This window comes from Acipenser ruthenus, chromosome 20, assembly GCF_902713425.1.
Source record: "Acipenser ruthenus chromosome 20, fAciRut3.2 maternal haplotype, whole genome shotgun sequence".
NCBI classification, from domain to species: Eukaryota; Metazoa; Chordata; class Actinopteri; order Acipenseriformes; family Acipenseridae; genus Acipenser; species Acipenser ruthenus.
Window position 1 is genome coordinate 13146124 of NC_081208.1, and position 237178 is coordinate 13383301.

The following is a 237178-nucleotide window of genomic DNA, read 5'->3' on the forward strand; positions in this document are numbered from 1 at the left end:
AAATTAGACATACCACACTGTATTCCAGGTAATAATAATAATAATAATAATAATAATAATAATAATAATAATAATAATAAAAGCAATGCAAACCACCAACGTTAATACAAAAATACTTTTTTTGTTTCATGGCAGTTCCGGAGTACAGTCTTTGTTTTTGTGATTTCTAAAAGTTTAATAAGTTGTGTGTGGGGTGTCTTGCATTGTAAGAGATGTTTGAGCTGACAGGCCCTCTCACCCAAACTTCACAAGATGACATATCGTATAGCGTAAGAGATGCCCCACTCACCACGGATGAGCAGCAGCAGAAACTCATACAGTTTCTTCCTTTTCTCTCTCTCCTCAGTCTGTGGCAGGCCCTCGAAACCTCTGGAGTCTATCCAGCGAATCTTTGGGGGAAAGCCGGCCCAGCTGGGGAATGTGCCATGGCAGGTGTTCTTCCAGTCCCCACGGGGGGGCGGAGCGCTGATCTCTGATCGCTGGGTGCTCACCGTGGCACACATGGCACAGGTCGACCAACCCTATATCTACATGGGCTTCCTGGACGCAAGGCATCTGGGGCAGGCAGTCAGATTAGAGGTGGAGAAGATGATCATACACCCCAAGTACAAGAAGCACGATGGAGGCTCCGCACAGTACAACTACGACAATGACATCGCGCTCGTCAAACTCAAGGGCAAGGTGAAGATGGGGCCCAATGTGACCCCCATCTGCCTCCCTCAGAGCGAGGAAGAAGGACAACCAGAGCTGGGGAAGATCGGGTTCATATCGGGATGGGGACGAGTCAAACCGAGACAGACTGGCAAGACACCAGTGTCCCCAGTACTGCTGTACGCGATGATCCCTGTAGCAAAGACACAGAGCTGTACAGACGTGAAGCCCACAGGACCCGAGATTCAGAAGGAGAAGTTTGTGATCACAGATAACATGTTCTGTGCTGGGATGCCAGGCGTAGACAGCTGTCAAGGAGACAGTGGAGGGGGCTATGCGTTCCAGGGAGAGGACAGCGTGTTCCAGTTGAAGGGGCTTGTGTCCTGGGGAATAGAATGTGGTTCCTATGGGTTCTACACAAAGGTCGTGAACTACCTGGACTGGATACGCGACACCATGGCAGCAAACGAAGACTGAACGGAACAGTTGAGTTTGACACTGCAGTGTAATCCCTTCTTGGTGTTCATTAATTTAGTACATTCTTGCCGAGTTTAGCCTCATTAACGCTGCAGACACATTAATCCTGTGTGACACTCAAATATAATCCTTTCTAGGTGTCTGTTGGTTCATTTACTACATTCTTACTGTGTTTACTTTCATTAAAACTACATAAAGACAGAGTCCCATGATTCAGTCCAGTTTGCTTGCACTTTTTCAGCTGCAGGGACACACGCTTCCTCCCTTGCTTGCCACTACATGTATGATGATAATAAAGAAAACCTGTCTGCAACCTTTAAGAGCATATGAAAAAATTGTAATTGTGTATCTAAATAAACTAACGCAAATGTCAATGCTGCGTTTTGTTGTGGTTTTTATTTTTCAAGAAGTTATTACATTCCCTTAAAAAACAGAATTCAATAAATGTAAACCAACTCCAGAGAGGTGAAAGACTGGAATGAGAGGCCAGTGAATCACCAAGCATGTTGTCTGTCTGAGAGAGGTGAAAGACAGGAATGACAGGCTAGTTAGAATTGTCTTTTATCAAATACTTTTGATACAGTAGCCCTGGTTAGAACTCATACAGTTTCTTCTAAATGAACCTCACCTTGGGTAACTGCTGACATGTGCCGAAAGAAAAGGGAAGGTCGTAAACTAGAATTCAGGTGGAGGACTACGACATTGCATATTCATTCTGATATCTGCAATCAGCGCAGGCTGGAGTACAATAATGCTGTCATTTCTCTAAACGTATGAATGCAAACAAAGGGACCTCTTCCTCTACTGATAAATAAGTTAACCCGTCCTCGAATGCACCCCTCATATCGAAGCTACAACAGCTAATTGAGGCATTTCTGAAAGTAAATTACTAATATTAGGGATTACATTTTTCAGGGTAGTTCTGATCTTAATGTGTCGATTAGACCAGTGACTTCTTTCATGGATTCATTTCCCCTCATTACAATACAAGGTCTGAATAAGTCAGTGATGCAGAGGAACTCTAACATTGTTTTTAGATCCAATTCCAACAAAAATCCTCAAAGGCATTTTTAGTGATCTCTGTGACTTTGTTTTAGAAATTATTAACAGATCATTGTCAACTGGAAAAGTACCAACTGCTTTTAAAACTGCCGTGGTGAAGCCATTACTCAAAAAATTGAATTTAGATCCTACAGTTTTGAGCAATTTTACACCGATCTCCAGTGTACCTTTTATAACTAAGATCTTGGAGAAGGTAGTAGCCAATCAACTTAATATGTTTCTTGATAACAATAACGTTCTTGAAAAGTTCCAATCAGGTTTATGACCTGCTCACAGTACAGAGACTGCACTGGTAAGGGTTGTAAATGACTTATTGGTAAATGCAGACTCTGGGTCCATTTCCATTCTGGTTTTATTAGACTAAGTGCAGCATTTGATACTGTTGATCATACCACTTCAATGGATCTCATTTAAAGAAGGGTAGGGTTGTCTGGAAGTGTACTAAACTGGTTTAAATCATACTAATGACGGAATTTTGTTTCCTTGTGAATCGGCATCAGGAGTATCTACAGTAATCTGTAGCATTCCTCATGGTTCCTTGTGATTCAGCATCAGGAGTATCTACAGTAATCTGTAGGGTTCCTCATGGTTCCTTGTGATTCAGCATCAGGAGTATCTACAGTAATCTGTAGAGTTCCTCATGGTTCCTTGTGATTCAGAATCAGGAGTATCTACAGTAATCTGTAGAGTTCCTCATGGTTCCTTGTGATTCAGCATCAGGAGTATCTACAGTAATCTGTAGAGTTCCTCATGGTTCCTTGTGATTCAGCATCAGGAGTATCTACAGTAATCTGTAGCATTCCTCATGGTTCCTTGTGATTCAGCATCAGGAGTATCTACAGTAATCTGTAGTGTTCCTTGTGATTCAGCATCAGGAGTATCTACAGTAATCTGTAGGGTTCCTCATGGTTCCTTGTGATTCAGCATCAGGAGTATCTACAGTAATCTGTAGCGTTCCTCATGGTTCCTTGTGATTCAGCATCAGGAGTATCTACAGTAATCTGTAGAGTTCCTCATGGTTCCTTGTGATTCAGCATCAGGAGTATCTACAGTAATCTGTAGTGTTCCTCATTGTTCCTTGTGATTCAGCATCAGGAGTATCTACAGTAATCTGTAGGGTTCCTCATGGTTCGTTGTGATTCAGCATCAGGAGTATCTACAGTAATCTGTAGGGTTCCTCATGGTTCCTTGTGATTCAGCATCAGGAGTATCTACAGTAATCTGTAGTGTTCCTTGTGATTCAGCATCAGGAGTATCTACAGTAATCTGTAGAGTTCCTCATGGTTCCTTGTGATTCAGCATCAGGAGTATCTACAGTAATCTGTAGCGTTCCTTGTGATTCAGCATCAGGAGTATCTACAGTAATCTGTAGGGTTCCTCATGGTTCCTTGTGATTCAGCATCAGGAGTATCTACAGTAATCTGTAGCGTTCCTTGTGATTCAGCATCAGGAGTATCTACAGTAATCTGTAGAGTTCCTCATGGTTCCTTGTGATTCAGCATCAGGAGTATCTACAGTAATCTGTAGAGTTCCTCATGGTTCCTTGTGATTCAGCATCAGGAGTATCTACAGTAATCTGTAGTGTTCCTTGTGATTCAGCATCAGGAGTATCTACAGTAATCTGTAGCGTTCCTCATTGTTCCTTGTGATTCAGCATCAGGAGTATCTACAGTAATCTGTAGCGTTCCTTGTGATTCAGCATCAGGAGTATCTACAGTAATCTGTAGTGTTCCTCATTGTTCCTTGTGATTCAGCATCAGGAGTATGTACAGTAATCTGTAGGGTTCCTCATGGTTCCTTGTGATTCAGCATCAGGAGTATCTACAGTAATCTGTAGCGTTCCTTGTGATTCAGCATCAGGAGTATCTACAGTAATCTGTAGCATTCCTCATGGTTCCTTGTGATTCAGCATCAGGAGTATCTACAGTAACCTGTAGAGTTCCTCATGGTTCCTTGTGATTCAGCATCAGGAGTATCTACAGTAACCTGTAGAGTTCCTCATGGTTCCTTGTGATTCAGCATCAGTAGTATCTACAGTAATCTGTAGGGTTCCTCATTGTTCCTTGTGATTCAGCATCAGGAGTATCTACAGTAATCTGTAGCGTTCCTCATGGTTCCTTGTGATTCAGCATCAGGAGTATCTACAGTAATCTGTAGTGTTCCTTGTGATTCAGCATCAGGAGTATCTACAGTAATCTGTAGCGTTCCTTGTGATTCAGCATCAGGAGTATCTACAGTAATCTGTAGAGTTCCTCATGGTTCCTTGTGATTCAGCATCAGGAGTATCTACAGTAATCTGTAGCATTCCTTGTGATTCAGCATCAGGAGTATCTACAGTAATCTGTAGTGTTCCTCATGGTTCCTTGTGATTCAGCATCAGGAGTATCTACAGTAATCTGTAGAGTTCCTCATGGTTCCTTGTGATTCAGCATCAGGAGTATCTACAGTAATCTGTAGCGTTCCTCATGGTTCCTTGTGATTCAGCATCAGGAGTATCTACAGTAATCTGTAGAGTTCCTCATTGTTCCTTGTGATTCAGCATCAGGAGTATCTACAGTAATCTGTAGCATTCCTCATGGTTCCTTGTGATTCAGCATCAGGAGTATCTACAGTAATCTGTAGAGTTCCTCATTGTTCCTTGTGATTCAGCATCAGGAGTATCTACAGTAATCTGTAGGGTTCCTCATGGTTCCTTGTGATTCAGCATCAGGAGTATCTACAGTAATCTGGAGCGTTCCTCATGGTTCCTTGTGATTCAGCATCAGGAGTATCTACAGTAATCTGTAGAGTTCCTCATGGTTCCTTGTGATTCAGCATCAGGAGTATCTACAGTAATCTGTAGAGTTCCTCATGGTTCCTTGTGATTCAGCATCAGGAGTATCTACAGTAATCTGTAGTGTTCCTCATGGTTCCTTGTGATTCAGCATCAGGAGTATCTACAGTAATCTGTAGGGTTCCTCATGGTTCCTTGTGATTCAGCATCAGGAGTATCTACAGTAATCTGTAGCGTTCCTCATGGTTCCTTGTGATTCAGCATCAGGAGTATCTACAGTAATCTGTAGGGTTCCTCATGGTTCCTTGTGATTCAGCATCAGGAGTATCTACAGTAATCTGTAGCGTTCCTCATGGTTCCTTGTGATTCAGCATCAGGAGTATCTACAGTAATCTGTAGCATTCCTCATGGTTCCTTGTGATTCAGCATCAGGAGTATCTACAGTAATCTGTAGGGTTCCTTGTGATTCAGCATCAGGAGTATCTACAGTAATCTGTAGGGTTCCTCATGGTTCCTTGTGATTCAGCATCAGGAGTATCTACAGTAATCTGTAGCGTTCCTTGTGATTCAGCATCAGGAGTATCTACAGTAATCTGTAGAGTTCCTCATGGTTCCTTGTGATTCAGCATCAGGAGTATCTACAGTAATCTGTAGAGTTCCTCATGGTTCCTTGTGATTCAGCATCAGGAGTATCTACAGTAATCTGTAGTGTTCCTTGTGATTCAGCATCAGGAGTATCTACAGTAATCTGTAGCGTTCCTCATTGTTCCTTGTGATTCAGCATCAGGAGTATCTACAGTAATCTGTAGCGTTCCTTGTGATTCAGCATCAGGAGTATCTACAGTAATCTGTAGTGTTCCTCATTGTTCCTTGTGATTCAGCATCAGGAGTATCTACAGTAATCTGTAGGGTTCCTCATGGTTCCTTGTGATTCAGCATCAGGAGTATCTACAGTAATCTGTAGCGTTCCTTGTGATTCAGCATCAGGAGTATCTACAGTAATCTGTAGCATTCCTCATGGTTCCTTGTGATTCAGCATCGGGAGTATCTACAGTAATCTGTAGGGTTCCTCATTGTTCCTTGTGATTCAGCATCAGGAGTATCTACAGTAATCTGTAGCATTCCTTGTGATTCAGCATCAGGAGTATCTACAGTAATCTGTAGTGTTCCTCATGGTTCCTTGTGATTCAGCATCAGGAGTATCTACAGTAATCTGTAGAGTTCCTCATGGTTCCTTGTGATTCAGCATCAGGAGTATCTACAGTAATCTGTAGCGTTCCTCATGGTTCCTTGTGATTCAGCATCAGGAGTATCTACAGTAATCTGTAGAGTTCCTCATTGTTCCTTGTGATTCAGCATCAGGAGTATCTACAGTAATCTGTAGCATTCCTCATGGTTCCTTGTGATTCAGCATCAGGAGTATCTACAGTAATCTGTAGAGTTCCTCATTGTTCCTTGTGATTCAGCATCAGGAGTATCTACAGTAATCTGTAGGGTTCCTCATGGTTCCTTGTGATTCAGCATCAGGAGTATCTACAGTAATCTGTAGCGTTCCTCATGGTTCCTTGTGATTCAGCATCAGGAGTATCTACAGTAATCTGTAGTGTTCCTCATTGTTCCTTGTGATTCAGCATCAGGAGTATCTACAGTAATCTGTAGGGTTCCTCATGGTTCCTTGTGATTCAGCATCAGGAGTATCTACAGTAATCTGTAGCGTTCCTCATGGTTCCTTGTGATTCAGCATCAGGAGTATCTACAGTAATCTGTAGCATTCCTCATGGTTCCTTGTGATTCAGCATCAGGAGTATCTACAGTAATCTGTAGTGTTCCTCATTGTTCCTTGTGATTCAGCATCAGGAGTATCTACAGTAATCTGTAGGGTTCCTCATGGTTCGTTGTGATTCAGCATCAGGAGTATCTACAGTAATCTGTAGGGTTCCTCATGGTTCCTTGTGATTCAGCATCAGGAGTATCTACAGTAATCTGTAGCGTTCCTCATGGTTCCTTGTGATTCAGCATCAGGAGTATCTACAGTAATCTGTAGGGTTCCTCATGGTTCCTTGTGATTCAGCATCAGGAGTATCTACAGTAATCTGTAGCGTTCCTCATGGTTCCTTGTGATTCAGCATCAGGAGTATCTACAGTAATCTGTAGCATTCCTCATGGTTCCTTGTGATTCAGCATCAGGAGTATCTACAGTAATCTGTAGGGTTCCTCATGGTTCCTTGTGATTCAGCATCAGGAGTATCTACAGTAATCTGTAGCGTTCCTTGTGATTCAGCATCAGGAGTATCTACAGTAATCTGTAGAGTTCCTCATGGTTCCTTGTGATTCAGCATCAGGAGTATCTACAGTAATCTGTAGAGTTCCTCATGGTTCCTTGTGATTCAGCATCAGGAGTATCTACAGTAATCTGTAGTGTTCCTTGTGATTCAGCATCAGGAGTATCTACAGTAATCTGTAGCGTTCCTCATTGTTCCTTGTGATTCAGCATCAGGAGTATCTACAGTAATCTGTAGCGTTCCTTGTGATTCAGCATCAGGAGTATCTACAGTAATCTGTAGTGTTCCTCATTGTTCCTTGTGATTCAGCATCAGGAGTATGTACAGTAATCTGTAGGGTTCCTCATGGTTCCTTGTGATTCAGCATCAGGAGTATCTACAGTAATCTGTAGCGTTCCTTGTGATTCAGCATCAGGAGTATCTACAGTAATCTGTAGCATTCCTCATGGTTCCTTGTGATTCAGCATCAGGAGTATCTACAGTAATCTGTAGGGTTCCTCATTGTTCCTTGTGATTCAGCATCAGGAGTATCTACAGTAATCTGTAGGGTTCCTCATGGTTCCTTGTGATTCAGCATCAGGAGTATCTACAGTAATCTGTAGAGTTCCTCATTGTTCCTTGTGATTCAGCATCAGGAGTATCTACAGTAATCTGTAGAGTTCCTCATGGTTCCTTGTGATTCAGCATCAGGAGTATCTACAGTAATCTGTAGCGTTCCTCATGATTCAGCATCAGAAGTATCTACAGTAATCTGAGATTAGATAAAGGGGCATTCAGAACAGAAAATAGGAGGCACTTTTTTACACAGAGAATTGTAAAGGTCTGGAACCAACTGCCCAGTAATGTTGTTGAACCTGACACCCTGGGATCCTTCAAGAAGCTGCTTGATGAGATTCTGGGATCAATAAGCTACTAACAACCAAATGAGCAAGATGGCCTGAATGGCCTCCTCTCGTTTGTAAACGTTCTTATGTTCTTATATTCTTAATTCTTCCTCCCGACCAGGAAGGGCGCCAGGTAAGGTTGGTGGTACACTTTCACAGAGATGGCCTGATTCGATGGTAGGACGGAACTGGAAGTTGGCCATCTTGGAGAAAAGGCGGAGCTGCAAGACTGCTAAACCAATCCATTGTGATCAGCTGCAGGGCAGGCAGTGATTGGATAGACCAGGGAGCCTGATCACAGGGAGGAGTTTGACAGTACAAAGGGGACACACCTACGTGACTACAGTCCCTTACTCTAAAACTAATGCGCCGGAGCACGATTGTTGTTTGTTTTGTTTTGCACAGAGCCACTGAGCACCACTACCTCTGCACAGCACAGCACATACACCCAGAGCACCACTACCTCTGCACAGCACAGCACAGACACCCAGAGCACCACTACCTCTGCACAGCACAGCACATAAACCCAGAGCACCACTACCTCTGCACAGCACAGCACATACACCCAGAGCACCACTACCTCTGCACAGCACAGCACATACACCAAGAGCACCACTACCTCTGCACAGCACAGCACATACACCCAGAGCACCACCACCTCTGCACAGCACAGCACATACACCCAGAGCACCACCACCTCTGCACAGCACAGCACATACACCCAGAGCACCACCACCTCTGCACAGCACAGCACAGCACAGCACATACACCCAGAGCACCACTACCTCTGCACAGCACAGCACAGCACATACACCCAGAGCACCACTACCTCTGCACAGCACAGCACAGCACATACACCCAGAGCACCACTACCTCTGCACAGCACATACACCCAGAGCACCACTACCTCTGCACAGCACAGCACAGCACATACACCCAGAGCACCACTACCTCTGCACAACACAGCACAGCACAGCACAGCACATACACCCAGAGCAGCACTACCTCTGCACAGCACAGCACATACACCTGGAGCACCACTACCTCTGCACAGCACAGCACATACACCCAGAGCACCACCACCTCTGCACAGCACAGCACAGCACATACACCCAGAGCACCACTACCTCTGCACAGCACAGCACAGCACATACACCCAGAGCACCACTACCTCTGCACAGCACAGCACAGCACATACACCCAGAGCACCACTACCTCTGCACAGCACAGCACAGCACATACACCCAGAGCACCACTACCTCTGCACAGCACAGCACAGCACAGCACATACACCCAGAGCACCACTACCTCTGCACAGCACAGCACATACACCAAGAGCACCACTACCTCTGCACAGCACAGCACATACACCCAGAGCACCACCACCTCTGCACAGCACAGCACATACACCCAGAGCACCACTACCTCTGCACAGCACAGCACAGCACAGCACATACACCCAGAGCACCACTACCTCTGCACAGCACAGCACCGCACATACACCCAGAGCACCACTACCTCTGCACAGCACATACACCCAGAGCACCACTACCTCTGCACAGCACAGCACAGCACATACACCCAGAGCACCACTACCTCTGCACAGCACAGCACAGCACAGCACATACACCCAGAGCACCACTACCTCTGCACAGCACATACACCCAGAGCACCACTACCTCTGCACAGCACAGCACAGCACATACACCCAGAGCACCACTACCTCTGCACAGCACAGCACAGCACAGCACAGCACATACACCCAGAGCAGCACTACCTCTGCACAGCACAGCACATACACCTGGAGCACCACTACCTCTGCACAGCACAGCACATACACCCAGAGCACCACCACCTCTGCACAGCACAGCACAGCACATACACCCAGAGCACCACTACCTCTGCACAGCACAGCACAGCACAGCACAGCACATACACCCAGAGCACCACTGCCTCTGCACAGCACAGCACATACACCTGGAGCACCACTACCTCTGCACAGCACAGCACATACACCCAGAGCACCACCACCTCTGCACAGCACAGCACAGCACATAAGAACATAAGAAAGTTTACAAACGAGAGGAGGCCATTCGCCCCATTTGGTTGTTAGTAGTTTATTGATCCCAGAATCTCATCAAGCAGCTTCTTGAAGGATCCCAGGGTGTCAACTTCAACAACATTACTGGGGAGTTGGTTCCACACCCTCACAATTCTCTTTGTAAAAAAGTGCCTACTATTTTCTGTTCTGAATGCCCTTTTATCTAATTTCCATTTGTGAAAAGTCCCCTGGGTCAACATTGTCTATACCTTTTAGGATTTTGAATGCTTGAATCAGATCACCGTGTAGTCTTCTTTGTTCAAGACTGAATAGATTCAATTCTTTTAGCCTGTCTGCATTTGACATGCCTTTTAAACTCTGGATAATTCTGGTCACTCTTCTTTGTACTCTTTCTAGAGCAGCAATATCCTTTTTGTAACGAGGTGACCAGAATTGAACACAATATTCTAGGTGAGGTCTTACTAATGCATTGTAAAGCTTTAACATTACTTCCCTTGATTTAAATTCAGCACTTCTCCCAATATGTCCAAGCATCTTGTTGGCCTTTTTTTATAGCTTCCCCACATTGTCTCGATGAAGACATTTCTGAGTCAACATAAACTCCTAGGTATTTTTCATAGATTCCTTCTTCAATTTCAATATGATATTTATATGGTATTTATAATGCACATTTTTATTGCCCGCATGCAATACTTTACACTTTTCTCTATTAAATGTCATTTGCCATGTGTCTGCCCAGTTCTGAATGCTGTCTAGATCATTTTGAATGACCTTTGCTGCTGCAACAGTGTTTGCCACTCCTCCTATCTTTGTGTCGTCTACAAATTTAACAAGTTTGCTTACTATACCAGAATCTAAATCATTAATGTAGATTAGGAATAGCAGAGGACCTAAAACTGATCCCTGTGGTACTCCACTGGTTACCTCGCTCCATTTTGAGGTTTCTCCTCTAATCAGTACTTTCTGTTTTCTACATGTTAACCACTCCCTAATCCATGTGCATGCATTTCCTTGAATCCCTACTGCGTTCAGTTTGAGGTTACTGAATTAGTTAGCTCATTGTCTGTCTCTGACATCTATAACCCTCCTTTTTTAATTTTTTGTGATTAATGTTTAACTGCGATCGCGACTACTTTTTATAAGAAACCATGTGATTTACTGGGTATCCTCGCTGAACTCCAGTTGAATGCACCCACATCGATAAATAAACAGAAGCCAGATGATGTTATTTATTTGCTTTGTCAGATTGACTGGGAGAAAGGCTAATTTTGATAAAAGCTCAACCTGGCACCCTGGGATCCTTCAAGAAGCTGCTTGATGAGATTCTGGGATCAATAAGCTACTAACAACCAAACGAGCAAGATGGGTCGAATGGCCTCCTCTCGTTTGTAAACTTTCTTATGTTCTTATGTTGTTAAGTGAATTCTGATCAGTTTAATGACTCTACACTACAAGTCCTTCTTGGTGTCTGTAGTTCAGTAAATTCTTCCAGAGTTTAGTTTCATTAAAGCTGCAGTCAGACAAACAGACAGTCACCCCTCATTCATTTGACACTTCAATAACTGAGGTGGACAAAATGAGAGGAGAGGGGAGGGAGAATTACGAATGAGGTAATATATACAAGTAATATATTCTTTCTGCTCTTCCCCCTCTCTCTCTTCCTCTCCTCCTCTCCCTCTCTCTATCTTTTCTCTCTGTTTATTCTGGGTCGGAGCCGTACGGACTTCAGTCTTCAAACAAACCTGAACTTTCTGTCTTTCGTTTACGAAATCAAACTGCACACAAGCCCAAACACACAAACACAAAGAGAACCTGTAGTAAGGAAATCAACCTGCTCGCAAGCACGCACGCAAACACCGAAGAGAACCTGTAGTAAGGAAATCAACCTGCTCGCAAGCACGCACACAAACACGAAGAGGACAAGCTACAGCATTGTTTACAAAGAAATAAAAAAAACAAATACAGTTTTAAAAATAAAATCAGAACCCAGACCATGGATCGAGCTGTGAGACTGGTGGGGTGAGTGGAATCTCTCTGTCCTTTCTTGTGCTGTTTTCTTGTTGTGATCATGAATATATCCTGCATTGTAGTTCCCATCCCCTCTCTCTAAGAATAGTAAAGGATCTATTCCCAAGCCTGTAGTAATAATGCTGTTGTTTTTTTCCTGTGTGTTTCATTCAGGGTCCTGCTGTTTCTCTGGGTGTGTCAGACTGTCGCTTTGGTTCTGGGGACCCCCGCTACCATCCCACTGTTCGGGGACATACGATCCCCAAATTATCCCAAGGCGTACCCTGCATCTAATCGTACTGAGTGGGAGCTTGCTGTTCCCAAGGGGTTCCTCCTCAAACTCAGATTCAAGTACTTTGACGTGGAGCCCTCTGTGGACTGTCACTACGACCACGTGGAGGTGAGAGACACACACTCTTCCAAAAGACTACTGGAGTAAAACTAACTCTTCATATTATTTATGTATTTATTTCTTAGCAGACGCCCTTATCCAGGGAGACTTACAGTGGTAAAGAAAACTACATTTCCTGCCTGTTTAAGATAATGTTGTGTTTGTATCATTCTCCTTTGCTGTCTCAGCTCCGATTCTGCTTATTCACCAGGTTTGAGAACTAATGTCCATTTTCAACCACTAGGGGAGCTGCACCTGAAAGAGAGATTCTCTTTGCGATTTGCAGTTTACTTTTCCATTTACTGAGGCACAGTTGCAGAGGGGGCAGAAAGAAGAGTCTTGAATAATAGGAACACACACGGTAGAATATTGAACAGATAAGAAATGAAATGATCACAGTTGAATACATGGAAAATGTAGATTTAACCGACAGATCGACAGACAGAGCCCAGGTCCTCATACCCCCACTACCTTCACATTTCATCACAATGTGTTTATTGTTTATTTCTGTTTTCTAGGTCATATATCATAGGAGGCTTCTGGGCAAATTCTGTGGGCAGAAAGGCTCTCTGATTGGTCGATACCCTGATAGTGAACCAATCATGTCACCCGGGAACAGCCTGAAAGTGATCTTCCAATCAGATTTCTCCAATCAGGAGAGACACCTGGGGTTCCTCGCACATTATCAAGCCATTGGTGAGACTGTGTGTGTGTGTGTGTGTGTGTCTGTGTGTGTGTGTCTTTGTCTGTCTGTGTCTGTGTGTGTGTGTGTGTGTGTGTGTGACTGTGTGTGTCTGTGTGTGTGTTTGTCTGTGTGTGTGTGTGTGTCTGTGTGTGTGTGTGTCTGTGTGTCTGTATGTGTGTCTGTGTGTCTGTGTGTGTGTGTGTGTCTTTGTCTGTGTGTGTGTGTGTGTGTGTGACTGTGTGTCTGTGTGTGTGTTTGTCTGTGTGTCTGTGTGTGTCTGTGTGTGTGTGTCTGTGTGTGTGTTTGTCTGTGTGTGTGTGTGTCTGTGTGTGTGTTTGTCTGTGTGTGTGTGTGTCTGTGTGTGTGTTTGTCTGTGTTTGTGTGTGTGTCTGTGTGTGTGTTTGTCTGTGTGTGTGTGTGTCTGTGTGTGTGTGTGTGTGTCTGTGTGTGTGTTTGTCTGTGTGTGTGTGTGTCTGTGTGTGTGTTTGTCTGTGTGTGTGTGTGTCTGTGTGTGTGTTTGTCTGTGTGTGTGTGTGTCTGTGTGTGTGTGTGTGTGTCTGTGTGTGTGTGTCTGTGTGTGTGTGTGTCTGTGTGTGTTTGTCTGTGTGTGTGTGTCTGTGTGTGTGTTTGTCTGTGTGTGTGTGTGTGTGTGTGTGTGTGTGTTGTCTTCTCTCTGTTTTACTACATTTTAAACATGAGAAAATACAAACTATGTGTGTTCTCTCAGATATCGATGAGTGCTCTCTACCGACCAATAAGGACGAAAGCCCGCAATGTCAACACCTGTGTCACAATGTAGTGGGCGGGTACTTCTGCTCCTGTCACCGTGGTTACCAGCTACAATCTGACAACAGCAGCTGTGAAGGTACACCCCTGCTCTCCCCTCTCCTCTAAACCTCTCCCCTGTTCCCTCCCTCCTTGGCTCCTCCCCTCTTTATTTGTCCATGAGATGAAATGAAAGGTAAGAAAAAGGTACAAATACAGTGATCAAGAAAAAGATGCAGAGAAAATCCCAGCTATAGTTTTTATTGGCATATTTGTGTTATCATTACTATCACTTGTATAATACAGCCAGAATTTAAGAAATACAAGACACAAATACACAATAATATCAATTTCAAACAGCCCCTCCCTCTCTCCACCCCTCTCTCAGTGCAGTGTGATGGGGAGGTGTTTCGGGAGGAGCAGGGGGTCATTTCCTCTCCCCTGTACCCCAATGCCTACCCTCCCACCCTATCCTGCCGTTATCAGCTGCGCCTGGAGCGGGGATTCTTGGTCACGCTGCACTTCACGGGACTCTTTCAGGTCGATCACTACAAGGAGAAAGAGTGTCCCTACGACACCCTGCAGGTGAGACACCAGGGGGCAACACTGGGCTGCACTAATCTAAAACACTTTACTGAACTTCACTAATCTCAGAGAGACACTTTACTGAACTTCACTAATCTCAGAGAGACACATTACTGAACTTCACTAATCTCAGAGAGACACATTACTGAACTTCACTAATCTCAGAGAGACACATTACTGAATTTCACTAATCTCAGAGAGACACATTACTGAACTTCACTAATCTCAGAGACACTTTACTGAACTTCACTAATCTCAGAGAGACACTTTACTGTACTTCACTAATCTCAGAGAGACACTTTACTGAACTTCACTAATCTCAGAGAGACACTTTACTGAACTTCACTAATTCCAGAGACACATTACTGAACTTCACTAATCTCAGAGACACTTTACTGAACTTCACTAATCTCAGAGAGACACTTTACTGAACTTCACTAATCTCAGAGAGACACTTTACTGAACTTCACTAATCTCAGAGACACTTTACTGAACTTCACTAATCTCAGAGAGACACTTTACTGAACTTCACTAATCTCAGAGAGACACATTACTGAACTTCACTAATCTCAGAGACACTTTACTGAACTTCACTAATCTCAGAGAGACACTTTACTGAACTTCACTAATCTCAGAGAGACACTTTACTGAACTTCACTAATCTCAGAGAGACACATTACTGAACTTCACTAATCTCAGAGAGACGCTTTACTGAACTTCACTAATCTCAGAGAGACACATTACTGACTTCACTAATCTCAGAGACACTTTACTGAACTTCACTAATCTCAGAGAGACACTTTACTGAACTTCACTAATCTCAGAGAGACACTTTACTGAACTTCACTAATCTCAGAGACACTTTACTGAACTTCACTAATCTCAGAGAGACACTTTACTGAACTTTACTAATCTCAGAGAGACACTTTACTGAACTTCACTAATCTCAGAGACACATTACTGAACTTCACTAATCTCAGAGACACTTTACTGAACTTCACTAATCTCAGAGAGACACTTTACTGAACTTCACTAATCTCAGAGAGACACATTACTGAACTTCACTAATCTCAGAGAGACACTTTACTGAACTTCACTAATTCCAAGGACACATTACTGAACTTCACTAATCTCAGAGACACTTTACTGAACTTCACTAATCTCAGAGAGACACTTTACTGAACTTCACTAATCTCAGAGAGACACTTTACTGAACTTCACTAATCTGAGAGAGACACTTTACTGAACTTCACTAATCTCAGTCACATTACTGAACTTCACTAATCTCAGAGAGACACTTTACTGAACTTCACTAATCTCAGTCACATTACTGAACTTCACTAATCTCAGAGACACATTACTGAACTTCACTAATCTCAGAGAGACACTTTACTGAACTTCTCTAATCTCAGAGACACATTACTGAACTTCACTAATCTCAGAGACACATTACTGAACTTCACTAATCTCAAAACACTTTACTGAACTTCACTAATTTCTAGAAGAGACACTTTACTGAACTTCACTATTCACAGAGAGACACTAATGAATTTCACTAATCTCAGAAATACACTTTACTAATTGTCACGTTATTAATGCAAAGTAGGTTATTAAAACAGAGCTTAATTACATTTATTTAACAAACTCTTTTGATGCTATATACAATATCTGTGATTATAATTCAAACTAACTGCAAACACAATTCCATCAAAAATTCCCAGATTGTTATTCCTGGAAAAGATCCTCAGACGTACTGTGGAAACAAAAGTCCTGGGACTATTGAAACCGAGAGCCACTCAGTGGATATCATTTTCCGTACGGATGAATCCGGATACAGCAAAGGATGGAGGATCGAATACAGCTCAAGCGTGAGTCAGAAACTCATTCATTTAGTCATTCAAAGCGAAATCTCTTTGCCATGCACTTCCATTGGGACTCCCAATCTGAATAGTTTCCCATTATATTTCAACATGGAGTAGTTTAGAGAAACAAATGTCACAAAGCCAACTATCCAACATGTCTATATAAGCTTCTGTGTGCTGGACAGACCATACTCACGTGGCTATGCTATATAACACTATAAAGCTCTGTACAGAACTATAGCAGCTACCCAGCAAGTTCTAATGTAGTGCACTGGCATTGCCTGCTGTGTGCTGGGCAGATCCTCCCTGTGCTGTACACAAGGCACTTCTGACATGACCACACTGTACATCCTGGTGGAACTATAGCAGCTACTGAACAGTAAAGTATACAATTATGTTACAGATTCTGACTTTCAGAAATAATCATTTCTCTAATTGCAGGTGTGAAGTGTCCAATGCCGGTTCAATTTCCGAATGGGAAAATTACTCCAGTTTTTGAGGAATATCATTATCGAGACTACATCAAAGTGCGATGTAACGTGGGGTACAAGATGATGTCTGTGAGTATCTCAAACATTGTATCGTAAGGACATTTGTGTAACGTAATGTAAGACTGTAAATCTGTTATCCTCCTCTCTCCCCTCTCCACTCTCTCGTTTGGTTCACAGCATGGTCATGAGATCAAAGATTTCCTCTCGGTGTGTCAGAATGATGGGACATGGCACCTTCCTCTGCCTCAATGCCACAGTAAGTCAGCGAGACGCTCATTTCAGTTATTCCAAGTTTCTTGAGCAGTGTGTGTGACCCGCAACATGTTTGTGTGTCTCTCTCAGTCGTGGACTGTGGTGTGCCGCTGTCTTTGCTGAATGGGAGGATCGAGTACTCAGTCGGCAGAGAGTCTGAAAATGTCTACCAGTCTGTTATCAAATACCACTGCAATGAGCCATACTACAAGATAGTACCAGCCTCGACTGGGGAGGGTGAGTCTGTCTGTGTGCCTGAGAGATGATCACAAAGAGAGGAGAGAGAAGAGGGGAGAGGGAGAGGGGAGAGGAAACAACATGGGTCATCACTGTATTCAGACACAAACAGAGGTTATTTTATGATTTGTACTCTATGAAATCTTAATGATTCTGTAGATTAAAAACCTCCAAGCTGCTTTTTCCTCCACTTTTAATAAAGCCTTTGAGTATTGCATCAAAGGGGTCCAGGGAAGCTCAGGTTATGTCTAACATGGTTTGGAACATGTGAATATATTTTTATCTGCATATTTTATCGTCATGTTTGTATCTTTATATATTGAAACCATCAAAACCTGGTTAACGAAATGAAAATTCTGAACTATGAAGAGGTAGATGCCTAGTATTTCCATTGTAGTTCATGCTCTGTTGTTTTCTTCCTTATGCAAGACTCCAGTGTTGTCTGAAACCATTTCAACAGGAGGATAGGAGGTCTGTTTGTCTGTCTTGTTGTATATGTCTGTAAGTCATTTTTTTATTTCATTCATGTTTCATTAGGAAATGAGTTTGTCTGTTCGGCTCGCAGGAAGTGGGAGGATGCAAATCAGAACAAAGTCATTCCAACATGCTTGCCAGGTAATTATTATTAATATCATTACTGTAACTATTATATTTATTTGTGTTGTTATTATTACTATCATTATTGTTATTGGTGTTATAATATTGTGTGTATGTGTGTGTGTGTGTGTGTGCGTGTGTGTGTGTTCCAGTGTGTGGGAAGCCCCATAACCCCATAACCAAGCTCCAGCGCATTCTGGGAGGCAGCACAGCACCGCGAGGCAGCTTCCCTTGGCAGGTAGGACACGATACACCCAGCCAGCACAGCTGTTCACTCTGGCCAAAACCAAACCTGCTACTGTACTAGGTGCTGTTATGTTCAAGCTTAGGTTCTGGGTTATCTAGGTTTTAACCATGTTCTATGTGTTCCTGTGTTTTAGGTTTATGCTTTGGTAGATTTCTAGGTTCTAGGTGCTCAAGGTGTTCATCATTATGTTCTAGGTCTCCGTTATTGTGTTCTAGGGGTTCATTGTTGTGTTCTAGGGGTTCATTATTGTGTTCTAGGTATTTATTGTTGTGTTATAGTGTTCATTGTTGTGTTCTAGGTGTTCTTTGTTGTGTTCTTGGTGTCCGTTATTGTGTTCTAGGTGTTTATTATTGTGTTCTGTGGGTTCATTATTGTGTTCTAGCTGTTCATTATTATGTTCTAGATGTTCATTATTGTGTTCTAGGTATTCATTGGTGTGTTCTTGGTGTTCGATGTTGTGTTCTAGGTGTTTATTATTGTGTTATATGTGTTTATTATTGTGTTCGAGGTGTTCATTATTGTGTTCTGGGTGTTTATTATTGTGTTCTATGGGTTCATTATTGTGTTCTAGCTGCCCATTATTGTGTTCTAGGTGTTTGTTATTGTGTTCTAGGTGTTCGTTGTTGTGTTCTATGGTTTCATTATTGTGTTTTAGGTGTTCATTATTGTGTTCTAGGGGTTCATTACTGTGTTCTAGGTATTTATTATAGTGTTATAGTGTTTATTATTATGTTCTATGGGTTCATTATTGTGTTCCAGGTGTTCATTATTGTGTTCTGGGTGTTTATTATTGTGTTCTATGGGTTCATTATTGTGTTCTAGCTGCGCATTATTGTGTTCTAGGTGTTCGTTATTGTGTTCTAGGTGTTCGTTGTTGTGTTCTATGGTTTCATTATTGTGTTTTAGGTGTTCATTATTGTGTTCTAGGGGTTCATTATTGTGTTCTAGGTATTTATTATAGTGTTATAGTGTTCATTATTGTGTTCTATGGGTTCATTATTGTGTTCTAGCTGTTCATTATTGTGTTCTAGGGGTTCATTACTGTGTTCTAGGTATTTATTATAGTGTTATAGTGTTTATTATTATGTTCTATGGGTTCATTATTGTGTTCTAGCTGTTCATTATTGTGTTCTAGGGGTTCTTGTGTTCTGGGTGTTTACATGCTCTACATGTTCTCATGTTCTAGGTGCTGCTGGTCAGTGCTGGGAGAGCTGGGGCTTTCCTGATCACTGACCAGTGGATAATGACGGCTGCGCACAACATCTACCCAAAACATAAAAATCAGGGAGACAGCCTGCAAGACCTTGCCCAGTCCATCGAGATCCACCTGGGGGACACCAATGTGGAGAGCCTGACCTACATGCCTCGCCTGGAGATCGAGGGCATCTTCGTGCATCCCGGCTTCCAAACAGGGGCTCTGCAGTTCAACAATGACATTGCGCTGATCAAGCTGCGGCACCGCGTCACAGTGAACGAGACTGTCATGCCTCTCTGCCTCCCTGCCGCTGGCTCCCTGTACCAGCCCGACGTGATGGGCTACGTCTCTGGCTGGGGCATCACAGAGGGTTATAAACTCTCCAACCACCTCAAGTACGTGGCGCTGCCTGTGGTGGACCTGCGCCAGTGCAATAACTCCATCCAGTCGCAAAAGAATAGCCACAAGATGGCGGGCATTCCACAGCTCACTGACAACATGTTCTGCGCAGGGAGAGTGGAGGGGGGCGAGGACACCTGCTCGGGGGACAGTGGGGGTGCCTTCACCCTGCTCAGGGAGGTTGAGGGGGGTGCAGAGGAGTTCTATGCAGCAGGGATTGTTTCCTGGGGATTAGATTGTGGGAAGAAGGGGAACTATGGGGTTTATACCAGAGTGGAGCGATACCTGAGCTGGATACAGCAGACTATCCAGGGGAACTGAGACCTTCCTCTCTCTCCCCTCTCTCTCCACCTCCCCTCTTCCCTCTCTCTTCTCCCTCCTCTCTCTCTTCCCTCCCTCTCCTCTCTCTCTTCCCTTCTCCTCCCTTCCCTCTCCTCACTAGAGGCCAATGCTAGCAGGACCACACAATTTAACACACAAAAACCCTGCTAGAGCAACAGTATATATATACTCTCAATTCTAAAAGGACATTTTGTAAAATGATTTCAATAAAAACAATTAAAATATAGAAATAATGTAATCTGTTGCTATTGTTTTATAATTGTACTCTGTCTCTCTCTCTCTCTCTCTGTTGTTGTTTTGCTCCCCTGAGCTGAATCAGAGCTTCTACAGCATGGCACTGCTATCATACCCCCAGCTGCTGCAGGTAGTAACAGGACGATGGCTGTCTGTCTGTCTAGTTCACATGAGTGACAGAAAGCCTCAAGGAGTGAGGCAGCGTGTGTGCCTACTTGTTTTGTTGAGCTCTGGAAGGGTAGTGTAATTACTAACCACGATGATTCCGATGCTAATGTAAAACTGACTGTGGGAAGAATTGTATTATCTAACAGTTTCCAAATAAAGTTCATTTTAAACCCTCAAGTGTTGCATGGTTTCATTACCTCTCTTACAGTAATGCTGCGGATGTTTTGATTTTCTGTTTGTAACCACAAGCTTTAACCCACTTACTTTGAAACCTCACGGAAAGTGAGCAGCAGATGAAAAGGAAATGCGCAGACTTACAGAGCTCACTTACAGACTTACAGAGCTCACTTACAGACTTACAGAGCTCACTTACAGACTTAAAGAGCTCACTTACAGACTTACAGAGCTCACTTACAGACTTACAGAGCTCACTTACAGGCTTACAGAGCTCACTTACAGACTTACAGAGCTCACTTACAGACTTACAGAGCTCACTTACAGCCTATTTCTTTTACAGAGACCCTTGAAGAGAAAGAGAGGAGGAGATAGAAAGTTTTATTCACAGTTTTGTATTGTAACAAACGGGGAAAGAGGTTGAGATTCCTTTCTATTAGTTTATATCACTGACAGATAGTAGCCTTGTACCTTAAGAGAGATAGACAGAGAGACACATAAGATGTCTTGTACAGACAGCGACTATTTTGTTAAGAAGGCAAATACATGTTGCAAGAAGTGTAAGAAGGGTAAGTCTCTGTGTTTCTTTCTGTGTGTCTCTGTGTGTGTCTGAGTGTGTCTGAGTGTGTGTGTGTGTGTGTGTGAGTGTGTGTGCGTGTGTGCGTGTGTGCGTGTGTGTGAGTGTGTGTGCGTGTGTGCGTGTGTGTGAGTGTATGTGTGTGAGTGTGTGTGTGTGTGAGTGTGTGTGTGTGTGTGTATGTGTGTGAGTGTGTGTGTGTGTGTATGTGTGTGAGTGCGTGTGTGTGAGTGTATGTGTGTGTGTGTGTGTGTGCGTGTGTGTGAGTGTATGTGTGTGTGTGTGTGTCTGAGTGTGTGTGTGTGTGTGTGTGAGTGTGTGAGTGTGTGTGTGTGTATGTGTGTGTGTGTGTGTGTGTGAGTGTGTGTGTGTGTATGTGTGTGTGTGGGTGTGTGTATGTGTGTGTGTGTGTGTGTGTGCCTGCACTGAGACAGTCGTCTCAGTGTATAGGAATACCTATGAGAACACTCTGGCTTCGTGAACAGAATTTTCTCTTTGTAAATGCTCAGTTTAAAGGAACAGGAACTTAAAAGAACACCTTTTTAGCACCGCTAGCGATTTGTTTTTAACCAGTTCAAAACTGATACAGTACTGTTTGTAACCTGATAACTCATCATCATCAGACTCTGATTCAAATGTTTTATTCAGTCTTTTCAAAACTGACTTGTCATTCCAACAGTAATCTAGAGCTGCTGCTGCATTTTATGTGTGCAGAGCAATGCTGTGTTAATATTGTGTTCAAATTCATTCTCGTCCTCATAATTACTGTTAGAGCTGCTGCTGCATTTTATGTGTGTTAATTCAGTTTGTCAGTTAGTTTATTATTATAGTTTATTTACACACACTTGCCTATTGCTTTTCTCTTACTTATTCAGTCCATTTCATATGTTGATGCACATTTGTATTTATTGATTCGTATTGTGATTGGCCTTGGCATATTGTGACCGTGGTCATCTCTGTCTTCTTGAACACTTGGGCTAAGAGAACACTTTGCTTGCTTCCTGAGGGCTGCTCGCTGAGCCACAGTGCTGTAATTCTAACTAGAGTTTTGAAATTAACTGGAATCCCATGAACAGGGGAACGCTGGAAGTTTGATTGCACCAGAGACAGAGAGACTGGCTGTGAGCCCTGCAACAGTGGAGAGTTCATGGACCAGGAGAACACCAGCAAAACCTGCCGGGCCTGCAACACCTGCCATCCCAGTGAGTGTGTGTCTGCTGGGGCTCACAGTCTGGTTAGGTGAAGGGGTACATGTCTACTGGAACATATGAAACATTAGAACATATACAATCAGTCGTTCATTGCAGATGTGGAGAGGGGGAAGAACAGAGAGAGAGAGAAAGGGGCAATACGGCTTTAAGAGGCTGGTGCGTTCATCAGTGTTAATGGGGTGAAACTAGAAGAAACAGTCAAGCAAACTAAAGTTAATGCTTTTTTCTGTTTTTATTTACAGGCAGTAATTTGAGGATAGTCTCTGTTTGCACCAGGTTCCGTAATGCCCAGTGCGAATGTGAAACTGGTTTTTACTGCTCCCATAAAACCAATAATGGGTGTGATTACTGTAATCCTGTTCAACAATGCCAACAGGGAGAGGGGGTGGTTCAACTGGGTGAGTAGCAGTCTGTGTATCGGCCTGTCTGTCTGTACGACTGTGATCTGGAACAACTATTCCATATAAAAAGTGCATTTTAGAACTCTGTAATACAGAATGCCATATACACAGGAAAGTGAACTACAGAATGACATGTACACAGGAAAGTGGAATACAGAATGACATGTACACAGGAAAGTGAACTACAGAATGACATGTACAAAGGAAAGTGAAATACAGAATTGCATGTACACAGGAAAGTGAAATACAGAATGACATGTACACAGGAAAGTGAAATACAGAATGACATGTACACAGGAAAGTGAAATGTTCTGAACAAATTCTTAGCGGTGACGGCTGTTTTTGTTTTCTAATCATAGTAAAACTACCAGGGTATGACAGCTTGTTAGAGAACCGCATCGTGTTTATCAGAATACTCTCTCCTCACCCCTTTCTCTCTGTCTCTCTCTCTCTCTCAGCCACACCCTGGTCCGATACTGAATGCGTCTCCTGCAAACCAGGCACTTTCTCAAACGTGACTGACTCAGAAACACCCTGCCGTAGCCATACTAAGTGGGTACCTGACAGTGTGTGTGTGTGTGCGTGTGTGTTACATGATTCTCAGGTCTCTGGTGTTGAAGTTTCAGTGAGATGGCTGTAATAAACTGGACAGAGATTTCTAATGCTCTCTCTCTCCCTATCTTTCCCAGCTGCACAGAGATTGGACAGATGTTGCAAATAGCTGGGAGCAGCATTACAGATTCAGTTTGTATCGGGAAACCCAGCCCCCCTCCCAGCCCCCCTCCCAGCCCCAAAGGTAGAGAAGAGTCTTTCCACAGCAGCACCCTGCTTTTCAAAGAAAGAATCCCAAACTGTGGCAGAACATAATTAACTACATAGCAGACTCAGGAGGGGATTATATTATATCCAGGCTCAAACTACGCTGTATTGTTTTTCCAGATCTCTGTTGGGTTTTGCCTGCCTCTCTCTGGGCTGGTTTTGCCATTTCTGCCGCGGCGTTTACAGTCCTTTTCATATTGTGTTACCGGAGAAAGGAGACCAGAGGTAGGACATCGCATTCATTTACTGATTTCTATGTATTTCAGATACAAGGACAGGCAGGTGTAAAGACAGCCTGACAGGAATCTCCTCATAGCCCTAAACTCTCATACGTTTAATAACTAAACAATGTCACTGCCAAGTTTTGAGTTTCTCAGTTTTTCAAGTTTCATGGCACTTGAAAAACTGCCTCTTAAAATATCAGCGGGACATACAGACAGACTGACAGATAGATGGACAGCCTCCAACCACACACCAGTAATGCTAAACAATGTGCCTACTAACAGATATTTAGAGTGAAGATTATTCCAAACTATAAGACAGAGTAATACAAGAAACTCATTAAATCAATATTACTAGAGATGCCAATAAAATTATTATTCTTATTTCTTTTAGTTATTCAAAGAAGACAATCAACTGCATGTATGGACAAGGTAAGAGAAATCTATCTATCTATGTGTTTATCTGTATGTCTATATCTTTGTCTCAGTGGGTCTGTGTATGTATCTGGTTATCTTTGTGTGTGTGTGTGTTTCTTTTTGTGTCAGTGATGTGTCTCAGTGTGTGTATCTGTGTGTGTGTGTGTGTCTGTGTGTGTGTGTGTGTGTGTGTGTGTCTGTGTGTGTGTGTGTGTGTGTCTGTGTGTTTGTGTGTGTTTGTGTGTGTGTGCGTGTGTGTGTGTGTCTGTGTGTGTTTGTGTCTGTGTGTGTGTGTGTGTCTGTGTGTGTGTCTCTATGTGTGTGCGTGTGTGCGTGTGTGTGTGTGTGTCTGTGTGTGTGTCTGTGTGTGTGTCTCTGTGTGTGTGTGTGTGTCTCTATGTGTGTGCGTGTGTGTGCGTGTGTGTGTGCGTGTGTGCGTGTGTGTATGTGTCTGTGTGTGTGTGTGTCTGTGTGTGTGTGTGTGTGTGTGCGTGTGTGTGTGTGTGTGTGTGTGTCTCTATGTGTGTGTGTGTGTGTGTCTGTGTCTCTGTGTGTGTGTGTGTGTCTCTAAGTGTGTGCGTGTGTGCGTGTGTGTGTGTGCGTGCGTGTGTGTCTGGAGGACGTTTTAAGGGTCCCAGTGAAAATGTTGGGGGTCCCAGTAAAGTCTAAATGTTATGGTACACAAATCTTTTTTTTATTCATTCGTTAAGTGTTCACATTTTTTTAACAATAACAATAAGAAACAGACAATAAAAGCCACAAACACAAAGTGTGTATGTCTTAACGAACAAAGAAGGAACAGACATAGAATTACAACCCACAAAAGCAGAATCCCAGAGAGATCAAAGGACAGCTGCACGATTTCTTTCAAATGTCTTCAACCAAAGACACCAGCTGTTGGACATAAAAAACGAAATATTATACAATTTTTCAGGTAAGCATTAACTATAGAGAAAATTATCAATTTTGAACGTGACTACACAATTTTTTTCTACTTTAATAAATATCACGTTTTTGTGAAATATCTTGAAATATTTATTTTTAGACCGTAAGAAATAAGCCATTTTACAGTGAAAAAAATACAGGCCTACCTATCAGGTTTTAAACAGTTGCTTATGCTTGGGAAGCAGTCACCAAGAAAGCCTCAAATGGATTTCAGTGTGAGTCCTTCAGTCTGCTCCCATCCAAGCGTACACAGGAGGGCACGTGAAAGAGCACAACTCAGTACAGTGTGAGTCCTTCAGTCTGCTCCCATCCAAGCGTACACAGGAGGGCACGTGAAAGAGCACAAATCAGTACAGTGTGAGTCCTTCAGTCTGCTCCCATCCAAGCGTACACAGGAGGGCACGTGAAAGAGCACAACTCAGTACAGTGTGAGTCCTTCAGTCTGCTCCCATCCAAGCGTACACAGGAGGGCACGTGAAAGAGCACAACTCAGTACAGTGTGAGTCCTTCAGTCTGCTCCCATCCAAGCGTACACAGGAGGGCACGTGAAAGAGCACAACTCAGTACAGTGTGAGTCCTTCAGTCTGCTCCCATCCAAGCGTACACAGGAGGGCACGTGAAAGAGCACAACTCAGTACAGTGTGAGTCCTTCAGTCTGCTCCCATCCAAGCGTACACAGGAGGGCACGTGAAAGAGCACAACTCAGTACAGTGTGAGTCCTTCAGTCTGCTCCCATCCAAGCGTACACAGGAGGGCACGTGAAAGAGCACAACTCAGTACAGTGTGAGTCCTTCAGTCTGCTCCCATCCAAGCGTACACAGGAGGGCACGTGAAAGAGCACAACTCAGTACAGTGTGAGTCCTTCAGTCTGCTCCCATCCAAGCGTACACAGGAGGGCACGTGAAAGAGCACAACTCAGTACAGTGTGAGTCCTTCAGTCTGCTCCCATCCAAGATGTTCCCAAGTCTCGACAAACCATGCGTGCGTAAAGGACCCATGTCCCTGAGAGACTTGCAGTGTGTGTGTGTCTCTTGGTGTGTCTCTGTGTGTGTATGTGTTTGTGTGTGCGTGTGTGTGTGTCTCTGTGTCTGTATGTGTTTGTGTGTGTGCGTGTGTCTCTTGGTGTGTCTCTGTATGTGTATGTGTTTGTGTGTATGTGTTTGTTTGCGTGTGTCTCTGTGTCTGTATGTGTTTGTGTGTGTGTGTGTCTCTCTTGGTGTGTCTCTGTGTCAGTATGTGTTTGAGTGTGTGTGTATCTTTCCTTGTGTGTGTTTGTATGTGTTTGTGTGTCTCTGTGTCTGTGTCTGTATGTGTTTGTGAGTGTGTGCATCTTTCTCTGTGTGTTTCAGTGTCTGTGTCTGTATGTATCTGTGTGTCTCAGTGTCTGTATGTGTTTCTGTATCTCAATGCGGTATGTGTTTCTGTGTGTCTGTGTGTTTCTGTGTCTCAGTGTGTTTCTACGTCTCAATGTCTGTGTGTGTCTCTTGTTGTGTCTCTGTGTCTGTATTTGTTTGTGTGTGTGTGTGTATGTGTGTCTCTGGATGTTTGTGTGTGTGTGTTTGCGTGTGTCTCTGTGTCTGTATGTGTTTGTGTGTGTGTGTATGTGTGTCTCTGTATCTGTATGTGTGTGTGTGTGTTTGCATGTGTCTCTGTGTCTGTATGTGTTTGTGTGTGTGTGTGTCTCTGTATCTGTATGTGTGTGTGTTTGCGTGTGTCTCTGTGTCTGTATGTGTTTGTATGTGTGTGTCTATGTGTGTGTGTGTGTGTGTTTGCGTGTGTCTCTGTGTCTGTATGTGTTTGTGTGTGTGTATGTGTGTCTCTGTATCTGTATGTGTGTGTGTGTGTTTGCATGTGTCTCTGTGTCTGTATGTGTGTGTGTGTGTGTGTTTGCGTGTGTCTCTGTGTCTGTATGTGTTTGTGTGTGTGTGTCTCTGTATCTGTATGTGTGTGTGTTTGCGTGTGTCTCTGTGTGTGTATGTGTGTCTCTGTATCTGTATGTGTGTGTGTGTGTGTGTGTCTCTTGGTGTGTCTCTATGTGTGTGTGCATCTTTCTCTGTGTGAGGGGGAAGGTGAGGGGTGAAGGTGTGAATTTGAAGTTATTTTAAGTACCCTGGTATTGTTCAGATATTTCCATGCTGACATAAACCTTCAGAGTGACAATTCATTATAACGTCACAAGCACTGAAAGTGTGACAGCCTACCTGCTATCGGAAAATCAGCAAACGCTTCAGAACTGCAAATGTTATTAAACAAAATCTTCAATGTAATCCACCCCAGGGGTTTTTGCAGCTTTGTTCTATATTTATATTAGGTTTGTGTTCTTTGTTTTTTTATTTTCTGAATGTGTTGTGTGAAACATGTGTAATATTTTCATGTATTACAATATATTCTAGTAATTGGTGTTCTCTCGCTCCCTCTGTCACAGGTCGTGTTTTTGACTGGGGGAGGTAATGAGTATGTGTGTGAGGAGGTGTGTTCACACTTGCTACCATTCGGACTGAATGTGCGAGAGACAGACCCTGAAGGAGCCTCGTGCAAAACACTCATTCGAGACGGTGCAGAGAATCGTAAGCAAAGTCTGTTTTATTTTTTTACAACAAAGCAGAGTGCGCAAACTAAACTCAGGAGTAATGCAGTAAACATTCTCTCTCTCTCTCTCTCTCTCTCTCTCTCTCTCTCTCTCTCTCTCTCTCTCTCGCAAAACCACTGATTCCAGTTTCTGATAACTGGTTTCCAGTTTCGAGGAGCCTGGACTGCCTCACACCAGTTAAGGAGAATACATTTAACTGGAATTGCTTGTCCTTAAAGGATTTACAAAAGACAGGTAAATGTCATATCCCCGCCCCCCCCTAAAATCAATTAGTAGAATCCATTCTCTCAGCTCTTATTAGCAATGCTCTCTTTGAAGGACTGCCAACGGGACTGTAACGTCACTTGTTTTTTTGTCATCAGTTAGACACGCTTTTAAAAGTGCTTGTTTTATTGTAGAAGCTGGTGTCTCACCAGAATTGGTCCTCCTACCAGAGACAACAATTCCTCTGCAGCAGGGGTTCCCAGACCAGACTAAAGAATTACCCATGAGCCTCCATAGCGACAAGGGCAGTTTGGGAAATTACCTTAATCTCACATCAAACAGTAAGTGACCAATCCGGAGGAGATGCATGGCATTCCCTGATAAATGAAATAGAAATTCTAAAATGATGTCACACTTAAAGTACATATGTGCTCTATACATTTGATAGCCAGGTCACATGTCTGCTTCTAGTTTCACGTCAATAACACTGATGAAGGCACTAGAGCCCAAACACTGGTCTGCTTGACTCGGTCTCTTCTAGTTTCAGTAACCCTAATGAAGGCACTAGAGCCCAAACGCTGGTCTGCTTGACTCAGTCTCTTCTAGTTTCAATAACACTGATGAAGGAACTAGAGCCCAAACGCTGGTCTGCTTGACTCGGTCTCTTCTAGTTTCAATAACACTGATGAAGGCACTAGAGCCCAAACGCTGGTCTGCTTGACTCGGTCTCTTCTAGTTTCAATAACACTGATGAAGGCACTAGAGCCCAAATGCTGGTCTGCTTTACTTTCTTAGTAGCATCCTATTTTATCTGTGACATGTTTAGGATTGAGGAATATGAATTTTCCTATTTGTCTTATATTTGTTCTCATTAATCTACAGATAATCTAAATCTCCGGCAGCAGTTTACAATCTGTGACCCCTCAGTGACCTCTGACATCGAGGTCGATGGCCTGACCCTGCCCACAGTCACCGCCTCTGAGTGCTTCGGTGCAGGACAATCAGAGATCCAAATCGTTGTGAGTCCGCCTCTGAGTGACAAGCACCGGTCTCAGATAGGAAATGACACCACAGAAGCCGGGTCGAGCCCTGGGCTAATCACAGAAGGGGCCGCACAGTTTGGGAAAGCCAGTTCCTGTCCTGGGAGACTGGGGTGTAATTCTGAGCCCCAGGAAAATGAGTGGACCGGTTAGGAATTCCAACTGAAAACAGGGGCTACCATCCTTGAGTGCAGGGGCGTCCTGAAATTCACTGCAGCACCGCGCAGATATCACTGTCTGACGAAGACAGTAGGCCAAATGCTTGTCTGCTTGACTTTCTTATAGTTCCACAGAGTTTATTGTTCAGTGTTGTTTTTGCAACATATTTAAAAAAAATTAAGATACTGTAAATGCGTCAAAACAAACCTTTTAAATCGTCCAATGACAGACTTGAATAGAGACAGTGGCACTATACAGGAATGCAGACAGACAGTGGCTTTACAAAGGTTTTGTATTATACTTAAGGGCAATAGTATCTCAAGTATAGGACAGCTACAATGGGATGAGACTGTTTTAATAACATTAATCTGTGAAAGAATGTAGTGAACTAACAGACACAAAGAAGGAATTATATTGTAGTGGCAAACTGAACAGGATTGTGGGACACTGTGTTTGTCTGCAGTTTAATGAAACTAAACTCTGAAAGAACGTAGTAAACTATGAAGTTTTACAGTCTGCAGCTTTTAATATTAAAATTAACAAAAGGGTGTCATGAAGTGGACTTAAGTGATATTGCCTTATTCAACAGTGCATGCTGAAGAGTTATCTTACACTGTCTCGCAATGATATTCAATGTAATACTCAGCTGCATCAAAAGCAAAGCAGGCACTGTCTTCACAGCTTGTTTCCATTCCCTTGGGTAGTTTTAGCTGCCGACAGGCAGGCAGGCAGGCAGGCAGGCAGGCACGTACGCTTCCTCCCTCCTTGAGGCTTTCTGTCAGTCTCATGTGAACTAAACAGACAGACAGACAGACAGACTACCAGACAGACAGACACACAGGTAGACAGGCAGGCAGACAGACAGGCAGACAGACAGACAGTCAGACAGAAAGACAGACTAACAGACAGACAGACAGACAGGCAGACAGACAGACAGACAGACTAACAGACACACAGACAGACAGACAGACACACAGACACACAGACAGACAGACAGACAAACAGACAGACACACAGACAGACAGACAGACAGACAGACACACAGACACACAGACAGACAGACAGACAGACAGACAGACAGACAGACAGACAGACAGACAGAGAGACAGTCGTGGTTCTGCTAATACCTGCAGCAGCCGGGGGTATGATAGCAGTGCCATGCTGTGGAAACTCTGATTCAGCTCAGGGAAGCAAAAGGGACAAGAAAAGAAAAGGAAAGGGATCTTCAAACTATATTTCAGCTCACAAGTCTCAATCAATTGAGTCCGCTGCATACACCAAATAGGGAGTATGATCATTAAGTAGTAAATGTTAGTAACATTTTGTTTTTTAAATTGTCAAACATCCTGGTATATTTTCTATATGTTGAGGTAGGACCGTAGAAGTAGGTAGGTAGATCAAACATCTTTCAAATTAAAACTTCAGCACCTGGAATTTGTGATAAAAATGGCCTTGTCTCCAAAGCAACACTGATAGTGTGGGGCCCTGGGATATCTGAATATCACTGCTTGCTGAGATTAATATACTGTGCTATATTCTCATTCTCTTTTCTGTTTTTATACCATGTTATTTTTTGTTAGTTTTTATACCATGTAAGTTTTTGATAAAATTCATAAAAAAGAGATAATGGTATTGCGTGTGTTATTGTCAGTTATTATCTATGTGCTCTTGAAGTGGGTGATAGATATGTATAATAAGTGTGCTCATCAAGGAAGCCCATTACACATATTCATTCATTCTCTTTGTTTAAATACCAGTTCTCCCTACATTGGCCTATGGGTTGGTTCCCATGATCAGTGTAACTCGTTCAGATAACTGGATCTTCTGATTGGTACACTGCAATTCAAACTAGTTTACTTCAGTTCTTTAGAGGTTTCTAAACTAAACCACAAGTACACTGCAACTGACTCCTTAAACTAAAGACAGCTCACAAGTTCAAACGCTGCTGCGCTCAGTTTGTGTTGACATTTAAACTGCGTCTCCATGGAAACAAATCTTTTGTGTGGGTAAAGGTCAGCATCTGCTTTGTAACTCCAAATACGTGCCAACAAAGACTTCTTAAAATCCATCCCTTATTAACTTTATTAACATTATCAATAACTCTCCTTTAAAGGAGCGCTGACCATCTTCAAAATCCACTCTCTTACCTCTTATTAACTTTATTAACATTATCACTAACTCTCCTTTAAATGAGTGCTGACCATCTTCAAAATCCACTCTCTTACCTCTTATTAACTTTATTAACATTATCACTAACTCTCTTTTAAAGGAGCGTTGACCATCTTTAAAATCCACTCTCTTACCTCTTATTAACTTTATTAAGATTAGCACTGCCTCCATTTAAAGGAGTGCTGACCATCTTCAAAATCCGCTCTCTTACCTCTTATTAACTTTATTAAGATTAGCACTGCCTCCATTTAAAGGAGTGCTGACCATCTTCAAAATCCGCTGTCTTACCTCTTATTAACTTTATTAAGATTAGAACTGCCTCCATTTAAAGGTGTGCTAACCAATGCTTCTTTAAAACCCATTCTCTCACCTCTGATTAGCTTTCTTAACATTATCACTGGCCCCTCCCTTTAAAGGAGCGCTGACCATCTTTAAAATCCATTCTCTTACCTCTGATTTGCTGTAGCAACATTCCCACTGCCCCCCTTTTAAAGCAGCTCTAAACCAATGGTTTTATTTTCTTTCCTCTATTGAGGGTGGAATTTCACAGTTGTAATTCGATTATACAAACAATTTGGCTATCTGACCCAGGGACACCGCCAAATATATTATGTAATAATCCTGTGATGTTCGTGCCTCCAGTGTGAATGAAAGTGTGTAATATAATTGTGTACATGGATTTTTCTAGTTGCATTACATATATGAGCCGCTGGTTATAGTTCAATGGAGCATCTCGCTGTGTAATACAATAACACGATAGAATCAATATCCTGGGAGACAGTCAGCATGGTTTTAGGAAAGGGAGATCGTGTCTAACTAACCTGCTTGACTCTTTTGAGGATGCAACATTGACAATGGATAACTGCAAAGCATACAACATGGTTTATTTAGATTTCCAGAAAGCTTTTGACAAAGTCCCACATAAAAGATTAATTCTTAAACTGAACGCAGTAGGGATTCAAGGAAATGCATGCACATGGATTAGGGAGTGGTTAACAGGTAGAAAACAGAAAGTACTGATTAGAAGAGAAACCTCAAAATGGAGCGAGGTAACCAGTGGTGTACCACAGGGATCAGTATTAGGTCCTCTGCTATTCCTAATCTACATTAATGATTTAGATTCTGGTATAGTAAGCAAACTTGTTAAATTTGCAGATGACACAAAAATAGTAGGAGTGGCAAACACTGTTGCAGCAGCAAAGGTCATTCAAAATGATCTAGACAGCATTCAGAACTGGGTAGACACATGGCAAATTAAATTTAATAGAGAAAAGTGTAAAGTATTGCATGCAGGCAATAAAAATGTGTATTATAAATATCATATGGGAGATACTGAAATTGAAGAAGGGAACTATGAAAAAGACCTGGGAGTTTATTTTGACTCAGAAATGTCTTCATCTAGACAATGTGGGGAAGCTATAAAAAAGGCCAACAAGATGCTCGGATATATTGTGAGAAGTGTTGAATTTAAATCAAGGGAAATAATGTTAAAACTTTACAATGCATTAGTAAGACCTCACCTAGAATACTATGTTCAGAAAAAGATATTGCTGCTCTAGAAAGAGTGCAATGAGCAACCAGAATTATCCCAGGTGTAAAAGGCATGTCGTAAAAGGTATAGACAATGTCGAGCCAGGGGACTTTTTTGACCTGAAAAAAGAAACAAGGACCAGGGGTCACAAATGGAGATTCACGGGGCGTGAGCTGGGGTGAAGGAAAAGCAGAAGCAGCAGTTAGTAGGATAGAAAGATGGTCGCTGACTGAGGGCGGCAATGCCGACGCATCCCAGGGGCAGAGGACCCAGCATACCGAAGACAGGATAGAAAGGTGGTCGCTGACGGAGGGCGGCGATGCCGACACATCCCAGGGGCTGAGGCCCAGCATACCGAAAAAAGAGCCGCCCCTCGAGAGGAAGTTGGTCCCGGATGACCGGGATACGAAAGGAGATGAGCGAGAGGGGTACCCAGCATCTGAGACTTCTGTAAGAGGCGCTCGTTAAACCCCTGATTGATCGAGACGTCACGCTGCCTGGGACCTGAAATAAGGACAAAGCATAGAGGTTAGTATGGGACTCGAGCACGAGGGCCATGTCCCAAAAGAAAGACAGAATTGAACAGAGCCTCGAGTGAGGCAAGATAAGCGCAGGAGCTGCGACAGGACAGGGTATGGCCGGGGGTCCGCTCTGACTCACATGGTGAGAACCCCCCTGAAGGTAAGGGAGGCGGATGCCTAACCCTGAGGTCGGGGAAGTGAGACTCACTTGCCCCCCAGAGACGACCGATGCAAAGTCATGTATGAAGGTGGAGGAGGGGAGGAGGAGGAAAACGAAACACTCGACAGAAAGGGTGCAGGTGATCAGGTCTTAAATAGAAAAAGATACTAATTAACACTAATTGACAGAATTAGAAAATTAGAAGATTAGAATATTAGAACCCCCGCTCCACGCCCCCTGAACCACGCAAGCTAACATTTAGATAAAGGGGCAGTCAGAACAGAAAATAGGAGGCACTTTTTTACACAGAGAATTGTGAAGGTCTGGAACCAACTCCCCAGTAATGTTGTTGAAGCTGACACCCTGGGATCCTTCAAGAAGCTGCTTGATGAGATTCTGGGATCAATAAGCTACTAACAACCAAACGAGCAAGATGGGCTGAATGGCCTCCTCTCGTTTGTAAACTTTCTTATATTCTTATGTTCTTAACACAGAATACTTCATATTTTATTCCTCAGTAAAATTTCAAATATAAATGATCATAATTATCATAATCACCGAACTTGTAAGCCCGTCTAACTCCAATTCCATGCTGTCCCGTACACTAACACCATGAACCACCTTCTCTCACAGGAGGTGGGGCTACGTCTAGACATTACACGTAGCTTCCTGTTAAAGGTACACCGACCACAATATACTCACGGATCATCATGGTTCACTATAGAATAAGCTGTATATAATAAGACCTAAATGCCCAGAAATATCTGTGCAATAGAAAACTTCAAATTGAAAGCACAACAACAATGATAACGAGATTTAGACAGGATTGAAGCTTGGCCGGACACATGGCAAATGAAATGTAATGTGAATAAATGCAAAGTCTCGCACATAGGGGCAAAAACATTAGAGGCAAGTACAGCATGAATAGTAACGAAACAGAGGAGGCTGTGCATGAAAAGGACGGGGGGGGGGGGGGGGGGGGGGTAGTAGTGGATGAATCTCTTAAGCCAACTAGACAGTGCGGAGAAGCTATGAAATAGACAAATAGAATGTTAGGTTATATAGTCAAGACAGCTGAATTCAAATCTAGAGAAGTTATATTCATTATACAATGCACTGGTACGACCACACTTAGAATACTGTGTCCAGTTCTGGTCCCCATATCATAAGAAAGACATTAAGGCAATGGAGAGAGTAGAAGAGAGCAGCACAAGTAATTCCAGGACTGAAGGGCATGTCATATGAAGATAGACTGAAAGAGATTAATCTGTATAGCCTTGAAAGCCAGAGGCGACTTAATAGAGGTATTTAAAACTGTCAAGGGGTTTAGCAAAGTAACTACTGAGAATTATTTTTCATAAGTCACAGAGAACAGAACCAGGGGCCAGGTTGAAGCTGAAAAAGGGGAGAAGGCGCTTTTTCACGGAAAGGGTGGTGAACCACTGGAACAGAGCTGTTGAAGCAGAGACTATCAGATCCTTCAAGAATAGACTGGATGCTGTCATGAACAATACTGTATAACCCTCTCTGTGACCACAGTAAGACCTTTAGCTAGCCTCCTGGAGGAAAGGCCGGTCCGTTCAGCCACAGATTCCCAGAGGATTCATTTCCCCTACTATCTAAATGGTTGGGGGTCATTTTCTGAAACTGGAGTATCCCTGAATAGATAATCATCCCTCTTCAAACACACAGACACATGTATTGTGTTAGAAATTATAAGTTTGTGTTTATTTGTTAAGAAGTTACATACACCTGGAATTGTTTATATAGTTGTGTTAAAAATAAAATACTCTTTTATCAGGTCATACAGTATAGAATATTAAAAGAAATACACTTAGGGCAACTTTATATCATCTGAACCGTGCTGATATTTCATATGGTATTATCACTCCACTTCTCACATGCGAATTCTCATGTGAGATTCATCCATTAATCAACCGCTATTCAGAAACTCAGATTACAATTCCATGATTAAAAGAAAATGTGAAGATTCAAACTACTTAATATTTGAGAAAGTGACTTTTTAGAGATTAAGTATTGCTGAGTATAAAGTGATGATGATTATTATTATTATTATTATTATTATTAGATCGCAGGTATTTGCCCTGCACACAGACAGGCTGGGTGGGGGCACTATTGTATTGTGTTTCCTGCTTTGCCCCTCTCCTCACACCCTTGTTAAAGTTGTTCTTGCTGATGGAAGTCTTCCCTGGCTCTTATTGCAAACGTTTCTCTCTCCTGTATCTGTGTTGATTCATCTGCACTATTCAAACACTCATTTTGTTTTCTTGAAAACTTGTTTGCAGATGACATCTTCTACCGTCATCTCCTGAAGAGAAAAATGAAGAAACAGATCATTAAAGAACTAATGAATGTCCCTCATAGCACTGTAAACATGATTACTTCCTCCTTTAAAGCAGTGTTAAACAAGGCTTCCAAATCCTGTTGTCTTACAGCCAGATACAGACAGACAGACACACACAGACAGACACACAGAGTCCCATAGACACACAGTCAGACAGACAGACACACAGACAGACAGATACACAGAGACAGATAGACACACAGTCAGACAGACAGACAGACAGACAGAAAGACAGACAGACAGAGACTGATAGACACACAGTCAGACAGACAGACAGACACACAGACAGATACACAGAGACAGACAGACACACAGTCAGACAGACAGAGACTGATAGACACACAGTCAGACAGACAGACAGACACACAGACAGATACACAGAGACAGACAGACACACAGTCAGACAGACAGACAGACAGAGACTGATAGACACACAGTCAGACAGACAGACACACAGACAGATACACAGTCAGACAGACAGACAGACAGAGACTGATAGACACACAGTCAGACAGACAGACACACAGACAGATAAACAGAGACAGACATACACACAGTCAGACAAACAGATAGATACACAGAGACCGATAGACACACAGTCAGACAGACAGACACACACAGACAGACAACACACACACACACAAAGAGCCTCACCAGGTGTAGAGTTTCTCCCTCTAACCAGTGTTTCCAGCCTCGATTAGCCTTCTCTCCCTTCTGAACACAAACCAGTTTGTCTCCTTCCCAGTTCACTGTTGTCTGAAAAAGCAACACAGGCACAGCCATACATTAAAAAGTAAACTGCAGCCTGTTTCATTAAACTCAGGAGGAAACTGCAGCTCTGTGTCAGCCATCTTGACTCCAGTCTCCCTGCAGTGTGTGCAGAAGTCTGGCTCCATGCTGGTGCCTCAATGGCAGCAGTTTGTCTAATAATGAAGTCTGCTCGTGCTATTCTGGGGTAGGCTGTTCAGAGAGAGGTGAGAGTCGGGTCTCGGGAATGTGTCTGTTTAGATCAATAATCTGTGCTCTCCAGTTCAGAAAACTCTTCACCCCGGCCCTCATCTCCTCGCTCTGTAAACATCCGGAGAGGGAAGACTTCCTTCCAGGAGTACTCCGAGAGGCATTCCAATCACAAACACCAAGGAAACTCACAAAGAAGTACACTAAAGTCTTTGGCCTGGTTTTAACATTGGGGTCTATGGAAGGAAACAGCCTGGCTTTAACATTGGAGTCTATGAGGGGAAACAGCCTGGCTTTAACATTGGCGTCTATGAGGAGAAACAGCCTGGCTTTAACATTGGGGTCTATGAGGGGAAACAGCCTGGCTTTAACATTGGGGTCTATGAGGGGAAACAGCCTGGCTTTAACATTGGCGTCTATGAGGAGAAACAGCCTGGCTTTAACATTGGGGTCTATGAGGGGAAACAGCCTGGCTTTAACATTGGGGTCTATGGTGGGGAAACAGCCTGGCTTTAACACTGGGGTCTATGAGGGGAACAGCCTGGCTTTAACATTGGGGTCTATGAGGGGAAACAGCTTGGCTTTAACATTGGGGTCTATGAGGGGAAACAGCCTGGCTTTAACATTGGGGTCTATGGTGGGGAAACAGCCTGGCTTTAACACTGGGGTCTATGAGGGGAACAGCCTGGCTTTAACACTGAGGTCTATGAGGGGAACAGCCTGGCTATGGGCTGCCTCTCACCATGCAGGTGCGCCCATCGACCGCGCCCAGGTCCTCGCGGAACTCCGCCCCCAGCCTGAACTCCATTACGTAGTTGCGGAAGGTGGTGAGGGTCCGAATGGTCATTTGATCCCCATTCTGTATGATCTCCTTGTCTGGGCTGAGCAGGCACACGATCTTCCTCAGGGCGATGTTGATGTCTGAGGAGAAGGGGTGAGGGGAGGGGGAGAGGAGAGGAGAGGAGAGGGGGAGGAGGAGAGTGGAGAAAATGGTAAAACTCTTAGGGATGCTACAAACCAATTATAAGATCCAAAAACGTCATAAAAGTGTATAAGTTTAATTCAGGATGAAGGACTGCCCCCCCCCCCCATTACATCATCAGGAGATTATAAATAAACCTGATGCGTCCTCCCCCATGAAGCACAATCGATTCACATCCCCCCTCCCACCTCCCCATTCACCCCTCCCACCTCCCCAATCACACCTCACACCTCCCACCTCCCCAATCACCCCTCCCTCCCCAATCACCCCTCCCACCTCCCCAATCACCCCTCCCACCTCCCCAATCACACCTCACACCTCCCACCTCCCCAATCACCCCTCCCCCTCCCCAATCACCCCTCCCTCCCCAATCACCCCTCCTCCCTCCCCAATCACCTCTCCCTCCCCAATCACCCCCCCACCTCCCCAATCACCTCTCCCACCTCCCCAATCACCCCCCCCTCCTCAATCACCACTCCACCCTCCCCAATCACCCTTCCCACCTCCCACACATCCCCCCTCCCCAATCACCCCTCCACCTCCCCAGTCACCCCTCCCCCTCTGGACTTCTGAAATCAAAGACATTGAGAAGGACTTGAAGGACAGAAACAGCCACTCCTGGCCTCACAGACCCAGACAGCTCTGACATTGAACTGCAGAACCTTACCCAGTAATCAGGGTCTGTGAAACTACACAATGCAACAACCACATTAGAAACACCAGGAAGCTCGTTGCAGATGCTGAGAAAGACTTGTAGTTGAAATGCACAGGTTTCTTTAAGTAGCACTGACACAATCAGTGTAGAATCTGAACAGTGAACCCAGTATACACTGGATCAGCAAGAGCAGGGGAATAGATACAACAGATAGATAGGTAGGTAGACACATAGATAGGTAGACATATATTATTTTTATTATTTTTATTATTATTATTATTATTATTATTATTATTTATTTCTTAGCAGACACCCTTACCCAGGGTGACTTACAGTCGTAAACAAAAAATTAATTTCAAGATTGATAGATAGATAGATAGATAGATAGATAGATAGATAGATAGATAGATAGATAGATAGATACTTTACTTTTAAAGTAACATTTATTTACAACAGAGTATAAACTTTTACATTACAATAAATTCTTCAAAAAGTTCATCAGACTCTTCATCCACCTCACAGAGCACTCCATTAAAACACCATACAATTTCAAATTTTAATAAGTCGTGCATCATTTTATAAAAATTAAATTCAACACCTATACGTTCCCTTACTAGCTTTCGAAACACTTTAACCAAGTCTTGACTGTTTTTATCAATTTCACTGCTCCTACTTTTTAAAATGGCCAATTTAGCTTGACCTAACATAAAATTAGCCAACTGAAACACAAACTTTTTACTCTTTGCATATGTGACCCCAAAAATAAAAACCGTCTTCGTGAACTCCAAACCCAGCTTTAAAAAGAGGTTGTTTAAAAAAACAAACAATGGATCCAATCTTTGACATTCCATGTAGCAGTGAAAAACAGTCTCTCTTTTGCTGCAGAAAGGGCACTTGTCATTCACCTCCGGATTTATTATTGATACAAAAGCATTAACAGCCAGAATGGTATGCAAGAGTCTCCATTGTAAGTCACCAGATCTTTTACAAAGGGGAGGTTGGTATAAAGCTCTCTAGGCTGGCTTATCCTCCTCTCCAGCTCCCAGCCGCTCTCTCCAATGTGTGTCCGGTAGAACTTTAAGCACATCTTGGAACTTTACTTTCACACACATTTGATATGCTTTTTTCCCCTCCAATAGGGAAAAGTGGCATCTACACAAGTCCTTCACTTTTAAAATCTTGACACTCTCTTCTTCAAAATTACTAATTGCAGGGGAGATTAGCAAGGAAGGAAACGGAGCCTGCTGAGGAATTCGATGCTCACTAAAAACACTCTCCAGTGCCTCTCGCCACTCTGGGAGCAGAGCTTCATTCAGCTGTGACAGGTAAACGCCTGCCACACGCACAGACCGCATGGCCAGAGCATTAGCTAAACATTCTGAAAAAGTTTTTCCAAAAAAACTCCAAAAGCAGGGATTGGATCTGTTTCAACAACATTTTTGGAGGCTCCACACAAATTAACTTATGCCAGAGACTGGAGGCGACTAAATTATTTACCACTAAAACTCTTCCTCTAAAAGACATTTGAGGAAGCAGCCACCTCCACCTCTGTAAACGTCCTTTTATATTTTCCAAAACCCCTTCCCAATTTTGCCGTTCCATTTTCTCATTGCCCATAAAAATTCCCAAATATCTGAAACCTTCTCGGGTCCACTGCAGTCCGTCAGGCAATACCAGTGACTTGCATCCTTTTTATTATTATTATTATTTATTTCTTAGCAGACGTCCTTATCCAGGGCGACTTACAATTGTTAGCAGATATCACATTATTTTTACATACAATACCCATTTTTACAGTTGGGTTTTTACTGGAGCAATGTAGGTAAAGTACCTTGCTCAAGGGTACAGCAGCAGTGTCCCCACCGGGGATTGAACCCACAACCCTCCGGTCATGAGTCCAGAGCCCTAACCACTATGCCACACTGCTGCCCTCTATGCCACACTGCTGCCCTATTTTCTTTCCCAACATGCACAGCACTGATCTTACTCCAATTTACTCGTGCAGATGAAACCTTTTCAGATTTTCTGGGTCTCAACTAACACTTTTATGTCTTCTTGACTACTTATAAACAACATTATATCGTCAGCATAAGCTGACAGCTTAATTGACTGATTGCAGTTTGGAATATCTAAGCCCGTCAAAACACTTCTTAACCTACTCAAGAACGGTTCAATTGATAGAGCGTATAACATACCAGATAGTGGGCATCCTTGTCTAATTCCTCTCTGAATTTTAAAAGGTGCAGTAAGTCCTCCATTTATTTTAATCAAACTGAAAACTTTACAATAGAGCGATCTTATTTTACTAATGAAATTAGAGTTAAGACCAAAAGCAGCGAGGACCTTCCATAAATACTGGTGGTCGACTCTGTCAAAAGCCTTTTCCTGATCTAACAAAAAAAGACCAGTACTAAAGCCAAACAATTTTGAGGCTGCCAATATGTCTCTGACTAAAAATATATTATCAAAGATGGATCTATTTGGGATGCAATAAGTTTGATCAGGGTGCACCACAGTCTCGATCACTGTACTCAGTCTGTTGACTAGAGCTCTAGAAAGAATTTTATATTCGGAGCACAACAGTGACACAGGTCTCCAATTTTTTATGTTGCAAAGATCACCTTTCTTTGGAAGGAGCGTGATAACTGCTCTCCTGCAGCTTAGCGGCAGCTCTCCTTGCTCAAAACTCTCTTCAAAAACTTCGGCAAGATCATATTTCAACAGTTGCCAAAAACTTTTAAAAAACTCCACGGGCAAGCCATCAATGCCAGGAGCTTTGCCCTGATTCAGCCCTTGTAGAGCAACAGTAAGTTCTTCTATAGACAGGGCACTCCCCAGCCCTTCATTAGCCTCCTCAGGCAAACACGTCATGCCCTGCAGGAAACCCTGCACCTCCTCAGGCTCAGCCCCAGCCTCCGCTGCAAATAAGCCTGAGTAGAACTGGACAGCGTGCCTCCTGATCTCCTCCGGGTCTCTCAGCTCCACTCCGTCCAGCCTCCTTAGACAATGAATTGCCTTCCTTTGGCTACTTTTTTTCTCCAAACTGAAAAAAAACTGAGTAGGTGCGTCCATCTTCATCAGCCCCTGCACTCTAGATCCCACCAGTGCTCCTTTTACTTTTACATCCAAAAGATTTGCAATTAATTTCTTTTTGTACTTTAATTTTTCAATTATATTATCATTTTGCTTGGAGTCTAGAGCTCTCTGGAGCTCCAGCTCCTGCAGAGACTCATTTACCCTCTTTGTAACGTTTTCATTGTACTGTTGACAGAATGTTTTTATTTGAACTTTACCTACGTCCCACCATTGTCTAAGATTCGAAAAGGAACCTTTATCATCCCTCCATGTTTTCCAAAAGAAATTAAAACATTTGATAAAATGCAAATCATTTAACAGATTAGTATTGAATTTCCAATAGGAACGACTGCGTTTAACATTAGGCAATAAAACAGAAAGGAATACATTTATTAGATTAAAATGCTCTTTGAAAACATAAATCTGATCTAATCTCGCCATTGAGATGTGACTCTTACTGTACTTAACCCAAGTATATTGTCTTTTATTAGGATGCACACTTTTCCACACATCAATTAAATCAATCTTTTTTAATATAACTGATAATTCTCTTGCAGACTTGGCTCAGGATGATTTCTGTCCATTTTACAATGAGCAGTACAATTAAAATCCCCTGCTAAAAACAAAACCTCATCAGACGTGCATTCTACTAAAACCTCGTCCAGAATTTTGAAAAATTCCAACCTCTCTTTTCCATCATTGGGGGCATAAATATTAATAAATACAAAGGATTGTCCTTCTACTACAGCTTCTATTTTAAGCATCTGACCTTTTACCAGTTCAGTAAAGTCCACAGACTCAGGTTTAAAATTTTCCTTAAACAAAACTGCCACCCCAGCACTCACATTAGATCCATGCCACCCCAGCACTCACATTAGATCCATGCCACCCCAGCACTCACATTAGATCCATGCCACCCCAGCACTCACATTAGATCCATGCCACCCCAGCACTCACATTAGATCCATGCCACCCCAGCACTCACATTAGATCCATGCCACCCCAGCACTCACATTAGATCCATGCCACCCCAGCACTCACAAGATCCATGCCACCCCAGCACTCACATTAGATCCATGCCACCCCAGCACTCACATTAGATCCATGCCTAAAAAACATTTGCCCTTTCCATTCCTTTTCCCACTCTGACTGGGTTTTGAAATCACAATGAGTTTCTTGTAAGAAAATGACATCCAGTTTTTTCTGGTTCAAATATTCAAAAACAGAAGCCCTCTTAAAACTGTCTCTACAACCATTTATATTAATAGTCCCTAACAGAAAAGTCATCATTGGGATAGAAAAAAAGCTCAGAGTACAAAAAACAAACAATATTTGAAAAAAAACCACAGAGTTTAACATTTTTATTTTTGATTAAGTTTACTACGAACTCTAATCAAACAATTCTTTAAACACCAGCGCTCTTGATCTGTAAAATTTGACCCAGAGGACTTCTTTACCAGATAAACCGCTGAGTTCACAAACAAACTTAAATCAGGAAAAAAATCCTCCACATCAACTTTTCTCCTTCCCTTTGTCAACAGTAAAAACTCTCTTATATCTTGCTCACCATACCCGCTCTTTAACAAAATGGATTCAGAGCATTGAGAGGAGTCGGTTAACACAGCCTCCTCCTCCTCCTCTCTCTCTGACTCTGAATTACTTTCATGTATTGTGCTGGCAACCAAAACACTCCAGGGCTTTTGCCCCTCTTTTTTAGGAGGTTGTTCTTTTCCCCTTGTTTCTACTTCCTCTATATTTTTCCTTTTTAATATTTTTTTTTTCCTTTTTCCTGGAGTCTTAAATCCATCATTATCATTCATATTCTCACTCATTTCCATTGCCAAACTGCTCACTTCAGAAACTTTCTCTGATGCACTCTCCCCTAGACGCTCGGTTTTATTTCCACCCGCACCCTGATTGTCCTCTCTTACTTCTCCAGTCTCTGCTTCTCTCATACTATCCGTATCATTAACAGTACCACTTTCAATCTGTTGTTTTTCGTTACCATCACTACTGGTATTTTTAATTTCCTGCTCTCCAGTTTTACCCTCTGTTCCGCTCACCTCCACACCAACACTCGTCCCAACCACCTCTCCATCATTTTCAGCGCTCACATTCCCTCTCTCCATACCCCCACTCTCTGTTTCAACATCAACATTACTCGGCTCTGTGGATTTCAAGTTCACCGCTACTTTCTCGCTCACCTCTCCCCCTTCTCTCTCCTCTCTGTCTTTTGTTTTTGGGCAATTTTTAACTAAATGTCCATCCGCCCCACAATTGAAACATTTCATCGTTTCTGAAGTAGCAAAAATCACGTAATCACAGAAATCCACTTTAAACTTTAAAACAATGTTAAGTTCCTCACTCCCTTTATTCAGAACCATAAACAACTGTCTCCTGAAGGAGACCACATGTTGTAACAGTGGAGATTTACAGCCCAACGGGATTCTTTTTGGGGCTGAGACAATTTGCCCATGTCGAGACAATTCATTTATAATTAAAGCATTTTTAAGGAAAGGTGGAACGTTTGATATGATTATTTTCCTCGCTGGTGTCACTAATGGCGTAACTGCAACCACAGAATCATTCAAAATAATTCCATTTTCTACTACTTTATTTACTAGATCAGTTTGACTTAAAAACGCCACGACTGATCCATTCATTCTAGACGCAGACTTTATATTGTCATAACCGACTACTTTCCCAATCGCTAACATGCACTTCTCTATAGGAACAAAACCTTCCGTAGCTATTTTAACTCCGTGCTTACGAGTTAAACTCTCAAGGGGGAAACCCCCCCCCCCCCCCTGAGCCAGCCATGCTGACCGCAAAAGTTAAACAAAGTTCTTTAATTTATTTAACACAAACAAAACAAAATAACTATTCACATTAACAAACACATGTAAAAAAAGAAAGAAAAACGAAACACCTACTTTCAATCCACTCCACCTCACTCACTCCACTCTCCCAGCATGCATCACACTAGACAGAACAGATAGATAGATAGATAGATAATTCATTTTTAAAATAACTCTGTTTTATCAAAGATTATTGTGTAACAATATCAAAAGACAAATCATGAACAAATTCCAATAAATATCAGAAATGTGAAAAGATAAATAATTAATAAACATTTCACACTGCACTTCAGCACACTAACCCTCTCACACACCTATCATCCCCCCAAAAGAGCATGTAACATTAAAATGACCCTCCCAGTCCCCATGAGAACAGCGTTGCTTCTGGCCCAGTTTACTCTAGCTCAGGACACTCCTTCAGACAGCCTCAAACCAGCTTCTACTGTTTGAAGATCGGTCTTGTTTAGTATTAACACAGCAAGGGCATCAGCATGGTCACTGCTTTAACAGAGTCCATGGCCCCATTCGGGATGGACAGTCCAGTCAGCATTGTTCTTAGTTAACCATTAGGGGTTCAATTAAGAGGAAGTACAACATTCTCAATGAAGAGCAGCCCCAGTGAATTCCCCTCTGCACCTGGAAAGGAGAGCACAGACCACCATTGATTTAAAGAACATTAAAAATGTTACTATATAGCAGCTGAATTTTTCCTGAAAAACCGGAATCAAAGCCAAATGCCCTTAACACCTCAAATAAATCTCTAAGGACTACCCAGTCAAAAGCTTTCTCTTGATCAAGGGAGAGCAGACCAGCTTGAAAGCCAAAGAGCTTTCAAATCCTGAATTAAACATACATTATCAAAGATTGCTCTGCAGGGTACACAGTAAGTCTGATCACAAAGTACAATGCTGCTCATGACTTTGCTCAGTCTGTTTGCCAATGCCTTTGACAGGATCTTATAGTCGGAGCAGAAAAGACATACAGACGTGCTCAAATTTGTTGGTACCCTTACAGCTCATTGAAATAATGCTTCATTCCTCCTGAAAAGTGATTAAATTAAAAGCTATTTTATCATGTATACTTGCATGCCTTTGGTATGTCATAGAATAAGCAAAGAAGCTGTGAAAAGAGATGAATTATTGCTTATGGCCTGGACACATTTGTTGGTACCCCTTAGAAAAGATAATAAATAATTGGATATAGTGATATTTCAAACTAATTAGTTTCTTTAATTAGTATCACACATGTCTCCAATCTTGTAATCAGTCATTCAGCCTATTTAAATGGAGAAAAGTAGTCACTGTGCTGTTTGGTATCATTGTGTGTAAAGGCAAAGGCTACAAGACCATCTCCAAGCAGCTTGATGTTCTTGTGACAACAGTTGCAAATATTATTAAGAAGTTTAAGGTCCATGGAACTGTAGCCAACCTCCCTGGGCGCGGCCGCAAGAGAAAAATTGACTCCAGATTGAACAGAAGGATAGTGCGAATGGTAAAAAAAGAACCAAGGATAACTGCCAAAGAGATACAAGCTGAACTCCAAGGTGAAGGTACGTCAGTTTCTGATCGCACCATCCGTCGCTTTTTGAGCGAAAGTGGGCTCCATGGAAGAAGACCCAGGAGGACTCCACTTTTGAAAGAAAAACATAAAAAAGCCAGACTGGAATTTGCTAAAATGCATATTGACAAGCCACAATCCTTCTGGGAGAATGTCCTTTGGACAGATGAGTCAAAACTGGAGCTTTTTGGCAAGTCACATCAGCTCTATGTTCACAGATGAAAAAATGAAGCTTTCAAAGAAAAGAACACCATACCTACAGTGAAACATGGAGGAGGCTCGGTTATGTTTTGGGGCTGCTTTGCTGCGCCTGGCACAGGGTGCCTTGAATCTGTGCAGGGCACAATGAAATCTCAAGACTATCAAGGCATTCTGGAGCGAAACGTACTGCCCAGTGTCAGAAAGCTCTGTCTCAGTCGCAGGTCATGGGTCCTCCAACAGGATAATGACCCAAAACACACAGCTAAAAGCACCCAAGAATGGATAAGAACAAAACATTGGACTATTCTGAAGTGGCCTTCTATGAGTCCTGATCTGAATCCTATCAAACATCTATGGAAAGAGCTGAAACTTTGCAGTCTGGAGAAGGCACCCATCAAACCTGAGACAGCTGGAGCAGTTTGCTCAGGAAGAGTGGGCCAAACTACCTGTAAACAGGTGCAGAAGTCTCATTGAGAGCTACAGAAAACATTTGATTGCAGTGATTGCCTCTAAAGGTTGTGCAACAAAATATTAGGTTAGCGGTCCCATCATTTTTGTCCATGCCATTTTCATTTGTTTTATTATTTACAATATTATGTTGAATAAAAAATCAAAAGCAAAGTCTGCTTTCTATTAAATATGGAATAAACAATGGTGGATGCCAATTACTTTTGTCAGTTTCAAGTTATTTCAGAGAAAATTGTGCATTCTTCATTTTTTGTGGAGGGGTACCAACAAATTTGAGCACGTCTGTAGGTCTCCAGTTCTATGTGAGAGAGTGTACTGGTACTTGTACCTGTGCATCCAGCAGATCAGACCACCAGGGTCCATGTGAGAGAGTGTACTGGTGCCTCTACCTGTGTATCCAGCAGATCAGACCACCTACTCTTTCAGGTCTCATACAGCCTGTCGCTATATCTGGACTCCAGAGCCCTATGGAGTTCAGTTATATCCTCCTCCATCTCTCTCATGGCCTCACTCATGCTCTTGATGACATTCTTAGTGTGCTGCTGGCAGACTAGTCAAGTCTGAACTTTACCCACATCCCACCATTGTCTTATTGATGAAAATGGTCTTTTCTGCCTCCAGCGTTACCAAAAGAGATGAAAACATTTTAAAAAGTGAGTATCATTGTGACAGAAATACAATGATTCTTGGTTGTAAATCTCTCTCTCGACCTGTGAGGGCGCTAAGCAGCAAGAACAGAGTTCTTTGGACGGGCTGGTCTGACAGTTCTTTCCCAGGGTCGGGAAGTCGGACAGTCTGGATGAGGGTGAGACTCCGTTGCAAGAACGCATTGACCCGGAAGGTAAACGATATGGCAGCCGCAGATTGGAGAGGCGGTTGCACTTGTTTACCAAGGGGTCATGTGTGACGGCATAAAAGGGGACGGAGAATTGCAATCATCTCGGTCTGTTTCATTCACCCACTGCATCACTCCTGCACCTGTACCCAATCAACCACTTTGCCAAAAGGATGAATAGACATGAGGTGGGAATAAACATGTTCAGATTAACAAGGCTGTGGTCAGAGAAACCTCTGGCGTGAATTGTGCATTTAGTGAAAAGGTTTAAGTGATGTTTAAAAACATAAAACGTATCAAGTCAAGCTAGACAGATATTCCCAGCGCTCCCTTTAACCCAAGTGTACTGCCTAGCATCAGGGTTCATTGCTCCCCGCACAGCTTCCAAATCCTGTGCTGTAGGACAGTAACCAGCTCCCTGACTGACTCGGGGTGGGGTTCTGAGCTGTTCTTATCTAGCTGGTCGTCAACCGCACAGTTATAATACCTGCTAATAAAACTACTACTAATAGAACTGCTCTCTCTCTCTCTCTCTCTCTCTCTCTCTCTCTCTCAGAAATGCACTCTCTCTCTCTCTCTCTCTCTCTCTCTCTCTCTCTCTCAGAACTGCAATCTCTCAAATTCAAATGTTCTTTATTGGCATGACTATATTACAAGTAAAGTATTGACAAAGAAATTTATAATACAACAAATAAACATTACTAAACTTTACACATCTATGAGCAGAAGAGAACAGCCCTTTTCCCCAGGAACAGCACCCCACCCGTCCCTCCCCATTGACTGTAACACAGCTCATGTGTTGCTACAGGGTGTCACACACTGTCTTTTAGGCTGTGGCAGGCGGATACATATTTTGCTGCTAGATTTGCAGTCTGCTCCTCCTCTCCCAGTACGGTGGGAACTTTAATGCTGTCCGAGAAGAGTTTAAATTCTGGTTTTTGGCTCTCAAATTTGGGAATATATTTCCCCCCGTATTTCTACGTATTTTGAGCATGATAACAGGAAGTGCATCTGTGTTTCAACCTCCCCTAGTTCACAATGATGGCACAGCCATTCCTATCTGGTAACCCAGGATTTATATATCTGCCCTTTTCAATGGCCAGGCTGTGCAGTCACTGAGTCTGTACTTTGTTAGAATTTGTCTTTCTTTTGTATTTTTAATTTTTAGATATTCCGCTAATTTAATGTTTCTGTTTAGGGCCTGATAGCATTCCAGTTTATTTGTTAATTCTATTCCAATTTTCAGTGAATTTGTTCTTCAAGTTAAAGTCATTTTTTTAAATTATTGTTATTGGATTTTTTTTTGTGAGTGGCTTGTATCTCAGGCTCACTGGTTTGAGTGTGGCTCAGTTCTGTGAGCCTCAAAACCAGTTGGCCCAGGGGGTCCTTGTCTGGGAGAGCTGGTTGCTCAGTAGGGCCTCATATTTATAGGAGTCCTGGTCTGCATGTTTTAAGTGGAACCAGGACTTGGTTGCTCTCTTCTGAATAGGGATTAGAAGGGGGAACAGTCCCAGCTCAGCCCCACAGGTGTTATTGAGGGCGTTTCTGTGAACCTGCAGGATATTTTTGCAAAATTCCAATTGTAGATTTCTGTTGGGCTTTTGTCCCAGTTTTTGTATTGGGGGTTACGAGGGGTCCCCACACTTCAGTGCCGTACAGCAGGATTGGTTGTATGATGGAGTTGAACATTTGGAGCGAAATTTGTATTGGTATTTTGGTATAGAAAGCCTGTCGTGCTTTTTCTCTGAATGCATTTCTAGCCAGGCTGAAACTCCCTGAAGCACTGATGATCAGACCCATGTAATTGTAGTTGGTTCTGTGATTTCATACGGTGTTGCCCAGTGAAGCGGTACCTGTTTGCCTGAGATCTGGATTTCTTCTGGTCCAGATTGACCGTCCGTGCCCATTTCTGACAGTACCGCTCTAGCAGCGCCGGGCTCTGCTGCAGCCCCTGCTCTGTCCCAGGTCTGACAGTACCGCTCTAGCAGTGCCGGGCCCTGTCTCACTCCACGCCCGTGAGAAGAATTATGTCCTTTTGTTTTCAATTTTCATACCGCATTTATTTTCTGAATACATTGAATTGAAGCAGGGCCTCCTGCATTGCAGGGTTGCTTTGTTTCAGCATCTCATTGCTGATGTTATCTGTGCCAAAGGCTTTCCTAGGTTCGAGGGCCTGAAGTTTCTCCTTTAGTTCCTGCATTGTTACTGGTGAGTCGAACGGGTTCTGCTTGTATTTTATTGTTTGTGCTTTTAATTTTTTAGGATTGAAATTTGTTCAGAATTTAGATTTTTGTTTAAAGGTTTTCAAAATAGTTTTTCCATATATTGCCATTTTGGATTGCCAAATCTTTTACATTTTTTTAGTGTTAGTTTTTTCCATAATTCCCACAAGGCGTTTTTATCAATTGGTTCCTCAGTTTGTGTCCGTTTTTTGGACATGCTGTCTTGTTTTTTCTTGCTCAGGAGGTGTTTGTACTGCTTTAGTGCAGTGCAGTAGTTGAGGCGTGACTCCTGGTGTGTTTTTGGTTTGACAGCCGTCTCAGGTGTTTCCTAGCTGAGCTCCATTCACTGTCAAACCATTTCTCTTTGGGAGGGTTTTTTGATTTTTTTTTTCTTTGATATTTTGCATAGATTAGATTTTTTTGCCAATTTCTCAAAAATACTATTTACATTTTCAGCAGCTAAATGTGCTTTTTTTGGTTATTTTGGTAACGTATTGTTGGAAGCTGTTTAGCGTACTTCCAACCTCGTCACTGGTTTGTGCTCTTTGCTAGTCTGCAGTGCTTGACTGGGTCCATTTGCACCCGGGTCGCAGGGGGACCAGTTTTTCGGGAGGGTTCAGGTCTGTGGTGGGCTGCTCTGACCTTTTTAAGGATAAGGTTAGGTGACTGTGGTCAGAGAAGGCAGTCTGTTTACTATAAATGCATTCATATTTTTTGTGTCTGTGTCAGTTATGGCATAATCTAATGCACTGCTATCTAGAGCTGAGCTGAAGGTGAATCTCCCCAGACAGAGTCCCCCCCTGGTCCTGTTGTTGACTATGTACAGACCCAGGCCTTGACAGAGATGCAGGAACTCTCTTATTCCCCACACTATCGTGGCTGTTCCTCTGTGTGGTAGGATGTGTGTGGTACAGAGGGGTGTCTCCATATAGGTGAGTGATTCCCTCTGTGCTGATGAAGTCGATCTCTCTGCCCGTCCTGGCATTGAGATCTCCACACAGCAGCACAGAGCCCAGGGTTTGGAAATGGGTAATTTGAGTTTGGAGGTCATGGAAGCCATCCTCTTTGTAGTAGGGGGAGTCTGAAGGTGGCATGCAAACAGCACACAGGTATATTTCTTGATTAGATTTTAAGACCTCTCCTTTGATTTGGAGACAAATGTGTGTCTCACCTCTTTTAACAGGGGAGATGGAGTTCTTGAGTTCCCCTCTGTAGCGCACTATCATCCCCTTCGAGTCTCTGCCACGTTTAATGTTGGAGTTTTTCAGGGAGGGTACAATCAGCTCCCTGTAGCCACTGGGACAGTGTGTGGACACGTCTGTGTAACACCTGGTTTCATAGAGAATAGTGATATCCATTGTATTTATATAATTTACAAATTCAGGGTCTGTGCTCGTAGTTCCAAAGGTTGAGGAGCACAGACCCTGAATGTTCCAGCTGCTCATTTTAAAGGAACCTTTTTTTCTAGGGTTCAAGTAACAAAGAAAAAAGTTGTGATAATTATTTTAGATACCTTTTACATATTCATATTTATGTACATCTAGAATTGAGACACCTATAATCATTATCATATTTACATAGGGAAATAAGTTTGAGCTTTCATGTATGTATGTATGTATGTATTATTATTGCTTATTATTATTATTATTATTATTATTTCCCCTCTGTTGAGTGTGAGTTAACTCATTAGCTTGGTGCAGATAAGGTTTTAAAGGTGTATTATCTCATTCAGCTCCGTGCTGGCAGGGTTTCCTGGCCGGGACACAGCTGCAGTGTAGCTGTGCTGCGGGGGCTGTGGGTGTTGTGTGGGCTCTACCTGGGCTGCACTGGGTGGTGGGGGGTTGTGGCCTGGGGGGCTGGGGGCTCCTGTGGGCTAAGAGGCGGCTGGGTGTACTCCTGGCCTCAGTGTGGGGTGGGGTGGTGAGCTCTCGGCCCAGGGCGGTGTTCTTGAGGGACTTTGTAAAAAGCTTCATGCCCTCCTTGTTGAGGTGCACCTGGTCACACATGTGGTAGGGACGGATGTGGCGGTGGTGTGCCAGGTGCATGCTGGGCAGCAGAGCCCAGCCCCGGGACACCTACATGTTTATGCCCTGAATGATGTGATAAGGCATGTCAGCTCGGGGTAGCAGGGTGGACACAATGACTTTGGAGCTGGGGAATTCTCTGGCTGCCATTTCTGCCACCTACTGCAGGGAATTGGCCACATCCCCTCTGAGTGCAGGTTGTTGGTGCTGGTGTGTATGAGGATGCATTTAGGGCTCTTCTGTCTGTGCTTAGATAGGATTTGTAGGGCGCGCTGTGTCGTTGGGCACTTGATCTTATCGACTCTCCAACCAGGAAAAAGCTGCCTCTCGTCCAGGAATCTCCCGTTTAAATCTATCAGGATGAGCACCTCCGCACGGACCTGCTGCTCTGTCTGTGTGCCTGTCTCTGTGTCTGGGGCTGTGTGTGTGCCTGTCTCTGTGTCTGGGACTGTGTGTGTGTCTGGGGCTGTGTGTGTGTGTTTGGGGCTGTGTGTGTGTCTGGGGCTGTGTGTGTGTCTGGGGCTGTGTGTGTGTGTGTGTGTGTGTGTGTGTGTTCCCTTGCTTGCCTGTGTGTCTGGAGCTGTCTGTGTGTCTGGAGTGTGTCAGTGTGTGTGTCAGTGCAGGCCAGGCGGGTGCTCTGCTGGTCTTGGGCTGCTGGTGTGTGTAGCAGACTGCCTCTCAGTCCCTCCCGCTCTCTCTGCAGGCTTCTCAGCTCTCTGTGCTGTGCTGTCCTGGTCAGTTCCTGTCTCAGTCTCCGCAGCTCTGTCTTCATGGCCTGGTTGTCCTCCTCCAGGCCCCTCAGCGCTCCTCTTAGCTCCTGCACCTCGGCCCTGTGCTCGGTTTTCAGCCTGTGCACCTCGTCTCTGAGCTGCTGTGACGGGCCGGCCTGGCTCAGGGTTGCCAGGGTGTGCTCCCTGAACTCAGTGAACTGCAGCTCCAGCATTGACAGGCAGGCACTCTTCAGGGTTCTGATGTTGCTGGTCTGTTTGGGGGAGTCAGTGACAGGGCTGTGCTGGGGGTGGGGGGCAGGCTGCTGGGCTGTGTTTGGGGGGAGAGGTTGCAGGGTTGCATGCTCTGGCTCTGTCTTCTCGTTCTCTACCCGCTCTCTCAGTGCTGGGAAGCTGTGCTTAAACTAGCCCAGGCGGCTCTCACTGCCGTGCACAAAACGTTGACAGTGAGCATGTGCTGTCTGCATCACTGTCCTCGAACACTGTCAGTTGCCTGCCACCGCCGATGCCTCTCTTCCTGATGTTGAAGGTGCTGCACAGGATAGTGTGCCAGGTGCTAGGGTGCTGTTGATGTTGGTCCTGCTGCTACCCAGTGTGCATTAGTCTACTATGACAGTCATGCACTAGTTCTCTATGACAGTCATAAGAACATAAGAACATAAGAAAGTTTACAAATGAGAGGCCATTCTTGCTCGTTTGGTTATTAGTAGATTATTGATCCCAGAATCTTATCAAGCAGCTTCTTGAAGGATCCCAGGGTGTCAGCCTCAACAACATTACTGGGGAGTTGGTTCCATACCCTCACAATTCTCTTTGCCTCCTATTTTCTGTTCCGAATGCCCCTTTATCTAATCTCCATTTGTGACCCCTGGTCCTTGTTTCTTTTTTCAGGTCGAAAAAGTCCCCTGGGTCGACATTGTCAATACCTTTTAGAATGCTTGAATCAGATCGCTGCGTAGTCTTCTTTGTTCAAGACTGAATAGATTCAATTCTTTTAGCCTTTCTGCATACGACATGCCTTTTAAACCTGGGATAATTCTGGTTGGTTTTCTTTGCACTCTTTCTAGAGCAGCAATATCCTTTTTGTAACGAGGTGACCAGAACTGAACACAATATTCTAGATGAGGTCTTACTAATGCATTGTAAAGTTTTAACATTACTTCCCTTTGTTTAAATTCAACACTTTTCACAATATATCTGAGCATCTTTTTGGCCTTATAGTTTCCCCACATTGTCTAGATGAAGACATTTCTGAGTCAACATAAACTCCTAGGTCTTTTTCATAGATTCCTTCTTCAATTTCATTATCTCCCATATGATATTTATAATGCACATTTTTATTGCCTGCGTGCAGTACCTTACGCTTTTCTTTATTAAATGTCATGTGCCATGTGTCTGCCCAGTTCTGAATGCTGTCTAGATCATTTTGAATGACCTTACCTGCGCAACAGTGTTTGCCACTCCTCCTATTTTTGTGTCATCTGCAAAATTTACCAGTTTGCTTACCATACCAGAATCTAAATCATTAATGTAGATTAGGAATAGCAGAGGACCTAATACTGATCCCTGTGGTACACCACTGGTTACCTCACTCCATTTTGAGGTTTCTCCTCTAATCAGTACTTTCTGTTTTCTACATGTTATCCACTTCCTAATCCATGTGCTTGCATTTCCTTGAATCCCTACTGCGTTCAGTTTGAGTCTCTGGGGATTTCCTCAGCACTCTGTTCTTGTGTTGTTTCTTGGCCTGTGCAGAGCACAGCTGTTCTGGGGGATGGATTTCACTGCTGCTGCTGCTCAATCTATCCACAATTGTTACATTTGGGAAATTGTAACAATTTCGCTGGCAGTTGGGAGGCCCTCTTCAACAGTCACTTCACTCTGCATTTTTTGAATTTCTCACAGCACTTAGTGCTGGTTTTGAATTTTTTAAATTTATTGAGTTATTTTTTATTTTAGTTTCTCACAGCAGTTAGTAGAAGTTTTTTTGTTCTTTTTCTCTCTCACAGCAGTTATGATTACTATTTTTTATTTGTATTTATTCAGATTTTTTGCGTTGTATAACGAGTAATATAACGAGTAATATAACGAGTAATATAACGAGAAATATAACGAGAAATATAATGAGAAATATAATGAGAAATATAACAAGAAATATAATGAGAAATATAACAAGTAATATAACAAGAAATATAACGGATAATATAACGAGAAATATAACAAGATTTATAATGAGAAATATAACAAGTAATATAACGGATAATATAACGAGAAATATAATGAGAAATATAATGAGAAATATAACAAGAAATATAATGAGAAATATAATGAGTCATATAACGAGTAATATAGCTCAGCCACACATTTCTATACAGGGACCAACACACCCACTATCATTTCAATGCCATGTTTACGTGTCTGATTTCCAACACTGGAGCCTCATCTCCTAGGGATCCCTGCGGGTTTGGAACCTGATCTCCTAGGGTTCCCTGCGGGTTTGGAGCCTGATCTCCTAGGGATCCCTGCGGGTTTGGAGCCTGATCTCCTAGGGATCCCTGCAGGTTTGGAGCCTGATCTCCTAGGGATCCCAGCGGGTTTGGAGCCTGATCTCCTAGGGCAGTGGTGTCAAACTCAGTTCCTGGAGGGCTGCAGTGTCTTCTGGCTTTCGTTCCACCTGAGCTCTCAATTACTTAATTGGTCTAATTATTTGAGTAACTGGACACATTTAACACTTCTCTTCAGGCCTCAAAATGTTTCATAGGTAGTGTACCTTGAATCAAGTGCATTTTTAAAACCATCAACTGTAAAAGACCTTGAAAAATATTAAATATGTCAAATTCAACAAATAATTAGATCAATTATGTTAATTGAGAGCTTAAGTTGGAATGAAAACCAGAAGACCCTGCGGCCCTCGAGGACTGGAGTTTGACACCTCTGTCCTAGGGATCCCTGTGGGTTTGGAGCCTGATCTCCTAGGGATCCCTGCGGGTTTGGAGCCTGATCTCCTAGGGATCCCTGCGGGTTTGGAGCCTGATCTCCTAGGTATCCCTGCAGGTTTGGAGCCTGATCTCCTAGGGATCCCTGCAGGTTTGGCCATAGCGGTAAAAAAAACTCTCAGACAGTCCCCCTAAATTTCAATCTCCATAGTTGTATATATTATACAGCAGCAGCACAACAATGATTCAGACAGTCCCCCTAAAGTAAAAAGAACAACAGTTGCTACCAATAATTAATAACAAAACAAAAAAAACCCAGGGGAAAAGCCCTCACTCACTCAGAGCTCAGCACACACCCTCCATGCATTCACTCTCGACAGACAGGTATAGATACTTACAACACACACACAGACACACACACAGAGACACACACACACACACAGAGACACACACACACAGAGACAAAGGCTGCTTCTTACCGAGTGCTTTGAGATAGGCATCCATGTTCTCCTGCGAGACCAGCTTATAATATCCACTCAGATTCACACTCATCTTTCCTGACTTTCTGACACTCCCTCTCTTCCTCTTTTTACACTTCTGTTTCAATTCTGTATCTTGTAGAACAGTACTCCTCTTTCTCTCTCAATTCAAACTGCAGTCTTTATTGGAGGCACCAGCTTGTTCAAGTTCTGCCCCAGCAATCACGCTCCTGTCTCTCTTTCTCACACTCTGCCTCTTCTTTGTCCCTGTGTCTCTCTCTCTCTCCAGTTTTTTTTTATAACTCTCAAGTTTCAAAACTTTGTTTTATTGCAGAGAGGGAGGGGCTGGGTTAGTGCCTCCTCCTCTCTCCCTGAGATAAGTAGAGAGAGAAGATCAAAAACAGACACACAGAGTTAGACAGACAGGCAGAAACAAAGTTAAAACACACAGACAGGCCATCTGTCCATTCTCGACACGGACCACATGCAGTTGGTGATGGAGTGGTTCAGTGACCTGGGTCTTAATCTGGTCTTTCACAAACCAGGAATGAAGCTGCATCAATAAACCCTCTGTGTGCTTTTAGAAAGGGGGGGTCCTGCTCACTCTCTCCCTTCCCCCCTCTCACACTCCATTCTCACCTCTCTTTTCCCTTCTCTCTACCTTCCCCTGTGGAGATTGAAACTCAGGGGAGCTGTTTGACTCATTGCTGGTGTCCCTGCTGTATAATATAGAAAACTACGGGAACTGTTTTGGAAATTAACAAATAAATAAAAACAAATATATTTAAAAAAAACATTTATTTTTTATAAATTCCACATTTTATTTAAAATAAAACTTTTGTGTCTGTGTTTGTGTGTATGTGTGTGTCTGTGTGTGTGTGTGTGTGTGTGTGTGTGTGTGTGTGTGTGTGTGTGTGTGTGTGTGTGTGTGTGTGTGTGTGTGTGTGTGTGTGTGTGTGTGTGTGTGTGTGTGTGTGTGTGTGTCTGTGTCTGTGTCTGTGCGTGTGTGTGTGTGTGTGGAAGAGAAGGATGTGGGTGTTGGGTTGTCTGGCTGCTAGGTTTCAGTATCCAGTTCAGTATTCTCTGCCTCCACGATCTCCTTAAATACAAAAGTTTATTTTTTTAGTTTCAGTTTTATTAACTTGAGAAGACACAGTTATATAACAGCAATAAGCAGCTGACCCTCTCTCTCCTCTCTCCTCTAACTCCCCCCTCCGCCTCCCCCTCTCCCTTTCCTCTCACCTGCTCTTCCTCCCCCTCGCCTCTCTCCTCTCACCTTCTCTCTCTACTCTGCCACCTCCCTCCTGCTCTCTCTTCTCTGCCTCCCCTTTCCCCTCTCCTCTCTGCTCCCCCCTCCTCTCACCTGCTCTCCCTCACCCCTCTCTTCTCACCTGCTCTCTGCTCCCCCTCTCCCCTCTCCTCTCACCTTCTCTCTCTGCTCTGCCTCCTCCCTCTCCTCCCGGCTCACAGGATCCTTGTCCAGCCTCTCTAGGTGTGGCAGGATCCCCAGCACTGACAGCCGGTAGTCTTCAGACTCAGAGAGCGGGTTCTCAGACAGAACCAGGGCCCGGAGAGACCCGAAGAGAGGAACCAGAGCACGGACCTCAGCCAGGGAGAAGACCAGGTTACCCCTGAGAGAGAGAGAGGGGAAGATTAAGTTATGTGGGGATCTAAATGCACAGACAGGTAGAGAAAAGGATTTCCTTAATACTGAGGGAATCAGATACATCATTGGGGAGAACAAAATATACTCCAACCCTGTCCTTGAACAAAGAAATAGCTTTGACAAAGTTAGCAATAATAATAGAACAAAATGACTAAATCTTTGTAAAGGACTTGGTTTCTCAATATTAAATGGTAGAAATAAAGGTGACTCACTAGGTCAGTATACTTTCCACTCTCCTCTTGGCAGTAGATTACGCAATAACTCAGAGCTGCTTACCACCATACACTGCGACAGTTCAAATCAACCGCTAGGCAGAAAAAATGAAAGTCTAAACAAAACACTGGCAGAAATAGAGGAAGCTCTGCGTAGTAACTTTTTCTGGAGCAAGTGGAACAAACTCCACAACACAAAACCACTCACTGATCTACCGATCCACTGTGGCTCCACTTGGAAAAATCATTTTAAATAACTGTTCGGAGCAATTCCCAAAGCAGAGCTCTCAGAAGAACAAACCAGATTCGTAGATAAACTACCCACACTAGAATCAAAGACTACCAGTCACCTGTGGACACTCCTATAACACTGCAAGAGATCAAAGAACAGCTACATAAACTACAGCCAGGGGAATCCTAAATGAGATGCTGAAATACAGCACTCCGAATACAGCAGGCATTGATACAAATATTCAGTTTAGTTTTCCAATATGGACACTTTCCAAAAATATGGTCTGAAGGTCTCATCACAGCAATATACAAGAGTGGTGATCAATGGCAAAAGAATAGCTGCTTTCAGACAGGGCTGCTGCCTGAGCCCAGTCCTCTTTAACCTGTACATCAATGACCTGGCCACCAGGCTGGACCAGCCCTCACTCCCAGGCCTACAGCTCGGAGTCATGAACATTAACTGTCTGCTTCATGCTGATGACTTACTTCTTCTATCAACATTATCTACGCACTGCAGAGCAGTGCAGAGACAGTGAAGGTGAGCCTGATTATCTACAGCATCAATTCTTCTAGGTACACTTGCACAAAGTCAGGGATTTTGTAGGCATATAGTCAGGTGTATGATTAAACAATTATACCAAACAGGTGCTAATGATCATCAATTCAATATGTAGGTTGAAACACAATCATTAACTGAAACAGAAACAGCTGTGTAGGAGGAATAAAACTGGGTGAGGAACAGCCAAACTCAGCTAACAAGGTGAGGTTGCTGAAGACAGTTTACTGTCAAAAGTCATACACCATGGCAAGACTGAGCACAGCAACAAGACACAAGGTAGTTATACTGCTTCAGCAAGGTCTCTCCCAGACAGAAATTTCAAGGCAGACAGGGGTTTCCAGATGTGCTGTCCAAGCTCTTTTGAAGAAGCACAAAGAAACGGGCAACGTTGAGGACCGTAGATGCAGTGATCGGCCAAGGAAACTTACTGCAGCAGATGAAAGACACATCATGCTTACTTCCCTTCGCAATCAGAAGATGTCCAGCAGTGCCATCAACTCAGAATTGGCAGAAAACAGTGGGACCCTGGTACACCCATCTACTGTCCGGAGAAGTCGGGTCAGAAGTGGCCTTCATGGGAGACTTGCGGCCAAAAAGCCATACCTCCGACGTGGAAACAAGGCCAAGCGACTCAACTATGCACGAAAACACAGGAACTGGGGTGCAGAAAAATGGCAGCAGGTGCTCTGGACTGATGAGTCAAAATTTGAAATATTTGGCTGTAGCAGAAGGCAGTTTGTTCGCCGAAGGGCTGGAGAGCGGTACATGAATGAGTGTCTGCAAGTAACAGTGAAGCATGGTGGAGGTTCCTTGCAAGTTTGGGGCTGCATTTCTGCAAATGGAGTTGGGGATTTGGTCAGAATTAATGGTCTCCTCAATGCTGAGAAGTACAGGCAGATACTTATCCATCATGCAATACCATCAGGGAGGCATCTGATTGGCCCCAAATTTATTCTGCAGCATGACAACGACCCCAAACATACAGCGAAAGTCATTAAGAACTATTTTCAGCGTAAAGAAGAACAAGGAGTCCTGGAAGTGATGGTATGGCCCCCATAGAGCCCTGATCTCAACATCATCGAGTCTGTCTGGGATTACATGAAGAGAGAGAAGCAACTGAGGCTGCCTAAATCCACAGAAGAACTGTGGTTAGTTCTCCAAGATGTTTGGGCCAACCTACCTGCCGAGTTCCTTCAAAAACTGTGTGCAAATGTACCTAGAAGAATTGATGCTGTTTTGAAGGCAAAGGGTGGTCACACCAAATATTGATTTGATGTAGATTTTTCTTCTGTTCACTCACTTTGTATTTTGTTAATTGATAAATATAAACTATTAACATGTCTATTTTTAAAAGCATTCTTACTTTACAGCATTTTTTCACACCTGCCTAAAACTTTTGCACAGTACTGTATATTTTTTAGTTTTTATATTAATGCCCCACATCTCAGAATTCACCAGCCACTACTGCACTACAGAGAAGGCAAAGACAACAGAATTAAAATAAATAAATACATAAATAAAGCTTTTCCACTAGCAGATTTACTGCACTAGTGGCTATCAACCACTGAAACAGGATGATACAACTCAAGTGAAGAAGGCATTGATTTAAATCCACTTGAGGCAATTGCCGATGACGCTGTTTAAGTGTGGTACCGGGTCTGCACGGTACCAAAGGAGGGAACTGTTATGGAAATTTCATGGCAATTGCTTAGCTCGCTTATTAGCAATTAATACGCCTATATAGATAGTAACGTTAAGTTTAAGTAGAGACCTGTCCCGAGTCAATAGGACGAGTAGAACATGAGCTATAAGAAATAATATCTTTATGTTTATTAAGTATTTTACAATTAGCCTGAGCTAGCTGTTCCTTGGAACTCACGGGAGGAGCAATTCCCCCATCGGCTGATATGACAGCCGCCAATCAGAACTCCGCCATCACTCACCCCATCTCTACAGACCAAAGAGAAATTAAAGTAAACAACTTTTAGAGAAACCACAAGAACAGCCTCTGCACTTATTTTTGTATTGCCATATATGTTACAAAACAGCTGCACCCTGTATTCACCAAACATAGTTAATACTTCCTCTTTTTACAATTCTCTGTTACCTAAAATGGTATACGCTTCTGTGGCAATGCGCCCCGCCCCTGTGTGCATTTGTGTGTTATGTGTTGTATGTTGCGTGCGTGTGTTAATGTTGGTGTATAGTCATTGGTACACGGGATATAAACGGGTCTGTGTTTCACGTGTATTTAAAAAGTGTAGATTTGTATTTAGGCACGAGGAGAGCACAAATCACTTCACGTGCTGGTTAAATGTAATATGTGAGCACGGGGTTGCACAGAATTAATTCACGTGCTGGGATTCAAGTGAATAATTAATTAGTAATTGAATCCCAGCACAATAGTGTATATATAGACGCACATTTCTTGCAGTCAGGGTTGGGTGTTCGAGAGTGGAGAACGGGAGAGAGAGAAGGAGAAAGAAAAGCAAAATAAAACGTAAAGTGTTTGTTCTCACCGTGTTTGTTTGTCTCCGTGCACCGTTTGTTAAGTGTTAGTTCGTTTTGGTTGTCTGTTTATTTTGGCTACAAGTGCCGTGTCCTGTTTTGTGTTCTGTTCAAACCTTTTATTTTCTGTGCTGTTTTATTAAATGCTGAGCGAAACCATTCGCTCAGCTTCACCAAACCCCAAATCTCTGTCTGTTTATTTCCTGCATCTGGTCTGACGCCACCCACTCCGGCCGTCTTTGTGACACGTGGTGTCCTGCGTGGGATTTACAGCGCCGCCAGGACTCAGGCCAGAGCAGGAACCGCATATTTGGATTTTAAAAAATAAATAAAAAAAGAGGAAATATGGCAGAAGACGCCATCAAACTGCGGGACTGGATCCGGGAAAATGCTGGGCTGGAGGCCCAGTCGATACCAGTAGCCGTCCGGTTCCTGCGGTTGATGGACAGTGAGCGATGGGAGGCGTATGCAAGGGAACATACCGTAAGCACCTGGGAGGAAGGTGTGGGGTTGGTCCTCCGCTACCTGGAGGCAATTATAAGTGGAACAGCAGCCCAGGTAGCAGGTCCACCAGCAGAGGAAGAATGCCTGCTGTCCCCGTCTCCACCAGCAGAGGAAGAATGCCTGCTGGTTTTGCGTCCACAGCCCGAGTGGGAGGAGCCTGAGCGTCCACAGCCCGAGCGGGAGGAGCCTGAGCGTCCACAGCCCGAGCGGGAGGAGCCTGAGCGTCCACAGCCCAAGCGGGAGGAGCCTGAGCGTCCACAGCCCGAGCGGGAGGAGGCTGAGCGTCCACAGCCCGAGCGGGAGGAGCCCGAGCGTCCACAGCCCGAGCGGGAGGAGCCCGAGCGTCCACAGCCCGAGCGGGAGGAGCCCGAGCGTCCACAGCCCGAGCAGGAGGAGCCCGAGCGTCCACAGCCCGAGCGGGAGGAGCCCGAACGTCCTACACCTGAGTGGGAGGAGCCCGAACGTCCTACGCCTGAGTGGGAGGAGCCCGAACGTCCTATGCCTGAGTGGGAGGAGCCCGAACGTCCTACGCCTGAGTGGGAGGAGCCCGAATGTCCTACGCCTGAGTGGGGGGAGCCGGTGCGTCCACAGCCCAAAAGGGAGGAGTCGGTGCGTCCACAGCCCAAAAGGGAGGAGTCGATGCGTCCACAGCCCAACAGAGAGGAGTCGGTACATCCACAGCCCAACAGGGAGGAGTCGGGGCGTCCACAGCCCAAAAGGGAGGAGTCGGTGCGTCCACAGCCCAAAGAGAGGGAAGTCGGGGCTTCCACAGCCCTAGGACCCAAGCTGCCAGCAGACGGAGAATACCTGCTGGTTCCACCTCCACCAGCAGAAGAACAATGCCTGCTGTCCCCATCGCTGCCGTCCCAAGAGCCAGAAGGGGAGAAATTACAGGCTCAACCCCCTGAATTTTTCTGGGAGGGAGAAGGGCAGGATGCTGGTGTCCCCCAGCAGCCTCTATTTATGCTGCTGAAGGGAGCATGGCGCACACCAGCCCAGCCGCCACAGCAGAGGGAGCCAGCACCGCCACAGCCTCCCTCTGAGTGGCCAGCATCAGCCCCATGGCCTCTGCCTCCACCGCAAGGAGCAGAGCAGCAGGAGCTGCCTCTGCCTCCGCCACCTCCACCGCTTCCTCCACTAGGAGCAGAGCAGCAGGAGCTGCCTCTGCCTCCACCATCTTCACCGTCAGGAGCAGAGCAGCAGGAGCTGCCTCTGCCTCCGCCACCACCACCGCCAGGAGCAGAGGAGCAGGAGCTGCCTCTGCCACTTCCAGGAGCAGAGGAGCAGGAGCTGCCTCTGCCTCCGCCACTGCCAGAAGCAGAACAGCAGGAGCTGTCTCTGCTTCCCGTACTTCCACCACAGGGAGTACGGTGGCCGGAGCCCCAGAAAGGGGAGCTGTCGGCCACGAAGAAAGTGGAGGAGGTCTGGAGACCTGCTCCCACTGCAGCAGTTTCGCTGCCGGAGATCGGGGGAGAGGTCAGGAGACCAGCATCCCCCGCAGCAATTTCGCTGCAGGCGTGGACCAGCAGGCTGTCAGCCGTGCCACTACCGGCAGGGGTGCTGACAGCATGGCCAGCCATGGGCCCACTGAAGCCTCCCTTCCCAGCCCGAGACTTTGTTCTGGACTGCTGGATTTTTAAGGGGGGAGGTGGCCATTGAGGCCATGTGTGCTGCGCACAAGGGGGGGTATATGTGGCAATGCGCCCCGCCCCTGTGTGCATTTGTGTGTTATGTGTTGTATGTTGCGTGCGTGTGTTAATGTTGGTGTATAGTCATTGGTACACGGGATATAAACGGGTCTGTGTTTCACGTGTATTTAAAAAGTGTAGATTTGTATTTAGGCACGAGGAGAGCACAAATCACTTCACATGCTGGTTAAATGTAATATGTGAGCACGGGGTTGCACAGAATTAATTCACGTGCTGGGATTCAAGTGAATAATTAATTAGTAATTGAATCCCAGCACAATAGTGTATATATAGACGCACATTTCTTGCAGTCAGGGTTGGGTGTTCGAGAGTGGAGAACGGGAGAGAGAGAAGGAGAAAGAAAAGCAAAATAAAACGTAAAGTGTTTGTTCTCACCGTGTTTGTTTGTCTCCGTGCACCGTTTGTTAAGTGTTAGTTTGTTTTGTTTGTCTGTTTATTTTGGCTACAAGTGCCGTGTCCTGTTTTGTGTTCTGTTCAAACCTTTTATTTTCTGTGCTGTTTTATTAAATGCTGAGCGAAACCATTCGCTCAGCTTCACCAAACCCCAAATCTCTGTCTGTTTATTTCCTGCATCTGGTCTGACGCCACCCACTCCGGCCGTTAAGTGCCTTATAAGGGCAGGACGATTAGTTTCCTGCCTTAAGCTTGTTTAAGCTGACTATATATTGAGGAGCCAGAAACGGCTCGGTGTGCGATTCTGCGATTGCTAATAGTCTGTGTCACTCTGTTGAACGCTCCAGTTTGCAAACTTAAATAAACCCTTGATGTTTTTTACTCTGTCTCCTCGCTGAGTCTCTGTTTGGGGTCTCCAAAGGAAGGTAAACTTCTACCATGCTTAGGTTCAAAGAAGGATAAAAACTTCCACTACACAATTCAAAAATTCAAAAAATGCAATGGCAGTTTGAATCAGTTGGCAGCTGAAGAAGGCACCCCAACTAAGACTGAAAATAATACAGATGTTGCAAATATTGCTACATTGAGCAGCAGCTCCAGAGCCAAGCAGAGCATTGCAATACAATACTGTAAAGCCATACATATTTGCAACCAAAATATGCAGCGAGTCACACCCATAAAACCTATTTTGCTCCAGAAATGTTGGCGGCCTGTTGCAATATATACAAAGTATGTATTGTTAGTGGAATTTGATCTTCACGCCAAAAATGTATAAAAGGTTCACAAATATTTATGGCTTTACAGTGTCCTGAGAGACTGCTCAGAAAAATATACAATATAAAAACAGAGGGCTGAGGGAGTCCCCAGAGATCCTAATCACAGACAATACTGTACTGGGGAACAGCAGGACAAAGAGCAACATGCTGTTCAATACACAGCACCCCACCGCCTTGGACACCAGCAAAGCACAGTCCTGCAGCCTGCCCCGACCAGCACAGCACAGCCCTGCCCCCTGCTCCCACCAGCACAGCCCCCACCAGCAAAGCACAGTCCTGCACCCTTCCCCCACCAGCACAGCACAGCCCTGCAGCCCGCCCCCACCAGCACAGCACAGCATTGCAGACTGCACCCACCAGCACAGCCCCCACCAGCACAGCAGAGCCCTGCAGACTGCCCCCACCAGCACAGCACAGCCCTGCCCCCTGCCCCCACCAGCACAGCACAGCTAAGCAGCCCCCCCGACCAGCACAGCACAGCCCTGCAGCCCGCCCCCACCAGCACAGCACAGCCCTGCAGACTGCCCCCACCAGCACAGCACAGTCCTGCCCCCACCAGCACAGCACAGCACAGCCCTGCCCCCTGCCCCCACCAGCACAGCACAGCCCTGCAGCCCGCCCCCATCAGCACAGCCCCCATCAGCACAGCACAGCCCTGCAGCCCGCCCCATCAACACAGCACCCACCAGCACAGCACAGCCCTGCAGACTGCCCCCACCAGCACAGCCCCCACCAGCACAGCACAGCCCTGCAGCCCGCCCCCACCAGCACAGCACAGCCCTGCAGCCCACCCCCACCCCCACCAGCACAGCACAGCCCTGCAGCCTGCCCCCAAACTCAGCAGCAACTTGAAAACACTGAAGGAGTGCCTGTCAGTGCTGGAGCTGGAGGTCACCGAGCTCAGGGAGCACACCCTGGCCAGACTGTCCAAGACCAGCGTGTCGGAGCAGCTCAGGGACGAGGTGTACCAGCTCAAGACAGAGCACAGGGCAAAGATGAAGAGGGGCTCTGCAGGAGCTGGAACAAGAAAACCAGGCTCTGAGAAGCGAGCTGAAGACAGTGAAGAGCGAGAGCTACAGGGACTGCGACACAAACTACAGAGCAGAGCGAACTGAGCGTGCAGGGAGAGCTGGAGGGACTGCGACACAAACTACAGCGCAGAGCGAACTGAGGAGCGTGCAGGGAGAGCTGGAGGGATTGCAACACAAACTAAAGAGCAGAGCCAACTGAGCGTGCAGGGAGAGCTGGAGGGATTGCAACACAAACTAAAGAGCAGAGCCAACTGAGGAGCGTGCAGGGAGAGCTGGAGGGATTGCAACACAAACTAAAGAGCAGAGCGAACTGAGGAGCATGCAGGGAGAGCTGGAGGGATTGCAACACAAACTACAGAGCAGAGCGAACTGAGGAGCGTGCAGGGAGAGCTGGAGGGATTGCAACACAAACTAAAGAGCAGAGCGAACTGAGCGTGCAGGGAGAGCTGGAGGGATTGCAACACAAACTAAAGAGCAGAGCCAACTGAGGAGCGTGCAGGGAGAGCTGGAGGGACTGCAACACAAACTACAGAGCAGAGCAAACTGAGGAGCGTGCAGGGAGAGCTGGAGGGATTGCAACACAAACTACAGAGCAGAGCGAACTGAGGAGCGTGCAGGGAGAGCTGGAGGGACTGCGACACAAACTAAAGAGCAGAGCAAAGCAGAGCAAACTGAGGAGCGTGCAGCGAGAGCTGGAGCGGCTGCGACACCAACTACAGAGCAGCCCAGGGACAGCACAGCACTCGCATACACATTGACACCCCTAGCAATGACACACACTGACACACACTGATACCCCTAGCAATGACACACACTCAAACACTGACACCCCTAGCAATGACACACACACACACTGACACCCCTAGCAATGACACACACTCACACACACTGATACCCCTAGCAATGACACACATTCACACACACTGACACCCCTAGCAATGACACACACTGACACACTGACACCCCTAGCAATGACACACACACACTGACACCCCTAGCAATGACACACACACTCTGACACCACTAGCAATGACACACACTCACACACAGATACCCCTAGCAATGACACACACACACACTGACACCCCTAGCAATGACCCACACACACTCACACTGACACGCCTAGCAATAACACACACTGACACACACTGATACCCCTAGCAATGACACACACACACTGATACCCCTAGCAATGACACACACACACTGATACCCCTAGCAATGACACACATTCACCTCCCCTCATCACTGACACACACACACACACTGACACTCACACACCTCCCCAGATCACTGACACACCTCCCCTCATCACTGACACACACTGACACTCACACACCTCCCCTCATCACTGACACACACACACACAATGACACACACACACCTCCCCTCATCACTGACACACACACACACACACCTCCCCTCATCACTGACACACACCTCCCCTCATCACTGACACACACACACACACACTGACACACACACCTCCCCTCATCACTGACACACACACACCTCCCCTCATCACTGACACACACACACACACACCTCCCCTCATCACTGACACACACACACACACACACAGACACTCACACACCTCCCCTCATCACTGACACACACACACACACACACACTGACACACACACCTCCCCTCATCACTGACACACACACACCTCCCCTCATCACTGACACACACACACACACACACACACACACACACTGACACTCACACACCTCCCCTTATCACTGACACACACACACATCCCCTCATCACTGACACACACACACACTGACACTGACCTCCCCTCCCCAGCGCACCATTCAGCTCATCAACGTGGAGGTGTCCCAGAGCTGCGCCCCGATGCCCAACCACTGCACCATCCAGCACCACCACCTGTACGACCAGGTGCACCTCAACCAGGAGGGCGTCCTAAGAACAGGAGCATACCCAACCACCTGCGAGTATGCAGGAACACCCAGCCACTGAGACCACAAGGAGACCCATCCCAGCGAGCCCCATCCCAGCCCCCAAAGACCTAACCCAGAGCAGCAAGGAGTGGTACCAGCGACCCGCACAGCCACACAGCTATGCTGCAGCAGCCTCCAGAGCAAGAAAGCCAGCCACCTCGGAAGTGAACGAGAGAAGAAAACTCTTCAATCTGATCTGCGCAAAAAAAATTAGGTAATCTGTCCCTACATTAAAAAAAAAACATAAACATAAACCATAAACTGATCTCATTAAATGTGAACTGTAACTTTACACTTTAAACACAGTACGAATTAAAAACACAGAACAAACTAGAGTGCTATCGGGCCCTAAAAAGAGACTTTACCATGGATAAATACCTGGTCAGGGTCAAAGACACTGGGGATATGTATTGATGAGTTGTTTGTATTGATGAGTTGTGTTGATGTTTGTTGTTTAAATGCTTTAAAACTGCTTTAAAAAAGCCTCTTTTGAATTTGAATTTATAATAGACAGACAGAGAGAGAGAAAGAGAAAGTGAGAGAGAGAGAGAGAGAGACAGAGAGAGAGAGAGAGAGAGAGAGAGAGAGAGAGAGAGAGAGAGAGAGAGGGAGAGAGAGAGAGAGAGATACTGCAGATATGAGAGAATATCAAGTTGTCCCTCCTGACTCCCAGCACACCTACCGTAGGTTGAGGTACTGCAGAGCTCTCATTCCCGCACTGAACCCCTGCAGGGACTCCAACTGGTTGTCTCTCAGGTGCAGCGTGGTCAGCTTCTCCAGATGAGCCAAACCCTCCAGCCGCTTAATGAGGTTCTGAGCCTGAGAGAGAGGAGCAGGGTTAATACTGAGAGAGAGAGAGAGAGAGAGAGAGAGAGAGAGAGAGAGAGAGAGAGAGAGAGAGAGAGAGAGAGAGAGAGAGAGAGAGAGAGAGAGAGAGAGAGAGAGAATTTTTTTTTTTTATTTATTTGTTTATTTATTTATTTATTTTTCTCCAAAATGTTTTGTTTAATTCTAAGACAAAAAATAGAAAAAGAATTGCAAATATAAATATGATTAAATCTTTGTCCATCACAATGTGGAATATCCAAGGCCTGAGCTCCTCAGTGTTTGGGCTGAAGAGCACAGCCCCAGAGTTTACAGAGAGAGTGAAAGGCCTGGATATCATCATCCTGCAGGAAACATTGTGCAGGGCAGACGTGTCCACTCACTGTCCCTCAGGCTATAGGGAGATCATAGTGCCCTCACTGAAAAAGACCACAGTCAGACGAGGCAGAGACTCTGGGGGAATAATCATTTGGTACAAAGCAGAGCTCACCAACTCAATAGAGCCAATTAAACGGGGAGAGTCACATTTGTGGCTTAAAATCAGCAGAAATATTGTCTCTGCACAAAATGAAATCTTCCTGTGTGCAATATATATCCCCCCCTCAGAATCCCCATACTATAGTGAGGAAACCTTTACCAGTCTCCACACAGAGATCTGCCATTTCCAGGCCCAGGGAAATGTTCTGATCTGTGGAGATCTGAACGCCAGGACAGGCAAGCAGCCCAACCTCACCAGCACACAGGGAGACCAAGATATATTCAGGCAAAAACCCCTATATTCCAGTCCTGTTGTCTCCCAGAGAAACAGCTATGATAGAGAAATAAATCAAAGTGGGAGACAATTACTGCAACTCTGTCAAGGCCTGGGCCTGTACATTATTAACGGTAGGATCCGAGGGGACTCTTTAGGAAGACACACCTACAGCTCAGCTCTTGGCAACAGTGTAGTAGATTACACCATTACTGACCTAGACCCTTCCTCTATTAGTGCGTTCACTGTCAGGCAAATATCTCCTCTGTCAGACCACAGTCAAATAACTGTGTTCCTTAAAAGAACAGAGCAGACCAGCAAAACACAGACACAGCCCTGCAAGCTGTATAACCTCCATCATTCCTACAGATGGGCTCCAAACAGTGCAGAAGAATACCAGAAAGCAATCAGCCATCCAAAAATCCAATCACTATTAAACACCTTTCTGGTTACACCACATACTCACAGTAAACAGGGAGTAAATCTAGCTGTAGAAAACCTGAATGAAATATTTAGACAGGCAGCTTTAAAATCCAAACTAAAAATAATTCGGAACACTCAAAAGAAAAAACTGAAAGAAGAAAATTGGTTTGATGAAGATTGTAAAAATATAAGGAAAAGACTTAGGCAATTATCAAATCAAAAACATAGACAACCAGACAACCAAGATTTACGCCTCAGCTACTGTGAAACTCTAAATTACTATAAACGCACACTAAAGCAGAAAAAAAATAACCACATCAACAAGCAACTGACAGAAATCGAGGAGTCCATTAGCTGAAACCGATTCTGGGAACATTGGAAAAAACTAAATAAATCAAAACCAGAAGAATTGGCCATACAAAATGGAAATATATGGAAAAACCATTTTGAAAAACTCTATCAAAACATAACACACAATGAACAACCATTAGATCAAAACAATATTTATGAAAAACTGAAAAAACTAGAATTGTCAATTAAAGACAACCAGAATCCACTGGACTCTCCAATCACTGCGCAGGAACTTAAAGAGAAACTGCAGACCCTCCAGAATAGGAAAGCCAGCGGGGTAGACAGCGTCTCCAATGAGATGCTGAAGCACAGCAGCTCTAAGCTAAAGGAGGCCCTGCGCGAACTGTTTAAACTGATACTAAGTGTGGGCTACTTCCCTGACATCTGGGACCAAGGGATTATATCCCTTGTCTTTAAGAGTGGAGACAAATTCGACCCCAATAACTACCGAGGCATCTGTGTGAGTAGTAACCTGGGGAAGGTATTCTGCAGTTCATTAACACTCGGATACTGGCCTTCCTTACCGAACACAGTGTCTTGAGTAAGAGTCAGATTGGCTTCCTTCCAAAACACTGCACTACTGATCATATTTACACCCTACACACCCTAATAGACAAACATGTAAACCAAAATAAAAATAAATTATTTGCTTGCTTTATAGATTTCAAAAAGGCTTTTGATTCAATCTGGCACGAAGGATTATTTTATAAACTCCTCCAAAGTGGTGTAGGAGGTAAAACCTATGACACAATTAAATCAATGTATATGGAAAATAAATGTGGTGTAAAGATTGGCAATAAAAGAACACAATTCTTCTCACAGGGGCGTGGAGTGAGACAGGGGTGCAGTTTGAGTCCAACACTGTTCAACATCTACATCAATGAATTGGCCACAGTGTTGGAGCAATCTGCAGCCCCTGGTCTCACTCTGCTTGATACTGAAATTAAATTCCTGCTCTACGCAGATGACCTGGTCCTGCTGTCGCCCACAAAGCAGGGGCTGCAGCAGAGCCTGTCACTGCTAGAGCAGTACTGTAGACCTGGGCCCTGGCAGTAAACATGAACAAAACTAAAATCATGATATTTCAGAAAAAACCCAGATATCAGGAAAGTAGATACGTCTTCACACTACACCACACCACAATAGAACACTGCATGCACTACACCTACCTGGGCCTAAACATCAGTGCATCAGGTAGCTTTAACCCGGCAGTGAATGCACTAAGAGAGAAGGCCCGCAGGGCTTTCTATTCCATAAAGAAAAAGCTTTATATAAAACTCCCCATTAGAATTTGGCTCAAAATTTTTTAAAGTGTTATCAAACCCATTGCCCTCTATGGCAGTGAAGTGTGGGGTCCGCTCACAGAGCAGGATTACACTAAATGGGATAAACACCCAATAGAAGCCCTGCACACAGAGTTCTGCAAAAACATCCTGCAAATACAGAGAAAAACACCAAACAACGCGTGCAGGGCAGAACTAGGTCAATATCCATTATTGATCTCAATACAAAAAAGAGCAATTAAATTTTGGCTTCATCTAAAACAAAGCAACCCAAACTCCTACCACAGTAAAGCCCTGCAGTACCAAGAACTGAGCCAAAAGAAGAGTCCCCTCAGCCAGCTGGTCCTGAAGCTCAATGCACTAACACACACTAACACCAACCAGCCTCAGGACAGCACTGCTCCAACACAGACAATTCGAGTTAACCAAATTATAACACAACACAAACAAAACTACCTCACCTATTTGGACACACACACAAAAATACAAAGCAAATTAGAGTGCTATCGGGCCCTAAAAAGACACTACACCCTGGCTGAATACCTGAGCAGGGTGAAAGACAACAAGCAGAGGCAGATCCTAACCAAATACAGGCTCAGTGAGCACAGCCTAGCCATAGAAACAGGCCGACACAGGCAGACCTGGCTGCCCAAAGAGGACCGGCTGTGTCATCACTGTCAACTCCAACAAGTAGAGACAGAGATGCACTTTCTACTGCAGTGTACAAAATACACAGAAATAAGGGAAACTTTCTTCCCACAAATAAAAAATCTCTGCACAACATTCCCAGACCTGCCAGACTCTCAAAAACTCCCAATCCTCCTCGGAGAGGAGTCCAGCTGTGTCCAACTGGCAGCTCAGTACACAGCCGCCTGTCACAGTTATTGTTAACTTATTAATAACGTGGTTATTATCTATATTTGTTTACCTTTATTATTATCATTATTATTTTCATCAGTGTTATTGTCTATTTAATGTTCAGATGATGTACTGTGCACAGCTTTTATCCCAGTTCACCTTGGCTGAGGACAATGTCTCAAAGTCTACAAGGGTGCTGTGCAGTGTCTTGATGTCCTGCTCCCCCTTGACCATCACCACGAGGTCGTCAGCGTACGCACACACACACTAAAACACAAAGCAAACTGGAATGCTATTGGGTCCTAAAAAGACACTACACCCTGGCTGAATACCTGACCAGGGTGAAAAACAGTAAACAGAGACAGACCTTAACAAAGTACAGGCTCAAAAATACAACACCTCTGCACAGACTTCTCAGACTCCTCGGTGAGCACACAAGCTGAATAGAAGTGGCAGCCCAGTACACAAGCGCCTGCCACAGCCTGAGGGACAGGGAGTGACACTGAGGCTCCTCACACAGGGAGAGAAAAGAAAAATAAATAAATAAATACATGTTACAGAGTACATATATATATATGTATATATATATATATATATATATATATATATATATATATATATATATATATATATATATATATTTACAGTGCCTTGCAAAAGTATTCAGACCCCTGACCAATCCTCTCATATTACTGAATTACAAATGGTACATTGAAATTTCGTTCTGTTTGATATATTTTATTTTAAGTATTCAAACCCTGTGCTGTGGAAGCTCCCAGTTTACACCGATGAAAGAAATTGCCCTAACGAGGACACAAGTACCTTACCATTGGCCTCCACCTGTGAACCATTAAAGTTGCTGTCACATTTTCTGGATAAAAACCCAACTGTTGAAGGATCATTGGTCAGGCTGTGAATCTGAAGGAAAATGAAGACCAAAGAGCATTCTACAGAAGTTAGAGATAAAGTAATACAAATGCATAGATTAGGGAAAGGGTACAAAATAATATCCAAGTGTTTGGATATCCCAGGGAGCACAGTTGGATCAATAATCAGGAAGTGGAAGCTGCATCACACCACCCAGGCACTGCCAAGAAAAGGCCATCCCTCAAAACTCAGCGCTCAAACAAGAAGGAGACTTGTGAAGGAAGCCACAGAGAGGCCAACAATCACTTTGAAGGAGCTACAGAGTTCAGTGGCTGGGAGTGGAGTAATGGTGCACCAGTCAACCATATCAAGAGCTCTGCATAACACTGGCCTGTTTGGGAGGGTGGCAAGAAAGAAGCCGTTACTCAAAAAGTACCATCTGAAAGCACGTCTGGAGTTTGCCAGAAAGCATGAGAGTGACCCAGCTGCGATGTGGGAAAAGGTTTTGTGGTCAGATGAGACCAAGATAGAGCTTTTTGGCCAAAACTTAAAGTGCTATGTGTGGCGCAAACCAAACACTGCCCATGCCTCAAGACACACCATCCCTACAGTGAAGTGTGGTGGTGTCAGCATCATGCTGTGGGGATGCTTCTCATCAGCAGGGACTGGGCATCTTGTTAAAATTGAAGGAAGAATGGATGGAGCAAAATACAGGGAAATACTGCAAGAGAACCTGCTTCAGTCCGCTAAAAAACTGAAGCTTGGGAGGAAATTCACCTTTCACACAGTGGCCCAGTCAAAGTCCTGATCTCAATCCCATTGAGAATCTGTGGCACTATTTGAAAATTGCGATCCACAAGCGTCGTCCAACCAACCTGAACAACCTGGAGCAAATCTGCCAAGAAGAATGGGCCAAAATCACTCCGACACTGTGTGCAAAGCTGGTACATACTTACCCCAAAAGACTTAAAGCTGTTATTGCAGTGAAAGGTTGCTCTGCCAAATATTAATGTGTGGGGGTTGAATGCTTATGCAAGCAAGATATTTCAGTTTTTTATTTTTCTTAAAAATATTTCCCAACATAAAACCAATGTCACCTTACAATAATTGATTTTGAGTTTCAGTGTTTTAAAATTAAAAAATTAAAAAAAAAAAAAAAAAAAAAAATATATATATATATATATATATATATATATATATATATATATATATATATATATATATATATATATATAATTATTCTCATTATTGTTGTTGTGATGTGTTTGAAGTACTGTGTTTTTGTTTTATTTACATATGTTTTAAATGTTCATTGTACCCATCGGTCCTTTGGCAATACTTGTAAAAAATCAGTCATGCCAATAAAGCAACTGAAATTGAAAATTGAAATTGAGAGAGAGAAAGAGAGAGAGAGAGAGAGAGAGAGAGAGAGAGAGAGAGAGAGAGAGAGAGAGAGAGAGAGAGAGAGAAGCATACTGAGAGAGAGATTTATAGATTTAAAAAAGGCATTTTTACTCAATTTGGCATCCAGGTCTATTCCTCCGAATTCTTGAAAGCGGTGTAGGGGGTAAAGTCTATGACATCATTAAGTCAATGTACATAGAGAACAAGTGCGCTATGAAAATTGGCAACCAAAGTAAAGAGTTTTTCACCCAAGGTCGTGGAGTGAGACAAGGCTGCAGTCTGAGCCCAACACTGTTCAGCATCTATATTAATGAGTTGGCCACGATGTTGGATCAGTCTGCAGCCCCTGGACTCACTCTAGATGACAGAAATTAAATTCCTGCTCTATGCAGATGACCTGGTCCTGCTGTCCCCCACACTGGAGCACAGCTGAGTCTGACAATCAGTGCATCAGGGAGTTTTAACCTGGCTCTAAATGCATTAAAAGACAAGGCAGGCAGGGCTTTTTATGCAATAAAAAATCTTTACAAAATTAAACCTCCAATAAAATTGTGGTTAAAAAAATTTGACAGCGCCATTCAGGCAATTCTTCTGTATGACAGTGAAGTTTGGGGGCCCCTTATGAACCCTGATTATAACAGGGGGGTTATCTGTTTGTATTGGGTCTCTATTGATGTTTGTTGTTTAACTGCTTTGGCAAAACTTAATTTTATTTTGTCATGCCAATAAAACCTTTTTTGAATTTGAATTTAAATTTGAGAGAGAGAGGGAACAGGGTTAATACTGAGAGAGAGGAGAGCAGTTACAACACCTCTTGGAAGATACCAAGTCATACAGACAAGCATAGTGCCTTCATCAGTGTTACTGAAACTGGAAGAGACTGTGTCAAGCAGACAAGCGTTTGGGCTCTACTGCCTTCATCAGTGTTATTTTATCTTATTATATTAAAGTAAAGTAGCTACCATTTCTCCTTCTCCCTAACCCTCCTCCTAATATTTTGCCCCTCCCTGTCCCCCTATCCCCGGGTCATACCAAGTAGAGGCACCGCAGGTTGGGCAGGTGCAGTCCCTCGGTGGATTCCAGCTGGTTTCCTCGGAGCTCCAAACACACCAGGTTGGAGAGGCAGCCGTAATCCAGCCTAGAGACTTGCTGGATGAGATTCCCTGTGAGGGGAGAGGAGGAATGAAACATTCTAGAACGAGGGGGCTTCATTCACAATGTGCGCTCACTGAGGAGGGGAGAGGAGGAATGAAACATTCTACCACAGGGGGGGCTTCTCACAAGCCGCTCAAGCCACTAGAGTCAAATGCTTTCAAAAAGAGGATTACAATGCTGTGATCACACTGGAAGAATTACTGGGAGAGTTACAATGCTATGATCACACAGGGAGAGTTACAATGCTATGATCACACAATGTGATCAGACTGGGAGAGTTACAATGCTGTGATCACACTGGGAGAGTTACAATGCTATGATCACACTGGGAGAGTTACAATGCTGTGATCACACTGGGAGAGTTACAATGCTGTGATCACACTGGGAGAGTTACAATGCTGTGATCACACTGGGAGAGTTACAATGCTATGATCACACTGGGAGAGTTACAATTCTGTGGTCACACTGGGAGAGTTACAATGCTGTGATCACACTGGGAGAGTTACAATGCTGTGAACACACTGGGAGAGTTACAATGCTGTGATCACACTGGGAGAGTTACAATGCTGTGATCACACTGGGAGAGTTACAATGCTATGATCACACTGGGAGGGTTACGATGCTGTGATCACACTGGGAGAGTTACAATTCTGTGATCACACTGGGAGAGTTACAATGCTGTGATCACACTGGGAGAGTTACAATGCTGTGAACACACTGGGAGAGTTACAATGCTGTGATCACATTGGGAGAGTTACAATGCTGTGATCACACTGGGAGAGTTACAATGCTATGATCGCACTGGGAGGGTTACTGGGAGAGAGTTACAATGCTATGATCACACTGGCAGGGTTACAATGCTGTGGTGACACTGGGAGGGTAACTGGGAGGGCTGAGATGGTTACTGGGAGAGTTACTGGTTTGATTGCCTGGGTCCCTGTTCTCACCGGTCAGGTTCAGGTACTCCAGCACAGCTCCGCCTAGCCCCTCCAGCCCCCGGATCTTATTTGATGCAAGGCTGAGCCACTGCAGGTAGGGCAGCTCCCCCAGCAGCTGACCTTTGAACCCGGTGAGCTGATTCCCGTCGGCCTTGATCCAGAGAAGGTGTGTGAGGGAAGTGAGGGGTGAGAGGTCGCGGAGCTGGTTCTGTGACACGTCCAGGAACCTGACGTGAATGAAGGGCGCGAGCGCGGACAGCTCTGTCACACCCCTGCAAAAGAAAGCCGTCAGGAGACTACAACTCCCATGAGCCCCCACCACCACTGCGCAGGGCCGGCACACAGCACCATGGGAAATGTAGTGTTCTTTTTCAAGGTTACAATTATTAATTAAATCATTAGTAGAAGTAGAAATAGTGGTCTAACGATTATTATTATTATTATTATTCCAGTCAATTCTCATTAAAATGAACTCAGATTAGACAGATTTCCTGATACTACAAATTTTCTACAGAGTCCCGGCCAAATTTAGCAGTGGCTTATTGTAAATGACTTATTTTAATATGAATTCACTGAACACGAATTTACTGTTGGTGCAGATTATTTTAGAGCCCCCCCGCAGGGAAGAAGAAATTGAAAAAAACGTCATCCTGGTTCGAACAGCTGAGTGCAATGGTAGATGTATGAACTGGCATCCAGATCAGCGGCTCTGCTCTGTATTTTAGTGCTCTTCTGGGACGACTGATCCTGTCTTGCATTTCGAGTGGCTATAGTGATTGAGTGCAGTGTTCAAGAAATACTGACAATATGCATTTGGCTTAGATTCCTGATAATAGACTTTTTTTTTTTTTTTTTTTGGTCCCTTGAAATTCGTATTCACGAGAATTGACTGTATTATTGTTAAAGAAATCATTTGTATATTATTATTATTATTATTATTATTATTATTATTATTATTATTATTATTATTATTATTATTATTACTAGTAGCAGTAGCAGTGGTAGTACTATTCTATTAGTACTGTAGTGTCATTATTATTAGTAGTAGTAGTAGCAGCAGCAGTAGCAGTAGCAGTAGCAGTAGCAGTAGCAGTGCCAGTGGTAGTGTTACTCTATCCGTACTGCAGCAGTGTTATTTTTATCAGCAGTAGTAGTGCCTCAATCCTGATCCTAATGCTGGTTATTCTTCACCTCTCCTTCACGTCCAGCCGTGTGTAGGCGTGCCCCAGCCCGTTCCCGACCTTGCACAGCAGAGACAGGCCCTCCGCCACCATCTCCACTGAGAGAGGACACTCCACAACCTGGGCGAGAACACAGCTAGGTGAGCCACTGCGGCCCCAACACAGAGAGAGAGACAGGGACATAGAGAAACACACAGACAGGGGCAGAGAGAGAGACACACACAGGGACACGCAGAGATACAGAAACAGGAAGAGGCAGGGGCAGAGAGACACAGACACTCAGAAAGAGACACACACACAGACAGACTGGCACAGACACACACACACATATTGACACACTGATAGAAACAGTGACACACACACACACACACTCACAGAGAGACAGTGTCAGTGATGTCACCTCTTCCACACTCACACACAGAGAGACAGTGTCAGTGATGTCACCTCTTCCACACTCACACACAGAGAGACAGTGTCAGTGATGTCACCTCTTCCACACTCACACACAGAGAGACAGTGTCAGTGATGTCACCTCTTCCACACTCACACACAGAGAGACAGTGTCAGTGATGTCACTTCTTCCACACTCACACACTCACACACAGAGAGACAGTGTCAGTGATGTCACCTCTTCCACACTCACACACAGAGAGACAGTGTCAGTGATGTCACCTCTTCCACACTCACACACTTACACACAGAGAGACAGTGTCAGTGATGTCACCTCTTCCACACTCACACACAGAGAGACAGTGTCAGTGATGTCACCTCTTCCACACTCACACACAGAGAGACAGTGTCAGTGATGTCACCTCTTCCACACTCACACACAGAGAGACAGTGTCAGTGATGTCACCTCTTCCACACTCACACACAGAGAGACAGTGTCAGTGATGTCACCTCTTCCACACTCACACACAGAGAGACAGTGTCAGTGATGTCACCTCTTCCACACTCACACACTTACACACAGAGAGACAGTGTCAGTGATGTCACCTCTTCCACACTCACACACAGAGAGACAGTGTCAGTGATGTCACCTCTTCCACACTCACACACTTACACACAGAGAGACAGTGTCAGTGATGTCACCTCTTCCACACTCACACACAGAGAGACAGCGTCAGTGATGTCACCTCTTCCACACTCACACACAGAGAGACAGTGTCAGTGATGTCACCTCTTCCACACTCACACACAGAGAGACAGTGTCAGTGATGTCACCTCTTCCACACTCACACACAGAGAGACAGTGTCAGTGATGTCACCTCTTCCACACTCACACACAGAGAGACAGTGTCAGTGATGTCACCTCTTCCACACTCACACACAGAGAGACTGTGTCAGTGACTTCACCTCTTCCTCTTCAGGCTTGACCTCCTCCTCCTCCTCCTCCTCTCCCTCCTGCCCTTCCTTCTTCACCCCCTCCTGCTCTGAATCCCTGAGGGCTGGCACTTCCTCTTCCTGTTCCTCTTCCTGTTCCTCTGTCAGCCCCTCCTCTCCGTCTTCCTGGTCCGACATCACTTCCTGTGTCAGTGCAGAGCCGCTCCTGATGCAAACCTGCGGGAGGGAGACCATTGTGAATTACATGGGAGAAACCAGCCAATCACCGGCAGGGACTGGCAGCATTCCAGTCTACAGTGATGTCATACCCTGCATAGAACTTAGTTAAAAAACAACACATTGTATGTTTAAAGGCAGTTCCTGAATCCAATCTTTATTTGTGTGATTTATAATAAGTTAATAAGTCGTGTGTAGGGTGTCTGCTAGTGAAATCACATCATTTCTCAGTTAGGAGACAGACCCCGGCATAACAGAATCTGCTGGAAAACTAAAAGCAATATTTGCACTAGAGGTATTTCTTTCTTGGTGTCTTGAAGAAAGCTGCTCAAGGGTGTGACTGCATGACTGATGAAGAGGAGGCATCAGGAGATATGGGTGTATCGAGTGTGACTTCTGTGGTACAAGTCCCCAGTGGAGGAGGAGTTCCAGTCTTTCACATAGAAACAAACTCCCTAATAAAGAAAGCCTTTAACAGAAAGAGCAGATATCTAATCGTTTAGTGGTTTTTAATCCCAAGCTGTTAACTGTTAGAGAGCAGTGATGCAGGCAGTTCCAGAGCTGACCATGCAAACCAGCAACGCCAAACTGATGCTGCACAGAGAGATGTGTGATTACAGACGTCAGCTAGTGTAAGAGATACGGGTAGAGAGGTCACTTTCGCAAAGATAATTATGAAGAAAAAGAAAATGTTCTATATTTAGAAAACAATGCTTTTGTCTGTTATTGGGAAATATAATTTATTTTGTTGTGAATTCTTTCCACTTTGGGACGGACCCCCCAGTACTTTGCATGTGTAACCAGGCTGCAGAGTTATTATTATTATTATTATTATTTGTTTATTTAGCAGACGCCTTTATCCAAGGCGACTTACAGAGACTAGGGTGTGTGAACTATGCATCAGCTGCAGAGTCACTTACAATTACGTCTCACCTGAAAGACGGAGCACAAGGAGGTTAAGTGACTTGCTCAGGGTCACACAATGAGTCAGTGGCTGAGGTGGGATTTGAACCGGGGACCTCCTGGTTACAAGGCTGTTTCTTTAACCACTGGACCAGGCCCTACCTGTTTACAAAACCATAAGTATGGGCTACATGGTGCAGGTATTTACTACAAAATAAACCTGTCTTCTTAACAAAGATTAAATTAAAAATATAAATAGAGAGAGAGAGACACTGTGATATGAGCGCCTGGTGTGTGACAGCGAAAACAACTAACTGAATAATAATAATAATAATAACAATAATAATAATAATAAATACATGGCTAAACCCAGGTAACTAATTAACCGTTTATATCAACCGTGAAAGTGAGTATTTCGACAAACTTGGCGAAGTTGTAATTCTGTTTATTTGCAGTACTCGGGTCCCGTATTGTATTTTTTTTAAATAGAGATAGCGAGGGTGAACGATAAGCCGAATAAATAAAACATGAATCTCACACTATTACCTAAAATCATTTTACATTTGAACTAAAATTGTGGTCATGCTGCTTACCTTTCCACGAAGCAGCTCAATGGAGAGAGACGGTTTACTGCTGTCGTCATGGGAACAATAAGCCGCTCGCGTCGGGGGCGTGGGTTGTGCTGGTCAGCGGTGGAGTGGGCGGGTCTATAGCGTTATAAAGGGCATGGAAAGAAAGACACACATGTGAACTGTGCAGCAAAGATCAGCAAGAAAGGAAATCAAATGGAAACTAAGACAAAAGGACAGGAATATGTTAAAAACATGGAAGAGATGTTACAGATATACGCAGATGGACCAAAAGACCCTGGAAAACAGGATATGCGTATATATACCAAAATGTGAACTATGTGAAAGAAGCAGATTATCAAATGAATTATTAGTATGTACTGCAGAGCCGGTTGCCATAGACAACACAGAGGAATAGAAAGAAAAGGATATTGTGATTTTTACAGAGTCTCTAAACTCGATTCAGGCATTAGAATCGGAAACAGGAGCTAGGATAGATATTATATACGAAATTATTCAGACATTACATTCTAGCCATAAAAATGGCAAAAATATTCTGATAGGCTGGATTCCAAGTCACTCGGTTACCTTAGTAAATGAAATTGTGGATTCTGAAGCAAAAAAGGCAAAACTAAATAAACAAATATACATAATAATACCTGTGAGTCCTGCAGAGGTGAATGCTGTGACTAAAGATAAGATAATGGGTGCATGGCAAGAACAATGGGAAACAGTGGAAAGGGAAGATTTTACGATAGAAATCACTCAAAAATAGGGAAATACAAACATATGGGGAAAGGGAAAAACAGAGAGGAAGAAACTAATATTAGTAGACTAAGGTTAGGACACAACAGAAAATTATATTTTGAAGGTAGAAGGAGAAAAAAACAGAATTGTTTATGTAGTAATTGTGGGGAAGAAGAAACAGTGGAACATATATTCAGGAAATGCAATACATATATTCAACAAAGAAACATTAAACAGAAAGTGAAGGGAATAGAAATTGAAGTAGCAACAGAAAATTATATTTTGAAGGTAGAAGAGAAGAAATGGAGAAAGAGAATGTATATTAAAATGTATAAAAATCCATTTTCATGAACTCAAAATCACTCCCAAATGAGACGCTGTTCAAGTGTTTGACCCCCTTCCACAGTAAATATTCATCATTGAGTTTAATGTTAATCATGGTTTCACACCTGACCAGTCACTTTCACGTCACAAAATATAATGTAAATCAGAAGTATGAAGTGGGAAGCTCTGGTTGAGTTGCATGGAATGATCCTCAGTATGTGTGGCTCCTGATCATTTACAGTTTTACAGTATGAGATTCTCAATATAAGTGAGGGATTATCACTCCAGGGATGTTGCTGAAATTACAGACTGTGTCTCAGAAGTGGTGCCTCAGTACACTGACTGATTTCCAGAGTCACTCCACTAGTACAAGTTGAGATAGGCAGCATATTGTAAATATGTAATATAATTATAATACACATACAATACATATGCAGGTCTCCTCACTCACCTTCTCCCTCGACTCCCTCTGTCCCCTCACCTCCCGACCTGCTCGCCCCTCCCCTCCCCATCCCTAGCTCTCCTCTGTGCTCCGCTCGGCAAGAATCACACTGCGATCTGCTGAAAAGAAATGGAAGAGAACCAAACTTCCTGCTGCCCTAGACCTTTACCGCACTCTCCTCTCCTCCTTCTCCTCTACTCTCTCCTCTGCTAAATGTGCTTATTTCCAATCTGTAATCCAAGCCTCCACTAGCAACCCACGTAAACTATTCTCTACCTTCTCCTCCCTCCTAAACCCTCCCCCCTCCTCCTCCCTCCTCTATCTCCCCTGACGACTTTGCCTCCTTCTTCTCTTCTAAAATCTCAGATATCCGCAAACTCTTTAACACCTCTCCCTCCCCCGCACCCTCTCCTGCTCCAACCTCTACACCTACTACATCCCCTACTAACTCGCCCTCCCTCTCCACCTTCTTGCCCCTCTCAGACTCTGACCTCTCCTCCCTGCTCCAGGGTCACAAACCCACCACGTGTGCCTTGGACCCCCTCCCCACTCACCTCTTTCAAGCTGCTGCTCCTGCTCTACTCCCCTTCATCTCCTCCCTCCTCAACACCTCTCTACTTTTTGGCATCTTTCCCTCTGCCTTCAAAAAAGCCTCTATCACTCCCCTCCTCAAAAAACCTACCCTCGACCCCACCTCCCTCCAGAGCTACCGTCCTGTCTCCCTCCTACCCTTCCTCTCCAAAACCCTCGAGCGGACTGTACACCGCCAGCTCTCTGCTTTCCTGTCCAACCACTCTCTGCTTGACCCTCTCCAATCTGGCTTCCGCTCTGCTCACTCCACTGAAACCGCCCTCCTGTCTGTCACCAACTCACTTAAGTGTGCCCGAGCTGCCTCTCTCTCCTCTGTCCTAATTCTCCTCGACCTCTCTGCTGCCTTTGACACTGTTGATCACTCTATTCTACTATCATCTCTTGCTGATCTGGGGATCTCTGGCACTGCTCTGGCCTGGTTCTCCTCCTACTTCTCCAACCGCACTTACCAGGTAACCTGGCGTGGAGCATCCTCCACACCTCACCCTCTCTTAACTGGAGTCCCCCAAGGGTCAGTCTTGGGTCCTCTCCTGTTCTCTCTCTACACCCGCTCCCTGGGCCCCCTCATCGCATCCTATGGTTTCTCATACCATTTCTATGCTGATGATGCTCAGATTTTCCTCTCCTTCTCCACCTCTGACTCCACCATCTCCTCCCGTATCTCTACCTGTCTGTCTGCTATTTCCTCCTGGATGCACTCGCATCACCTCAAACTCAACCTCCCTCCTCCCCCTCCTCTGATCTCTCTATCTCTGTTCCTCTGGAATCTACCACACTCTCTCCCTCTTCCTCCGCTAAGAACCTTGGAGTCACCCTGAACCCCTGCCTCTCTTATTCCCAGCACATCTCCACTCTGGCACGCACTTGCCGATTCTTCCTGAGCAACATCCGAAGAATCCGACCCTTCCTCACCAACTATGCTACCCAGCTCCTGGTCCAGGCCCTGGTACTCTCCCGCCTAGACTACTGCAACTCCCTCCTGGCTGGCCTCCCTGCGTCCACCACCCGTCCGCTCCAGCTCATCCAGAACTCTGCTGCCCGCCTGGTGTTCTCTCTGCCTCGCTCATATCCTGATGTAACTTTCACTATTATCTGCTGTATTATTGAATTGTGGGTTGTCACACTTGAACAAATTATTGTATTTCTTGCTCTTATTGTATGACTTGTATTGTAACACTTGAATGTATTTGTATTTGCTTGCGATTGTAAGTCGCCCTGGATAAGGGTGTCTGCTAAGAAATAAATAATAATAATAATAATAATAATAACCAAATAGAACCAAGCCAATAATTTAAAATTGTGTTATATTCAATTCCATTACAGATGCTGATAAGAGAACTACAACCATACTACTCTGAACCAAAAGGTTGAAAATGGCCATTCCATGATACAGTGCTTGCCTCCCTATGAACATTGGCCCAGCCAGGAGTCCTACAGAGGAGTAGCAGACAGCTTCAACACCAACACCAAGAGGTCACTAATATGCACACATCTTCATGAGGTGGGTTCTCTGATATCTAACCACCTCTCATGGAAGATCTCCTGGCCCACAGATCTTGCTGTCCATGAAATTGAACAGGGTTTCCTGAACACACTGTGTGCAGTAGATGGATGCCACATAGCCATTGAAAAGCCACAAGGAGTTGAAAACCTGGATTCATATTTCAATAGAAATATGAACCTCACTGCTTTTTGCAACAGCACTGCCTGTTTCATTGATATAAATGCTGGTCACCCTGGAAGCTGACATGATGCTTGTGTTTGTCACATGACAGAGGTGGCAGAGCACTGCTGGAAAACCCTCAGTCCCTTCTACCTGGGGATCGGCACATCAATGGCGATCCTGCATACCCGCTGTCACAGTACCTCATGACCCCATTCCGGGACAATGGGCATTTAACTGTACAACAGCAGAGGTGCAACCAGAAACTCTGTTCAGCCAGGATGGGGATTGAAAGAGCTTCAGGCTCTGCAGATTTCAGTATCTCTTTGAAACCTTCTTTTGTCCCACATCCTTTTTTTTTCTCTTTTCCTGTTTGTCTTTTTGATCCCAAGAACATCACCTCTGTTTTATCCTGGCTTAACATGAAGACATTTTCAGACATCCATTGCTGAATGTCATGAAGAACATTTCCAGTTGAGGTATCACCTGGCTTCAAGTTGAGTTGAGCATCTTCAGCATAGTAATGAAAGTTTACCTCATGTCTACGGACAACAGCACCCAGAGGCAGCATATATACGGCATTAAATAGCAACTTCATGCAGTGCCGTATTTCATTTAAATATTCTATTGACATGCAGCATTCGTACCCCGTTTTGTGAAGGGTTTGTTATCGGTAACATTTTTTTAAATAGGGTTTGAGTGCATATTTGTGCAGCCAGCTAAATTTCAGTATGTTAGGCTACTTTTTAAAAAAAAATGTTTTTGGTAATCATGCTGTTTGCTGTGTTCATGAAGTTTATTCAAAATGCTGTCAGGTGATCTGTTGCTGGTGATTGCTTAAATAAAGTCTGCATCCATTTGTTATATTTGTACAACTTGTGAATGAAACCAGAGAGTAGCTTAATTTACTAAATTAAGTGATTCTATAAATCTACTGTTAAACTGTGAACATTTTTACTGTGATTCTGCCTCTCAGAAAATGTCTACCTTAAGTCCTAAGTATACGCTGGGTCCTGACTGCAGTGTTTGCGCTAAACGAGCAGGACTGTACAGTACAGTGTTTCAAATGGTTTTGGATATTTGGCATTTCCGTGTTTTTGTTTTATGACGGCTAATTGAGATTTTTATTAATTCTATACATTCCCTGTTATTTACACTAGAGCATCAAAGTGCATAGCTATTTGTTTTACGTTAGAAATGAACATAAATGATTTCTTTGGAGGTTCTTCTTGCTTGTGGTTGTATGGGTGAATGTTTGCGATTTTTGTAAGCCTAATGTAATGTAAATAATCGTTTAGGTCTATTTGAAATGCTTCGCCATTATTGATAGGTGCGCTGGCGCAGTCTCTCAGTGTAAGTGTACATGTAGGTTTTAAATACTCGTTCACCTTCTATCCCTGACACGGTTTTTATTATTTATTTACTTACTCTGTACAGTACAATATGATGCTTGTGAAAAGCTTGAAATGTTTGCTACGATCAGCATTCTGGGAGCTGTAGTTCAAACTGATGCGCATTCCAAAGTGATTGTATTGTTACAGGTCCAGTCAGAACTACACAAAAACGGTAACCAAATCGTACAACTGCGCATGCGTAGCATTCGGTTTTTTTTTTTTTGTTTTTTTTTTAATTACTTTTTTTATATTAAAATACACATTTTTAAAGCTCCCCACCCACAAAAGTCACTAAAGTCTACTTTAGATGCAGTAACTTGCCAAATGGGAGTAGTCGCTGTCCAGTAGTTTTTTTGTTTTTGTTTTTTACCTACATGTGAATAATAAAAACCGCTCTCCCGGCACCAAACTTACACGAAAAACTACCTGTTTCTAAAAGTGCTGCAGCTCAAAAACTACTGGACAGAACAACACAAAACTGTCAAAAAAATCCAAAACGGCAGGCAGATTGATTCAAGTTAACCCTACTTTTCGAGCTGCACAAAACAGGGGCTTATAATGGAACTGTGCTGTATTTAAATAACGCCAGCATTTAATCAAACGGAGTACAACAGGGAAACAGCATATCGCCGTCTGTCGGTTGAGATGAGAACTGCGCCTCTTAAATGAATGACATGTTTTTTTCTATGTTGTCGGTGAAATGTTGCATTGTTGTCCCGCGTGGTTTTCCTGTATTCAGAACTAGAGCTGTATCTCCATCGTGTTCACTTCTGTATGAAAGGAACATTCTAGTTAAGCTCATATCATTTGCTATCCCGGTTTCCAATGGGGATTTCAACAGAGAACCGCGCAGCGTCGCCTGCTGCTTACAAGTGGAATTGCAGAGGCAAATCGTATCGAAGAACTCGCTGTTCTTTCAGCAGAATTTGTGACTTGTGATTATTAACAAGAACGCAATGTCATGGATGCAGTATTAAAACCCGATCAAGGTTTGATATCTATTTTTCACACAAATTAATGGGCTTCCTCCAAAGAGAAAGCCTGCTGGACAAATACTAAAAGAGCTAAAAATCCATTTAGCAAAAAAGCCGAGGTCCCGTCCACCCTTCTAAACTTGAGCCATATTGAAGTTCTGGTGACCAAATAATAAATCAATACCGCGCGCACACCCGCATTCTACACACGAGAACAAACCGGGTTAATGCGCGCGCTCGTGTTCTGCGAAGAGTAACTGATTAATAAAATAAGAGACCCGTTTACCATGAAGTCTGATATGCAAATTTATTACCCATTTCAGCCAATCGCGTCGCTTTGTTGTTCGTCACTAAAAATGCTCACAATTAACCATTTTTATGCGATTTAAATTTTGATTCAAGGTCGATTTTAAAAGGAATTAATGCAATTTTCAAAATAACTTTATGACATGAAACTGTGGATAAATAAATCAATTAAACTGTCAGTCAAAATAAAAGCGAAACTGCTGATAAGACACGAATACAGTTGTCACAAAAGTAGCCTTTTTCGTGCCTTCTTGCTATAAATATGCATACGGTATATATATATATATATATATATATATATATATATATAAAGAAACACACGGACTAATACACTGTGGTATCGAAAAGTTAATATTAAATTAGACTGGGTCTGTAAATAAATAACTGAAACAGAGCAGCGAGTTCTTCGATACGATTTGCCTCTGCAATTCCACTTGTAAGCAGCAGGCGACGCTGCGCGGTTCTCTGTTGAAATCCCCATTGGAAACCGGGATAGCAAATGATATGAGCTTAACTAGAATGTTCCTTTCATACAGAAGTGAACACGATGGAGATACAGCTCTAGTTCTGAATACAGGAAAACCACGCGGGACAACAATGCAACATTTCACAGACAACATAGAAAAAAACATGTCATTCATTAAGAGGCGCAGTTCTCATCTCAACCGACAGACGGCGATATGCTGTTTCCCTGTTGTACTCCGTTTGATTAAATGCTGGCGTTATTTAAATTATTATTATTATTTATTTCTTAGCAGACGCCCTTATCCAGGTCGACTTACAATTGTTACAACATATCACATTATACATTATTTCACATATCACATTATTTTTATATACAATTACCCGTTTATACAGTTGGGTTATTACTGGAGCAATCTTAGGTAAAGTACCTTACTCAGGGGTACAACAGCAGTGTCCCCCACTGGGGATTGAACCCACAACCCTCCGGTCAAGAGTCCAGAGCCCTAACCACTACTCCACACTGCTACAGCACAGTTCCATTATAAGCCCCTGTTTTGTGCAGCTCGAAAAGTAGGGTTAACACGAATCAATCTGCCTGCCGTTTGGATTTTTTTGACAGTTTTGTGTTGTTCTGTCCAGTAGTTTTTGAGCTGCAGCACTTTTAGAAACAGGCAGTTTTTCGTGTAAGTTTGGTGCCGGGAGAGCGGTTTTTATTATTCACATGTAGGTAAAAAAAAAAAACAAAAAAAAAAAACTACTGGACAGCGACTACTCCCATTTGGCAAGTTACTGCATCTAAAGTAGACTTTAGTGCCTTTTGTGGGTGGGGAGCTTTAAAAATGTGTATTTTAATATAAAAAAAGTAATTAAAAAAAAAACAAAAAAAAAACCGAATGCTACGCATGCGCAGTTGTACGATTTGGTTACCGTTTTTGTGTAGTTCTGACTGGACCTGTAACAATACAATCACTTTGGAATGCGCATCAGTTTGAACTACAGCTCCCAGAATGCACACCGAACGGCTGATCGTAGCAAACATTTCCAGCTTTTCACAAGCATCATATTGTACTGTACAGAGTAAGTAAATAAATAATAAAAACCGTGTCAGGGATAGATGGTGAACGAGTATTTAAAACCTACATGTACACTTACACTGAGAGACTGCGCCAGCGCACCTATCAATAATGGCGAAGCATTTCAAATAGACCTAAACGATTATTTACATTACATTAGGCTTACAAAAATCGCAAACATTCACCCATACAACCACAAGCAAGAAGAACCTCCAAAGAAATCATTTATGTTCATTTCTAACGTAAAACAAATAGCTATGCACTTTGATGCTTTAGTGTAAATAACAGGGAATGTATAGAATTAATAAAAATCTCAATTAGCCGTCATAAAACAAAAACACGGAAATGCCAAATATCCAAAACCATTTGAAACACTGTACTGTACAGTCCTGCTCGTTTAGCGCAAATACTGCAGTCAGGACCCAGCGTATACTTAGGACTTAAGGTAGACATTTTCTGAGAGGCAGAATCACAGTCAAAATGTTCACAGTTTAACAGTAGATTTATAGAATCACTTAATTTAGTAAATTAAGCTACTCTCTGGTTTCATTCACAAGTTGTAAAAATATAACAAATGGATGCAGACTTTATTTAAGCAATCACCAGCAACAGATCACCTGACAGCATTTTGAATAAACTTCATGAACACAACAAACAGCATGATTACCAAAAACATTTTTTTTAAAAAAGTAGCCTAACATACTGAAATTTAGCTGGCTGCACAAATATGCACTCAAACCCTATTTAAAAAAATGTTACCGATAACAAACCCTTCACAAAACGGGGTACGAACGCTGCATGTCAATAGAATATTTAAATGAAATACGGCACTGCATGAAGTTGCTATTTAATGCCGTATATATGCTGCCTCTGGGTGCTGTTGTCCGTAGACATGAGGTAAACTTTCATTACTATGCTGAAGATGCTCAACTCAACTTGAAGCCAGGTGATACCTCAACTGGAAATGTTCTTCATGACATTCAGCAATGGATGTCTGAAAATGTCTTCATGTTAAGCCAGGATAAAACAGAGGTGATGTTCTTGGGGTCAAAAAGACAAACAGGAAAAGAGAAAAAAAAGGATGTGGGACAAAAGAAGGTTTCAAAGAGATACTGAAATCTGCAGAGCCTGAAGCTCTTTCAATCCCCATCCTGGCTGAACAGAGTTTCTGGTTGCACCTCTGCTGTTGTACAGTTAAATGCCCATTGTCCCGGAATGGGGTCATGAGGTACTGTGACAGCGGGTATGCAGGATCGCCAGTGATGTGCCGATCCCCAGGTAGAAGGGACTGAGGGTTTTCCAGCAGTGCTCTGCCACCTCTGTCATGTGACAAACACAAGCATCATGTCAGCTTCCAGGGTGACCAGCATTTATATCAATGAAACGGGCAGTGCTGTTGCAAAAAGCAGTGAGGTTCATATTTCTATTGAAATATGAATCCAGGTTTTCAACTCCTTGTGGCTTTTCAATGGCTATGTGGCATCCATCTACTGCACACAGTGTGTTCAGGAAACCCTGTTCAATTTCATGGACAGCAAGATCTGTGGGCCAGGAGATCTTCCATGAGAGGTGGTTAGATATCAGAGAACACACCTCATGAAGATGTGTGCATATTAGTGACCTGTTGGTTTTGGTGTTGAAGCTGTCTGCTACTCCTCTGTAGGACTCCTGGCTGGGCCAGATGAGATCCTCCCAATAGTACTCAAAGAAATGAAAGAAGTTATTTACAAACCGCTAACCAAGATCATGCAACAGTCTCTTGACACAGGGGTTGTACCGACAGACTGGAAAATAGCAAACGTAATACCGATCCACAAAAAGGGAGACAAAACCGAACCAGGTAACTACAGACCAGTAAGCCTGACTTCTATTATATGTAAACTTATGGAAACTATAATAAGATCCAAAATGGAAAATTACCTATATGGTAACAATATCCTGGGAGACAGTCAGCATGGTTTTAGGAAAGGGAGATCGTGTCTAACTAACCTACTTGACCTTTTTGAGGATGCAACATTGAAAATGGATAACTGCAAAGCATATGACATGGTTTATTTAGATTTCCAGAAAGCTTTTGACAAAGTCCCGCATAAAAGATTAATTCTCAAACTGAACGCAGTAGGGATTCAAGGAAATGCATGCACATGGATTAGGGAGTGGTTAACATGTAGAAAACAGAAAGTACTAATTAGAGGAGAAACCTCAAAATGGAGCGAGGTAACCAGTGGTGTACCACAGGGATCAGTATTAGGTCCTCTGCTATTCCTAATCTACATTAATGATTTAGATTCTGGTATAGTAAGCAAACTTGTTAAATTTGCAGACGACACAAAAATAGGAGGAGTGGCAAACACTGTTGCAGGAGCAAAGGTCATTCAAAATGATCTAGACAGCATTCAGAATTGGGCAGACACATGGCAAATGAAATTTAATAGAGAAAAGTGTAAAGTATTGCATGCGGGCAATAAAAATGTGCATTATAAATATCATATGGGTGATACTGAAATTGAAGAAGGGAACTATGAAAAAGACCTAGGAGTTTATGTTGACTCAGAAATGTCTTCATCTAGACAATGTGGGGAAGCTATAAAAAAGGCTAACAAGATGCTCGGATATATTGTGAGAAGTGTTGAATTTAAATCAAGGTAAGTAATGTTAAAACTCTACAATGCATTAGTAAGACCTCACCTAGAATATTGTGTTCAGTTCTGGTCACCTCGTTATAAAAAGGATATTGCTGCTCTAGAAGGAGTGCAAAGAAGAGCAACCAGAATTATCCCGGGTTTAAAAGGCATGTCGTATGCAGACAGGCTAAAAGAATTGAATCTTTTCAGTCTTGAACAAAGAAGACTACGCAGCGATCTGATTCAAACATTCAAAATTCTAAAAGGTATAGACAATGTCAACCCAGGGGACTTCTTTGACCTGAAAAAAGAAACAAGGACCAGGGGTCACAAATGGAGATAAGATAAAGGGGCATTCAGAAAAGAAAATAGGAGGTACTTTTTTACACAGAAAATTGTGAGGGTCTGGAACCAACTCCCCAGTAATGGTGTTGAAGCTGACACTCTGGGATCCTTCAAGAAGCTGCTTGATGAGATTCTGGGATCAATAAGCTACTAACAACCAAACGAGCAAGATGGGCTGAATGGCCTCCTCTCGTTTGTAAACTTTCTTACGTTCTTATGTTCTTATGTCCATAGGGAGGCAAGCACTGTATTGTGGAATGGCCATTTTCAACCTTTTGGTTCAGAGTAGTATGATTGTAGTTCTCTTATCAGCATCTGTAATGGAATTGAATATAACACAATTTTAAATTATTGGCTTGTTTCTATTTGGTTAAATATATAATCATAGTTACCTGCATATGTATTGTATATGTATTATAATTATATTACATATTTACAATATGCTGCCTACCTCAACTTGTGCAGGAGTAAGTGGAGTGACTCTGGAAATCAGTCAGTGTACTGAGGCACCACTTCTGAGACACAGTCTGTAATCTCAGCAACATCCCTGGAGTGATAATCCCTCACTTATATTGAGAATCTCATACTGTAAAACTGTAAATGATCAGGAGCCACACATACTGAGGATCATTCCATGCAACTCAACCAGAGCTTCCCACTTCTTACTTCTGATTTACATTATATTTTATGACGTGAAAGTGACTGGTCAGGTGTGAAACCATGATTAACATTAAACTCAATGATGAATATTTACTGTGGAAGGGGGTCAAACACTTGAACAGCGTCTCATTTTGGAGTGATTTTGAGTTCATGAAAATGGATTTTAGAATGTCAGTAGCTCTGTGAATTCTTCTGAAGTCGGGTCTTGTGTTGAATGATGTTGTGTTGCTGGGGGTAGGTGTATCACTTTCAAATAGCTCATGTATATTCACCATGAGCTTCAGTACTTTGTGTGACTTCATACCTGATCTGTATCTTCCACTACATAAATATACGCTAAATCTTGAGATGGGAATTTTCCTGCATGTTAGTGGATTTGGCATTGAACCATTCTTGAAGATGCCAGAACCACCTTTGTGGTTTAATTAGACTTCTAAAAGAAAAACTTCTAAATAGTCCCATAGATATTCCATTGTAAATAACATAGCAAAGCCAAGATCCAAGTTGCCTTAGCCTTGCTTATTGTTACCCACAACAGCGATATATGCAGAAAGAGTTAGTGGGTAGAAATAATGCAATGCTAAGTTCTGTTTTATTATTTGTGTTATTGTTTTTCTTTCTTGTTTGATGTGGTGGAAACGGGCTTCAGAGATGACATTATGACTCACACTTGATATTAGAATCCCAGCTCTGCCTGTTAGAATTCCACTAATTACTTCATGTGACAGCACAACACATACGTTCGGATTGATTCTTTATAGCAATGACTATTTCTAATATACCTTTTCGAACGATGCTGTAAATTATGAAGCAAGTGGAGCACAGAGAACTTTGATTGCATCCACTGTTTCTGGAATTAGAATTTCTCTCAACTCCGTCTCCATATTTGATTCATCTGCTCTGCAGTTCCTCAACTGAAGCTGTCCGCTCTCCGTCTGCACAGACTGTGACGTCGGCCGCAGACTTACAGTACTGTGCAAAAGTTTTAGGCAGGTGTGAAAAAATGCTGTAAAGTAAGAATGCTTTCAAAAATAGACATGTTAATAGTTTATATTTATCAATTAACAAAATGCAAAGTGAGTGAACAGAAGAAACATCTACATCAAATCAATATTTGGTGTGACCACCCTTTGCCTTCAAAACAGCATCAATTCTTCTAGGTACACTTGCACACAGTTTTTGAAGGAACTCGGCAGGTAGGTTGGCCCAAACATCTTGGAGAACTAACCACAGTTCTTCTGTGGATTTAGGCAGCCTCAGTTGCTTCTCTCTCTTCATGTAATCCCAGACAGACTCGATGATGTTGAGATCAGGGCTCTGTGGGGGCCATACCATCACATCCAGGACTCCTTGTTCTTCTTTACACTGAAGATAGTTCTTAATGACTTTCGCTGTATGTTTGGGGTCGTTGTCATGCTGCAGAATAAATTTGGGGCCAATCAGATGCCTCCCTGATGGTATTGCATGATGGATAAGTATCTACCTGTACTTCTCAGCATTGAGGAGACCATTAATTCTGACCAAATCCCCAACTCAATTTGCAGAAATGCAGCCCCAAACTTGCAAGGAACCTCCACCATGCTTCACTGTTGCCTGCAGACACTCATTCGTGTCCCGCTCTCCAGCCCTTCGGTGAACAAACTGCCTTCTGCTACAACCAAATATTTCAAATTTTGACTCATCAGTCCAGAGCACCTGCTGCCATTTTTCTGCACCCCAGTTCCTGTGTTTTCGTGCATAGTTGAGTCGCTTGGCCTTGTTTCCACGTCAGAGGTATGGCTTTTTGGCCGCAAGTCTTCCATGAAGGCCACTTCTGACCAGACTTCTCCGGACAGTAGATGGGTGTACCAGGGTCCCACTGTTTTCTGCCAATTCTGAGCTGATGGCACTGCTGGACATCTTCCGATTGCGAAGGGAAGTAAGCATGATGTGTCTTTCATCTGCTGCAGTAAGTTTCCTTGGCCGACCACTGCATCTACGGTCCTCAACGTTGCCCGTTTCTTTGTGCTTCTTCAAAAGAGCTTGGACAGCACATCTGGAAACCCCTGTCTGCCTTGAAATTTCTGCCTGGGAGAGACCTTGCTGATGCAGTATAACTACCTTGTGTCTTGTTGCTGTGCTCAGTCTTGCCATGGTGTATGACTTTTGACAGTAAACTGTCTTCAGCAACCTCACCTTGTTAGCTGAGTTTGGCTGTTCCTCACCCAGTTTTATTCCTCCTACACAGCTGTTTCTGTTTCAGTTAATGATTGTGTTTCAACCTAATATTGAATTGATGATCATTAGCACCTGTTTGGTATAATTGTTTAATCATACACCTGACTATATGCCTACAAAATCCCTGACTTTGTGCAAGTGTATATAGAAGAATTGATGCTGTTTTGAAGGCAAAGGGTGGTCACACCAAATATGGATTTGATTTAGATTTTTCTTCTGTTCACTCACTTTGCATTTAGTTAATTGATAAATATAATCTATTAACATGTCTATTTTTGAAAGCATTCTTACTTTACAGCATTTTTTCACACCTGCCTAAAACTTTTGCACAGTACTGTAAGTCTGCAATCTAGCCGGCAAAAAAGTCTTGTGAACGCAGCCACAGACACAGATGTAAACTGTGCCACAACAATTAGCAAGAAAGGAAATCAAATGGAAACTAAGACAAAAGGACAGGAATATGTTAAAAATATGGAAGAGATGTTACAGATATACACAGATGGATCAAAAGACCCTGGAAAACAGGATATGCTTATATACAGTGCTGAGAAAAAGTTTGTGAAGCCCTTAAGATTTTCACATATTTCACATATTTCAAACCTAAAATGTTATTAGATCTTAATCTAAGTCCTAATAATAGATAAAGATAACCTGATTAAACAAATGACACAAAACATGATACTTTTTCATTTATTTATCCACAAATGATTCAACATTCAATATCCATGTGTGAAAAAGTATGTGAACCTTTAGATTCAGTAACTGGTGGCACCCCCTTGAGCAGCAATGACTTCAACTAAGCGTTTCCTGTAACCGTTGGTCAGTCTCTCACATCGGTTTTGAGGAATTTTGGCCCATTCCTCCTTACAGAACTGCTTCAACTCGGTGACATTTGAGGGCTTCCTTGCATGGACAGCTCGCTTCAGGTTCTGCCACAATATTTCGATGGGGTTTAGGTCCGGACTTTGACTAGGCCATTCTAAAACGCAGAATTTCTTCTTCTGCAGCCATTCTTTTGTAAATGTGCTTGTATGTTTAGGATCATTGTCTTGCTGCATGACCCACTTTCGGTTCAGCTTCAGCTCACGGACGGATGGCCTGACATTCTCCTCTAGAATCTTCTGATACAATGCAGAATTCATGGTTGTGTCACTGATGACAAGCCATCCAGGTCCTGAGGCAGCAAAGCAGCCCCCAACCATGCTTGAAGGTCGGGATGAGGTTCTTGTGTTCAAACACAGTGTTTGGTTTTCGCCAAACATAATGTTTCTCATTGAGGCCAAAAAGTTCTACTTTTGACTCGTCTGTCCAGAGAACATTGTTCCAGAAGTGGAGCTGAGGAGAGAAACCCATACTACCCCAACCAAAAAGACCTCAACGACTTGATTAGAGATCTTGGTCTCACCAAGTCCAATGCCGAGCTTTTGACGTCTAGACTCAAGCAGTGGAACTTGTTGGATGAAAGTGTGCAAGTCGCAGATCAGAGGAAGTGTCACCAACCTTTTTCCAGCTTCTTCACCCGTCAAGATGGGCTCTGCTTCTGCCACAATGTGACCAGTCTGTTCGAGACAATTGGAATCGCCTGTAACCAGAATGAGTGGCGCCTCTTCACTGACAGTTCATCCAGGAGCCTCAAAGCCGTGCTGCTCCATAATGGTAACAAGTACCCGTCTCTTCCCCTGGCTCACTCGGTGCACCTCAAAGAGGATTACAACAGCATCAAGACCTTGCTGGACGCCTCGAAGTATGATGAGTACGGCTGGGAGGTCATAGGAGACTTCAAAATGGTGGCATTCCTGATGGGTCTCCAAGGCGGTTTTACCAAGTTTCCCTGCTATCTTTGCCTTTGGGACAGCAGGGACACCAAGGCGCACTACCACAGGCGGGACTGGCCACAGCGGATCGAGTTCTTTTTTCTGACTTTATGTGAACGAAAAGACACAAATTCGCCCGTTTTCTCATTGGAAATAGGTAAATTTCAAAATATCACTGTCCTGGTCACAAAAGCAAAGTTTGTGGGGAATAATAGCCATTTTCTATACTTTTGAGGCATAAGCAATTAGGAAATAACACTTACTACCCAGGAACAAAAATTGTGTTACATAGTGTTATTATTTGTATTTTTGTTTGCGGCGCGGGTAAAAGCGCCACATCTTTTATTATTATATTTAAAAACCCTGTGAGGATGCATGACTGATCAGCTACTGATTATTTAACTAGCTGACAGTCATGCATCCTTACCAAACGCGTGCAGACTCTGGCCGAGGGGTAATAAGATAATTAACAACTAGTTAATCCCTCGGCCAGAATATATAAACCTGCAGCTCTCTGCACTCGGGGTGGAGTGTACAGAGGAGAGTATGGGGAGCGGAGAGAGCGAGCGAAAAATCACGAGAGTTAAAGACAACTTCTAAATAGTATTTGTTTATTCGTTTGGCCCTTGTGCCTTTTTGTTTTGTGTTTTGTTGTTTTGTTTAAATCTTTTGTTTTGTTTATTAATAAATACGCTGAGTGCCGTTGCACTCAGCTTCAACCGCCCATCCATTGTTTTGGTTTCTTTCCTGGTCCGTGACGTCACCACTGCGAGCCAGACTGTCACAGGTTCTTTGTGACTTCCTTGATGATTTTCCAGTTTGTTCTTGGAGAGATTTGGTAGGACGACCGCTCCTGGGTAGAGTGACTGTGGTCTTGAACTTTCTTCATTTGTAGACTATCTGTCTGACAGCGGATTGGTGGAGCACCAAATCCTTAGAAATGGTTTTGTAACCCTTTCTAGACTGATAACCCTTTCTAACTGTTTTTCTGAGGTCCTCAGAGATTTCTTTTGATCATGACATGATGTGTTTCCACACACCTGTATGGTGAAGACCAAACTCACAAAGTTTCTGATCTTTATATAGGGTGGGGCCTCCTAAACTCACCCCTGAAGATCTACCTAATTATTTAAACACCTGATTCTAATTATCCCCTTAATTGAGCTGATAAAACCAGGGGTTCACTTACTTTTTCACATACCCTGAATCTTAATTACTCATTGTTTGTCTAATTCATACAACAAGAACAAGAAACAGTGGAACATATATTCAGGAAATGCAATACATATATTCAACAAAGAAACATTAAACAGAAAGTGAAGGGAATAGAAATTGAAGTAGCAACAGAAAATTATATTTTGAAGGTAGAAGAGAAGAAATGGAGAAAGAGAATGTATATTAAAATGTATAAAAAGCAGGGAAAAGAGAGAAGGAATAAGGAAAGAACTATATGTACATATATATATAAAGGTAGGGCGCTCACCTCTCCATTTAGATGGCATGTGCCAACAACCCCTAAGAAGAAGAAGAAGAAAGACAGAGATGCCTCTACAATCCCCAGACTCTAACACCCTCAATAACTTGTGCTAAAGAATGTCTGTACCAAGTTCCGGGACAGACGAGCATTTCTCCAGGTCTATGCTGACTGTGCATATGGACTCTAAGACCCCGTTTCCACTGCCATACCCGACCCGTGAAAAACCCGTTTCCACTGTGCATTTTGGGGTGCCGATACTGAACCGAGCTGTAAACTACGACCCGGCAAGATAGCCGAGCGTGGGCCCGGTCCGAAGCAGGCTGTGCGCGGGGCACCAGAGTCAAGCCGTGCCGTATAATCAAGCCGTGTTCAGAATGTCTACATGGAGTGTCTGAACGATTTATTATTATTTTATTATTATTATTATTATTTGTTTATTTGTTTATTTAGCAGACACCTTTATCCAAGGCGACTTACAGAGACTAGGGTGTGTGAACTATGAATCAGCTGCAGAGTCACTTACAATTACATCTCACCCGAAAGACGGAGCACAAGGAGGTTAAATGACTTGCTCAAGGTCACACAATGAGTCAGTGGCTGAGGTGGGATTTGAACCGGGGACCTTCTAGTTACAAGACTGGACCACACACTATTCTATTGGGTGCTGTATGGAGGGTATTTTCTGTGGTTTTGTGTGCTTAGTTTTGAACGCTAAGTTTATGAATGGATATTGAATATATGAATGGAGAAAGCCTGCGGACAAATACTAAAAGAGCTAAAAATCCATTTAGCAAATAAGCCGAGGTCCCGTCCACCCTTCTAAACTTGAACCATATTGAAGTTCTGGTGACCAAATAATAAATGAATAACTAGCGCAATACCGCGCGCACACCCGCATTCTACACATGAGAACAAACCGGGTTAATGCGCGCGCTCGTGTTCTGCGAAGAGTAACTGATTAATAAAATAAGAGACCCGTTTACCGTGAAGTCTGATGTGCAAATTTATTACCCATTTCAACCAATCGCGTCGCTTTGTTGTTCTTCACTAAAAATGCTCACAGCCATTTTTACCCGTTTTAAGTTTTGATTCACGGACGATTTTAAAAGAAATAAATGCAGTTTTCAAAATAACTGCAAGATGACATGAAACTGTGGATAAATAAATCAATTACACTGTCAAAATAAAAGCGAAACTGCTGATAAGAGAGAGGATCCTCGAGGAGGTTAAGAAGCATTTAAACTAGAAAGGAAGGGCGGAGAAATAAAAAAAAAAACATAAGGGAGACTACATCAAAACAAGGGCAACAAGTCTTGCAAGCTTGTCTTTTATGACCCCTTGGAAAAGACAGAGTCCCTCCTTCTAACTTTATTCTGCTCTTCTCCATTCCTTCCTCAGCTGCCTCCTTTCTCTAACTAAGCGTTCAATCTCCTGTTGCCGTCTAGACTTTCCAGAAATAATTTGTACTTTTTCCTGCCTTTCTTCAACTCCAAACATCTCGCTTCCATTGGCATAGATGATGTCCCCAAATTTATCAAGCTTCTTTTCAACTGTTCCACTTAACCTTTCCAACGCAAAGCAGAGATCTGTGTTTACTGTGTCCCACGCAGTTTTCTCACAAGCTCTTGGTCATTTAACTCTAGGCTTATGCCCGTTGAGGTTCTTTTCTCTCTTATGCTGGTTTGTCTGACCGAGTTCACAAGGATCATTAGGTTCTTCACTAACTGTATCCATGCAAGTCCTCCTCACGTCTATGACAGGGGTGCTGATGTCCTGCGAAATGTGGTTTGCTTCCTGTCGCTGGATTTCATTCGACTGACTTGACTGACTTCATAAGAAGTACTGATCAATGCGAGGCCCTTGTCCCTTCTCCCTCAAGCATTTCATTCTCCCTTGATGAATCTTCAAACCCCTGACCGTTGTCGCCTTGCTCCAGCCGCAGACACAAACCTGGAGTTCCACGTCTTTGTTAACTGCAGATCTTGAAGTAGTCTTTTGTGAAGTACTCTCCATACTCATATCCGTTTCCGTTCCTAAGTCGTTAACCGTGTTGTCCAACGTTGAGTCATCTTCCGCCCCCGCTCTCGCAGACTCTATGGATATTTTTCTCTTTAATTTCTTATAAGCCTTGGGTGGGTATGTCCAGCATCCTGTAAACACAGAGCTGGATACTGCCGACAAGGGTAGCTAACCCTTGCCAGCCCCAATGGGGTCTCTATCCTCCTGTCAGCTGTCTCTTCAGGCTGTCACGAGGTCTTTCCCTTGTTGCCAGCTGCACTATTCACAGCAGTCACCGGACGTATCCAGCTCTTCATGATTTCCATTACATGAGAGTAGATGTTAAAACTTCATGCTGATTTGAACTCGGCTCTCGCCAAAATAAGCACCAAAATAAACATATATTCAGGAAATGCAATGCATATATTCAGCAAAGAAACATATTAAACAGAAGTTTATGAATTGATATTATTTTGTATCCTGAGTTTTTCTATGTATTGTTGAGATGTGCGTGCTATTTGAAATGTATTTGAGCGTGATTTGTATTTCGTTTGATTTGTTTAGCGAGACGGTGAGCTCCCATCAGCCCAGCTCTTTTCTTTCACTTGAGTTCTATCGATTCTGCACTACATGGAAGCGTCGTTTCCGTCAGCAGGATTTGTGGACTGTGACTATTAACAACTACCCTCCCTTTCATGGATACTGATGAAATAAAGCGAGAATTATTTTACACTGCCAACTTATCCTTTGTTTATAAGCACTATGTCCATGCAAAAACAATGCATGTCATGGTTTCAGTGTTTATTTGTTCAGTAAAAACCCGATCAAGGTTTGATATCTATTTTTCACACAAATTAATGGGCTTCCTCCAAAGAGAAAGCCTGCTGGACAAATACTAAAAGAGCTAAAAATCCATTTAGCAAATAAGCCGAGGTCCCGTCCACCCTTCTAAACTTGAACCATATTGAAGTTCTGGTGACCAAATAATAAATGAATACCTAGCGCAATACCGCGCGCACACCCGCATTCTACACATGAGAACAAACCGGGTTAATGCGCGTGCTCGTGTTCTGCGAAGAGTAACTGATTAATAAAATAAGAGACCCGTTTACCGTGAAGTCTGATGTGCAAATTTATTACCCATTTCAACCAATCGCGTCGCTTTGTTGTTCTTCACTAAAAATGCTCACAGCCATTTTTACCCATTTTAAGTTTTGATTCACGGACGATTGTAAAAGAAATAAATGCAGTTTTCAAAATAACTGCAAGATGACATGAAACTGTGGATAAATAAATCAATTACACTGACTGTCAAAATAAAAGCAAAACTGCTGATAAGAGAAAGGATCCTCGAGGAGGTTAAGAAGCATTTAAACTAGAAAGGAAGGGCGGAGAAATAAAAAAAAAAAACATAAGGGAGACTACATCAAAACAAGGGCAACAAGTCTTGCAAGCTTGTCTTTTATGACCCCTTGGAAAAGACAGAGTCCCTCCTTCTAACTTTGTTCTGCTCTTCTCCATTCCTTCCTCAGCTGCCTCCTTTCTCTAACTAAGCGTTCAATCTCCTGTTGCCGTCTAGACTTTCCAGAAATAATTTGTACTTTTTCCTTCCTTTCTTCAACTCCAAACATCTCGCTTCCATAGGCATAGATGATGTCCCCAAATTTATCCAGCTTCTTTTCAACTGTTCCACTTAACCTTTCCAATGCAAAGCAGAGATCTGTGTTTACTGTGTCCCACGCAGTTTTCTCACAAGCTCTTGGTCATTTAACTCTAGGCTTGTGCCCGTTGAGGTTCTTTTCTCTCTTATGCTGGTTTGTCTGACCGAGTTCACAAGGATCATTAGGTTCTTCACTAACTGTATCCATGCAAGTCCTCCTCACGTCTATGACAGGGGTGCTGATGTCCTGCGAAATGTGGTTTGCTACCTGTCGCTGGATTTCATTCGACTGACTTGACTGACTTCATAAGAAGTACTGATCAATGCGAGGCCCTTGTCCCTTCTCCCTCAAGGATTTCATTCTCCCTTGATGAATCTTCAAACCCCTGACCGTTGTCGCCTTGCTCCAGCCGCAGACACAAACCTGGAGTTCCACGTCTTTGTTAACTGCAGATCTTGAAGTAGTCTTTTGTGAAGTACTCTCCATACTCATATCCGTTTCCGTTCCTAAGTCGTTAACCGTGTTGTCCAACGTTGAGTCATCTTCCGCCCCCGCTCTCGCAGACTCTAGGGATATTTTTCTCTTTAATTTCTTAGAAGCCTTGGGTGGGTATGTCCAGCATCCTGTAAACACAGAGCTGGATACTGCCGACAAGGGTAGCTAACCCTTGCCAGCCCCAATGGGGTCTCTATCCTCCTGTCAGCTGTCTCTTCAGGCTGTCACAAGGTCTTTCCCTTGTTGCCAGCTGCACTATTCACAGCAGTCATCAGACGTATCCAGCTCTTCATGATTTCCATTACATGAGAATAGATGTTAAAACTTCATGCTGATTTGAACTCGGCTCTCGCCAAAATAAGCACCAAAATAAACATATATTCAGGAAATGCAATGCATATATTCAGCAAAGAAACATATTAAACAGAAGTTTATGAATTGATATTATTTTGTATCCTGAGTTTTTCTATGTATTATTGAGATGTGCGTGCTATTTGAAATGTATTTGAGCGTGATTTGTATTTCGTTTGATTTGTTTAGCGAGACGGTGAGCTCCCATCAGCCCAGCTCTTTTCTTTCACTTGAGTTCTATCGATTCTGCACTACATGGAAGCGTCGTTTCCGTCAGCAGGATTTGTGGACTGTGACTATTAACAACTACGCTCCCTTTCATGGATACTGATGAAATAAAGCGAGAATTATTTTACATTGCCAACTTATCCTTTGTTTATAAGCACTATGTCCGTGCAAAACAATGCATGTCCTGGTTTCAGTGTTTATTTGTTCAGTAAAAACCCGATCAAGGTTTGATATCTATATTTCACAAAAATTAATGGGCTTCCTCCAAAGAGAAAGCCTGCTGGACAAATAAAAAAAAGAGCTCAAAATCCATTTAGCAGATAAGCCGAGTCCCGTCCACCCTTCTAAACTTGAACCATATTGAAGTTCTGGTGACCAAATAATAACAAAATAACTAGCGCAATACCGCGCGCACACCCGCATTCTACACATGAGAACAAACCGGGTTATTGCGCGCGCTCGTGTTCTGCGAAGAGTAACTGATTAATAAAATAAGAGACCCGTTTACCATGAAGTCTGATGTGCAAATTTATTACCCATTTCAGCCAATCGCGTCGCTTTGTTGTTCTTCACTAAAAATGCTCACAGCCATTTTTACCCGTTTTAAGTTTTGATTCACGGACGATTTTAAAAGAAATAAATGCAGTTTTCAAAATAACTGCAAGATGACATGAAGCTGTGGATAAATAAATCAATTACACTGACTGTCAAAATAAAAGCAAAACTGCTGATAAGAGAGAGGATCCTCGAGGAGGTTAAGAAGCATTTAAACTAGAAAGGAAGGGCGGAGAAATAAAAAAAAAAACATAAGGGAGACTACATCAAAACAAGGGCAACAAGTCTTGCAAGCTTGTCTTTTATGACCCCTTGGAAAAGACAGAGTCCCTCCTTCTAACTTTGTTCTGCTCTTCTCCATTCCGTCCTCAGCTGCCTCCTTTCTCTAACTAAGCGTTCAATCTCCTGTTGCCGTCTAGACTTTCCAGAAATAATTTGTACTTTTTCCTTCCTTTCTTCAACTCCAAACATCTCGCTTCCATAGGCATAGATGATGTCCCCAAATTTATCCAGCTTCTTTTCAACTGTTCCACTTAACCTTTCCAACGCAAAGCAGAGATTATTATTATTATTTATTTCTTAGCTGACGCCCTTATCCAGGGCGACTTACAATTGTTACAAGATATCACATTATTTTTACATACAATTACCCATTTATACAGTTGGGTTTTTACTGGAGCAATCTAGGTAAAGTACCTTGCTCAAGGGTACAGCAGCAGTGTCCCCACCGGGATTTGAACCCACGACCCTCCGGTCAAGAGTCCAGAGCCCTAACCACTACTCCACACTGCTGCCCTAGAGATCTGTGTTTACTGTGTCCCACGCAGTTTTCTCACAAGCTCTTGGTCATTTAACTCTAGGCTTGTGCCCGTTGAGGTTCTTTTCTCTCTTATGCTGGTTTGTCTGACCGAGTTCACAAGGATCATTAGGTTCTTCACTAACTGTATCCATGCAAGTCCTCCTCACGTCTATGACAGGGGTGCTGATGTCCTGTGAAATGTGGTTTGCTTCCTGTCGCTGGATTTCATTCGACTGACTTGACTGACTTCATAAGAAGTACTGATCAATGCGAGGCCCTTGTCCCTTCTCCCTCAAGCATTTCATTCTCCCTTGATGAATCTTCAAACCCCTGACCGTTGTCGCCTTGCTCCAGCCGCAGACACAAACCTGGAGTTCCACGTCTTTGTTAACTGCAGATCTTGAAGTAGTCTTTTGTGAAGTACTCTCCATACTCATATCCGTTTCCGTTCCTAAGTCGTTAACCGTGTTGTCCAACGTTGAGTCATCTTCCGCCCCCGCTCTCGCAGACTCTAGGGATATTTTTCTCTTTAATTTCTTAGAAGCCTTGGGTGGGTATGTCCAGCATCCTGTAAACACAGAGCTGGATACTGCCGACAAGGGTAGCTAACCCTTGCCAGCCCCAATGGGGTCTCTTCAGGCTGTCACGAGGTCTTTCCCTTGTTGCCAGCTGCACTATTCACAGCAGTCACCGGACGTATCCAGCTCTTCATGATTTCCATTACATGAGAGTAGATGTTAAAACTTCATGCTGATTTGAACTCGGCTCTCGCCAAAATAAGCACCAAAATAAACATATATTCAGGAAATGCAATACATATATTCAACAAAGAAACATATTAAACAGAAGTTTATGAATTGATATTATTTTGTATCCTGAGTTTTTCGATGTATTATTGAGATGTGCGTGCTATTTGAAATGTATTTGAGCGTGATTTGTATTTCGTTTGATTTGTTTAGCGAGACGGTGAGCTCCCATCAGCCCAGCTCTTTTCTTTCACTTGAGTTCTATCGATTCTGCACTACATGGAAGCGTCGTTTCCGTCAGCAGGATTTGTGGACTGTGACTATTAACAACTACGCTCCCTTTCATGGATACTGATGAAATAAAGCGAGATTTATTTTACACTGCCAACTTATCCTTTGTTTATAAGCACTATGTCCATGCAAAAACAATGCATGTCATGGTTTCAGTGTTTATTTGTTCAGTAAAAACCCGATCAAGGTTTGATATCTATTTTTCACACAAATTAATGGGCTTCCTCCAAAGAGAAAGCCTGCTGGACAAATACTAAAAGAGCTAAAAATCCATTTAGCAAATAAGCCGAGTCCCGTCCACCCTTCTAAACTTGAACCATATTGAAGTTCTGGTGACCAAATTATAAATGAATAACTAGCGCAATACCGCGCGCACACCCGCATTCTACACATGAGAACAAACCGGGTTATTGCGCACGCTCGTGTTCTGCGAAGAGTAACTTATTAATAAAATAAGAGACCCGTTTACCATGAAGTCTGATGTGCAAATTTATTACCCATTTCAGCCAATCGCGTCGCTTTGTTGTTCTTCACTAAAAATGCTCACAGCCATTTTTACCCGTTTTAAGTTTTGATTCACGGACGATTTTAAAAGAAATAAATGCAGTTTTCAAAATAACTGCAAGATGACATGAAACTGTGGATAAATAAATCAATTACACTGTCAAAATAAAAGCGAAACTGCTGATAAGAGAGAGGATCCTCGAGGAGGTTAAGAAGCATTTAAACTAGAAAGGAAGGGCGGAGAAATTAAAAAAAAACATAAGGGAGACTACATCAAAACAAGGGCAACAAGTCTTTCCCTTGTTGCCAGCTGCACTATTCACAGCAGTCACCGGACGTATCCAGCTCTTCATGATTTCCATTACATGAGAGTAGATGTTAAAACTTCATGCTGATTTGAACTCGGCTCTCGCCAAAATAAGCACAAAAATAAACCTATATTCAGGAAATGCAATACATATATTCAGCAAAGAAACATATTAAACAGAAGTTTATGAATTGATATTATTTTGTATCCTGAGTTTTTCTATGTATTATTGAGATGTGCGTGCTATTTGAAATGTATTTGAGCGTGATTTGTATTTCGTTTGATTTGTTTAGCGAGACGGTGAGCTCCCATCAGCCCAGCTCTTTTCTTTCACTTGAGTTCTATCGATTCTGCACTACATGGAAGCGTCGTTTCCGTCAGCAGGATTTGTGGACTGTGACTATTAACAACTACGCTCCCTTTCATGGATACTGATGAAATAAAGCGAGATTTATTTTACACTGCCAACTTATCCTTTGTTTATAAGCACTATGTCCATGCAAAAACAATGCATGTCATGGTTTCAGTGTTTATTTGTTCAGTAAAAACCCGATCAAGGTTTGATATCTATTTTTCACACAAATTAATGGGCTTCCTCCAAAGAGAAAGCCTGCTGGACAAATACTAAAAGAGCTAAAAATCCATTTAGCAAATAAGCCGAGGTCCCGTCCACCCTTCTAAACTTGAACCATATTGAAGTTCTGGTGACCAAATTATAAATGAATAACTAGCGCAATGCCGCGCGCACACCCGCATTCTACACATGAGAACAAACCGGGTTATTGCGCACGCTCGTGTTCTGCGAAGAGTAACTTATTAATAAAATAAGAGACCCGTTTACCATGAAGTCTGATATGCAAATTTATTACCCATTTCAGCCAATCGCGTCACTTTGTTGTTCTTCACTAAAAATGCTCACAGCCATTTTTACCCGTTTTAAGTTTTGATTCACGGACGATTTTAAAAGAAATAAATGCAGTTTTCAAAATAACTGCAAGATGACATGAAACTGTGGATAAATAAATCAATTACACTGACTGTCAAAATAAAAGCGAAACTGCTGATAAGAGAAAGGATCCTCGAGGAGGTTAAGAAGCATTTAAACTAGAAAGGAAGGGCGGAGAAATAAAAAAAAAACATAAGGGAGACTACATCAAAACAAGGGCAACAAGTCTTGCAAGCTTGTCTTTCATGACCCCTTGGAAAAGACAGAGTCCCTCCTTCTAACTTTGTTCTGCTCTTCTCCATTCCTTCCTCAGCTGCCTCCTTTCTCTAACTAAGCGTTCAATCTCCTGTTGCCGTCTAGACTTTCCAGAAATAATTTGTACTTTTTCCTTCCTTTCTTCAACTCCAAACATCTCGCTTCCATAGGCATAGATGATGTCCCCAAATTTATCCAGCTTCTTTTCAGCTGTTCCACTTAACCTTTCCAATGCAAAGCAGAGATCTGTGTTTACTGTGTCCCAAGCAGTTTTCTCACAAGCTCTTGGTCATTTAACTCTATGCTTGTGCCCGTTGAGGTTCTTTTCTCTCTTATGCTGGTTTGTCTGACCGAGTTCACAAGGATCATTAGGTTCTTCACTAACTGTATCCATGCAAGTCCTCCTCACGTCTATGACAGGGGTGCTGATGTCCTGCGAAATGTGGTTTGCTTCCTGTCGCTGGATTTCATTCGACTGACTTGACTGACTTCATAAGAAGTACTGATCAATGCGAGGCCCTTGTCCCTTCTCCCTCAAGCATTTCATTCTCCCTTGATGAATCTTCAAACCCCTGACCGTTGTCGCCTTGCTCCAGCCGCAGACACAAACCTGGAGTTCCACGTCTTTGTTAACTGCAGATCTTGAAGTAGTCTTTTGTGAAGTACTCTCCATACTCATATCCGTTTCCGTTCCTAAGTCGTTAACCGTGTTGTCCAACGTTGAGTCATCTTCCGCCCCCGCTCTCGCAGACTCTAGGGATATTTTTCTCTTTAATTTCTTAGAAGCCTTGGGTGGGTATGTCCAGCATCCTGTAAACACAGAGCTGGATACTGCCGACAAGGGTAGCTAACCCTTGCCAGCCCCAATGGGGTCTCTTTCCTCCTGTCAGCTGTCTCTTCAGGCTGTCACAAGGTCTTTCCCTTGTTGCCAGCTGCACTATTCACAGCAGTCACCGGACGTATCCAGCTCTTCATGATTTCCATTACATGAGAGTAGATGTTAAAACTTCATGCTGATTTGAACTCGGCTCTCGACAAAATAAGCACCAAAATAAACATATATTCAGGAAATGCAATACATATATTCAGCAAAGAAACATATTAAACAGAAGTTTATGAATTGATATTATTTTGTATCCTGAGTTTTTCCATGTATTATTGAGATGTGCGTGCTATTTGAAATGTATTTGAGCGTGATTTGTATTTCGTTTGATTTGTTTGGCGAGACGGTGAGCTCCCATCAGCCCAGCTCTTTTCTTTCACTTGAGTTCTATCGATTCTGCACTACATGGAAGCGTTGTTTCCGTCAGCAGGATTTGTGGACTGTGACTATTAGAAACTACCCTCCCTTTCATGGATACTGATGAAATAAAGCGAGAACTATTTTACACTGCCAACTTATCCTTTGTTTATAAGCACTATACTCTTTTATTGAGATTTTACATTTTTTTTACATTTACACCCATTCGTTTTTTCATTCATTTTACATTTCTTTTAAAGATGACATTCATGCATACAGACATACATTTTGTTTTAAAAGCATTTAAAATACATTTAAAAACACCAAGACAATTGTGCTTTGTACATGGTTAAAACAGACACAGATTAAAATCAACATGAAAAAAAACCTGTGCTGTTTTAAAAGTGACTGGAAAAAAAGAACCATCTATAAAAAACCAGTGCTTGTGAGGGCCGGGGAGTGCTCTCTAAAAAGGTTCAAAAGTGAACATAAAACTATATTACTAAAACAGGGACAGGGGAAAAGGGACAGTGTGTAAAACAGTGGTTTAAAATTCTAAAATTTTAAAACACTTAAAATGTAACTTTTAATAGTTGACGTTAAAAATCTTTTAGATACATAAACAAAACAAAACAAAATCAAATAAAACATTCAAAATAAATCAAATAAAAATCCATAAAACTGAAACAAAATGACTACATAAAACCGGGCACCGTTCAAAAACGGTCATGCCAGCTAAAAAGGGCGGAATGCTGGCATGACAAAATAAATAAAGGCTTAACGGTGCCCCGTAGTCCCGCTCCTAGGAGCTAGCGGTTCCAGTTTTTTCCTTTATTCCATCTTCACGTCCTGAAGTCCGGCGATCCTCCACTCCGCGCAGGCCTTGTCCTTCCCGAGGGTCCGGATGTCCAGAATTACAAAGTCCTTGATAAGAGTTTGTGCCCTTCTGGTCGTGGTGATAGTGTCTAGCTCCTGCTTGTGATAGACACAGACGTTACGGCCTTCCCACAGGATCTGCTTGACAACATTGATGACACGCCAAACGCACTTAGCTGTGCTGGTAGTGATTCCTCCCGCAGGCCCATAGAGCACAGTCTCAGCGGTCATCTTGGCCGTGTCAGCAAACCTGTTTAGGAAGACAGAGACAGAGAGCCAGACACTGCCAGCCACATCACACTCCCAGAAGATATGGGCTGGTGTTTCTCTCTTGCGGCACTTTGCATAGGGGCATGTTTCTACTTGGGCTAGTCCCCTCCTGAACATGAACGCTCGAGTGGGGAGTGCACTGTGGACGGTGTTCCATGCTATATCCTTCTGGACATTACTGAGGCAGCTGTGAGACACATTCTTCCAGATTTTTTGGCTTTGGGTGAGGGAGAAAGTAGCTACTTTTTCAATTTCCTGGGAACCGGCAAGATATTTAGTTACAGCCTTGTATTCCCAGGAGGCCAATTTTGCTTTATCTAAGCCCAATTTATATATAGTGTCCCTTAAGGTTCTATAATACAATGGGGGGTCCCAGGAGTACGGCACGGTGTTATCAATAGTGCAGAGGCCCAAGGCCCTGAGACAGGTGGCAAAATAGAAACGATTCATGTAACATACCTTCCTGTCCAGGGCCTGGATGTTCTTGATAGTTTGCGTGAGCCCCTGCACTCGGGTGAGCTGCACAACGTCCGGGACCCCCTTACCTCCCTTCTTGTCGGCTTTACTCAGGGTGGCTCGCTTTACCCTCTCCATCTTGCTGCCCCAGATAAAGCGGTGGATAATGCGGTCCACCACTTTTTTGGTGGTCCTGTCTGGGGGAAAGATTTTTCCTACATAAGAGAGGATGGGGAACAGTATAGACTTGGTTATTAATACTCTACCCGTCATTGTTAAGGATCTTGTGCTCCATCCGCCAATCTTTTTACGGACCTGGTTAATGGCCGCCGTCCAGCTCTGGGCCCCCGAGCTATTGTTCTCGAAAATGAGGCCCAGAATCTTGATTTTGTCCTTTTTGACAGGGTACATGTCCGACAGTTCCCTATCTACCTGCCAATTTTTAGACACGTAGACTTCGCTCTTGGACTTATTAATCACTGCCCCGGTCGCCGTGCAGTACTTCTCAAGGATATTACTAATCCGAGGTACCGACGATGTGTTGGTGCAAATGAGTGACACATCGTCCATATATGCTGTTGTTTTGACCTGGACCCCGTTGGATCCAGGCAGCTGGAAACCAGTTATATTGGTATCCCTACGAATTGCCTGCAGGAGGGGTTCGATGCACACGACATATAGCAGTGGGGATAGTGGGCAACCCTGTCTGACCCCTGACTGGATAGATATTTTACCAGTCAGGTGCCTGTTCACCAAGACTCGGGTACTAATGTTTGTATATATGGTTTTAACCCACTCCCTAAGTCCAGGAGCGAATTTCATCTGGTCCATCACTTTGTACATATATTCATGGCTTACCCTATCGAACGCCTTCTCCTGGTCAAGGTTGAACAGGCAGAGGGGATGGTTCCGTTCTCTAGAATAAGCCAGAATGTCCCTTGTTAACATTAAAATATCCGTGATGGACCTCCCTGGGACGCCACAAGCCTGGTCGGGGCCAATGACCAAAGGGAGGTGTACTTGTAGCCGGAGCATCAGAGCTTTGGCTAGTATCTTGTAATCCACGCAAAGGAGGCTGATTGGGCGCCAATTCCGTAGATCTTTAACTTCCCCTTTCTTATGAAGGAGAGTAATTACACTCTCCCGCATTGAAGGGCCCAACCGCTTCTCCCTGTAGACCGCTCTGTAGACCTCCGCTAAATGGACTTTTAGCGTGTCCCAAAAAAGATGGTAATACTCACCCGGGATGCCATCTGGACCTGGCGTCTTACCGGTGTTCATGGTCTTAACCGCCTGGGTGAGCTCCTCCAGCGTGAGTTCTGGGTCCTTCTCCTCCTCCTCGTCGTCCCGCACTGAGTCAGGCTCCAACTGGCTCAGGAACCACTCTATCAGGGTGTCATCTGTAGCTTTGATGTTATACAGGTCCCTATAGAAGTTCTCTACCACTTTTTTCACTCCCTCACTATCCTCTACTATCCTCCCCCTGCTGTCGAGCATGGAGGACATCAAGTGCCGCTTCTCCCTCGTTTTCTGGAAGAAGAAGCGAGTACACTTTTCGTCTTCCTCCATTTTTTGCACTTTTGCATTGTGCATGACCTTTCGTTGTTCCTCCCTACAAAGCACTGAAAGATCTAGCTTGGTCTGGGCTATCTCGTCGCTTACAGGGAACCCCCGAAGCTGAAGCAGGCTCAGACGCTGGAGGGCAGCATTCAGGTGTTTATATTTGGCCCTCCTTTCTTTTGCTTTCCTCTTGCCTGCTGCTATGAAATAACCCTTAGTTCTCATTTTGACCATCTCCCACCACTCTATAGGGGAGTTGAATAGGTCACGCAAAGTGGTCCACTCAACAAGCCTGCTCTTATAGGCTGCAGCTATGGAGGGGTCATCGAGTAAGGAGGTGTTTAATTTCCAAACCCCTGACCCCATCTGGGAGGTCTGAGGGACCTGCAATGTTACCTGCAGGAGCCTATGGTCAGAGAAGAAGACGGCCTGGGTGTCTACTGCCGTCTTCGTAAGGGAGCTGGTATGCAGGACGAGATCTATACGGGAGAAGGAGGTCCCAGATGAGCTCACCCAGGTAAAGGGAGGCACCAGGTCCTTACCTGCATCACACAGGGAGAAATCAAATATTACGGAGGACAAAACTCTACTAGAGCGGTCGTTGCGTGGCCTGCTCCGGTCTACGTCCCTCAGAGCACAATTGAAGTCACCTGACACGATGACGGGTACGTTCCCCAGCAGGAGTGGACGCAGCTGTGGAAAAAATTGAACTCTTTCGTTTTGGTTAGTGGGTGCGTAGACATTGACCAGTCTGAGGGGAGTGTTGTTGTATGTCACATCCACGCTCAGAATTCTACCAGGTTCAACCTCCCTGCTGCTGCGGGAGGAAAAATGGGTTTTTAAACAGGATACCTACTCCGTCGGCTCTGGCTATGTTGGAGCCCGACCAGAAGGAGTCCCCCAGGGTCCAACTCTCCTTCAGGTCCCTATAATCAGGGCTCGACGAAATACCACACTCCTGCAGAAAGATGAGATCTGCTTTCAAGTTAGCTAGATAGTTTAGTACATCAAATCTTTTTTGTGTCTCCCTGATGCTCCTGACATTAACAGACACACATATCAGGGCCATCAGGGTAGCTAACAAGAAAAGGAGTCGCTGCGTCCACCCCATAGCGACTATGATTGGGAGGTCGGGACACTCTTCCTACTCTTAGCTCTACGCTTGCTTCGAGGGGGCTTGGGCTTATTTGCAACTCCCATCACCCCTGAGAAGGTACTCACTGCTGCCTCGTCCAAGAAGGCACCGTCTTTATATGCACAGTACGTGGAGTTGTTTGGGCTATTCAACTCCCCACAAGGTAAGTCTGGTGGAACTTGCTCAGGGACCCTCGGAAGGTGTGGGTCAGCTTTGTCCTGGGGGGGGGGGTTATGACAGACAGCATTCTTTGGCTGTTACCGTCTGTTGAATTGGAGCTGTTAGCAGACTTCTGGCTTACCGCGTCCAGGGGTATTCCCATGTCCTCCAGTGCTGTATCTAGGAGGACCTCTAGGGGGCCCCTGGTTTTGCCCATACAAGGGAGGGGGTCAAGGATGCTTTGAAGGGAGGCCCTTCGCTTGAAGAAGGTCATTGCTACCGAGGTACTGCTGGTCAGGGAAGGTGTTGACCCCGACCTCTCCCTCGGTGCATTAGTGAACACCTCTTCTGCGAGGTGTGCTAGGGTTTGTGCCAACGACTGGGAAGGCTGGCTGGGGATGCCCTGGCTGGCTGCTACCTGCCCACTAGGCGGCAGTGTAGCCGTCCCACTCGCCTCCGTCTCTGCCTGCGAGGGCAAGACTGGGGACTTTGTGTGGACATTAGCTGGTTTTGGATCTATGGGGGCCACCTGCAACTTGCTGTCTTTGATCCTGATCTTCTTTCTTTTCCCCCCCTCGTCTCTACCCTTTCTTTTCCCCACCCTCTGCTGGTTCTTCACTCCCTTCCCCTCCTTCTCACTCTCACTTTCACTGTCGCTTTCGCTTTCCTCCCCCACGGACTCAATCCTTATGGCGTCATAACGAGAGCCGAGGGGGAGTGCTGGCGCTGAGAGGGCCCTACTCAGGGGGGGGGGCGCTGCTGGGTCCGGGCTCCCTCCCTGCCTCGTGTTCTGCATCAGAGGAGCTACTGGAGGAGCTAGTGGAGTAGCTGTTGTACTCTCTCTCTGGGCTGGGGGAAGGGGTCCTCGTAAAACGGGACATGTCTCGGGGGCGGGGGGGTGAGGGGGGTGCTGGTGATGATGGTGGTGCTGGAGTCTGGGTCTTGGATACTGTTGGTGGTGATGTGGACTGATCTTTGTTACTTGCTCCCTCTTCCTGCTCAGGCCTAGGCTTGTTCGTGTTTGCCTTGCTGGCTCTGGCCATGTTGGCATAGGAAGAGGGGCAGTCCTTAAACAGGTGCCCCTTCTTTCCACACAAATTGCACTGCCTCTCTTCTCTGCAGTGGCTGGTCTCGTGGGGGGCGCCGCAGTTCCTGCACTTGACTACAGTACACGCGGCCGCCAGGTGTCCTAATTCCCCACATTTCCTGCAGAGTTTTGGCATCCCATTATAGAATACCAGCCCTCTGTTGGGCCCTAACACTATGGAGTTTGGAATGTGGCGGACGCCTCCAATGCCCGATGGATCAACATTAAGGCGTACCAGCCACTTTCTGGCTCCTGTCCAAACCCCATCTTCATCTGTAATTTTCCTCCCTTCTGATGACACCCTCCCATAGCGGTTAAGCCATGTTGTAATATCATAGTCGCTAACAGCCTCATTGAAAAATTGGACAGTAACAACTTTCATTTCTCTGTCTGTCAGTGCATCCACACAAAATTCTTTGTATGGAGCGAGATATTTATTCTCCCCCCAAAAGGACCACATTTCTTGTAACTTTTGGGGGTTCCTAAAACTGACCTCAAACACTTCCTTAAGCCCTGGCAATTTCACCAAACAATTCAAGTCAGAAGGGGAAAAACCCATACCCCTCTGAAGAATGGTCCGGCTGAACTCCAGTCTCGTCAGTCCTGGTTCCGTTTCATCTTGCTTGTTTCTTGTGAAGCGCACCGCATTGTGCCTCCTGGTCTCCTGGGTTGGCCGGAACGCCATCCTTCAGCTGGCTCCTCCGATTGGGGTGGGAGAAGCCTCTGGACGTCCGGGTTGTCTCTCTCTATGGAAAAGAGACAACGTAAGCAGCAAATCTGGGCAGTTGAAGGAACTATTACTTTAGTCCCTGAGGAGATGGTCGCCTCCGTCGTTTCCGTCAGCAGGATTTGTGGACTGTGACTATTAACAACTACGCTCCCTTTCATGGATACTGATGAAATAAAGCGAGAACTATTTTACACTGCCAACTTATCCTTTGTTTATAAGCACTATGTCCGTGCAAAACAATGCATGTCATGGTTTCAGTGTTTATTTGTTCAGTAAAATCCGGATCAAGGTTTGATATCTATTTTTCACACAAATTAATGGGCTTCCTCCAAAGAGAAAGCCTGCTGGACAAATACTAAAAGAGCTAAAAATCCATTTAGCAAAGAAGCCGAGTCCCGTCCACCCTTCTAAACTTGAACCGTATTGAAGTTCTGGTGACCAAATAATAAATGAATAACTAGCGCAATACCGCGCGCACACCCGCATTCTACACATGAGAACAAACCGGATTAATGCGCACGCTCATGTTCTGCGAAGAGTAACTGATTAATAAAATAAGAGACCCGTTTACCATGAAGTCTGATATGCAAATTTATTACCCATTTCAGCCAATCGCGTCGCTTTGTTGTTCTTCACTAAAAATGCTCACAGCCATTTTTACCCGTTTTAAGTTTTGATTCACGGACGATTTTAAAAGAAATAAATGTAGTTTTTAAAATAACTGCAAGATGACATGAAACTGTGGATAAATAAATCAATTACACTGACTGTCAAAATAAAAGCGAAACTGCTGATAAGAGAAAGGATCCTCGAGGAGGTTAAGAAGCATTTAAACTAGAAAGGAAGGGCGGAGAAGTAAAAAAAAAACATAAGGGAGACTACATCAAAACAAGGGCAACAAGTCTTGCAAGCTTGTCTTTTATGACCCCTTGGAAAAGACAGAGTCCCTCCTTCTAACTTTGTTCTGCTCTTCTCCATTCCTTCCTCAGCTGCCTCCTTTCTCTAACTAAGCGTTCAATCTCCTGTTGCCGTCTCGACTTTCCAGAAATAATTTGTACTTTTTCCTTCCTTTCTTCAACTCCAAACATCTCGCTTCCTTAGGCATAGATGATGTCCCCAAATTTATCCAGCTTCTTTTCAACTGTTCCACTTAACCTTTCCAACGCAAAGCAGAGATTATTATTATTATTATTATTTATTTCTTAGCTGACGCCCTTATCCAGGGCGACTTACAATTGTTACAAGCTATCACATTATTTTTACATACAATTACCCATTTATACAGTTGGGTTTTTACTGGAGCAATCTAGGTAAAGTACCTTGCTCAAGGGTACAGCAGCAGTGTCCCCACCGGGATTTGAACCCATGACCCTCCGGTCAAGAGTCCAGAGCCCTAACCACTACTCCACACTGCTGCCCTAGAGATCTGTGTTTACTGTGTCCCACGCAGTTTTCTCACAAGCTCTTGGTCATTTAACACTAGGCTTGTGCCCGTTGAGGTTCTTTTCTCTCTTATGCTGGTTTGTCTGACCGAGTTCACAAGGATCATTAGGTTCTTCACTAACTGTATCCATGCAAGTCCTCCTCACGTCTATGACAGGGGTGCTGATGTCCTGCGAAATGTGGTTTGCTTCCTGTCGCTGGATTTCATTCGACTGACTTGACTGACTTCATAAGAAGTACTGATCAATGCGAGGCCCTTGTCCCTTCTCCCTCAAGCATTTCATTCTCCCTTGATGAATCTTCAAACCCCTGACCGTTGTCGCCTTGCTCCAGCCGCAGACACAAACCTGGAGTTCCACGTCTTTGTTAACTGCAGATCTTGAAGTAGTCTTTTGTGAAGTACTCTCCATACTCATATCCGTTTCCGTTCCTAAGTCGTTAACCGTGTTGTCCAACGTTGAGTCATCTTCCGCCCCCGCTCTCGCAGACTCTATGGATATTTTTCTCTTTAATTTCTTAGAAGCCTTGGGTGGGTATGTCCAGCATCCTGTAAACACAGAGCTGGATACTGCCGACAAGGGTAGCTAACCCTTGCCAGCCCCAATGGGGTCTCTTTCCTCCTGTCAGCTGTCTCTTCAGGCTGTCACGAGGTCTTTCCCTTGTTGCCAGCTGCACTATTCACAGCAGTCACCGGACGTATCCAGCTCTTCATGATTTCCATTACATGAGAGTAGATGTTAAAACTTCATGCTGATTTGAACTCGGCTCTCGCCAAAATAAGCACCAAAATAAACATATATTCAGGAAATGCAATGCATATATTCAGCAAAGAAACATATTAAACAGAAGTTTATGAATTGATATTATTTTGTATCCTGAGTTTTTCTATGTATTATTGAGATGTGCGTGCTATTTGAAATGTATTTGAGCGTGATTTGTATTTCGTTTGATTTGTTTAGCGAGACGGTGAGCTCCCATCAGCCCAGCTCTTTTCTTTCACTTGAGTTCTATCGATTCTTCACTACATGGAAGCGTTGTTTCCGTCAGCAGGATTTGTGGACTGTGACTATTAACAACTACCCTACCGGGCAGCAGTGTGGAGTAGTGGTTAGGGCTCCGGACTCTTGACCGGAGGGTTGTGGGTTCAATCCCCAGTGGGGGGACACTGCTGTTGTACCCTTGAGCAAGGTACTTTACCTAGATTGCTCCAGTAAAAACCCAACTGTGTAAATGGGTAATTGTATGTAAAAATAATGTGATATCTGTATAATGTGAAATAATGTATAATGTGATATCTTGTAACAATTGTAAGTCGCCCTGGATAAGGGCGTCTGCTAAGAAATAAATATATATATATACCCTCCCTTTCATGGATACTGATGAAATAAAGCGAGATTTATTTTACACTGCCAACTTATCCTTTGTTTATAAGCACTATGTCCATGCAAAAACAATGCATGTCATGGTTTCAGTGTTTATTTGTTCAGTAAAAACCCGATCAAGGTTTGATATCTATTTTTCACACAAATTAATGGGCTTCCTCCAAAGAGAAAGCCTGCTGGACAAATACTAAAAGAGCTCAAAATCCATTTAGCAAATAAGCCGAGGTCCCGTCCACCCTTCTAAACTTGAACCATATTGAAGTTCTGGTGACCAAATAATAAATTAATAACTAACGCAATGCCGCGCGCACACCCGCATTCTACACATGAGAACAAACCGGGTTAATGCGCGCGCTCATGTTCTGCGAAGAGTAACTGATTAATAAAATAAGAGACCCGTTTACCATGAAGTCTGATATGCAAACTTATTACCCATTTCAGCCAATCGCGTCACTTTGTTGTTCTTCACTAAAAATGCTCACAGCCATTTTTACCCGTTTTAAGTTTTGATTCACGGACGATTTTAAAAGAAATAAATGTAGTTTTTAAAATAACTGCAAGATGACATGAAACTGTGGATAAATAAATCAATTACACTGACTGTCAAAATAAAAGCGAAACTGCTGATAAGAGAAAGGATCCTCGAGGAGGTTAAGAAGCATTTAAACTAGAAAGGAAGGGCGGAGAAGTAAAAAAAAAACATAAGGGAGACTACATCAAAACAAGGGCAACAAGTCTTGCAAGCTTGTCTTTTATGACCCCTTGGAAAAGACAGAGTCCCTCCTTCTAACTTTGTTCTGCTCTTCTCCATTCCTTCCTCAGCTGCCTCATTTCTCTAACTAAGCGTTCAATCTCCTGTTGCCGTCTCGACTTTCCAGAAATAATTTGTACTTTTTCCTTCCTTTCTTCAACTGCAAACATCTCGCTTCCTTAGGCATAGATGATGTCCCCAAATTTATCCAGCTTCTTTTCAACTGTTCCACTTAACCTTTCCAACGCAAAGCAGAGATTATTATTATTATTATTATTTATTTCTTAGCTGACGCCCTTATCCAGGGCGACTTACAATTGTTACAAGCTATCACATTATTTTTACATACAATTACCCATTTATACAGTTGGGTTTTTACTGGAGCAATCTAGGTAAAGTACCTTGCTCAAGGGTACAGCAGCAGTGTCCCCACCGGGATTTGAACCCACGACCCTCCGGTCAAGAGTCCAGAGCCCTAACCACTACTCCACACTGCTGCCCTAGAGATCTGTGTTTACTGTGTCCCACGCAGTTTTCTCACAAGCTCTTGGTCATTTAACTCTAGGCTTGTGCCCGTTGAGGTTCTTTTCTCTCTTATGCTGGTTTGTCTGACCGAGTTAACAAGGATCATTAGGTTCTTCACTAACTGTATCCATGCAAGTCCTCCTCACGTCTATGACAGGGGTGCTGATGTCCTGCGAAATGTGGTTTGCTTCCTGTCGCTGGATTTCATTCGACTGACTTGACTGACTTCATAAGAAGTACTGATCAATGCGAGGCCCTTGTCCCTTCTCCCTCAAGCATTTCATTCTCCCTTGATGAATCTTCAAACCCCTGACCGTTGTCGCCTTGCTCCAGCCGCAGACACAAACCTGGAGTTCCACGTCTTTGTTAACTGCAGATCTTGAAGTAGTCTTTTGTGAAGTACTCTCCATACTCATATCCGTTTCCGTTCCTAAGTCGTTAACCGTGTTGTCCAACGTTGAGTCATCTTCCGCCCCCGCTCTCGCAGACTCTAGGGATATTTTTCTCTTTAATTTCTTAGAAGCCTTGGGTGGGTATGTCCAGCATCCTGTAAACACAGAGCTGGATACTGCCGACAAGGGTAGCTAACCCTTGCCAGCCCCAATGGGGTCTCTTTCCTCCTGTCAGCTGTCTCTTCAGGCTGTCACAAGGTCTTTCCCTTGTTGCCAGCTGCACTATTCACAGCAGTCACCGGACGTATCCAGCTCTTCATGATTTCCATTACATGAGAGTAGATGTTAAAACTTCATGCTGATTTGAACTCGGCTCTCGCCAAAATAAGCACCAAAATAAACATATATTCAGGAAATGCAATACATATATTCAGCAAAGAAACATTGTAACGATCACTCTGCACAACTGAGAAGCAGTTGCACTGTCCTCCCTAAGGATAAACTACTGGCCCTATTCCTATAGCTAAATAAGTCAGCAAGAGTGACAGACAGCAAAAGCAGGGACGTCAGAGGTGTCAATTTCAAGAACAATCGGTTTATTATTGTGAACAATAATGTCAACAAATGAAAAAATGAACAAATGAATGAAATGAATAATGATAAGAAAGGAATTCAAATAATTGCAGGTAACAGGTAAGAAATAAGATGGCACAGATAAATATGTAGGGACAAACAGAAGGCTAAACAGATTCACAAAGTAGAAATGAATGGTGTCCGGAGGGTCTCCAATAAACCCACACTCACAAACACAACACACACAGATAAAGACCAAGGATAAATAAATAGATACAGACGAAAAACTCTATGGCAATGGTGGGAAAATGACAGGTAGGCCCAACAAGTCCAGTAAAGCAGGGTAATTGAAATCCATACAAAGTAACAAAATAACAAAAAATACAGGAAACAAAGTATCAAATTAAAGTAGAAAAAATCCAAACAAAAAAGAAATGATCTCACCCACAAATAAGGCAGTCCAGCAAAGTGTCCCGAAATGATGGTGATTGTAGAAGGTTGAAAACATTGAGTACGTTGAAATGGTTGAGACTGTCCGGTAGTGTTGAGTTGAATGGTGAACAGTTGTTTGGAAAAAATCAGGAGGATCAGGAAAAAATGGAGGCTGTCACACATAAAACAACAAACACTAAACAGACCTAGAAAAACAGCTAAACTTAAACAAGTAACAGTGAAAACAAAAAGAGCAGTTTAGACAAAGCGCAGTGACAAAAGAAAATAAACGGATGCACTGGAATTATCTAAAGATGTTAATGGATTCACTGAAATTTAAGTAGAGAAAATGCTGTAGTTAAATAGATTCCTCTGAGAAAGGGAGTCTCCCTCAGGTCTGATTAGCCAGCTTTAATACAACTGCTGGCTACTAAGGAGCTCTGAGATTGGAGGGGTGGAAATCTGAATAAGCCAATGAGGAGAGAGGATGAACAGAGGGTGGTTGCAAGGAACTATGGGAAATGAAGTTTTGACCTGGCCAGGCTACTGACCCTAATTAAAGGGACAGGTGGGTGAGACTTACACCCACATTATGTAGCATGGGAATTGCTACATATTCCCCCCCCCCACACTGGAGGTGCAAGGGACGAACGCCATAGTAGCGTTTTAAATTAACAATATTGACGGTATCCTCTTTGACATAATCTGGCTCCCCCCACTTGACTTTGTAGTTGTTGGGTCCAAGTCTCTTGGTTACAAGAGCTGGCCCAAACCATTTAGGGGCAAGTTTTGCGGAAAACTTTCCGGAGGCATCAGATAAGGGGTGAGATCTTATCCAGACTAACTCACCTTCTTCATACTGACAGTGTGCTCTCCGGGCATTGTAATTCCGAGCTTGCCGTTTCTGAGCTTTGGCAACGTGATCCCTCACCTCTTCGGCAATCTGCTGCTGGCGATCTAGCAGTTGGTAGGGATCGGTGGATGGAGCAGGAGCAACAGCGATTAATCGGTCCAATGGGCCTCTGATGGTCCTTCCGAGCGCTAGTACTGCAGGAGAGAAGCCAGTGGTTTCATGTTTGGCGGTGTTGAGGGCGAAACGAAACTCGGGTAGCCACTGATCCCACAGCTGATGGTTTTTCCCGACGAAAGATGCAACCATGGTCTTTAAGGTGCGGTTCACGCGTTCTGTCAGGTTGGTCTGTGGGTGGTAGCTGGTGGTGAGTTTTTGTACTACTCCCCAGGTCTTGCACACCTCTGCGAGTAGCTGGCTCGTGAACTGAGGTCCACGGTCTGAAAGAATGTGTTGCGGTGTTCCCCATCGAGTGAATATTTCCTGCGTCAAAATGTTCACAATCTTGGTGGTCTTACTGTCCCGCAATGGAAACAGCTCAACCCACTTTGTGAAGTAATCAACAATGACCAGGATGTAAGTATTACCTTTTTTACTTCTGGGGAAAGGTCCCATTAGGTCCAGACCCAGCATCTCTCCGGGCTCCTTCACAGTAGTGGACTGGAGTTGACCTGCAGGTTTGGTGTTGGACGGTTTGTACTTCTGGCAGGTTTGACACTCCTTTATGTGGTGCCATGTATCTTTACGGATGGAGGGCCACCATGCAACCTCCAACATGCGCAACAAGGTCTTCATCCTGCCCAGGTGACCTCCCAAAGGGTTGTCATGGTAGTGGTGGAGGAAGGAATCCGTCAGCTGTTCCGGAATTACCAGCTGGTATCGGAATCCTTGTTTAGGAATGGGCACCCGGCGATACACAAGTCCCTGCTGTTGGATGAAGGAGATGCGGTTATCATTGGCAGTATTGGAAGCAATGTCATTGATGATGTCAGAGATAGCTGGGTCTTTGGACTGAGCGGCCGCAATCTGGTCCATGGTGGTGGGAAGATCCATGCTACTCGCATTGCTAGCACACACTGATGCAGAAGGAGTTGAAGGTGGTACAAGTGGAGCTCTAGAGAGTGCATCAGGTACAAGATTCAGACTACCTTTCCTGTAAATAACGGTAAAAGTGAATTGTTGTAGGCGAAGAGTCCAGCGGGTCAGTCTGGAAGAGGTTTTTGGGTTATTGAATGCCCAGGAGAGTGCAGCGTGGTCAGTGACAACCTCAAACTCCATCCCCTCCAGATAATGCCGCCATTTTTCTACTGCCCACACGACAGCGAGACACTCCTTTTCAGATGTGGAGTAGTTTTTTTCGGCAGAGTTCAGTAATTTGGAGGCGTAGGCTATTACCTTCTCATCATCTCCTTCCAGCTGAGTCAGAACCGCTCCAAGTCCTACATCGCTGGCATCAGTAAAGACTCGGAACGTCTTGTTGATGTCCGGGTGAGCGAGGACTGGAGGACTGATCAAAGCTTCTTGGAGGAGTTTGAAACTCTTCTGGCACTCTCCTGTCCATTCCCAGGGGACATCTTTCTTTTTCAAGTTGTTAAGTGGGGCAGCAATATCCGCAAACCTGGGGATGTACTTGTGGTACCACCCTGCCAAACCTAGGAACCGTTGAACCTCCTTCAAGTTGGTAGGAATGGGATATTCCTGGATGGCCTGGAGCTTGTGGGGATCAGCAGCTACACCCTCACCTGAAACCACATGACCAAGGAAATGGAGAGTGTGTTTGAAGAAGTGGCATTTTTTGAGATTGAGAGTAAGACGGGCCATATGAAGTTTGTGGAAGACAGCTTCGAGGTCTTGAAGATGCTGTGCGGAGTTTGGTGAATAGACAATGATGTCATCTATGTAGACGAAACAGATCTTCCCTCGGAGGTCTCCTAACACTCTCTCCATCAGCCGTTGAAAAGTGGCTGCAGCATTTTTTAACCCAAATGGCATTACATTAAATTGATAAAATCCAAAGGGTGTGGTAAACGCAGTCTTCGCTCTACTTGCCGAGTCCATCGCCACTTGCCAGTAACCTGAGCGTAGATCAAGGGAACTGAATACCGCAGCACCACTCAGGGACTCCAGGATGTCATGAATGAGGGGCATGGGATATGCATCAAAGACAGTCTTTGCATTCAGCTTTCTGTAGTCCACACAGAACCTGTAACCACCATCTTTCTTCTCTGTGAGCACCACTGGAGAGGACCATGGGGAGTTAGATGGTTCTATAACTCCGTCCAGAAGCATGTCTTGGACGTGTTCCTTGATTAAAGCCTTCTTCAGTGGAGACACTCTATACAGTTGACCCCGAACAGGGACTTCGTCCTCAGTGGAGATGGAGTGACGGGTGACTGTTGTCATTCCCAACTTATCAGTGCAGACTGAAGACCACTTTTGCTGGAGGTTCTGGAGTTGTTGCTCGACAGGAGATGGTTCAGCTGAGGTGATGGTCATGGTCACCTTCGCCGGTTGGCATGGCTTTGGATCAGAGGTGGTAGGTGGCTGGCAAGATGTATGGAAGTAGAGGCTGACACTCGATAAGGACCTGTCCCAGGAAGCTTCCCCCTCATACCGTGGCAAAAAAGGATGGTAGGAGAAATCCTTCTGATGTTTGACACCATACTGCCTATTGACAATGTCAATCTGGGTATGAGTTTTCTCCAGGAAATCCAAGCCTAGAACCAGGGGAAACGTCAGGTGATGATCCGGTAGGATATATGTGCCTAGAAACCAGATCTCTCCGTGGAGAAGGTAAGTGAGGCGAACTTGACCTTTGGCCTGGTGTGACTGTCCATCCGCCAGCATGAAATACTGGTCCTGTGCAGACTCCAGCTCTTCCCCTGGATGAGCAATCATCCTCCAGAGACTCTCTCTCATTAGAGTGAAGGTGCTCCCAGTGTCCAGGACTGCAGGCCCTTGGAGCCCTCGAACGCCTACATCCACGATCAGCAGAGTCAGGCTTGCAGCAGGAACTATATTTTTCTTCTTCTGGCTTCTCACCATGCTGACCTCTGCCGGCTTCTTCGTAGCTCCTTTATGGCTCTTCTTGTCCTGAAAGGCTTTGCTGGAGTTTGACTTGACCCAGTATTCCCGCTGGGCAGCGTTGTCTCTCTCCACCTGGGTCCCGATGCGCACCAGTTCTGCCACTGTCTTCACCGTTCCCCTCAGACAGCTTGCCATTTTGGGATTACAGCTGTTGAGAATCCGTCGAACCACTTCAGACTCCTCCAAGTCTGGCTTCCAGCGCAGACATAGGGCACGATAGTCATAGGCGAAGTCAAGGATTCGCTCGTCAGGCAGCTGGACTCTGGAGCGGAGTCGGTCTTCCACTTCGGTCTGGAAGTCAGACGGCAGAAAGGCTTGACGGAAGACAGTCTTGAACTGTTCCCAGGAGTGGATTCCCTTGCGCTCTGCAAACCACCAGCTCTTTGCTGATCCTTTCAGCACACTGGACATGGTTGCCATGATCTCATTTGGTGTCATGGGTCCTAGCGCTAGGAATTCATCACATTTGTCCAGGAAGTCAATGGCATCGCTGCTGGCCTCCCCGCCAAACTCTGGGAAGTTGATTTTAATGGGCAGCTTTGCTTGGGAAAGACTTCCTTCAGTTCTGGAGCCATGGTAATCAGCAGACCCACCATCAAAGGAGAATTGTTGTGGTGCAGACCGCTTTCTAGAGGAGAGAGACGGCAAAGAAAGTGGTAGACGAGGGGTGCTGGTCTTTTTGAAGAGTTTCTTCAGCTCTTCTCCCCACAGCACATCGCGGCGTTTCAGGCACTTCACCACTTCCAGATCCATTTCGTCAAGGGCCTCTTGCCTTCGATTCTCCATATCTGCGAAGCGTCCTTCGATGTAACCTCGCAGGACCTGTTCACGATTAATGCTGCTCTCCTGTAACTCAGACAGCTGTGTTTCCAGTTGCTCAACACGGTCAGTGAGATGGGAACAGTGCTCAGTCAATTGCCCTATCGCAACACTGTCAGTAAGGTTCCCTTCATCATCATCGCCTCCAGAAAGATCTGCCCCTTCCTGGGTAATGTACAGGTCACTAATGCGGGTGGTTCTCTCTGTGATAGGCTCTCTGATAGTCACATGGGGTCTATCTCCAATCTCAGAGAAGTTTAGCGAAGTCAAGGTCTGATCTTCCATTTCTGACATTAAGTTCCCAACAATTTAAACTGATGAATTTAGATTTGAATTTAATGACACAAAGGGTCCCCGTACGGGCCACCAATTCTGTAACGATCACTCTGCACAACTGAGAAGCAGTTGCACTGTCCTCCCTAAGGATAAACTACTGGCCCTATTCCTATAGCTAAATAAGTCAGCAAGAGTGACAGACAGCAAAAGCAGGGACGTCAGAGGTGTCAATTTCAAGAACAATCGGTTTATTATTGTGAACAATAATGTCAACAAATGAAAAAATGAACAAATGAATGAAATGAATAATGATAAGAAAGGAATTCAAATAATTGCAGGTAACAGGTAAGAAATAAGATGGCACAGATAAATATGTAGGGACAAACAGAAGGCTAAACAGATTCACAAAGTAGAAATGAATGGTGTCCGGAGGGTCTCCAATAAACCCACACTCACAAACACAACACACACAGATAAAGACCAAGGATAAATAAATAGATACAGACGAAAAACTCTATGGCAATGGTGGGAAAATGACAGGTAGGCCCAACAAGTCCAGTAAAGCAGGGTAATTGAAATCCATACAAAGTAACAAAATAACAAAAAATACAGGAAACAAAGTATCAAATTAAAGTAGAAAAAATCCAAACAAAAAAGAAATGATCTCACCCACAAATAAAGCAGTCCAGCAAAGTGTCCCGAAATGATGGTGATTGTAGAAGGTTGAAAACATTGAGTACGTTGAAATGGTTGAGACTGTCCGGTAGTGTTGAGTTGAATGGTGAACAGTTGTTTGGAAAAAATCAGGAGGATCAGGAAAAAATGGAGGCTGTCACACATAAAACAACAAACACTAAACAGACCTAGAAAAACAGCTAAACTTAAACAAGTAACAGTGAAAACAAAAAGAGCAGTTTAGACAAAGCGCAGTGACAAAAGAAAATAAACGGATGCACTGGAATTATCTAAAGATGTTAATGGATTCACTGAAATTTAAGTAGAGAAAATGCTGTAGTTAAATGGATTCCTCTGAGAAAGGGAGTCTCCCTCAGGCCTGATTAGCCAGCTTTAATACAACTGCTGGCTACTAAGGAGCTCTGAGATTGGAGGGGTGGAAATCTGAATAAGCCAATGGGGAGAGAGGATGAACAGAGGGTGGTTGCAAGGAACTATGGGAAATGAAGTTTTGACCTGGCCAGGCTACTGACCCTAATTAAAGGGACAGGTGGGTGAGACTTACACCCACATTATGTAGCATGGGAATTGCTACAACATATTAAACAGAAGTTTATGAATTGATATTATTTTGTATCCTGAGTTTTTCTATGTATTATTGAGATGTGCGTGCTATTTGAAATGTATTTGAGCGTGATTTGTATTTCGTTTGATTTGTTTAGCGAGACGGTGAGCTCCCATCAGCCCAGCTCTTTTCTTTCACTTGAGTTCTATCGATTCTGCACTACATGGAAGCGTCGTTTCCGTCAGAAGGATTTGTGGACTGTGACTATTAACAACTACGCTCCCTTTCATGGATACTGATGAAATAAAGCGAGAACTATTTTACACTGCCAACTTATCCTTTGTTTATAAGCACTATGTCCGTGCAAAACAATGCATGTCATGGTTTCAGAGTTTATTTGTTCAGTAAAAACCCGATCAAGGTTTGATATCTATTTTTCACACAAATTAATGGGCTTCCTCCAGAGAGAAAGCTTGCTGGACAAATACTAAAAGAGTTCAAAATCCATTTAGCAAATAAGCCGAGTCCCGTCCACCCTTCTAAACTTGAACCGTATTGAAGTTCTGGTGACCAAATAATAAATAAATAACTAGCGCAATACCGCGCGCACACCCGCATTCTACACATGAGAACAAACCGGGTTATTGCGCACGCTCGTGTTCTGCGAAGAGTAACTGATTAATAAAATAAGAGACCCGTTTACCATGAAGTCTGATATGCAAATTTATTACCCATTTCAGCCAATCGCGTCGCTTTGTTGTTCTTCACTAAAAATGCTCACAGCCATTTTTACCCGTTTTAAGTTTTGATTCACGGACGATTTTAAAAGAAATAAATGTAGTTTTTAAAATAACTGCAAGATGACATGAAACTGTGGATAAATAAATCAATTACACTGACTGTCAAAATAAAAGCGAAACTGCTGATAAGAGAAAGGATCCTCGAGGAGGTTAAGAAGCATTTAAACTAGAAAGGAAGGGCGGAGAAGTAAAAAAAAAACATAAGGGAGACTACATCAAAACAAGGGCAACAAGTCTTGCAAGCTTGTCTTTTATGACCCCTTGGAAAAGACAGAGTCCCTCCTTCTAACTTTGTTCTGCTCTTCTCCATTCCTTCCTCAGCTGCCTCCTTTCTCTAACTAAGCGTTCAATCTCCTGTTGCCGTCTCGACTTTCCAGAAATAATTTGTACTTTTTCCTTCCTTTCTTCAACTGCAAACATCTCGCTTCCTTAGGCATAGATGATGTCCCCAAATTTATCCAGCTTCTTTTCAACTGTTCCACTTAACCTTTCCAACGCAAAGCAGAGATTATTATTATTATTATTATTTATTTCTTAGCTGACGCCCTTATCCAGGGCGACTTACAATTGTTACAAGCTATCACATTATTTTTACATACAATTACCCATTTATACAGTTGGGTTTTTACTGGAGCAATCTAGGTAAAGTACCTTGCTCAAGGGTACAGCAGCAGTGTCCCCACCGGGATTTGAACCCACGACCCACCGGTCAAGAGTCCAGAGCCCTAACCACTACTCCACACTGCTGCCCTAGAGATCTGTGTTTACTGTGTCCCACGCAGTTTTCTCACAAGCTCTTGGTCATTTAACACTAGGCTTGTGCCCGTTGAGGTTCTTTTCTCTCTTATGCTGGTTTGTCTGACCGAGTTCACAAGGATCATTAGGTTCTTCACTAACTGTATCCATGCAAGTCCTCCTCACGTCTATGACAGGGGTGCTGATGTCCTGCGAAATGTGGTTTGCTTCCTGTCGCTGGATTTCATTCGACTGACTTGACTGACTTCATAAGAAGTACTGATCAATGCGAGGCCCTTGTCCCTTCTCCCTCAAGCATTTCATTCTCCCTTGATGAATCTTCAAACCCCTGACCGTTGTCGCCTTGCTCCAGCCGCAGACACAAACCTGGAGTTCCACGTCTTTGTTAACTGCAGATCTTGAAGTAGTCTTTTGTGAAGTACTCTCCATACTCATATCCGTTTCCGTTCCTAAGTCGTTAACCGTGTTGTCCAACGTTGAGTCATCTTCCGCCCCCGCTCTCGCAGACTCTATGGATATTTTTCTCTTTAATTTCTTAGAAGCCTTGGGTGGGTATGTCCAGCATCCTGTAAACACAGAGCTGGATACTGCCGACAAGGGTAGCTAACCCTTGCCAGCCCCAATGGGGTCTCTTCAGGCTGTCACGAGGTCTTTCCCTTGTTGCCAGCTGCACTATTCACAGCAGTCACCGGACGTATCCAGCTCTTCATGATTTCCATTACATGAGAGTAGATGTTAAAACTTCATGCTGATTTGAACTCGGCTCTCGCCAAAATAAGCACCAAAATAAACATATATTCAGGAAAGGCAATACATATATTCAGCAAAGAAACATATTAAACAGAAGTTTATGAATTGATATTATTTTGTATCCTGAGTTTTTCTATGTATTATTGAGATGTGCATGCTATTTGAAATGTATTTGAGCGTGATTTGTATTTCGTTTGATTTGTTTAGCGAGACGGTGAGCTCCCATCAGCCCAGCTCTTTTCTTTCACTTGAGTTCTATCGATTCTGCACTACATGGAAGCGTCGTTTCCGTCAGCAGGATTTGTGGACTGTGACTATTAACAACTACGCTCCCTTTCATGGATACTGATGAAATAAAGCGAGAACTATTTTACACTGCCAACTTATCCTTTGTCCACTGCCAACTTATCCTATGTCCGTGCAAAACAATGCATGTCATGGTTTCAGTGTTTATTTGTTCAGTAAAAACCCGATCAAGGTTTGATATCTATTTTTCACACAAATTAATGGGCTTCCTCCAAAGAGAAAGCCTGCTGGACAAATACTAAAAGAGCAAAAAATCCATTTAGCAAATAAGCCGAGGTCCTGTCCACCCTTCTAAACTTGAACCATATTGATGTTCTGGTGACCAAATAATAAATAAATAACTAGCACAATACCTCGCGCACACCAGCATTCTACACACGAGAACAAACCGGGTTAATGCACGCGCTCGTGTTCTGCGAAGAGTAACTGATTAATAAAATAAGAGACCCGTTTACCATGAAGTCTGATGTGCAAATTTATTACCCATTTCAGCCAATCGCGTCGCTTTGTTGTTCTTCACTAAAAATGCTCACAGCCATTTTTCCCCGTTTTAAGTTTTTATTCACGAACGATTTTAAAAGAAATAAATGCAGTTTTCAAAATAACTGCAAGATGACATGAAACTGTGGATAAATAAATCAATTACACTGTCAAAATAAAAGCGAAACTGCTGATAAGAGAAAGGATCCTCGAGGAGGTTAAGAAGCATTTAAACTAGAAAGGAAGGGCGGAGAAATAAAAAAAAAACATAAGGGAGACTACATCAAAACAAGGGCAACAAGTCTTGCAAGCTTGTCTTTTACGACCCCTTGGAAAAGACAGAGTCCCTCCTTCTAACTTTGTTCTGCTCTTCTCCATTCCTTCCTCAGCTGCCTCCTTTCTCTAACTAAGCGTTCAATCTCCTGTTGCCGTCAAGACTTTCCAGAAATAATTTGTACTTTTTCCTTCCTTTCTTCAACTCCTAACATCTCGCTTCCATAGGCATAGATGATGTCCCCAAATTTATCCAGCTTCTTTTCAACTGTTCCACTTAACCTTTCCAACGCAAAGCAGAGATCTGTGTTTACTGTGTCCCACACAGTTTTCTCACAAGCTCTTGGTCATTTAACTCTAGGCTTGTGCCCGTTGAGGTTCTTTTCTCTCTTATGCTGGTTTGTCTGACCGAGTTCACAAGGATCATTAGGTTCTTCACTAACTGTATCCATGCAAGTCCTCCTCACGTCTATGACAGGGGTGCTGATGTCCTGCGAAATGTGGTTTGCTTCCTGTCGCTGGATTTCATTCGACTAACTTGACTGACTTCATAAGAAGTACTGATCAATGCGAGGCCCTTGTCCCTTCTCCCTCAAGCATTTCATTCTCCCTTGATGAATCTTCAAACCCCTGACCGTTGTCGCCTTGCTCCAGCCGCAGACACAAACCTGGAGTTCCACGTCTTTGTTAACTGCAGATCTTGAACTAGTCTTTTGTGAAGTACTCTCCATACTCATATCCGTTTCCGTTCCTAAGTCGTTAACCGTGTTGTCCAACGTTGAGTCATCTTCCGCCCCCGCTCTCGCAGACTCGAGGGATATTTTTCTCTTTAATTTCTTAGAAGCCATGGGTGTGTATGTCCAGCATCCTGTAAACACAGAGCTGGATACTGCCGACAAGGGTAGCTAACCCTTGCCAGCCCCAATGGGGTCTCTTTCCTCCTGTCAGCTGTCTCTTCAGGCTGTCACGAGGTCTTTCCCTTGTTGCCAGCTGCACTATTCACAGCAGTCACCGGACGTATCCAGCTCTTCATGATTTCCATTACATGAGACTAGATGTTAAAACTTCATGCTGATTTGAACTCGGCTCTCGCCAAAATAAGCACCAAAATAAACATATATTCAGGAAATGCAATGCATATATTCAGCAAAGAAACATATTAAACAGAAGTTTATGAATTGATATTATTTTGTATCCTGAGTTTTTCTATGTATTATTGAGATGTGCGTGCTATTTGAAATGTATTTGAGCGTGATTTGTATTTCGTTTGATTTGTTTAGCGAGACGGTGAGCTCCCATCAGCCCAGCTCTTTTCTTTCACTTGAGTTCTATCGATTCTGCACTACATGGAAGCGTCGTTTCCGTCAGCAGGATTTGTGGACTGTGACTATTAACAACTACGCTCCCTTTCATGGATACTGATGAAATAAAGCGAGAATTATTTTACACTGCCAACTTATCCTTTGTTTATTATTATTTATTTCTTAGCAGACGCTCTTATCCAGGGCGACTTACAATCGTAAGCAAAAACATTTCAAGCGTTACAATACAAGTAATACAATAAGAGCAAGAAATACAATAACTTTTGGTCAAGTAAAGTACAAGTTTGACAAACCACAATTCAATAATACAGCAGGTAATAGTGATAGTTACATCAGGATATGATTAAATAGTGATAGTTACATCAGGATGTGATTAAATACAAAGTACTACAGGTTAAAAACTTGGCAGATTACAGTATTCTGAAGTACAGGATTAAATGCAGTAAAAATAGGGGCTGATAAGAGCAAAATGAAGCACATTTACATGAAGGGTGATAGTGTCCCAGGATACAAACAGAGGAGTTCTACAGGTGCTCTTTGAAGAGGTGAGTCTTAAGGAGGCGCCGGAATGTGGTCAGGGACTGGGCAGTCCTGACATCTGTAGGAAGGTCATTCCACCACTGCGGAGCAAGGGTGGAGAAGGAGCTTGCTTTGGAGGCAGGGGAGCGTAGCGATGGTAGAGCTAGTCTTCTAGTGCAGGCGGAGCGGAGAGGTCGAGTGGGGGTGTAGGGAGAGATGAGGGTCTGGAGGCATCTGTAGGCTAGTACAAGAGTCTTGAACTGGATGTGAGCGGTGATCGGGAGCCAGTGGAGCGAGCGGAGTAGTGGAGTACTGTGGGCGAAGCGAGGCAGAGAGAACACCAGGCGGGCAGCAGAGTTCTGGATGAGCTGGAGCGGACAGGTGGCGGACGCAGGGAGGCCAGCCAGGAGAGAGTTTATAAGCACTATGTCCGTGCAAAACAATGCATGTCATGGTTTCAGTGTTTATTTGTTCAGTAAATACCCGATCAAGGTTTGATATCTATTTTTCACACAAATTAATGGGCTTCCTCCAAAGAGAAATACTCTTTTATTGAGATTTTACATTTTTTTACATTTACACCCATTCGTTTTTTCATTCATTTTACATTTCTTTTAAAGATGACATTCATGCATACAGACATACATTTTGTTTTAAAAGCATTTAAAATACATTTAAAAACACCAAGACAATTGTGCTTTGTACATGGTTAAAACAGACACAGATTAAAATCAACATGAAAAAAACCTGTGCTGTTTTAAAAGTGACTGGAAAAAAAGAACCATCTATAAAAAAACAGTGCTTGTGAGGGCCGGGGAGTGCTCTCTAAAAAGGTTCAAAAGTGAACATAAAACTATATTACTAAAACAGGGACAGGGGAAAAGGGACAGTGTGTAAAACAGTGGGTTAAAATTCTAAAATTTTAAAACACTTAAAATGTAACTTTTAATAGTTGACGTTAAAAATCTTTTAGATATATAAACAAAACAAAACAAAATCAAATAAAACATTCAAAATAAATCAAATAAAAATCCATAAAACTGAAACAAAAAGACTACATAAAACCAGGGCACCGTTCAAAAACGGTCATGCCAGCTAAAAAGGGCGGAATGCTGGCATGACAAAATAAATAAAGGCTTAACGGTGCCCCGTAGTCCCGCTCCTAGGAGCTAGCGGTTCCAGTTTTTCCCCTTATTCCATCTTCAGGTCCTGAAGTCCGGCGATCCTCCACTCCGCGCAGGCCTTGTCCTTCCCGAGGGTCCGGATGTCCAGAATTACAAAGTCCTTGATAAGAGTTTGTGCCCTTCTGGTCGTGGTGATAGTGTCTAGCTCCTGCTTGTGATAGACACAGACGTTACGGCCTTCCCACAGGATCTGCTTGACAACATTGATGACACGCCAAACGCACTTAGCTGTGCTGGTAGTGATTCCTCCCGCAGGCCCATAGAGCACAGTCTCAGCGGTCATCTTGGCCGTGTCAGCAAACCTGTTTAGGAAGACAGAGACAGAGAGCCAGACACTGCCAGCCACATCACACTCCCAGAAGATATGGGCTGGTGTTTCTCTCTTGTGGCACTTTGCATAGGGGCATGTTTCTACTTGGGCTAGTCCCCTCCTGAACATGAACGCTCGAGTGGGGAGTGCACTGTGGACGGTGTTCCATGCTATATCCTTCTGGACATTACTGAGGCAGCTGTGAGACACATTCTCCCAGATTTTTTGGCTTTGGGTGAGGGAGAAAGTAGCTACTTTTTCAATTTCCTGGGAACCGGCAAGATATTTAGTTACAGCCTTGTATTCCCAGGAGGCCAATTTTGCTTTATCTAAGCCCAATTTATATATAGTGTCCCTTAAGGTTCTATAATACAATGGGGGGTCCCAGGAGTACGGCACGGTGTTATCAATAGTGCAGAGGCCCAAGGCCCTGAGACAGGTGGCAAAATAGAAACGATTCATGTAACATACCTTCCTGTCCAGGGCCTGGATGTTCTTGATAGTTTGCGTGAGCCCCTGCACTCGGGTGAGCTGCACAACGTCCGGGACCCCCTTACCTCCCTTCTTGTCGGCTTTACTCAGGGTGGCTCGCTTTACCCTCTCCATCTTGCTGCCCCAGATAAAGCGGTGGATAATGCGGTCCACCACTTTTTTGGTGGTCCTGTCTGGGGGAAAGATTTTTCCTACATAAGAGAGGATGGGGAACAGTATAGACTTGGTTATTAATACTCTACCCGTCATTGTTACGGATCTTGTGCTCCATCCGCCAATCTTTTTACGGACCTGGTTAATGGCCGCCGTCCAGCTCTGGGCCCCCGAGCTATTGTTCTCGAAAATGAGGCCCAGAATCTTGATTTTGTCCTTTTTGACAGGGTACATGTCCGACAGTTCCCTATCTACCTGCCAATTTTTAGACACGTAGACTTCGCTCTTGGACTTATTAATCACTGCCCCGGTCGCCGTGCAGTACTTCTCAAGGATATTACTAATCCGAGGTACCGACGATGTGTTGGTGCAAATGAGTGACACATCGTCCATATATGCTGTTGTTTTGACCTGGACCCCGTTGGATCCAGGCAGCTGGAAACCAGTTATATTGGTATCCCTACGAATTGCCTGCAGGAGGGGTTCAATGCACATGACATATAGCAGTGGGGATAGTGGGCAACCCTGTCTGACCCCTGACTGGATAGATATTTTACCAGTCAGGTGCCTGTTCACCAAGACTCGGGTACTAATGTTTGTATATATGGTTTTAACCCACTCCCTAAGTCCAGGAGCGAATTTCATCTGGTCCATCACTTTGTACATATATTCATGGCTTACCCTATCGAACGCCTTCTCCTGGTCAAGGTTGAACAGGCAGAGGGGATGGTTCCGTTCTCTAGAATAAGCCAGAATGTCCCTTGTTAACATTAAAATATCCGTGATGGACCTCCCTGGGACGCCACAAGCCTGGTCGGGGCCAATGACCAAAGGGAGGTGTACTTGTAGCCGGAGCATCAGAGCTTTGGCTAGTATCTTGTAATCCACGCAAAGGAGGCTGATTGGGCGCCAATTCCGTAGATCTTTAACTTCCCCTTTCTTATGAAGGAGAGTAATTACACTCTCCCGCATAGAAGGGCCCAACCGCTTCTCCCTGTAGACCGCTCTGTAGACCTCCGCTAAATGGACTTTTAGCGTGTCCCAAAAAAGATGGTAATACTCACCCGGGATGCCATCTGGACCTGGCGTCTTACCGGTGTTCATGGTCTTAACCGCCTGGGTGAGCTCCTCCAGCGTGAGTTCTGGGTCCTTCTCCTCCTCCTCGTCGTCCCGCACTGAGTCAGGCTCCAACTGGCTCAGGAACCACTCTATCAGGGTGTCATCTGTAGCTTTGATGTTATACAGGTCCCTATAGAAGTTCTCTACCACTTTTTTCACTCCCTCACTATCCTCTACTATCCTCCCCCTGCTGTCGAGCATGGAGGACATCAAGTGCCGCTTCTCCCTCGTTTTCTGGAAGAAGAAGCGAGTACACTTTTCGTCTTCCTCCATTTTTTGCACTTTTGCATTGTGCATGACCTTTCGTTGTTCCTCCCTACAAAGCACTGAAAGATCTAGCTTGGTCTGGGCTATCTCGTCGCTTACAGGGAACCCCCGAAGCTGAAGCAGGCTCAGACGCTGGAGGGCAGCATTCAGGTGTTTATATTTGGCCCTCCTTTCTTTTGCTTTCCTCTTGCCTGCTGCTATGAAATAACCCTTAGTTCTCATTTTGACCATCTCCCACCACTCTATAGGGGAGTTGAATAGGTCACGCAAAGTGGTCCACTCAACAAGCCTGCTCTTATAGGCTGCAGCTATGGAGGGGTCATCGAGTAAGGAGGTGTTTAATTTCCAAACCCCTGACCCCATCTGGGAGGTCTGAGGGACCTGCAATGTTACCTGCAGGAGCCTATGGTCAGAGAAGAAGACGGCCTGGGTGTCTACTGCCGTCTTCGTAAGGGAGCTGGTATGCAGGACGAGATCTATACGGGAGAAGGAGGTCCCAGATGAGCTCACCCAGGTAAAGGGAGGCACCAGGTCCTTACCTGCATCACACAGGGAGAAATCAAATATTACGGAGGACAAAACTCTACTAGAGCGGTCGTTGCGTGGCCTGCTCCGGTCTACGTCCCTCAGAGCACAATTGAAGTCACCTGACACGATGACGGGTACGTTCCCCAGCAGGAGTGGACGCAGCTGTGGAAAAAATTGAACTCTTTCGTTTTGGTTAGTGGGTGCGTAGACATTGACCAGTCTGAGGGGAGTGTTGTTGTATGTCACATCCACGCTCAGAATTCTACCAGGTTCTACCTCCCTGCTGCTGCGGGAGGTAATAAATGGGTTTTTAAACAGGATACCTACTCCGTCGGCTCTGGCTATGTTGGAGCCCGACCAGAAGGAGTCCCCCAGGGTCCAACTCTCCTTCAGGTCCCTATAAACAGGGCTCGACGAAATACCACACTCCTGCAGAAAGATGAGATCTGCTTTCAAGTTAGCTAGATAGTTTAGTACATCAAATCTTTTTTGTGTCTCCCTGATGCTCCTGACATTAACAGACACACATATCAGGGCCATCAGGGTAGCTAACAAGAAAAGGAGTCGCTGCGTCCACCCCATAGCGACTATGATTGGGAGGTCGGGACACTCTTCCTACTCTTAGCTCTACGCTTGCTTCGAGGGGGCTTGGGCTTATTTGCAACTCCCATCACCCCTGAGAAGGTACTCACTGCTGCCTCGTCCAAGAAGGCACCGTCTTTATATGCACAGTACGTGGAGTTGTTTGGGCTATTCAACTCCCCACAAGGTAAGTCTGGTGGAACTTGCTCAGGGCCCCTCGGAACGTGTGGGTCAGCTTTGTCCTGGGGGGGGGGGTTATGACAGACAGCATTCTTTGGCTGTTACCGTCTGTTGAATTGGAGCTGTTAGCAGACTTCTGGCTTACCGCGTCCAGGGGTATTCCCATGTCCTCCAGTGCTGTATCTAGGAGGACCTCTAGGGGGCCCCTGGTTTTGCCCATACAAGGGAGGGGGTCCCTTCGCTTGAAGAGGGTCATTGCTACCGAGGTACTGCTGGTCAGGGAAGGTGTTGACCCCGACCTCTCCCTCGGTGCATTAGTGAACACCTCTTCTGCGAGGTGTGCTAGGGTTTGTGCCAACGACTGGGAAGGCTGGCTGGGGATGCCCTGGCTGGCTGCTACCTGCCCACTAGGCGGCAGTGTAGCCGTCCCACTCGCCTCCGTCTCTGCCTGCGAGGGCAAGACTGGGGACTTTGTGTGGACATTAGCTGGTTTTGGATCTATGGGGGCCACCTGCAACTTGCTGTCTTTGATCCTGATCTTCTTTCTTTTCCCCCCCTCGTCTCTACCCTTTCTTTTCCCCACCCTCTGCTGGTTCTTCACTCCCTTCCCCTCCTTCTCACTCTCACTTTCACTGTCGCTTTCACTTTCCTCCCCCACGGACTCAATCCTTATGGCGTCATAACGAGAGCCGAGGGGGAGTGCTGGCGCTGAGAGGGCCCTACTCAGGGGGGGGGCCGCTGCTGGGTCCGGGCTCCCTCCCTGCCTCGTGTTCTGCATCAGAGGAGCTACTGGAGGAGCTAGTGGAGTAGCTGTTGTACTCTCTCTCTGGGCTGGGGGAAGGGGTCCTCGTAAAACGGGACATGTCTCGGGGGCGGGGGGGTGAGGGGGGTGCTGGTGATGATGGTGGTGCTGGAGTCTGGGTCTTGGATACTGTTGGTGGTGATGTGGACTGATCTTTGTTACTTGCTCCCTCTTCCTGCTCAGGCCTAGGCTTGTTCGTGTTTGCCTTGCTGGCTCTGGCCATGTTGGCATAGGAAGAGGGGCAGTCCTTAAACAGGTGCCCCTTCTTTCCACACAAATTGCACTGCCTCTCTTCTCTGCAGTGGCTGGTCTCGTGGGGGGCGCCGCAGTTCCTGCACTTGACTACAGTACACGCGGCCGCCAGGTGTCCTAATTCCCCACATTTCCTGCAGAGTTTTGGCATCCCATTATAGAATACCAGCCCTCTGTTGGGCCCTAACACTATGGAGTTTGGAATGTGGCGGACGCCTCCAATGCCCGATGGATCAACATTAAGGCGTACCAGCCACTTTCTGGCTCCTGTCCAAACCCCATCTTCATCTGTAATTTTCCTCCCTTCTGATGACACCCTCCCATAGCGGTTAAGCCATGTTGTAATATCATAGTCGCTAATAGCCTCATTGAAAAATTGGACAGTAACAACTTTCATTTCTCTGTCTGTCAGTGCATCCACACAAAATTCTTTGTATGGAGCGAGATATTTATTCTCCCCCCAAAAGGACCACATTTCTTGTAACTTTTGGGGGTTCCTAAAACTGACCTCAAACACTTCCTTAAGCCCTGGCAATTTCACCAAACAATTCAAGTCAGAAGGGGAAAAACCCATACCCCTCTGAAGAATGGTCCGGCTGAACTCCAGTCTCGTCAGTCCTGGTTCCGTTTCATCTTGCTTGTTTCTTGTGAAGCGCACCGCATTGTGCCTCCTGGTCTCCTGGGTTGGCCGGAACGCCATCCTTCAGCTGGCTCCTCCGATTGGGGTGGGAGAAGCCTCTGGACGTCCGGGTTGTCTCTCTCTATGGAAAAGAGACAACGTAAGCAGCAAATCTGGGCAGTTGAAGGAACTATTACTTTAGCCCTGAGGAGATGGTCGCCTCCGTCGTTTCCGTCAGCAGGATTTGTGGACTGTGACTATTAACAACTACGCTCCCTTTCATGGATACTGATGAAATAAAGCGAGAACTATTTTACACTGCCAACTTATCCTTTGTTTATAAGCACTATGTCCGTGCAAAACAATGCATGTCATGGTTTCAGTGTTTATTTGTTCAGTAAAAACCCGATCAAGGTTTGATATCTATTTTTCACACAAATTAATGGGCTTCCTCCAAAGAGAAAGCCTGCTGGACAAATACTAAAAGAGCTAAAAATCCATTTAGCAAAGAAGCCGAGTCCCGTCCACCCTTCTAAACTTGAACCGTATTGAAGTTCTGGTGACCAAATAATAAATGAATAACTAGCGCAATACCGCGCGCACACCCGCATTCTACACATGAGAACAAACCGGATTAATGCGCACGCTCATGTTCTGCGAAGAGTAACTGATTAATAAAATAAGAGACCCGTTTACCATGAAGTCTGATATGCAAATTTATTACCCATTTCAGCCAATCGCGTCTCTTTGTTGTTCTTCACTACAAATGCTCACAGCCATTTTTACCCGTTTTAAGTTTTGATTCACGGACGATTTTAAAAGAAATAAATGTAGTTTTTAAAATAACTGCAAGATGACATGAAACTGTGGATAAATAAATCAATTACACTGACTGTCAAAATAAAAGCGAAACTGCTGATAAGAGAAAGGATCCTCGAGGAGGTTAAGAAGCATTTAAACTAGAAAGGAAGGGCGGAGAAGTAAAAAAAAAACATAAGGGAGACTACATCAAAACAAGGGCAACAAGTCTTGCACGCTTGTCTTTTATGACCCCTTGGAAAAGACAGAGTCCCTCCTTCTAACTTTGTTCTGCTCTTCTCCATTCCTTCCTCAGCTGCCTCCTTTCTCTAACTAAGCGTTCAATCTCCTGTTGCCGTCTCGACTTTCCAGAAATAATTTGTACTTTTTCCTTCCTTTCTTCAACTCCAAACATCTCGCTTCCTTAGGCATAGATGATGTCCCCAAATTTATCCAGCTTCTTTTCAACTGTTCCACTTAACCTTTCCAACGCAAAGCAGAGATTATTATTATTATTATTATTTATTTCTTAGCTGACGCCCTTATCCAGGGCGACTTACAATTGTTACAAGCTATCACATTATTTTTACATACAATTACCCATTTATACAGTTGGGTTTTTACTGGAGCAATCTAGGTAAAGTACCTTGCTCAAGGGTACAGCAGCAGTGTCCCCACCGGGATTTGAACCCATGACCCTCCGGTCAAGAGTCCAGAGCCCTAACCACTACTCCACACTGCTGCCCTAGAGATCTGTGTTTACTGTGTCCCACGCAGTTTTCTCACAAGCTCTTGGTCATTTAACACTAGGCTTGTGCCCGTTGAGGTTCTTTTCTCTCTTATGCTGGTTTGTCTGACCGAGTTCACAAGGATCATTAGGTTCTTCACTAACTGTATCCATGCAAGTCCTCCTCACGTCTATGACAGGGGTGCTGATGTCCTGCGAAATGTGGTTTGCTTCCTGTCGCTGGATTTCATTCGACTGACTTGACTGACTTCATAAGAAGTACTGATCAATGCGAGGCCCTTGTCCCTTCTCCCTCAAGCATTTCATTCTCCCTTGATGAATCTTCAAACCCCTGACCGTTGTCGCCTTGCTCCAGCCGCAGACACAAACCTGGAGTTCCACGTCTTTGTTAACTGCAGATCTTGAAGTAGTCTTTTGTGAAGTACTCTCCATACTCATATCCGTTTCCGTTCCTAAGTCGTTAACCGTGTTGTCCAACGTTGAGTCATCTTCCGCCCCCGCTCTCGCAGACTCTATGGATATTTTTCTCTTTAATTTCTTAGAAGCCTTGGGTGGGTATGTCCAGCATCCTGTAAACACAGAGCTGGATACTGCCGACAAGGGTAGCTAACCCTTGCCAGCCCCAATGGGGTCTCTTCAGGCTGTCACGAGGTCTTTCCCTTGTTGCCAGCTGCACTATTCACAGCAGTCACCGGACGTATCCAGCTCTTCATGATTTCCATTACATGAGGGTAGATGTTAAAACTTCATGCTGATTTGAACTCGGCTCTCGCCAAAATAAGCACCAAAATAAACATATATTCAGGAAAGGCAATACATATATTCAGCAAAGAAACATATTAAACAGAAGTTTATGAATTGATATTATTTTGTATCCTGAGTTTTTCTATGTATTATTGAGATGTGCGTGCTATTTGAAATGTATTTGAGCGTGATTTGTATTTCGTTTGATTTGTTTAGCGAGACGGTGAGCTCCCATCAGCCCAGCTCTTTTCTTTCACTTGAGTTCTATCGATTCTGCACTACATGGAAGCGTCGTTTCCGTCAGCAGGATTTGTGGACTGTGACTATTAACAACTACGCTCCCTTTCATGGATACTGATGAAATAAAGCGAGAACTATTTTACACTGCCAACTTATCCTTTGTCCCTTGCCAACTTATCCTATGTCCGTGCAAAACAATGCATGTCATGGTTTCAGTGTTTATTTGTTCAGTAAAAACCCGATCAAGGTTTGATATCTATTTTTCACACAAATTAATGGGCTTCCTCCAAAGAGAAAGCCTGCTGGACAAATACTAAAAGAGCGAAAAATCCATTTAGCAAATAAGCCGAGGTCCTGTCCACCCTTCTAAACTTGAACCATATTGATGTTCTGGTGACCAAATAATAAATAAATAACTAGCACAATACCGCGCGCACACCAGCATTCTACACACGAGAACAAACCGGGTTAATGCACGCGCTCGTGTTCTGCGAAGAGTAACTGATTAATAAAATAAGAGACCCGTTTACCATGAAGTCTGATGTGCAAATTTATTACCCATTTCAGCCAATCGCGTCGCTTTGTTGTTCTTCACTAAAAATGCTCACAGCCATTTTTCCCCGTTTTAAGTTTTTATTCACGAACGATTTTAAAAGAAATAAATGCAGTTTTCAAAATAACTGCAAGATGACATGAAACTGTGGATAAATAAATCAATTACACTGTCAAAATAAAAGCGAAACTGCTGATAAGAGAAAGGATCCTCGAGGAGGTTAAGAAGCATTTAAACTAGAAAGGAAGGGCGGAGAAATAAAAAAAAAACATAAGGGAGACTACATCAAAACAAGGGCAACAAGTCTTGCAAGCTTGTCTTTTACGACCCCTTGGAAAAGACAGAGTCCCTCCTTCTAACTTTGTTCTGCTCTTCTCCATTCCTTCCTCAGCTGCCTCCTTTCTCTAACTAAGCGTTCAATCTCCTGTTGCCGTCAAGACTTTCCAGAAATAATTTGTACTTTTTCCTTCCTTTCTTCAACTCCTAACATCTCGCTTCCATAGGCATAGATGATGTCCCCAAATTTATCCAGCTTCTTTTCAACTGTTCCACTTAACCTTTCCAACGCAAAGCAGAGATCTGTGTTTACTGTGTCCCACACAGTTTTCTCACAAGCTCTTGGTCATTTAACTCTAGGCTTGTGCCCGTTGAGGTTCTTTTCTCTCTTATGCTGGTTTGTCTGACCGAGTTCACAAGGATCATTAGGTTCTTCACTAACTGTATCCATGCAAGTCCTCCTCACGTCTATGACAGGGGTGCTGATGTCCTGCGAAATGTGGTTTGCTTCCTGTCGCTGGATTTCATTCGACTAACTTGACTGACTTCATAAGAAGTACTGATCAATGCGAGGCCCTTGTCCCTTCTCCCTCAAGCATTTCATTCTCCCTTGATGAATCTTCAAACCCCTGACCGTTGTCGCCTTGCTCCAGCCGCAGACACAAACCTGGAGTTCCACGTCTTTGTTAACTGCAGATCTTGAAGTAGTCTTTTGTGAAGTACTCTCCATACTCATATCCGTTTCCGTTCCTAAGTCGTTAACCGTGTTGTCCAACGTTGAGTCATCTTCCGCCCCCGCTCTCGCAGACTCGAGGGATATTTTTCTCTTTAATTTCTTAGAAGCCATGGGTGTGTATGTCCAGCATCCTGTAAACACAGAGCTGGATACTGCCGACAAGGGTAGCTAACCCTTGCCAGCCCCAATGGGGTCTCTTTCCTCCTGTCAGCTGTCTCTTCAGGCTGTCACGAGGTCTTTCCCTTGTTGCCAGCTGCACTATTCACAGCAGTCACCGGACGTATCCAGCTCTTCATGATTTCCATTACATGAGACTAGATGTTAAAACTTCATGCTGATTTGAACTCGGCTCTCGCCAAAATAAGCACCAAAATAAACATATATTCAGGAAATGCAATGCATATATTCAGCAAAGAAACATATTAAACAGAAGTTTATGAATTGATATTATTTTGTATCCTGAGTTTTTCTATGTATTATTGAGATGTGCGTGCTATTTGAAATGTATTTGAGCGTGATTTGTATTTCGTTTGATTTGTTTAGCGAGACGGTGAGCTCCCATCAGCCCAGCTCTTTTCTTTCACTTGAGTTCTATCGATTCTGCACTACATGGAAGCGTCGTTTCCGTCAGCAGGATTTGTGGACTGTGACTATTAACAACTACGCTCCCTTTCATGGATACTGATGAAATAAAGCGAGAATTATTTTACACTGCCAACTTATCCTTTGTTTATTATTATTTATTTCTTAGCAGACGCCCTTATCCAGGGCGACTTACAATCGTAAGCAAAAACATTTCAAGCGTTACAATACAAGTAATACAATAAGAGCAAGAAATACAATAACTTTTGGTCAAGTAAAGTACAAGTTTGACAAACCACAATTCAATAATACAGCAGGTAATAGTGATAGTTACATCAGGATATGATTAAATAGTGATAGTTACATCAGGATGTGATTAAATACAAAGTACTACAGGTTAAAAACTTGGCAGATTACAGTATTCTGAAGTACAGGATTAAATGCAGTAAAAATAGGGGCTGATAAGAGCAAAATGAAGCACATTTACATGAAGGGTGATAGTGTCCCAGGATACAAACAGAGGAGTTCTACAGGTGCTCTTTGAAGAGGTGAGTCTTAAGGAGGCGCCGGAATGTGGTCAGGGACTGGGCAGTCCTGACATCTGTAGGAAGGTCATTCCACCACTGCGGAGCAAGGGTGGAGAAGGAGCTTGCTTTGGAGGCAGGGGAGCGTAGCGATGGTAGAGCTAGTCTTCTAGTGCAGGCGGAGCGGAGAGGTCGAGTGGGGGTGTAGGGAGAGATGAGGGTCTGGAGGCATCTGTAGGCTAGTACAAGAGTCTTGAACTGGATGTGAGCGGTGATCGGGAGCCAGTGGAGCGAGCGGAGTAGTGGAGTACCGTGGGCGAAGCGAGGCAGAGAGAACACCAGGCGGGCAGCAGAGTTCTGGATGAGCTGGAGCGGACAGGTGGCGGACGCAGGGAGGCCAGCCAGGAGAGAGTTTATAAGCACTATGTCCGTGCAAAACAATGCATGTCATGGTTTCAGTGTTTATTTGTTCAGTAAATACCCGATCAAGGTTTGATATCTATTTTTCACACAAATTAATGGGCTTCCTCCAAAGAGAAATACTCTTTTATTGAGATTTTACATTTTTTTACATTTACACCCATTCGTTTTTTCATTCATTTTACATTTCTTTTAAAGATGACATTCATGCATACAGACATACATTTTGTTTTAAAAGCATTTAAAATACATTTAAAAACACCAAGACAATTGTGCTTTGTACATGGTTAAAACAGACACAGATTAAAATCAACATGAAAAAAACCTGTGCTGTTTTAAAAGTGACTGGAAAAAAAGAACCATCTATAAAAAAACAGTGCTTGTGAGGGCCGGGGAGTGCTCTCTAAAAAGGTTCAAAAGTGAACATAAAACTATATTACTAAAACAGGGACAGGGGAAAAGGGACAGTGTGTAAAACAGTGGGTTAAAATTCTAAAATTTTAAAACACTTAAAATGTAACTTTTAATAGTTGACGTTAAAAATCTTTTAGATATATAAACAAAACAAAACAAAATCAAATAAAACATTCAAAATAAATCAAATAAAAATCCATAAAACTGAAACAAAAAGACTACATAAAACCAGGGCACCGTTCAAAAACGGTCATGCCAGCTAAAAAGGGCGGAATGCTGGCATGACAAAATAAATAAAGGCTTAACGGTGCCCCGTAGTCCCGCTCCTAGGAGCTAGCGGTTCCAGTTTTTCCCCTTATTCCATCTTCAGGTCCTGAAGTCCGGCGATCCTCCACTCCGCGCAGGCCTTGTCCTTCCCGAGGGTCCGGATGTCCAGAATTACAAAGTCCTTGATAAGAGTTTGTGCCCTTCTGGTCGTGGTGATAGTGTCTAGCTCCTGCTTGTGATAGACACAGACGTTACGGCCTTCCCACAGGATCTGCTTGACAACATTGATGACACGCCAAACGCACTTAGCTGTGCTGGTAGTGATTCCTCCCGCAGGCCCATAGAGCACAGTCTCAGCGGTCATCTTGGCCGTGTCAGCAAACCTGTTTAGGAAGACAGAGACAGAGAGCCAGACACTGCCAGCCACATCACACTCCCAGAAGATATGGGCTGGTGTTTCTCTCTTGTGGCACTTTGCATAGGGGCATGTTTCTACTTGGGCTAGTCCCCTCCTGAACATGAACGCTCGAGTGGGGAGTGCACTGTGGACGGTGTTCCATGCTATATCCTTCTGGACATTACTGAGGCAGCTGTGAGACACATTCTCCCAGATTTTTTGGCTTTGGGTGAGGGAGAAAGTAGCTACTTTTTCAATTTCCTGGGAACCGGCAAGATATTTAGTTACAGCCTTGTATTCCCAGGAGGCCAATTTTGCTTTATCTAAGCCCAATTTATATATAGTGTCCCTTAAGGTTCTATAATACAATGGGGGGTCCCAGGAGTACGGCACGGTGTTATCAATAGTGCAGAGGCCCAAGGCCCTGAGACAGGTGGCAAAATAGAAACGATTCATGTAACATACCTTCCTGTCCAGGGCCTGGATGTTCTTGATAGTTTGCGTGAGCCCCTGCACTCGGGTGAGCTGCACAACGTCCGGGACCCCCTTACCTCCCTTCTTGTCGGCTTTACTCAGGGTGGCTCGCTTTACCCTCTCCATCTTGCTGCCCCAGATAAAGCGGTGGATAATGCGGTCCACCACTTTTTTGGTGGTCCTGTCTGGGGGAAAGATTTTTCCTACATAAGAGAGGATGGGGAACAGTATAGACTTGGTTATTAATACTCTACCCGTCATTGTTAAGGATCTTGTGCTCCATCCGCCAATCTTTTTACGGACCTGGTTAATGGCCGCCGTCCAGCTCTGGGCCCCCGAGCTATTGTTCTCGAAAATGAGGCCCAGAATCTTGATTTTGTCCTTTTTGACAGGGTACATGTCCGACAGTTCCCTATCTACCTGCCAATTTTTAGACACGTAGACTTCGCTCTTGGACTTATTAATCACTGCCCCGGTCGCCGTGCAGTACTTCTCAAGGATATTACTAATCCGAGGTACCGACGATGTGTTGGTGCAAATGAGTGACACATCGTCCATATATGCTGTTGTTTTGACCTGGACCCCGTTGGATCCAGGCAGCTGGAAACCAGTTATATTGGTATCCCTACGAATTGCCTGCAGGAGGGGTTCAATGCACATGACATATAGCAGTGGGGATAGTGGGCAACCCTGTCTGACCCCTGACTGGATAGATATTTTACCAGTCAGGTGCCTGTTCACCAAGACTCGGGTACTAATGTTTGTATATATGGTTTTAACCCACTCCCTAAGTCCAGGAGCGAATTTCATCTGGTCCATCACTTTGTACATATATTCATGGCTTACCCTATCGAACGCCTTCTCCTGGTCAAGGTTGAACAGGCAGAGGGGATGGTTCCGTTCTCTAGAATAAGCCAGAATGTCCCTTGTTAACATTAAAATATCCGTGATGGACCTCCCTGGGACGCCACAAGCCTGGTCGGGGCCAATGACCAAAGGGAGGTGTACTTGTAGCCGGAGCATCAGAGCTTTGGCTAGTATCTTGTAATCCACGCAAAGGAGGCTGATTGGGCGCCAATTCCGTAGATCTTTAACTTCCCCTTTCTTATGAAGGAGAGTAATTACACTCTCCCGCATTGAAGGGCCCAACCGCTTCTCCCTGTAGACCGCTCTGTAGACCTCCGCTAAATGGACTTTTAGCGTGTCCCAAAAAAGATGGTAATACTCACCCGGGATGCCATCTGGACCTGGCGTCTTACCGGTGTTCATGGTCTTAACCGCCTGGGTGAGCTCCTCCAGCGTGAGTTCTGGGTCCTTCTCCTCCTCCTCGTCGTCCCGCACTGAGTCAGGCTCCAACTGGCTCAGGAACCACTCTATCAGGGTGTCATCTGTAGCTTTGATGTTATACAGGTCCCTATAGAAGTTCTCTACCACTTTTTTCACTCCCTCACTATCCTCTACTATCCTCCCCCTGCTGTCGAGCATGGAGGACATCAAGTGCCGCTTCTCCCTCGTTTTCTGGAAGAAGAAGCGAGTACACTTTTCGTCTTCCTCCATTTTTTGCACTTTTGCATTGTGCATGACCTTTCGTTGTTCCTCCCTACAAAGCACTGAAAGATCTAGCTTGGTCTGGGCTATCTCGTCGCTTACAGGGAACCCCCGAAGCTGAAGCAGGCTCAGACGCTGGAGGGCAGCATTCAGGTGTTTATATTTGGCCCTCCTTTCTTTTGCTTTCCTCTTGCCTGCTGCTATGAAATAACCCTTAGTTCTCATTTTGACCATCTCCCACCACTCTATAGGGGAGTTGAATAGGTCACGCAAAGTGGTCCACTCAACAAGCCTGCTCTTATAGGCTGCAGCTATGGAGGGGTCATCGAGTAAGGAGGTGTTTAATTTCCAAACCCCTGACCCCATCTGGGAGGTCTGAGGGACCTGCAATGTTACCTGCAGGAGCCTATGGTCAGAGAAGAAGACGGCCTGGGTGTCTACTGCCGTCTTCGTAAGGGAGCTGGTATGCAGGACGAGATCTATACGGGAGAAGGAGGTCCCAGATGAGCTCACCCAGGTAAAGGGAGGCACCAGGTCCTTACCTGCATCACACAGGGAGAAATCAAATATTACGGAGGACAAAACTCTACTAGAGCGGTCGTTGCGTGGCCTGCTCCGGTCTACGTCCCTCAGAGCACAATTGAAGTCACCTGACACGATGACGGGTACGTTCCCCAGCAGGAGTGGACGCAGCTGTGGAAAAAATTGAACTCTTTCGTTTTGGTTAGTGGGTGCGTAGACATTGACCAGTCTGAGGGGAGTGTTGTTGTATGTCACATCCACGCTCAGAATTCTACCAGGTTCTACCTCCCTGCTGCTGCGGGAGGTAATAAATGGGTTTTTAAACAGGATACCTACTCCGTCGGCTCTGGCTATGTTGGAGCCCGACCAGAAGGAGTCCCCCAGGGTCCAACTCTCCTTCAGGTCCCTATAATCAGGGCTCGACGAAATACCACACTCCTGCAGAAAGATGAGATCTGCTTTCAAGTTAGCTAGATAGTTTAGTACATCAAATCTTTTTTGTGTCTCCCTGATGCTCCTGACATTAACAGACACACATATCAGGGCCATCAGGGTAGCTAACAAGAAAAGGAGTCGCTGCGTCCACCCCATAGCGACTATGATTGGGAGGTCGGGACACTCTTCCTACTCTTAGCTCTACGCTTGCTTCGAGGGGGCTTGGGCTTATTTGCAACTCCCATCACCCCTGAGAAGGTACTCACTGCTGCCTCGTCCAAGAAGGCACCGTCTTTATATGCACAGTACGTGGAGTTGTTTGGGCTATTCAACTCCCCACAAGGTAAGTCTGGTGGAACTTGCTCAGGGCCCCTCGGAACGTGTGGGTCAGCTTTGTCCTGGGGGGGGGGGTTATGACAGACAGCATTCTTTGGCTGTTACCGTCTGTTGAATTGGAGCTGTTAGCAGACTTCTGGCTTACCGCGTCCAGGGGTATTCCCATGTCCTCCAGTGCTGTATCTAGGAGGACCTCTAGGGGGCCCCTGGTTTTGCCCATACAAGGGAGGGGGTCCCTTCGCTTGAAGAGGGTCATTGCTACCGAGGTACTGCTGGTCAGGGAAGGTGTTGACCCCGACCTCTCCCTCGGTGCATTAGTGAACACCTCTTCTGCGAGGTGTGCTAGGGTTTGTGCCAACGACTGGGAAGGCTGGCTGGGGATGCCCTGGCTGGCTGCTACCTGCCCACTAGGCGGCAGTGTAGCCGTCCCACTCGCCTCCGTCTCTGCCTGCGAGGGCAAGACTGGGGACTTTGTGTGGACATTAGCTGGTTTTGGATCTATGGGGGCCACCTGCAACTTGCTGTCTTTGATCCTGATCTTCTTTCTTTTCCCCCCCTCGTCTCTACCCTTTCTTTTCCCCACCCTCTGCTGGTTCTTCACTCCCTTCCCCTCCTTCTCACTCTCACTTTCACTGTCGCTTTCGCTTTCCTCCCCCACGGACTCAATCCTTATGGCGTCATAACGAGAGCCGAGGGGGAGTGCTGGCGCTGAGAGGGCCCTACTCAGGGGGGGGGCCGCTGCTGGGTCCGGGCTCCCTCCCTGCCTCGTGTTCTGCATCAGAGGAGCTACTGGAGGAGCTAGTGGAGTAGCTGTTGTACTCTCTCTCTGGGCTGGGGGAAGGGGTCCTCGTAAAACGGGACATGTCTCGGGGGCGGGGGGGTGAGGGGGGTGCTGGTGATGATGGTGGTGCTGGAGTCTGGGTCTTGGATACTGTTGGTGGTGATGTGGACTGATCTTTGTTACTTGCTCCCTCTTCCTGCTCAGGCCTAGGCTTGTTCGTGTTTGCCTTGCTGGCTCTGGCCATGTTGGCATAGGAAGAGGGGCAGTCCTTAAACAGGTGCCCCTTCTTTCCACACAAATTGCACTGCCTCTCTTCTCTGCAGTGGCTGGTCTCGTGGGGGGCGCCGCAGTTCCTGCACTTGACTACAGTACACGCGGCCGCCAGGTGTCCTAATTCCCCACATTTCCTGCAGAGTTTTGGCATCCCATTATAGAATACCAGCCCTCTGTTGGGCCCTAACACTATGGAGTTTGGAATGTGGCGGACGCCTCCAATGCCCGATGGATCAACATTAAGGCGTACCAGCCACTTTCTGGCTCCTGTCCAAACCCCATCTTCATCTGTAATTTTCCTCCCTTCTGATGACACCCTCCCATAGCGGTTAAGCCATGTTGTAATATCATAGTCGCTAATAGCCTCATTGAAAAATTGGACAGTAACAACTTTCATTTCTCTGTCTGTCAGTGCATCCACACAAAATTCTTTGTATGGAGCGAGATATTTATTCTCCCCCCAAAAGGACCACATTTCTTGTAACTTTTGGGGGTTCCTAAAACTGACCTCAAACACTTCCTTAAGCCCTGGCAATTTCACCAAACAATTCAAGTCAGAAGGGGAAAAACCCATACCCCTCTGAAGAATGGTCCGGCTGAACTCCAGTCTCGTCAGTCCTGGTTCCGTTTCATCTTGCTTGTTTCTTGTGAAGCGCACCGCATTCTGCCTCCTGGTCTCCTGGGTTGGCCGGAACGCCATCCTTCAGCTGGCTCCTCCGATTGGGGTGGGAGAAGCCTCTGGACGTCCGGGTTGTCTCTCTCTATGGAAAAGAGACAACGTAAGCAGCAAATCTGGGCAGTTGAAGGAACTATTACTTTAGTCCCTGAGGAGATGGTCGCCTCGGTCGTTTCCGTCAGCAGGATTTGTGGACTGTGACTATTAACAACTACGCTCCCTTTCATGGATACTGATGAAATAAAGCGATAACTATTTTACACTGCCAACTTATCCTTTGTTTATAAGCACTATGTCCGTGCAAAACAATGCATGTCATGGTTTCAGTGTTTATTTGTTCAGTAAAAACCCGATCAAGGTTTGTTATCTATTTTTCACACAAATTAATGGGCTTCCTCCAAAGAGAAAGCCTGCTGGACAAATACTAAAAGAGCTAAAAATCCATTTAGCAAATAAGCCGAGTCCCGTCCACCCTTCTAAACTTGAACCGTATTGAAGTTCTGGTGACCAAATAATAAATGAATAACTAGCGCAATACCGCGCGCACACCCGCATTCTACACATGAGAACAAACCGGATTAATGCGCACGCTCATGTTCTGCGAAGAGTAACTGATTAATAAAATAAGAGACCCGTTTACCATGAAGTCTGATATGCAAATTTATTACCCATTTCAGCCAATCGCGTCGCTTTGTTGTTCTTCACTAAAAATGCTCACAGCCATTTTTACCCGTTTTAAGTTTTGATTCACGGACGATTTTAAAAGAAATAAATGTAGTTTTTAAAATAACTGCAAGATGACATGAAACTGTGGATAAATAAATCAATTACACTGTCAAAATAAAAGCGAAACTGCTGATAAGAGAAAGGATCCTCGAGGAGGTTAAGAAGCATTTAAACTAGAAAGGAAGGGCGGAGAAGTAAAAAAAAAACATAAGGGAGACTACATCAAAACAAGGGCAACAAGTCTTGCAAGCTTGTCTTTTATGACCCCTTGGAAAAGACAGAGTCCCTCCTTCTAAATTTGTTCTGCTCTTCTCCATTCCTTCCTCAGCTGCCTCCTTTCTCTAACTAAGCGTTCAATCTCCTGTTGCCGTCTCGACTTTCCAGAAATAATTTGTACTTTTTCCTTCAACTCCAAACATCTCGCTTCCTTAGGCATAGATGATGTCCCCAAATTTATCCAGCTTCTTTTCGACTGTTCCACTTAACCTTTCCAACGCAAAGCAGAGATTATTATTATTATTATTATTTATTTCTTAGCTGACGCCCTTATCCAGGGCGACTTACAATTGTTACAAGCTATCACATTATTTTTACATACAATTACCCATTTATACAGTTGGGTTTTTACTGGAGCAATCTAGGTAAAGTACCTTGCTCAAGGGTACAGCAGCAGTGTCCCCACCGGGATTTGAACCCACGACCCTCCGGTCAAGAGTCCAGAGCCCTAACCACTACTCCACACTGCTGCCCTAGAGATCTGTGTTTACTGTGTCCCACGCAGTTTTCTCACAAGCTCTTGGTCATTTAACACTAGGCTTGTGCCCGTTGAGGTTCTTTTCTCTCTTATGCTGGTTTGTCTGACCGAGTTCACAAGGATCATTAGGTTCTTCACTAACTGTATCCATGCAAGTCCTCCTCACGTCTATGACAGGGGTGCTGATGTCCTGCGAAATGTGGTTTGCTTCCTGTCGCTGGATTTCATTCGACGGACTTGACTGACTTCATAAGAAGTACTGATCAATGCGAGGCCCTTGTCCCTTCTCCCTCAAGCATTTCATTCTCCCTTGATGAATCTTCAAACCCCTGACCGTTGTCGCCTTGCTCCAGCCGCAGACACAAACCTGGAGTTCCACGTCTTTGTTAACTGCAGATCTTGAAGTAGTCTTTTGTGAAGTACTCTCCATACTCATATCCGTTTCCGTTCCTAAGTCGTTAACCGTGTTGTCCAACGTTGAGTCATCTTCCGCCCCCGCTCTCGCAGACTCGAGGGATATTTTTCTCTTTAATTTCTTAGAAGCCTTGGGTGGGTATGTCCAGCATCCTGTAAACACAGAGCTGGATACTGCCGACAAGGGTAGCTAACCCTTGCCAGCCCCAATGGGGTCTCTTTCCTCCTGTCAGCTGTCTCTTCAGGCTGTCACGAGGTCTTTCCCTTGTTGCCAGCTGCACTATTCACAGCTGTCACCGGACGTATCCAGCTCTTCATGATTTCCATTACATGAGAGTAGATGTTAAAACTTCATGCTGATTTGAACTCGGCTCTCGCCAAAATAAGCACCAAAATAAACCTATATTCAGGAAATGCAATACATATATTCAGCAAAGAAACATATTAAACAGAAGTTTATGAATTGATATTATTTTGTATCCTGAGTTTTTCTATGTATTATTGAGATGTGCGTGCTATTTGAAATGTATTTGAGCGTGATTTGTATTTCGTTTGATTTGTTTAGCGAGACGGTGAGCTCCCATCAGCCCAGCTCTCTTCTTTCACTTGAGTTCTATCGATTCTGCACTACATGGAAGCGTCGTTTCCGTCAGCAGGATTTGTGGACTGTGACTATTAACAACTACCCTCCCTTTCAAGGATACTGATAAAATAAAGCGAGATTTATTTTACACTGCCAACTTATCCTTTGTTTATAAGCACTATGTCCATGCAAAAACAATGCATGTCATGGTTTCAGTGTTTATTTCTTCAGTAAAAACCCGATCAAGGTTTGATATCTATTTTTCACAAAAATTAATGGGCTTCCTCCAAAGAGAAAGCCTGCTGGACAAATACTAAAAGAGCTAAAAATCCATTTAGCAAATAAGCCGAGGTCCCGTCCACCCTTCTAAACTTGAACCATATTGAAGTTCTGGTGACCAAATAATAAATGACTAACTAGCGCAATGCCGCGCGCACACCCGCATTCTACACATGAGAACAAACCGGATTAATGGGCGCGCTCATGTTCTGCGAAGAGTAACTGATTAATAAAATAAGAGACCCGTTTACCATGAAGTCTGATATGCAAATTTATTACCCATTTCAGCCAATCGCGTCACTTTGTTGTTCTTCACTAAAAATGCTCACAGCCATTTTTACCCGTTTTAAGTTATGATTCACGGACGATTTTATAAGAAATAAATGTACTTTTTAAAATAACTGCAAGATGACATGAAACTGTGGATAAATAAATCAATTACACTGTCAAAATAAAAGCGAAACTGCTGATAAGAGAAAGGATCCTCGAGGAGGTTAAGAAGCATTTAAACTAGAAAGGAAGGGCGGAGAAGTAAAAAAAAACATAAGGGAGACTACATCAAAACAAGGGCAACAAGTCTTGCAAGCTTGTCTTTTATGACCCCTTGGAAAAGACAGAGTCCCTCCTTCTAACTTTGTTCTGCTCTTCTCCATTCCTTCCTCAGCTGCCTCCTTTCTCTAACTAAGCGTTCAATCTCCTGTTGCCGTCTCGACTTTCCAGAAATAATTTGTACTTTTTCCTTCCTTTCTTCAACTCCAAACATCTCGCTTCCTTAGGCATAGATGATGTCCCCAAATGTATCCAGCTTCTTTTCAACTGTTCCACTTAACCTTTCCAATGCAAAGCAGAGATTATTATTATTATTATTATTTATTTCTTAGCTGACGCCCTTATCCAGGGCGACTTACAATTGTTACAAGCTATCACATTATTTTTACATACAATTACCCATTTATACAGTTGGGTTTTTACTGGAGCAATCTAGGTAAAGTACCTTGCTCAAGGGTACAGCAGCAGTGTCCCCACCGGGATTTGAACCCACGACCCTCCGGTCAAGAGTCCAGAGCCCTAACCACTACTCCACACTGCTGCCCTAGAGATCTGTGTTTACTGTGTCCCACGCAGTTTTCTCACAAGCTCTTGGTCATTTAACACTAGGCTTGTGCCCGTTGAGGTTCTTTTCTCTCTTATGCTGGTTTGTCTGACCGAGTTCACAAGGATCATTAGGTTCTTCACTAACTGTATCCATGCAAGTCCTCCTCACGTCTATGACAGGGGTGCTGATATCCTGCGAAATGTGGTTTGCTTCCTGTCGCTGGATTTCATTCGACTGACTTGACTGACTTCATAAGAAGTACTGATCAATGCGAGGCCCTTGTCCCTTCTCCCTCAAGCATTTCATTCTCCCTTGATGAATCTTCAAACCCCTGACCGTTGTCGCCTTGCTCCAGCCGCAGACACAAACCTGGAGTTCCACGTCTTTGTTAACTGCAGATCTTGAAGTAGTCTTTTGTGAAGTACTCTCCATACTCATATCCGTTTCCGTTCCTAAGTCGTTAACCGTTTTGTCCAACGTTGAGTCATCTTCCGCCCCCGCTCTTGCAGACTCTAGGGATATTTTTCTCTTTAATTTCTTAGAATCCTTGGGTGGGTATGTCCAGCATCCTGTAAACACAGAGCTGGATACTGCCGACAAGGGTAGCTAACCCTTGCCAGCCCCAATGGGGTCTCTTTCCTCCTGTCAGCTGTCTCTTCAGGCTGTCACGAGGTCTTTCCCTTGTTGCCAGCTGCACTATTCACAGCTGTCACCGGACGTATCCAGCTCTTCATGATTTCCATTACATGAGAGTAGATGTTAAAACTTCATGCTGATTTGAACTCGGCTCTCGCCAAAATAAGCACCAAAATAAACCTATATTCAGGAAATGCAATACATATATTCAGCAAAGAAACATATTAAACAGAAGTTTATGAATTGATATTATTTTGTATCCTGAGTTTTTCTATGTATTATTGAGATGTGCGTGCTATTTGAAATGTATTTGAGCGTGATTTGTATTTCGTTTGATTTGTTTAGCGAGACGGTGAGCTCCCATCAGCCCAGCTCTTTTCTTTCACTTGAGTTCTATCGATTCTGCACTACATGGAAGCGTCGTTTCCGTCAGCAGGATTTGTGGACTGTGACTATTAACAACTACGCTCCCTTTCATGGATACTGATGAAATAAAGCGAGAACTATTTTACACTGCCAACTTATCCTTTGTTTATTATTATTTATTTCTTAGCAGACGCCCTTATCCAGGGCGACTTACAATCGTAAGCAAAAACATTTTAAGCGTTACAATACAAGTAATACAATAAGAGCAAGAAATACAATAACTTTTGGTCAAGTAAAGTACAAGTTTGACAAACCACAATTCAATAATACAGCAGGTAATAGTGATAGTTACATCAGGATATGATTAAATAGTGATAGTTACATCAGGATGTGATTAAATACAAAGTACTACAGGTTAAAAACTTGGCAGATTACAGTATTCTGAAGTACAGGATTAAATGCAGTAAAAATAGGGGCTGATAAGAGCAAAATGAAGCACATTTACATGAAGGGTGATAGTGTCCCAGGATACAAACAGAGGAGTTCTACAGGTGCTCTTTGAAGAGGTGAGTCTTAAGGAGGCGCCGGAATGTGGTCAGGGACTGGGCAGTCCTGACATCTGTAGGAAGGTCATTCCACCACTGCGGAGCAAGGGTGGAGAAGGAGCGGGCTTTGGAGGCAGGGGAGCGTAGCGATGGTAGAGCTAGTCTTCTAGTGCAGGCGGAGCGGAGAGGTCGAGTGGGGGTGTAGGGAGAGATGAGGGTCTGGAGGCATCTGTAGGCTAGTACAAGAGTCTTGAACTGGATGTGAGCGGTGATCGGGAGCCAGTGGAGCGAGCGGAGTAGTGGAGTACCGTGGGCAAAGCGAGGCAGAGAGAACACCAGGCGGGCAGCAGAGTTCTGGATGAGCTGGAGCGGACGGGTGGCGGACGCAGGGAGGCCAGCCAGGAGAGAGTTTATAAGCACTATGTCCGTGCAAAACAATGCATGTCATGGTTTCAGTGTTTATTTGTTCAGTAAATACCCGATCAAGGTTTGATATCTATTTTTCACACAAATTAATGGGCTTCCTCCAAAGAGAAATACTCTTTTATTGAGATTTTACATTTTTTTTACATTTACACCCATTCGTTTTTTCATTCATTTTACATTTCTTTTAAAGATGACATTCATGCATACAGACATACATTTTGTTTTAAAAGCATTTAAAATACATTTAAAAACACCAAGACAATTGTGCTTTGTACATGGTTAAAACAGACACAGATTAAAATCAACATGAAAAAAACCTGTGCTGTTTTAAAAGTGACTGGAAAAAAAGAACCATCTATAAAAAAACAGTGCTTGTGAGGGCCGGGGAGTGCTCTCTAAAAAGGTTCAAAAGTGAACATAAAACTATATTACTAAAACAGGGACAGGGGAAAAGGGACAGTGTGTAAAACAGTGGGTTAAAATTCTAAAATTTTAAAACACTTAAAATGTAACTTTTAATAGTTGACGTTAAAAATCTTTTAGATATATAAACAAAACAAAACAAAATCAAATAAAACATTCAAAATAAATCAAATAAAAATCCATAAAACTGAAACAAAAAGACTACATAAAACCAGGGCACCGTTCAAAAACGGTCATGCCAGCTAAAAAGGGCGGAATGCTGGCATGACAAAATAAATAAAGGCTTAACGGTGCCCCGTAGTCCCGCTCCTAGGAGCTAGCGGTTCCAGTTTTTCCCCTTATTCCATCTTCACGTCCTGAAGTCCGGCGATCCTCCACTCCGCGCAGGCCTTGTCCTTCCCGAGGGTCCGGATGTCCAGAATTACAAAGTCCTTGATAAGAGTTTGTGCCCTTCTGGTCGTGGTGATAGTGTCTAGCTCCTGCTTGTGATAGACACAGACGTTACGGCCTTCCCACAGGATCTGCTTGACAACATTGATGACACGCCAAACGCACTTAGCTGTGCTGGTAGTGATTCCTCCCGCAGGCCCATAGAGCACAGTCTCAGCGGTCATCTTGGCCGTGTCAGCAAACCTGTTTAGGAAGACAGAGACAGAGAGCCAGACACTGCCAGCCACATCACACTCCCAGAAGATATGGGCTGGTGTTTCTCTCTTGTGGCACTTTGCATAGGGGCATGTTTCTACTTGGGCTAGTCCCCTCCTGAACATGAACGCTCGAGTGGGGAGTGCACTGTGGACGGTGTTCCATGCTATATCCTTCTGGACATTACTGAGGCAGCTGTGAGACACATTCTCCCAGATTTTTTGGCTTTGGGTGAGGGAGAAAGTAGCTACTTTTTCAATTTCCTGGGAACCGGCAAGATATTTAGTTACAGCCTTGTATTCCCAGGAGGCCAATTTTGCTTTATCTAAGCCCAATTTATATATAGTGTCCCTTAAGGTTCTATAATACAATGGGGGGTCCCAGGAGTACGGCACGGTGTTATCAATAGTGCAGAGGCCCAAGGCCCTGAGACAGGTGGCAAAATAGAAACGATTCATGTAACATACCTTCCTGTCCAGGGCCTGGATGTTCTTGATAGTTTGCGTGAGCCCCTGCACTCGGGTGAGCTGCACAACGTCCGGGACCCCCTTACCTCCCTTCTTGTCGGCTTTACTCAAGGTGGCTCGCTTTACCCTCTCCATCTTGCTGCCCCAGATAAAGCGGTGGATAATGCGGTCCACCACTTTTTTGGTGGTCCTGTCTGGGGGAAAGATTTTTCCTACATAAGAGAGGATGGGGAACAGTATAGACTTGGTTATTAATACTCTACCCGTCATTGTTAAGGATCTTGTGCTCCATCCGCCAATCTTTTTACGGACCTGGTTAATGGCCGCCGTCCAGCTCTGGGCCCCCGAGCTATTGTTCTCGAAAATGAGGCCCAGAATCTTGATTTTGTCCTTTTTGACAGGGTACATGTCTGACAGTTCCCTATCTACCTGCCAATTTTTAGACACGTAGACTTCGCTCTTGGACTTATTAATCACTGCCCCGGTCGCCGTGCAGTACTTCTCAAGGATATTACTAATCCGAGGTACCGACGATGTGTTGGTGCAAATGAGTGACACATCGTCCATATATGCTGTTGTTTTGACCTGGACCCCGTTGGATCCAGGCATCTGGAGGGGTTCAATGCACACGTGTGGCAATGTGCCCCGCCCCTGTGTGCATATTATGTGTTGTATGTTGCGTGCGTGTGTTAATGTTGGTTTATAGATTGGTACACGGGATATAAACGGGTTTGTGTTTCACGTGTAGTTAAAATGTAGATTTGTATTTAGGCACGAGGAGGGCACAAATCACTTCACGTGCTGGTTAAATGTAATATGTGACCACGGGGTTGCACGTAATGAATTCACGTGCTGGGATTCAAGTGAATAATTAATTAGTAATTGAATCCCAGCACAACAGTATATATAGATGCACATTTCTTTCACTCAGGGTTGGGTGTTCGGTGAGTGGAGAACGGGATTGGAGACGGAGGTATTTGTGTAAAGAATAATAGTTAAAATCTGCTCACCGTGTTTTGTTCGTCTGTCTGTGCACTGTCTAGTCCGTTTTGTTCGTCTATTTATTTTGGACTCAAGTGCCGTGTGCTGTGTTTTGTTGTTTCAAACCTTTTACTTTCTGTTCTGTTTATTAAATGCTGAGCGAAAGCATTCGCTCAGCTTCACCAAAACACACATCTCTGTCTGTTTATTTCCTGCATCTGGTCTGACGCCACCCACTCCGGCCGTCTTTGTGACACGTGGTGTCCTGCGTGGGATCTACAGCGCCTCCAGGACTCAGGCCAGAGCAGGAACCGCATTCTTGGATTTAAAAAAAAAAAAAAAAGAGGAAAAAAAACAAAATGGCAGAAGACGCCATCAAAGTGCGGGACTGGATGCTGGAAAATGCTGGGCTGGAGGCCCAGTCTATCCCAGTAGTTGTCCGGTTCCTGCGATTTATGGATAGGGAACGATGGGAGGCTTATGCAAGGGAACAGACCGTAAGCACCTGGGAGGAAGGTGTGGGGTTGGTCCTCAGCTACCTGGAGGCAGTTATAAGTGGAACAGCAGCCCAGGTAGCAGGTCCACCAGCAGAGGAAGAATGCCTGCTGGTTTTGCCTCCACAGCCCAAGCGGGAGGAGCCTGAGCGTCCACAGCCCAAGCGGGAGGAGCCTGAGCATCCATAGCCCAAGCGGGAGGAGCCTGAGCGTCCACAGCCCAAGCGGGAGGAGCCTGAACGTCCTACGCCTGAGTGGGAGGAGCCCGAACGTCCTACGCCTGAGTGGGAGGAGCCCGAACGTCCTACGCCTCCTTTCTTTTGCTTTCCTCTTGCCTGCTGCTATGAAATAACCCTTAGTTCTCATTTTGACCATCTCCCACCACTCTATAGGGGAGTTGAATAGGTCACGCAAAGTGGTCCACTCAACAAGCCTGCTCTTATAGGCTGCAGCTATGGAGGGGTCGTTGAGTAAGGAAGTGTTTAATTTCCAGACCCCTGACCCCATCTGGGAGGTCTGAGGGACCTGCAATGTTACCTGCAGGAGCCTATGGTCAGAGAAGAAGACGGCCTGGGTGTCTACTGCCGTCTTCGTAAGGGAGCTGGTATGCAGGACGAGATCTATACGGGAGAAGGAGGTCCCAGATGAGCTCACCCAGGTAAAGGGAGGCACCAGGTCCTTACCTGCATCACACAGGGAGAAATCAGATATTATGGAGGATAAAACTCTACTAGAGCGGTCGTTGCGTGGCCTGCTCCGGTCTACGTCCCTTAGAGCAAAATTGAAGTCACCTGACACGATGAAGGGTACGTTCCCCAGCAAGAGTGGACACAGCTGTGGAAAAAATTGAACTCTTTCGTTTTGGTTAGTGGGTGCGTAGACACTGACCAGTCTGAGGGGAGTGTTGTTGTATGTCACATCCACGCTCAGAATTCTACCAGGTTCTACCTCCCTGCTGCTGCGGGGGGTAATAAATGGGTTTTTAAACAGGATACCTACTCCGTTGGCTCTGGCTATGTTGGAGCCCGACCAGAAGGAGTCCCCCAGGGTCCAACTCTCCTTCAGGTCCCTATAATCAGGGCTCGACGAAATACCACACTCCTGCAGAAAGATGATATCTGCTTTCAAGTTAGCTAGATAGTTTAGTACATCAAATCTTTTTTGTGTCTCCCTGATGCTCCTGACATTAACAGACACACATATCAGGGCCATCAGGGTAGCTAACAAGAAAAGGAGTCGCTGCGTCCACCCCATAGCGACTACGATTGGGAGATCGGGACACTCTTCCCACTCATAGCTCTACGCTTGCTTCGAGGGGGCTTGGGCTTATTTGCAACTCCCATCACCCCTGAGAAGGTACTCACTGCTGCCTCGTCCAAGAAGGCACCGTCTTTGTATGCACAGTACGTGAAGTTGTTTGGGCTATTCAAATCCCCACAAGGTAAGTCTGCCAATCGCGTCGCTTTGTTGTTCTTCACTAAAAATGCTCACAGCCATTTTTACCCGTTTTAAGTTTTGATTCACGGACGATTTTAAAAGAAATAAATGCAGTTTTCAAAATAACTGCAAGATGACATGAAACTGTGGATAAATAAATCAATTACACTGTCAAAATAAAAGCGAAACTGCTGATAAGAGAAAGGATCCTCGAGGAGGTTAAGAAGCATTTAAACTAGAAAGGAAGGGCGGAGAAATAAAAAAAAAACATAAGGGAGACTACATCAAAACAAGGGCAACAAGTCTTGCAAGCTTGTCTTTTATGACCCCTTGGAAAAGACAGAGTCCCTCCTTCTAACTTTGTTCTGCTCTTCTCCATTCCTTCCTCAGCTGCCTCCTTTCTCTAACTAACAGTTCAATCTCCTGTTGCCGTCTAGACTTTCCAGAAATAATTTGTACTTTTTCCTTCCTTTCTTCAACTCCAAACATCTCGCTTCCATAGGCATAGATGATGTCCCCAAATTTATCCAGCTTCTTTTCAACTGTTCCACTTAACCTTTCCAACGCAAAGCAGAGATCTGTGTTTACTGTGTCCCACGCAGTTTTCTCACAAGCTCTTGGTCATTTAACTCTAGGCTTGTGCTCGTTGAGGTTCTTTTCTCTCTTATGCTGGTTATATATATATATATAAAGAAACACACGGACTAATACACTGTGGTATCGAAAAGTTAATATTAAATTAGACTTGGTCTGTAAATAAATAACTGAAACAGAGCAGCGAGTTCTTCGATACGATTTGCCTCTGCAATTCCACTTGTAAGCAGCAGGCGACGCTGCGCGGTTCTCTGTTGAAATCCCCATAGGAAACCGGGATAGCAAATGATATGAGCTTAACTAGAATGTTCCTTTCATACAGAAGTGAACACGATGGAGATACAGCTCTAGTTCTGAATACAGGAAAACCACGCGGGACAACAATGCAACATTTCACAGACAACATAGAAAAAAACATGTCATTCATTTAAGAGGCGCAGTTCTCATCTCAACCGACAGACGGCGATATGCTGTTTCCCTGTTGTACTCCGTTTGATTAAATGCTGGCGTTATTTAAATTATTATTATTATTTATTTCTTAGCAGACGCCCTTATCCAGGTCGACTTACAATTGTTACAACATATCACATTATACATTATTTCACATATCACATTATTTTTATATACAATTACCCGTTTATACAGTTGGGTTATTACTAGAGCAATCTAGGTAAAGTACCTTACTCAGGGGTACAACAGCAGTGTCCCCTACTGGGGATTGAACCCACAACCCTCCGGTCAAGAGTCCAGAGCCCTAACCACTACTCCACACTGCTACAGCACAGTTCCATTATAAGCCCCTGTTTTGTGCAGCTCGAAAAGTAGGGTTAACACGAATCAATCTGCCTGCCGTTTGGATTTTTTTGACAGTTTTGTGTTGTTCTGTCCAGTAGTTTTTGAGCTGCAGCACTTTTAGAAACAGGCAGTTTTTCGTGTAAGTTTGGTGCCGGGAGAGCGGTTTTTATTATTCACATGTAGGTAAAAAAACAAACAAACAAAAAAAAACTACTGGACAGCGACTACTCCCATTTGGCAAGTTACTGCATCTAAAGTAGACTTTAGTGCCCTTTGTGGGTGGGGAGCTTTAAAAATGTGTATTTTAATATAAAAAAGTCATTTAAAAAAAAAAAAAAAAAAAAACCCGAATGCTACGCATGCGCAGTTGTACGATTTGGTTACCGTTTTTGTGTAGTTCTGACTGGACCTGTAACAATACAATCACTTTGGAATGCGCATCAGTTTGAACTACAGCTTCCAGAATGCACACCGAACGGCTGATCGTAGCAAACATTTCCAGCTTTTCACAAGCATCATATTGTACTGTACAGAGTAAGTAAATAAATAATAAAAACCGTGTCAGGGATAGAAGGTGAACGAGTATTTAAAACCTACATGTACACTTACACTGAGAGACTGCGCCAGCGCAGCTATCAATAATGGCGAAGCATTTCAAATAGACCTAAACGATTATTTACATTACATTAGGCTTACAAAAATCGCAAACATTCACCCATACAACCACAAGCAAGAAGAACCTCCAAAGAAATCATTTATGTTCATTTCTAACGTAAAACAAATAGCTATGCACTTTGATGCTCTAGTGTAAATAACAGGGAATGTATAGAATTAATAAAAATCTCAATTAGCCGTCTAAAACAAAAACACGGAAATGCCAAATATCCAAAACCATTTGAAACACTGTACTGTACAGTCCTGCTCGTTTAGCGCAAACACTGCAGTCAGGACCCAGCGTATACTTAGGACTTAAGGTAGACATTTTCTGAGAGGCAGAATCACAGTCAAAATGTTCACAGTTTAACAGTAGATTTATAGAATCACTTAATTTAGTAAATTAAGCTACTCTCTGGTTTCATTCACAAGTTGTACAAATATAACAAATGGATGCAGACTTTATTTAAGCAATCACCAGCAACAGATCACCTGACAGCATTTTGAATAAACTTCATGAACACAGCAAACAGCATGATTACCAAAAACATTTTTTTTTTAAAAAGTAGCCTAACATACTGAAATTTAGCTGGCTGCACAAATATGCACTCAAACCCTATTTAAAAAAATGTTACCGATAACAAACCCTTCACAAAACGGGGTACGAATGCTGCATGTCAATAGAATATTTAAATGAAATACGGCACTGCATGAAGTTGCTATTTAATGCCGTATATATGCTGCCTCTGGGTGCTGTTGTCCGTAGACATGAGGTAAACTTTCATTACTATGCTGAAGATGCTCAACTCAACTTGAAGCCAGGTGATACCTCAACTGGAAATGTTCTGTCTTCATGACATTCAGCAATGGATGTCTGAAAATGTCTTCATGTTAAGCCAGGATAAAACAGAGGTGATGTTCTTGGGATCAAAAAGACAAACAGGAAAAGAGAAAAAAAAGGATGTGGGACAAAAGAAGGTTTCAAAGAGATACTGAAATCTGCAGAGCCTGAAGCTCTTTCAATCCCCATCCTGGCTGAACAGAGTTTCTGGTTGCACCTCTGCTGTTGTACAGTTAAATGCCCATTGTCCCGGAATGGGGTCATGAGGTACTGTGACAGCGGGTATGCAGGATCTCCAGTGATGTGCCGATCCCCAGGTAGAAGGGACTGAGGGTTTTCCAGCAGTGCTCTGCCACCTCTGTCATGTGACAAACACAAGCATCATGTCAGCTTCCAGGGTGACCAGCATTTATATCAATGAAACGGGCAGTGCTGTTGCAAAAAGCAGTGAGGTTCATATTTCTATTGAAATATGAATCCAGGTTTTCAACTCCTTGTGGCTTTTCAATGGCTATGTGGCATCCACCTACTGCACACAGTGTGTTCAGGAAACCCTGTTCAATTTCATGGACAGCAAGATCTGTGGGCCAGGAGATCTTCTATGAGAGGTGGTTAGATATCAGAGAACACACCTCATGAAGATATGTGCATATTAGTGACCTGTTGGTGCTGGTGTTGAAGCTGTCTGCTACTCCTCTGTAGGACTCCTGGCTGGGCCAGATGAGATCCTCCCAATAGTACTCAAAGAAATGAAAGAAGTTATTTACAAACCGCTAACCAAGATCATGCAACAGTCTCTTGACACAGGGGTTGTACCGACAGACTGGAAAATAGCAAACGTAATACCGATCCACAAAAAGGGAGACAAAACCGAACCAGGTAACTACAGACCAGTAAGCCTGACTTCTATGATATGTAAACTTATGGAAACTATAATAAGATCCAAAATGGAAAATTACCTATATGGTAACAATATCCTGGGAGACAGTCAGCATGGTTTTAGGAAAGGGAGATCGTGTCTAACTAACCTGCTTGACTTTTTTGAGGATGCAACATTGAAAATGGATAACTGCAAAGCATACGACATGGTTTATTTAGATTTCCAGAAAGCTTTTGACAAAGTCCCGCATAAAAGATTAATTCTCAAACTGAACGCAGTAGGGATTCAAGAAAATGCATGCACATGGATTAGGGAGTGGTTAACAGGTAGAAAACAGAAAGTACTGATTAGAGGAGAAACCTCAAAATGGAGTGAGGTAACCAGTGGTGTACCACAGGGATCAGTATTAGGTCCTCTGCTATTCCTAATCTACATTAATGATTTAGATTCTGGTATAGTAAGCAAACTAATTAAATTTGCAGACAACACAAAAATAGGAGGAGTGGCAAACACTGTTGAAGCAGCAAAGGTCATTCAAAATGATCTAGACAGCATTCAGAATTGAGCAGACACATGGCTGTTCCACTTATAATTGCCTCCAGGTAGCTGAGGACCAACCCCACACCTTCCTCCCAGGTGCTTACGGTCTGTTCCCTTGCATAAGCCTCCCATCGTTCCCTATCCATAAATCGCAGGAACCGGACAACTACTGGGATAGACTGGGCCTCCAGCCCAGCATTTTCCAGCATCCAGTCCCGCACTTTGATGGCGTCTTCTGCCATTTTGTTTTTTTTCCTCTTTTTTTTTTTTTTTTAAATCCAAGAATGCGGTTCCTGCTCTGGCCTGAGTCCTGGAGGCGCTGTAGATCCCACGCAGGACACCACGTGTCACAAAGACGGCCGGAGTGGGTGGCGTCAGACCAGATGCAGGAAATAAACAGACAGAGATTTGTGGTTTGGTGAAGCTGGGCGCGTGATCGCGCTCAGCATTTAATAATTAAACAGAAAATAAAAGGTTTTAAACACAAAACAGGACACGGCACTTGCGCCAAAATAAATAGACAAACAAAACGTACTAAACACTTAACAAACGGTGCACGGAGAGACAAACAAACACGGTGAGTACAAACACTTCTAGATTATTATTTTACTTCACTTTTACGTTCTCCTTCTCTCTCACCCGTTCTCCACTCTCGAACACCCAACCCCGACTGAATGAAAATGTGCATCTATATATACTGTTGTGCTGGGATTCAATTACTAATTAATTATTCACTTGAATCCCAGCACGTGAATTAATTCTGTGCAACCCCGTGCTCACATATTACATTTAACCAGCACGTGAAGTGATTTGTGCCCTCCTCGTGCCTAAATACAAATCTACACTTTTAACTCACACGTGAAACACAGACCCGTTTATATCCCGTGTACCAATGACTATACACCGACATTAACACACGCACGCAACACACAAATGCACACAGGGACGGGGCACATTGCCACAGGCCTCCTCTCGTTTGTAAACTTTCTTACGTTCTTATGTTCTTATGTCCGTAGGGAGGCAAGCACTGTATTGTGGAATGGCCATTTTCAACCTTTTGGTTCAGAGTAGTATGGTTGTAGTTCTCTTATCAGCATCTGTAATGGAATTGAATATAACACAATTTTAAATTATTGGCTTGTTTCTATTTGGTTAAATATATAATCATAGTTACCTGCATATGTATTGTATATGTATTATAATTATATTACATATTTACAATATGCTGCCTACCTCAACTTGTGCAGGAGTAAGTGGAGTGACTCTGGAAATCAGTCAGTGTACTGAGGCACCACTTCTGAGACAAAGTCTGTAATTTCAGCAACATCCCTGGAGTGATAATCCCTCACTTATATTGAGAATCTCATACTGTAAAACTGTAAATGATCAGGAGCCACACATACTGAGGATCATTCCATGCAACTCAACCAGAGCTTCCCACTTCATACTTCTGATTTACATTATATTTTGTGACGTGAAAGTGACTGGTCAGGTGTGAAACCATGATTAACATTAAACTCAATGATGAATATTTACTGTGGAAGGGGGTCAAACACTTGAACAGCGTCTCATTTTGGAGTGATTTTGAGTTCATGAAAATGGATTTTAGAATGTCAGTAGCTCTGTGAATTCTTCTGTACAGAGAGGAAGTCGGGTCTTGTGTTGAATGATGTTGTGTTGCTGGGGGTAGGTGTATCACTTTCAAATAGCTCATGTATATTCACCATGAGCTTCAGTACTTTGTGTGACTTCATACCTGATCTGTATCTTCCACTACATAAATATACGCTAAATCTTGAGATGGGAATTTTCCTGCATGTTAGTGGATTTGAACCATTCTTGAAGATGCCAGAACCACCTTTGTGGTTTAATTAGACTTCTAAAAGAAAAGCCTTGCTTATTGTTACCCACAACAGCGATATATGCAGAAAGAGTTAGTGGGTAGAAATAATGCAATGCTAAGTTCTGTTTTATTATTTGTGTTATTGTTTTTCTTTCTTGTTTGATGTGGTGGAAACGGGCTTCAGAGATGACATTATGACTCACACTTGATATTAGAATCCCAGCTCTGCCTGTTAGAATTCCACTAATTACTTCATGTGACAGCACAACACATACGTTCGGATTGATTCTTTATAGCAATGACTATTTCTAATATACCTTTTCGAACGATGCTGTAAATTATGAAGCAAGTGGAGCACAAAGAGAACTTTGATTGCATCCACTGTTTCTGGAATTAGAATTTCTCTCAACTCCGTCTCCATATTTGATTCATCTGCTCTGCAGTTCCTCAACTGAAGCTGTCCGCTCTCGTCTGCACAGACTGTGACGTCGGCCGCAGACTTACAGTACTGTGCAAAAGTTTTAGGCAGGTGTGAAAAAATGCTGTAAAGTAAGAATGCTTTCAAAAATAGACATGTTAATAGTTTATATTTATCAATTAACAAAATGCAAAGTGAGTGAACAGAAGAAACATCTACATCAAATCAATATTTGGTGTGACCACCCTTTGCCTTCAAAACAGCATCAATTCTTCTATATACACTTGCACACAGTTTTTGAAGGAACTCGGCAGGTAGGTTGGCCCAAACATCTTGGAGAACTAACCACAGTTCTTCTGTGGATTTAGGCAGCCTCAGTTGCTTCTCTCTCTTCATGTAATCCCAGACAGACTCGATGATGTTGAGATCAGGGCTCTGTGGGGGCCATACCATCACATCCAGGACTCCTTGTTCTTCTTTACACTGAAGATAGTTCTTAATGACTTTCGCTGTATGTTTGGGGTCGTTGTCATGCTGCAGAATAAATTTGGGGCCAATCAGATGCCTCCCTGATGGTATTGCATGATGGATAAGTATCTACCTGTACTTCTCAGCATTGAGGAGACCATTAATTCTGACCAAATCCCCAACTCAATTTGCAGAAATGCAGCCCCAAACTTGCAAGGAACCTCCACCATGCTTCACTGTTGCCTGCAGACACTCATTCGTGTCCTGCTCTCCAGCCCTTCGGTGAACAAACTGCCTTCTGCTACAGCCAAATATTTCAAATTTTGACTCATCAGTCCAGAGCACCTGCTGCCATTTTTCTGCACCCCAGTTCCTGTGTTTTCGTGCATAGTTGAGTCGCTTGGCCTTGTTTCCACGTCAGAGGTATGGCTTTTTGGCCGCAAGTCTTCCATGAAGGCCACTTCTGACCAGACTTCTCCGGACAGTAGATGGGTGTACCAGGGTCCCACTGTTTTCTGCCAATTCTGAGCTGATGGCACTGCTGGACATCTTCCGATTGCGAAGGGAAGTAAGCATGATGTGTCTTTCATCTGCTGCAGTAAGTTTCCTTGGCCGACCACTGCATCTACGGTCCTCAACGTTGCCCGTTTCTTTGTGCTTCTTCAAAAGAGCTTGGACAGCACATCTGGAAACCCCTGTCTGCCTTGAAATTTCTGCCTGGGAGAGACCTTGCTGATGCAGTATAACTACCTTGTGTCTTGTTGCTGTGCTCAGTCTTGCCATGGTGTATGACTTTTGACAGTAAACTGTCTTCAGCAACCTCACCTTGTTAGCTGAGTTTGGCTGTTCCTCACCCAGTTTTATTCCTCCTACACAGCTGTTTCTGTTTCAGTTAATGATTGTGTTTCAACCTACATATTGAATTGATGATCATTAGCACCTGTTTGGTATAATTGTTTAATCATACACCTGACTATATGCCTACAAAATCCCTGACTTTGTGCAAGTGTATATAGAAGAATTGATGCTGTTTTGAAGGCAAAGGGTGGTCACACCAAATATGGATTTGATTTAGATTTTTCTTCTGTTCACTCACTTTGCATTTAGTTAATTGATAAATATAATCTATTAACATGTCTATTTTTGAAAGCATTCTTACTTTACAGCATTTTTTCACACCTGCCTAAAACTTTTGCACAGTACTGTAAGTCTGCAATCTAGCCGGCAAAAAAGTCTTGTGAACGCAGCCACAGACACAGATGTAAACTGTGCCACAACAATTAGCAAGAAAGGAAATCAAATGGAAACTAAGACAAAAGGACAGGAATATGTTAAAAATATGGAAGAGATGTTACAGATATACACAGATGGATCAAAAGACCCTGGAAAACAGGATATGCTTATATACAGTGCTGAGAAAAAGTTTGTGAAGCCCTTAAGATTTTCACATATTTCACATATTTCAAACCTAAAATGTTATTAGATCTTAATCTAAGTCCTAATAATAGATAAAGATAACCTGATTAAACAAATGACACAAAACATGATACTTTTTCATTTATTTATCCACAAATGATTCAACATTCAATATCCATGTGTGAAAAAGTATGTGAACCTTTAGATTCAGTAACTGGTGGCACCCCCTTGAGCAGCAATGACTTCAACTAAGCGTTTCCTGTAACTGTTGGTCAGTCTCTCACATCGGTTTTGAGGAATTTTGGCCCATTCCTCCTTACAGAACTGCTTCAACTCGGTGACATTTGAGGGCTTCCTTGCATGGACAGCTCGCTTCAGGTTCTGCCACAATATTTCGATGGGGTTTAGGTCCGGACTTTGACTAGGCCATTCTAAAACGCAGAATTTCTTCTTCTGCAGCCATTCTTTTGTAAATGTGCTTGTATGTTTAGGATCATTGTCTTGCTGCATGACCCACTTTCGGTTCAGCTTCAGCTCACGGACGGATGGCCTGACATTCTCCTCTAGAATCTTCTGATACAATGCAGAATTCATGGTTGTGTCACTGATGACAAGCCATCCAGGTCCTGAGGCAGCAAAGCAGCCCCCAACCATGCTTGAAGGTCGGGATGAGGTTCTTGTGTTCAAACACAGTGTTTGGTTTTCGCCAAACATAATGTTTCTCATTGAGGCCAAAAAGTTCTACTTTTGACTCGTCTGTCCAGAGAACATTGTTCCAGAAGTGGAGCTGAGGAGAGAAACCCATACTACCCCAACCAAAAAGACCTCAACGACTTGATTAGAGATCTTGGTCTCACCAAGTCCAATGCCGAGCTTTTGACGTCTAGACTCAAGCAGTGGAACTTGTTGGATGAAAGTGTGCAAGTCGCAGATCAGAGGAAGTGTCACCAACCTTTTTCCAGCTTCTTCACCCGTCAAGATGGGCTCTGCTTCTGCCACAATGTGACCAGTCTGTTCGAGACAATTGGAATCGCCTGTAACCAGAATGAGTGGCGCCTCTTCACTGACAGTTCATCCAGGAGCCTCAAAGCCGTGCTGCTCCATAATGGTAACAAGTACCCGTCTCTTCCCCTGGCTCACTCGGTGCACCTCAAAGAGGATTACAACAGCATCAAGACCTTGCTGGACGCCTCGAAGTATGATGAGTACGGCTGGGAGGTCATAGGAGACTTCAAAATGGTGGCATTCCTGATGGGTCTCCAAGGCGGTTTTACCAAGTTTCCCTGCTATCTTTGCCTTTGGGACAGCAGGGACACCAAGGCGCACTACCACAGGCGGGACTGGCCACAGCGGATCGAGTTCTTTTTTCTGACTTTATGTGAACGAAAAGACACAAATTCGCCCGTTTTCTCATTGGAAATAGGTAAATTTCAAAATATCACTGTCCTGGTCACAAAAGCAAAGTTTGTGGGGAATAATAGCCATTTTCTATACTTTTGAGGCATAAGCAATTAGGAAATAACACTTACTACCCAGGAACAAAAATTGTGTTACATAGTGTTATTATTTGTATTTTTGTTTGCGGCGCGGGTAAAAGCGCCACATATTTTATTATTATATTTAAAAACCCTGTGAGGATGCATGACTGATCAGCTACTGATTATTTAACTAGCTGACAGTCATGCATCCTTACCAAACGCGTGCAGACTCTGGCCGAGGGGTAATAAGATAATTAACAACTAGTTAATCCCTCGGCCAGAATATATAAACCTGCAGCTCTCTGCACTCGGGGTGGAGTGTACAGAGGAGAGTATGGGGAGCGGAGAGAGCGAGCGAAAAATCACGAGAGTTAAAGACAACTTCTAAATAGTATTTGTTTATTCGTTTGGCCCTTGTGCCTTTTTGTTTTGTGTTTTGTTGTTTTGTTTAAATCTTTTGTTTTGTTTATTAATAAATACGCTGAGTGCCGTTGCACTCAGCTTCAACCGCCCATCCATTGTTTTGGTTTCTTTCCTGGTCCGTGACGTCACCACTGCGAGCCAGACTGTCACAGGTTCTTTGTGACTTCCTTGATGATTTTCCAGTTTGTTCTTGGAGAGATTTGGTAGGACGACCGCTCCTGGGTAGAGTGACTGTGGTCTTGAACTTTCTTCATTTGTAGACTATCTGTCTGACAGCGGATTGGTGGAGCACCAAATCCTTAGAAATGGTTTTGTAACCCTTTCTAGACTGATAACCCTTTCTAACTGTTTTTCTGAGGTCCTCAGAGATTTCTTTTGATCATGACATGATGTGTTTCCACACACCTGTATGGTGAAGACCAAACTCACAAAGTTTCTGATCTTTATATAGGGTGGGGCCTCCTAAACTCACCCCTGAAGATCTACCTAATTATTTAAACACCTGATTCTAATTATCCCCTTAATTGAGCTGATAAAACCAGGGGTTCACTTACTTTTTCACATACCCTGAATCTTAATTACTCATTGTTTGTCTAATTCATACAACAAGAACAAGAAACAGTGGAACATATATTCAGGAAATGCAATACATATATTCAACAAAGAAACATTAAACAGAAAGTGAAGGGAATAGAAATTGAAGTAGCAACAGAAAATTATATTTTGAAGGTAGAAGAGAAGAAATGGAGAAAGAGAATGTATATTAAAATGTATAAAAAGCAGGGAAAAGAGAGAAGGAATAAGGAAAGAACTATATGTACATATATATATATAAAGGTAGGGCGCTCACCTCTCCATTTAGATGGCATGTGCCAACAACCCCTAAGAAGAAGAAGAAGAAAGACAGAGATGCCTCTACAATCCCCAGACTCTAACACCCTCAATAACTTGTGCTAAAGAATGTCTGTACCAAGTTCCGGGACAGACGAGCATTTCTCCAGGTCTATGCTGACTGTGCATATGGACTCTAAGACCCCGTTTCCACTGCCATACCCGACCCGTGAAAAACCCGTTTCCACTGTGCATTTTGGGGTGCCGATACTGAACCGAGCTGTAAACTACGACCCGGCAAGATAGCCGAGCGTGGGCCCGGTCCGAAGCAGGCTGTGCGCGGGGCACCAGAGTCAAGCCGTGCCGTACAATCAGGCCGTGTTCATAATGTCTACATGGAGTGTCTGAACGATTTATTATTATTTTATTATTATTATTATTATTTGTTTATTTGTTTATTTAGCAGACACCTTTATCCAAGGCGACTTACAGAGACTAGGGTGTGTGAACTATGAATCAGCTGCAGAGTCACTTACAATTACATCTCACCTGAAAGACGGAGCACAAGGAGGTTAAATGACTTGCTCAAGGTCACACAATGAGTCAGTGGCTGAGGTGGGATTTGAACCGGGGACCTTCTAGTTACAAGACTGGACCACACACTATTCTATTGGGTGCTGTATGGAGGGTATTTTCTGTGGTTTTGTGTGCTTAGTTTTGAACGCTAAGTTTATGAATGGATATTATTTTGTATCCTGAGTTTTTCTATGTATTATTGAGATGTGCGTGCTATTTGAAATGTATTTGAGCGTGATTTGTATTTCGTTTGATTTGTTTAGCGAGACGGTGAGCTCCCATCAGCCCAGCTCTTTTCTTTCACTTGAGTTCTATCGATTCTGCACTACATGGAAGCGTCGTTTCCGTCAGCAGGATTTGTGGACTGTGACTATTAACAACTACGCTCCCTTTCATGGATACTGATGAAATAAAGCGAGAACTATTTTACACTGCCAACTTATCCTTTGTTTATAAGCACTATGTCCGTGCAAAACAATGCATGTCATGGTTTCAGTGTTTATTTGTTCAGTAAAAACCCGATCAAGGTTTGATATCTATTTTTCACACAAATTAATGGGCTTCCTCCAAAGAGAAATACTCTTTTATTGAGATTTTACATTTTTTTACATTTACACCCATTCGTTTTTTCATTCATTTTACATTTCTTTTAAAGATGACATTCATGCATACAGACATACATTTTGTTTTAAAAGCATTTAAAATACATTTAAAAACACCAAGACAATTGTGCTTTGTACATGGTTAAAACAGACACAGATTAAAATCAACATGAAAAAAACCTGTGCTGTTTTAAAAGTGACTGGAAAAAAAGAACCATCTATAAAAAACCAGTGCTTGTGAGGGCCGGGGAGTGCTCTCTAAAAAAGTGAACATAAACCTAGATCTAAAACAGGGACAGGGGAAAAAGGGACAGTGTATAAACAGTGAGTTAAAATTCTAAAATTTTAAAACACTTAAAATGTAACTTTTAATAGTTTACATTAAAAATCTTAAAGATACATAAAACAAAACAAAACAAAATCAAATAAAACATTCAAATTAAATCAAAGGTCCATAAAACTGAAACAAAAAGACTACATAAAACCAGGGCACCGTTGAAAAACGGTCATGCCAGCTAAAAAGGGCGGAATGCTGGCATGACAAAATAAATAAAAGGCTTAGCGGTGCCCCGTAGTCCCGCTCCTAGGAGCTAGCGGTTCCAGTTTTTTCCTTTATTCCATCTTCACGTCCTGAAGTCCGGCGATCCTCCACTCCGCGCAGGCCTTGTCCTTCCCGAGGGTCCGGATGTCCAGAATTACAAAGTCCTTGATAAGAGTTTGTGCCCTTCTGGTCGTGGTGATAGTGTCTAGCTCCTGCTTGTGATAGACACAGACGTTACGGCCTTCCCACAGGATCTGCTTGACAACATTGATGACACGCCAAACGCACTTAGCTGTGCTGGTATCGATTCCTCCCGCAGGCCCATAGAGCACAGTCTCAGCGGTCATCTTGGCCGTGTCAGCAAACCTGTTTAGGAAGACAGAGACAGAGAGCCAGACACTGCCAGCCACATCACACTCCCAGAAGATATGGGCTGGTGTTTCTCTCTTGCGGCACTTTGCATAGGGGCATGTTTCTACTTGGGCTAGTCCCCTCCTGAACATGAACGCTCGAGTGGGGAGTGCACTGTGGACGGTGTTCCATGCTATATCCTTCTGGACATTACTGAGGCAGCTGTGAGACACATTCTCCCAGATTTTTTGGCTTTGGGTGAGGGAGAAAGTAGCTACTTTTTCAATTTCCTGGGAACCGGCAAGATATTTAGTTACAGCCTTGTATTCCCAGGAGGCCAATTTTGCTTTATCTAAGCCCAATTTATATATAGTGTCCCTTAAGGTTCTATAATACAATGGGGGGTCCCAGGAGTACGGCACGGTGTTATCAATAGTGCAGAGGCCCAAGGCCCTGAGACAGGTGGCAAAATAGAAACGATTCATGTAACATACCTTCCTGTCCAGGGCCTGGATGTTCTTGATAGTTTGCGTGAGCCCCTGCACTCGGGTGAGCTGCACAACGTCCGGGACCCCCTTACCTCCCTTCTTGTCGGCTTTACTCAGGGTGGCTCGCTTTACCCTCTCCATCTTGCTGCCCCAGATAAAGCGGTGGATAATGCGGTCCACCACTTTTTTGGTGGTCCTGTCTGGGGGAAAGATTTTTCCTACATAAGAGAGGATGGGGAACAGTATAGACTTGGTTATTAATACTCTACCCGTCATTGTTAAGGATCTTGTGCTCCATCCGCCAATCTTTTTACGGACCTGGTTAATGGCCGCCGTCCAGCTCTGGGCCCCCGAGCTATTGTTCTCGAAAATGAGGCCCAGAATCTTGATTTTGTCCTTTTTGACAGGGTACATGTCCGACAGTTCCCTATCTACCTGCCAATTTTTAGACACGTAGACTTCGCTCTTGGACTTATTAATCACTGCCCCGGTCGCCGTGCAGTACTTCTCAAGGATATTACTAATCCGAGGTACCGACGATGTGTTGGTGCAAATGAGTGACACATCGTCCATATATGCTGTTGTTTTGACCTGGACCCCGTTGGATCCAGGCAGCTGGAAACCAGTTATATTGGTATCCCTACGAATTGCCTGCAGGAGGGGTTCAATGCACACGACATATAGCAGTGGGGATAGTGGGCAACCCTGTCTGACCCCTGACTGGATAGATATTTTACCAGTCAGGTGCCTGTTCACCAAGACTCGGGTACTAATGTTTGTATATATGGTTTTAACCCACTCCCTAAGTCCAGGAGCGAATTTCATCTGGTCCATCACTTTGTACATATATTCATGGCTTACCCTATCGAACGCCTTCTCCTGGTCAAGGTTGAACAGGCAGAGGGGATGGTTCCGTTCTCTAGAATAAGCCAGAATGTCCCTTGTTAACATTAAAATATCCGTGATGGACCTCCCTGGGACGCCACAAGCCTGGTCGGGGCCAATGACCAAAGGGAGGTGTACTTGTAGCCGGAGCATCAGAGCTTTGGCTAGTATCTTGTAATCCACGCAAAGGAGGCTGATTGGGCGCCAATTCCGTAGATCTTTAACTTCCCCTTTCTTATGAAGGAGAGTAATTACACTCTCCCGCATAGAAGGGCCCAACCGCTTCTCCCTGTAGACCGCTCTGTAGACCTCCGCTAAATGGACTTTTAGCGTGTCCCAAAAAAGATGGTAATACTCACCCGGGATGCCATCTGGACCTGGCGTCTTACCGGTGTTCATGGTCTTAACCGCCTGGGTGAGCTCCTCCAGCGTGAGTTCTGGGTCCTTCTCCTCCTCCTCCTCGTCCCGCACTGAGTCAGGCTCCAACTGGCTCAGGAACCACTCTATCAGGGTGTCATCTGTAGCTTTGATGTTATACAGGTCCCTATAGAAGTTCTCTACCACTTTTTTCACTCCCTCACTATCCTCTACTATCCTCCCCCTGCTGTCGAGCATGGAGGACATCAAGTGCCGCTTCTCCCTCGTTTTCTGGAAGAAGAAGCGAGTACACTTTTCGTCTTCCTCCATTTTTTGCACTTTTGCATTGTGCATGACCTTTCGTTGTTCCTCCCTACAAAGCACTGAAAGATCTAGCTTGGTCTGGGCTATCTCGTCGCTTACAGGGAACCCCCGAAGCTGAAGCAGGCTCAGACGCTGGAGGGCAGCATTCAGGTGTTTATATTTGGCCCTCCTTTCTTTTGCTTTCCTCTTGCCTGCTGCTATGAAATAACCCTTAGTTCTCATTTTGACCATCTCCCACCACTCTATAGGGGAGTTGAATAGGTCACGCAAAGTGGTCCACTCAACAAGCCTGCTCTTATAGGCTGCAGCTATGGAGGGGTCATCGAGTAAGGAGGTGTTTAATTTCCAGACCCCTGACCCCATCTGGGAGGTCTGAGGGACCTGCAATGTTACCTGCAGGAGCCTATGGTCAGAGAAGAAGACGGCCTGGGTGTCTACTGCCGTCTTCGTAAGGGAGCTGGTATGCAGGACGAGATCTATACGGGAGAAGGAGGTCCCAGATGAGCTCACCCAGGTAAAGGGAGGCACCAGGTCCTTACCTGCATCACACAGGGAGAAATCAGATATTACGGAGGACAAAACTCTACTAGAGCGGTCGTTGCGTGGCCTGCTCCGGTCTACGTCCCTCAGAGCACAATTGAAGTCACCTGACACGATGACGGGTACGTTCCCCAGCAGGAGTGGACGCAGCTGTGGAAAAAATTGAACTCTTTCGTTTTGGTTAGTGGGTGCGTAGACATTGACCAGTCTGAGGGGAGTGTTGTTGTATGTCACATCCACGCTCAGAATTCTACCAGGTTCTACCTCCCTGCTGCTGCGGGAGGTAATAAATGGATTTTTAAACAGGATACCTACTCCGTCGGCTCTGGCTATGTTGGAGCCCGACCAGAAGGAGTCCCCCAGGGTCCAACTCTCCTTCAGGTCCCTATAATCAGGGCTCGACGAAATACCACACTCCTGCAGAAAGATGAGATCTGCTTTCAAGTTAGCTAGATAGTTTAGTACATCAAATCTTTTTTGTGTCTCCCTGATGCTCCTGACATTAACAGACACACATATCCGGGCCATCAGGGTAGCTAACAAGAAAAGGAGTCGCTGCGTCCACCCCATAGCGACTATGATTGGGAGGTCGGGACACTCTTCCTACTCTTAGCTCTACGCTTGCTTCGAGGGGGCTTGGGCTTATTTGCAACTCCCATCACCCCTGAGAAGGTACTCACTGCTGCCTCGTCCAAGAAGGCACCGTCTTTATATGCACAGTACGTGGAGTTGTTGGGGCTATTCAACTCCCCACAAGGTAAGTCTGGTGGAACTTGCTCAGGGCCCCTCGGAACGTGTGGGTCAGCTTTGTCCTGGGGGGGGGTTACGACAGACAGCATTCTTTGGCTGTTACCGTCTGTTGAATTGGAGCTGTTAGCAGACTTCTGGCTTACCGCGTCCAGGGGTATTCCCATGTCCTCCAGTGCTGTATCTAGGAGGACCTCTAGGGGGCCCCTGGTTTTGCCCATACAAGGGAGGGGGTCAAGGATGCTTTGAAGGGAGGCCCTTCGCTTGAAGAGGGTCATTGCTACCGAGGTACTGCTGGTCAGGGAAGGTGTTGACCCCGACCTCTCCCTCGGTGCATTAGTGAACACCTCTTCTGCGAGGTGTGCTAGGGTATGTGCCAACAACTGGGAAGGCTGGCTGGGGATGCCCTGGCTGGCTGCTACCTGCCCACTAGGCGGCAGTGTAGCCGTCCCACTCGCCTCCGTCTCTGCCTGCGAGGGCAAGACTGGGGACTTTGTGTGGACATTAGCTGGTTTTGAATCTATGGGGGCCACCTGCAACTTGCTGTCTTTGATCCTGATCTTCTTTCTTTTCCCCCCCTCGTCTCTACCCTTTCTTTTCCCCACCCTCTGCTGGTTCTTCACTCCCTTCCCCTCCTTCTCACTCTCACTTTCACTGTCGCTTTCGCTTTCCTCCCCCACGGACTCAATCCTTATGGCGTCATAACGAGAGCCGAGGGGGAGTGCTGGCGCTGAGAGGGCCCTACTCAGGGGGGGGCCGCTGCTGGGTCCGGGCTCCCTCCCTGCCTCGTGTTCTGCATCAGAGGAGCTACTGGAGGAGCTAGTGGAGTGGCTGTTGTACTCTCTCTCTGGGCTGGGGGAAGGGGTCCTCGTAAAACGGGACATGTCTCGGGGGCGGGGGGGTGAGGGGGGTGCTGGTGATGATGGTGGTGCTGGAGTCTGGGTCTTGGATACTGTTGGTGGTGATGTGGACTGATCTTTGTTACTTGCTCCCTCTTCCTGCTCAGGCCTAGGCTTGTTCGTGTTTGCCTTGCTGGCTCTGGCCATGTTGGCATAGGAAGAGGGGCAGTCCTTAAACAGGTGCCCCTTCTTTCCACACAAATTGCACTGCCTCTCTTCTCTGCAGTGGCTGGTCTCGTGGGGGGCGCCGCAGTTCCTGCACTTGACTACAGTACACGCGGCCGCCAGGTGTCCTAATTCCCCACATTTCCTGCAGAGTTTTGGCATCCCATTATAGAATACCAGCCCTCTGTTGGGCCCTAACACTATGGAGTTTGGAATGTGGCGGACGCCTCCAATGCCCGATGGATCAACATTAAGGCGTACCAGCCACTTTCTGGCTCCTGTCCAAACCCCATCTTCATCTGTAATTTTCCTCCCTTCTGATGACACCCTCCCATAGCGGTTAAGCCATGTTGTAATATCATAGTCGCTAACAGCCTCATTGAAAAATTGGACAGTAACAACTTTCATTTCTCTGTCTGTCAGTGCATCCACACAAAATTCTTTGTATGGAGCGAGATATTTATTCTCCCCCCAAAAGGACCACATTTCTTGTAACTTTTGGGGGTTCCTAAAACTGACCTCAAACACTTCCTTAAGCCCTGGCAATTTCACCAAACAATTCAAGTCAGAAGGGGAAAAACCCATACCCCTCTGAAGAATGGTCCGGCTGAACTCCAGTCTCGTCAGTCCTGGTTCCGTTTCATCTTGCTTGTTTCTTGTGAAGCGCACCGCATTGTGCCTCCTGGTCTCCTGGGTTGGCCGGAACGCCATCCTTCAGCTGGCTCCTCCGATTGGGGTGGGAGAAGCCTCTGGACGTCCGGGTTGTCTCTCTCTACGGAAAAGAAACAACGTAAGCAGCAAATCTGGGCAGTTGAAGGAACTATTACTTTAGTCCCTGAGGAGATGGTCGCCTCGCAAGAGGGACCCCCTCCCCAGGTGAACGGTGTCCTTCCCTGGCGGAGTAGGGGGCGCTGCTTGGCACCGAGACCACGTAGGAAGAATCGTGGCTGTGACGCCTCCTCGGGGTCCGGGGCCGCCCTCTGCTCCTCCCAGATGGCACCCTCTGCTGGGCGCCTGCTGCTCTCTCGGTCTGGATCTTGATTACAATCAAGGGCTGGGGATGAGGTCGTCTAGGTCATCAAAGGGTCCTCAAAGGTCGTCTGGATGGTAGGTCCTCCTTCTCTCTAACTCCAGGAACGTCTGGAAAAGCCTGAAAAAGAAAAAAACTGGAACCGCCTGAAAAAGAAAAAACTGCTCTCAACAGTCAACAAAATCTTGAAAGACCCTCGGCCTGGATTGGGCAAGCCAAAACCAGACTGAGCATTAGTCTTCCAAAAAGTTGCCGAGCTGAAGAAAGCCAGTCAAAAATAAAAAAAAAATTCTGTTCCTCCTCACCCGAACAAACCTCTCACAGACCCTCGGAAGAGAAAGCCTGCTGGACAAATACTAAAAGAGCTAAAAATCCATTTAGCAAATAAGCCGAGGTCCCGTCCACCCTTCTAAACTTGAACCATATTGAAGTTCTGGTGACCAAATAATAAATGAATAACTAGCGCAATGCCGCGCGCACACCCGCATTCTACACATGAGAACAAACCGGATTAGTGCGCGCGCTCATGTTCTGCGAAGAGTAACTGATTAATAAAATAAGAGACCCGTTTACCATGAAGTCTGATATGCAAATTTATTACCCATTTCAGCCAATCGCGTCACTTTGTTGTTCTTCACTAAAAATGCTCACAGCCATTTTTACCCGTTTTAAGTTTTGATTCACGGACGATTTTAAAAGAAATAAATGTAGTTTTTAAAATAACTGCAAGATGACATGAAACTGTGGATAAATAAATCAATTACACTGTCAAAATAAAAGCGAAACTGCTGATAAGAGAAAGGATCCTCGAGGAGGTTAAGAAGCATTTAAACTAGAAAGGAAGGGCGGAGAAGTAAAAAAAAACATAAGGGAGACTACATCAAAACAAGGGCAACAAGTCTTGCAAGCTTGTCTTTTATGACCCCTTGGAAAAGACAGAGTCCCTCCTTCTAACTTTGTTCTGCTCTTCTCCATTCCTTCCTCAGCTGCCTCCTTTCTCTAACTAAGCGTTCAATCTCCTGTTGCCGTCTCGACTTTCCAGAAATAATTTGTACTTTTTCCTTCCTTTCTTCAACTCCAAACATCTCGCTTCCATAGGCATAGATGATGTCCCCAAATTTATCCAGCTTCTTTTCAACTGTTCCACTTGAACCTTTCCAACGCAAAGCAGAGATCTGTGTTTACTGTGTCCCACGCAGTTTTCTCACAAGCTCTTGGTCATTTAACTCTAGGCTTGTGCCCGTTGAGGTTCTTTTCTCTCTTATGCTGGTTTGTCTGACTGAGTTCACAAGGATCATTAGGTTCTTCACTAACTGTATCCATGCAAGTCCTCCTCACGTCTATGACAGGGGTGCTGATGTCCTGCGAAATGTGGTTTGCTTCCTGTCGCTGGATTTCATTCGACTGACTTGACTGACTTCATAAGAAGTACTGATCAATGCGAGGCCCTTGTCCCTTCTCCCTCAAGCATTTCATTCTCCCTTGATGAATCTTCAAACCCCTGACCGTTGTCGCCTTGCTCCAGCCGCAGACACAAACCTGGAGTTCCATGTCTTTGTTAACTGCAGATCTTGAAGTAGTCTTTTGTGAAGTACTCTCCATACTCATATCCGTTTCCGTTCCTAAGTCGTTAACCGTGTTGTCCAACGTTGAGTCATCTTCCGCCCCCGCTCTCGCAGACTCTAGGGATATTTTTCTCTTTAATTTCTTAGAAGCCTTGGGTGGGTATGTCCAGCATCCTGTAAACACAGAGCTGGATACTGCCGACAAGGGTAGCTAACCCTTGCCAGCCCCAATGGGGTCTCTTTCCTCCTGTCAGCTGTCTCTTCAGGCTGTCACGAGGTCTTTCCCTTGTTGCCAGCTGCACTATTCACAGCAGTCACCGGACGTATCCAGCTCTTCATGATTTCCATTACATGAGAGTAGATGTTAAAACTTCATGCTGATTTGAACTCGGCTCTCGCCAAAATAAGCACCAAAATAAACATATATTCAGGAAATGCAATACATATATTCAGCAAAGAAACATATTAAACAGAAGTTTATGAATTGATATTATTTTGTATCCTGAGTTTTTCTATGTATTATTGAGATGTGCGCGCTATTTGAAATGTATTTGAGCGTGATTTGTAATTCGTTTGATTTGTTTAGCGAGACGGTGAGCTCCCATCAGCCCAGCTCTTTTCTTTCACTTGAGTTCTATCGATTCTGCACTACATGGAAGCGTCGTTTCCGTCAGCAGGATTTGTGGACTGTGACTATTAACAACTACCCTCCCTTTCATGGATACTGATGAAATAAAGCGAGATTTATTTTACACTGCCAACTTATCCTTTGTTTATAAGCACTATGTCCATGCAAAAACAATTCATGTCATGGTTTCAGTGTTTATTTGTTCAGTAAAAACCCGATCAAGGTTTGATATCTATTTTTCACACAAATTAATGGGCTTCCTCCAAAGAGAAAGCCTGCTGGACAAATACTAAAAGAGCTAAAAATCCATTTAGCAAATAAGCCGAGGTCCCGTCCACCCTTCTAAACTTGAACCTTATTGAAGTTCTGGTGACCAAATAATAAATGAATAACTAGCGCAATGCCGCGAGCACACCCGCATTGTACACATGAGAACAAACCGGGTTAATGCGCGCGCTCATGTTCTGCGAAGAGTAACTGATTAATAAAATAAGAGACCCGTTTACCATGAAGTCTGATATGCAAATTTATTACCCATTTCAGCCAATCGCGTCACTTTGTTGTTCTTCACTAAAAATGCTCACAGCCATTTTTACCCGTTTTAAGTTTTGATTCACGGACGATTTTAAAAGAAATAAATGTAGTTTTTAAAATAACTGCAAGATGACATGAAACTGTGGATAAATAAATCAATTACACTGTCAAAATAAAAGCGAAACTGCTGATAAGAGAAAGGATCCTCGAGGAGGTTAAGAAGCATTTAAACTAGAAAGGAAGGGCGGAGAAGTAAAAAAAAAACATAAGGGAGACTACATCAAAACAAGGGCAACAAGTCTTGCAAGCTTGTCTTTTATGACCCCTTGGAAAAGACAGAGTCCCTCCTTCTAACTTTGTTCTGCTCTTCTCCATTCCTTCCTCAGCTGCCTCCTTTCTCTAACTAAGCGTTCAATCTCCTGTTGCCGTCTCGACTTTCCAGAAATAATTTGTACTTTTTCCTTCCTTTCTTCAACTCCAAACATCTCGCTTCCTTAGGCATAGATGATGTCCCCAAATTTATCCAGCTTCTTTTCAACTGTTCCACTTAACCTTTCCAACGCAAAGCAGAGATTATTATTATTATTATTATTATTATTATTATTATTATTATTATTTATTTCTTAGCTGACGCCCTTATCCAGGGCGACTTACAATTGTTACAAGCTATCACATTATTTTTACATACAATTACCCATTTATACAGTTGGGTTTTTACTGGAGCAATCTAGGTAAAGTACCTTGCTCAAGGGTACAGCAGCAGTGTCCCCACCGGGATTTGAACCCACGACCCTCCGGTCAAGAGTCCAGAGCCCTAACCACTACTCCACACTGCTGCCCTAGAGATCTGTGTTTACTGTGTCCCATGCAGTTTTCTCACAAGCTCTTGGTCATTTAACTCTTGGCTTGTGCCCGTTGAGGTTCTTTTCTCTCTTATGCTGGTTTGTCTGACCGAGTTCACAAGGATCATTAGGTTCTTCACTAACTGTATCCATGCAAGTCCTCCTCACGTCTATGACAGGGGTGCTGATGTCCTGCGAAATGTGGTTTGCTTCCTGTCGCTGGATTTCATTCGACTGACTTGACTGACTTCATAAGAAGTACTGATCAATGCGAGGCCCTTGTCCCTTCTCCCTCAAGCATTTCATTCTCCCTTGATGAATCTTCAAACCCCTGACCGTTGTCGCCTTGCTCCAGCTGCAGACACAAACCTGGAGTTCCACGTCTTTGTTAACTGCAGATCTTGAAGTAGGCTTTTGTGAAGTACTCTCCATACTCATATCCGTTTCCGTTCCTAAGTCGTTAACCGTGTTGTCCAACGTTGAGTCATCTTCCGCCCCCGCTCTCGCAGACTCTAGGGATATTTTTCTCTTTAATTTCTTAGAAGCCTTGGGTGGGTATGTCCAGCATCCTGTAAACACAGAGCTGGATACTGCCGACAAGGGTAGCTAACCCTTGCCAGCCCCAATGGGATCTCTTTCCTCCTGTCAGCTGTCTCTTCAGGCTGTCACGAGGTCTTTCCCTTGTTGCCAGCTGCACTATTCACAGCAGTCACCGGACGTATCCAGCTCTTCATGATTTCCATTACATGAGAGTAGATGTTAAAACTTCATGCTGATTTGAACTCGGCTCTCGCCAAAATAAGCACCAAAATAAACCTATATTCAGGAAATGCAATACATATATTCAGCAAAGAAACATATTAAACAGAAGTTTATGAATTGATATTATTTTGTATCCTGAGTTTTTCTATGTATTATTGAGATGTGTGTGCTATTTGAAATGTATTTGAGCGTGATTTGTATTTCGTTTGATTTGTTTAGCGAGACGGTGAGCTCCCATCAGCCCAGCTCTTTTCTTTCACTTGAGTTCTATCGATTCTGCACTACATGGAAGCGTAGTTTCCGTCAGCAGGATTTGTGGACTGTGACTATTAACAACTACGCTCCCTTTCATGGATACTGATGAAATAAAGCGAGAACTATTTTACACTGCCAACTTATCCTTTGTTTATAAGCACTATGTCCGTGCAAAACAATGCATGTCATGGTTTCAGTGTTTATTTGTTCAGTAAAAACCCGATCAAGGTTTGATATCTATTTTTCACACAAATTAATGGGCTTCCTCCAGAGAGAAAGCCTGCTGGACAAATACTAAAAGAGCTAAAAATCCATTTAGCAAATAAGCCGAGTCCCGTCCACCCTTCTAAACTTGAACCGTATTGAAGTTCTGGTGACCAAATAATAAATAAATAACTAGCGCAATACCGCGCGCACACCCGCATTCTACACATGAGAACAAACCGGGTTAATGCGCGCGCTCATGTTCTGCGAAGAGTAACTGATTAATAAAATAAGAGACCCGTTTACCATGAAGTCTGATATGCAAATTTATTACCCATTTCAGCCAATCGCGTCACTTTGTTGTTCTTCACTAAAAATGCTCACAGCCATTTTTACCCGTTTTAAGTTTTGATGCTGGAGGCCCAGTCAATACCAGTAGCCGTCTGGTTCCTGCTGTTTATGGACAGAGAGCGATGGGAGGCGTATGAGAGGGAACAGACCGTAAGCACCTGGGAGGAAGGTGTGGGGTTGGTCCTCAGCTACCTGGAGGCAGTTATAAGTGGAACAGCAGCCCAGGTAGCAGGTCCACCAGCAGAGGAAGAATGCCTGCTGGTTTTGCCTCCACAGCCCAAGCGGGAGGAGCCTGAGCGTCCACAGCCCAAGCGGGAGGAGCCTGAGCATCCATAGCCCAAGCGGGAGGAGCCTGAGCGTCCACAGCCCAAGCGGGAGGAGCCTGAACGTCCTACGCCTGAGTGGGAGGAGCTCGAACGTCCTACGCCTGAGTGGGAGGAGCCCGAACGTCCTACGCCTCCTTTCTTTTGCTTTCCTCTTGCCTGCTGCTATGAAATAACCCTTAGTTCTCATTTTGACCATCTCCCACCACTCTATAGGGGAGTTGAATAGGTCACGCAAAGTGGTCCACTCAACAAGCCTGCTCTTATAGGCTGCAGCTATGGAGGGGTCGTTGAGTAAGGAAGTGTTTAATTTCCAGACCCCTGACCCCATCTGGGAGGTCTGAGGGACCTGCAATGTTACCTGCAGGAGCCTATGGTCAGAGAAGAAGACGGCCTGGGTGTCTACTGCCGTCTTCGTAAGGGAGCTGGTATGCAGGACGAGATCTATACAGGAGAAGGAGGTCCCAGATGAGCTCACCCAGGTAAAGGGAGGCACCAGGTCCTTACCTGCATCACACAGGGAGAAATCAGATATTACGGAGGATAAAACTCTACTAGAGCGGTCGTTGCGTGGCCTGCTCCGGTCTACGTCCCTTAGAGCACAATTGAAGTCACCTGACACGATGACGGGTACGTTCCCCAGCAGGAGTGGACGCAGCTGTGGAAAAAATTGAACTCTTTCGTTTTGGTTAGTGGGTGCGTAGACACTGACCAGTCTGAGGGGAGTGTTGTTGTATGTCACATCCACGCTCAGAATTCTACCAGGTTCTACCTCCCTGCTGCTGCGGGAGGTAATAAATGGGTTTTTAAACAGGATACCTACTCCGTCGGCTCTGGCTATGTTGGAGCCCGACCAGAAGGAGTCCCCCAGGGTCCAACTCTCCTTCAGGTCCCTATAATCAGGGCTCGACGAAATACCACACTCCTGCAGAAAGATGATATCTGTTTTTAAGTTAGCTAGATAGTTTAGTACATCAAATCTTTTTTGTGTCTCCCTGATGCTCCTGACATTAACAGACACACATATCCGGGCCATCAGGGTAGCTAACAAGAAAAGGAGTCGCTGCGTCCACCCCATAGCGACTACGATTGGGAGGTCGGGACACTCTTCCCACTCATAGCTCTACGCTTGCTTCGAGGGGGCTTGGGCTTATTTGCAACTCCCATCACCCCTGAGAAGGTACTCACTGCTGCCTCGTCCAAGAAGGCATCGTCTTTGTATGCACAGTACGTGAAGTTGTTTGGGCTATTCAAATCCCCACAAGGTAAGTCTGCCAATCGCGTCGCTTTGTTCTTCGTCACTAAAAATGCTCACAGCCATTTTTACCCATTTTAAGTTTTGATTCACGGACGATTTTAAAATAAATAAATACAGTTTTCAAAATAACTGCAAGATGACATGAAACTGTGGATAAATAAATCAATTACACTGTCAAAATAAAAGCGAAACTGCTGATAAGAGAAAGGATCCTCGAGGAGGTTAAGAAGCATTTAAACTAGAAAGGAAGGGCGGAGAAATAAAAAAAAAAACATAAGGGAGACTACATCAAAACAAGGGCAACAAGTCTTGCAAGCTTGTCTTTTATGACCCCTTGGAAAAGACAGTGTCCCTCCTTCTAACTTTGTTCTGCTCTTCTCCATTCCTTCCTCAGCTGCCTCCTTTCTCTGACTAACAGTTCAATCTCCTGTTGCCGTCTAGACTTTCCAGAAATAATTTGTACTTTTTCTTTCCTTTCTTCAACTCCAAACATCTCGCTTCCATAGGCATAGATGATGTCCCCAAATTTATCCAGCTTCTTTTCAACTGTTCCACTTAACCTTTCCAACGCAAAGCAGAGATCTGTGTTTACTGTGTCCCACGCAGTTTTCTCACAAGCTCTTGGTCATTTAACTCTAGGCTTGTGCTTGTTGAGGTTCTTTTCTCTCTTATGCTGGTTATATATATATATATATATATAAAGAAACACACGGACTAATACACTGTGGTATCGAAAAGTTAATATTAAATTAGACTGGGTCTGTAAATAAATAACTGAAACAGAGCAGCGAGTTCTTCGATACTTATTGCCTTTGCAATTCCACTTGTAAGCAGCAGGCGACGCTGCGCGGTTCTCTGTTGAAATCCCCATAGGAAACCGGGATAGCAAATGATATGAGCTTAACTAGAATGTTCCTTTCATACAGAAGTGAACACGATGGAGATACAGCTCTAGTTCTGAATACAGGAAAACCACGCGGGACAACAATGCAACATTTCACAGACAACATAGAAAAAAACATGTCATTCATTTAAGAGGCGCAGTTCTCATCTCAACCGACAGACGGCGATATGCTGTTTCCCTGTTGTACTCCGTTTGATTAAATGCTGGCGTTATTTAAATTATTATTATTATTTATTTCTTAGCAGACGCCCTTATCCAGGTCGACTTACAATTGTTACAACATATCACATTATACATTATTTCACATATCACATTATTTTTATATACAATTACCCGTTTATACAGTTGGGTTATTACTAGAGCAATCTAGGTAAAGTACCTTACTCAGGAGTACAACAGCAGTGTCCCCCACTGGGGATTGAACCCACAACCCTCCGGTCAAGAGTCCAGAGCCCTAACCACTACTCCACACTGCTACAGCACAGTTCCATTATAAGCCCCTGTTTTGTGCAGCTCGAAAAGTAGGGTTAACACGAATCAATATGCCTGCCGTTTGGATTTTTTTGACAGTTTTGTGTTGTTCTGTCCAGTAGTTTTTGAGCTGCAGCACTTTTAGAAACAGGCAGTTTTTCGTGTAAGTTTGGTGCCGGGAGAGCGGTTTTTATTATTCACATGTAGGTAAAAAAAAAAAAAAAAAAAAAAAAAATAAAAAAAAAAAAAAAACTACTGGACAGCGACTACTCCCATTTGGCAAGTTACTGCATCTAAAGTAGACTTTAGTGCCCTTTGTGGGTGTGGAGCTTTAAAAATGTGTATTTTAATATAAAAAAAGTAATTAAAAAAAAAAAACAAAAAAACCCGAATGCTACGCATGCGCAGTTGTACGATTTGGTTACCGTTTTTGTGTAGTTCTGACTGGACCTGTAACAATACAATCACTTTGGAATGCGCATCAGTTTGAACTACAGCTCCCAGAATGCTGATCGTAGCAAACATTTCAAGCTTTTCACAAGCATCATATTGTACTGTACAGAGTAAGTAAATAAATAATAAAAACCGTGTCAGGGATAGAAGGTGAACGAGTATTTAAAACCTACATGTACACTTACACTGAGAGACTGCGCCAGCGCAGCTATCAATAATGGCGAAGCATTTCAAATAGACCTAAACGATTATTTACATTACATTAGGCTTACAAAAATCGCAAACATTCACCCATACAACCACAAGCAAGAAGAACCTCCAAAGAAATCATTTATGTTCATTTCTAACGTAAAACAAATAGCTATGCACTTTGATGCTTTAGTGTAAATAACAGGGAATGTATAGAATTAATAAAAATCTCAATTAGCCGTCATAAAACAAAAACACGGAAATGCCAAATATCCAAAACCATTTGAAACACTGTACTGTACAGTCCTGCTCGTTTAGCGCAAACACTGCAGTCAGGACCCAGCGTATACTTAGGACTTAAGGTAGACATTTTCTGAGAGGCAGAATCACAGTCAAAATGTTCACAGTTTAACAGTAGATTTATAGAATCACTTAATTTAGTAAATTAAGCTACTCTCTGGTTTCATTCACAAGTTGTACAAATATAACAAATGGATGCAGACTTTATTTAAGCAATCACCAGCAACAGATCACCTGACAGCATTTTGAATAAACTTCATGAACACAACAAACAGTATGATTACCAAAAACATTTTTTTTTTAAAAGTAGCCTAACATACTGAAATTTAGCTGGCTGCACAAATATGCACTCAAACCCTATTTAAAAAAATGTTACCGATAACAAACCCTTCACAAAACGGGGTACGAACGCTGCATGTCAATAGAATATTTAAATGAAATACGGCACTGCATGAAGTTGCTATTTAATGCCGTATATATGCTGCCTCTGGGTGCTGTTGTCCGTAGACATGAGGTAAACTTTCATTACTATGCTGAAGATGCTCAACTCAACTTGAAGCCAGGTGATACCTCAACTGGAAATGTTCTTCATGACATTCAGCAATGGATGTCTGAAAATGTCTTCATGTTAAGCCAGGATAAAACAGAGGTGATGTTCTTGGGATCAAAAAGACAAACAGGAAAAGAGAAAAAAAAGGATGTGGGACAAAAGAAGGTTTCAAAGAGATACTGAAATCTGCAGAGCCTGAAGCTCTTTCAATCCCCATCCTGGCTGAACAGAGTTTCTGGTTGCACCTCTGCTGTTGTACAGTTAAATGCCCATTGTCCCGGAATGGGGTCATGAGGTACTGTGACAGCGGGTATGCAGGATCGCCATTGATGTGCCGATCCCCAGGTAGAAGGGACTGAGGGTTTTCCAGCAGTGCTCTGCCACCTCTGTCATGTGACAAACACAAGCATCATGTCAGCTTCCAGGGTGACCAGCATTTATATCAATGAAACGGGCAGTGCTGTTGCAAAAAGCAGTGAGGTTCATATTTCTATTGAAATATGAATCCAGGTTTTCAACTCCTTGTGGCTTTTCAATGGCTATGTGGCATCCACCTACTGCACACAGTGTGTTCAGGAAACCCTGTTCAATTTCATGGACAGCAAGATCTGTGGGCCAGGAGATCTTCTATGAGAGGTGGTTAGATATCAGAGAACACACCTCATGAAGATATGTGCATATTAGTGACCTGTTGGTGCTGGTGTTGAAGCTGTCTGCTACTCCTCTGTAGGACTCCTGGCTGGGCCAGATGAGATCCTCCCAATAGTACTCAAAGAAATGAAAGACGTTATTTACAAACCGCTAACCAAGATCATGCAACAGTCTCTTGACACAGGGGTTGTACCGACAGACTGGAAAATAGCAAACGTAATACCGATCCACAAAAAGGGAGACAAAACCGAACCAGGTAACTACAGACCAGTAAGCCTGACTTCTATTATATGTAAACTTATGGAAACTATAATAAGATCCAAAATGGAAAATGACCTATATGGTAACAATATCCTGGGAGTCAGTCAGCATGGTTTTAGGAAAGGGAGATCGTGTCTAACTAACCTACTTGACTTTTTTGAGGATGCAACATTGAAAATGGATAACTGCAAAGCATATGACATGGTTTATTTAGATTTCCAGAAAGCTTTTGACAAAGTCCCGCATAAAAGATTAATTCTCAAACTGAATGCAGTAGGGATTCAAGGAAATGCATGCACATGGATTAGGGAGTGGTTAACATGTAGAAAACAGAAAGTACTAATTAGAGGAGAAACCTCAAAATGGAGCGAGTTAACCAGTGGTGTACCACAGGGATCAGTTTTAGGTCCTCTGCTATTCCTAATCTACATTAATGATTTAGATTCTGGTATAGTAAGCAAACTAATTAAATTTGCAGACGACACAAAAATAGGAGGAGTGGCAAACACTGTTGAAGCAGCAAAGGTCATTCAAAATGATCTAGACAGCATTCAGAATTGAGCAGACACATGGCTGTTCCACTTATAATTGCCTCCAGGTAGCTGAGGACCAACCCCACACCTTCCTCCCAGGTGCTTACGGTCTGTTCCCTTGCATAAGCCTCCCATCGTTCCCTATCCATAAATCGCAGGAACCGGACAACTACTGGGATAGACTGGGCCTCCAGCCCAGCATTTTCCAGCATCCAGTCCCGCACTTTGATGGCGTCTTCTGCCATTTTGTTTTTTTTCCTCTTTTTTTTTTTTTTTAAATCCAAGAATGCGGTTCCTGCTCTGGCCTGAGTCCTGGAGGCGCTGTAGATCCCACGCAGGACACCACGTGTCACAAAGACAGCCGGAGTGGGTGGCGTCAGACCAGATGCAGGAAATAAACAGACAGAGATTTGTGGTTTGGTGAAGCTGGGCGCGTGATCGTATTACACCGTGTAACAAATTTTTTATTTTTTTTGGTTCCTGGGTAGTAAGTGTTATTTCCTAATTGCTTATGCCTCAAAAGTATAGAAAATGGCTATTATTCCCCACAAACTTTGCTTTTGTGACCAGGACAGTGATATTTTGAAATGTACCTATTTTCCAGAACATTCCAGATAGATTCAGTGCTGAGTAAACTTGGAGTAACTTCTAGAACTTTCCAGAACTTTCCAGTAATATAAATAGTAGTATAAATACAGGGGCCTTAAGCCCACCAGTTCAGTTTAGTTCCAGCTGCCTAAGTGGATACATATCTGCATTTTTCTGAGATGGCATCAAGAGGCTGCAAGCATCCGGCAGACGCATTTTGCTATGTCTGCGGCCAATTTATCAAGACAAGAGCGAAAAAGTACTCTGTGGAAGCATCTGCTAAGATGTGTGAGGCCTACAAGGCATATTTCGGCATGCCTGTCGGGGATCAAGACAAACCCTGGGCACCCCATTTCACCTGCGAGCACTGCAAACTCTGGAAGGTAAGATGGACAATTGTTGCTCGGAATTTTATGTTATAAAATTTGTTAAAATTTTTAAAATTGTAAAAGTTTTTAATTTTATGTACTAATGTTTTACAATTTTCAATGTTATTGAAAAAATATATCATATATGAAAAATTTTGCGAGAATCTCTTACACATTAAGAGCCATGAAGTTCGCTATCCCAAGAATTTGGCGGGAACCCACTGACCACTCAAGCAACTGCTACTTCTGCATGGTGGACCCTTCCAAACGTCGGACTGGAAAGAATGCACCTGCTATCACGTATCCAGACCTTCCTTCATCCATCGCCCCGGTGCCACACTGCCATGAGCTCCCCGTACCCACTCCTCCGGAGAGAGAGCAGCCGTCTTTAGAAGAGAGCAGCAAGTCAGAGAGCGAGGAAGACGTTGTAGATCCAGATGACAATTTCAGAGGTGGAGCTGAGGAGAGAAACCCATACTACCCCAACCAAAAAGACCTCAACGACTTGATTAGAGATCTTGGTCTCACCAAGTCCAATGCCGAGCTTTTGACGTCTAGGCTCAAGCAGTGGAACTTGTTGGATGAAAGTGTGCAAGTCGCAGATCAGAGGAAGTGTCACCAACCTTTTTCCAGCTTCTTCACCCGTCAAGATGGGCTCTGCTTCTGCCACAATGTGACCAGTCTGTTCGAGACAATTGGAACCAGAATGAGTGGCGCCTCTTCACTGACAGTTCATCCAGGAGCCTCAAAGCCGTGCTGCTCCATAATGGTAACAAGTACCCGTCTCTTCCCCTGGCTCACTCGGTGCACCTCAAAGAGGATTACAACAGCATCAAGACCTTGCTGGATGCCTCGAAGTATGATGAGTACGGCTGGGAGGTCATAGGAGACTTCAAAATGGTGGCATTCCTGATGGGTCTCCAAGGCGGTTTTACCAAGTTTCCCTGCTATCTTTGCCTTTGGGACAGCAGGGACACCAAGGCGCACTACCACAGGCGGGACTGGCCACAGCGGATCGAGTTCTTTTTTCTGACTTTATGTGAACGAAAAGACACAAATTCGCCCGTTTTCTCATTGGAAATAGGTAAATTTCAAAATATCACTGTCCTGGTCACAAAAGCAAAGTTTGTGGGGAATAATAGCCATTTTCTATACTTTTGAGGCATAAGCAATTAGGAAATAACACTTACTACCCAGGAACAAAAATTGTGTTACATAGTGTTATTATTTGTATTTTTGTTTGCGGCGCGGGTAAAAGCGCCACATCTTTTATTATTATATTTAAAAACCCTGTGAGGATGCATGACTGATCAGCTACTGATTATTTAACTAGCTGACAGTCATGCATCCTTACCAAACGCGTGCAGACTCTGGCCGAGGGGTAATAAGACAATTAACAACTAGTTAATCCCTCGGCCAGAATATATAAACCTGCAGCTCTCTGCACTCGGGGTGGAGTGTACAGAGGAGAGTATGGGGAGCGGAGAGAGCGAGCGAAAAATCACGAGAGTTAAAGACAACTTCTAAATAGTATTTGTTTATTCGTTTGGCCCTTGTGCCTTTTTGTTTTTTGTTTTGTTGTTTTGTTTAAATCTTTTGTTTTGTTTATTAATAAATACGCTGAGTGCCGTTGCACTCAGCTTCAACCGCCCATCCATTGTTTTGGTTTCTTTCCTGGTCCGTGACGTCACCACTGCGAGCCAGACTGTCACAGGTTCTTTGTGACTTCCTTGATGATTTTCCAGTTTGTCCTTGGAGAGATTTGGTAGGACGACCGCTCCTGGGTAGAGTGACTGTGACCTTGAACTTTCTTCATTTGTAGACTATCTGTCTGACAGCGGATTGGTGGAGCACCAAATCCTTAGAAATGGTTTTGTAACCCTTTCTAGACTGATAACCCTTTCTAACTGTTTTTCTGAGGTCCTCAGAGATTTCTTTTGATCATGACATGATGTGTTTCCACACACCTGTATGGTGAAGACCAAACTCACAAAGTTTCTGATCTTTATATAGGGTGGGGCCTCCTAAACTCACCCCTGAAGATCTACCTAATTATTTAAACACCTGATTCTAATTATCCCCTTAATTGAGCTGATAAAACCAGGGGTTCACTTACTTTTTCACATACCCTGAATCTTAATTACTCATTGTTTGTCTAATTCATACAACAAGAACAAGAAACAGTGGAACATATATTCAGGAAATGCAATACATATATTCAACAAAGAAACATTAAACAGAAAGTGAAGGGAATAGAAATTGAAGTAGCAACAGAAAATTATATTTTGAAGGTAGAAGAGAAGAAATGGAGAAAGAGAATGTATATTAAAATGTATAAAAAGCAGGGAAAAGAGAGAAGGAATAAGGAAAGAACTATATGTACATATATATATAAAGGTAGGGCGCTCACCTCTCCATTTAGATGGCATGTGCCAACAACCCCTAAGAAGAAGAAGAAGAAAGACAGAGATGCCTCTACAATCCCCAGACTCTAACACCCTCAATAACTTGTGCTAAAGAATGTCTGTACCAAGTTCCGGGACAGACGAGCATTTCTCCAGGTCTATGCTGACTGTGCATATGGACTCTAAGACCCCGTTTCCACTGCCATACCCGACCCGTGAAAAACCCGTTTCCACTGTGCATTTTGGGGTGCCGATACTGAACCGAGCTGTAAACTACGACCCGGCAAGATAGCCGAGCGTGGGCCCGGTCCGAAGCAGGCTGTGCGCGGGGCACCAGAGTCAAGCCGTGCCGTACAATCAGGCCGTGTTCAGAATGTCTACATGGAGTGTCTGAACGATTTATTATTATTTTATTATTATTATTATTATTTGTTTATTTGTTTATTTAGCAGACACCTTTATCCAAGGCGACTTACAGAGACTAGGGTGTGTGAACTATGAATCAGCTGCAGAGTCACTTACAATTACATCTCACCCGAAAGACGGAGCACAAGGAGGTTAAATGACTTGCTCAAGGTCACACAATGAGTCAGTGGCTGAGGTGGGATTTGAACCGGGGACCTTCTAGTTACAAGACTGGACCACACACTATTCTATTGGGTGCTGTATGGAGGGTATTTTCTGTGGTTTTGTGTGCTTAGTTTTGAACGCTAAGTTTATGAATGGATATTATTTTGTATCCTGAGTTTTTCTATGTATTATTGAGATGTGCGTGCTATTTGAAATGTATTTGAGCGTGATTTGTATTTCGTTTGATTTGTTTAGCGAGACGGTGAGCTCCCATCAGCCCAGCTCTTTTCTTTCACTTGAGTTCTATCGATTCTGCACTACATGGAAGCGTCGTTTCCGTCAGCAGGATTTGTGGACTGTGACTATTAACAACTACGCTCCCTTTCATGGATACTGATGAAATAAAGTGAGAACTATTTTACACTGCCAACTTATCCTTTGTTTATAAGCACTATGTCCATGCAAAACAATGCATGTCATGGTTTCAGTGTTTATTTGTTCAGTAAAAACCCGATCAAGGTTTGATATCTATTTTTCACACAAATTAATGGGCTTCCTCCAAAGAGAAAGCCTGCTGGACAAATACTAAAAGAGCTAAAAATCCATTTAGCAAATAAGCCGAGGTCCCGTCCACCCTTCTAAACTTGAACCATATTGAAGTTCTGGTGACCAAATTATAAATGAATAACTAACGCAATGCCGCGCGCACACCCGCATTCTACACATGAGAACAAACCGGGTTAATGCGCGCGCTCATGTTCTGCGAAGAGTAACTGATTAATAAAATAAGAGACCCGTTTACCATGAAGTCTGATATGCAAATGTATTACCCATTTCAGCCAATCGCGTCACTTTGTTGTTCTTCACTAAAAATGCTCACAGCCATTTTTACCCGTTTTAAGTTTTGATTCACGGACGATTTTAAAAGAAATAAATGTAGTTTTTAAAATAACTGCAAGATGACATGAAACTGTGGATAAATAAATCAATTACACTGTCAAAATAAAAGCGAAACTGCTGATAAGAGAAAGGATCCTCGAGGAGGTTAAGAAGCATTTAAACTAGAAAGGAAGGGCGGAGAAGTAAAAAAAAAACATAAGGGAGACTACATCAAAACAAGGGCAACAAGTCTTGCAAGCTTGTCTTTTATGACCCCTTGGAAAAGACAGAGTCCCTCCTTCTAACTTTGTTCTGCTCTTCTCCATTCCTTCCTCAGCTGCCTCCTTTCTCTAACTAAGCGTTCAATCTCCTGTTGCCGTCTCGACTTTCCAGAAATAATTTGTACTTTTTCCTTCCTTTCTTCAACTCCAAACATCTCGCTTCCTTAGGCATAGATGATGTCCCCAAATTTATCCAGCTTCTTTTCAACTGTTCCACTTAACCTTTCCAACGCAAAGCAGAGATCTGTGTTTACTGTGTCCCACACAGTTTTCTCACAAGCTCTTGGTCATTTAACTCTAGGCTTGTGCCCGTTGAGGTTCTTTTCTCTCTTATGCTGGTTTGTCTGACCGAGTTCACAAGGATCATTAGGTTCTTCACTAACTGTATCCATGCAAGTCCTCCTCACGTCTATGACAGGGGTGCTGATGTCCTGCGAAATGTGGTTTGCTTCCTGTCGCTGGATTTCATTCGACTGACTTGACTGACTTCATAAGAAGTACTGATCAATGCAAGGCCCTTGTCCCTTCTCCCTCAAGCATTTCATTCTCCCTTGATGAATCTTCAAACCCCTGACCGTTGTCGCCTTGCTCCAGCCGCAGACACAAACCTGGAGTTCCACGTCTTTGTTAACTGCAGATCTTGAAGTAGTCTTTTGTGAAGTACTCTCCATACTCATATCCGTTTCCGTTCCTAAGTCGTTAACCGTGTTGTCCAACGTTGAGTCATCTTCCGCCCCCGCTCTCGCAGACTCTAGGGATATTTTTCTCTTTAATTTCTTAGAAGCCTTGGGTGGGTATGTCCAGCATCCTGTAAACACAGAGCTGGATACTGCCGACAAGGGTAGCTAACCCTTGCCAGCCCCAATGGGGTCTCTTTCCTCCTGTCAGCTGTCTCTTCAGGCTGTCACGAGGTCTTTCCCTTGTTGCCAGCTGCACTATTCACAGCAGTCACCGGACGTATCCAGCTCTTCATGATTTCCATTACATGAGAGTAGATGTTAAAACTTCATGCTGATTTGAACTCGGCTCTCGCCAAATAAGCACCAAAATAAACATATATTCAGGAAATGCAATACATATATTCAGCAAAGAAACATATTAAACAGAAGTTTATGAATTGATATTATTTTGTATCCTGAGTTTTTCTATGTATTATTGAGATGTGCGTGCTATTTGAAATGTATTTGAGCGTGATTTGTATTTCGTTTGATTTGTTTAGCGAGACGGTGAGCTCCCATCAGCCCAGCTCTTTTCTTTCACTTGAGTTCTATCGATTCTGCACTACATGGAAGCGTCGTTTCCGTCAGCAGGATTTGTGGACTGTGACTATTAACAACTACCCTCCCTTTCATGGATACTGATGAAATAAAGCGAGAATTATTTTACACTGCCAACTTATCCTTTGTTTATAAGCACTATGTCCATGCAAAAACAATGCATGTCATGGTTTCAGTGTTTATTTGTTCAGTAAAAACCCGATCAAGGTTTGATATCTATTTTTCACACAAATTAATGGGCTTCCTCCAAAGAGAAAGCCTGCTGGACAAATACTAAAAGAGCTAAAAATCCATTTAGCAAATAAGCCGAGGTCCCGTCCACCCTTCTAAACTTGAACCATATTGAAGTTCTGGTGACCAAATAATAAATGAATAACTAGCGCAATGCCGCGCGCACACCCGCATTCTACACATGAGAACAAACCGGATTAGTGCGCGCGCTCATGTTCTGCGAAGAGTAACTGATTAATAAAATAAGAGACCCGTTTACCATGAAGTCTGATATGCAAATTTATTACCCATTTCAGCCAATCGCGTCACTTTGTTGTTCTTCACTAAAAATGCTCACAGCCATTTTTACCCGTTTTAAGTTTTGATTCACGGACGATTTTAAAAGAAATAAATGTAGTTTTTAAAATAACTGCAAGATGACATGAAACTGTGGATAAATAAATCAATTACACTGTCAAAATAAAAGCGAAACTGCTGATAAGAGAAAGGATCCTCGAGGAGGTTAAGAAGCATTTAAACTAGAAAGGAAGGGCGGAGAAGTAAAAAAAAACATAAGGGAGACTACATCAAAACAAGGGCAACAAGTCTTGCAAGCTTGTCTTTTATGACCCCTTGGAAAAGACAGAGTCCCTCCTTCTAACTTTGTTCTGCTCTTCTCCATTCCTTCCTCAGCTGCCTCCTTTCTCTAACTAAGCGTTCAATCTCCTGTTGCCGTCTCGACTTTCCAGAAATAATTTGTACTTTTTCCTTCCTTTCTTCAACTCCAAACATCTCGCTTCCTTAGGCATAGATGATGTCCCCAAATTTATCCAGCTTCTTTTCAACTGTTCCACTTAACCTTTCCAACGCAAAGCAGAGATTATTATTATTATTATTATTTATTTCTTAGCTGACGCCCTTATCCAGGGCGACTTACAATTGTTACAAGATATCACATTATTTTTACATACAATTACCCATTTATACAGTTGGGTTTTTACTGGAGCAATCTAGGTAAAGTACCTTGCTCAAGGGTACAGCAGCAGTGTCCCCACCGGGATTTGAACCCACGACCCTCCGGTCAAGAGTCCAGAGCCCTAACCACTACTCCACACTGCTGCCCTAGAGATCTGTGTTTACTGTGTCCCATGCAGTTTTCTCACAAGCTCTTGGTCATTTAACTCTAGGCTTGTGCCCGTTGAGGTTCTTTTCTCTCTTATGCTGGTTTGTCTGACCGAGTTCACAAGGATCATTAGGTTGTTCACTAACTGTATCCATGCAAGTCCTCCTCACGTCTATGACAGGGGTGCTGATGTCCTGCGAAATGTGGTTTGCTTCCTGTCGCTGGATTTCATTCGACTGACTTGACTGACTTCATAAGAAGTACTGATCAATGCGAGGCCCTTGTCCCTTCTCCCTCAAGCATTTCATTCTCCCTTGATGAATCTTCAAACCCCTGACCGTTGTCGCCTTGCTCCAGCCGCAGACACAAACTTGGAGTTCCACGTCTTTGTTAACTGCAGATCTTGAAGTAGTCTTTTGTGAAGTACTCTCCATACTCATATCCGTTTCCGTTCCTAAGTCGTTAACCGTGTTGTCCAACGTTGAGTCATCTTCCGCCCCCGCTCTCGCAGACTCTAGGGATATTTTTCTCTTTAATTTCTTAGAAGCCTTGGGTGGGTATGTCCAGCATCCTGTAAACACAGAGCTGGATACTGCCGACAAGGGTAGCTAACCCTTGCCAGCCCCAATGGGGTCTCTTTCCTCCTGTCAGCTGTCTCTTCAGGCTGTCACGAGGTCTTTCCCTTGTTGCCAGCTGCACTATTCACAGCAGTCACCGGACGTATCCAGCTCTTCATGATTTCCATTACATGAGAGTAGATGTTAAAACTTCATGCTGATTTGAACTCGGCTCTCGCCAAAATAAGCACCAAAATAAACATATATTCAGGAAATGCAATACATATATTCAGCAAAGAAACATATTAAACAGAAGTTTATGAATTGATATTATTTTGTATCCTGAGTTTTTCTATGTATTATTGAGATGTGCGTGCTATTTGAAATTTATTTGAGCGTGATTTGTATTTCGTTTGATTTGTTTAGCGAGACGGTGAGCTCCCATCAGCCCAGCTCTTTTCTTTCACTTGAGTTCTATCGATTCTGCACTACATGGAAGCGTCGTTTCCGTCAGCAGGATTTGTGGACTGTGGCTATTAACAACTACGCTCCCTTTCATGGATACTGATGAAATAAAGCGAGAATTATTTTACACTGCCAACTCATCCTTTGTTTATAAGCACTATGTCCATGCAAAACAATGCATGTCATGGTTTCAGTGTTTATTTGTTCAGTAAAAACCTGATCAAGGTTTGATATCTATTTTTCACACAAATTAATGGGCTTCCTCCAAAGAGAAAGCCTGCTGGACAAATACTAAAAGAGCTAAAAATCCATTTAGCAAATAAGCCGAGGTCCCGTCCACCCTTCTTAACTTGAACCATATTGAAGTTCTGGTGACCAAATAATAAATGAATAACTAACGCAATGCCGCGCGCACACCCGCATTCTACACATGAGAACAAACCGGGTTAATGCGCGCTCTCATGTTCTGCGAAGAGTAACTGATTAATAAAATAAGAGACCCGTTTACCATGAAGTCTGATATGCAAATTTATTGCCCATTTCAGCCAATCGCGTCACTTTGTTGTTCTTCACTAAAAATGCTCACAGCCATTTTTACCCGTTTTAAGTTTTGATTCACGGACGATTTTAAAAGAAATAAATGTAGTTTTTAAAATAACTGCAAGATGACATGAAACTGTGGATAAATAAATCAATTACACTGTCAAAATAAAAGCGAAACTGCTGATAAGAGAAAGGATCCTCGAGGAGGTTAAGAAGCATTTAAACTAGAAAGGAAGGGCGGAGAAGTAAAAAAAAAACATAAGGGAGACTACATCAAAACAAGGGCAACAAGTCTTGCAAGCTTGTCTTTTATGACCCCTTGGAAAAGACAGAGTCCCTCCTTCTAACTTTGTTCTGCTCTTCTCCATTCCTTCCTCAGCTGCCTCCTTTCTCTAACTAAGCGTTCAATCTCCTGTTGCCGTCTCGACTTTCCAGAAATAATTTGTACTTTTTCCTTCCTTTCTTCAACTCCAAACATCTCGCTTCCTTAGGCATAGATGATGTCCCCAAATTTATCCAGCTTCTTTTCAACTGTTCCACTTAACCTTTCCAACGCAAAGCAGAGATCTGTGTTTACTGTGTCCCACGCAGTTTTCACACAAGCTCTTGGTCATTTAACTCTAGGCTTGTGCCCGTTGAGGTTCTTTTCTCTCTTATGTTGGTTTGTCTGACCAAGTTCACAAGGACCATTAGGTTCTTCACTAACTGTATCCATGCAAGTCCTCCTCACGTCTATGACAGGGGTGCTGATGTCCTGCGAAATGTGGTTTGCTTCCTGTCGCTGGATTTCATTCGACTGACTTGACTGACTTCATAAGAAGTACTGATCAATGCGAGGCCCTTGTCCCTTCTCCCTCAAGCATTTCATTCTCCCTTGATGAATCTTCAAACCCCTGACCGTTGTCGCCTTGCTCCAGCCGCAGACACAAACCTGGAGTTCCACGTCTTTGTCAACTGCAGATCTTGAAGTAGTCTTTTGTGAAGTACTCTCCATACTCATATCCGTTTCCGTTCCTAAGTCGTTAACCGTGTTGTCCAACGTTGAGTCATCTTCCGCCCCCGCTCTCGCAGACTCTAGGGATATTTTTCTCTTTAATTTCTTAGAAGCCTTGGGTGGGTATGTCCAGCATCCTGTAAACACAGAGCTGGATACTGCCGACAAGGGTAGCTAACCCTTGCCAGCCCCAATGGGGTCTCTTTCCTCCTGTCAGCTGTCTCTTCAGGCTGTCACGAGGTCTTTCCCTTGTTGCCAGCTGCACTATTCACAGCAGTCACCGGATGTATCCAGCTCTTCATGATTTCCATTACATGAGAGTAGATGTTAAAACTTCATGCTGATTTGAACTCGGCTCTCGCCAAAATAAGCACCAAAATAAACATATATTCAGGAAATGCAATACATATATTCAGCAAAGAAACATATTAAACAGAAGTTTATGAATTGATATTATTTTGTATCCTGAGTTTTTCTATGTATTATTGAGATGTGCGTGCTATTTGAAATGTATTTGAGCGTGATTTGTATTTCGTTTGATTTGTTTAGCGAGACGGTGAGCTCCCATCAGCCCAGCTCTTTTCTTTCACTTGAGTTCTATCGATTCTGCACTACATGGAAGCGTCGTTTCCGTCAGCAGGATTTGTGGACTGTGGCTATTAACAACTACGCTCCCTTTCATGGATACTGATGAAATAAAGCGAGAATTATTTTACACTGCCAACTCATCCTTTGTTTATAAGCACTATGTCCATGCATAACAATGCATGTCATGGTTTCAGTGTTTATTTGTTCAGTAAAAACCCGATCAAGGTTTGATATCTATTTTTCACACAAATTAATGGGCTTCCTCCAAAGAGAAAGCCTGCTGGACAAATACTAAAAGAGCTAAAAATCCATTTAGCAAATAAGCCGAGGTCCCGTCCACCCTTCTAAACTTGAACCATATTGAAGTTCTGGTGACCAAATAATAAATGAATAACTAACGCAATGCCGCGCGCACACCCGCATTCTACACATGAGAACAAACCGGGTTAATGCGCGCTCTCATGTTCTGCGAAGAGTAACTGATTAATAAAATAAGAGACCCGTTTACCATGAAGTCTGATATGCAAATTTATTGCCCATTTCAGCCAATCGCGTCACTTTGTTGTTCTTCACTAAAAATGCTCACAGCCATTTTTACCCGTTTTAAGTTTTGATTCACGGACGATTTTAAAAGAAATAAATGTAGTTTTTAAAATAACTGCAAGATGACATGAAACTGTGGATAAATAAATCAATTACACTGTCAAAATAAAAGCGAAACTGCTGATAAGAGAAAGGATCCTCGAGGAGGTTAAGAAGCATTTAAACTAGAAAGGAAGGGCGGAGAAGTAAAAAAAAAACATAAGGGAGACTACATCAAAACAAGGGCAACAAGTCTTGCAAGCTTGTCTTTTATGACCCCTTGGAAAAGACAGAGTCCCTCCTTCTAACTTTGTTCTGCTCTTCTCCATTCCTTCCTCAGCTGCCTCCTTTCTCTAACTAAGCGTTCAATCTCCTGTTGCCGTCTCGACTTTCCAGAAATAATTTGTACTTTTTCCTTCCTTTCTTCAACTCCAAACATCTCGCTTCCTTAGGCATAGATGATGTCCCCAAATTTATCCAGCTTCTTTTCAACTGTTCCACTTAACCTTTCCAACGCAAAGCAGAGATCTGTGTTTACTGTGTCCCACGCAGTTTTCACACAAGCTCTTGGTCATTTAACTCTAGGCTTGTGCCCGTTGAGGTTCTTTTCTCTCTTATGTTGGTTTGTCTGACCAAGTTCACAAGGACCATTAGGTTCTTCACTAACTGTATCCATGCAAGTCCTCCTCACGTCTATGACAGGGGTGCTGATGTCCTGCGAAATGTGGTTTGCTTCCTGTCGCTGGATTTCATTCGACTGACTTGACTGACTTCATAAGAAGTACTGATCAATGCGAGGCCCTTGTCCCTTCTCCCTCAAGCATTTCATTCTCCCTTGATGAATCTTCAAACCCCTGACCGTTGTCGCCTTGCTCCAGCCGCAGACACAAACCTGGAGTTCCACGTCTTTGTCAACTGCAGATCTTGAAGTAGTCTTTTGTGAAGTACTCTCCATACTCATATCCGTTTCCGTTCCTAAGTCGTTAACCGTGTTGTCCAACGTTGAGTCATCTTCCGCCCCCGCTCTCGCAGACTCTAGGGATATTTTTCTCTTTAATTTCTTAGAAGCCTTGGGTGGGTATGTCCAGCATCCTGTAAACACAGAGCTGGATACTGCCGACAAGGGTAGCTAACCCTTGCCAGCCCCAATGGGGTCTCTTTCCTCCTGTCAGCTGTCTCTTCAGGCTGTCACGAGGTCTTTCCCTTGTTGCCAGCTGCACTATTCACAGCAGTCACCGGATGTATCCAGCTCTTCATGATTTCCATTACATGAGAGTAGATGTTAAAACTTCATGCTGATTTGAACTCGGCTCTCGCCAAAATAAGCACCAAAATAAACATATATTCAGGAAATGCAATACATATATTCAGCAAAGAAACATATTAAACAGAAGTTTATGAATTGATATTATTTTGTATCCTGAGTTTTTCTATGTATTATTGAGATGTGCGTGCTATTTGAAATGTATTTGAGCGTGATTTGTATTTCGTTTGATTTGTTTAGCGAGACGGTGAGCTCCCATCAGCCCAGCTCTTTTCTTTCACTTGAGTTCTATCGATTCTGCACTACATGGAAGCGTCGTTTCCGTCAGCAGGATTTGTGGACTGTGGCTATTAACAACTACGCTCCCTTTCATGGATACTGATGAAATAAAGCGAGAATTATTTTACACTGCCAACTCATCCTTTGTTTATAAGCACTATGTCCATGCATAACAATGCATGTCATGGTTTCAGTGTTTATTTGTTCAGTAAAAACCCGATCAAGGTTTGATATCTATTTTTCACACAAATTAATGGGCTTCCTCCAAAGAGAAAGCCTGCTGGACAAATACTAAAAGAGCTAAAAATCCATTTAGCAAATAAGCCGAGGTCCCGTCCACCCTTCTAAACTTGAACCATATTGAAGTTCTGGTGACCAAATAATAAATGAATAACTAACGCAATGCCGCGCGCACACCCGCATTCTACACATGAGAACAAACCGGGTTAATGCGCGCTCTCATGTTCTGCGAAGAGTAACTGATTAATAAAATAAGAGACCCGTTTACCATGAAGTCTGATATGCAAATTTATTGCCCATTTCAGCCAATCGCGTCACTTTGTTGTTCTTCACTAAAAATGCTCACAGCCATTTTTACCCGTTTTAAGTTTTGATTCACGGACGATTTTAAAAGAAATAAATGTAGTTTTTAAAATAACTGCAAGATGACATGAAACTGTGGATAAATAAATCAATTACACTGTCAAAATAAAAGCGAAACTGCTGATAAGAGAAAGGATCCTCGAGGAGGTTAAGAAGCATTTAAACTAGAAAGGAAGGGCGGAGAAGTAAAAAAAAAACATAAGGGAGACTACATCAAAACAAGGGCAACAAGTCTTGCAAGCTTGTCTTTTATGACCCCTTGGAAAAGACAGAGTCCCTCCTTCTAACTTTGTTCTGCTCTTCTCCATTCCTTCCTCAGCTGCCTCCTTTCTCTAACTAAGCGTTCAATCTCCTGTTGCCGTCTCGACTTTCCAGAAATAATTTGTACTTTTTCCTTCCTTTCTTCAACTCCAAACATCTCGCTTCCTTAGGCATAGATGATGTCCCCAAATTTATCCAGCTTCTTTTCAACTGTTCCACTTAACCTTTCCAACGCAAAGCAGAGATCTGTGTTTACTGTGTCCCACGCAGTTTTCACACAAGCTCTTGGTCATTTAACTCTAGGCTTGTGCCCGTTGAGGTTCTTTTCTCTCTTATGTTGGTTTGTCTGACCAAGTTCACAAGGACCATTAGGTTCTTCACTAACTGTATCCATGCAAGTCCTCCTCACGTCTATGACAGGGGTGCTGATGTCCTGCGAAATGTGGTTTGCTTCCTGTCGCTGGATTTCATTCGACTGACTTGACTGACTTCATAAGAAGTACTGATCAATGCGAGGCCCTTGTCCCTTCTCCCTCAAGCATTTCATTCTCCCTTGATGAATCTTCAAACCCCTGACCGTTGTCGCCTTGCTCCAGCCGCAGACACAAACCTGGAGTTCCACGTCTTTGTCAACTGCAGATCTTGAAGTAGTCTTTTGTGAAGTACTCTCCATACTCATATCCGTTTCCGTTCCTAAGTCGTTAACCGTGTTGTCCAACGTTGAGTCATCTTCCGCCCCCGCTCTCGCAGACTCTAGGGATATTTTTCTCTTTAATTTCTTAGAAGCCTTGGGTGGGTATGTCCAGCATCCTGTAAACACAGAGCTGGATACTGCCGACAAGGGTAGCTAACCCTTGCCAGCCCCAATGGGGTCTCTTTCCTCCTGTCAGCTGTCTCTTCAGGCTGTCACGAGGTCTTTCCCTTGTTGCCAGCTGCACTATTCACAGCAGTCACCGGATGTATCCAGCTCTTCATGATTTCCATTACATGAGAGTAGATGTTAAAACTTCATGCTGATTTGAACTCGGCTCTCGCCAAAATAAGCACCAAAATAAACATATATTCAGGAAATGCAATACATATATTCATTAAAGAAACATATTAAACAGAAGTTTATGAATGGATATTATTTTGTATCCTGAGTTTTTCTATGTATTATTGAGATGTGCGTGCTATTTGAAATGTATTTGAGCGTGATTTGTATTTCGTTTGATTTGTTTAGCGAGACGGTGAGCTCCCATCAGCCCAGCTCTTTTCTTTCACTTGAGTTCTATCGATTCTGCACTACATGGAAGCGTCGTTTCCGTCAGCAGGATTTGTGGACTGTGACTATTAACAACTACGCTCCCTTTCATGGATACTGATGAAATAAAGCGAGAATTATTTTACACTGCCAACTCATCCTTTGTTTATAAGCACTATGTCCATGCAAAACAATGCATGTCATGGTTTCAGTGTTTATTTGTTCAGTAAAAACCCGATCAAGGTTTGATATCTATTTTTCACACAAATTAATGGGCTTCCTCCAAAGAGAAAGCCTGCTGGACAAATACTAAAAGAGCTAAAAATCCATTTAGCAAATAAGCCGAGGTCCCGTCCACCCTTCTTAACTTGAACCATATTGAAGTTCTGGTGACCAAATAATAAATGAATAACTAACGCAATGCCGCACGCACACCCGCATTCTACACATGAGAACAAACCGGGTTAATGCGCGCTCTCATGTTCTGCGAAGAGTAACTGATTAATAAAATAAGAGACCCGTTTACCATGAAGTCTGATATGCAAATTTATTGCCCATTTCAGCCAATCGCGTCACTTTGTTGTTCTTCACTAAAAATGCTCACAGCCATTTTTACCCGTTTTAAGTTTTGATTCACGGACGATTTTAAAAGAAATAAATGTAGTTTTTAAAATAACTGCAAGATGACATGAAACTGTGGATAAATAAATCAATTACACTGTCAAAATAAAAGCGAAACTGCTGATAAGAGAAAGGATCCTCGAGGAGGTTAAGAAGCATTTAAACTAGAAAGGAAGGGCGGAGAAGTAAAAAAAAAACATAAGGGAGACTACATCAAAACAAGGGCAACAAGTCTTGCAAGCTTGTCTTTTATGACCCCTTGGAAAAGACAGAGTCCCTCCTTCTAACTTTGTTCTGCTCTTCTCCATTCCTTCCTCAGCTGCCTCTTTTCTCTAACTAAGCGTTCAATCTCCTGTTGCCGTCTCGACTTTCCAGAAATAATTTGTACTTTTTCCTTCCTTTCTTCAACTCCAAACATCTCGCTTCCTTAGGCATAGATGATGTCCCCAAATTTATCCAGCTTCTTTTCAACTGTTCCACTTAACCTTTCCAACGCAAAGCAGAGATCTGTGTTTACTGTGTCCCACGCAGTTTTCACACAAGCTCTTGGTCATTTAACTCTAGGCTTGTGCCCGTTGAGGTTCTTTTCTCTCTTATGTTGGTTTGTCTGACCAAGTTCACAAGGACCATTAGGTTCTTCACTAACTGTATCCATGCACGTCCTCCTCACGTCTATGACAGGGGTGCTGATGTCCTGCGAAATGTGGTTTGCTTCCTGTCGCTGGATTTCATTCGACTGACTTGACTGACTTCATAAGAAGTACTGATCAATGCGAGGCCCTTGTCCCTTCTCCCTCAAGCATTTCATTCTCCCTTGATGAATCTTCAAACCCCTGACCGTTGTCGCCTTGCTCCAGCCGCAGACACAAACCTGGAGTTCCACGTCTTTGTTAACTGCAGATCTTGAAGTAGTCTTTTGTGAAGTACTCTCCATACTCATATCCGTTTCCATTCCTAAGTCGTTAACCGTGTTGTCCAACGTTGAGTCATCTTCCGCCCCCGCTCTCGCAGACTCTAGGGATATTTTTCTCTTTAATTTCTTAGAAGCCTTGGGTGGGTATGTCCAGCATCCTGTAAACACAGAGCTGGATACTGCCGACAAGGGTAGCTAACCCTTGCCAGCCCCAATGGGGTCTCTTTCCTCCTGTCAGCTGTCTCTTCAGGCTGTCACGAGGTCTTTCCCTTGTTGCCAGCTGCACTATTCACAGCAGTCACCGGATGTATCCAGCTCTTCATGATTTCCATTACATGAGAGTAGATGTTAAAACTTCATGCTGATTTGAACTCGGCTCTCGCCAAAATAAGCACCAAAATAAACATATATTCAGGAAATGCAATACATATATTCAGCAAAGAAACATATTAAACAGAAGTTTATGAATTGATATTATTTTGTATCCTGAGTTTTTCTATGTATTATTGAGATGTGCGTGCTATTTGAAATGTATTTGAGCGTGATTTGTATTTCGTTTGATTTGTTTAGCGAGACGGTGAGCTCCCATCAGCCCAGCTCTTTTCTTTCACTTGAGTTCTATCGATTCTGCACTACATGGAAGCGTCGTTTCCGTCAGCAGGATTTGTGGACTGTGGCTATTAACAACTACGCTCCCTTTCATGGATACTGATGAAATAAAGCGAGAATTATTTTACACTGCCAACTCATCCTTTGTTTATAAGCACTATGTCCATGCATAACAATGCATGTCATGGTTTCAGTGTTTATTTGTTCAGTAAAAACCCGATCAAGGTTTGATATCTATTTTTCACACAAATTAATGGGCTTCCTCCAAAGAGAAAGCCTGCTGGACAAATACTAAAAGAGCTAAAAATCCATTTAGCAAATAAGCCGAGGTCCCGTCCACCCTTCTAAACTTGAACCATATTGAAGTTCTGGTGACCAAATAATAAATGAATAACTAACGCAATGCCGCGCGCACACCCGCATTCTACACATGAGAACAAACCGGGTTAATGCGCGCTCTCATGTTCTGCGAAGAGTAACTGATTAATAAAATAAGAGACCCGTTTACCATGAAGTCTGATATGCAAATTTATTGCCCATTTCAGCCAATCGCGTCACTTTGTTGTTCTTCACTAAAAATGCTCACAGCCATTTTTACCCGTTTTAAGTTTTGATTCACGGACGATTTTAAAAGAAATAAATGTAGTTTTTAAAATAACTGCAAGATGACATGAAACTGTGGATAAATAAATCAATTACACTGTCAAAATAAAAGCGAAACTGCTGATAAGAGAAAGGATCCTCGAGGAGGTTAAGAAGCATTTAAACTAGAAAGGAAGGGCGGAGAAGTAAAAAAAAAACATAAGGGAGACTACATCAAAACAAGGGCAACAAGTCTTGCAAGCTTGTCTTTTATGACCCCTTGGAAAAGACAGAGTCCCTCCTTCTAACTTTGTTCTGCTCTTCTCCATTCCTTCCTCAGCTGCCTCCTTTCTCTAACTAAGCGTTCAATCTCCTGTTGCCGTCTCGACTTTCCAGAAATAATTTGTACTTTTTCCTTCCTTTCTTCAACTCCAAACATCTCGCTTCCTTAGGCATAGATGATGTCCCCAAATTTATCCAGCTTCTTTTCAACTGTTCCACTTAACCTTTCCAACGCAAAGCAGAGATCTGTGTTTACTGTGTCCCACGCAGTTTTCACACAAGCTCTTGGTCATTTAACTCTAGGCTTGTGCCCGTTGAGGTTCTTTTCTCTCTTATGTTGGTTTGTCTGACCAAGTTCACAAGGACCATTAGGTTCTTCACTAACTGTATCCATGCAAGTCCTCCTCACGTCTATGACAGGGGTGCTGATGTCCTGCGAAATGTGGTTTGCTTCCTGTCGCTGGATTTCATTCGACTGACTTGACTGACTTCATAAGAAGTACTGATCAATGCGAGGCCCTTGTCCCTTCTCCCTCAAGCATTTCATTCTCCCTTGATGAATCTTCAAACCCCTGACCGTTGTCGCCTTGCTCCAGCCGCAGACACAAACCTGGAGTTCCACGTCTTTGTCAACTGCAGATCTTGAAGTAGTCTTTTGTGAAGTACTCTCCATACTCATATCCGTTTCCGTTCCTAAGTCGTTAACCGTGTTGTCCAACGTTGAGTCATCTTCCGCCCCCGCTCTCGCAGACTCTAGGGATATTTTTCTCTTTAATTTCTTAGAAGCCTTGGGTGGGTATGTCCAGCATCCTGTAAACACAGAGCTGGATACTGCCGACAAGGGTAGCTAACCCTTGCCAGCCCCAATGGGGTCTCTTTCCTCCTGTCAGCTGTCTCTTCAGGCTGTCACGAGGTCTTTCCCTTGTTGCCAGCTGCACTATTCACAGCAGTCACCGGATGTATCCAGCTCTTCATGATTTCCATTACATGAGAGTAGATGTTAAAACTTCATGCTGATTTGAACTCGGCTCTCGCCAAAATAAGCACCAAAATAAACATATATTCAGGAAATGCAATACATATATTCAGCAAAGAAACATATTAAACAGAAGTTTATGAATTGATATTATTTTGTATCCTGAGTTTTTCTATGTATTATTGAGATGTGCGTGCTATTTGAAATGTATTTGAGCGTGATTTGTATTTCGTTTGATTTGTTTAGCGAGACGGTGAGCTCCCATCAGCCCAGCTCTTTTCTTTCACTTGAGTTCTATCGATTCTGCACTACATGGAAGCGTCGTTTCCGTCAGCAGGATTTGTGGACTGTGGCTATTAACAACTACGCTCCCTTTCATGGATACTGATGAAATAAAGCGAGAATTATTTTACACTGCCAACTCATCCTTTGTTTATAAGCACTATGTCCATGCATAACAATGCATGTCATGGTTTCAGTGTTTATTTGTTCAGTAAAAACCCGATCAAGGTTTGATATCTATTTTTCACACAAATTAATGGGCTTCCTCCAAAGAGAAAGCCTGCTGGACAAATACTAAAAGAGCTAAAAATCCATTTAGCAAATAAGCCGAGGTCCCGTCCACCCTTCTAAACTTGAACCATATTGAAGTTCTGGTGACCAAATAATAAATGAATAACTAACGCAATGCCGCGCGCACACCCGCATTCTACACATGAGAACAAACCGGGTTAATGCGCGCTCTCATGTTCTGCGAAGAGTAACTGATTAATAAAATAAGAGACCCGTTTACCATGAAGTCTGATATGCAAATTTATTGCCCATTTCAGCCAATCGCGTCACTTTGTTGTTCTTCACTAAAAATGCTCACAGCCATTTTTACCCGTTTTAAGTTTTGATTCACGGACGATTTTAAAAGAAATAAATGTAGTTTTTAAAATAACTGCAAGATGACATGAAACTGTGGATAAATAAATCAATTACACTGTCAAAATAAAAGCGAAACTGCTGATAAGAGAAAGGATCCTCGAGGAGGTTAAGAAGCATTTAAACTAGAAAGGAAGGGCGGAGAAGTAAAAAAAAAACATAAGGGAGACTACATCAAAACAAGGGCAACAAGTCTTGCAAGCTTGTCTTTTATGACCCCTTGGAAAAGACAGAGTCCCTCCTTCTAACTTTGTTCTGCTCTTCTCCATTCCTTCCTCAGCTGCCTCCTTTCTCTAACTAAGCGTTCAATCTCCTGTTGCCGTCTCGACTTTCCAGAAATAATTTGTACTTTTTCCTTCCTTTCTTCAACTCCAAACATCTCGCTTCCTTAGGCATAGATGATGTCCCCAAATTTATCCAGCTTCTTTTCAACTGTTCCACTTAACCTTTCCAACGCAAAGCAGAGATCTGTGTTTACTGTGTCCCACGCAGTTTTCACACAAGCTCTTGGTCATTTAACTCTAGGCTTGTGCCCGTTGAGGTTCTTTTCTCTCTTATGTTGGTTTGTCTGACCAAGTTCACAAGGACCATTAGGTTCTTCACTAACTGTATCCATGCAAGTCCTCCTCACGTCTATGACAGGGGTGCTGATGTCCTGCGAAATGTGGTTTGCTTCCTGTCGCTGGATTTCATTCGACTGACTTGACTGACTTCATAAGAAGTACTGATCAATGCGAGGCCCTTGTCCCTTCTCCCTCAAGCATTTCATTCTCCCTTGATGAATCTTCAAACCCCTGACCGTTGTCGCCTTGCTCCAGCCGCAGACACAAACCTGGAGTTCCACGTCTTTGTTAACTGCAGATCTTGAAGTAGTCTTTTGTGAAGTACTCTCCATACTCATATCCGTTTCCATTCCTAAGTCGTTAACCGTGTTGTCCAACGTTGAGTCATCTTCCGCCCCCGCTCTCGCAGACTCTAGGGATATTTTTCTCTTTAATTTCTTAGAAGCCTTGGGTGGGTATGTCCAGCATCCTGTAAACACAGAGCTGGATACTGCCGACAAGGGTAGCTAACCCTTGCCAGCCCCAATGGGGTCTCTTTCCTCCTGTCAGCTGTCTCTTCAGGCTGTCACGAGGTCTTTCCCTTGTTGCCAGCTGCACTATTCACAGCAGTCACCGGATGTATCCAGCTCTTCATGATTTCCATTACATGAGAGTAGATGTTAAAACTTCATGCTGATTTGAACTCGGCTCTCGCCAAAATAAGCACCAAAATAAACATATATTCAGGAAATGCAATACATATATTCAGCAAAGAAACATATTAAACAGAAGTTTATGAATTGATATTATTTTGTATCCTGAGTTTTTCTATGTATTATTGAGATGTGCGTGCTATTTGAAATGTATTTGAGCGTGATTTGTATTTCGTTTGATTTGTTTAGCGAGACGGTGAGCTCCCATCAGCCCAGCTCTTTTCTTTCACTTGAGTTCTATCGATTCTGCACTACATGGAAGCGTCGTTTCCGTCAGCAGGATTTGTGGACTGTGGCTATTAACAACTACGCTCCCTTTCATGGATACTGATGAAATAAAGCGAGAATTATTTTACACTGCCAACTCATCCTTTGTTTATAAGCACTATGTCCATGCATAACAATGCATGTCATGGTTTCAGTGTTTATTTGTTCAGTAAAAACCCGATCAAGGTTTGATATCTATTTTTCACACAAATTAATGGGCTTCCTCCAAAGAGAAAGCCTGCTGGACAAATACTAAAAGAGCTAAAAATCCATTTAGCAAATAAGCCGAGGTCCCGTCCACCCTTCTAAACTTGAACCATATTGAAGTTCTGGTGACCAAATAATAAATGAATAACTAACGCAATGCCGCGCGCACACCCGCATTCTACACATGAGAACAAACCGGGTTAATGCGCGCTCTCATGTTCTGCGAAGAGTAACTGATTAATAAAATAAGAGACCCGTTTACCATGAAGTCTGATATGCAAATTTATTGCCCATTTCAGCCAATCGCGTCACTTTGTTGTTCTTCACTAAAAATGCTCACAGCCATTTTTACCCGTTTTAAGTTTTGATTCACGGACGATTTTAAAAGAAATAAATGTAGTTTTTAAAATAACTGCAAGATGACATGAAACTGTGGATAAATAAATCAATTACACTGTCAAAATAAAAGCGAAACTGCTGATAAGAGAAAGGATCCTCGAGGAGGTTAAGAAGCATTTAAACTAGAAAGGAAGGGCGGAGAAGTAAAAAAAAAACATAAGGGAGACTACATCAAAACAAGGGCAACAAGTCTTGCAAGCTTGTCTTTTATGACCCCTTGGAAAAGACAGAGTCCCTCCTTCTAACTTTGTTCTGCTCTTCTCCATTCCTTCCTCAGCTGCCTCCTTTCTCTAACTAAGCGTTCAATCTCCTGTTGCCGTCTCGACTTTCCAGAAATAATTTGTACTTTTTCCTTCCTTTCTTCAACTCCAAACATCTCGCTTCCTTAGGCATAGATGATGTCCCCAAATTTATCCAGCTTCTTTTCAACTGTTCCACTTAACCTTTCCAACGCAAAGCAGAGATCTGTGTTTACTGTGTCCCACGCAGTTTTCACACAAGCTCTTGGTCATTTAACTCTAGGCTTGTGCCCGTTGAGGTTCTTTTCTCTCTTATGTTGGTTTGTCTGACCAAGTTCACAAGGACCATTAGGTTCTTCACTAACTGTATCCATGCAAGTCCTCCTCACGTCTATGACAGGGGTGCTGATGTCCTGCGAAATGTGGTTTGCTTCCTGTCGCTGGATTTCATTCGACTGACTTGACTGACTTCATAAGAAGTACTGATCAATGCGAGGCCCTTGTCCCTTCTCCCTCAAGCATTTCATTCTCCCTTGATGAATCTTCAAACCCCTGACCGTTGTCGCCTTGCTCCAGCCGCAGACACAAACCTGGAGTTCCACGTCTTTGTCAACTGCAGATCTTGAAGTAGTCTTTTGTGAAGTACTCTCCATACTCATATCCGTTTCCGTTCCTAAGTCGTTAACCGTGTTGTCCAACGTTGAGTCATCTTCCGCCCCCGCTCTCGCAGACTCTAGGGATATTTTTCTCTTTAATTTCTTAGAAGCCTTGGGTGGGTATGTCCAGCATCCTGTAAACACAGAGCTGGATACTGCCGACAAGGGTAGCTAACCCTTGCCAGCCCCAATGGGGTCTCTTTCCTCCTGTCAGCTGTCTCTTCAGGCTGTCACGAGGTCTTTCCCTTGTTGCCAGCTGCACTATTCACAGCAGTCACCGGATGTATCCAGCTCTTCATGATTTCCATTACATGAGAGTAGATGTTAAAACTTCATGCTGATTTGAACTCGGCTCTCGCCAAAATAAGCACCAAAATAAACATATATTCAGGAAATGCAATACATATATTCATTAAAGAAACATATTAAACAGAAGTTTATGAATGGATATTATTTTGTATCCTGAGTTTTTCTATGTATTATTGAGATGTGCGTGCTATTTGAAATGTATTTGAGCGTGATTTGTATTTCGTTTGATTTGTTTAGCGAGACGGTGAGCTCCCATCAGCCCAGCTCTTTTCTTTCACTTGAGTTCTATCGATTCTGCACTACATGGAAGCGTCGTTTCCGTCAGCAGGATTTGTGGACTGTGACTATTAACAACTACGCTCCCTTTCATGGATACTGATGAAATAAAGCGAGAATTATTTTACACTGCCAACTCATCCTTTGTTTATAAGCACTATGTCCATGCATAACAATGCATGTCATGGTTTCAGTGTTTATTTGTTCAGTAAAAACCCGATCAAGGTTTGATATCTATTTTTCACACAAATTAATGGGCTTCCTCCAAAGAGAAAGCCTGCTGGACAAATACTAAAAGAGCTAAAAATCCATTTAGCAAATAAGCCGAGGTCCCGTCCACCCTTCTAAACTTGAACCATATTGAAGTTCTGGTGACCAAATAATAAATGAATAACTAACGCAATGCCGCGCGCACACCCGCATTCTACACATGAGAACAAACCGGGTTAATGCGCGCTCTCATGTTCTGCGAAGAGTAACTGATTAATAAAATAAGAGACCCGTTTACCATGAAGTCTGATATGCAAATTTATTGCCCATTTCAGCCAATCGCGTCACTTTGTTGTTCTTCACTAAAAATGCTCACAGCCATTTTTACCCGTTTTAAGTTTTGATTCACGGACGATTTTAAAAGAAATAAATGTAGTTTTTAAAATAACTGCAAGATGACATGAAACTGTGGATAAATAAATCAATTACACTGTCAAAATAAAAGCGAAACTGCTGATAAGAGAAAGGATCCTCGAGGAGGTTAAGAAGCATTTAAACTAGAAAGGAAGGGCGGAGAAGTAAAAAAAAAACATAAGGGAGACTACATCAAAACAAGGGCAACAAGTCTTGCAAGCTTGTCTTTTATGACCCCTTGGAAAAGACAGAGTCCCTCCTTCTAACTTTGTTCTGCTCTTCTCCATTCCTTCCTCAGCTGCCTCCTTTCTCTAACTAAGCGTTCAATCTCCTGTTGCCGTCTCGACTTTCCAGAAATAATTTGTACTTTTTCCTTCCTTTCTTCAACTCCAAACATCTCGCTTCCTTAGGCATAGATGATGTCCCCAAATTTATCCAGCTTCTTTTCAACTGTTCCACTTAACCTTTCCAACGCAAAGCAGAGATCTGTGTTTACTGTGTCCCACGCAGTTTTCACACAAGCTCTTGGTCATTTAACTCTAGGCTTGTGCCCGTTGAGGTTCTTTTCTCTCTTATGTTGGTTTGTCTGACCAAGTTCACAAGGACCATTAGGTTCTTCACTAACTGTATCCATGCAAGTCCTCCTCACGTCTATGACAGGGGTGCTGATGTCCTGCGAAATGTGGTTTGCTTCCTGTCGCTGGATTTCATTCGACTGACTTGACTGACTTCATAAGAAGTACTGATCAATGCGAGGCCCTTGTCCCTTCTCCCTCAAGCATTTCATTCTCCCTTGATGAATCTTCAAACCCCTGACCGTTGTCGCCTTGCTCCAGCCGCAGACACAAACCTGGAGTTCCACGTCTTTGTCAACTGCAGATCTTGAAGTAGTCTTTTGTGAAGTACTCTCCATACTCATATCCGTTTCCGTTCCTAAGTCGTTAACCGTGTTGTCCAACGTTGAGTCATCTTCCGCCCCCGCTCTCGCAGACTCTAGGGATATTTTTCTCTTTAATTTCTTAGAAGCCTTGGGTGGGTATGTCCAGCATCCTGTAAACACAGAGCTGGATACTGCCGACAAGGGTAGCTAACCCTTGCCAGCCCCAATGGGGTCTCTTTCCTCCTGTCAGCTGTCTCTTCAGGCTGTCACGAGGTCTTTCCCTTGTTGCCAGCTGCACTATTCACAGCAGTCACCGGATGTATCCAGCTCTTCATGATTTCCATTACATGAGAGTAGATGTTAAAACTTCATGCTGATTTGAACTCGGCTCTCGCCAAAATAAGCACCAAAATAAACATATATTCAGGAAATGCAATACATATATTCATTAAAGAAACATATTAAACAGAAGTTTATGAATGGATATTATTTTGTATCCTGAGTTTTTCTATGTATTATTGAGATGTGCGTGCTATTTGAAATGTATTTGAGCGTGATTTGTATTTCGTTTGATTTGTTTAGCGAGACGGTGAGCTCCCATCAGCCCAGCTCTTTTCTTTCACTTGAGTTCTATCGATTCTGCACTACATGGAAGCGTCGTTTCCGTCAGCAGGATTTGTGGACTGTGACTATTAACAACTACGCTCCCTTTCATGGATACTGATGAAATAAAGCGAGAATTATTTTACACTGCCAACTCATCCTTTGTTTATAAGCACTATGTCCATGCAAAACAATGCATGTCATGGTTTCAGTGTTTATTTGTTCAGTAAAAACCCGATCAAGGTTTGATATCTATTTTTCACACAAATTAATGGGCTTCCTCCAAAGAGAAAGCCTGCTGGACAAATACTAAAAGAGCTAAAAATCCATTTAGCAAATAAGCCGAGGTCCCGTCCACCCTTCTTAACTTGAACCATATTGAAGTTCTGGTGACCAAATAATAAATGAATAACTAACGCAATGCCGCACGCACACCCGCATTCTACACATGAGAACAAACCGGGTTAATGCGCGCTCTCATGTTCTGCGAAGAGTAACTGATTAATAAAATAAGAGACCCGTTTACCATGAAGTCTGATATGCAAATTTATTGCCCATTTCAGCCAATCGCGTCACTTTGTTGTTCTTCACTAAAAATGCTCACAGCCATTTTTACCCGTTTTAAGTTTTGATTCACGGACGATTTTAAAAGAAATAAATGTAGTTTTTAAAATAACTGCAAGATGACATGAAACTGTGGATAAATAAATCAATTACACTGTCAAAATAAAAGCGAAACTGCTGATAAGAGAAAGGATCCTCGAGGAGGTTAAGAAGCATTTAAACTAGAAAGGAAGGGCGGAGAAGTAAAAAAAAAACATAAGGGAGACTACATCAAAACAAGGGCAACAAGTCTTGCAAGCTTGTCTTTTATGACCCCTTGGAAAAGACAGAGTCCCTCCTTCTAACTTTGTTCTGCTCTTCTCCATTCCTTCCTCAGCTGCCTCCTTTCTCTAACTAAGCGTTCAATCTCCTGTTGCCGTCTCGACTTTCCAGAAATAATTTGTACTTTTTCCTTCCTTTCTTCAACTCCAAACATCTCGCTTCCTTAGGCATAGATGATGTCCCCAAATTTATCCAGCTTCTTTTCAACTGTTCCACTTAACCTTTCCAACGCAAAGCAGAGATCTGTGTTTACTGTGTCCCACGCAGTTTTCACACAAGCTCTTGGTCATTTAACTCTAGGCTTGTGCCCGTTGAGGTTCTTTTCTCTCTTATGTTGGTTTGTCTGACCAAGTTCACAAGGACCATTAGGTTCTTCACTAACTGTATCCATGCACGTCCTCCTCACGTCTATGACAGGGGTGCTGATGTCCTGCGAAATGTGGTTTGCTTCCTGTCGCTGGATTTCATTCGACTGACTTGACTGACTTCATAAGAAGTACTGATCAATGCGAGGCCCTTGTCCCTTCTCCCTCAAGCATTTCATTCTCCCTTGATGAATCTTCAAACCCCTGACCGTTGTCGCCTTGCTCCAGCCGCAGACACAAACCTGGAGTTCCACGTCTTTGTCAACTGCAGATCTTGAAGTAGTCTTTTGTGAAGTACTCTCCATACTCATATCCGTTTCCATTCCTAAGTCGTTAACCGTGTTGTCCAACGTTGAGTCATCTTCCGCCCCCGCTCTCGCAGACTCTAGGGATATTTTTCTCTTTAATTTCTTAGAAGCCTTGGGTGGGTATGTCCAGCATCCTGTAAACACAGAGCTGGATACTGCCGACAAGGGTAGCTAACCCTTGCCAGCCCCAATGGGGTCTCTTTCCTCCTGTCAGCTGTCTCTTCAGGCTGTCACGAGGTCTTTCCCTTGTTGCCAGCTGCACTATTCACAGCAGTCACCGGATGTATCCAGCTCTTCATGATTTCCATTACATGAGAGTAGATGTTAAAACTTCATGCTGATTTGAACTCGGCTCTCGCCAAAATAAGCACCAAAATAAACATATATTCAGGAAATGCAATACATATATTCATTAAAGAAACATATTAAACAGAAGTTTATGAATGGATATTATTTTGTATCCTGAGTTTTTCTATGTATTATTGAGATGTGCGTGCTATTTGAAATGTATTTGAGCGTGATTTGTATTTCGTTTGATTTGTTTAGCGAGACGGTGAGCTCCCATCAGCCCAGCTCTTTTCTTTCACTTGAGTTCTATCGATTCTGCACTACATGGAAGCGTCGTTTCCGTCAGCAGGATTTGTGGACTGTGACTATTAACAACTACGCTCCCTTTCATGGATACTGATGAAATAAAGCGAGAATTATTTTACACTGCCAACTCATCCTTTGTTTATAAGCACTATGTCCATGCAAAACAATGCATGTCATGGTTTCAGTGTTTATTTGTTCAGTAAAAACCCGATCAAGGTTTGATATCTATTTTTCACACAAATTAATGGGCTTCCTCCAAAGAGAAAGCCTGCTGGACAAATACTAAAAGAGCTAAAAATCCATTTAGCAAATAAGCCGAGGTCCCGTCCACCCTTCTTAACTTGAACCATATTGAAGTTCTGGTGACCAAATAATAAATGAATAACTAACGCAATGCCGCACGCACACCCGCATTCTACACATGAGAACAAACCGGGTTAATGCGCGCTCTCATGTTCTGCGAAGAGTAACTGATTAATAAAATAAGAGACCCGTTTACCATGAAGTCTGATATGCAAATTTATTGCCCATTTCAGCCAATCGCGTCACTTTGTTGTTCTTCACTAAAAATGCTCACAGCCATTTTTACCCGTTTTAAGTTTTGATTCACGGACGATTTTAAAAGAAATAAATGTAGTTTTTAAAATAACTGCAAGATGACATGAAACTGTGGATAAATAAATCAATTACACTGTCAAAATAAAAGCGAAACTGCTGATAAGAGAAAGGATCCTCGAGGAGGTTAAGAAGCATTTAAACTAGAAAGGAAGGGCGGAGAAGTAAAAAAAAAACATAAGGGAGACTACATCAAAACAAGGGCAACAAGTCTTGCAAGCTTGTCTTTTATGACCCCTTGGAAAAGACAGAGTCCCTCCTTCTAACTTTGTTCTGCTCTTCTCCATTCCTTCCTCAGCTGCCTCCTTTCTCTAACTAAGCGTTCAATCTCCTGTTGCCGTCTCGACTTTCCAGAAATAATTTGTACTTTTTCCTTCCTTTCTTCAACTCCAAACATCTCGCTTCCTTAGGCATAGATGATGTCCCCAAATTTATCCAGCTTCTTTTCAACTGTTCCACTTAACCTTTCCAACGCAAAGCAGAGATCTGTGTTTACTGTGTCCCACGCAGTTTTCACACAAGCTCTTGGTCATTTAACTCTAGGCTTGTGCCCGTTGAGGTTCTTTTCTCTCTTATGTTGGTTTGTCTGACCAAGTTCACAAGGACCATTAGGTTCTTCACTAACTGTATCCATGCACGTCCTCCTCACGTCTATGACAGGGGTGCTGATGTCCTGCGAAATGTGGTTTGCTTCCTGTCGCTGGATTTCATTCGACTGACTTGACTGACTTCATAAGAAGTACTGATCAATGCGAGGCCCTTGTCCCTTCTCCCTCAAGCATTTCATTCTCCCTTGATGAATCTTCAAACCCCTGACCGTTGTCGCCTTGCTCCAGCCGCAGACACAAACCTGGAGTTCCACGTCTTTGTTAACTGCAGATCTTGAAGTAGTCTTTTGTGAAGTACTCTCCATACTCATATCCGTTTCCATTCCTAAGTCGTTAACCGTGTTGTCCAACGTTGAGTCATCTTCCGCCCCCGCTCTCGCAGACTCTAGGGATATTTTTCTCTTTAATTTCTTAGAAGCCTTGGGTGGGTATGTCCAGCATCCTGTAAACACAGAGCTGGATACTGCCGACAAGGGTAGCTAACCCTTGCCAGCCCCAATGGGGTCTCTTTCCTCCTGTCAGCTGTCTCTTCAGGCTGTCACGAGGTCTTTCCCTTGTTGCCAGCTGCACTATTCACAGCAGTCACCGGATGTATCCAGCTCTTCATGATTTCCATTACATGAGAGTAGATGTTAAAACTTCATGCTGATTTGAACTCGGCTCTCGCCAAAATAAGCACCAAAATAAACATATATTCAGGAAATGCAATACATATATTCAGCAAAGAAACATATTAAACAGAAGTTTATGAATTGATATTATTTTGTATCCTGAGTTTTTCCATGTATTATTGAGATGTGCGTGCTATTTGAAATGTATTTGAGCGTGATTTGTATTTCGTTTGATTTGTTTAGCGAGACGGTGAGCTCCCATCAGCCCAGCTCTTTTCTTTCACTTGAGTTCTATCGATTCTGCACTACATGGAAGCGTCGTTTCCGTCAGCAGGATTTGTGGACTGTGACTATTAACAACTACGCTCCCTTTCATGGATACTGATGAAATAAAGCGAGAATTATTTTACACTGCCAACTCATCCTTTGTTTATAAGCACTATGTCCATGCAAAACAATGCATGTCATGGTTTCAGTGTTTATTTGTTCAGTAAAAACCCGATCAAGGTTTGATATCTATTTTTCACACAAATTAATGGGCTTCCTCCAAAGAGAAAGCCTGCTGGACAAATACTAAAAGAGCTAAAAATCCATTTAGCAAATAAGCCGAGGTCCCGTCCACCCTTCTTAACTTGAACCATATTGAAGTTCTGGTGACCAAATAATAAATGAATAACTATCGCAATGCCGCGCGCACACCCGCATTCTACACATGAGAACAAACCGGGTTAATGCGCGCTCTCATGTTCTGCGAAGAGTAACTGATTAATAAAATAAGAGACCCGTTTACCATGAAGTCTGATATGCAAATTTATTGCCCATTTCAGCCAATCGCGTCACTTTGTTGTTCTTCACTAAAAATGCTCACAGCCATTTTTACCCGTTTTAAGTTTTGATTCACGGACGATTTTAAAAGAAATAAATGTAGTTTTTAAAATAACTGCAAGATGACATGAAACTGTGGATAAATAAATCAATTACACTGTCAAAATAAAAGCGAAACTGCTGATAAGAGAAAGGATCCTCGAGGAGGTTAAGAAGCATTTAAACTAGAAAGGAAGGGCGGAGAAGTAAAAAAAAAACATAAGGGAGACTACATCAAAACAAGGGCAACAAGTCTTGCAAGCTTGTCTTTTATGACCCCTTGGAAAAGACAGAGTCCCTCCTTCTAACTTTGTTCTGCTCTTCTCCATTCCTTCCTCAGCTGCCTCCTTTCTCTAACTAAGCGTTCAATCTCCTGTTGCCGTCTCGACTTTCCAGAAATAATTTGTACTTTTTCCTTCCTTTCTTCAACTCCAAACATCTCGCTTCCTTAGGCATAGATGATGTCCCCAAATGTATCCAGCTTCTTTTCAACTGTTCCACTTAACCTTTCCAACGCAAAGCAGAGATTATTATTATTATTATTATTTATTTCTTAGCTGACGCCCTTATCCAGGGCGACTTACAATTGTTACAAGATATCACATTATTTTTACATACAATTACCCATTTATACAGTTGGGTTTTTACTGGAGCAATCTAGGTAAAGTACCTTGCTCAAGGGTACAGCAGCAGTGTCCCCACCGGGATTTGAACCCACGACCCTCCGGTCAAGAGTCCAGAGCCCTAACCACTACTCCACACTGCTGCCCTAGAGATCTGTGTTTACTGTGTCCCACGCAGTTTTCTCACAAGCTCTTGGTCATTTAACTCTAGGCTTGTGCCCGTTGAGGTTCTTTTCTCTCTTATGCTGGTTTGTCTGACCGAGTTCACAAGGATCATTAGGTTCTTCACTAACTGTATCCATGCAAGTCCTCCTCACGTCTATGACAGGGGTGCTGATGTCCTGCGAAATGTGGTTTGCTTCCTGTCGCTGGATTTCATTCGACTGACTTGACTGACTTCATAAGAAGTACTGATCAATGCGAGGCCCTTGTCCCTTCTCCCTCAAGCATTTCATTCTCCCTTGATGAATCTTCAAACCCCTGACCGTTGTCGCCTTGCTCCAGCCGCAGACACAAACCTGGAGTTCCATGTCTTTGTTAACTGCAGATCTTGAAGTAGTCTTTTGTGAAGTACTCTCCATACTCATATCCGTTTCCGTTCCTAAGTCGTTAACCGTGTTGTCCAATGTTGAGTCATCTTCCGCCCCCGCTCTCGCAGACTCTAGGGATATTTTTCTCTTTAATTTCTTAGAAGCCTTGGGTGGGTATGTCCAGCATCCTGTAAACACAGAGCTGGATACTGCCGACAAGGGTAGCTAACCCTTGCCAGCCCCAATGGGGTCTCTTTCCTCCTGTCAGCTGTCTCTTCAGGCTGTCACGAGGTCTTTCCCTTGTTGCCAGCTGCACTATTCACAGCAGTCACCGGACGTATCCAGCTCTTCATGATTTCCATTACATGAGAGTAGATGTTAAAACTTCATGCTGATTTGAACTCGGCTCTCGCCAAAATAAGCACCAAAATAAACATATATTCAGGAAATGCAATACATATATTCAACAAAGAAACATATTAAACAGAAGTTTATGAATTGATATTATTTTGTATCCTGAGTTTTTCTATGTATTATTGAGATGTGCGTGCTATTTGAAATGTATTTGAGCGTGATTTGTATTTCGTTTGATTTGTTTAGCGAGACGGTGAGCTCCCATCAGCCCAGCTCTTTTCTTTCACTTGAGTTCTATCGATTCTGCACTACATGGAAGCGTCGTTTCCGTCAGCAGGATTTGTGGACTGTGACTATTAACAACTACCCTCCCTTTCATGGATACTGATGAAATAAAGCGAGATTTATTTTACACTGCCAACTTATCCTTTGTTTATAAGCACTATGTCCATGCAAAAACAATGCATGTCATGGTTTCAGTGTTTATTTGTTCAGTAAAAACCCGATCAAGGTTTGATATCTATTTTTCACACAAATTAATGGGCTTCCTCCAAAGAGAAAGCCTGCTGGACAAATACTAAAAGAGCTAAAAATCCATTTAGCAAATAAGCCGAGGTCCCGTCCACCCTTCTAAACTTGAACCATATTGAAGTTCTGGTGACCAAATAATAAATGAATAACTAGCGCAATGCCGCGCGCACACCCGCATTCTACACATGAGAACAAACCGGGTTAATGCGCGCGCTCATGTTCTGCGAAGAGTAACTGATTAATAAAATAAGAGACCCGTTTACCATGAAGTCTGATATGCAAATTTATTACCCATTTCAGCCAATCGCGTCACTTTGTTGTTCTTCACTAAAAATGCTCACAGCCATTTTTACCCGTTTTAAGTTTTGATTCACGGACGATTTTAAAAGAAATAAATGTAGTTTTTAAAATAACTGCAAGATGACATGAAACTGTGGATAAATAAATCAATTACACTGTCAAAATAAAAGCGAAACTGCTGATAAGAGAAAGGATCCTCGAGGAGGTTAAGAAGCATTTAAACTAGAAAGGAAGGGCGGAGAAGTAAAAAAAAAACATAAGGGAGACTACATCAAAACAAGGGCAACAAGTCTTGCAAGCTTGTCTTTTATGACCCCTTGGAAAAGACAGAGTCCCTCCTTCTAACTTTGTTCTGCTCTTCTCCATTCCTTCCTCAGCTGCCTCCTTCCTTTAACTAAGCGTTCAATCTCCTGTTGCCGTCTCGACTTTCCAGAAATAATTTGTACTTTTTCCTTCCTTTCTTCAACTCCAAACATCTCGCTTCCTTAGGCATAGATGATGTCCCCAAATGTATCCAGCTTCTTTTCAACTGTTCCACTTAACCTTTCCAACGCAAAGCAGAGATTATTATTATTATTATTATTTATTTATTTCTTAGCTGACGCCCTTATCCAGGGCGACTTACAATTGTTACAAGATATCACATTATTTTTACATACAATTACCCATTTATACAGTTGGGTTTTTACTGGAGCAATCTAGGTAAAGTACCTTGCTCAAGGGTACAGCAGCAGTGTCCCCACCGGGATTTGAACCCACGACCCTCCGGTCAAGAGTCCAGAGCCCTAACCACTACTCCACACTGCTGCCCTAGAGATCTGTGTTTACTGTGTCCCACGCAGTTTTCTCACAAGCTCTTGGTCATTTAACTCTAGGCTTGTGCCCGTTGAGGTTCTTTTCTCTCTTATGCTGGTTTGTCTGACCGAGTTCACAAGGATCATTAGGTTCTTCACTAACTGTATCCATGCAAGTCCTCCTCACGTCTATGACAGGGGTGCTGATGTCCTGCGAAATGTGGTTTGCTTCCTGTCGCTGGATTTCATTCGACTGACTTGACTGACTTCATAAGAAGTACTGATCAATGCGAGGCCCTTGTCCCTTCTCCCTCAAGCATTTCATTCTCCCTTGATGAATCTTCAAACCCCTGACCGTTGTCGCCTTGCTCCAGCCGCAGACACAAACCTGGAGTTCCATGTCTTTGTTAACTGCAGATCTTGAAGTAGTCTTTTGTGAAGTACTCTCCATACTCATATCCGTTTCCGTTCCTAAGTCGTTAACCGTGTTGTCCAACGTTGAGTCATCTTCCGCCCCCGCTCTCGCAGACTCTAGGGATATTTTTCTCTTTAATTTCTTAGAAGCCTTGGGTGGGTATGTCCAGCATCCTGTAAACACAGAGCTGGATACTGCCGACAAGGGTAGCTAACCCTTGCCAGCCCCAATGGGGTCTCTTTCCTCCTGTCAGCTGTCTCTTCAGGCTGTCACGAGGTCTTTCCCTTGATGCCAGCTGCACTATTCACAGCAGTCACCGGACGTATCCAGCTCTTCATGATTTCCATTACATGAGAGTAGATGTTAAAACTTCATGCTGATTTGAACTCGGCTCTCGCCAAAATAAGCACCAAAATAAACATATATTCAGGAAATGCAATACATATATTCAACAAAGAAACATATTAAACAGAAGTTTATGAATTGATATTATTTTGTATCCTGAGTTTTTCTATGTATTATTGAGATGTGCGTGCTATTTGAAATGTATTTGAGCGTGATTTGTATTTCGTTTGATTTGTTTAGCGAGACGGTGAGCTCCCATCAGCCCAGCTCTTTTCTTTCACTTGAGTTCTATCGATTCTGCACTACATGGAAGCGTCGTTTCCGTCAGCAGGATTTGTGGACTGTGACTATTAACAACTACGCTCCCTTTCATGGATACTGATGAAATAAAGCGAGAATTATTTTACACTGCCAACTTATCCTTTGTTTATAAGCACTATGTCCGTGCAAAACAATGCATGTCATGGTTTCAGTGTTTATTTGTTCAGAAAAAACCCGATCAAGGTTTGATATCTATTTTTCACACAAATTAATGGGCTTCCTCCAAAGAGAAATACTCTTTTATTGAGATTTTACATTTTTTTACATTTACACCCATTCGTTTTTTCATTCATTTTACATTTCTTTTAAAGATGACATTCATGCATACAGACATACATTTTGTTTTAAAAGCATTTAAAACACATTTAAAAACACCAAGACAATTGTGCTTTATACATGGTTAAAACAGACACAGATTAAGATCAACATGAAAAAAACCTGTGCTGTTTTAAAAGTGACTGGAAAAAAAGAACCATCTATAAAAAAACAGTGCTTGTGAGGGCCGGGGAGTGCTCTCTAAAAAAGTTCAAAAGTGAAAATAAAACTATAGATCTAAAACAGGGACAGGGGAAAAGGGACAGTGTTTAAAACAGTGAGTTAAAATTCTAAAATTTTAAAACACTTAAAATGTAACTTTTAATAGTTGACATTAAAAATCTTCTAGATACATAAAACAAAACAAAATCAAATAAAACATTCAACGTAAATCAAATAAAAGTCCATAAAACTGAAACAAAAAGACTACATAAAACCAGGGCACCGTTGCAAAACGGTCATGCCAGCTAAAAAGGGCGGAATGCTGGCATGACAAAATAAATAAAAGGCTTAGCGGTGCCCCGTAGTCCCGCTCCTAGGAGCTAGCGGTTCCAGTTTTTTCCTTTATTCCATCTTCACGTCCTGAAGTCCGGCGATCCTCCACTCCGCGCAGGCCTTGTCCTTCCCGAGGGTCCGGATGTCCAGAATTACAAAGTCCTTGATAAGAGTTTGTGCCCTTCTGGTCGTGGTGATAGTGTCTAGCTCCTGCTTGTGATAGACACAGACGTTACGGCCTTCCCACAGGATCTGCTTGACAACATTGATGACACGCCAAACGCACTTAGCTGTGCTGGTAGTGATTCCTCCCGCAGGCCCATAGAGCACAGTCTCAGCGGTCATCTTGGCCGTGTCAGCAAACCTGTTTAGGAAGACAGAGACAGAGAGCCAGACACTGCCAGCCACATCACACTCCCGGAAGAAATGGGCTGTGCGGCACTTTGCATAGGGGCATGTTTCTACTTGGGCTAGTCCCCTCCTGAACATGAACGCTCGAGTGGGGAGTGCACTGTGGATGGTGTTCCATGCTATATCCTTCTGGACATTACTGAGGCAGCTGTGAGACACATTCTCCCAGATTTTTTGGCTTTGGGTGAGGGAGAAAGTAGCTACTTTTTCAATTTCCTGGGAACCGGCAAGATATTTAGTTACAGCCTTGTATTCCCAGGAGGCCAATTTTGCTTTATCTAAGCCCAATTTATATATAGTGTCCCTTAAGGTTCTATAATACAATGGGGGGTCCCAGGAGTACGGCACGGTGTTATCAATAGTGCAGAGGCCCAAGGCCCTGAGACAGGTGGCAAAATAGAAACGATTCATGTAACATACCTTCCTGTCCAGGGCCTGGATGTTCTTGATAGTTTGCGTGAGCCCCTGCACTCGGGTGAGCTGCACAACGTCCGGGACCCCCTTACCTCCTTTCTTGTCGGCTTTACTCAGGGTGGCTCGCTTTACCCTCTCCATCTTGCTGCCCCAGATAAAGTGGTGGATAATGCGGTCCACCACTTTTTTGGTGGTCCTGTCTGGGGGAAAGATTTTTCCTACATAAGAGAGGATGGGGAACAGTATAGACTTGGTTATTAATACTCTACCCGTCATTGTTAAGGATCTTGTGCTCCATCCGCCAATCTTTTTACGGACCTGGTTAATGGCCGCCGTCCAGCTCTGGGCCCCCGAGCTATTGTTCTCGAAAATGAGGCCCAGAATCTTGATTTTGTCCTTTTTGACAGGGTACATGTCCGACAGTTCCCTATCTACCTGCCAATTTTTAGACACGTAGACTTCGCTCTTGGACTTATTAATCACTGCCCCGGTCGCCGTGCAGTACTTCTCAAGGATATTACTAATCCGAGGTACCGACGATGTGTTGGTGCAAATGAGTGACACATCGTCCATATATGCTGTTGTTTTGACCTGGACCCCGTTGGATCCAGGCAGCTGGAAACCAGTTATATTGGTATCCCTACGAATTGCCTGCAGGAGGGGTTCGATGCACACGACATATAGCAGTGGGGATAGTGGGCAACCCTGTCTGACCCCTGACTGGATAGATATTTTACCAGTCAGGTGCCTGTTCACCAAGACTCGGGTACTAATATTTGTATAGATGGTTTTTACCCACCCCCTAAGTCCAGGAGCGAATTTCATCTGGTCCATCACTTTGTACATATATTCATGGCTTACCCTATCGAACGCCTTCTCCTGGTCAAGGTTGAACAGGCAGAGGGGATGGTTCCGTTCTCTAGAATAAGCCAGAATGTCCCTTGTTAACATTAAAATATCCGTGATGGACCTCCCTGGGATGCCACAAGCCTGGTCGGGGCCAATGACCAAAGGGAGGTGTACTTGTAGCCGGAGCATCAGAGCTTTGGCTAGTATCTTGTAATCCACGCAAAGGAGGCTGATTGGGCGCCAGTTCCGTAGATCTTTAACTTCCCCTTTCTTATGAAGGAGAGTAATTACACTCTCCCGCATAGAAGGGCCCAACCGCTTCTCCCTGTAGACCGCTCTGTAGACCTCCGCTAAATGGACTTTTAGCGTGTCCCAAAAAAGATGGTAATACTCACCCGGGATGCCATCTGGACCTGGCGTCTTACCGGTGTTCATGGTCTTAACCGCCTGGGTGAGCTCCTCCAGCGTGAGTTCTGGGTCCTTCTCCTCCTCCTCGTCGTCCCGCACTGAGTCAGGCTCCAACTGGCTCAGGAACCACTCTATCAGGGTGTCATCTGTAGCTTTGATGTTATACAGGTCCCTATAGAAGTTCTCTACCACTTTTTTCACTCCCTCACTATCCTCTACTATCCTCCCCCTGCTGTCGAGCATGGAGGACATCAAGTGCCGCTTCTCCCTCGTTTTCTGGAAGAAGAAGCGAGTACACTTTTCGTCTTCCTCCATTTTTTGCACTTTTGCATTGTGCATGACCTTTCGTTGTTCCTCCCTACAAAGCACTGAAAGATCTAGCTTGGTCTGGGCTATCTCGTCGCTTACAGGGAACCCCCGAAGCTGAAGCAGGCTCAGACGCTGGAGGGCAGCATTCAGGTGTTTATATTTGGCCCTCCTTTCTTTTGCTTTCCTCTTGCCTGCTGCTATGAAATAACCCTTAGTTCTGATTTTGACCATCTCCCACCACTCTATAGGGGAGTTGAATAGGTCACGCAAAGTGGTCCACTCAACAAGCCTGCTCTAACAGGCTGCAGCTATGGAGGGGTCGTCGAGTAAGGAGGTGTTTAATTTCCAGACCCCTGACCCCATCTGGGAGGTCTGAGGGACCTGCAATGTTACCTGCAGGAGCCTATGGTCAGAGAAGAAGACGGCCTGGGTGTCTACTGCCGTCTTCGTAAGGGAGCTGGTATGCAGGACGAGATCTATACGGGAGAAGGAGGTCCCAGATGAGCTCACCCAGGTAAAGGGAGGCACCAGGTCCTTACCTGCATCACACAGGGAGAAATCAGATATTACGGAGGACAAAACTCTACTAGAGCGGTCGTTGCGTGGCCTGCTCCGGTCTACGTCCCTCAGAGCACAATTGAAGTCACCTGACACGATGACGGGTACGTTCCCCAGCAGGAGTGGACGCAGCTGTGGAAAAAATTGAACTCTTTCGTTTTGGTTAGTGGGTGCGTAGACATTGACCAGTCTGAGGGGAGTGTTGTTGTATGTCACATCCACGCTCAGAATTCTACCAGGTTCTACCTCCCTGCTGCTGCGGGAGGTAATAAATGGGTTTTTAAACAGGATACCTACTCCGTCGGCTCTGGCTATGTTGGAGCCCGACCAGAAGGAGTCCCCCAGGGTCCAACTCTCCTTCAGGTCCCTATAATCAGGGCTCGACGAAATACCACACTCCTGCAGAAAGATGAGATCTGCTTTCAAGTTAGCTAGATAGTTTAGTACATCAAATCTTTTTTGTGTCTCCCTGATGCTCCTGACATTAACAGACACACATATCCGGGCCATCAGGGTAGCTAACAAGAAAAGGAGTCGCTGCGTCCACCCCATAGCGACTATGATTGGGAGGTCGGGACACTCTTCCTACTCTTAGCTCTACGCTTGCTTCGAGGGGGCTTGGGCTTATTTGCAACTCCCATCACCCCTGAGAAGGTACTCACTGCTGCCTCGTCCAAGAAGGCACCGTCTTTGTATGCACAGTACGTGGAGTTGTTTGGGCTATTCAACTCCCCACAAGGTAAGTCTGGTGGAACTTGCTCAGGGCCCCTCGGAACGTGTGGGTCAGCTTTGTCCTGGGGAGGGGTTATGACAGACAGCCTTCTTTGGCTGTTACCGTCTGTTGAATTGGAGCTGTTAGCAGACTTCTGGCTTACCGCGTCCAGGGGTATTCCCATGTCCTCCAGTGCTGTATCTAGGAGGACCTCTAGGGGGCCCCTGGTTTTGCCCATACAAGGGAGGGGGTGAAGGATGCTTTGAAGGGAGGCCCTTCGCTTGAAGAGGGTCATTGCTACCGAGGTACTGCTGGTCAGGGAAGGTGTTGACCCCGACCTCTCCCTCGGTGCATTAGTGAACACCTCTTCTGCGAGGTGTGCTAGGGTTTGTGTTAACGACTGGGAAGGCTGGCTGGGGATGCCCTGGCTGGCTGCTACCTGCCCACTAGGCGGCAGTGTAGCCGTCCCACTCGCCTCCGTCTCTGCCTGCGAGGGCAAGACTGGGGACTTTGTGTGGACATTAGCTGGTTTTGGGTCTATGGGGGCATCCTGCAACTTGCTGTCTTTGATCTTGATCTTCTTTCTTTTCCCACCCTCGTCTCTACCCTTTCTTTTCCCCACCCTCGGCTGGTTCTTCACTCCCTTCCCCTCCTTCTCACTCTCACTTTCACTGTCGCTTTCGCTTTCCTCCCCCACGGACTCAATCCTTATGGCGTCATAACGAGAGCCGAGGGGGAGTGCTGGCGCTGAGAGGGCCCTACTCAGGGGGGGGCCGCTGCTGGGTCCGGGCTCCCTCCCTGCCTCGTGTTCTGTATCAGAGGAGCTACTGGAGGAGCTAGTGGAGTAGCTGTTGTACTCTCTCTCTGGGCTGGGGGAAGGGGTCCTCGTAAAACGGGACATGTCTCAGGGGCGGGGGTGTGAGGGGGGTGCTGGTGATGATGGTGGTGCTGGAGTCTGGGTTTTGGATGCTGTTGGTGGTGATGTGGACTGATCTTTGTTACTTGCTCCCTCTTCCTGCTCAGGCCTAGGCTTGTTGGTATTTGCCTTGCTGGCTCTGGCCATGTTGGCATAGGAAGAGGGGCAGTCCTTAAACAGGTGCCCCTTCTTTCCACACAAATTGCACTGCCTCTCTTCTCTGCAGTGGCTGGTCTCGTGGGGGGCGCCGCAGTTCCTGCACTTGACTACAGTACATGTGGCCGCCAGGTGTCCTAATTCCCCACATTTCCTGCAGAGTTTTGGCATCCCATTATAGAATACCAGCCCTCTGTTGGGCCCTAACACTATGGAGTTTGGAATGTGGCGGACGCCTCCAATGCCCGATGGATCAACATTGAGGCGTACCAGCCACTTTCTGGCTCCTGTCCAAACCCCATCTTCGTCTGTAATTTTCCTCCCTTCTGATGACACCCTCCCATAGCGGTTAAGCCATGTTGTAATATCATAGTCGCTAACAGCCTCATTGAAAAATTGGACAGTAACAACTTTCATTTCTCTGTCTGTCAGTGCATCCACACAAAATTCTTTGTATGGAGCGAGATATTTATTCTCCCCCCAAAAGGACCACATTTCTTGTAACTTTTGGGGGTTCCTAAAACTGACCTCAAACACTTCCTTAAGCCCTGGCAATTTCACCAAACAATTCAAGTCAGAAGGGGAAAAACCCATACCCCTCTGAAGAATGGTCCGGCTGAACTCCAGTCTCGTCAGTCCTGGTTCCGTTTCCTCTTGATGGTCAAAATAAAAGCGAAACTGCTGATAAGAGAAAGGATCCTCGAGGAGGTTAAGAAGCATTTAAACTAGAAAGGAAGGGCGGAGAAATAAAAAAAACATAAGGGAGACTACATCAAAACAAGGGCAACAAGTCTTGCAAGCTTGTCTTTTATGACCCCTTGGAAAAGACAGAGTCCCTCCTTCTAACTTTGTTCTGCTCTTCTCCATTCCTTCCTCAGCTGCCTCCTTTCTCTAACTAAGCGTTCAATCTCCTGTTGCCGTCTAGACTTTCCAGAAATAATTTGTACTTTTTCCTTCCTTTCTTCAACTCCAAACATCTCGCTTCCATAGGCATAGATGATGTCCCCAAATTTATCCAGCTTCTTTTCAACTGTTCCACTTGAACCTTTCCAACGCAAAGCAGAGATCTGTGTTTACTGTGTCCCACGCAGTTTTCTCACAAGCTCTTGGTCATTTAACTCTAGGCTTGTGCCCGTTGAGGTTCTTTTCTCTCTTATGCTGGTTTGTCTGACTGAGTTCACAAGGATCATTAGGTTCTTCACTAACTGTATCCATGCAAGTCCTCCTCACGTCTATGACAGGGGTGCTGATGTCCTGCGAAATGTGGTTTGCTTCCTGTCGCTGGATTTCATTCGACTGACTTGACTGACTTCATAAGAAGTACTGATCAATGCGAGGCCCTTGTCCCTTCTCCCTCAAGCATTTCATTCTCCCTTGATGAATCTTCAAACCCCTGACCGTTGTCGCCTTGCTCCAGCCGCAGACACAAACCTGGAGTTCCATGTCTTTGTTAACTGCAGATCTTGAAGTAGTCTTTTGTGAAGTACTCTCCATACTCATATCCGTTTCCGTTCCTAAGTCGTTAACCGTGTTGTCCAACGTTGAGTCATCTTCCGCCCCCGCTCTCGCAGACTCTAGGGATATTTTTCTCTTTAATTTCTTAGAAGCCTTGGGTGGGTATGTCCAGCATCCTGTAAACACAGAGCTGGATACTGCCGACAAGGGTAGCTAACCCTTGCCAGCCCCAATGGGGTCTCTTTCCTCCTGTCAGCTGTCTCTTCAGGCTGTCACGAGGTCTTTCCCTTGATGCCAGCTGCACTATTCACAGCAGTCACCGGACGTATCCAGCTCTTCATGATTTCCATTACATGAGAGTAGATGTTAAAACTTCATGCTGATTTGAACTCGGCTCTCGCCAAAATAAGCAACAAAATAAACATATATTCAGGAAATGCAATACATATATTCAGCAAAGAAACATATTAAACAGAAGTTTATGAATTGATATTATTTTGTATCCTGAGTTTTTCTATGTATTATTGAGATGTGCGTGCTATTTGAAATGTATTTGAGCGTGATTTGTATTTCGTTTGATTTGTTTAGCGAGACGGTGAGCTCCCATCAGCCCAGCTCTTTTCTTTCACTTGAGTTCTATCGATTCTGCACTACATGGAAGCGTCGTTTCCGTCAGCAGGATTTGTGGACTGTGACTATTAACAACTACGCTCCCTTTCATGGATACTGATGAAATAAAGCGAGAATTATTTTACACTGCCAACTTATCCTTTGTTTATAAGCACTATGTCCGTGCAAAAACAATGCATGCCATGGTTTCAGTGTTTATTTGTTCAGTAAAAACCCAATCCAGGTTTGACAACTATTTTTCACACAAATTGATGGGCTTCCTCCAAAGAGAAAGCCTGCTGGACAAATACTAAAAGAGCTAAAAATCCATTTAGCAAAGAAGCCGAGGTCCCGTCCACCCTTCTAAACTTGAACCATATTGATGTTCTGGTGACCAAATAATAACTAAATAACTAGAGCAATACCGAGCGCACACCCGCATTCTACACACGAGAACAAACCGGGTTATTGCGCGCGCTCTTGTTCTGCGAAGAGTAACTGATTAATAAAATAAGAGACCCGTTTACCATGAAGTCTGATGTGCAAATTTATTACCAATTTCAGCCAATCGCGTCGCTTTGTTGTTCTTCACTAAAAATGCACACAGCCATTTTTACCCGTTTTAAGTTTTGATTCACGGACGATTTTAAAAGAAATAAATACAGTTTTCAAAATAACTGCAAGATGACATGAAACTGTGGATAAATAAATCAATTACACTGTCAAAATAAAAGCGAAACTGCTGATAAGAGAAAGGATCCTCGAGGAGGTTAAGAAGCATTTAAACTAGAAAGGAAGGGCGGAGAAGTAAAAAAAAAAACATAAGGGAGACTACATCAAAACAAGGGCAACAAGTCTTGCAAGCTTGTCTTTTATGACCCCTTGGAAAAGACAGAGTCCCTCCTTCTAACTTTGTTCTGCTCTTCTCCATTCTTTCCTCAGCTGCCTCCTTTCTCTAACTAAGCGTTCAATCTCCTGTTGCCGTCTAGACTTTCCAGAAATAATTTGTACTTTTTCCTTCCTTTCTTCAACTCCAAACATCTCGCTTCCTTAGGCATAGATGATGTCCCCAAATTTATCCAGCTTCTTTTCAACTGTTCCACTTAACCTTTCCAACGCAAAGCAGAGATTATTATTATTATTATTATTTATTTCTTAGCTGACGCCCTTATCCAGGGCGACTTACAATTGTTACAAGATATCACATTATTTTTACATACAATTACCCATTTATACAGTTGGGTTTTTACTGGAGCAATCTAGGTAAAGTACCTTGCTCAAGGGTACAGCAGCAGTGTCCCCACCGGGATTTGAACCCACGACCCTCCGGTCAAGAGTCCAGAGCCCTAACCACTACTCCACACTGCTGCCCTAGAGATCTGTGTTTACTGTGTCCCATGCAGTTTTCTCACAAGCTCTTGGTCATTTAACTCTAGGCTTGTGCCCGTTGAGGTTCTTTTCTCTCTTATGCTGGTTTGTCTGACCGAGTTCACAAGGATCATTAGGTTCTTCACTAACTGTATCCATGCAAGTCCTCCTCACGTCTATGACAGGGGTGCTGATGTCCTGCGAAATGTGGTTTGCTTCCTGTCGCTGGATTTCATTCGACTGACTTGACTGACTTCATAAGAAGTACTGATCAATGCGAGGCCCTTGTCCCTTCTCCCTCAAGCATTTCATTCTCCCTTGATGAATCTTCAAACCCCTGACCGTTGTCGCCTTGCTCCAGCCGCAGACACAAACCTGGAGTTCCACGTCTTTGTTAACTGCAGATCTTGAAGTAGTCTTTTGTGAAGTACTCTCCATACTCATATCCGTTTCCGTTCCTAAGTCGTTAACCGTGTTGTCCAACGTTGAGTCATCTTCCGCCCCCGCTCTCGCAGACTCTAGGGATATTTTTCTCTTTAATTTCTTAGAAGCCTTGGGTGGGTATGTCCAGCATCCTGTAAACACAGAGCTGGATGCTGGAAAAAGTATTTGCCCCCCGTCTGATTTTCTGCATTTTTGCACATTTTTCACATTGTATTTGGTCAGATTTTTTTGTGGGTTGTAGTAGTATATAGAGGGAGTCTGAGAGAAAAAATGACACCAAATTTTGGCGCTTCTTTCATTTGTTTGGTGTGCAAGGTAATCAAACATGCAATCTTCAGGTGTGAAAAAGTTATTGCCCCCCCCCCTTAGTTAACTCAACCCAATTAAAGGGATAATTAGGGTCAGCTGTTTGAGTACTTTGGTTAACAACCAGGCCTGATTTGGGCCAGCCCTGCCCAATATAAATCCGGCTAAATTTGGCCCTTACCATCAGAGTGAAGTTGTCAGCACAAAGGTTTTAGAGGCACATCATGCCACGAACAAAAGAAATTCCTGAAGACCTCCGGAAAAAAGTTGTTGATGCCTATCAGTCTGGAAAGGGTTACAAAGCCATTTCTAAGGCTCTGGGGCTCCACCGAACCACAGTCAGAGCCATATTGTCCAAATGGAGAAAGTTTGGGACAGTAGTGAATCTTCCCAGGAGTGGCCGTCCTGCCAAAATCTCTCCAAGAGCAAGGCGTAAAATCGTCCTGGAAGTCACAAAGAACCCTAGAACAACATCCAGGGATATGCAGGCCTCTCTCGCCTCAGCTAAGGTCAGTGTTCATGACTCCACCATCAGAAAGACACTGGGCAAAAATGGGATTCATGGCAGAGTAGCAAGGTGGAAAACATTGCTCACTAAGAAGAACATGAATGTTTGTCTCAAGTTTGCCAAAAAGCACCTGGATGATCCTCAAGAGTTCTGGAACAATGTTCTATGGACAGATGAGTCAAAAGTGGAACTTTGTGGCCGACATGGGCCCCGTTATGTCTGGCGAAAACCAAACACTGCATTCCACAGTAAGAACCTCCTACCAACGGTTAAGCATGGTGGTGGTAGTGTCATGGTTTGGGGATACTTTGCTGCATCAGGACCTGGACGCCTTGCCACCATTGAAGGAACCATGAATTCTGCTCTGTATCAGAGAATTCTACAGGAGAATGTCAGGCCATCCGTCCGTGAGCTGAAGCTGAAGCTGAAGCGCAGCAAGTCTACATCAGAATGCTTGAAGAACAAGAAATTTAAAGTTTTGGAATGGCCTAGTCAAAAACCAGACATAAACCCCATTGAGATGTTGTGGCAGGACCTGAAACGAGCAGTTCATGCTCGAAAACCCACAAATGTCACTGAGTTGAAGCAGTTCTGCATGGAGGAGTGGGCCAAAATTTCTCCACGGTGCTGTGAGAGACTAATCAATACCTACAGGAAGCGTTTGGTTGCAGTTATTGCTGCTAAAGGTGGCGTAACCAGTTATTGAGTCTAAGGGGGCGATTACTTTTTCACACGGGGGCATTGGGTGTTGCATAACTTTCTTTAATAAATAAATGAAATATGTATCAATTTTTTGTGTTATTTGTTCACTCAAGGTCCCTTTTATCTAATATTAGGTTTTGGTAGAAGATCTGATAACATTCAGTGTCAAAAATATGCAAAAATGCAGAAGATCAGACAGGGGGCAAATGCTTTTTCACGACCCTATTTATATATATATATAAAGGTAGGGCGCTCACCTCTCCATTTAGATGGCATGTGCCAACAACCCCTAAGAAGAAGAAAGACAGAGATGCCTCTACAATCCCCAGACTCTGACACCCTCAATAACTTGTGCTAAAGAATGTCTGTACCAAGTTCCGGGACAGACGAGCATTTCTCCAGGTCTATGCTGACTGTGCATATGGACTCTAAGACCCCATTTCCACTGCCATACCCGACCCGTGAAAGACCCGTTTCCACTGTGCATTTTGGGGTGCAGATACTGAACCGAGCTGTAAACTACGACCCGGCAAGATATCCGAGCGTGGGCCCGGTCCGAAGCAGGCTGTGCGCGGGGCACCAGAGTCAAGCCGTGCCGTATAATCAGGCCGTGTTCAGAATGTCTACATGGAGTGTTTGAAGGATTTATTATTATTCTATTAGGTGCTGTATGGAAGGTATTTGATAAGGTTTTGTGTGCTTAGTTTTGCACGCTAAGTTTATGAATTGATATTATCTTGTATCCTGAGTTTTTCTATGTATTATCGTGATGCGTGTGCTATTTGAAATGTATTTGAGCGTGATTGATTATTTTGTTTGATTTGTTTAGCGAGATGGTGAGCTCCCATCAGCCCAGCCCTTTTCTCTCACTTGAGTTCTATCGTTTCTGTTCTACATGGAAGCGTCATTCCAATCAGCAAGATTCATGGACTGTGACTATTAACAACTAAGCATGTTATGATCTCAGTGTTTATTTGTCCAGTAAAAACCCAAAAAAAGTTTGATATCTCTTTTTCCCACAAATTAATGGGCTTCCTCCGAAGAGAAAATACTCTTTTATTGAGATTTTACATTTTTTTACATTTACACCCATTCGTTTTTTCATTCATTTTACATTTCTTTTAAAGATGACATTCATGCATACAGACATACATTTTGTTTTAAAAGCATTTAAAATACATTTAAAAACACCAAGACAATTGTGCTTTGTACATGGTTAAAACAGACACAGATTAAAATCAACATGAAAAAAACCTGTGCTGTTTTAAAAGTGACTGGAAAAAAAGAACCATCTATAAAAAACCAGTGCTTGTGAGGGCCGGGGAGTGCTCTCTAAAAGGTTCAAAAGTGAACATAAAACTAGATCTAAAACAGGGACAGGGGAAAAGGGACAGTGTATAAAACAGTGAGTTAAAATTCTAAAATTTTAAAACACTTAAAATGTAACTTTTAATAGTTTACATTAAAAATCTTAAAGATACATAAAACAAAACAAAACAAAATCAAATAAAACATTCAACGTAAATCAAATAAAAGTCCATAAAACTGAAACAAAAGACTACATAAAACCAGGGCACCGTTGAAAAACGGTCATGCCAGCTAAAAAGGGCGGAATGCTGGCATGACAAAATAAATAAAAGGCTTAGCGGTGCCCCGTAGTCCCGCTCCTAGGAGCTAGCGGTTCCAGTTTTTTCCTTTATTCCATCTTCACGTCCTGAAGTCCGGCGATCCTCCACTCCGCGCAGGCCTTGTCCTTCCC

General features: G+C 43.7%; 5 protein-coding genes and 30 non-coding genes across 37 annotated transcripts in view; 3 read left to right on the forward strand and 32 right to left on the reverse strand.

The window, feature by feature from the left end:
• The window catches only part of LOC117425904 (complement C1s subcomponent-like), a 13533-nt gene extending 12031 nt beyond the window's left edge, over positions 1-1502 (forward strand). The window contains exons 10-11 of the mRNA XM_034043214.2: positions 1-28; positions 347-1502. The exon at positions 1-28 is cut by the window's left edge and continues 47 nt beyond it. Coding sequence (XP_033899105.1) covers positions 1-28; positions 347-1128 — 810 coding nt within the window. The 3' untranslated portion in view covers positions 1129-1502. The remainder of the gene's footprint in view (positions 29-346) is intronic.
• Positions 1503-11864: 10362 nt separating this feature from the next.
• Positions 11865-20825, forward strand: LOC117425903 (complement C1r subcomponent-like). The gene is made up of 13 exons (XM_058994077.1): positions 11865-12210; positions 12373-12598; positions 13108-13285; positions 14002-14139; positions 14428-14624; positions 16346-16599; positions 16786-16808; positions 16904-17046; positions 17155-17233; positions 17320-17466; positions 18004-18081; positions 18216-18301; positions 19497-20825. The coding sequence occupies exons 1-13, from the start codon at positions 12185-12187 to the stop codon at positions 20223-20225; spliced, it is 2304 nt and encodes a 767-aa protein (XP_058850060.1). The 5' UTR covers positions 11865-12184; the 3' UTR covers positions 20226-20825.
• A 142-nt stretch (positions 20826-20967) lies between these two features.
• LOC117425550 (uncharacterized) lies at positions 20968-30993 on the forward strand. Of its 2 annotated transcripts, XM_034042542.3 has the most exons (11): positions 20968-21391; positions 22476-22601; positions 22853-23008; positions 23470-23563; positions 23701-23807; positions 23951-24055; positions 24446-24483; positions 27839-27980; positions 28130-28237; positions 28402-28548; positions 29090-30993. In XM_034042542.3, exons 1-11 carry the CDS (start codon positions 21325-21327, stop codon positions 29398-29400), a joined length of 1401 nt encoding a protein of 466 aa, XP_033898433.2. In that variant the 5' UTR covers positions 20968-21324; the 3' UTR covers positions 29401-30993. The 2 variants fall into 2 exon arrangements, with proteins under 2 accessions (XP_033898433.2, XP_033898434.2); XM_034042543.3 differs by lacking the exon at positions 22476-22601.
• Positions 30994-35488: 4495 nt separating this feature from the next.
• On the reverse strand, positions 35489-56582 carry LOC117425395 (retinol-binding protein 1). Of its 2 annotated transcripts, none has more exons than XM_034042297.3 (4): positions 56130-56582; positions 37852-38030; positions 36807-36908; positions 35489-36116 (listed from the first exon to the last, which is right to left on the reverse strand). In XM_034042297.3, the coding sequence occupies exons 1-4, from the start codon at positions 56200-56202 to the stop codon at positions 36063-36065; spliced, it is 408 nt and encodes a 135-aa protein (XP_033898188.1). In that variant the 5' UTR covers positions 56203-56582; the 3' UTR covers positions 35489-36062. The 2 variants fall into 2 exon arrangements, with proteins under 2 accessions (XP_033898188.1, XP_033898189.1); XM_034042298.2 differs by lacking the exon at positions 56130-56582 and adding an exon at positions 44755-44822.
• Positions 56583-56990: 408 nt separating this feature from the next.
• lrrc23 (leucine rich repeat containing 23) lies at positions 56991-80926 on the reverse strand. The gene is made up of 8 exons (XM_034042559.3): positions 80776-80926; positions 79076-79279; positions 77730-77839; positions 76548-76810; positions 75478-75608; positions 68366-68502; positions 57556-57760; positions 56991-57228 (listed from the first exon to the last, which is right to left on the reverse strand). Exons 2-8 carry the CDS (start codon positions 79238-79240, stop codon positions 57184-57186), a joined length of 1056 nt encoding a protein of 351 aa, XP_033898450.3. The 5' UTR covers positions 79241-79279; positions 80776-80926; the 3' UTR covers positions 56991-57183.
• A 6003-nt stretch (positions 80927-86929) lies between these two features.
• LOC117425974 (U7 small nuclear RNA) lies at positions 86930-86987 on the reverse strand. The gene has a single exon (XR_004548052.1). It is a non-coding gene; the product is annotated as a U7 small nuclear RNA (small nuclear RNA).
• Positions 86988-100722: 13735 nt separating this feature from the next.
• On the reverse strand, positions 100723-100780 carry LOC117425975 (U7 small nuclear RNA). The gene has a single exon (XR_004548053.1). It is a non-coding gene; the product is annotated as a U7 small nuclear RNA (small nuclear RNA).
• A 2073-nt stretch (positions 100781-102853) lies between these two features.
• On the reverse strand, positions 102854-102912 carry LOC117963710 (U7 small nuclear RNA). The gene has a single exon (XR_004660840.1). It is a non-coding gene; the product is annotated as a U7 small nuclear RNA (small nuclear RNA).
• A 2294-nt stretch (positions 102913-105206) lies between these two features.
• Positions 105207-105264, reverse strand: LOC117425988 (U7 small nuclear RNA). The gene has a single exon (XR_004548065.3). It is a non-coding gene; the product is annotated as a U7 small nuclear RNA (small nuclear RNA).
• Positions 105265-106388: 1124 nt separating this feature from the next.
• Positions 106389-106446, reverse strand: LOC117425979 (U7 small nuclear RNA). Its single transcript, XR_004548056.1, has one exon. It is a non-coding gene; the product is annotated as a U7 small nuclear RNA (small nuclear RNA).
• An 8387-nt stretch (positions 106447-114833) lies between these two features.
• On the reverse strand, positions 114834-114891 carry LOC117425981 (U7 small nuclear RNA). Its single transcript, XR_004548058.1, has one exon. It is a non-coding gene; the product is annotated as a U7 small nuclear RNA (small nuclear RNA).
• A 2599-nt stretch (positions 114892-117490) lies between these two features.
• Positions 117491-117548, reverse strand: LOC131698984 (U7 small nuclear RNA). The gene has a single exon (XR_009307980.1). It is a non-coding gene; the product is annotated as a U7 small nuclear RNA (small nuclear RNA).
• Positions 117549-126735: 9187 nt separating this feature from the next.
• Positions 126736-126793, reverse strand: LOC117970357 (U7 small nuclear RNA). Its single transcript, XR_004662823.2, has one exon. It is a non-coding gene; the product is annotated as a U7 small nuclear RNA (small nuclear RNA).
• Positions 126794-129098: 2305 nt separating this feature from the next.
• LOC117425989 (U7 small nuclear RNA) lies at positions 129099-129156 on the reverse strand. Its single transcript, XR_004548066.2, has one exon. It is a non-coding gene; the product is annotated as a U7 small nuclear RNA (small nuclear RNA).
• A 9266-nt stretch (positions 129157-138422) lies between these two features.
• Positions 138423-138480, reverse strand: LOC131698974 (U7 small nuclear RNA). The gene has a single exon (XR_009307969.1). It is a non-coding gene; the product is annotated as a U7 small nuclear RNA (small nuclear RNA).
• A 2305-nt stretch (positions 138481-140785) lies between these two features.
• Positions 140786-140843, reverse strand: LOC131698985 (U7 small nuclear RNA). The gene has a single exon (XR_009307981.1). It is a non-coding gene; the product is annotated as a U7 small nuclear RNA (small nuclear RNA).
• Positions 140844-150110: 9267 nt separating this feature from the next.
• On the reverse strand, positions 150111-150168 carry LOC117425980 (U7 small nuclear RNA). Its single transcript, XR_004548057.3, has one exon. It is a non-coding gene; the product is annotated as a U7 small nuclear RNA (small nuclear RNA).
• Positions 150169-152476: 2308 nt separating this feature from the next.
• LOC117963708 (U7 small nuclear RNA) lies at positions 152477-152534 on the reverse strand. Its single transcript, XR_004660838.1, has one exon. It is a non-coding gene; the product is annotated as a U7 small nuclear RNA (small nuclear RNA).
• A 28592-nt stretch (positions 152535-181126) lies between these two features.
• LOC131698975 (U7 small nuclear RNA) lies at positions 181127-181184 on the reverse strand. Its single transcript, XR_009307970.1, has one exon. It is a non-coding gene; the product is annotated as a U7 small nuclear RNA (small nuclear RNA).
• A 2340-nt stretch (positions 181185-183524) lies between these two features.
• Positions 183525-183582, reverse strand: LOC117425973 (U7 small nuclear RNA). The gene has a single exon (XR_004548051.3). It is a non-coding gene; the product is annotated as a U7 small nuclear RNA (small nuclear RNA).
• A 10612-nt stretch (positions 183583-194194) lies between these two features.
• On the reverse strand, positions 194195-194252 carry LOC117970550 (U7 small nuclear RNA). The gene has a single exon (XR_004662907.2). It is a non-coding gene; the product is annotated as a U7 small nuclear RNA (small nuclear RNA).
• Positions 194253-196319: 2067 nt separating this feature from the next.
• Positions 196320-196377, reverse strand: LOC131698977 (U7 small nuclear RNA). The gene has a single exon (XR_009307971.1). It is a non-coding gene; the product is annotated as a U7 small nuclear RNA (small nuclear RNA).
• Positions 196378-198692: 2315 nt separating this feature from the next.
• On the reverse strand, positions 198693-198750 carry LOC131698978 (U7 small nuclear RNA). Its single transcript, XR_009307972.1, has one exon. It is a non-coding gene; the product is annotated as a U7 small nuclear RNA (small nuclear RNA).
• Positions 198751-200817: 2067 nt separating this feature from the next.
• On the reverse strand, positions 200818-200875 carry LOC117970500 (U7 small nuclear RNA). Its single transcript, XR_004662877.1, has one exon. It is a non-coding gene; the product is annotated as a U7 small nuclear RNA (small nuclear RNA).
• Positions 200876-202942: 2067 nt separating this feature from the next.
• On the reverse strand, positions 202943-203000 carry LOC117970523 (U7 small nuclear RNA). The gene has a single exon (XR_004662892.1). It is a non-coding gene; the product is annotated as a U7 small nuclear RNA (small nuclear RNA).
• A 2067-nt stretch (positions 203001-205067) lies between these two features.
• Positions 205068-205125, reverse strand: LOC117970522 (U7 small nuclear RNA). The gene has a single exon (XR_004662891.1). It is a non-coding gene; the product is annotated as a U7 small nuclear RNA (small nuclear RNA).
• A 2067-nt stretch (positions 205126-207192) lies between these two features.
• Positions 207193-207250, reverse strand: LOC117970519 (U7 small nuclear RNA). The gene has a single exon (XR_004662888.1). It is a non-coding gene; the product is annotated as a U7 small nuclear RNA (small nuclear RNA).
• A 2067-nt stretch (positions 207251-209317) lies between these two features.
• On the reverse strand, positions 209318-209375 carry LOC117970496 (U7 small nuclear RNA). Its single transcript, XR_009307973.1, has one exon. It is a non-coding gene; the product is annotated as a U7 small nuclear RNA (small nuclear RNA).
• Positions 209376-211442: 2067 nt separating this feature from the next.
• On the reverse strand, positions 211443-211500 carry LOC117970499 (U7 small nuclear RNA). The gene has a single exon (XR_004662876.1). It is a non-coding gene; the product is annotated as a U7 small nuclear RNA (small nuclear RNA).
• Positions 211501-213567: 2067 nt separating this feature from the next.
• Positions 213568-213625, reverse strand: LOC117970498 (U7 small nuclear RNA). Its single transcript, XR_004662875.1, has one exon. It is a non-coding gene; the product is annotated as a U7 small nuclear RNA (small nuclear RNA).
• Positions 213626-215692: 2067 nt separating this feature from the next.
• On the reverse strand, positions 215693-215750 carry LOC131698979 (U7 small nuclear RNA). Its single transcript, XR_009307974.1, has one exon. It is a non-coding gene; the product is annotated as a U7 small nuclear RNA (small nuclear RNA).
• Positions 215751-217817: 2067 nt separating this feature from the next.
• On the reverse strand, positions 217818-217875 carry LOC117970525 (U7 small nuclear RNA). Its single transcript, XR_004662894.1, has one exon. It is a non-coding gene; the product is annotated as a U7 small nuclear RNA (small nuclear RNA).
• Positions 217876-219942: 2067 nt separating this feature from the next.
• LOC131698980 (U7 small nuclear RNA) lies at positions 219943-220000 on the reverse strand. Its single transcript, XR_009307975.1, has one exon. It is a non-coding gene; the product is annotated as a U7 small nuclear RNA (small nuclear RNA).
• Positions 220001-222317: 2317 nt separating this feature from the next.
• Positions 222318-222375, reverse strand: LOC131698981 (U7 small nuclear RNA). Its single transcript, XR_009307976.1, has one exon. It is a non-coding gene; the product is annotated as a U7 small nuclear RNA (small nuclear RNA).
• A 9988-nt stretch (positions 222376-232363) lies between these two features.
• LOC131698982 (U7 small nuclear RNA) lies at positions 232364-232421 on the reverse strand. The gene has a single exon (XR_009307977.1). It is a non-coding gene; the product is annotated as a U7 small nuclear RNA (small nuclear RNA).
• Positions 232422-237178: the final 4757 nt, after the last annotated feature.

Bases quoted from the DNA above. Each gene is read 5' to 3' on its own strand.
- LOC117425550 (XM_034042542.3), top strand. From the start codon at position 21,325: ATGTCTTGTACAGACAGCGACTATTTTGTTAAGAAGGCAAATACATGT. The intron at 27,981-28,129 runs GTAAGCAAAGTC...CACTGATTCCAG, and splicing joins TCGAGACGGTGCAGAGAATC to TTTCTGATAACTGGTTTCCA. The intron at 28,238-28,401 runs GTAAATGTCATA...GTTTTATTGTAG, and splicing joins AAAGGATTTACAAAAGACAG to AAGCTGGTGTCTCACCAGAA.
- lrrc23 (XM_034042559.3), bottom strand. From the start codon at position 79,240: ATGTCGGACCAGGAAGACGGAGAGGAGGGGCTGACAGAGGAACAGGAA. The intron at 75,609-76,547 runs GTGAGAACAGGG...CTCCCCTCACAG, and splicing joins GGAGTACCTGAACCTGACCG to GGAATCTCATCCAGCAAGTC. The intron at 57,229-57,555 runs GTGAGAGGAGAG...TTTGTATTTAAG, and splicing joins AGGCAGAGCAGAGAGAGAAG to GAGATCGTGGAGGCAGAGAA.
- LOC117425903 (XM_058994077.1), top strand. From the start codon at position 12,185: ATGGATCGAGCTGTGAGACTGGTGGG. The intron at 17,047-17,154 runs GTGAGTATCTCA...TTTGGTTCACAG, and splicing joins TGGGGTACAAGATGATGTCT to CATGGTCATGAGATCAAAGA. The intron at 18,082-18,215 runs GTAATTATTATT...TGTGTGTTCCAG, and splicing joins CATTCCAACATGCTTGCCAG to TGTGTGGGAAGCCCCATAAC.
- LOC117425395 (XM_034042297.3), bottom strand. From the start codon at position 56,202: ATGAGTGTGAATCTGAGTGGATATTATAAGCTGGTCTCGCAGGAGAAC. The intron at 38,031-56,129 runs GTAAGAAGCAGC...CCTTCTCCTCAG, and splicing joins TGCCTATCTCAAAGCACTCG to ACATCAACATCGCCCTGAGG. The intron at 36,117-36,806 runs GTGAGGCTCTTT...TTTTCTCTTCAG, and splicing joins AGGGAGAAACTCTACACCTG to GAGATGACGGTAGAAGATGT.